The 254,046-nt window shown below is 49.0% G+C and overlaps 11 protein-coding genes across 34 annotated transcripts; 6 read left to right on the top strand and 5 right to left on the bottom strand.

Annotated features, from left to right (window-relative positions):
* Positions 1 to 815: 815 nt before the first annotated feature.
* Positions 816 to 6,315, bottom strand: LOC131583825 (protocadherin-10-like). Its single transcript, XM_058848330.1, has 4 exons — positions 3,802 to 6,315; positions 2,610 to 2,668; positions 2,419 to 2,507; positions 816 to 2,213 (listed from the first exon to the last, which is right to left on the bottom strand). Exons 1-4 carry the CDS (start codon positions 6,286 to 6,288, stop codon positions 1,966 to 1,968), a joined length of 2,883 nt encoding a protein of 960 aa, XP_058704313.1. The 5' UTR covers positions 6,289 to 6,315; the 3' UTR covers positions 816 to 1,965.
* Positions 6,316 to 15,483: 9,168 nt separating this feature from the next.
* ZMAT2 (zinc finger matrin-type 2) lies at positions 15,484 to 26,078 on the bottom strand. Its single transcript, XM_058848335.1, has 6 exons — positions 25,936 to 26,078; positions 21,986 to 22,079; positions 21,390 to 21,513; positions 20,277 to 20,350; positions 18,374 to 18,519; positions 15,484 to 16,923 (listed from the first exon to the last, which is right to left on the bottom strand). The coding sequence occupies exons 1-6, from the start codon at positions 25,951 to 25,953 to the stop codon at positions 16,780 to 16,782; spliced, it is 600 nt and encodes a 199-aa protein (XP_058704318.1). The 5' UTR covers positions 25,954 to 26,078; the 3' UTR covers positions 15,484 to 16,779.
* On the top strand, positions 26,029 to 31,177 carry LOC131583826 (histidine--tRNA ligase, cytoplasmic-like). 3 transcript variants are annotated; one of them, XM_058848331.1, is made up of 12 exons: positions 26,029 to 26,273; positions 26,362 to 26,481; positions 26,801 to 26,896; positions 27,678 to 27,803; positions 27,931 to 28,038; positions 28,478 to 28,576; positions 28,885 to 28,978; positions 29,115 to 29,242; positions 29,327 to 29,569; positions 30,251 to 30,367; positions 30,677 to 30,823; positions 31,031 to 31,177. In XM_058848331.1, the coding sequence occupies exons 1-12, from the start codon at positions 26,073 to 26,075 to the stop codon at positions 31,085 to 31,087; spliced, it is 1,536 nt and encodes a 511-aa protein (XP_058704314.1). In that variant the 5' UTR covers positions 26,029 to 26,072; the 3' UTR covers positions 31,088 to 31,177. The 3 variants fall into 3 exon arrangements, with proteins under 3 accessions (XP_058704314.1, XP_058704315.1, XP_058704316.1); XM_058848332.1 differs by lacking the exon at positions 26,362 to 26,481; XM_058848333.1 differs by lacking the exons at positions 26,029 to 26,273; positions 26,362 to 26,481; positions 26,801 to 26,896 and having other exon boundaries at positions 26,916 to 27,799.
* A 557-nt stretch (positions 31,178 to 31,734) lies between these two features.
* On the top strand, positions 31,735 to 43,859 carry HARS1 (histidyl-tRNA synthetase 1). The gene is made up of 13 exons (XM_058848334.1): positions 31,735 to 31,866; positions 32,399 to 32,488; positions 34,107 to 34,226; positions 34,410 to 34,505; positions 35,236 to 35,361; positions 37,334 to 37,441; positions 39,116 to 39,214; positions 40,261 to 40,354; positions 40,491 to 40,618; positions 40,703 to 40,945; positions 42,065 to 42,181; positions 42,561 to 42,707; positions 43,352 to 43,859. The coding sequence occupies exons 1-13, from the start codon at positions 31,789 to 31,791 to the stop codon at positions 43,409 to 43,411; spliced, it is 1,506 nt and encodes a 501-aa protein (XP_058704317.1). The 5' UTR covers positions 31,735 to 31,788; the 3' UTR covers positions 43,412 to 43,859.
* A 7,140-nt stretch (positions 43,860 to 50,999) lies between these two features.
* APBB3 (amyloid beta precursor protein binding family B member 3) lies at positions 51,000 to 54,429 on the top strand. The gene is given in 12 exon segments (XM_058849153.1): positions 51,000 to 51,072; positions 51,129 to 51,319; positions 51,643 to 51,719; positions 51,960 to 52,017; positions 52,199 to 52,339; positions 52,692 to 52,819; positions 52,937 to 52,942; positions 53,026 to 53,140; positions 53,221 to 53,308; positions 53,462 to 53,608; positions 53,677 to 54,168; positions 54,171 to 54,429. Coding segments are annotated over 12 exon segments (1,770 nt in total). The 3' UTR covers positions 54,425 to 54,429.
* An 87-nt stretch (positions 54,430 to 54,516) lies between these two features.
* On the top strand, positions 54,517 to 56,171 carry SRA1 (steroid receptor RNA activator 1). The gene is made up of 5 exons (XM_058849063.1): positions 54,517 to 54,656; positions 54,895 to 55,020; positions 55,162 to 55,376; positions 55,564 to 55,672; positions 55,780 to 56,171. The coding sequence occupies exons 1-5, from the start codon at positions 54,632 to 54,634 to the stop codon at positions 55,971 to 55,973; spliced, it is 669 nt and encodes a 222-aa protein (XP_058705046.1). The 5' UTR covers positions 54,517 to 54,631; the 3' UTR covers positions 55,974 to 56,171.
* Positions 56,172 to 56,800: 629 nt separating this feature from the next.
* Positions 56,801 to 156,985, bottom strand: ANKHD1 (ankyrin repeat and KH domain containing 1). 18 transcript variants are annotated; one of them, XM_058849043.1, is made up of 38 exons: positions 156,020 to 156,960; positions 141,550 to 141,703; positions 136,355 to 136,378; positions 121,984 to 122,107; positions 120,845 to 120,992; positions 119,839 to 119,986; positions 118,551 to 118,784; positions 116,926 to 117,020; positions 114,242 to 114,479; positions 113,843 to 114,034; positions 112,285 to 112,394; positions 103,857 to 103,944; positions 103,129 to 103,256; positions 102,824 to 102,967; positions 102,058 to 102,160; positions 92,860 to 93,603; positions 85,920 to 86,065; positions 85,669 to 85,780; positions 84,771 to 84,916; positions 83,202 to 83,344; positions 82,208 to 82,421; positions 80,820 to 80,995; positions 79,874 to 80,036; positions 78,687 to 78,782; positions 78,274 to 78,390; positions 77,121 to 77,295; positions 76,356 to 76,809; positions 75,851 to 75,928; positions 74,972 to 75,118; positions 73,439 to 73,549; positions 71,827 to 71,976; positions 69,908 to 71,523; positions 64,912 to 65,106; positions 63,571 to 63,825; positions 61,949 to 62,124; positions 60,869 to 61,033; positions 57,157 to 57,330; positions 56,801 to 57,029 (listed from the first exon to the last, which is right to left on the bottom strand). In XM_058849043.1, the coding sequence occupies exons 1-38, from the start codon at positions 156,296 to 156,298 to the stop codon at positions 56,886 to 56,888; spliced, it is 8,106 nt and encodes a 2,701-aa protein (XP_058705026.1). In that variant the 5' UTR covers positions 156,299 to 156,960; the 3' UTR covers positions 56,801 to 56,885. The 18 variants fall into 18 exon arrangements, with proteins under 18 accessions (XP_058705026.1, XP_058705033.1, XP_058705035.1 ...); XM_058849050.1 differs by lacking the exon at positions 136,355 to 136,378 and adding an exon at positions 60,394 to 60,440 and having other exon boundaries at positions 121,984 to 122,140; XM_058849052.1 differs by lacking the exon at positions 136,355 to 136,378 and adding an exon at positions 60,394 to 60,440 and having other exon boundaries at positions 63,571 to 63,822; positions 64,927 to 65,106; positions 121,984 to 122,140.
* A 62-nt stretch (positions 156,986 to 157,047) lies between these two features.
* On the bottom strand, positions 157,048 to 170,100 carry SLC4A9 (solute carrier family 4 member 9). Of its 2 annotated transcripts, XM_058849062.1 has the most exons (21): positions 169,796 to 170,100; positions 168,036 to 168,196; positions 167,673 to 167,822; positions 167,496 to 167,557; positions 167,240 to 167,397; positions 165,533 to 165,617; positions 165,108 to 165,262; positions 164,449 to 164,565; positions 164,112 to 164,286; positions 163,757 to 163,890; positions 163,378 to 163,649; positions 162,675 to 162,730; positions 162,397 to 162,579; positions 162,145 to 162,258; positions 161,090 to 161,251; positions 160,759 to 160,937; positions 160,462 to 160,534; positions 158,761 to 158,829; positions 157,713 to 157,886; positions 157,247 to 157,393; positions 157,048 to 157,135 (listed from the first exon to the last, which is right to left on the bottom strand). In XM_058849062.1, exons 1-21 carry the CDS (start codon positions 170,050 to 170,052, stop codon positions 157,085 to 157,087), a joined length of 2,934 nt encoding a protein of 977 aa, XP_058705045.1. In that variant the 5' UTR covers positions 170,053 to 170,100; the 3' UTR covers positions 157,048 to 157,084. The 2 variants fall into 2 exon arrangements, with proteins under 2 accessions (XP_058705045.1, XP_058705044.1); XM_058849061.1 differs by having other exon boundaries at positions 157,064 to 157,393.
* A 2,610-nt stretch (positions 170,101 to 172,710) lies between these two features.
* HBEGF (heparin binding EGF like growth factor) lies at positions 172,711 to 179,135 on the top strand. The gene is made up of 6 exons (XM_058848978.1): positions 172,711 to 172,862; positions 173,061 to 173,231; positions 175,129 to 175,306; positions 177,224 to 177,379; positions 177,494 to 177,586; positions 178,643 to 179,135. The coding sequence occupies exons 1-5, from the start codon at positions 172,820 to 172,822 to the stop codon at positions 177,564 to 177,566; spliced, it is 621 nt and encodes a 206-aa protein (XP_058704961.1). The 5' UTR covers positions 172,711 to 172,819; the 3' UTR covers positions 177,567 to 177,586; positions 178,643 to 179,135.
* A 1,832-nt stretch (positions 179,136 to 180,967) lies between these two features.
* Positions 180,968 to 212,753, top strand: PFDN1 (prefoldin subunit 1). Its single transcript, XM_058848803.1, has 4 exons — positions 180,968 to 181,097; positions 181,301 to 181,467; positions 196,603 to 196,687; positions 212,589 to 212,753. Exons 1-4 carry the CDS (start codon positions 181,065 to 181,067, stop codon positions 212,670 to 212,672), a joined length of 369 nt encoding a protein of 122 aa, XP_058704786.1. The 5' UTR covers positions 180,968 to 181,064; the 3' UTR covers positions 212,673 to 212,753.
* A 1,986-nt stretch (positions 212,754 to 214,739) lies between these two features.
* Positions 214,740 to 238,369, bottom strand: CYSTM1 (cysteine rich transmembrane module containing 1). Of its 4 annotated transcripts, none has more exons than XM_058848754.1 (3): positions 238,216 to 238,369; positions 226,801 to 227,042; positions 214,740 to 215,178 (listed from the first exon to the last, which is right to left on the bottom strand). In XM_058848754.1, the coding sequence occupies exons 2-3, from the start codon at positions 227,021 to 227,023 to the stop codon at positions 215,072 to 215,074; spliced, it is 330 nt and encodes a 109-aa protein (XP_058704737.1). In that variant the 5' UTR covers positions 227,024 to 227,042; positions 238,216 to 238,369; the 3' UTR covers positions 214,740 to 215,071. The 4 variants fall into 4 exon arrangements, with proteins under 4 accessions (XP_058704737.1, XP_058704736.1, XP_058704735.1 ...); XM_058848753.1 differs by having other exon boundaries at positions 238,250 to 238,268; XM_058848752.1 differs by having other exon boundaries at positions 238,220 to 238,241.
* Between the last annotated feature and the right edge of the window lie 15,677 nt (positions 238,370 to 254,046).

Genomic DNA, 254,046 nt, shown 5'->3' with positions numbered 1-254,046 from the left:
AGATGTGAGCTGGGACTGAAGTCACCAGAAAAATCCAGGTCCCTTTCATGTCCAAAGCTTTGTCCTCCCAGGCCCTTGACTCCCACGAGGCCCCTCTGAGTGCTCCCTGCCCCCTGCTTCCACTGAAGAGCACATTGCCCACTAGAAGACAAGGACTTTTCTGGGTTAATCCCAAAAGCCGCATTGCAGCCTCCCCAAGCCAGCCACCGAGCAGGTTCAGGGTACAAGAAGGACAACCACAGCCCCACCACCTCAGGACTTCATCTGAAGGCCAAGTGCTTCCCACATCAAGCCAAGAGACATCCTACCTATCCATCCCTATCCCCTGGGAGCCAGTCCCTGCACCTGGCACAGATCCAGGTTATCTCTGTGGCTCCTGAGGCAAGCTGCTTATCCAGAGGAAAGGGTAAATTAACCAGAGAAAGCACCGTAACAACCACGATTTGTTCTGCCATTAGTGCCACATCCAGCCCCTCTCCCCAGCAGCTCGTGGATGCCCACACCATGGTACAAATTCCTCTCTGGCCAAGCTGGAGCGTGGAGCAAGGAGCTCTGTGACATCTCCAGCTCCTTCTGGCCATGACCCCAAAGGGATCCTGAATCCAGGGAAGGAGGGAAGGGGCCCTTGAGCTCCCAGAATCCAGGTGGGGTGAATAAGATGAACTCTCAGCATAAAAGGAGCTCTCTGCTCCAGAACTCAGAAGGACAGATGTTTTTCCTGGAGCTGGGAGTACTGCTCCAAGAGCTGTGCAGCAATCCCTGCTGTCGTGTGCAACTCAGGGTCAGCCAGGAGCCAGGGTGAGCTATTAAAATACAATTTATTGGTACAAATCAGACATAGTGAAACAAACCCAGTTTAGAAAGAGCTGTCATGTTCTGCACAGATGGATTCAAAATGAACTGTCCCATGACCAGAGCAATTGGCAATGGTGACAGACAGACTGGTGGACAGGTGCAGGGTGCACAAGGCAGGGGAGAGACTGTTCTGGGGCTGGAGTCCTGCCCTTGAGGGCTCCTGACTGCCAGCTAAAAGTTCTCAAAGAGAAACAGGGCACACTTGGAGATGTTTTTCCTATGCAGGTGGGGCCCCCAGTGCACCAGGGGCTCCTCCAGGCGTTCAGGACTTGGGTAAAACAGAGATCCAAGTGAGGGCAGAGGCAGGAGGGAAGAGCCTGTCACCTGTGCTGGGGTCACTCCAAAGGCTGGAAACTCTTTTTCTTTCAGATGATGTTGCCTTGGGCTAGAGAGCTACCCAGCATGGGCTCATCTCAGGTGCTTAAGCTAGCAGCTCTTCTGGCCATCCAGCCCGTGTGTGCACGAGCTGTTCTTGGAACAAAGGCTGTCTCTGCCCTGTGCCCGGGCTATGCCCAGCCCTGCCAGTGTTGGGTCAGGGTTTGAAGAGAAGCACTCATGAAGGCTGGGTTTTGCACTCACTTCCCAGAGAAAACAGACACCAATTGCTGCTCTAGACATGCAACACATCCCGCTGGATCTCGGGGACAGAGCAATGGTCGCTGTCCCAGTGTGTAAGGTCAGGCTTGGCTGAACCAGGCTTACACTTTCTGTGCTTACTGGGACAGAGATACAGGCATGCAGCTCAGTACATTCACACAGCCAGACAAGACAAAGAAGTGACAATGTTTGCAGAGATGAATGGTCCCTAAGAGGACATGGGAATGGGTAAACTCAAGGCAGATTTGCTTAAATCTGGTCATATGGACCTCAAACAGCACCTGCTGCCAATACAGCTCTGCAAGATGAGATGGGAGAAATTCCCCCTGCCACCACCCCCCAGTCCCTGTAATTTTCAGTCTCTCTCTCCTTAAATCCTTCCCACGTGCTCTGTTGAGCCACTCTCCCAGCAGCCCCATAAAGTCTCGAGTGGTCCCTACATGGGGGCGTGTGCTGTGGGTGGACCTGGCAGCTGAAATAATGCAGCAGATTCCAAGGATAGAGGCATCCAGGCTATTTCAGGTCATTGTTGATAACCACACTGTCATGCATGTCACAGTAAGTTGTCATCTTCTTCCTCTTGCCAAAGGTGGAGAAGCTGTTTTTGTTCTCCCGGCCTGGGAAGAGGGGCCCATCCTTGCTGGAAAGCAGAGTGGGGGTGCCAGGGATGTAAACGTTGTGCTGATAATCCAGGGCTGGGTACAAGGGGCTGTAGTGGGGTGTCCACACACTGTTGGGGCCTGCTGAAACCTTCTGAAACTCTGGAGAAAAGATGAGATTAAGGTCACATCCACATGCCAGGATGCCAGTCCTGTGTCACCAACTTGCATCCTGGTGTCTGGACACCCCTTCCACCCACAAAATTTCAACACTGCTAGGAACAGAGATGTGATGCCCCCCCTGCACCTCCAAAAGCGACCAGAGGGTCTGGTCTGATCTTCCCAGCCCCAGCATCCCAATACTAACCAGAGACAGGGGTCACCAGTGTGCACAGCCTCTCGTGCTCCTTCTGGAGGGCTCTACGGATTTCCCCCACATCTTCCAGGCTCTGGGAGCTAGAGAAGAGACTGGTTCAAAGCTGTGTCAGACATAACCTCCCCATTCCCATATCCCACTTCCAGCTGCTTCCTCTGTTCCCCCAGTGCTGGATTTGGTACCTTTTCAGGGCAGGTCGCTGTGTGCCTGGAGGCAGCCAGTCTGTGTTGGGCTGCTTGGCCTGGAAGACACAGGGAAGAGCAAGGCTGGTTATTGGGATCCTCTGTCAATCAGCCCTGGGACCCTTTGTCAAAAAACCCAGCCCTGCCAGCACAAGGCTTCAGCAGGCAGGGGTGCAGGACCACATCTGCACTTTCCCTGTGCCCTTTGTGGAGAAGCAAGCAGCACATTCCTGTTTTGGGGAAACTGAGACATCACTGAATCAGTCTATTCCCTTCTGGATTTTCCCACCCTCCTGAGATATTGAGGTGTTTTTGGGTTTGTCCTCTGCCTCTGGGAGCATTAAGCCTGTCATTCTGGGGAGAGACAGGTGGTTTTCCTATTCCTATTAATTTTCAAAAGTATTTTTGCATGTGCAATGTTTACTTAGCCCAGGCCTGAGGTACCAAATGGTGAGAGATGCAGGAATTGGCTGCATGCTCCATGTCCCAGGAGGGTTGCAAAAACTGCAGGAAAATTGAATTAAGTATTAGGGAAGAGAGTCCAGGGGTGCAAGGAGACACATGGAGAGACTCTCTTGGCGGAGTCTTGGGCTCTCCTCGGAAGGGCTGGTTTATTAAAAGTCAAACGTAAGTGGATTAGACGCCTCATCACTCTCCATCCTTGTAATCGTGTTTTGGAGAGTCTTTCATCAGGAAAATTAGACATTCCTCAATTCAATACCTAACAAATGTTGACATCAAAATCCTGCCCCGAGGACCCCACTCCTTGCCTGCTGGCACAACCTGGTGCAGAGCAGCAGCCAGGCCCGGGACGCCAGCACAGGGGAAGCAGAGCAGCAGTGATGCTCAGACTGTCCCAGTGTGAATTGCTTACCCACGCGAAGGAGGAGCCACCCCCGCTATCCCACCGCCCCTAGGGCACTGGAGCATCTCTGTTGCCTCTAATGGGTACAAAAGACGGTGAGGAGGGATTTCCTCTCGCCTCAGCCGAGCCTGGCGCTCCCCCGGTAATTAGACCCGTCGGGAAGCTCGGTGGAGATCCCGCTGCCTGACGGCTCCTAATTCCCGCACTGATCAAAGGCTCCGGTTATTCTCTGGGAGAAGCGGTGCTTGGTTTCCCTCGTGGCAGAGGCTGAGGGAGGGGGCTGGGGGGACCTGCGGCGTGCTGCTAAGCACTGCTGGGCATTGTTACCTCTTTGGAGACCTGGAGATGCTGGTCTGGCCGGGGCCGCTTCCCGGGATCCTTCTCGTTGTTCCGGGGAGGGCTGCAGGGTTTGAGGAACATGAAATCGCTCTGAGCAGACTCGGGACCGAGGCACACCTTGTAGCAGTAGCCTGGGGGGCCGCCCGCAGGCACATCAAGGCAGGTGGCAGCCGTGGTCCCTGCAGGGGGCTGTGCCGTCAGGTTGGAAGTCTTCAGGCCATCAGAGGAGGGTCTGGACCCGGGACAGCAGTGGCAGCGAGGTGGCGAGCAGCTGTCCCCTTGGCGGGAACGCCGCTCTCCACGGCAGCGAATGGCTGTGAGGATGAGGATGGCGAGAAGGAAGGTGAAGGAGATGGAGCCCAGGGAGACAAGGAGATAGAGGGTGAGTGGGGAAGATGAGGAGACCTCTGGAGGGAGGCTGAACTCGCTGAAGTCGGAGAGAGTCTGGGGCATGGTCTCCACCACCGAAAGCAGGAGGGACACGGTGGCAGAGAGGGCTGGCTGCCCACCATCCCGCACCTGCACCACCAGCTGCTGCCGGCTTGCATCCTGCTCCAGAAAGGAGCGGAGGGTGCGCAGCTCACCCGTGTCAGGTGCCACACTGAAGAGAGTGAAATCAGTAGCCTGGAGGAGCTGGTAGGAGAGGCGAGAGTTCAGCCCCGCGTCCGCATCCACCGCTGACACCGTGCCCACGAGGTAGCCGGGCCTGGCCGATCGTGGCACCAGCTCGGTGGCAACGGAGCCGTTGCGGGGCATGGGGGAAACGATGACAGGAGCGTTGTCATTCTGGTCCAACACGAAGATGTGGACGGTGACGTTGGCGCTGAGTGGGGGAAACCCCGCGTCCTGTGCTTGCACCTGGATCTGGAAGCTGCGGATCTGCTCGTAGTCGAGGGAGCGCAGGGCGTACATGTGCCCGCTGTCGGAGTTGATGGACACGTAGGTGCCCACAGGCATGCCATGGATGTGCCCATCAGCAATGGAGTAGGACAGGTAGGCATTCTGTTGGCAGTCAGGGTCTAAAGCACTGACAGAGCAGATGGAGGCACCTGGTGCGTTGTTCTCCATCACATAGACGCTGTAGGAGGGCTGGAGGAAGCGCGGGGCGTTGTCGTTCACGTCAGATACCGGGATGGTGAGGGTGCTGCGGGTCAGCAGGGCAGGAGAGCCCATGTCTCGTGCCGTGATGCTCACGTTGTACTCGGGCACGGCCTCCCGGTCCAGCGCCTGCGTGGTGACCAGTGTGTAGTAGTTCCGGAAGGAGGAGCGGAGCTCGAATGGCACATTGGGGCTGACCTCACAGCTCACACGCCCGTTGTCCCCAGAGTCCCTGTCCAGAACACTGATGACAGCGATCACAGTGCCCGGAGGGGCATCCTCCAGCACAGGTGTGGACACAGAGGTGAGGGTCACCTCTGGCGCGTTGTCATTGACATCAAGGAGGTGCACAAGCACCCTGCAGTGCACAGCCACAGCTGAGGGTCCACGGTCCTTGGCTTGCACATAGAGCTCATGGAGGCTGGCCCGCTCGTAGTCCAGGCGGCCCTTCAGCAGCACCTGCCCACTCCGGGGCTCTACGTGGAAGAGCTCCCGGACACGTGGTGGTGCGTGCCCACTGAAGGAGTACTCAATCTCCCCGTTGGGGCCCTCATCCAGGTCAGTGGCATTGAGCTGGATGACCAGAGTGCCAGCAGGAGCATCCTCAGGGAGGCTCACACCATAGGAGGGCTGGTCAAAGGCAGGCACGTTGTCGTTGGCGTCCAGCACCGTGACGAGGATGTGAGCTGTGCCTGAGCGCTCGGGGACGCCGCCGTCAAGAGCGGTGAGCAGCACTCGGTGCACACGTTGCTGCTCACGGTCGAGGGCACGCTCCAGCACCAGCTCTGCAAACTTGCTGGCATCACTGCGTGTCTGCACCTCAAGGGAAAAGAAAGCATTGGGGCTGAGGCGGTAGGTGTGCACGGAATTGGTGCCCACGTCAGGATCCTGGGCGCTCTCCAGTGGGAAGCGGGCACCGAGCACGGCAGACTCGGCCACCTCCAGCACGTATTCTTGCCAAGGGAAAGTGGGTGCGTGATCGTTGATGTCCAGCACCTCCACCTCGACACGGTAGAGCTCCAGGGGGCTCTCGACGAGGAGCTGCAGGTGGAGCAGGCAGGTCCCTCCGGCCTCGCACACCTCCTCCCGGTCAATGCGCTCGTTCACAAAGAGGATCCCGTTCTCCAGGTTCACCTCCAGGTGCTGCCTGGCCCCGGCCCGTGACACGATGCGGAACCTCCGCGCTGACAGGGTGGACACATCGAGCCCCAGGTCCTCACCCAGGTTGGCCACGAAAGCTCCGTGCTCCAGCTCCTCCGGCACGGCGTAGCGCAGCTGCCCCCACGCCGGGCAGCGCGACGGGGGCCCGGCCAACAGGAGGAAGAGGAGGGAGCGGAGGAAGAGCTGCCCCCGCCCGGAGCCTGCCCCGGCCCCCATGGCCCCGCGGCAATCCCGGGGACGAGGAGTCGCACCCGCGCCGCCGCCTCCTCCCTCGCCTTCGCTTGCCTCTTGCACTTTCAAAGAGTTTAGGGCTCCCGGGGGCGGCGGGGGAGGGCTTTGCCCGGAGCTGCGGGGCCGAACCGCGGCCACCGGCAGTCGCTTAACCCTTTCTTTGCTGGTCCCCGCAAGGGGCTGCAATCCGGGTCCCGGGGCCACAGCAGAATCTGTTTACCGGAGGCGGACGCACCTGGGGAGGGGACTACCTTCGGGGAGATCCCGTTAACGGCGGTGGGAGCTCCAGCGAGACCGATCGCTGCCCGGGGCACCGGTATTACCCCGCAGATGCTGCGTTCGTCCCCGCGGTAGATTAAGAGGAGCCCAGATCGCGGCTGCTGCCAAATCCCCCGACCGCGTCCCCCGCCGTGCCGGTCCTAACCTTTACCAGATGGTTAAGCCCCTCCAGACTTGATTACATTTCCCTGCACACCGTTTTCCTTGTAATGCGGAGTTTTTAATTACAGGAGCAGGGGGATTACAGCCCTGGATAAAGCTGAGCCCATCAGCGCGGAGGCACGGAGACCCCCCCTTCCTTCCCTGCCTCCTTCCCACCCCCGACACCCCGCTTGCCCACAGCCCCGCGTCCCAAATCCCGCTCCCCCACTGGGTACCCCAGTGTCAGCCCCCTTGGGCTCTCGGGGCACGATCCTGCCCAGATACCCCAGGATCTGCCTCCCCACACCCCCAGCGGTGCCCCCACCGCGGGCACAAACTTTCCGCCCCCCGCGGAATGCGAGGGGAAGGCGGGAGCAGAGCGAGCCTCGGGTCCCCCGCCGGCCCCCGGAGCGCGACAGACGGCGGCCCCCCGTCCCCTCCCCGCCCCGGTACCGCTCACGGTCCCTCCGCTGGCCGATCCGTTCTCCCCGCAGACCCGTCTCCAGCCGCCGCCGCGCCCGGGCAGCTCCGTGAGTCGCCTCCCACCGTCGCCGTCCCCGGGGGTGCTCGGTAACGGGACGGGGCGGCCGCTGCCCCCGCCCCGCGGCTGCTCAGGGTGCGGATAATCCCCTAACGATCTAGTTAAAGGCTCGAAGGGGCTCGGAGCGGCTTTAGCCGGGCACTGATATTTCACCGCCTTTGTCTCTGCTTCCCGGTCCCCGTTGGGAAGGGAACAGCCGGCCCCAACCGCTCCCCCCACCTTGCTCCCCACGGGGACCCGAGTGGGAAGCAGGATCCAGGGCGGACCGGGAGACGGGAGGAGGCAGGAGGCGGCGGAGCTGGCGGGGTTTGTCGGGCTGGGAAAAGGATTTGGTCCCTGCGAGTGCAGCGAGACCCACGCGGGACGTGCCGCGCTCGTGGGGTCGCCGGTCGGGGAGGAGGGCGGGCAGGGGAGAGCAGGTGGAAGGAGCGGAGCCCTCGGGGCACGCGTGGGCTCGGGCCGCTCACGGGTGGAATCGGGACGGCTCCCGGTAAGTGAAGCCCAGCCTGCATCGGCAGCGCCGGTCACTGCCAGCCTGTCCCCCGCGCCATCTCCCACGCCAAGACCACCCCTGGCGGCGTCGTTGTCACCCCCACCCCGATTTGTTTCTTCCTAATCCCTCTCCAATCCCCGATTTGCGCCCCCCCTGCCCGCCACCCCCTCCTCCTCCTCCTTCCATTACCGCCCAGCCCTCCCGGGGCTGAGACCCCGGAGGTGGGATGGAGCGGGTGGCGCTCCTCCGGGAGCCCCCTCGAGTGCTGCTCAGGCCACAGGGGGATGGAGGGTGGGGGTGAGACGGGACACAGAAATTTTCGGGGGTCTTATTTCAGTCCCTCCAGTCCTTCCTCCGTCTCCGACCAAACGCATTCTGCAAAATCATTGGAGCGGCTCTGGTCCTATTGTTTGATTTAGAGTAAAATATTCACCACCACCTCCTGCTCCCGCAGGTGCACCGGCAGGATCCGAGCTCCCCCCACTCCCTGCCCGGTCCTTCCCACCCTCCCTCAGCTCTGTTTGGTAATGCACCCCCCACCCCTGCACATCTTCATCGCTGCATCCTTGAAGCAGGGGGGAACCGTGTCATGTCCCCCCTTGCTTCCCTCCCCTAAGGGAGATCAGAGGATAGTCCCATCCTGTTCCTTTTCCTCATCCCCCCAGACCTTGTAGTCTCTTCTAGCTTCCTTCCCGGACCCCACGATTCCAGGGGACCAAGGTCAAGAGGGGTGGGGGGGTGGGAGGTGTTAGGGAGAACAGTTTTGTTCCAAGGATCCCTTTCCTGAAGGAAATAGCTCAGGCTGGGGGTGCTGCAGAGAGGTGAGGAATCCAAAGAAGAGCTTTTTTAGGGGGGAACATAGCAGAGGAGGTTGAGCAGCAGGATGAGGAGGGTGGGATGGGGACAGTGCACTGCTAACACCCCACTTCATACCCTGTAGATTTTAGGGCCCCTCTTGTGGTGCAGAAGAGTGTTCAGCTGCCAGCCCTGTTCTCTCAGAATGGGGGATCAGGATGTGGCTAGGAGCTCATTTTTGGAAAATGCTGGAAGCTAGAAGGGGGTACGTCTCTCTGAGATGTCTTGGCGCAGGCGGGCGGGTGGCCACTTGCCGCAGGTCAGCACTGATGTGCCTTGGCAAGGCCAGCCAGAGAGATCAGGGTGGGACATAGCAGGAGATGCCGCAGGTTGAGCTGCCTTGGAAAAGTCATGCAGAGAGCAAAGAACTGGGGGGGAACCATCACTCAGCTGCCTGTGGGCACTAAACCTTCCCCAGCCACCACTGTCACTCCATTTTCCTGCCTGCTGCATTCTGGGGCAGCAGAAGGGGCTGCAAGAAACGCTGTCCCTGCCAGACCACACAGCCCTTCCCCCAGCTCCCCAGGGCGCCCGTCTGCCCAGCCGTGCATGTGGCTCCGCTGCTCCCTTCTCGCTCCAAGCGGGAGCAGTTATAGTTTGTGGTGCCCAGGAGGGCAAACACAGTGGAAGGGGGGGGTCTCCTGGTGGGAATGAGAGCAGCCCTGGCCCTGCAGCTGGGAAGTCACTCCAGGGTTGTTTCTGTAGGGTCAGGTGCTGGGGATTCGGTCTGTGAAGCCTCAATATCTCTGCAGCAGGATGCCCTGACCAGTGCTCCTTCTGCTCCAAAGCTTTGCTTCCTGCCTTCCCTTGGGAGGAAAAGCCATGCCCTGAAGGGGATGGTGGCAGTCTTGGCATGTTTATCAGGGCTGGTGGGCACTCTGCTTGCCCTTGTGTGCTGGGATGTAAGATATGACACATGCCCATCTCCTTTCAGAAGTGCACAGGGACGGGATGAGAAAGTAGGGGCAAGAGCTGGAGAAAGGAAATTCTTTATTAAAGAAAAAATCTTCACCATGAAGGTATCACAGGGACCAGAATGGGGCAAAGATTGTCATCCTGGAGATCCTCCTGAGCTGCCAAATCTAGCTCTGAGAAGGGATGCCCCAGAGTCCTCCAGATGTCCCAAAAGAAAAAAACCCTTGTGAACTTGGAAAATCCCAGTCACTGAGCAGAGGTGAGAGGTCACCAAGGCAAGGGGAAAAGCTGCCCAGAGACCCCAGGCTTCCAGAGCACAGGTGCCAGGTTTGTCAGGAGCCACTTCTCTTCACAGACACCATGCCCAGGGGTGGATGGAGCAATGAAGGATGTCAGGACTCTATTCCTGCTTGTCCATGGGCTTTGCTCTGCAAGGTGCTGGAGTTGATTATCATCTTCCTCTTCCTCTGCAGAGGTGCAGGAAGAACTTTGGCACCAGGCATGATGTGTTCATGAAGTTCCAGGGGGTTTGCAGGTGAGCAGATGTCACTGAGGTGACCAACTCAAGGCTCACATCTGGTAGAAGGCACTTGGCTCTCTTGACCACCCACACATAGAGACAATTCCCCCAACCCCTTCACCTGGGTCAGATGGAAACTGAAACAGGCTCAGCTCCAAGCAGACCCTCTGTAGCTGTCACCTCCTTTTGGGCATTTTCAGGACAGGGGGCCCAGTCCTGCTCAGCCTCTGAGGGAGGCAATTCTGGCTCCCTGTAGGACACAAACTTCAATGGCAGCTCAGGAGGCCAAGTGTCCCCTCTTGCTCTGGAGGGAGGGGGAATTTCTTGCAAACCCAAGCTTGCCAAAGGAGCTACTCTCATGGCTGGTGTCCTGTTCCACTTGAAGTAAGAGACTTGGGACCCAAAGCAAAAGAAGGAGAGTGTCCCCATTATCCTGAGAGCTGGGACTACTCATTTTGCTGTGGGCATCTTCTTAGAGTGTCTCCCTAAAAAGTCCTGAGGGAAAGTCTGCTTCCTGCTGGGAAGGATGAAGGAACAGTGAGCAAGTGGGCAACGGTGTGATGATTGCCTGGGAGGTGACACCTCTCCTCTGTCAGGCACCAGCATGACTGGTGTTGGAATATTATGCACAACATTTGTGCCTGAAGTCTGAAAGGTCAAAAAACTGATTTAAGTCTTGGAACATTACCTTATATGAAACTGCCTGAACTCTGTGGAGAAAGAAACCCGAGGAGAAACGATGGCAGGGCCAGGGAGGTGTTACCAGGAGGAGATGCTTTGGACAGTTAGAAGGAATGCAGAGCCACAGCTTGAGCCTGACAGCTTGGTGTATTGGGCAGTGAGAAAGGACCAAGCTGTCAGGACTTTTGATGGTGTCTGTCTCTTTTGGTGTCCACAGATCCATGTGGAACAAAAGATTCCCAAGGTCCCCAGTGTATCATGACAAAGTGCGAAGACTGGGCCTGGGAAGAGCTGTTCTGATTGATCCCACCTCCTCCAGCAGAGAAACCACTGCAACCCTTCCAATGATGCTGAAGCTGGGACCCCAGCGAGGAGACCAAGGAAGTTGGAGTGGATGTTTCCTCTCCCCAGACATCTTGCATCAACACCCAAACAAAAACTGTGCCTGCAGTTCATGTTGAAGTCCCACATCCCTGGAGTAGGTTGGTGGTTTCAGAAGAGAAAGGCATGAAGAGGCATGTTCTCCTTTATCCCCATTTCTAAAATTCTAATTCTTCCAGTTCTGGACAGATATGGGGATGTTTCCTGCCTCTCTGTCCCTTCTTTGACTTCATTTTTCTGTTTCCATTCCCAGGATAGGGACCATCTCTACCATCCCACTCTCCCCTGGTCAGTGCCAGGGACTTTGTCTCCCTGAGACACACCCCACCATCCCCATCTTCTCCAGGGAGCTTTGCAGATCCTCCAGGCCTCCCTTTTCTCCCCCACCAGCCCTACTTCTTTCCTCTCTGTCTGAGAGATCAGTCATCGAGGGTGTCAACGCACACGCACCCGACTCCCCCGGGAGGATGGGGAGCTGGAAGCTGGGGGTGGTGTTCTGCTGCGAGAAGGCAAAGCTGCCATCAGCAGCTGCTTTGATCTGGAGACAATTACAGACGAGTGTAGGACCCTGCTCCACTCAGCCAATAAATAATGGAATTTGTGTGTTGACACAGACAGATTTCCCCCAAACTGTCAGAGAAGGGGAGACAGAGTGAGTGAACGGGAGCCCGAGAGGCTGGAGGGAAAGGGAGAGAAGCAGGAAGGGGAAGGAATGAAGTGGGCCTGTGGGGAAACAGGGAGAAGGGGGAAAAAAAAGAAGTTTGGGAAGGCAACACTGATGAGGGGGAGCTGGGCAGGGAGGAGAAGGAGCCTAAGGAACACATATTTGTAGAGGGGAAGGAAAATCAAGACAGGAACTGTGGGTGGAAAGGAGGAGGGGGGGAGTGCTGCATACGCAGCTGGAAGCAGAGGGAAAAAAAATCTGAAGGTGGAAAAGAAAGAGAAGGAGGAACAAAGGCATGGCAGTGTCCCCGGGGCTCCCCGGCTGCCTGGCAGATCACACGCTCTCCGAGCAGGGACCATATTCCCGCAGCCCTCCGCACAGCGGCCCTGACCCCCCCGAGGCGCTCAGCACTGCGGAGCTGGCGATGGGGAGGCACGCATGAGTTGGTGAAATGGTGCCACTGGTGTGCAGCCAACAGCAGAAATTTCCTCTGAGATCACAAGTCCCTGAAAAACCTCCTGTGGATGCCCTGTCCCCATGCTCCCCCTGCTCCTCCCCATCTCCCTCTCCCTGCTCCCTCTCCAGCCTGGAGCTGTTTGTTCTCTGGCTGGTGATGGTTTTGTACTTCACTTACGACAAAGCAAAACCTCCCTTGAGCTCAGGAGCCCCACACTGAGCCCAGCAGAAACCGTTCATCCAGCAACCCTCCAACCTGGCTGCAGCAACAGACCTGACAGGGATGGGGGAGACACTGGGGTTATCTTCTTCCCCCCACTTTGGAGCACTCAAGAGCCCCATTTGTTCCCTCTTGGCCCCATCTGTGGCCTGAGCTGGCTCAGCCCCAGAAATTGACTGTGTGGAGTATGGCCCAATTTGCCAAGGTCTCCAGGCCAAGCACCACTTCACTGTGGATGTCCCTGGCTCCCAGCTTGATCCTTTTTGCAAAAGCTGGCAACCAAGTTTCCCATCCAAGCTCCAGATGGGAAGCAAATACCTCCCAGCCCAGGGATTCTCTCCTCTACAAATCTTCACCTCGTCCTATCTCTGCCTTCCACCCTTTCCTCAACCAATGCCCAGAGAAGCTGTGGCTGCTCCATGCCTGGAAGTGTTCAAGGCCAGGTTTGACAGGGCTTGGAGAAGCCTGGTCTGGTGGAAGGTGTCCCTGCCCATGGCAGGGCACTGGAACTGGCTGATCTTCAAGGTCCCTTCCAATCCAAACCACTACAGGATCCTATGATCCCTATTCTCTTTTGCAGCAACCCCAGCCCTAATCAGGGATTGAACCTTTACCCTTGCACAGATCAGATTCTCCCCTGGGGACACCTGATTGCCCCCACACAAGGAAGGCAGGACAGGATAGAGACTGGACCAAGCATTGACTGATCCTGGTGGCTCTCAAGACACAAGGGCTCCACAGATGGGAGGGGACAGGAATACTGGAGTCATGTGGGGTGGTGTCACAGCACTGATGGGACTGGTGGGAGCGTGGGACACCCAGGAGCCTGGACAGAGCAGGGGTTTGGTGGAACAAACTCCCAGCACCACTGTACCAGGTCAAAGCCAGGCAGGAGGGAGGATTTCCAGGGATATTGCCTATGGATGCTGTTTAGCTTTAACACTGGCAAATGGCAGGAACGCTTGCCTAACTGGGGCAGCAGTAGCTTGTGGCCTGAGCAGTGGGAGGACTGGAGCTCCTGCCAAGCGCTTAAATCTTGCAGGATATAAAACTGGTGTAAATTGCTGGAAAAACAGGTCTTTCTGCTAATAAAGTCAAAGGGAATGATTCAGCTAGCCCAGATGGTAACACACAGGGTCAGGCTGGGACCCCTTCTCCAGAATCACCTCAGGTCTCTGGTCCCAGTCATTTTACTGGGATAGTGGGAATGCTGCTGCTGCTCCTCTAGTTCCAAGCAGGATGCATAGAGGGTGAGGGGAATACGGATCAGCAGGAGAGGGCAGGGCTGAGGAACTGCTGTCCAGAAGCATTCCAGGGTGCCCAGGAAGGAAAGAAAGAAGAGCAGCTGGGTATTTGTGCTCAGCCCCTCCACAAGGTCTCAGCCCCTCATCTCAGGATGAGGCCAGGGAAGATGTCTGGGAGAGAGGAAGTGGAGGTGGCAAGACAGATTTATGGTTTTCTGGAGTCTGCTGTGATGCTCAAGTACTTCTCCAAACACTGACATCAATATTTAGTAGGATGGACATGAGGGAGGCTAGCTCAAGCTGAGCACAGTCCCCAGCCTTCCTTCCAGGTCCTCCAAGCCACAGGTCACGAGGAACTTGCACCTCTGCCCAGGCACTGGGAACAAGCACCAAGCTGGCTCCAGGCACCTCAAAGCTTTTTCACATTGAGAGCAGGCAGGACATCCCAGCCTGGATGAGCAAACCATACAAAACATCTCTACTTACTCCACCAGATCCCAGTTTTAACTGGAAGAGCTGATGAGAACCAGTAGGGACAGAGCACCCTGGCCTTGTTCACTAGTGAGAAGAAGAAAGGGAGCTGCAGAGCTGGGTCTTCTCTCTCTCCAAGTAAAACCCCCAAGTCTTGACCCATATGGGTACATCCAGCACCTTAAATTCAACATGGAGATGGTGAATGCTAACAAGGAGTCATGGAGAACCACTGCTCCAGCACTGGGGGCTGAGAGCCAAGGGTTAACACCTCGCTAAGCAGTGGTGGAAGCAAAGGGTTAACATGGCTGGTACAGGGAATGTTATCTGTCTCTTCTCTAAATATTATTTCCTCCCATGAAACCAGCTTTTCATCCTTGGCTAGAGGCAGCTCCCGCTGCTGGGAATCCAGCAGGAGCTTGTATCTGCTGCCGCACACACCACTGCTCCCAGCAAGCTGCCGAGACAAAGAGCTGCGCTCCCCCGGCGCGAGCAGCCCCAGCATGGGGAGCTGGGGCTGGGGCTTTGGCCCCCAGGGTGCAGGTGGCCTCGGGATGGGCTCGGGGATGACAGGCTTTACACCAAAGATGAATCTCGTGATTGAAAGCACTGCACTGTGGAGGGATTTCCTCCCTGTCCTGCAGGGACCAGGAGCAGCAGGCAGGGACAGGCAGGGCCCAGAGGCAGGAGGCTGTGCAAACCTCATCACCGCCCCAGGAAGGTTTCTGTGGGGCTGCTCATTTCACACCTCGCCCCTTGGGTGTGCCAGGATGGACAAGAACATCAGGATACACCTGATGGAAAGCCAAGACAGCAGCCACTGGCTCCAAGGTCACAAGCTGGAAAAGATGGGGGGGTGCAGGGCAGCCTCTGCCCCCTTCTCAGCAGCACATTTAGGGGCTGGGTGTCTGCAAAGCTGGTGGCTGGAATAAAATGGCTGCTGCTAAATCTTCTCTGAAACATCCTAAACTTTTAATGTGTATGAAACCATGGCAGCATCCCTTTCGCACCCCGGAGGGCACAACGGCGCGAGCGTCTCCGCTCTCCCATTCAGCCGGAGCCACGTGCTGCAGCCTGAACAGCGCTAGGAACGTGGCTGGAATGAAAGTCTCCCTCCCAGCCCGTGTGCTCAGAGAGCCAAAGTCAAAGGATTGCCAAGTTAAAAGGGTCAAACCTCCAAGGACAGCTGTATCTGACTGGCTATATATCATTTCAATAGCATCTTCAACGGGGATTATAATCTGAATTGAAGCGGAAAGACCTGAGGCAATGAAGCTGTCAGCAGGCTAAGATTAAGGAATTAAAACAGCAGCACAACATTACAGGATTTGTTCTAGATGTATTAGAAAGAGCAGGCTAAACACTGCAGCCTTCCCCAGGCTGGAAATTTCATACGAGCACGGAGAAGGGCAAGCGCAAGGATTTCATCAATATACATAAAAAGAGAGAGGAGAGCGAGACAGAGCTACGAAAACCCAGCCATGCAAAATATAAATCCTAACTGCAGACGGAAATGAGTCACACAAGGTTTGACTGAGGTAAATAAAAGCAGAAATGAAGTGGATTTAGGGGAAGGCAGAGGTGAAAAGACACTGACAGCCAGTAGACAGGAAAAAAATGGCCATTAATATACTAAGGCTGGTAAAACTGGAACACAGCCCAGCCTGTCTTGGACTGCCTGATGGGAATGCAGGTCCCCAGCCCTGAACTCCCCCTTCCATATTCTTACACCCATCTCCAGAATTACATAAAAAAGTCAAGCATTATGGCAATGATCTGCCTTGGGCAGCTGGGAGCTGAGCCAGGAGAGGAGGGCACACACCTCACCTCTGCCACCACTGGGGTCCCCAGAAGGCCACCCCAGCTCTGTGCTGCTGGGAGACACCAGCAGCTCTTCTCGGTGGGAAACAGAAGCTCTCAAAATAAACAAGGCATCAAACCTCCACCAAAAGGCCCATTAAAACATTCCATTTATTTCTGGCAAATTGAACTCAACTTTCTCTCACTGGCTCTATCCTACACCAGTCAAGGGGAGAAATTTTTCCCCTACCTTAATTATGGGATAAAACACAAAGAAAGGGAGGCAAGTCTCCCTTGCAGATAAAACACACAGGAAAATTTCAGCAACCCAGACTCCATGCAGCCCCCAGCCCTGCTCAGCACAAGCCATAAAGATGCACCTCTCACACTGCTTGCTGCGGCACATTTCCTTCATTATGAGCCTAAAAGCAACTGAATCCCTCTCAGCATCTCAAACACAGCTTGGGTGACAAGTAGGGCCTGGTTGACAACTAGATTAATCCTGAACCAGGCCACCTGTGCAGAATGTGCACTTTATTGGCAAAAAAAATGTACCCAACAGAGCACTTCCCTGCACACACACGGCCACAGAGCAGCTGAGCAGCCAGATCTAGGACACAGAAGGAGAAGGGAAGCTAATGAGAGGCAGAGCTTGATCTGCAGCACAGGTAGAGCATGGAATCGCTTTTCAACTCTTCCAGCCAACTTCTACTGGGAGATTTACATACAAGTCCTCGATCAAGTCTTTGAAGAGTTATCCAGAGTTCCCTGGGTAAAAACAAAGTGTTTAGAGAAAGAGGAGAGTCCAGAGCTGCTCAGTGGTTCTTTTTGGTTGAGCCAAAACCAGAGAAACCCATCACAGCTGCCATTTCATCATCCTCTTCAAAGGTCAAATCTTCCTCCGCCCGCCTCTTCTTCTCTCTCTGCTTCTCCTTCTTGTAGGCTTTGGCCTTCTCCTCCTGCAGCAAGGGACACAACAGCAAAACAATTTGCACCTCCTGAGCTGAAGGAGTTTTGAGACACAAGGTACTTAACACAATTAACACAGATCCTGCCCACGGTAGCCAAGCTGTGCCTGAGGAAACAAACAGCAGAAATCCTGACCTGCAGCCTTCAAGGACAAAGTTCACCAGTGAATCCAGACCACCCCATTTCCCAGGCCAAGAGCAGAGCCACACACACAAATAGACAAAATGAAGCATTATCAAACCTTCTCTTCTGAGCAAACATCACAAGTTTTGCCTGGAATCGAGGCTGAGACAAGCAGGAGCTGGTTTGCAAGCAGGAGGCCATCCCTTGTCCGATGCTTCGTGCCAGTGACTGTGATGCCTGCTGGCTCTCAGCCTGGCAGAGTGACAGCTGCTCACTGGAACAGAAGCCGAAGCTCTGAGCAGCTTTGAGGGGGGCTTTGGCATCAAAGAGTTTGCACTGCTCTAATCAAAGTGTTTTGCTCTGTGAGGATCACGAGCCCTGGAACAGAGCCAGGTTTGTACTGGGTGACACCGAAGCATGGCTTCAGCTCCCAACTTAGCAACTGCTCCCACCATTCTCATCACCATTTGCTGTGCTCCTGAACACAGCCATGCCCTGGAGAAAGCTACACCAGGAGTTGCCGCTGATTTCCTTCTTGCCATCCATTGAGTGGCAGCAGCTTTTCAACCAACAGCACTCCCTTTGGTGCTGGGGCACCTCCCTCCTATTCCCCAAACAGATGGGGCTCAGCAGCACCACAGCCTGCCTGAGAGCAGAGCATGGGGCTGCTCAACACCCCAAAGAGCTCCCCTGTGGTGAAGCAAAGCTCAGGGCTTGGGCAGGGAGACTCAAAAAAAGGCAGGGATTTGTAACCTTGGGTTATGTGGCTGCTGATAGAGGAGAAGGACCCACAGAAGCTTCTCAGCTGTCAGAACTTTGTTGGGTCTTCAAATAATTGATTTTCATGTTTACTAACACCTAAGCCCCAGCTTGAGAGAAATCTGCTGTCTTTTATCACCTCCTCGCACATCTTGCACCACAGCACACTATTCACAAAGCCCTTCTACACTTGAAGAGGCCACACAGAAGCAAGTGCCCTGTGGAAGGGGATTCCAGCAATCCTAAGAGCTGTGGAAGATAATGGATGAAGATGCAGATCCACTACCAGACCACACAAGTGGGAGACAAAAAACGGACTTGTGCTGCTCTCAGTGGAACTCTGAACCATCAAAAGTTACTCTCACACAGAAAGAGGGGAAAAGGGTTTCCAGGAACATGAATACAAACTCTTCAAAAGCAGAAAAACAAACCCCACTCATAGGAGCAGATAAGAAGCCCATGCTACCAACAACACTTCTGAGGAACAAAAGTAGGAACCAGGGTTCATTTCCTCTGAAAAAAAATTTCTTTGCTTCCTCAGTTGCTGCCCAGACTCACCTCCTCACGGAGTTCCTTCATCCTCTCCTCAAAGTCATAATCCTTCTGCTTCTCCTCCATCTTCTTCTTGTTCACCTCAAAGCGTTTCTTCACCTGGTCCAGTGTGGAACGCTCCACCCGCATGGACATGCCCAGATTCCTCTGGTCTGGAGAACAGCAGTGGAATTGGCAGTGTTCAGCAACACTTCAGTGTTCTGCACAAAGTCTCCATCCCTGATCCCAATTTAAACAGCACAGCATCACCCTGCAGCTTGTCATCCCCCTCGAAGAACCTTCCAGGGCCAGACTAAGGACTTCTTAGGTTGTGGAGGTGGGCTTTAGGGGGGATACCATAACCCACACAAGCAGTGGCCACAACAAATACAACAGTACTTGTAACAAGAACACAGGCTATTCTTTAAAGGTTCCTTATTTGGATGCTCCCTGTCATGTTGGTGCTCTGATGCTTCAGGAAATTTAATCTTGGACCAGTGGAATAAAAAAGGGTTGGAGTGTTGAAAAAGGAGCCAGAATAAAACTGACAGGCTGGCATCTCTCAGCTGTGGGCGATGCTAAACAAGACATGAGTGGCACTCGGAGATCCTGATTACACAGGACATTCCTAGCTAAAGCAGAGAATATAAAGTCAGGCCTCTGATTCAGTGGCTCTTCAGAGCAGATTCACAGTTTCTCACTTCTGGGTAAGCCTATGCTGATGGAGCTCCCCCAGAAATGTCTCCAACCCACATTCCTGAGTGGATCCAAACAGCCTGTTCACTGCAGCAGCCCTGCACAGGTTTGTCCCACAGATGCAGCAGCACTTGGAAGCTTAAACTACACACCAGGAATTAGCAAAAGGGCTGCCAAGAATAAGCAGGTTTGAGCCAGATTTATTGACTGATTTAAAAGTTCCCAGACATACTAAGGTAAAGTGCAACCAGCCACTTTCCAAACCCAGCTCAACCCTACAACTCATGCCCATCCATACAGCCACGCCAGGATTTTTGATTCCAGATTCTCTCATATGAACCTCTTGCTCATCTCCCAGCATTTCAAACAAGGCAGCTTGGCACCTTCCTCTCATTCACATAAATCACAAGTTTTTAAAACACTGTGTTTTCTTTCCTGAGCTACAGAAAATCAGTCCTCAGGTTTGTTCTGAGCCTCCTGTTCTCAAACAGCCTCGTGTGCAGGTCTGGAGCACACACATCCCTGTCTTTTTGTAAAAGGGTGATTTTCTGACTTCCACAAGGAGCCAAAAACACCTTCATGAGCAGGAACAACATGCAAAATGTGTCAGTCTGTCCTGCTGCTCCTTTACTTTCTCTACATTCCCCACTCTCTGAACATTCAAGCAGAAGCAATATCCACAGTCAGATCAATGAGGGCATAGTCCTGATCCATACTCTGGAGCTCAGGAATCATCCAGTTCTGAGCTTTATACTCAACTTCTACAAAGAGAAATTTCTGATCCAAAAATGGGCTACTCCCAGACCTTTTACTTATCTAAGTACTTCTTTACAGATTCAGCACTGTAAAAAGCCTCTCTCCAAATTTACAGAGGAGACATCGTGATTTGGGGGGTGGACTAGATGACCTCTGAGAGTCCCTTCCAACCCAAACTATTCTAGAATTTTCTGACCCTGGGTTTCTCACAGCACTGACATGATGGATGGGGAAAATACGTCCACCAAGCAGAGTACACCAATCACTGTTTCTTCCGTGAAGGTGGTCCAGCACTCTGGAAGGTGTCAGGAGACAAGGGCAGCACCTCCACAGCTCTCATGATGAGCTTCTACATCGTGATCTCCTAAGCTCCCTGATCCATGGATAAGTGTTCAGCCCTCAGATATGGGTGATGCACAAAAGGAACAGCCCCTCCAACTCAACCAACCCTGCAGTGAGGCAAAGAAACAGTCCTTACGTTTTTTGCCATTGATGTGATCCAAGAAGTTGATGGAATCTTTCACCACACAGTCACATACGTTACAGTAATACCTGTCAGGAGAGACAGAAAAAATAAACCCCAAATCATGAGACAAAGCCCAACCCACAGAACGGATATGTGACACAATCTGCACGTCACTGGGGATTCAGGACACTTCTCCAGGACAAGAGGGCCCCAGTGAAGAGCAAGGGCAAGGCCACACCCAATGGACAGGGCTCCCATGGAGGTACTGACCCTTATACCAACACCCCTCTGACATGACAGAAACCAAATTCTGAGCTGCTCTGCAAGATACCAGCCACAGCATTTTCCCCTTCCAGTCACACTCCATTGGGTGGGATGGACTTTGTGGCACAGCCTGCTCTCCCCAAGGCAGAGCTGGCCAGCAGCCCATGTTTCCACACCACAGCCTCTCATCTGGCTGCCAGGTAAGTGCTACCATCCCTATCACCTGCCAGTGCAGCTCCCTGATGAGCACAGCTGTGCTTTCTGCCCACCTTAAGAGCTGCTGCAAAAGTCCAGCCAGGGGCTGAACCACCATCCCTGGATGCTGGTCAGGGCTGCACATCTCCCTGGCACTACTGCCCAGGGAGACACAGGGTCACTCCTGAGATGACACAAACTCAACACATTCTTTTCATGCTTTTGATGGCTTAGGGTGAGCTCAGAACCCTTTCAGACTTTAGTAGAACACGATTCACACAAACAGTGGCCAAACACCATTCCTAAGGACAGCATTTGGATGTTTCTCCCATTCCCAGTGCAGATACCCAAATCAGCAGCAGTCCTGGTCTCAGGGCAAGCAGGTCTGGCTAAAGATACCCAAGCAGGCAGCAGAGATCTCCCTCTGTTGGTCCTACAGGTGGGCAACACTCATACCAAGGAATAATTTCCAAAGGGGCTCAGCCTGCTGGGTCTCTTCCATATGTTACCCCAGGACACACAGTTTAGGTGTAGAAAAATGCAGCCCCATCCCAGGCTCCAAACACAGGACAGCAGCTCCTGGTGCCCTCTGAGAGGTCCCTGCTGTGTCACAGCGTCCCAGTCTAACCAGCATGACTCTGAGACTTCAATAAGATCACAACCTACCCTCCCATCTCTGACTGAGGGGTAGTTTTGGTGATGACAATGGTTTTGCCCAGCTTGGATTCCAGGTCCACTTTGTAGTCTCGGTGCCGCAGAAGTTCCCTTTTGACAGGCTGAGCTGGTTTGCCTAAAACATAAACAAAAGGTCAAGCTTGACATGCTGGATTTCACATTCCCCTTGGTGCAGAGGTACCTGCTGGGTATCTGGGACTACCTGATCCATGTAGAAAAGGCACCTTTGTTTTTAAATCAGTACAGGATATAATTTCCTCCTCACTGGTTCCTGGTTCCTATTAGAACCAGGTACATACATCTCTGAGGTACTGCCAGCACTGCCTTGAGTCATATTCTGAGATCTTGTTTCCAGCAACTGACTGTTCCCCCCCTTCCCCAAACAAGAGTCAGCCCCTCAAAGGTTCTCAGTAATTTCTTTAGACCAAAAAATATACTCAGTGGCAAACAAAAGAGAAAGGGTAGAAGCAAGCCAGCTCTTTCCCTTTGGGATTTGACTTTTCACTGCTCTCCCTCCCAAATTCCAAGGGTTTGGGAGCCTCACTGCCAATCCAGCACAGCTTGCCTGGAGCCAGCACACTACTCACCATCTTTCTTTTCTCTCTCCTCTGTGAGCCGCTTCTCTGCGAGTTTCTCATATTCATCCTTGTCCCACTTCCGGCGGAAGTCCAGGTTCTTAGTCTGGGAGGAAAACAAAGTTCATTAACATTTATTATACAGTCTGACCACCTCTGAGGGGAAATAGAGGTGGAATCACTTGGCCTGTGAGGCCAGTGCAGTAAATTAGGAGAATTATATCCCCCTGTCCTCTGTTTTCCATCCAGGAATTATGGATGTGGTTTAAGATCATCACTCTCAGCACGCCTCTAGCTACTACTAGAATAATTTCAGAGCACTAAAAGAAGAAATGAGTTGATCTTAACAGCTCCTGAGATGATCATCCAGGCTTTTGCCTTGAAAATCAGATTCAAATGGGATTGAAACTGATGGATCTCAGACCTGGGAAGTGCCCCCTGACAAACACAGCAGTAGGAGTACAGGGGTCCTCAAAACCCCTGTTTTGACTCTTCCAGAAGTCAAAAGAATCCAAGCTGCAATGTCAAACAAAGAAGCTGTGAAACAGCCTGAGCTACAGAGAGTGTGATTACACTGCAGGAGCAGGGAAGGCTGTGCCTGTCTGCTCTCAGCAGTGTCTACATGTTGCAGGCATCAAAGTACCGAACTTGCCATGAAATCACAGGCACCAGTGCAGGATTTCCAAGTGAGCACATGTACAAGCAAACCAGAACAAGCTCTGAAACCCTCTCCGTCAAGGCAGGGCTTTGAGGTACCAGGGAAGCACCTGTACAAAATCCACAGGTTTTGCTGTCCTGATCCTGCAGCTTTACATAGGGAAGGGCAGAAACACCTCCAAGGCTTGCTGGCCCTTTGGGAGCTCCACAGAATTATTTGGCAGTGACAGGACACTTTAATAGAATCCTGGAATGGTTTGAGTTGAAAGGACCCTAAAGATCATCTTGTTCCACATCCCCTACCACAGGTAGGGAGACACCTTCCACTATCCCAGGTTGCTCCAAGCCCTGTCCAACCTGGCCTTGAACACTTCCAGGGATCCAGGGGCAGCCACGGCTTCTCTGGGAAACCTGTGCTGGGCCCTCACCACTGGCAGAGGGAAGAATTTCTTCCCAGTATCCCATCTAACCCTGCCCTCTGGCAGTGGGAAGCCATTCCCCATTGTCCTGTCACTCCGTGCCCTTGTTCAAAGTTCTCATCCAGCTCTCCTGGAGCCCCTTTAGGCACTGGAAGGTTCTCCAAGGTCTCTCTGGACAGAGACTGGTGTTCAGTCTTCCCTAGGCTGAACATCCCCAGCTCTCTGTCTCCACAGCAGAGGGGCAGCAACCTGTGGAGCACGTCCATGGCCTCCTCTGGGCTCACTCTACCAGGTCCATGTCTTTCCTATGCTGGAACCCTAGAGCTGGACACAGCATGTGCATGAAGACAGGCTGAATTTGGGTGAAGCTGACATTGAAGAATACAGGCGGCTTTTTTGGGTGGATTTCTCTCAGTCCCCAGTGCTGAGGGCAGAAGTGATCAGACAAGAATTCCTATTCCACTCACATCCACTCTGACCAACCCAGCTCATGCTCTTCCCAGCATTTTCCCCCTCTGCAGCTCAGGCCCCTACACCTGGGATCAGTCACGGTTTCACTCAGCCACTTTTCCTGAATTTCCTGAGCAGATAACCCTGCTTTGGATAGAGCTGCATTTCCCTCAGCGTGGCAGGGAGAGCTTCTCAGTTTCACATTAAAGAAAGGACAAGATGTATTTAAAAACACCTCTGGGGGAGAAGGACCCCCCCCACACACACCCCACCACCTTCTCCGTTCAGCCAAATCAAGAATCCAATCACAATCCAAAGGACACAAATCCCATTTGGAGCTACAGCAGCAGCACAGCCATTTAAAGTTCTCTCCTCTGGCAATCCTTCAAATGGAACGAACAACTACTGATAGGGATGAAAATGCCTTGGGGAGGCGTAGAAAAATTCTCATTTATTCCCAGAGCTTCTTAAGCACTTTAAGGATGTCGTAACAGGTTTTATTAACCACCCTGAGCAAAAGAAAAGAAAATATCACTGAGTGTAAATTAATGTTTGGGGGTATTTTCCAGACTCTCCTGCATGCCAGGCATTATCACAAATTGTAGCTGGTGGGAGCCTGCAGAGGGGGAGGTTTATTAGCTACTTCTCTCTCCTGTTGCAATAAAAGGAAAAGAGTCTTTTGCAGCTCTTTTACCAATCTGCCTCATCCAGGCGTGGGGAAAGAAATTAAACTAAACTGCGTGACAAGATCTTGGTTCGACAATATTTGAAGGGATATTTCTGAATTGCTCTGGTGGAGGCAAGGGGGCTGCAAGCCCCCCCAGATCTTTATCTCAGAGCTGTTTTGGGTGACAGAGAATATTTCCCAAATTTATAACAATGATTAATAACCAGAAGTGCCCCACAGCCTCCTGTTCCCTCTGGAGATGGACACCAATGATGAGCCCAGTATCAGCACCAAAGCCTGTTAATACAGGAGTCTCAAGCCAGGCTCAATCCAACAGGAATTCTCAGCTGGCAGCTGACAATGAGCCACAGGCTCCACCTCCCTCACAGGCAGACATCATGCTCCTGACCTCTCCCACTTCATGGAATCAATCCTGGAATGGTTTGGATTGGAAGGAACCTTGAAGGTCAGCCAGTCCCACCCCCTGCCAAGGGTTGGGACACCTTTCAGTATCCCAGGTGGCTCCAAGCCCCAGTCAACCCGGCCTTGAACATTTCCAGGGATGGGGCAGCCACAACTTCTTTGGCAGTGCCAGTGCCTCACTTCTCAGTAAGTGGCTTCCAGGAAGGAAAGATGGCCCAGAACCCCTCAAAAAACACAGCCCCTGTGCTGCTGAGAGCTTTGGGATTTCATTGGATGTGTTCAAACAGCCTGGCTCTCCAGTCAGGCTACACCTGCAGCATCTACCTTACCCATCCCATTTTAACACTCACAGAATCATTTAGGTTGGAAAAAACCTCCAAAATCATCAAATCCAGCTGTGACAGATCCCCACCTTTTCACTCAGTCCAGAGCACTGAGTGACACATCCAGTCAGTCCCTGAACACATCCAGGGATAGTGACTCCACCACCTCCCTGGACAGCCCCCTCTGGGAAATAATTCCTTCTGATTTCCAACCTAAACCTCCCCTACTCCAACTTTTGTGGCTGTTTCATCTCATCCCGTCGCTGATTGTCTGGGAGGAGAGCCCAACCCACACCTGGCTGCACCCTCCTGTCAGGGAGTTGCAGAGATGTTTCTCCATCAGGACAGGAAAAAGGCAACCCTTTCCCAGGGTAGGGAAGGGAAGGAGTCACCTGCATGAGCCATCACCCAGCCCCTGGAGATGGGCGGGGGTCCGTCCCAGGGCGCTGGAGGTGCGTGGGCACCTCCACCCCGAGGCTGAGGCAGCTCAATCGCCTCATACCCGTCTGGGACAGGCGGAGATCTGCCCCTAAGATGGGAGAATAACAAGAGCACTGCGATTGGAAAAGTCCTCTGAGATCATCGAGTCCAACCAGTGCCCCAACACCACCATGTGAACTAGACCAGGGCACTGACCACGTTCTGTCCTGTCTTAAACCCCTCCAGGGACGGCGACTGCACGTCTGGGCTGCTGGGTGGGATCGCGATGGAGCCACCGCACTTCCAGCCCTGGAGGTATCGGGGCGTCTCAGGGGAACCCCAACCTCCCACCGCCCACACACAGAGATGGAAAGAGCAGGGATGAGCCCCCTCCCGCCCCACAGACACCCGCCCACAGCGGCACCCCCGGCCCCGCCACATCCCTCATCCCGCGGCCTGCCAGCGGCCCCGAGCGCAGCGCGGCGGGGCCGTGTCCCCGGCCCTGCCATGCCCGGTAGGAGCAGCGGGGGCGGCCGAGCGGCCGGCAGCCCACACTCTGAGGGCAGCCCACACTCCGAGGGCAGCCCCGGCGGCAGCACCTACCCCGCTGCCCGACGCCATGGCGAGCTGAGGGCACAGCACCGGGAACTGTCGCGCGGCGCCGTAAAGCGCGGCCGCCCGCGCAGTCACGTGCCCCGCCGCGGTCACGTGCTCGCGCTCCCGGTGTCCCGGTACCGGCCATGCTCCGCCTCGGACCCTTCGCCGCCGCCGCCGCCGCCCGGTGCCTACCGGCGTGGCCCTGCCTCGGGCCGCTGTGCCTCGCTGGGAGCCGCGGCAGCTTCGCCCGCTCCTGGCTACCGGCCGGTGACCGCGGACCTTTGTCCCGGCAGGTGCGGGCGGCGGCGGGCGGCGAGCGGGTGCCGGTGCTGAAGACGCCCAAGGTAAAGGCGGGGAGCGGGAGCGGCGCCGGTGGGTACCGAGTGTTCCCCCGCGCCCTCGCCGCTGACGGCCGCTCTCTGTCCCGGGCAGGGCACCCGCGACCACCCCCCGGCGCAGGCGGCGCTCCGGGAGCGGCTCCTGAGCGCCGTGGTGTCCTGCTTCAAGCGGCACGGGGCGGCCGCCATCGACACCCCCGTGCTGGAGCTGCGGGTGAGGGGAGCGCTCTTCCCCTCGGTGTGGGGAGCGGACCCGGCCCGGGGGCTGTGGGGCCCCCTCTGCGCCCTCCTGTGGGGCTGGGGAGCGCTCCCTTCCCCCGGGCCTGCAGGACAGGTGTGGGAGCTCCCTCTGTGTGGGGAAGGGCAGCTGGACATTCGCTCTTGGCTCTCTTTTTAAGGGGACTCAGGTCCGAGGGTGCTGGAGGGGGGATGTGTGTAATGCCCGGTTCGTGGTGCCCGAGCTCTGTGCCCCATCTCGGGGGACCCTTCACCCCAGAGCCACCCAGGTCACCAGCCCCTCTGTCCCTCCCCAGGACACGCTGATGGGGAAGTATGGGGAGGACACCAAGCTCATCTACGAGCTGCAGGACCAGGGCGGGGAGCTGCTGGCCCTGCGCTATGACCTCACCGTATCCTGTGCTCCCAAGGGGATGGTGGCACCCTGAGGGGATGCTGGCAGACCAAGGTAGTTGCCACCTCTGCCTTGAGGGATTGCTCTTACCTGCCTGCAGGTCCCTTTGGGGCGATGGCAGTGCCCCCTTGGCCATCCCAGCTGGTCTGGCTGTCACTGTCATGACCCCACACCATCCCCCAGCCAAGGCAGGGCCCACAGCAAAGTCCCTTCCTGCTGTGGACATGCAACAATATGCTCTGCTGTACTGGTTTTATCTTCTCCCAGTTACAGTCCCCACCTCTGCTAGTGGCACCTGGAAAGGTGTTTGCTGCAGGTGTCCATTCCAGGCCTTCTGAACCTCCACATCTCAAGAAAGTCTCTTCTTCAATGTCCATATAGCTGTGCCATGCTTTGAATTCCCACTGATCACACTCTGAGAGGGTGGAATGATGAGAGAGGGTTTGTGTATGTTTGTGTATGTGATGTTGCACTGTGGGTCTGGAGGAGGAAATGGAACTGTCCCAGCGTTGAAGGAGCTCAGGTGGTTCATTGTACTCCTCCTCAGCCTGGGGGATGATCTCTCCAGAGGTCATAGAGTTATAGAATATCAAAAGTTGGAAGGGATCTGCAAGAAGTCCAGCTCATGACCCTGCACAGGGCATCCCAAGAATCTCACCATGATTGTGAAAAAAATCGGGGAGCAGTTGGCAAAGGGAAGGGGCGATGGGAGGCTTTGAGGTTCAGCTTCTACAGTGCTGGGGACCTCCATGTTAGCATCCTTAACTCCTCGGGCCCAGGTGCCCTTTGCTCGCTACCTGGCCATGAACAAGGTCACCAACATGAAGCGCTACCACGTTGCCAAGGTGTACAGGAGGGACAACCCAGCCATGACCAGGGGCCGCTACCGCGAGTTCTACCAGTGCGTGAGTGTTGTGCGCTGCCACCAAGGCCACAAGGCCAGGAGGGTTTTCCCGGCTGCAGAGCATCAGGGTGTGCCTGGTAAGGCCCCTTGGCTCTGCCAGGAGCTCCCATCACTTCTTCTGCCCCCAGGACTTTGACATTGCCGGGCAGTTTGACCCGATGATTCCCGATGCTGAGTGCCTGAAAATCGTGCACGAGATCCTGAGTGACCTGCAGCTCGGAAACTTCCTCATTAAGGTGAGACTGGGTGGGTTCTGTGTGCCACAGTGGGAAGCAGTGGTCATTGTGCCTGTGGTTTTACACAGGAGTACCTCTGCCTGCTCTAAAGCCTGACCCAGAAGTTCATCCCACTTCTCTGGCTCCTCATGGTGTCTATACAAAGGCTGGACCCTCAGCTTGGACATGCCTTGATCTGGGAATACCAGTTCTCCTGAGGCTGCAGTCAGCAGAGTTCTCTGCAGGACAAACCAGAGTCTTCTGCAGAATTCCAGCAGCTGACTAGATCCACAGAGTCACGGGATGGTTTTCATACCTCTACACCTTCTCTTTCCATGGAATTTGGGTGCTGAGGAAAAGGCATGAGGAATTGCCAATAGCTGCAGCTTCCCACACTCTAGGAAAGAAGGAATGAATTCAGGGTGTGTCCCCAAGGTAAGTGTGCCTCTCTCTCCCCCAGGTCAATGACCGTCGGATTTTGAATGGTGTGTTTGCTGTCTGTGGTGTTCCAGAGAACAAGTTCATACCTGTCTGCTCCACTGTGGACAAGCTGGACAAGGTCAGTATTGGGCTCATGGGGAGACACTTCTGGTCTTGGGATGGATGTCTAAGGCTGGGCAGTGTTGTGGCTGTTCTTGTTGTGAAGAGTGTCACAGCAGCTAAGATGGGGTCTGCAAAGGATTTGAGGAGTTCTTGGGCCTGGTTAAGAATAAAGCTTGGTGATTTGTTAAAAATTCCTGTGAGAGAGAGAGGCATGATTAGTGAGACTGCTGACTGTTCCACACAAGTTGTGCACATGTGAGCTGATGGAGGCAGTGGGTGAGGAGAACATCCTGCAGCAAATGATGCCCTTCTCTCCCCTCACAGGTGCCGTGGGATGAAGTGAGGAGTGAGATGGTGGGAGAGAAGGGGCTCTCTCCCGAGGCTGCGGATCGCATCGGGGAGTACGTCCAGCTCCATGGTGAGCACCATGGCTCGTGCCCTTGGCCTTGCTCTGGGCTGGGGATGGAAGGTGCAGGGCACACCCCCGGCTGTCTGGGGCCCCCGTGCCGGGCACTGCTGCCCTGGCACAGCTGAGACATGGCTGGTCCCCACAGGTGGGCTGGAGCTGATCGAGCGGCTTCTGCAGGACCCAAAGCTATCCCAGAACAAGCTCGCCAAGGAAGGGCTGGGAGACATGAAGCTGCTGTTTGAGTACCTGACCCTGTTTGGCATCACAGGGAAGGTGAGGAGGTGTGGGGGCAGGAGGGGGTGCTGCCCTCGTGGGCCCGTGAGCAGCCGGTGACGGGGCCGCCCTTGTGCCCCACAGATCTCCTTCGACCTGAGCCTGGCGCGGGGCCTGGACTATTACACAGGGGTGATCTTTGAGGCTGTGCTGCTGCAGCAGGAGAACGAGCACGTGGAGGAGCCCGTCAGCGTTGGGAGCGTGGCTGGAGGTGGCCGCTATGACGGGCTGGTGGGGATGTTTGATCCCAAGGGCCGGAAGGTGCCCTGTGTGGGGGTCAGCATTGGGATTGAGCGGATCTTCTCCATCCTGGAACAGAGATTGGAGGTAGGTGATGCAGGCAGTACATTGGGGAAGGCTCCAGGAAGCAAAATACCGTTTATTAGCGGTGTCCAGCTCCACAGTGCTCAAGGGAAAATAATTCTGGGGGAGAGGGTGGCTCTTCCTGTGCGTAAATATCGATGCACTGAAGACAGAGTCATTTTCTGCAGCCCATCAGGATTCAGGTGTGGGCAGCCAAGGGCAGCATTCCCTAGGAGATGTCAAGGAAATGTTAGTGACAGCCTTGAGTTCTGGGCCTGGCTCTGAGTTTTGTGCTCCAGTCACTTTGTTCTTGTGTCTTGCCTCTGAAGTTTTCTGTCCTGGGGATTGTGAAGCCATGAATTTGGTAATGACTGTGAGCTCACACTAATAAACCCCAGGAAAGTCTCTGTAGAGATTTATCATTCTGTGTTTGGTTCCAAGCCTGTGATTCCTAGCAAGTGAAGCTTAGGCAATGTATTTGTACTTGATGAATCAAAGAGACATTGGTCCCATCCAGGTGCTTGGCCAGCATCCCCTAGGAACAGCAGCACACAATTCAGTAGTGTGACACAATGCAGAATCTCTGGGGGACTCATTAAAGGTGCCCAGGTTGTCACTGTTGCTGGAGATAGATGAGCTGAGGTGTTGTGAGCTGTGGATTCCCACGGACTCATTCCCATAAATGTTCCGTGTCTGTCCCTTCAGGCTTCTGGGGAGAAACTTCGAACAACTGAGACCCAGGTGCTGGTGGCTACACCACAGAAACACCTGCTTGCTGCCAGACTGAAGCTCATCTCCGAGCTGTGGGACGCAGGGATCAAGGTAAAGGAATGACTTGGGCTTGGCAGTGTCACAGGTGAGGGAGGAGGAGCCTGAAGGGAGCTGTAGCACAGCAAGACCAACTCTATTAGTTGTGTGTCTCTCCAAGATCTGGGCCTGTCAGAGATCACAGAGTCATTTGAATTGAAAAAGACCTCAAAGATCATCAAGTCCAACCTTTAGATCTAGGCAGGCAGAAAAGAACAGGCCAGAGCAGCAAAGTGATTGCTGCAGGGTTTGGTATTGGTGCTTCACTGCAGTATTCATCAGAGTGAAGTTGGGTAGCAATTCACCCTTCCCACTCCCTCCTAGGCAGAGATGCTGTACAAGAAGGATCCTAAATTGCTGAAGCAGCTGCATTATTGTGAGGACACAGGGATCCCCCTTGCTGCCATTGTGGGAGAGCAGGAGCTGGCAGATGGAGTCGTCAAACTGCGAGATGTTGCAACAAGAGAGGAGGTGAGAATGCCCTTTTTACACCAGGTTTTAAAGTACTTCCAAGCTCTAGAGATCACTGCGGAGCTCTGGGTTTTCCCTCAGCCTTTCTTTGGGAGACCATAGCACACAGATCTATTGGGGTGACTCCAGAAAGCCAGTCACAAACTGCATTGGTATCCTCAGTCCTCAAAAGTGCTCTTCTCTAATGCTGCTCTGTTTGCTTTATAGGTTGATATCCCCAGAGAAAAGCTTGTTGATGAGATCAGGAGAAGGCTGGAGCCCTGAGAACCTCTCTGGCCGGAGCTGCTTGGCTGAAGTGCTGCACAACTGGAACGCTCCTCCAGCACCCTCAGCCATTCCCTGCCAGCTGCGGTCTGGGTAACATCCACTCACCTGAGCCTCATTGCCTCGGCTAAGGCAGTGAGAACAGAGGAGTAAGAGGGTTTTAAAAGCTATGGACAGTGCAGTCACCAGGTTAACCTCCTGGTTAGCTCCTCTGAAGGTCAAGTTTGCGGGTTCCTAACACTGCAGTCCCTGTATCTGTACAGCCATTTCCATCACTGTGGGTGGTGGTGGCACAGCTCAAACAGGATCAGGCGGAACTCCTGACTTGGGACGGGGAATCTGTGGTGTGTTGGGCACGTGTCAGCTCAGGGCGAGGGGGCAGTGGAAGGGCACCCCCGCCCCAGTTTGGGCTGCGGGGGCCGGTCCCAACCCGCAGCCGGGCGCTGCCGGCGGGCTCGGGGCTGCGGGACCGCCCCGCAGAGGAAGCACGTGTCCCATCACCGAGGGACACAGCGAGCGGCTGGAGCAGCTGCGCAGGCCGGGGCGCGCCTGGAGAGACTGTATTTTTATATATTAAACAAAAACCCCAATAATAAACCCGAACCGCGGCCTCCGGCTTTTACTTCCCCGCGGTGGCGGCGCTGCGCGTGCGCGGCGGCGGCGCGGGCTGTGCGCGTGCGCGGCGCGGGCGCGGACTCGCCATGGCGGAGGAGGCGGCGGTGCGGGCCCAGGCGGACACCGTGCGGAGGCTCAAACAGGACAAGGCCGATCCTGACGAGGTGCGAGGGCTCCGGTATTCCTGGGAATGCGGTGTAGTGGAGGTTACTGGGCTGAGGCTGGCGGTGCTGGGGAGAGGGGTGTCGGGAGGGATGGGAGTGCGGGGCTGGGAGGTGGAAGGGCTGAGGGTGCAGGGGAGGCTCGTGGTGGGAGCTGGTGACTCCGGTGTTCGATTGAAGGGAAGGATGCTCGGCAGAGTTAGGACTGCGAGGAGGATGCTGGAAACCGCTGGTGCTGGTGCATGTAGCAGGAACTGGTGGGATAGGAAGGGGGAGATAGCTGTGGATGGTAATGGAGGTCGTGGGAGTCAGGGAATGGTGGGGGTGTTTGCGTTGCTGAGATGGGGGTGCTGGTATGAGGAATGGGAAGTACTGGAGAGGAGCAGGGAATGTCTCTGTGGTAGCTGATAAGCTGGGAATAGTGGGTGTGTTGAGGTTGTGGGGTGCAGGTGCACTGGGAACGCTGAGGTTGAAGGGCAGTGGGCTGGCCTGGTGGGTGGTCTTATCCCCAGCTCCCTCCTTGCTCCATCCCCAGATTGCAAAGGAAGTGGCAAAGCTGCTTGAGATGAAGGCACAGCTGGGGACAGACGAGGGGAAACACAAGTTTGTGCTCAAGACCCCAAAGGTAACTCCCCACAGCACACTACTGTGCCCTTTGTGTGCATGTCCTCCCCCCATATACACACCCAGCACCCCTCACACATCTGTGGGCAGAAGTCCAGCATGGCCACACCTGTCTTTGTTCACATTTCTGTTTTCGCTTTCAGTTTTAGCAGCAAGGGGGAGAGGGATGAAAACATACTCTGACAGCATTTCACCCAGATACCCACCACCTTAGAGACTTCTGAGTGCTTCTGTGACATTCCAGCCACCGCTGGTGTGGTCGGGAAATTCCCTTCTAACCAAGCTTTATCATAACTGCCCAGTGTGAGAGGGCTCATGTCTGCTTCTAGTCTAAGGGGCAGAGTAATCCCATTTACTGAGCAGGTCTGGCTTGCTGCTGGAATTTCTGGGTCCTCTTTTGGAAGGACCCTTCCTTTACAAGTAGTTTTTCAGTCTCCAGATCTCTAAGGATAGTGCCCATAATGCAATTTCTGCTGAAATACTTTGTAACCTGGATGTTTCATCACTGGCAGCTGATCAGAGACCACCTGCTTTCATGCTGTGGCATAGAGACTGTTATGAATATGTCCACAAACAAAGCAGGCTGTGGTGATGCCACTGACATAGGAAATCATAGAAAACATGGAATGGTTTGGGTTAGAAGGACCTTAAAGCTCATCTTGTTCCACCCGCTGCCATGGGCAGGGACACCTTCCACTATCCCAGGTTGCTCCAAACCCCATCCAGCCTGGCCTGGGACACTTCTAGAGATGGGGCAGCCACAGCTTCTCTAGGCAGCCTCACAAGGAAGAATTTATTCCCAATATTTAAATGTCTCAAAATTGTCCCTTTGTCCATTTCCTTTATGATGTGTTTTGTTGAATGTAATTGTGGTGTGATGCCTGGGAAGTGGAAGGGCATTTTATTGTTTGAAAGTGTGGAGAAGGGGATTTTGCAGCTCTATTGAGTGCCAGAAAAACTCAGTTGATTTTGCCAGCCCATCTCAGGCTTGTCAATGGCAGCTGAAGGCCACCTGAGTGATCTGTGGGTGGGGGTGCTTCCTTCTGCCTAACTGGTTTCATAAACCAGGTTTTATATTAAACAGGTGTTATAAAGTGGAAGTTGGAGATCTAGCTAATTAACAATGATTTGTATGTTACTGAGAACATGAAGGTCATCATTGAAATAATTCAGCAACACCAAAGAAATGGAAAGGGTGCGTGCAGAGCTGATGGTTCCACAGTTTCAGAGCATGTCTGTCCTCTGTTCCCACCTTTGGGGTGGCTCATGGGGCAGGGGTCTGGCTAATAGGTCTAAGTCAGAGCTGAGGACAAGTCCTGGTTGTACTGTCAGCTCAAAATCAGGCTGAACTCTGACTGCTGGATCTGTTTTATCTCCTTTGTTTCCTGTATTCTGAAACTCCTGACTTAGGTTTCGCTCTGCAGACCATGGCAGACTCTGAGCTGTGCCCTGATGTTTTCCAGCATTTTTTGTGGTGTTCACCAATATCTGGTGTCTGGACCTGGTCTCTCTGGCTTAGTTTAGCAGTATGTCACCTTCTTCATATTGCTTCTGGCATCTTTCTCATGTCATGCCTCTAATCCAAAGTGTCCTTTGCTCCTTTTCTTCCCTCATCCCAGGGCACACGGGATTTTGGCCCCAAGGAAATGGCCATCCGTGAGAGGGCCTTTAAAGCCATCATCTCGTGCTTCAAGCGCCACGGAGCCGAAGTCATCGACACGCCGGTGTTCGAGCTGAAGGTGGGTGAGGACACACAGCAGGTTGGCTGAGCTGGTGAGGATCCTGCAGCTGAGAGTGTTGAGGGTTGAGTTTCCTTCTTCCATTCCTAGGCATTCTCCCTTTCTCTCCTTGTTTTCTGTGTGCTCTAGGGCTGATCCCCTGTCACTGAAGATGCTGTTTGTTCGTGTGTTGTTTTGTTGTAGGAGACACTGACAGGGAAATACGGTGAAGACTCGAAGCTCATCTATGATCTAAAAGATCAGGGAGGAGAGCTGCTGTCTCTGCGCTATGACCTGACAGTATCCTGCCACAGCTGGTGCTGAGGGGCCTTGGCAGTCCTCCTTTTGGGGCAGTGCTGTCCTGAGGGGGAGGGAGGACCCTAAACTGACAGGGAGAGCATGAGCGGTTCAGTGGGTGCAGAACCCTTGCTTGGTTATTTATTGTGTATTGCTTCTGTTTGGTGAAGGAATGCTTAGAATCATGGAATATCCTGAGTTGGAAGTGACCCCAGGGATCATTGAGTCCAACCCCCAGTCTGTCCTGCACGGGACACTCCAGCCATGTGCCTGAGAGCGTTTTCCAAATGCTCCTTGAGCTCTCTCAGGCTTGGTGCCACAACCACTTCCTTGGGGAGCCTGTGCCCATGCCCAACAACCCTCTGGGGGAAGACCTTTTCCTAACATCCAGCCTGACCCTCCCCTGACACAGCTTCATGCACCATGTGTCTGGAAGTACAGAAGATCTGTACTGAGTGTGGTTTCTTCCAAGATGGGTTCCCAGGCCAGGTTGCTGCAGTACACAGCCCATGTGAGACTAAGATCCAGCCTAAAGTCCTACTGGACAAAACCTGAAGGGACACTTGGAGGCAGCCTGTGTGGAGACCTTGGGGAGCTGTGATAAGTCCAGCTGTCTTTTAGCAGTCCTTTGCCCCAGGGGTGCTGGGTGGGACCAGTGAGGACCCAGCACTGCCTGTGACTGATAAGTGGGGGGGATGTTCCCTTCTTGTTGCCATCCTTAACTCTGTCTCAGGTACCCTTTGCTCGCTACCTGGCCATGAACAAGATCACCAACATCAAGCGCTACCACATTGCCAAGGTGTACAGGAGGGACAACCCAGCCATGACCAGGGGCCGCTACCGCGAGTTCTACCAGTGTGTGAGTTTGGCAGAGGACAAGGACCCTGCTGGGACAGGCTGTGGGCTGGGTTGGCACTGTCAAAATAACAGCTGTGTTACCCTTCCCTGGGTCTGTGGAAAGCTCTGAAGGATCCACTAATCTTCTCCTTAGTGTGTCCTTATGAGTGTGAAAAACAACTGGAGGGTGGGAGAGTGGCTGTGACAGCTGTGACACAGTGCTGGTGTGGTGTGGAACTTTGTCATAGAGCCCCAGGTATCACCTCCTTTGCACTGTATGGGAGGGCAGCTCCTTGCTCCATCCCATAGTGCTTACTGGATGGGTGGTGGGGAAGGATTTCCTTCTGATCCCAAATCTGGCAGCAGTTCAGCTCTGGGTGTGTTATCAGGACCTACAAACCAGGCAAGGCAGTAGCATATGCTGCTTTACTTCCATGTTAGTCAATTTTAACTTCAAAGGAAGGGAAAATCCAGAGGCCAAATTACAAAACAAGTAACAAAGTAATTTCCTTCGTGGCTTTCTCATGATAGCCCTAAGGAACAGCTTTGCTCTGTTCTACTGACACAGTCCCCAGGGACTCATATTGCAAACAACTTTTTTTGTTTGAGAACATCCCTACTTCATTATACAACCCCTGGGAATACCTTCCAGCTTTGGCTTGGTGATTCCTGTTTCCAGATGACATGGGGTCATTGCCTCCTGTCTCATCTCTTATTCCAAGATCCCACTCCTCGGATGGCTAGAAATGGTCTTCTAATATCCAGGCTAAACTTATTTGTATTTGATTATTGCCTTCCTCTTCTTTAAAGAGTTCAGCTCTTAAAACAGTAGCTGTCATCCCTTGATATGTATTCTTCCCCTTGCACAGGTAAACATTTGGGAAATCTTTAGAGAAATCTTCCCCTCCTAACACCACATAAATCAAGCTCTGTTACCTTTGTTACCTTTTCTCCTTGGAGATGTTTTCATTATTTTCTGAGCCTAGGACCTTTTTCTGCAGCTTTTCTTCAGTATAATTCACCACACCCTGTGTTTTTTCAGTGAGATTTAATCTGTGCCATTTACAGTAATATCAGCCCTTTCCTGACTTCCTGTACACTTCCTGTACTTCCTCACCCAACTTTCCCAGGGATTGCATCAGCCCTCTTTGCACTCAGCTGATCGGGAATTAACTATGTGATCCCATCTCTTCCTCCAATGCCCCCGTTTATTTTGAGAGCTTGATTAAGCCCTGTTGAAATATATCCACATAATGAAAATTATTTTTGTACCCAAAAATCTCACTGAAGACTTTGCATTTGGGGATTCCTAAACAGGAGTTGAAGAAGGGCTCTCTTGTTGCTTCTGTGTTTTTTATTTGTCTCTGAACACTGATGCTCTTTTCCAATCATGGGATACCAGCCTATTAAAATATCTTGATGTTGGGCTTTGGTTCTTCTATGTGCTAATTCATCTGGTGATCTCTGGTGGGGATCACTCAGGGTTCCTGATTCCATTTTCTGTCTTAGCAGTTGAAACCCTGGTTTTGCTTCTCTTGCCTTCCCTAATCATTAACTTGATTGGCACGTGAATTAAAAAGCATCCTAAGAATCAAGGCAAAACATTTGGCATTTAGGTTACAGCAAATGATAAGTAGTTTTTTTCCTCCCCTTTCTGATTCTTTTGTTCTATTTATTTACTGCTGCTACTCCATTTGTTGTTTTTTGAGGATATCTGTTTCAGAGATTCACACAGCTGCTGGGTATGGGGAGCAGGTCAAACTCTGTAAAAGCAGTGTACAAACTCTGAAATGCAGTGGACATGAGGGCACTGCTGCCTTCCATGGTAGAGTCCTAACCTACATTCTGTCCCTTATGGACTGAGTCTGTAAGGGATAGTGCTCCCTTACATCCCAGTTCTGTTGGGTTTTGTACATAAACTGCTGTTACCAGTAGTTGAAGCTATTTTTGTGCAGTGGTGCTGAATTGCTCACTGCCTTTTCCTCTGCCCCCAGGACTTTGACATCGCTGGGCAGTTTGACCCGATGATTCCTGATGCTGAGTGCCTGAAGATTGTGCATGAGATCCTGAGTGACCTGCAGCTCGGGGACTTTGTCATCAAGGTGAGACAGGGTGGTTCTCTGTGTCAAAGTGGGAAGCAGTGGTCATTGTTCCTGTGGTTTTACACAGTAGTACCTGTTCCCACTCTAAGGCCTGACCCAGGAGTTTGTCCCTCCTGTCTGCCTGGAAGCCTTTTGTGCTAAAGATTGGATCTCCACTTGGATTTGCTTTGAGCTGGGAAGGACAGGAGTTTCCCTGAGGCTGCAGTGACAGTGTTCTCTCCAGAACTAACCATGGTCCCTTCCAAAATTCCAGCAGCCAGCTAGAAGGATAGAATGGTCTGGGTTGGAAAGGACCTTAAATATAACCCAGTTCCATTACTCTGCCATGGGCAGGGACACCTTCCACTAGACCAGGTTGCTCCAAGCCCTGTCCAGCCTGGTCTTGAACACTTGCAGGAGTGAAGTTGTCACAGCTTCTCTGGATAACCTGTGCCAGGGCCTCACCACCCCTATAATAAAAAATTTCTTCCCAATATCTATCTAAGCAGGGTATTGTCATATTCACTGCCTGCAGTAGAGCAGGCTCTGGTCCAGGATTCCTGCCCTTATCCCAGCTCCCAATGTCTCCTTAGCAGGGGCATCTGCTCAGTGTGTGGTGTTCCCTGCAGACTCCTGCCTTTCCACCAAATCCTTTTTGGAGCTGAAGCATTTTCTAGAACAAGAGCTGTGCCCTACTGTACGCTGACCTTGCTACTTGCTTCCATACACCTCTGTTCCCTTGGGATGGCAGCGAATGGTGCTCAGTGTGTAGGTGATAGGATGGGAAGGGTGCACAGGAGCAGGAGAGCAGTGGGCAGGAGTGGTGGATGCACAGTAGGGCAGTGGGATCTATGCGAGACTTGGAGCTGGGCCATTCCGGGGCCCTGCAGGCTGGATGTTGTGTTCCTATTGCAGCTCCATGGGGCAGGAGCCAGGTATTTCCCCTTGAACCTTTCTGGGGTGAGATGAAGGAACTGGGTGTTTTGGGCAGTGGTGAAAGTGTGACCTTTGAGGATGAAGACATTCCTGCAGTGGGGAGCAATAGAATAACCTGCCTGTGGTTACTTGTGTCTCCCACAAGGCACTTTCTGGTTCTTGTTGATGCTGGAGGAGTCCAAATTCCTGTGCAGTTTCTTTGTTTCTGACTAATTGTAGACATTCTCACTGCCTGTGGAAATGTTGAATCTAGCTGAGTCTTTGGCCTTAATTATGTGCTCTTACAGAGCATAATTAAGCTACAGAATTCACTATACTATCATTAAAAAAATAAATCCTCATTGAGGATTTAACATAATCAGATGTCCTTTTTCTCTTATGCTGATAGTGTAGGGTAATACTCTGAATTAATCTCCTTGGCTGTGGTCTGTTCCTGAGCTGTTTTCACATGTCCACACGAGGGGACTCATAGACCCTGATGTTTTTTTTTTCTCTGTTGAGTGGAGGTGTCTGTGGCTCTAGAAGGAAATGTGATGGCTCTGCTCAGGCTCAGTAGATGTCAGTTGTGCTGTTTCATCTGCTCTGGTAAGCTCAGCTCCCCAGGATTGGGAAACAGAAATGACAAATAGCAAAAAAACCCGTGACAGACATCTCCTATGTTCTTTTCCATGCTTAAAAATGCTAGGTGAATGAAGCAGGACACTGCTGAAGCATCTGTTTGAGTTCATAATTCCTGATGTGCTGCTCCTTTTCCCCCAGGTCAATGACCGGCGCATCCTTGATGGGATGTTTGCAGTTTGTGGTGTCCCAGACAGCAAATTCCGAACCATCTGCTCCAGTGTTGACAAACTGGATAAGGTATGGGCTGGAGCCCCAGGCTGTATCTGCTGCTGCTGGAGTCTCAGTGAATGAACCATGGTCCATGAGAATTATCTGGAAAATGCTGATGGGCATTGAGTTGTTCCCACCTTTCCCTGGAGGGGATACATGCAGGGCACAGCATTCACACAGGAAGACTGGATCCTCTGTTTTGTAATCCACTATCCCATGAGGTCCTGATAAAAAGAAAGGTGGGAGGGGAAAAATGCTCTTCACATAGGAGGTTCAATATCCTCAACCTTCACCTGCTCAAGGTGTTGCTGCTTATGAACCAGGCTTATAAAACCTGCACCAAATTAGGCTAGGGCATGTTAAAAAGAGCAGCTTATGTCTCATCTCATGTGGTCATGGTTCTTTGTTGAAGGGTGAACTGCCTTTTCCTGTGGAGGATTCATGAGATGGTGAAATGAAGGCAAGTGGAGGAATTCTCACTCAGCCTTGTTAGCAGAGATCCATTGCAGAGGCATGACCAAAGTTTGGGGCTGTGTATGTGTGAAAAATCAATGGGAAGGGCGCATTGGGCTTTTTGCTGATGGGATCATTTCCTTGTGATTTATCTCAGTGCATCTGGATGTGATCAAGTCTCTGATTCCCTTTGACCCTTGGTCAGTGGGAAATGGCAGCATATTATGCTTACATTGTTTTTTTTTCCATTACCCAAGCAATACCTCACGCTTTTCCAGGTGATTCCCACCTTTCCATGACCAGCAACACTTTCCTGAGTGGTGTTTATGACTAAGCACCTAACCAGGGAAACCACAGCAGCAAGATGGCTCTCAGACAGGGTGGTTATACAGCACTGATATTTGATTCTGGCCAGAAGTCAAACTAAAAGTATTTTTAAAGGGTTGGGATACAAACAGGCTGTGCAAAGGGACAAGAAATGGAGTTATGCACACATGACTGTGCTCTGAGAGCTGCTGCTTCCCTCATGCACATTCTAACCATGATGATGAGATTCTGCCATGCAGAGGAGAGCCCATGGGCCCTGGTGCAGTGGCTGATGCCCTTCTCTCCCCTCACAGGTGCCGTGGGATGAAGTGAGGAGTGAGATGGTGGGAGAGAAGGGGCTCTCTCCCGAGGCTGCGGATCGCATCGGGGAGTACGTCCAGCTCCATGGTGAGCACCATGGCTCATGCCCTTGGCCTTGCTCTGGGCTGGGGATGGAAGGTGCAGGGCACACCCCCGGCTGTCTGGGGCCCCTGTGCCGGGCACTGCTGCCCTGGCACAGCTGAGACATGGCTGGTCCCCACAGGTGGGCTGGAACTGATCGAGCGGCTTCTGCAGGACCCAAAGCTATCCCAGAACAAGCTGGCCAAGGAAGGGCTGGGAGACATGAAACTGCTGTTTGAGTACCTGACCCTGTTTGGCATCACAGGGAAGGTGAGGAGGTGTGGGGGCAGGAGGGGGTGCTGCTCTCATGGGCCCGTGAGCAGCCGGTGACGGGGCCGCCCTTGTGCCCCACAGATCTCCTTCGACCTGAGCCTGGCGCGGGGCCTGGACTATTACACAGGGGTGATCTTTGAGGCTGTGCTGCTGCAGCAGGAGAACGAGCACGTGGAGGAGCCCGTCAGCGTTGGGAGCGTGGCTGGAGGTGGCCGCTATGACGGGCTGGTGGGGATGTTTGATCCCAAGGGCCGGAAGGTGCCCTGTGTGGGGGTCAGCATTGGGATTGAGCGGATCTTCTCCATCCTGGAACAGAGATTGGAGGTAGGTGGCTTTGGTGCTCAGCTAAGTATGGTTAATCCCCCACTCCAGCAGATGCTGAAATCAGTGTTCCTTGCCCCAGCATTCAGAGAAGCTGGGTATGCCTCTGCTGTGCTCTGCACCAAGAGTTAGAACCAAGATAAAACCTCCTATTCTCTCTGACCTGGCAGATGACATCTGGGGCTCCCGCTGAAGACAAGACCCTTCTTCCCACAGCCCACAGACATGGCTTCTCCAGCTGCAGCTGGAGGGGGAACTTTAATCCTCAGCAGGGGCAGGTACCTAGGGCAGGGGCCTTAGTGCTCCCCACAGCATTGGGCATCCATGTGAACTCAAGTCCTCCTTGGTGAGGCAGCACTGTTCTGCAGGGGAGGCAGCAGCCTCACATCTAGTTGTCCTGCCTATGGCACTACAGAGACCAGACAGGGATCACGTTCCAGTGCAGGAACTGCAGTGCCTTTAGCTTTTTCCTCTTCACCCTCCTCAAAGCTGTACTGTACCATCCCAAGCAATGAGTGTTAAATAGGTCTTTGTAAGCTCCCAAGATGTGGCTGCGTGTTCCTCTCCCCTGAAAGTCTGGTGTTGGCTCTCTCTTGGCAGCCAGACACAACTGGAATTTCTAAATAGAAACTGAATTCCTCCCCCACCACCTGCAGTCCTGGCCAGGTTTGTTCCTTTGCAGGTGACCTTTTAAAGTCTTCTCCCTTCAGCAAGGCAGCAGGGAAATGCCACATGGAGTATCCAGCATCTGCCACAGGGACTGATCGAGCATTCAGCTTGCTGCTGTTTAACCCATAGTTAGAACCTCAGCTGTAGAGCAGGCAGCTGCCTGTGTCCAAGTATGTGTTGCTTCTGAGCTGCTTGGAGCAGATGTTTAAGGAGGCCCTTGGGTGTGGAGAAACATGAGGGAGGCTGTGTGAAGCACTCATCATGGAAAATTGATTCTGCATTAGGATGGGATCTGTGGGATCTTCCTGACTCTGAGTTAATGCTGTTGATCCCTCTGAGCCCAGTCCTCTTCACTGCTAGATGGATGGAGCTGAGTAGTGACCCATCCTGCTCATAGAATCTCAGGTGTCTTGGTATATCTGTGGCAACTTTGGGGTTTTGTCCCCTCCCTAGGCCTCTGAGGAAAAGATCAGGACAACAGAGACACAGGTGCTGGTGGCCTCTGCCCAGAAGAAACTCCTTGAAGAGCGACTGAAGCTCGTCTCCGAACTGTGGGATGCTGGAATCAAGGTATAGTCATACCAGGTGATGGCAAAGTCAAGAGCTGCCTGGTTCACTCTCCAGCAATGTCCAGGAATGGATCTGGCTTTGCTTTGGGAAGCAGTTACAGTGAGCAGGTGGGGAGCAGACTGCCTTCCAAATGGAGCCTTCCTCTTCTCATGGGGATGTCCCATATCATGGGCTCTCCAGGAAGGGCTGGGCAGCAGGACTTGGTTAGCCCTGTAACTGCAAGGCTTTGTTGAACCTGGTGTCCAGCCTTCTCCATGAGTCCATCCTGTCCCCACCACACAACCTCACACTCACCAGACTGGGCCAGCAGTGCCTGGGTGAAGGGGCCCAGTGAAACACCCTGGTTTGATGATGGTGGTGTGCTCTGGCTTTCTCCCAGGCAGAGATACTGTACAAGAAGAACCCCAAGCTCCTGAATCAGCTGCAGTACTGTGAGGACACGGGCATCCCTCTTGTCGCCATTGTGGGTGAGCAGGAACTCAAAGATGGAGTCGTCAAGCTGCGGATCGTGGCAACCAGGGAAGAGGTATGACCTGTGGCATGGTGGGGTTGGCTATGTGACCCTTCAGCCCAGCTCAAACCAGCACTCCAGACCCAGAGGTGTTTCCAGCAACTTCTGTAACACCCCATACTCCAGTTCCTTACCCCATGCAGCTTCCTGGAGTTAGGAAGTGCTGTTGTCTCTAGCTCTGGAGAGTTTCTTATCATGTGGCCTCCCTGAACTCCTCAGTTCAGGAGCCTGGAGCGGTGATTCAGTGGTGCTCTTGGAATGAGTGAGACTGAACAGAACTTGGTTAGCCCTGAACTGCTAACAGCACCTGTTTTCTCAGGAGAGATTCCCAAAACAGGCAACACTGGAATCAGTGCCTATGCCAGTGCATAGGTCACTGGCTAAGATCACTGCATAGATCACCTAGCTCAGTAGCTTTGGAACCAATAGGAAGGTGTGGGAATAGCATCATTCTCACAACCATTACAGAGGAGAGGGCTCACTGGGGTAAGGGCTTGCTGGTGCGTGCCTGCTCTTACATGTTCAGCTCTGTGGCTGCTGCAGCCCACTCAGTCCCTGTAGAGAGACTAGTGACACCTTGGTGTGACCTCCTGAGACACAGGGTAATGTGTCAAGCTGCTGGAGTTGTATTGAAGGAACTTTTTGCTCCCCCTGTGTAGGTCAATGTTCGCAGAGAGAGCCTGGTGGAGGAAATCAGGATACGAACGAGTCAGTGTTAACCCCTTGGGACGCATCTGCTCCTTTGCTGGATTCCAGCTGACAGATCTCCTTCCATAAATGCCTTCACTAGGCTGTGCAGCAGTGGGTGGGATGTTGGGGTGACTTTGAAAGCTGTATTTATTCTTGTCTTATGCCCTTCTTTCCCTGGTGGGAGCCAAGAGGCTGCACTGACTCCTGTGCCATGCCCTGGCCCTTGAGAATGTTGCTGGAAAGATGCTGTGGGAGCGGCTCTGGCAGATGCCAGCCGCACGTCTGCCGCAGTGACCCACGGAGTCCCACACTGGCAGCAGATCCCGGGGGTTTGGCTGCAGCTTCTTGTTCCCGTCGTTTTGAATAACCATCCCAGCCCATCTCTCTGCTCTGGCTGCAGGGGGTGACCTTATCCCCAGCAACATGTAATGGCGCTGCTCCCAGAAACATAATAAATCTGTCTGTCCCCTGCTGTGACTCCTGTCTCTGCTTGCTGCTCGGGGCAGGGATTTGCTCACCTGCCTCGTTAAGCCAGAGCTGTTCTTTAAAGGTCATTGTCGATGTTTCTGCAGCCCTGATGTTTCCTCCTCCCTCTGGATACCCTGGTGCTGACAAGTGCCTGCTGTGACAGGTGCAGAGCCAAGCCCCCACAGCTGGGTGGAGTGCCATGAGTCTCCTGTGGGTGGCTCAGGGTGCCCCCCAGACCAGAAGGATTAGGCATGAATAAAGAAACAATACATCGTTCCTGTGCATAAAAGGACAAGACGAGAGGCGAGTGGCAGGGAAAACAAGGTAAGAAAAGGCTAGGAAAAGGTAGAGCATAGAGGCTAGAACAAGGCAAGGGAAGGAAAATTAAGACAAGGGCTCCCTTGGGTATGGTGCTGCCGCTCCCGCCTGCACCGGCCGCACTGGCACAGCACTCCCCTGTGCACCCTATTTATAACCTCCTGCCAGCAGCGCGCGGCCCGGCTCGGCCAATCAGAGCCCGAGGGCATGCCCGGCCCAGCCAATCCCGGCCCACCTGGTCTCGTCCCGCTCATCTTTCCGAGCTCCGCGCTCCCCTCAGGCCCTGCTCCCGCCGCCGCCGCTCCTGGGGGCGGTTCACGTCCGCTCCCCGCCGTCCCCGCCTTCCCCGGGGAGAACTCCCGGCCGGGATCTGAACAGGGAGCCCCCTCCGGCCCTTCCCGGGCCTCAGAACCTCCTGCCATGGGCTGCTGCAGCAGGGCCGCGGCTCCGCCGTCTCCCGGAGCGCCGCCTCAGGCGAACAGCAGGGGGCGGGGCAGAGCTGAGGGGCCGGGCCGCGGCTGAGCTCGGCGGGACGGCGGCCGGATTGAAAGGCCACCTGTGATTGGACGATGCGGAGAAAGGCGGGCCAGGATTGGCGGGGCCGGGCGCTGCCTCAGTCGGGATGGGCGGGGCTTGGTGTGTGTGGGGAGCGGCCGGGGGAGCCGGAGGGGATCGGGAGGAGGCGGCGAGACCCGAAGGGCGAGCCCGGGAGCCCTGCCCGTGGGGTCCGGGTACCTCCAGGCGAGGCCAGGAAGGGGTCGGAAAAACAAGGAACAGGCTGGCAAGGGGGGGATTGGTACAGCAAGGCAAGGGAAGGTACTCAAGGCATGAGAGGAGAAGGCAAGGACGGGGTAGGGAAGGGCAGACAATGGGGGACAAGGCAAGGGAGATCTTTGTAAGGCAAGGGAGGGGTAGGGAGGAGAAGGCAAGTGAAGGCACTATCAATGTGAGGGTAGTAATCAGTGCAGGGACAAGGTACACAAGTCAAAGCAAGGGAGAGGTTGAAAGGCAAGGCAGTGCAGGGGAGCGGCACGGGCTCGGGGCAGAGGGGCTGGAAAGCTGTCCTGGTGGAAAAGGCCCGGGGAGCTGTGGTTCACAGAGGGTGAACATGAGGCAGAGTGTGCCCCGGAGGGTCAGGAGGCCAAGGGCACCTGGCCTGTACCTGCTAGAGTGTGACCAGCAGGACCAGACCAGTGACTTCCTCTCTGTCCTGGGTGAGACCACACCTCGAGTGCTGCATCCATTTCTGAGCCACTCACAGCAAGAAAGACTTCGAGGGGCTGTTGCATGTCTGGAGAAAGGAATGGAGCTGGGGAAGGGTCTGCAGTGTCAGTCCTCTGAGGAGCTGAGGGAGGGGTTAAATTGGAGAAAAGGAGACTCAGGGGGACCTTCTTGCTGTCTTCAACTCCCTGAGAGGAGGGTGAAGATCAGACCCTTCTCCCAAGGAACAAGGGACTGGATGAGAGGAAATGAATTCAAGCTGCTCCAGTGGAGGTTCAGGTTGGACATCAGGAAGAATTTTTACATGGAAAGGGTGGATAAGCACTGGAACAGGCTGCCCAGGGCAGGGGTGAAATCACTGTCTCTGGAATTGTGCTGGAACTGGACCCAGCACTCAGTGCTCCAGTCTGGTTGACAAGGTGATGACAGGTTGGACTCGATGATTTTGGAGGTATTTTTTAGCCTTAATGATTGCATGGTAAGAAGGGCAAAAGAGCATTGAAAACTGCCTTTGCTGATCTTTTTCATTTAGAATGTGTAATTACATTTTTAGATATTCATGTCTGTTTGCAGTTACACTTTTCTAAAGGTTGTGCATGCCAGCCTTAGGCTGTTGAAATAAAAGCTTCCATCAGGGTTAAAACTGGGAGCACAGATAGTAAATATGAATTGAACCTTTTTAGTCAATGAAGCACTTACCGTCATCATTAAAATGAAAACAAACCCAGATTTTTTTGTTGTTGTTGTTGTAACCAAAGGAGAAAAAACAAACCTAGTGCAACACAAAGTATGAAACTGTACAGTGATTTCAGACATTGCCTCAGTGGGCTGATTAACTGTTTGCAAATACTTAAACATGAGAAAGTGTAGTTGATAATCTGTGTTTTACCTTCACAATAAGGCCAGTGGGTCTTCCTCTTCACAAACTGCTGAATATGTGTATTTCATAGTCTTCAACATAGAAAATTAAAATTAAATACTGCCCTTATTAAAAATTAAGTAATAACACCAGACACTAATTCTTATCTGGTTTAAATGAAGACAAACAGTATTTCTGAGGTTTGATACTGATGCAATATTTCTCCCCATAAATTCATATAGCTTAAGGTTTATGTGTTTCCATGTGATGCTTTTTAGCAGGTACCTCAAGCCTTTACTCGTAATTATTAGGTGCTGGAACTAATTAAAAAGAGAACAGTACTGCTACAATGGAAGTAATTTAGATTTTAGTTTAAAGCAGCAAAAATATGCTTAGAACCCCTTGATATAATTTCACATCACTGGAAGGAATCCTGTGAATTAGCAAAGGAAAGCAGCCAATTAGTGCTGGTGATCCAGTGGTTAGAGAGTTGCAAAGTTCTGACTAATTCCTCCACTAATGATGGAGCTAAAGCTGTTTGGTGGCCTGAGGTGCTGGTTCTAGGAAGAATCAGAACTGTCTCCAAGAAATTAGATGAAGCCAAGAGCAGCATTTACTCTTACTAACACTCAACATTTTAACTGCTGATTTGAAGTTCCTTTGAGAAGTACTGGTTCCTCATATTAATTGTTTGTGTTCCAGAGTGTGTGTGCGTCAAACTGGCAGGGAATTGATTTCCTCATCCTCAATCTCCACCCCCGGGCTCACTGAGATGAATTAGTAGTGGGTGACAGCAAAATTTAAATGTGTTATCTGGGAGTGTGTGAAGCAGCTTGAGAAATTGAAACTGTGGATACTTCTGCACTCTGTATTACAAGAGAGGTGTGAAATGATCAGAGGATATTAACAGCATTTCTTAAAAAAACTTACAGAAGAGACAGTGCTCCAGAGAGCTCTGTGGGATATGGGATGGAACTGCATGTACCAATTAAATCTGTGGTGCCAATAGCTCACAGCAGCTCTGCAAATCAGTGATGTTTACAGGAACCAGGCAGTGAAACAGGGGAAAAAAAATCTTATTGGAGTTACAGTTTCAAATGTGATACTCTGGGGTTTTTTCTGATTTTCAAAGTCTTGATTCCATAGATTTAAGGGGTTGATTTGGACCTTGATCTTGTGGCCTCTTCCTTTCATCTCTGCTTGACTTGCACAACTGAGGTGGAAATAAGTGATGGTGGAAGCACAGAAACAGCTTAAACTGTGGGGTTTTTTCTGCCTGGTGGGGTGTTGGGAAAGGGAAATTTGATAACTACAGATAACTGAATCTGAGCTGCATAGCATGATCTTGGTTTTCCAATAGCTGGGAGGAAGGTAGTGGGGAAGTAGGATTGCTACCTAATATTTCACTTGATTTCTTTTATGAATGGTTTTCATAACCTGAAAATTATTGATGTTACATCAGAACCTCCTTCTCCAGAGTGAATGAAGACATGCACCAGAAAAATTATCTGATGGAAAATGGATATTTTCTTTGAAGGAGATTCTGTCTTTTATCTTAGGAACAATGGAGAGAGAAACCTGGTATGTTTATCCCCTGAAAATATGTCATATACAAAAGACCTGGTTAGAAGTAAAGTTATCTATTTTGTTATCTTAGGTAAAACTGAGCTGGACCTGCTGAGAACTGAATCTGATTTCACCTATGGAGTGTTTTTATGACATATAATGAGCCTCTTTAGGAGTCTTTTGATCTGCAATGGACAGATCTGAGAACCCAGACTGCTCCAAGGAAGCCATGTGAGTGTTTTTTCCTCTTTTTGAGGGAAGTGTCAGAGGGGCTGAGATCCCCCTTATATTGTGAAGAGATCTAGTGATGTTTGTACTAGGAAGATAAAATTCAGTCTTTACAAGGAGAAATCTTATTCCCCTTCTCCAGGATTTCATTATTCAGATCAGAAGAAGAGAGTTTTGTTTCTAACCCAGCATCAGAAATGACTCTTGCCATCATACTTCAGACACAAACCAAACCAAACCCAGATCTCTCACTCTTCAGGGCCAACACCACAAAATGATGAGTTGTAGAATTACAAGATGTCTCATACCTTTCCCTGAAAAGTATAACATGTATAGGCTTTCCTTATCCTTATCCTTACACTTTCCTTATCCTTTTCCTCTTGTGAACCACCAAAATCTTCCCCACTCTCAGCCAGGCAGCTCTGAACAGGGAGCACCACTGCACAGAATATGATTTAATGAGGGTCTAGGACAGCCTGCAGTGCTGAAACATGCTGCTGAGGCAGGCAAGCATATCTACCACTGCCTACACACCACCAGAAGATTCTCTCTCCTTTCTGTCTTCCTATGCTTGTTCCTCCCCTAGTCCCTCCCTTTCCCCTTCCCATGAAACATCCCTTATGCTGTTTCATACAATCCATAGATTGTGCTCTGCACCATCCCTAAATTCTCCTCCCTTGCTGTAAGTCTCATCTCACCAGGGCCATTGTCATCCTTAAGCTTTGTGACATTGCCAGGAGAGAGTTGCCTTCACCTTGGTGGGCTTGGATGAGGCAGGAGTGGGGACAGTTTGTGTTGGGGTTGTTGCCTCCTGTGTGATCAGCTGAGTGTTGTTTTTGAAAGTGAAATGTGTGTTGAGATAAGGACAAGGAGAGATGTGCAGCAGAAGATAGCAGAGCACTGCCAGTCACTGTGATAAGCTTGTTTCTGGTAGGGGGCAGCTCACTCCTGGGAACTGGGAAAGGTGGAAGCTGGGGAAAGCAGAAGTTGAGGTGAGACCTGTGACCCCTCTCAGACACATCAGAACACAGGGAGCCAAGAGTCTCCTCTGCTCTGCTGTGTGGGGTTGGATTAGGCAATAATGTTCCAAGGACACAGTGCTTGAATCAAGTGTTAGAAATCTGACAATCTCTGGACAGATGCAGAAGAAAAAGCCTGTATCTAAAAAAAGCAGCCGCCACCAGGAGACAGAAATTATTGTGAACAACTGCAAAGTTGGTTTATGGAGCTGGTGCTGTTCTCAGGCCAGATGAGCAAGATTAAAACGCATAAAGGAGAGGAGGGTGTCTCACAAAATCAGAGGCATGTTATCCCATGGAATGCATGAACGAGGCCAAGCAGAGGCAATGCCTCACTGAAAGAGAGGGACCAAGCATGGAAAATTAATTCTGCACATCCAAAAACTGCTCTGAAGAAGAAAAAGTGAAGATGGACGGTCTGGACAAGTCACCTATTGTAAACCATCTTGTAATACTTCATCAGGCACCCGTAGCTTGGAAGTGTCTGAGCAGTACTCAAAAAGCTCCATGGGGTATTCAGGTGTACAGCAAATGTCTCCAGAGCTTCTGTCCCTGTGTAGTGAGCAATAGGCAGGATAGAATGGAAAAAAGTCTCAAACTGCAGATACAAAGCTCTTGGCCCCTGGTGAGAAGGGAAGGTAACCAGCACGGACATTTGGTTGCCTTCAGGTCCATGGAGAATGGACACAGGCAGAAGGGAATGGGCAAACCTGGGCATGAAGCGTGGGTGGAGACGAATGATGGTGATCTGTGGGGACAGGGGAGGGAATGGAGGAACCCTAAGAGTGGATGGTGGGGAAAGGAAAGAAGACTTGGCTCTGCTGTCTATCACGCTCAGAAACCTTTCCACCCCAAAAGCCCCTTCCCTCCCCAGAATCCCATCTTCTGCCCCGGGTCCTGGACACCCCCGCCCCTTCCCCAGCTCTGTCCCGGCGATCCCCCGTGCCCCCCCGGCTCTCTCCAGCCCCCGCCCCCGGCCCGCCCCGGTCCCGCCCCTCCCGCCGCAGCCGCCGCGGGTCCGGGCCTGGGCAGGCGGCGGCGGGGGCGCCGCGCCGGGCGGGCGGCGGGGCCATGCTGGGCAAGGACTACATGCTGGCCATCGTCCTGGTCAACTGCGACGGTCAGCGCGGCGGGCAGGGCGGGCACGGGCACAGCCTGCGGGGTCAGGGGCGGGTTGCAGGACCGGGGATGAGTTGCGGGGTCGGTGCCGGGTTGCGGGGCCGGTACCGGGTTGCGGGGTCGGTACCGGGGTGCGGGGCCGGTGCCGGGTTGCGGAGCGGATGCCGAGTTGCGGAGCCGGGCCCCGAGGGTGGGAGCGGCGGCCGCGCCCGGCGCTGTCCGCGGTGCTGATCGGGACCCGCGGCGCCCGGCCCGGCCCGGCCCCCCCGCTCCCCGCCCCAAGGTCGCCGGGAGCCCACCCGTTCCAGGGACACGTCCATATCCACTTCTCCCCATCCCCGGAGCACCCCCACCCTCCCACCCCCGGGACCCCCATCCCCCGGGAACCCCGCCCGGCCCCACAGCCCCGGCCGGTCGGAGCGCGCCGCCCCCGCGGCCCGGGCTCGCTCCGGCCGTGCTGCGCCACGGGCTCGAGTCGGTGCCCTCGTAGGGCTGGGGGTGCGGGGGCCACCGCTACCGCACCCTCCGGCTGCAGCCCCCGGGGCACAATCCGCTTCCCGGACCCCGGCGTCGGTCCCGGCCCCTTTCCCGGCCGAGGACAGGGGAGCACCGGGCTGGCAGCCTCGGGCCAAGCCTGAGCCTGGGTGCCCCGCAGGGTTCCTTGCCTGGCAGGCCCAGGCTGCCCCTGCCCTCTGTGCCCTGCCGGGGTTCCGCTGACCCCCGGGGGCCAGCGAAGCAGTTCCCTGCACTGGGGTCTGCTGCTGCTGCAGCCTGGCTGGCATGGTGCCATGTTCCCTCGCCAGGCTCCTCTCCCGGCCCATGCGCCCAGCCATGCACCCAGATGCCACCGCAGGACCCTTTCACTGCTGGGCAAAGCTGTTGGCTCCTCAGGGCAACTGAGGGATCTTCCTCCCCACCCTGTATCTCACACACTCTCTCCCTGCACAGACAACCTCTGGAGTGACCAGAGCCTGGAAACAGACCCTGACCTCCCCCCAAGCTGGAGGAAAATCTGTGACTCTTTGGGTACCTATTACTGGCATGTGCCGACAGGCACAACACAGTGGCAGCACCCTGCACGCACCACTGGCCCAGGAGGGCACACGGAGGCTGATGGAGAGGAAACACTCCAGGGAAGGGTAGGGAATGTGGGCGGGGTGTGATGTCTGGTGTTGGATTCCCCTGTCAGAATCCTTCCTGCTGAAGGGCCCTCTGGGCATGACTGGTCCAGCCTTCCCTTGGAGCACCCTGTCTGTGTGACCCTGAAGTCCTGCTCAGCCCATTTGTGTCTGGGGCTAAGCCCTTTGAAAGGCTCCAGCAGGCCCCATCCTGGGACTCATCCTAGTTGGACTCGACTACCCAAGATGCTCACAAGCTTGTTGCTGTCCTGGGAGGGAGGGCTCCTACCTGGTGACTCCTGACTGCCTCTTGCAGCTGTCACACCTTTCCTCTTCTCTCCCAGGAATGCCAGGGCCCTGCAGCGAAGCACTCGGCAAAGGACCGGCCCATTCCCAGCCCCATGGCTTCGCTGTCCCGGAGGTAGGGCTCTCCTTGTGCTTTGCTGACTTGTTTGTGGGGTACCATTGATCCTTGTCCAGCGCTGGGTGCTGGGCCCTGGTGCTCCCCGCCCAGAGCAGCCTCCCCATGCTGGGCACCCCCATGGGATGCTTGGCAGCTGGTGCCTTGGGGGTCTGCTGCTTCCAGGGCATCCTGATGCTTCCCTGTGTGCCCCAGGAGCACGCAGAGGGAGCTTCCCCTCACTGCCCCATCCCTCTGCAGGCACTCGCTGTCCTGGCATGGAGATGACTTCCAGCACAGCGCAGAGCCCGGCTCCAAGGTACCGCACCCGCCAGCTTCACTGCCGCATCGTGGGCTGTGCTGGCAGAAGAGGAGGAGGGTGGCAGCTGGCAGGGACGTGGATGGGAGCCAGAGCAGGGGTGACCACTCTGTGACTGTGAGGGGTGCGGGATGGACGTGGCTGTGCCGGTGGCACTGAAGCCCCCCGTGTCTCCGCTCAGTGCTTTGCTGTGCGCTCTCTGGGCTGGGTGGAGATCCCCGAGGAGGACCTGGCACCTGGCAAGAGCAGCATCGCTGTCAACAACTGCATCCAGCAGCTCTCCAACAGCAAGGGCCAGGGCTCTGCAGAGAACCAGGGTGAGGTAAGAGCCTGGGATGGTGCTGCCAGCCAGGGTCCCACTCCAGAGCCACTGTTGCTGAGGCTGGACCGTGCTGGAGAGGAGCAGGTGGTAAACTCTCTACACAGGACATCATCCAATGGTCCCAGGTGTAGAGCAGGTGGGTCTGACAGGGCTGTTCCTTGGGAATGGTGCCAGGGTACCCTGGGTGGGTCCCCACACATGGGAATGGTAACTGGGAAGAGCAGAGGAACAGGGCTGACCCCACAGTTGGGGCAGAATAGGTTTGTGGGGAAGGGGTTTTCCTACACAGGGACTGGATGCTGGGGATGGCCTGGCTGTCTGCCAGGCTGAGGGAACCACTGCCCTTCTGCAGGGCCAGGACCTAGTGATGATTCTGAAGAAGGACACCATGAGCCTGGTGGACCCCCTCGACCGCAGCCTCATCCACCGCCAGCCCATCCTCAACATCCGTGTCTGGGGTGTTGGCTGCAACAATGGCAGGTGCCATGGGCGGCAGTAGAGATAGCGGCCAGGGGGGTGGCTCTGCCCATTTCGGGGGAGGCAACCCAGCAGTGACCTGTCCCCTTTCCTCCCTCCCGACTGTCACCACGGCTGCAGGGACAGGTAAGGGCCACAGGGCTGGGGGGGCAGTACAGGCAGGGGGCTGCCTCTGTCAGGGTCTCACTGGTTTGCTCGTGGCCTTGCAGAGACTTCGCCTTTGTGGCCAGTGACAAGGACACTTGCGTCCTCAAGTGTCACGTCTTCCACTGCAATGTGCCTGCCAAGGGCATCGCCAAGGCTCTGCATGAGATGTGCTCCAAGGTGGGATGCTCCGGCGGGTGTGAGCATGACCTGGGGATCTCAGGGGTGAGGGGAGGCTCCGGGACCCCCATCTCTTGCAGATCGTGGCCGAGCGAGCTGTAGCGAACAGCAGGCTTCCCCGCGCTGCCACGCTGGAGCCCATCTCCGCCGAGGACCTACCACTGCAAGGTACCGCCTCAGCACTGCCGGCTGCTCCCCCTGCCCACAGTCCGCCTTTGAGCCAGAGCCCTCTGGCTTGTCCAGCTCCTTCCCCGGCGTCCTTGGGGATGGGGCGACACAGCGGGGGACAGAGGGGTAGCCCCACCTCTCCCGTCCTGGCAGTGGATATCCTAGAAGCGGTGAGGCAGTCGATGCAGACCTACGAGGCGCTGTACATCGGCAGCCTGCCCGTGCCCAGGGCCATGGGTAAGCGCCGCTGCTCCCCCGCTGCTGGGGGACGCCCAGGAAGCCTCCCCGTGCCGTGGAGCGGCTGGGCAGCCCCTGCCCGCACCACGCCCGCATCCGGGACCGATGGGGTGGGGTGTCCCTCTGCCTAGGGATGGATGTGTTGAATGAGGCCATCGAGAAGCTGACGAGGCGCCCTGGACGGGAGAACTGGACGCCCTCCGTGATTTACGTGTCCGACACGGCCATGAGGGTGCACCCGGCGCAGGTGGGGAGGGGACAGGGGGCTGTGGCCGGAGCGGGCACGGCGCTGCCCCCGGCAGAGCGGACCCGGGGGGCGGCAGGGCTGCTCGGACGGCGGCCAGGGGTGGATGGGCCCGCGGGGTCCCCGCAGGAGCCCGAGGAGGCGGCGCACATCTGGGAGTGCCAGGTGCGGTACGTGACCTTCCTGGGGGTGGGTCGGGACGCGCACACCTTCGCGCTCATCGTGGACACGGGGCGACGCTTCCAGTGCGCGGCCTTCTGGTGCGAGCCCGACGCCGGCACCATCTCGGAGGCAGTGCAGGCCGCCTGCATGGTGAGTACCGGCGGCACCGCGGCTGGGGACGCCCAGCCCTGGGGAGGACGGGATGAGGCCGGTGCCGAGTGCCCCCCGCGCTGCCTCTCGTGTCCCCGCAGGTGCAGTACCAGAAGTGCCTCGTGGCCGCCGCACCGGGGGCGAAGGCGAAGAGCGGGGCTGGCCGGGGCCGGGCCGGGCCGGCGGCCGCGGGGGACGCTGCCCGCGGGGCGGCCAAGGCGGGGGGGGGCGGCGGCGGGGCTGGGGCCGGGGCCCGCAAGCGGGGACTCTTCTCCTTCCTGGAGGTGTTCCGCCTGCGGCGGGCCCTCCTGCACAGCCCGTAGCGGGCCGGGCCGGGCCGGGGCCGGGGCTGGAGCCGCCGGGGAGGAGCCCCCGGCCCCAACCCCGACCCCAACCCCGGCCCCAACCCCGGCCCCGGCCCCGGCCCCGAGCGCGGCCCCCGGCGGGGCGGGGACAGGCCCGGGCCCGCCCCTCCCGCCCGTCCCCGCCTCACGGGCCGGAAGGGGCGGGGCCGGGCGTGACGTGGCGGGATGGCGGAGTCCTACGTGAAGCCGGGTGAGGGGGCGCGGGGCGCGCGCGCGGCACTTCCGGTGCTGGGGGTGGGGGGGTCCCGGTCCCGGGACACCGCGGGGCCGCGCCGGGGGAGCGGCTCCTCCGGGGGTCTGCGTGGGGGGGGAACGCCGGGGCCGTAGCGGGTGTGGGGAGCGCCGGGAGGGACGTGCCGTGGGGGTTCCGCCTGGCGCGGGGTCTCATCGGTGTCCTCCGGTCTCACCGCGCCCTTCCACTGCGGCAGGGAACCAGGAGCGCGGCTGGAACGACCCCCCCCAGTTCTCGTACGGGCTGCAGGCGCAAGCCGGGGGCTCCCGCCGGACCCCGCTCACCCGCCGGGCCCCGCCTCCGCCCGCGGGGGCACCCCCAGGTCAGCACGGCGGAGCCGCCGCCTGCCCCTCTCCCTGCCCGCGGTGCTGGCGCGGCGGAGCCGGGGGCTCTGGGCCCCCCTTCTGCGGTGCCCGGTGCCAGCCGGGTGCGAGCTGACGGGATCGGCGCCTCTGCCCTGCAGGTGCCCCCCCGGAGCCGCCCAGTGCCCCCGCCGACCCCGCCGCGCCGCCCCCCCGGGCGCTGGGGCCGCCCCCGCAGGGTTCTGCCGGCGCTGCCCCGCGGGCCGAGGCCCGGCCGAGCGCGGCGTGCCCGGAGCGGGAGGAGTGCAGCGTGTCCGCCGACACCGTCCTTGCCCCGCTGCGGGCGGCCCTGGACGCCTGCCGGGCCACGGTGCAGGTGAGGCTGGGGCCCCTCCCGCCACCTCTGACCCCGCGGTGCAGGGGGGACGGCAGCCGGGGCAGCCAGGCAGGGGCTGCCGGTTTCCAGGGGACCTGAGGAGGGAAGAGAGCCGCCCCTGCTCCGAGGGCTCCCCAGAGCTGGTGGGAGCACATCCCCCTCACTCCCAGCTCACCTCTGCTTCCAGAAACAAGTGTGCAATGACATCGGGCGGCGGCTGACAGTGCTGGAGGATGCGTGGGCTCAGGGGAAGCTCTCGGCACCAGTGAGGAAGAGGATGAGCCTCCTGGTGCAAGGTATGGGGTGAAGAGGGCTGCAGCCTCACTGGCAGCAGGCCCTGGGGCAGAGGCACCCGCGGGACGGTGGATCCTGCGCCCCTGACGGGGTCCCCTGTCCTGGGCAGAGCTTCAGCAGCAGCACTGGGATGCAGCTGATGAGATCCACCGCTCGCTTATGGTGGACCACGTGAACGAGGTGAGCCAGTGGATGGTGGGAGTCAAGCGCCTCATCGCAGAGACGCGGCAGCTGCCCACCGGAGAGACGGACGGCAACGCTGACACCGAGCCCGCGACCGAGCCGGAGCAGGAGGGGCCCTGACACCAGGGACGGGGCTGTGGACTGTGAGCGGGGCAGCCCCTGCCCAGGGCCACCGGCAGGAACAGGGCCCCTGCTGCTGGAGGGAGTCTGGGCACCCCCTCTGCCTCCCAATCCTCATCCAGAAAAGGGGATTTTAATCATTGCGACATTTTAGTGGCGATTCATTATGTTTAATAAACAGCACCAACCTGCCCCTCCCACAGTCTCCCTGAGGGTTCTGGCACTGACAGGTCCTGGGGCTCCCAGGGTCAGCAGGAGATGGCTGAGGCCATGGCTGCTTCATCAGGCTTGGCCATGGGGCTCTGGCCTTGGCAGGGCACTCTTAGCCAAGAGGATGTCTGGGGAAGAATTACCAGCATCTGGCTGGAGCAGGCAGTTCTGTGTGTCTGTGCTGCACTGGCTGCAGAGCTGGGCCCCTCATCAGCCCCAGAGCCCAGCCCTGCTGCACGAGGGGTGAGGAGGGCTGGGGAGGCCCATGTGCAACAGCCCCTGGCACGACCAGGGTTTGTGCTGCAGCCACAGCAGGGGCTCCGATGTGGGCTCCTGTCCTGGCACAGCTTAGAGCTGAGTCTGGAACCCAGGAGACCTGGGTGACCTCAGGGACAGGGAGGTCCTGGGACAGACACATGTCCAGTCAGGTTTTAACTGTGCTGTTCCTGTGTCCACGGGATGGCCCTGCCAGCTGCCTCCACCAGGGCTGAGAACAGACCCCAAGGCCCTCACCACCCCCCACCTGCAGGGTCACCCTCTGCACCCTCCTGGTGCTGCTCACCTCCCCTCCCTGGGGGCGAGGTCCCCGCTGAGCCCTGACAGAGACACACACCATGTTAGCACAGGGGTTTCACGGTGTTTATTGATCAAGCATGAGCTCCTAGGCAATTGCACCAGCCACTTGTGCTAGAGCCTGAGGTGTCACACGTCCATCCCCAGCATCAGAGAGGGCTGCAGCCAGCTGGTCACGGTGCCAGCACCTCCACGAGGCCCAGGAACAGGCCCAGCCATGGCCTGGAGACGAGGAGATGGAAACTCAGATGTCCATCTCAAACTGGTCTTGATCTGCAAGGGCATGGATGGATACGGGACCAGGGTTAGGATGTGGGCAGGCAGAGGGAGCAGGAGCTCGCCTTGTCCCATGCCCCAGGGGGGTGTCTGTGGGCAGGGGCCGCGGCCCTGGGCTGCTCACCTGGCATGGCCTCTTCGCTCTCATTCCGCTCCTTGAGCTCCTCCAGCTTGACGAGGCTGGACTGGGCCAGGGATGTGACACCGGGGGTCTGGGGCAGGCAGCAGGGAGGGGTCCTGGCCGCGGGTGAATTCTTGCACTCCAGCAGGAACTTGCGGTCGCAGATGATGCGGGTACCTGCCAAAAGCGGGGGCCTGTCAGCCACTGCTGGCCCTGGCCACCCCCACCCCTGAGCACCTCAGCCCAGAGCAGGGGGTGGGAGCCAGTGCTTGGCCATGGCTCATGGACACATCTGACTCTGAAGCCACCACATCTGGCTTCCCACAAGGCAGCCTGTGACACCCATCCTGCCCAGCAGCTATTCCCCACATTATTCCTCCCCTTCAGGCTTTTGGAGCTCTGCAGGATGCAGCACAGGGGGTCCAGCCTCCCAAGGGCTACCCCATGGTGGCCAACATAGGCCACCCCTGAGCTGCCTGAAGGGCAGGGCCAGTCCTGGGGCACACAGCGAGGCCCCAGCCTGCTGCCCAGGCAGCAACAGCTTTGTGTGGTGCCCTGTTCCAGGGTGGAGCAGCAAGGGCTGGGTATCGCACCATGGGCACCCTGGGGAGCCGTTTCCATTGTCTCACCAGCCACCTGCTGCTCCCTGCAAGGAGAACAGCTGGGTTCGATGGGACATCTCCTCCTCCAGCCTGCTGCGTGTGCAGTGTCCACCCGGGGCACACTCTGCCTCCTCCCCATGCCCCAGCTGCCTGCCAGCAATGCCTGAGGTCACAGCAGCCTCTGTGCCACCTCTGCAGCCCTGCCATCCCCTGTCCATCCCTCCCTGCAGCCCAGCACCAGTTCCCTGGCAGGCTCTGGCAGCGGGTGCAGCCCAGGGTTGCAGGGAGCCCAGAGCTGCTGCCCGAGGTGCCAGTGAGCCTGGAGCTCCTGCTGGGCACCGCAAACATCTTACACAGCCCACCCTGCCACGGCCCCACAGCACCGGGCTGGGCTCTCTCACCCCAGAGCAGCTTAGCTGAAGGCACACGATGGAGCCAGGGCGGGCACCTGTGGCTCAACCCGAACGTGGCCAGCTCAGGAATGAGGCACAGACAGCAAAGAAAAGGACCTGTTCCATGGCTGACCCAGGGGGTCAGAGGGGGGAAGGAGGACAGGCCTGGGGCAGCCCTGCCACCCAGGGCTGGTGAATTCAAGCGGGCACAGACTCTGGCATTATCCCCATGCTTTCCCTGGATCCAGCCAGCCTGCCCTGAGGGACCAGCACTGCACTCACCAGCCCCCTGGCACTGCCACCAGCCTGCTCCCCAGAAGCACAAGGCCTTGTCTCTGCCTGTGCCCCCTGTAAGCAGGGAGCAGAGGTGGTCCAAACTTTGAGCAGGATCTTCCTACTAAAGTCTGTGGTTCCCTTTTCCACTTTAGTGGAGGCTGCTGGGGCCACTTGGATGTGATGCTGAGAGGAAGTGCCCATGTCCTCAGGGAAGGAGCTGTGCAGGGAAGAGCTGCCTACGTTCGGCAGGGCTGGGGTGGCCAAGGCTGTTCCAGGGACAGCCCCATCCCCATCCTGGGTCTTGGCCACTGGTGTCACAGAGTGTGCCACCCACCCTGGAGCTGCAGCCCTCCAGGCTGGGGAGACAGTGGCTCCCCAGGAGGGGGCAGGAGGAGGTGGCACTGCTTGCTGCAGCCAAGGAACCCACAGACGTGGGCACCACACCCCTCCCCTGCACCTCACCCCAAGAGCACACACCTACTGCACAACACTGCTTGTTTTCAATACACTGCTGCTGACACGTGTCCCCTGCCCACACAGGGCGTTGGACTGGGTGATCTTTAAGGCCACTTCCATCACAAACTTTTCTGTGACTGATTCTGTGTGTATGTCCTTTGGTCTTTGCACTACCACTAGGGCAGCAGCAGTTCAATTTTTTTTTTGCATTTTGTCCTCAAATACCAAGACAAATATCTGAATATACCATCCAGTAGTGCTTCTGAGGTTGATTTGCCTGCGGTATGTGGATACTGCTTGTGCAGTTTGGATTTTCAGTACTTCTTTATGCTTTTACTGGGGAAGCTCTGCTGCTGCATGTAAGGATTTGTCTGGATAAGGTGGAAGAAGGTGAGACTCCACCTGGTCTGAGACTGATCCATTGGATTAGACACTATTATGTGCACTGGAGCTTCCTGCTTAAGGAATGGATGCAACACTCTGTGTAGTTACTGCATTGCTTCGGAGCAAAAGCAAAACTAAGCACAGTCCAAGTGCAGAAAGTGGAGAACTGGGTCGGGAGTTAATGTTCATCTTAAGCAGTGTGCAAAAATCCTCTTCTTCCTCAGAGAAAGGACTTGAGAAGCTCTTAATGGATTTACAGCATTACAAGAAGCTTAGAACTGAATCTATTACATTTTCCTCTAATGGGAAGCACTTTTCTAAGATCTGCTTCTGGGCAGGTGAAGGAACTCTGCGTTCTCCTGTCACTGTTGTCAGCCTTTCTTAGCAGCCTTGAGCAAAGCCTGATCTCTCAGGTGACCACCTGCCAGAAGTGCCAGAAGCAGCAGAACTATTCCAGAAGGAAAAAACCGTAACACAGAAGCAGGTTCACACCAATAAAAGGCTCACAAGTGGCAGGGGCAAGGACTCTGCAGACATCTGTGCCTGCAAACCCTCCCAAAGCTGACTGCACCCACGTGCTCAGTACGTGACCCTGGGGAGATGCATCACCGGGCACGGCAGCAGCTCCTGAGGACAACAACATACAGCCCTTTCCAAAATTCTCACACACAACCTAGAGATGCTGTTTGCCTTTTATTGAGTATTCAGGTAAATATTTCACATTAATACAGGCTACATAAAGTAGAGCCACTATACGACATGAAATTTACTCAGCTTTTCCTTTTAAGTCTGTAAACAATTATACAGGTATTTACCACCCTAAAAGGTTGAAATCATGTCATCAGCTAATTCTCTGCTGCATACAAGGAGCATTCAGTAGTGTTTAGCCAAAAGCACTAATTTTGTCTGATTTTTAAGTTTGAAGTGGCTAAACTAACTGAAGAACAGAATCAGTTTCTATAGGTAAGTCAATTTGTTCTCATACAACGGGCAATCGAGATTCCATTGTTACAGCCCACAGAAAATTGCTTAGTTAGGCACATGAAAAAAATCCCCAGGGTTCTTCAAGGTCATAAAGATTCCCAAACCAGGCTAAAAAAGGACAGACCCCCTTAAATCAGTTGACGTACTTGAGATGCATGTTTCCAATGTGAGGTGCCCAGGTGCCAGGCCAAATCTACAGCAAGAAATAAAAAGACAAATCTATTATAAAAACAAATAAAGGTTCCTTTAACAGTGTTTTACCACTGAGGGTGAGCATAAGGCTTCCCTCAAAATACAACCAGACTGTCCAAAGGCAGGAGCTCTCCAGCTCTGGCCAAGGTCTGACAACCTGCAAGGTGCTGAGTATGGATATAAACCCTCTTGCTTGTAACAGTCCATTACCTGGCTGAGCAGTCTTGAAATGCTGCTTGTTTTACCTGGAATAGCGCCATGGATATTTTATGAACACACACACACACTGTAGGGAAAAGTCATGCAAATAATCTCAATCCTAGTTTCAAAGACCTGAAAAAACCAAATGTGTCACCAAGCCAAAACTGGGTATCAAAGCACCGTATAAAGCCCCAGGAAAGCACAGGTGGGAAAAGGCAGCCACACTACCTGCTGAGCATCAGTACATTCTGTTGAGTTCTGGACAACTTTGATCATGGGATTCCAGGCGGGATCTGGAGTATGGAGCCCGTTAAAGAGGGGCCCTCCTGGGCCATCTGCCAGCTGGGGGTGCGAGGGTATCAGAGTGCCGCCGTACATGGAGATGGGCAGGCCCTGAGGGGACGAGAGAGCACTGGTGAAGGACATGGGCAAGGGTGGCTGTAGGACCAGACAGAGCCAGGTCACCTCCACAGGTAATGTTCCACTACTGGCAGGACCCTCAGCACTGTCAGGGAACACCGGGGCAGAGGATGGAACACAGTGACTTCAGAGCTGGAGATTCCAGCCAGCTTAGCCCCTTTTCTGAACTTCCACCGAGCAGAGGCTGCAGCACACAGAGTTTTCAGATAAGCCCACAAAGCCAGGCCAGCAGCTGAACACTCTGACCTCAGTGATCCCTCTCTGCAGCACAGGACAGCTGCAGAGGACACAGGGCACTCATCTCAGACTGGGTTGAAGATTTTCTCTAATTCCTAATGGCCATCTAAAAGAATTCTTCCTGTTCAGAAAGAGCAAGTTACAGAGCAGCTTTTTGCAATTAGGAGAATTATTTTCCTACGTGTGGCTCTGCTTTGCCACACAGATGCCAAGACCACATGCTACAGCTCTTTCTGAAATGTGCTGGGAGTCCTGTCCTCCTGCCACTTCTCTAAGGAAGGTGTGTGGTGTTGTGGCCATGATTTGTGCTGAAAGCATTAAGCAAACTTGTAATCACCCTCAAGAGCTGGGCAAGCTTTGTGAAACATTTCCAGGAGACTGAGCTTCTGAGAGATGAAACACCACAGAGTGATGAAGGCCTTCAGCTACTAAGCAGAGAATATCTGCAGCCTACAAACTCTGGCTTTGTTTAGACCTGCCTCCAGGCTTGGGCACCTTTTCTGGTCAGTTCTGGGATGAGAGAAGGTTCAGGACTGGGACGATGAGCAGTGGCAGCAGAGGCACACACACACACAGGGTGAACAGGCAGAACAGGAGATGCAATTAAGTCAGGCCCTGGTCATTTCATAAATCCAACTCTCTGTGACTTACTTTAGAAAAATCCACGAAACTATTTGGCATAGGTTGGTGGAAAATATTCGAGGGAGCCACTATTCCAGAATCATCTCTCTCCATTGGCTGATGCTGAGAAAACGTGCCTGGGTCTGACAGCTGCTGATGCATTGGATGACTTCCCATGACAGGCTGAGACCAACCCGACAAACCTTCTGCAAAGAGATTAAAAACAGCTGATTAAATTCACTGCAGACACCCAAGTAAACTCAGCAGCTGCATGCACCTAAGGCCATCTAAAGGCACCCTGAAAACACACAGCCACAGGGGGATCTCAGGTATCCAGACAAAAGTGAAGATGAGGACTGCCATGAGCTGTGAGTTCCACATGTCCACTGCAAAAGGGCTAAAATCCAGCAGAGCTCCCAATGCTACCTGTAAGCACATAAAAGCTTTCCTTGAGAACACACAGCAATGCTGAGACACGAGTTAACCAAAGTGTGGAGGCCTTCACTGAAGCATGTAACAAATGCAAGACTCAAATGATTGTACTGAAAGTTACCAACAGAAACACTCTACACCTCAAATGCTGCACAACCTCCTTCCACAAAATCCAGCTACCCCAAAACTAAAGGTGAAACTTCAGCTGTTTCAAAGTAATTCTTTGGAAATGAAGGCTGCCTGGAACATAAGTTATCCCATACTGTTCAAGAGTTATGAGGAAATCAATGCAAAACCCAGCATCCACAGCTCTGTGTCCCTGGGTGCATCAGCTGCACCTCAGCTGACACTGTAAGGTGTGAGTGGAAAACAAGAGAGAGACCTGGACAGAGGGAGCCAACAGTCAGGCCTTAACAGTCAGGGAAACAGCTCCCTTTAACAGATAGAAATTGTTTACTCTAAGCTTTGGATCATTCAGAGGACTTTGTATTCAGAGGTCTCTGCACCATTTCAGGCTCCCATGTGCCCAGTGACTTGATCCAGGCTGGGTGAGAACCACCAGCACCAGGAGGAGAAACCACAGCACTTCTGATGGTAAAAGATTTTAAGATCATAGAAAATTCAGGGAGTTAGAAAGAAAGTCAGGCTTGGCAAGCCCTGGGAAAAGTGTTAAAAGTAGGCCCTGGGAAACGTTAGGCCTTGTGCTTGCTAAGAACATGTGAAACTGCACCTGTGTAGTCAGTATATGATAAATTATATAATGGTTAGATATGATTAGATAAAATTACTGTTTAAAGAATCATGAGAAATTATGTTAGGGGTTTGAGGGAGATCATGAGAAATCCATGCTTGGGTAAAATCAATGCATACAATAGAACAATGTAAGTTTAATAATTAATATGCAAGTTATATAACAATAGAGTATAAAAACATATCCAGCTCAAAACTAAGGTGGGTCAGATTTGGGTCTGTGTACCCCTGACACCCAGAGTTCTTCAATAAAGCACCTTTATATGATTAAATATAATCATTGGTGATTATGTGTGTTCCTGAATGCTAACACTTCACTGACCTGTGCCCTCCCACCACTGCCAGCAGCTCTCCCCTCAGGATGTTCCACCCAGGAGTACAGCCTGTGGAGCTTTACTCCTCCTCTCCAACCCTCCCTGCAGCCATTCCTGAGAGGCCCTGGCAGGTTCCTCACAGCAGCAGAGACTCACCAGACACGCTGTTGACCCCGAAGGACCAGATGCCGCTGTGGCCCACGGGGGCAGTGAAGTTGGTTCCCAAGGGCGTGGGAGTGACGGAGCCTCCCTGCCGGATCCTGGCGAGCCTCTCTGTCCCGATGGGAGGGGGCACCTTCCGATCCTGGTTGGCGTTACCCGTTTTTGGCTGGCCCAAGTTAGCAGGTGCAGAAGCAGCTGAGAGGGGTGAAGATGATCCTGAGGAAACTGATGGAATAGGAGATTCACCTGCTGAAAAGAGTATTTCTCTTGTTTAATTACATACAAAGTAGCAAGCATAAATGCCATCCCAATTATTTCCCCAATATTACCTCAAAGCAAATGATAAAATGTTTTAAAGGCTTTTTTTTTTTTTTTTTGGCAAAGCATTCTTCAAGTCTTTCAAAGAAATTCTGTCTAGGAATTATTTTAACTCTAAAATCAACATCATAACACAAATGCTTTCAGCCATCAGAATCATTATATTCTCATGATATAGCAGTGTATCTAAATTAATTACAAGAAAGAATAAGAAACATGGAAGAGTTTCAGGAAGGTGAAAACATCAGCCAAAATACCATAAATATCTAAACAGCCTGGTTTTGGGATCTACCACTTCCAGCAGAAGAGAAATCAGACAGCTTCCCAAAGCCACAGGTGTGACCCAAGAGCATAAAGTCCCGACAACTTCAGAAGTGTCACTGACTCTCCTTGGGAAATCCAACTTCCTTTGAGCACTCATTTAAATATTTTGGTTCTTAAACTCAGAGTGGCAATGAAGTTGCATGCAGTGACATGAAAAACCTCTTTAGCTGAGATTCTGAATCAAAGACCCATATTTTCTGTAAAGCTACTTCCATGTTCTTTCCATTAGGAGGAAAACCCACTGTTACCTTGGATGATGCTTAGAGATTTTGAAACATTTTAAGTGTAATTTCAGATCCCAATTTAAAAAAAAAAAAAAAAAAAAAAAAAAAAAGGCAAGTATAACTTCAAACTATGGCAAACATGACATTTACATCTAATATTGCACTCATACTACTTAGAGGGGAATCTTTAGCTTGGCATCATCACCTCCAGTCCCCCACAGCTTCATGCCCTCTCCTCTCGAGAACCTACAGTGACTCATTTTTTTGCCCAAATACACCTTTAGTAATGCTACCAGAACTAGTGGCATGGGAAAAACCCCACAAAATAGCACAGCTTGGGATTTGCACGCCATCCTCACAGCTGCTAAAAGCAATTGGAAAGCATTTTTTGAATTACTGGGTAAGTTCCCCTCAAGTTAGAAATCTACTAAAGACAATAGCTATGAATTTATAGTTAACTAAGACAGACCCATGAAGTTCCTACATGAATTTGTTGCGCTTGTCCAAGGATGTGGTGAAAAATGCTGTCTGTTAAAGCTGGGAGTCCCAACAGGCGCTGGCCCTTGAAGGTAAACCCGTGCTCCTTGTATGTTTGCTGAAAAGCCTGTCAAAGGACCTGAAGAAGAAGTTGTAGAGCTGTTGGATGGATCTAGAGAGGGTAAGCCTGAAATAAACATAAATTTGATTAAATATCTCTCTTTGGGAACCTGCTTCAAAGCACCAGAGAAAGCTAGTGCTCCAAATATAATTAAAGCATCTCATCACCTTTTGGGGGCATCTGCACATGGTAAGGTCATTTTACAGGTGCACGATTCTCCCTTAGAAACCGCAGAGGCATTTCTGGAGGCTCTCTGGTTTGGCCTCAAGTTTTAACAAAAACAGCCATCCCTTTGGTCATTGAAATAAAATGATCTTCGCAGGGAGGGCAGAGCAGGAAAGCTGGGGGTGGCCATGATCTTTGCTTACAAAAAAGCCACACAAATCCAACAGGATCTGGGGCTCTGTGAAAATCCCAGGGGAATCCAGCACCTGGGAAGCAGTTCTCTGTAGGATGGGCTTTGCCATCCCACAGGTACCTTCATGTAGAGATCAGTCAGAGCACGCTGTGGCCACAGAGACAGGGCTGCTGTGGCACAAGCACCACAGGGGAAGGGGCTGCTTCCTCCAGGGATGTGTGAGAGGAAGAGAGAGATGAAGAAAGAGTTTGAAGTCCCACAAAAATTACTAGCAAGGGTGAATTACAGTTTTTTTTTAATAAGCCAAAGCTTTTAAGTACTTTTCCAAAATGTCGTAAAAGCTCTTATCACACGTTATTACCTGAAAGCAGAAATGGGCATGGCCGTATGTTCACCTGAGTTTAGGGTTTAGTTTCAAGGGCCTATTATAAACAAGATTAGTTTCAAAACCATTTAAACATTTCAAAATGACCACAACCAGGACCAGCCTATGTTGCTGCCGAGTGAGGTTGAAGGTTTTATCTACACACACCCCACCACAAACAGCAGTGCTGCCAGGCAGTACCTTAGGTCAGAAACTAGAGGGGCACCTCTCAGTGCCTGGATAGTTCCAGGTCATGTCCCCCAATATTATCAACCAAGTCAACCTGATTTACTCCTTCCAGAAGTGCCAGATCCAACCTGCTCACATGGACAGAAATATTTTCTTGGAGTTGAAGGAGGTATTTTTCTTACTAGCCCAAAGGTTAAAAAGGAAAGTCTCCCTTATAGCCAAGGAGCAACACATTCCCCTGCTGCTGGAACATGGGGTACTTGGCTGAGGGACCCCCAGCATGGGAGGACAGTCTTCCTGGGTTTGTCACAGCACAAACTCCATGGCTCTGAGGAGGATGCCAGTGCCTGTGACTGCAGTGTGGTTGAGCTGAGTTTGTCTGGAGTTGCAGCCTGGCTCCAGCACGGAGCTCAGGCACAGCAGTGCCTGCAGCCCAGAGCCCTCCCTGGGCATCTCCCGTGGAGCCACTGACCGGACACTCCAGCACAAACCTGGCAGCCAAAAGGCCCCCGTGGGGACCAATTCCACCAGGCACCAAAACACAAACTGCCAGGCAAACCACACGAGATCTGCCCCAGACAGAAGGGTAGCAGAGCTGCTGCCACCCATGGGTGCTGCTGGGTTCCCAGACAGAGAACAAGGCAGGGATTGTGACAAAAGCAGCTCTCCTGCAGGACAGGAATGCCCAGCTGTCTTCTGATGGCTGAGTAGCTGATGAGTAAACAGCTTTTGGATACAAAGCTTGTAAAGTGCCATGTCTGGACAGTCAAGACCACTTCAGCACTGCTGGATATGCTCCATGGGCTGAAGGGAGCCTGACACACAGAGATGCACAAATCCAGAGGAGTCAGGTCACAAAGAATAATTTTTAACATCATCATGTCTTTTATAAAAGTGAATGAAAAACTTTGCTCAATATTAAAAATGGCTATTATGAACAGTAACTTACCAAACCCTGACTGCAAGAATGAGCTTCCTTTTTTTTGTACTTACCAACAAAATCAGGTTTTCTAATACTAAAATCTCCTGCAATACCACACTCTGCACTTAATTGGGCTCAAACTCCTCATTGTGCTCTGAATGCATAACTGAGCTTTTGAGAGGAGTGTATTGATCTCACACAAACTCTGCTCAAAATTCAGTTTATCAAAGACCCCAGGCAGATGCTGGTAACTGCAATGTTACCTGCACCTTTAGGGAAAGAGCCAAAACACTTGGTCAGTCTGTGTGAAACAGAGTCCAACCATTCATGCAGTTCCATACTCATGTGCTGCTTCCTAAGCTGGCATATTTCAAGTCTGTGACCCCTTTTAAAAACCAAGGTGTCAATCTCCTTAAAATGTAGAGGACAGAAGTAACAAGCAGATTTCTTTTGGTCTTCTCCACAGCTTCCTCTCATGGTTGGGCTAAGCCTGCCCTCAACTGCAAACTGCCAGGACAAGAGACCTAAAAATGTGAGACAAATAGGCCAGTTCCAGAATGGATCCACAGCCAGTGAGATCTGCAGAGATATTTGTGCCTCAAAGGACCTGGTGAATCGGAGAGAACTCGAGCTGCAGCTGAGCTCACCCATGAACAGGAAAAGCAGACTACCCAAACTCCACCCTGAGGTGAGAACTTGCTAAGAAAAAGCTGGTTTTGTGCACAGCCAAACTATATTAGATCTCCACCAAATCAGTTTAGAGGCGATTTCCTTAGAAATGTTGATTTGTGGAAAAAATTGCTATGGGCCAACTGTGCAAGAGAGGCACAAAATGCAAACCTCTGCTCCCTCAGGTGTAGTCACAGCCGAGATCAGAGGATGGGTGTCCATCTGCTCCAAGGCCATTCCCAACCCCTCTCAGCACATGGATTTGCCAGGCCAGGTCTTGGCTGCTCCCTGTCCATTGTGCTGCTGCTGGCCAGAGCATGAGCAGCGATCAGCCCTTCTCCCCCTCCTCAAAATCTCGTGAACCTGTCACCAAGCCCTGTGGAAACAGCCATGGAAGTTCTCAGTTCTGCCAACCTCGGAGGCTGAGCTGAGGGCAAGGTCAATTCCCCTGGGACAAGCTGGTGAATGAGAGGTGCACAGGCTCTGAGGGAAGGCAACAGAGAAGTCCTCAGCCTACTGTACTCACTCCTTTCTATCACACCTTCCAAACATCCACAAGCTCCCTCAATGCCCCTACTCCTGGGACATCTAGATTCTGAAACAAAGGTGATCAAAAGCAGCATGAAGTAAAATGACATTAAATGAATCAACTAAGGACCTGACTAATCAGTCACCTCCTGCCAGACACTATTTTAGCAACACACTACCTATTTGCAGTTTTTCTTCACTTTGCAATATCCTAATCAAATCCTAACTCAGGAAAAGTGTGTTCTGTCCAAATATTTTTGAGCTTCAGTCGAGAACTTCACACATATCTCCCCTAAAGTCAACTGTGTGACCTTTCCTTGACTATCTACCTAACCTTTCTAAGGGCAGAAACAGACTTACACTGTTTTTTAAATACTTACAGTCACTTAAGGATATATATATAAGGCTATATATATAAGGATATATAAAGTAGAAATATAATAAATTTTCCCCGTCACAAACAGATGGGAACAGCAAAATCCTTTGCTGCTGTGTGAAGTCCCAGTCACCCCTGTTTGCACATGCAGGATGCCACTGTCAGGGAAATCAGCATATCCCATTTGCCCTAAGTTTCCTTTCCCAGGAATTATTTCAGCAACAGCCAACCCCAGAGTTCAGAGCACTGCAGAGGAAAAGCTGAGCCACTGTCAAGTGGTTCTGGAGCCTGCTCGGGGTCTGGAAGCTCTTCCAGTTACTGTATCTTACACATGTGGTTCTGCTTGCTACACTGAGGCTGGATGTGGCACAGAGTTCTTTCTAGGTGTGCCCTCGCTCTGCAGAGTTATCCAGCCCAAATTGAACACTTGAGAAAACCACAGTCATAGCAAACACCCCATTCTTGTGGTTAAAGCCAGTCAGAGAGAAGTGCTCTGGTTTGCAGAAGTCTTGCACATTTGTCAAGGACAATTTGAGGGGAAAGGGAATGCTGAAGATCTTTCCTTACCATCACATCTTCCAAATGCTCCCTTCTCCTTTAATCTGAAAGTCAAACTACCTCAACTTGTCCCAGCCCAGCATTCAAGTCCTGAAGCTTTAGTCCAAATACCCAACACACAGTGTGGGCAAGGATAACTCCAGAGCAAGGCTCTCCAGACACCCAGCTCCAGGGCACCCCACAGCCACCACAGCAAGGACAAAGGGGTGGCACAGAACAGATCTCTTGAGGGTCCCTTCCAACCAAATGGGTGCAGTTGGCTGTCTGCAACATAGTTTGAACACTGAGAAGATAAAAATCCTGCAGGCAGAGCACAGCAAGGGCATGAAGCTCAATGTCAGTGTTCTTAACCCATTTCAAACAAATCCAGATATGCAACCACTGCTGTACTGAACTTCTGAATAAAACACCCCACGCAGTAGCACACCAACAAGCTTATTAAAACCCTAGTGCCATATCAAGAGCCAAAAGGCACAGAGAGTTTACCCTCACTGAGTCAAGCTGGAGTCTCACATACAATATGGAGCACCTGCATGCAGTCACTGCTGCAGCTGGAACCTCCAGGAGTCCTCAGGTTTGGTGTCACCCCACATTGTGCTCCATTCCAACCCCAAACCTAAAATCGATGCTATGCTACAAGCAGGTGTGAGAATTCCTGTCTCACACAGAGGACAAACAATGCAACATCTGCAATTTCCCCAACACCTAACAGCTTAGAAGAGCTGAAGAAAAAAAAAAGTTATCAACATCTTAAAGAGCACTTGGAAAAAACAGGCCATCCTCATTACATGAGCATTCACCAACTCCATGAGTGATTTGTAGACTACTCCTCCATCAGTATGATGGTCAAAGTGCAGTGGCTGAAGAAATAATTTTGTCCAGAACAGGATCTTAATGACTTACCTACAGGACTAGTTGAAACCCGTTGGGAAGGTGGCCTGAAACCAGGAGCCTTGGAGTTGTCGGGATGGACGTTTTCCACATGTCCTAGCACAGAGTTATTCAGAAAGGTAGACTGAACAGTGAAAGATGGGTCAGCTGCTGCTCGGGTAGAGAGTGGACAGTCTCCCCATGCTTGGTTAGCTGGCACCTGGTTGCTATCAAAAAGACTACTAAAGTGATTGAAGAGCGTTGCTGGCCCAAAGGCAGGAGGCAATGATTTGTTTGCTGGGTTAATGTGCATCTGAGAACCGTTCATAACGTTCATGGCTGACGAAAGCTGCACTGCAGCAGGTGGACCTTGAGAAGGTGTTAAAGGAACTTGATTCGTAACAAAAATAGACTGAGGATCTTGATGGAGGTTTGCATTTGGTACCACTGAATAGAAAGAACCTCTGGACTGCATCCTGTGAGTAACTCGAGGTGCTGGTACAGCTACTTGAGGTAAGTTACTGTTGTCCTGATTATCTGCAACAACTGACCTGGGCGACGCTAAGCTTAAAGGAGCAGATTCTGAGCTGGATGAAAAAGGCATCGACATGGAAGGGCTGATCTCAGACATGCTGGTTGGCAGTATCTCATCTTGGGCACCGCTGAGCGGCGCGGGGCTGCTCGCCGGGCGCGTTTCGGTGCCCCCTGAGCTGCTGCTGGCTGACACGCTGCAACTGCTCGCGGCTGAAGCTGGTGGGCACGCGCTTGTGGGCGGCTGCTCGGGGGTCGACACCTTCTCCTTGGGGGCGGAGACAGCCGAGAACGAGTCCCCTTTCAGGGCAGAATGCTGCGCTTGCGGAGCAGTAGATGGCAGAAACGCCGTGGGTACTTGCCCATTGTTTGTGGGGGCAGAGGAAGCTGAGGGCAGAGTGCTACAGGTGCTCGTCACAGTTGAGATGGCTGTTGCTGCAGCGCTCGTCTTGGGGACGCAGGCGAAGAGCTGCTTCCTGACCGAGGAGGGAGTCCGGTTACTGGTCACACCCAGAGGCTGGGTGGAAGCAGCTACAGACGAGGCGGTAACGGGACAACTGGACGTAGCCAAGCCAGGAGACTCCGTCTGCAGAACGTTTCCATTCTGGCTACCTACACGGCTCGAGCTATTATGCTTTGGAGAGCTGTTCGTGCTGCCAGGGTTAACAGGTCTCACTGGGAATGGTCCCCAAGTGTTCGGTGAAGGTGAAAAGGTTCCTCCAAACTGGGCCATAGGTAAGCGAGGGTGCCGGATCTGTTGCATAGTTTGAGCAGCCAGCAAGGCAAAATGAGGGTGAGAATAAGCGAGAGGAAGAGACACCGGAAAAGATGAGCGCACGTTCGCTGGGACATTCTTGTTCAATTTGTTAGGAGGCTGGAAAGTTGATAGTGTTGATGACTGCGATGTGACCAGGGGCGGCGCTCCGAGAGGAAAGGAGTTCTTGTTGGAAGCAGTCGCAGTGCTGACTCCAGATGAAAAGTTTGCGTGGATTGATTTGGTACTCGAAGCAGGTGTTCTTATATGAGTTTTAGGAATCAAGTCTTCCAGTTCCTTGGCAGGATCTTGAATAAGGGCATTGATGAGTTGCACTGCGTATCGCGTGGACTCTGTACCACCCCTAAATTAAACACAAACAGATTTATGTTTGCAAAAGGAAATCCCACTTTGCACAATGTTCCGTAGCTTCAATCATACACTGATCTCTAAGTCTATTGTAAGTTTACTGTAGTAAATTATTTCTTGACTTCTGTGTGTCTTAAGGATTATCTCTGAAGTCGAATGTCAGCATATCTTAGCAGCAGGAATGTATGTTCTATTCTAGAACAAAGAAGCTAAATAGATCCTGCCTTAGAAAGCAAACACACTTTTCAGTAAATGACACTGTGGACTAACTCAAGACTTTCATTTTGAGATACTGTACCTTATAGTGATCATTCTCTCTCCATTCTTATCTTTTTGCTTATCCACATCAATGTGGGCACCAGTGACATCTTGAATTGCTGTGATGTTGCACCCACCTCTTCCCATTATTCTAGATACGACAGAAGCTGGGACTGATAATTTCTTTGACCTATATCACAAAGATCAGAAATCTGTGAAATGCATTCAGACTTCAAAGACAGACAAAACCCCTCTGCTGTCTGACAATGGCTGAAGTAATACTCTTAAGGGCAGAAAGTTGTTTTCTGCTGATCCTTTCTTCACCCTTTGGAGCCCCTCTCAAAGTCCCCCACTCAAATTACTCGTCATCCTCAGTACCTGACAAGGATTCTCCAGTAGAATTTATTCCCCCATTATTGTAACACAGATACATAAGCCTCACACTATTTCAGAAACCCTTCTGGATTTTATCTTATCTTGGGCACCTCTCCAAAGTGAGACAAATCCTTAGCTTATCAACCTGAATTTACACAAGCATCAGTGCTTCAAATACAAAAGCCCATGGCTTAACTATTTTGATTGTTTATAGCAAGGAGAAAGCAGCTTTCCAGGGTTTTTCCAGTGCTGAGCTCTGTAATACCACCTGCATCTACAGCCTTTTAGTATCCACCTCTTTCAGACCTCAAGATCTGGAAGTGCAGTGTCACCAATAAACAGTGGTGGGTGAAAGCAGCTGAAGGTGTGCAGTGCTGTGATTTAGGACTTGCAGGCTCACTGTCAGGCCACAATGCTGTCACCAAAGTCAGTTCAGGGTTTTCCTGATTCACATGGTACTGGTGGGTCAGAGCAAGCACACAGGAAGTTCTGAACACAAGCCCTGCTTGCACACAGACCTCAGCTCAAGTCCCTGGGCCACCACTGTCCACAGACTTTAGGGTGGGCTGGACCTCTTGCACCCATAAGCTGCTTTCAGGCTTGCTACTGATGTGCACTGGCTTGATGTTGAACAGTTAGAGGGGATTCAAAGGGGTTTCAGCAATCACAGCAGTCACAGGTCCCCACCACCCCGTGGAAAGGCTGCCAGCTTCACCTAGCTATTCCAGTCTTGGAAACTTGTAAGTAACTTGATTCTCGGGGAATTGTTTGTCACTTAACAGGACTTAAACAAAACCTGTTTAATTTTAAACATCTAAACACATGGAAATGTTCTAAAGCAACACCTCATGTGGCCAAGGTGTTTCTTCTTTTCCCCATCGCTGCCAGGACAGCACACTACAACCCTTCCCATCCCCAGAACCCCCAGTGCATGCACCCAGCTCTATCCCAAGCCTGTTTCATGCTTTGGGTTTTTTTTCACCACCTCCACTTCCACGGCTCCCCTCTCAAGACAGACATCACAGTTACTCCCTCCCCAAACCAGAGCTCCATCATCACCTAAGTTTCAAGAACACCTGTATTGCTCACAGGGCTCCTGACTGCACCTTGGTCTGCTTCCACCCCAGCCCACTGGGGACCTCTGGCAACCACTCAAAAAGGCATTTCTCTTCGAGGAGAGCCCACCCCAGTCCCCTCTCATCCATTATCCACAGCCATTTCCCTCCCTCCCACCCAAAGCTAATGGTTTTGACCTAGAGAAGTGTCCCAAAAAGTACCTTTTTGCTCCAGAACAGCAGCGCCCTCCTCTCTGCAGCTGAAATTGCTCAATTGGTGTTGGCTGCAGAGTGTTGCTGGGGGGAGGGTCTTTCAAAACTCTGCCCACTTGCCTGTCAGGGGCAGAAGGGATGTTTGCATTGGTTACTTTGATAGACATCCCTTCTATCTGGGGATCAACTCACAGGGAGAGGGAAGAAGAATTCTTGTTGAGATCAGGAGAGATTTTAGCAGAGGGAGTTCCTGGGCACTGCACCCACACATCTACGGTCACCAACAACGCTCTTTGGCAGGACATGCTTCCATCAGTCAGGGCACAGCAAACACCAGTGCAGAACACTGAATGGAATGTTCCTCATGGTATTCCTCAGGAAAGAGGATAGGGCAGGTTCTGGATCCATGTCTAGAACACTGCTAAGGCCAACACAAGAGCAGACAACACCCATGTGAACTTTTGGGCTGAGCCAAAGAGACTCAAAAGCCCCAGAAGTGCAGGAGCAGCCCCAGACCAGAGGGGTCAGGGGGTCTGAGAGGTTCCTGCCTGCACCACTCCCCAAGGGGGGGCCAGGCTGCCACCACACACCCAGCAAGGCCGTGTCACTTGGAGAGCCCCATTGGTGACCACATCAAAAGGCAGAGACCAAACCAACTCTAAGAGTTCAAACACATAAATTTTCATCTTAAACTGCCTTTTTAACCTTTATTAAGAACACTCTGTAGCTTCCACTAATCCAAATGCACTAAGCCCTCTGTACAATTATATTCTTTGCACATAGCCTAAAATTCTCCAAAATGAGAACATCTCGTCATTGCCACTGTGGAACACAAAAGCAGGAGGGTTTCCTAAGTGCACCCAAAGCATCTGACACTGGTATGTTCATGCTGTATTCCTTTGTGATGAAGAGAACAACAAAAATCAAAGCCAGATGATCATTCTAGTTCCAAGCAGTAGACAACATAAAGGTTACAGAAGAGATACTGGGTTGTTAAGGGCCATACAGTAAAACCCAGTACATTTTCAAAGGAAAAGATTGCTTTACAGTAGATCTTTAAATCTCACTGTACCTCTAAGCACTCACTTTAGGGTGACACAATTTTCCACTGAATCAGTGATCAAGGTCACTGCCCAAAGTACAATGAATTTTGGCCTTGAAGGGATCATTTGCCTCTCCTCTACTCACATCCATCATGCCTTTAGTTCATGGGCAATCATCTGCTGTAGAGCTTTTCACTGCCCTCTGCTCCCTTCCCCATTTATCTTGTCCCCACATCCTTTACTCCACTAAAGTCGCAGGTCTTCTTTATTTTCTCATACCAAATACAATGTTTATGTCATGTTCACATTAAGTTAGCAAGAAGTTACTACAAATTAAGGCTGCAGCTGGTTTTCCCAGCACTGCAAGAGAAAGCGGGGTAGATTCTCCTGTAAGTTAATTCTTCAGTTACATAATCTTGCTGCACATTCTGTATTTGAGAATAATATACAAGCTAAAAAGCTCAGAGACAGTTTTAAAACATAGTATTAAAGTATTTACCTTCTAACCACTTCTTTCCAGCCTTCTTCTCTTTTCTGGCCTCTTTTTGGACTGGTCAGATTCAGCTTTACATTTGGAGAGGTCAGAGGCAGGGAAACAGCCTTATAAGTAGTCGACAAAGAATTCGAATGACCTTCACCATCAAGTCTGGGAACAGAAATGTGCTGATTACAAATTGCAGAATAAAATGACAGTATACAGTTTACATTCCTGCAGCTTAAAACTAGTATCACAAACTGTTTCCAGAAGAACCACCTTTAACAAGGAGTCAGAAGGATGCATTTAGCTTAAACTGCACAGGACCCCAAGGCCCTTGTAGCAAACCTTGGATGAAAGGTCCAAGGCAGAAACAATTTGTTCGAAGAACAGAGACAAATCCCAATTTTTAACACTCCTAATGGGAGCCCAAAACACACACCCTCTAACCAGAAAGGTTGATGAATCCACTTATTCTGCATCTAACTTGAATCTGGGGAAAAATAAGAAAAATATACTCTCTTTCCACTCCCAGACAAGCATCTCAGTCTCACAACAGCAGTCTCATTGCCCTTCTCGATGCCCCAATATCTGTGTTCTTATTGAAGGTGGCCTCTCTGTCAGCCCAGTGTCCTGCAGATCAACCTCTCTGCCCTCTTCCCTCCCTTAGTGCAGAAAATGGAAAAAGAAAACAAAACTATGGGGGATCAGACTTGTGTGACTGAGATGTAAAAGCAAACAAAGACTACAGACCCACATGAGATCTGCGCTTTCTGATTCAGACCAATGACCTCTTCAGAAAGTGGTGGTATAAAAGTTATCAGCACATTCCCAGGCAACTGAATGATCTTTTGAACAATTCATGTGGCCCCTGCATGTTCCCTGAGTTCTTCTGATTCTCACCTCTGGCTCGACAAGGTTATATCAAACTGGCCATCAACCTGGCAGGTGAAATGCTCGGAGTCATCAACTTCTTCCCTCCTTAAAAGAAAGATTGCAAGTCAAAAGAGTTAATGCTGAAACCATAAAACAATCAAAAAGTAACAAAATCACTTCTGTACATGGATAAGTAAAGCTGGCACTTCCTTAGTTAATTCCCAGCACATTAACTTTAAGATCTATTCTAATGAAGCTGACAATTCAACATGGATGCTTAAAAAGTGCAAAGAGAAAAGGCCATTTTGCCCAAGTAGTATTAAAAACTAGCCAACAATCCCAAAAAATCTTGTTCTTGTAAGATTTTAAAGAGGTTGTGTTGAACAAACTTAACACAGCTACGCAAATAAAGCAGCCTTAGTCTTTCTGGGCTCTGGGAACACACAGTTGACGTAGAGCTTAAGCTACAGAAAATTGACACTGGCATAGATGGAACCTTGTGAAAGAACAGGAAGGAACAGAGCAGTCTCACCTTGTTGGTGTTTTGGAAGCCGAGGTGCTGTTTTTGTCTTCCTGAGAGGGGATGAGCAGTGAGGCGTAGCGCCGCTCCGAGGAGTTTGTATCCATTGTGAAGTTCAGCTCTTGGCTCTTCCCTCCACTGCTGCTTTCACTATTGCAATCTGTGCTATCCAAGTTATCTGAATCGCTGTTCCCACTTGCACCACCACCTCTTGGCTCTCCATTTATTTTATTTTTATCTGCTTTTTGCTGTGCTAGAGATATATGCTGATCTGGCAAAATTATCTGCATATTCTGAGGAGTCTCTTTTGTTTTATTTTTCTTATTTTTTCTATTTGTGCTGGGGGTAGTCACCACATTAGCTCTCTTCTTCCCAAAGGCATTTGTGAAGGTAGTTGAAGTTGCAGAAATTCCAATTGTAGTTGTAGTAGTTGCACTTGGAGGCTCTATAGGAACTTCTTGCTCCACTGAAAGAAAAGCAGTTTATAAATAATCAGAACCCACAAAAGAGAGAAATCAGTGCCCTCACTGAATACACTACAGCTGGTTCCTTGCTGAGCTGTCAGACTAGCACCAAATTCAGCTGTAAATCCTCCAAGAGTGAAAGACTTTTGTGAACAAAGGAGGGGGTGAAAAAAAATGAGCAAAGGAGTTTTACCAGGCAGCAGCCATGCAACACTGTCAAATATGAGAGACCAGATTTCATATTCCTTTTCCTTGATGGTTACAAGGTGGCACCCCCACAACTACATTCTTCATAGAAACACCTGTTCTTTACCTTCATCATCATTTTCTTCTTCATCATCATCTTCTTGCAGTTCCAAAGTTTCCTTAGGCTTGTTTTCTTCATCTTCTTCTTGTTTTCTTTTTTGTTCCTCTTTCTTCTTCTTTCTCTTTTCCTTTCTTTTCTCCCTTTTGGCTGCAAGAGCTTGTTTTCTGCTCTCCTCTCTTGACTGTGTAGGAGAAAAGAATACATATTTAAATATTTTCACATAGACTGAATTATAATTCAGCTCTTTCCTAGAAATCTGGGGGGGAGGAGAAAGGAGAGAGCACAATGAACTAGAATGACTTTGGCACACACTGAATCATTACACAGAAACTGGACAGACCTTATGCAACAACAGGACTAGCTGGTCCCAAAACTTCTAAGGAATGATAACAAAGTAATAACCAAAACAGAAGTATTGAAAAAATATAGCTTTACTGGAAGACCAGAAAAATCTCTCATCCTCTCAATCCTTTCTCAAACATTTAATAAGGTCAGTGATATTTTTGGTGTGATGTTCACATCTTTGATTCAAAAGTCAGTACTCAATGGCTCTAATTTTAATCAGTTTTTTTTCTTTTAATATATGGAATCAGTCATCTACTGCACTGTTTCTGGACAGCAACTGATGTGTGTTTAACAAGTCCTCAACCTGGAAAACTTAATAAACTAATGTGGAACTTGTCAAAAACTGTAAAAACCTCCATTAAGAGAGCTCACTCAGGAGTATGCTACTCTAAAACAATTTACAGTATTCCCAGCAAAAGGAGAAGGGGATTTTCTCCACTAGCTGCTCAAATCCCCTGAGCAGAAGTCCAAAAAATGCTTATGGACTATGATTTACACCCAGAGAAACACACCATGAGACTGGAGACCTCCCTTACTCACATATCCTCTGTGCTGAGGTGAGCCCAGAGTTAACTGCCTAAGGAACTATTGGTAAGTCCAAGCTTTCCTAAAAATGGCAGTGGAGTGGCTGAAGCAGGAGTCAGTTCTAATTTGCCACCCTCAGTATGTGCCTCACTTGTATGATACATTAGGGGAAGGAACACAGACACAGTCAGAGCATGAAGACTGACTGCCCCAAGAAGCACCAGGGGAAATGCAGCCTAGAGATTCACACAGTTCAAACACTGTTACACAACAGCAATTATCTACTCACTTTTTCCAGGTCTAGCTCCTTCAGCAGTATAGTTGCATTTTTATTGGCTTCTGCAGCCTGCTGGTCTTTAGCTTTCACAATTGTCTCCACACACTGGTGACACTTTTTCAACAGGTCCTGAAATGCAAACTTGTCTTACTTAAACCATAATAAACAACAGCTGAGGAGCGAGACTTGCTCTACAAACATGAGATTAGCTCCTCTGTATTCATAAACATACAAACTATTTCACACAACAGGATCTAATGCTGATTTACTTTTTAAGTGCTGTATTAAAAATGAGACATGCACAAATCCCCAAATCAGATGTATGTGAGCAAACATGTACATTCAGTTTTTGAATACTTAAGAATTTCCCAAGGATATTTTTGTTGGAATTTCAGGCCAGGGTCTTCTCCCCAAGTCCAACTCACCTTGTCTGTGATGGTCGCTATGTAGCGCATGCACTCAATGTCTGAAGGAAACTGGTTAACTTCTTTCACCAGGAACTGAACTACTTTCACATGCCCCTAGAACACCAAAGAAAATTCCAATCTCTTGTATACAATTGTCAACATTCATCATCAAAGTACAAGTTTGGTACCAATGCAAAACACTGAAGATAAGCAAGAACATTTCTGCTAGGCTGCTGCTTGTGATGAGGGGCAGTTCCTGCTTGCTCAGTGCTGACAGCACAGCCACTGTTCTGCTTCAAGGTGGCAAAGACAAGCTCTTCCACGAGTTATTTTTTATTTTAAGGTACAAGGACCAGAGGCAGATCTTTCATGGTTATATCTCATAACAACCAAAAACCAAGACAACCCTCTTTGGACACCATTTATCACCCAATCCACTCTCCTGCCACTCATCCCATGGAGCTGACTTAAGACTGTTCAATTACAGGTTAAGTCAGATCAGGAAACGAAGCCACCTCAATGTTATCCTGGCAAGCACATTCCTCTGCCCATGGGTATGCTGTGCAACCACACAAAGCACCCAACTGTTGCTTCTGAAGTGATGTGAAATCAAGACAGTGTCAAAACAGGGGAAAGCTCAGCCCCTTTTGTTTGTCAAAAAAGCTGTACACTTATTTCCTATTTTGTTAAAGGCAAAGCAGCTTTGGTTTATAAATTCCTCTGTGATAGTTATGCTCCTTGCACCCAACACCACAAGTGATGGAACCATCCCAAAGCAATGTTCTTCCTGCCTAGAAGAAAAGGCAGTGGGTGACAGAAGAGCTGACTACACAGTGTCCCATCACAAGACATTAGGAACAGGAGAAGCACAAAGGAATCAGGACAGCTTATTGCAGACTGGTATTGTGTTCATCTCCAAAGCAGGACTGAAACAAGCAGTACAGACTGCAGAAATAAGGAAATTTCAAATATTCAAAGTTTTTGCACAGTGTACAATTGGAAATTATAAAGTTAACATCATTTATGGAATGAAGTTTTTCAGCTCTCAAAAACCGGATCCTCGTGAAGTACAATAATTATGATTTTGAGGCAGGCATTTTATCAAAGCAATGACTTTGCCATGTTATATTTGATTCTTTCAAAACCAAGCACTCAGACTCAAAGGAGAGGCACTACTTTGAAAACATAAAAAGTTGGTCTCCTACCTTGCGGAATGCTGACATGAGGGGGGTAATTTTGCGGTTATCTGCAGCATCCACGTCTGCCCCTGCCTGCACAAGCAGCTGGACCACGTCGTAGTGCCCACCATTAGCTGCCAGCCACAGCGGGGTGTTTCCTTTCTTGTTGCGGACATCAATGTGTGCCCCTCTAAAAACACAAACCCAGTGAAATGGGATGAGTAAAGGTGGAAGTCAGAGAGCAAGAACACAAAATATCAGAGCACAACTGGATATGGAGCTTTAATAACTGAAATACAGTGGTAAGAAATTCTGTCCCTGAAATTTGCTGTTTCATCTGCAGGGTAGTGACACGGGGATTATTTAAACCTCCCTGACAGAAATAAACACTCATTTCATGTCACCTACTGCACCAGAAATATGCAACCAGCAACCTTTAAATTATCAGTGTGGTGACTACCCACAGGACAAAGCAGCCCCTTGAGATTTTATCAGCACACTGGGTAGTGCCTGAAAAGCTCAAGAGCTACTTGCAGGTTTTGCCCCCCAAGTGACAATGAGGAAATGCTCAAGTGGGAGTTGCTGGATTCAGACACAAACAAACTGTCCAAGCCACTGTCTGCCTGCCCCTGGTCCCAGCTGCCTGCTTTGCTTAATTAACACTGCAATAGCGAGACATTCCAGGATAACACTGAAGAGCAGGGAACAGATCTAATATCCTATTTTCAAAGCTTCCCATTCCCTTTGCTCTCAGATGCACAAGGTAACGTGAACAAGAGCACCCTTGCCACAGAAGAATACAGAACAAATGTGCCACTAATCATTAGTCATAACTGCTTTGGCTTGGAAGGGACATGAAAGCTCATCTTGCTCCAACCCCGTTGCCATGGGCAGGGAAGCCACCCACGAGATCAGGTTGCTCAGAGCCCCACCCACTCTGGCCTTAAACACTTAATGAGAAGAAATGATTTACCGATTAATGAGGAGCTCGCAGAACTTGTAGTGACCCTTATCTGCTGCAATTGTTAAAGCCGTATCTCTTGAGGAAGGCACGGGTGGGGCATTCACATCTGCTCCTTTATCAAGGAGAACCCTTCCAACTTCTGCATAGCCTCCTGAAGCTGCTTCCATCAGAGGTGTGAGACCAGTCTGTGCAAAGAGAACGAGTTACTCTGTGAAATCTGCACAATATACTTCAGATAAGACATAAATGTTTCCTACAAAGGGAAATCGGATTTTTATTTAGCTGCTTATATTTAGTTTAGGAGCCTAACTTCAAGCAGTCTCTTCCTCAAAAAAGACCCCAAAAACCCGAACGAAAAAAACCCAGACAACAAAACAAAACACCCACACACAAACCAACCAAACAAAACCAACCCAAAACCCAAACACTCTTGGGCTTTGATTTATACAAACCCAAGCAAATTGTTGACTAAGCACCACCAGATACCTGTCTCAACAGCAAATGCAAAGTTTATAACAAGATCTCTACAACAGAGGTTAGAATAGATTCAAATGAAGACACAAGTGTTTCTACAAAAATACTCAGAAACTGGCTTTATAGCTTTCTCTAGCCTCCCTTGGCACTGAGACTGATCTGGGCCCAACTTAGTTGCCAGGTCAGACTGTTAAAAAAACTTACACCAGCTGCTAACATGCCCAACTGACCATTTGAGAGCTGGCTTTTATCCATATCCCCTTTTCTCCAGCCACAGTCATTCCAGAAGCAGGCGGGGTAGACAGACACAGCAATTATTTCAGCAGCCTTAGGAGTTACCAAAAATTCCTTTGTGCTGGGGAAATCAGTCTGGCTGTCTACACAAGCTTTAAGCTTGCTTTATGGCAGGAGACACAAAGCTGTCCCAGAGCACCAAAGGATGGGACCTGTGGAGCATTTCAGAGGCACAGAAGGTCACAGTACTGAAGCCACGGGTTCTACAGCAACGTAAAAGCTTTACAAAGTTTGACTGCACTACTTCGGTTGTAGACAAGAAGTCTGTTCTATATGAGAATCACAAGCAACACTATTCTCTTCCTGCCTAGACTTCACTTGCATGTAAAAATATCTGTATCTGTTCTGAGTATCATGTCAAGTTTAAACCTGAAAAAGTCTAGACAAGAGTCAATCTAAGTTTCATTATAAACTCAGAAGGACCGGTCAGCTTTTCCCTAATGCAAAAAATACATCATCACTGATGCTTTTTTATTTTTTAAAAGAAACCACACTTATTTCAGAACATTTAAGTGCTCTGATGTTATAACTCCTCTGAGCCCAGAGAGGCTCAAAGTTACAGGAAAATTTGAAGAAACTTGATGACTCAGAGGCAATAAGTCTTAAGGAAAGGCAAATCCCCCACTTACCTTTGCCCTGTGCTCGACATTGGCCTTCCTGTCCAAAAGCAGACTGACCACCTCTGCCCGGCCCTGGAAGCAGGCCAGGGTGAGGGCTGTGTTGCGGTTGGTCTCGATTTGGGCGTTAATATCAGAGCCCATATCAAGCAGCAGCTTCACGGCAGGAACGTGGCCATTCATAGCAGCCAACATCAGAGGAGAAATCCCCAGCTTACTGCCAGTCCTAAGGGAAAGAAACAAACTGCAGTGCCCATGGACAAAGGAAAGCTCTGGGAAATATAAGTGTATCCAAGAGCAACAAAATGTTTTAAGTCAGAAAGGAACATATAACCTACACAAAATATAGGACCTAAAATAGTAGCATTTTTAACTGACTAGGAGAAACCACCGGAGGAACTATATGCAATAAAGAATTGCAATTTATAAACAAGGAAAATACATTTCAGCTGTAAGATGCTCTGATGGCCAAAGCAGACATAAGCCTTAAGCTACATCTGATTTTTTGAAAGAAAAACATGCTTCTGGCACAGCTGCAGCTTGAATTTTCCCTAGTTAAGAGATCTCTTGCTCTGTCTAGTGTTAGAATACATCTAAGCTTTCTCAAAACAAATATAGAGCAGGCTTAAGAGACACTGCTGTGTAAATTTGTTCCTCTGCCTGAGAAAGACGTCTTCAAACAGACAGAGCTGCTCTGAAGACTTGGCTGCTTCCTTGACATGGTTCTATTGGAAATAGTTTGACTTCAAGTCCTCAGAATGGTGAAAAAGGGAAAGACCAGGTTTGCAAACTATAATCCCTTAAAGTTTAGCTATAAGTCAGGTGAAGTTTGTGATAAAGGACTTAAAAGCTCTAAAATAACATGAACATAGAAGATGTCATCAGTGCAAAAAGACTCTTGCAAAGAGGTCTGAAAACACCTGAGATTCCAACCCGTGCCTCAGGATGGAGCCAACAGGGAGTGCCTGTGCCACACTGCAGCTCAGCTGGTCACATGGTACATTACCTGGAATTAATTTCTGCCCCAGCATTGAGAAGAATCTTGATGATATTAACATAGCCACCAGATGCAGCAAGGCTTAACGGCGTGTAATCAGACACATTCCTGTGTTCTTTATTTGCTCCCCGGGCCAACAGCAAATCAACAACCTGAAATGACAGGACGTGTATTAACAGACATATTGTGGCCTTTGCTATTATCCAGGACTGAGAGCATGTTATCACAAACTTTCCAATGTGCTACCCATTTCTCTTGTCAACAGACAAGATTCCATAGGAAAACCTCCACCCCTCTTCTGCTTGACTTTATCTCTCTACAGCCCCCACAGCCCATGACCACAGCAGCTGAGCACTTGTCTGCCAGAAAGATTGTTTTACCTAAATAAAACTGCTGAAGTGAAGCTCTTCCTGGGAATCTTAAGTTTGCAAACAGAGATTCACCTGACTCCCATAATGTCTCACCATGTTTGAGCATCTCTTTCAGAAAAACTCATCTCAAACTTGAATTCAAATGACACTTGAGCCATGTTTGACCGTCTGTATTACATGAACTTCCCAAAAAAAAAGTGTTAAAAATCAGAGTGACTGATGTTAATGGAACCAGGATGAGGAAGGACTCCTCTATCAGAAATTGCTTAAGAACAAAGAATGGGAGAAAATAAAACAATTTTGGTGATGTACTTCAGTGGGCCTCAACCTACTATTAACATAAGCCAGGTGATTTCCAAACAAGCCAGAAAAAAAGGCTCCTTGCCAAACCAGAAACATGAGGTAGATTCTGGCATAAAGGAAAAAAAAAAAATAGAGGGAGAACAGAAGACCTCAGTTTTCAGTATATAATGCTACTGCAGGCCAAGCTGATCTTGCCTTTTATTATTAGAAACACTTTTACTGTTAATTCACAAGTAAAATGGAAACTTCCCAGTTTTGGCCAACTATTTTAATCCATAAATTAATCTACTACAGAGCTCCTGGCCATCTCCATACCATCTTCTAAGGTGCTATGCACATGACTGAAATAGGAAGGATTTCACAAATCTTATTTGGAAAGCAACACACACACACAAATCTGACAGAGCTCTGAAAAATCCTTAGAAGACAGGTACAATGTGTCCTGCATTGCATCTGCACTTATCAGCCCTGTGCATTATCACTAAAGCCATGTACTGCCCACACAAAATCCCAGTTTCTGTCCTTGTGTGCCTGCACTGGCTGTTTCAGGTTTGAGAAAAGGCAAGATGGATAAGGGAAGTGCTCAGTGAATAAAGTTGTTCAATAAATATCTGCCTCCCTCACAGAAGTACTTACCATGTGAGGATACACTGACTGAAGAAAGACCACAAGTTATCACAAGTGACCATGACCATTAACTAACAAAACTGGGATAGGCAAGGGAGAGAAGAAAAAAAGTCTTAAATTTCTTCCTGCCTTGGAAGAGGAAAAAGCTACACTGAGACAGGTGAAAAACTGTCCAGAAAAAAAGTAAGATGTATCAACAACAGAAGAAACCCAACACTGTACAAAAAATCCCCCATCTGCAAGTAACAAGCCAAGCCCTTTGAGGACATGTCTGTACCTCCTGGCGTCCACCGGAGCATGCCAAGGAAAGCGGAGTGTCCTTTGTGCGCTCCGACTGTGCTTCTATATCCCCACCTTTGTCCAGAAGAATTTCCACAACACCAACATGTCCAGCAGTTGCGGCCAGAATCAAGGGTGTAAAACCTAGTAACGTGAGATGGCATTAAAAAGCAACCTTGAGTATCTCAAAAGTATTTTTAAGGAACAGAAGTGCACAAATGGGTTGATTCACAATGACTTCTATGAATCATGTCTCTTCCTCAGACTGAGGGCTTCCTGCTGAATCCCACAATCTCAGAGCCTTTCCCAACCTTCTTCTGACCCTGTCACAGCAAGGCTCTGATTCCAGACAAAGGCTGTTCAAAAGAAATTTAAACAGTGCTTGCAGTGATCACTTTGGATTAAGTTTTGACCAACTCCTCTCCTTGGAGAAGTCATGGTTTTCTGCATAATTACTGTTAAATTAAGCTCCAACCAGTGACCACATCTGCCCTGCATGTGTTGCTGATAGACAGTGGTCAATGTGAGCTCCAAAACACGTGGAGTGGTGGTTTTGTTCTCTCAGCTCTAAAAGATGAGATTTTGCTGAACTCTGAACTCTGTTCCTGAGAACAATGATACCCAACCTGACAGCTGCCACCACTCAGCTCTGACAGCCCAGATTGGCTGGTTACCCCCATCAGCTCCTCTATCCAGCTTGCTGAGGTCATTTGTAGTGCGTGAGTCCTAAGGACAGAAACATTTCACAAATCTGCTTAAGATCCCACTCAGGCGCAGACAGAAGCTCACTGGCTTTGTATGACCAATGTTACCACGTGAGGTGCAAGAAGACAGTTCACATTTTGAAATTCACTGTTTCAAGCTGTAGTTCACAGTGTGTTATGGCTTTCACTTACCCTTCTTGTCTCTGTGTTCAATATTGGCACCACGGGCGATCAGCACAGACACAAGCTCCTCGTGCCCTCCCGCACACGCGAGGGTCAGCGCAGTGTCGTGATTACTTTCAGTCTTCACACACAAGAAAGAAAAAAACCCAGATGTTCAGAAATAAAAAATAAAGACGACTTTAATATTTCTCCAACAGTACTAGATTTTTTTTCTTTTTTTAAGAGAGCAAATGCACTCCAAGCTAACGTTGATTACTCACATGTGCATCGATGTCCACTGATGGATACATGGGGAGCACGGATTGTGGGGGCACATTGCTGGCTGCCTGCGGGCAGGGCTCGGGCGTTGGGGACTCGGTAGCGTGCGAGGAGCTGGTGGAGCCGCTGGGCACTCTGCTATTCACAGCTGAAAATGAACACCAGGTTATTAATCTGCTCTTAGGAACATCCCATTTTATATGAAAAATATTAAGTTCCAGAAAACTGCAATGGTCTAAATATCAAAACAGTAGCGGGGGAAACAAATTGAATGTTCCTAAAAACAAAAAGCAGCTTTGCAGCAGTTAAACAGTGTAAGCATCGTCTCCAAACTGTGATGAGTTAGAAAATACTTTTATGAATTAGTCTATATGCATTACAAGTGTGAATTATGAAGGTGATTAGTTACCCTTTTCTAATTGTAACCTTCACTGTTAAAAAGAGTTCAATCATATGCTCAGTTGAAGCAGGCAAATTATTTATTACTAACACACAAACCTAATGGTCAAAAACATAGTCTTATTGTGCAATCCCAATTTTTTTCACATGAAGGTTAGTGCACACAGCCTCCAGAGAAAGTTTTCAGAGCAAGATGACTGACAGCAACTCACACTATTAATCATGTCTCGGAGTTAAACCAACCCAGGAGAATGGAAGGGAAGCAGACAGGAGGGGGCAGTCAACAAAAATAAGAAAGCTGAAAACTGTCTGTGCTCCCTAAAATTTATTCTGATTGATGCACAGCCTGTAAAAGATGTCATCCTGAAGATCCAGTATTGCTCAGGGACACAAGGAATGCAACTTCATCTTCTTTTTTTAAAAAAAAAAAATTAAAAAAATTAGTAATTTGAATAATTGAGAATCCGATTTTTTCCCCCTAATTTTAAATCAAGAAGCAGAGAAATCTCCCTGGACATCCACTGCAGGGCCAGGACTCCAGCCTGCCTCTGTAACCTGATGAGAGTCCAAGTGGAGCCCTGATTCCCTGTAATCAGCTGGGATTACCTGCCAGGAAGGTCTAACACACCTACGCACTGACTCCGTGTGTGCTTTAGCTTCAGTAATCCCTGCTGATAGAGCAGCTGGATTTGACAAGTATTGTCACTGCTGGATTGCCAAATGTCTCTATTGTGTAGCTGGAACACCCAGTGAGCTTTAGTAACACACAGTATTTAGCAACACTCCTGGAAGAAGCAACTAAGGGAAAACACTAACAGCTACAGGTAAGAAATAAGCAGCAGCATTTTGCTTTTGTCCAAGCATTAAGGGAAGATGAAGGATGAACTCAAACCTGTGTATGACTTAGAGAATGAATTTTGCAAACCTTTCCCAGCTCAACCTTCCTCATTCCACTGAGAGATTATACACCAGCAATTACTCACAGGAAAATGGTGTAGAAGGAAAAGTCACAGAAAAAGCCCCAACATGACCATTAGTAACACTAATTCAGCTTATAAAGCTTTCAGTGCCTGACAAAGGAAATACAGACTAAAGCAGGGCAAGATGGGTCACTTCCATTGGGTTCTGGAAACGTGGCAGGGAGGCTCACTGAAATCTGGGGAGGTTCCATTTTCAGTTGCACTTTTTAAGCAAAAAGTTCTCCTTGGTGCATAGGCAAAACCAGCATTAACATTTGGGCAATGCATTTAAGCAATGAAGTACCAGATCCAAATTTCTTTTACAACCTTCATAAGCAAACCAGGTTTAATATTAAAAGTTTCAAATACAAAAGCTCCCACCTTCGTCTGCTCGCTATGGATTATCACTTCCAGCAGCAAATGAGCATTAATTAGTGCAATGAGATTGTTTTCTTGCTTAATGCACTGAAGTGCAAGATAATAACTGGATTTATACATATTACTCCTTCCTAAATACTAACACCATATCACCTTGTTAAGTACTTATGTTAAATCAAGCTGGTCCTTCCTCATGGAAGACACTGGCTCAATTTTTTCTGCTCTTGCAACTAGAGATACACATAAAACCACATGCATGTGCTGTGCATGCAGAGCAGCGTGTGCAGAGGGACTCCAATGGAGCCAGCTTAAGAGTCTTAAAGTAATATATTCAGTGTTGCTGTCACAGGTTCTACAAATGCTCTGTATTTCACAACCATGACTGAAAATATTGAAGTATTTCTTGCATACTTTAGATTTTCATCATGTGTTTGAAACATACAAGTGTGCAAAAAGCATTTCATGTGCACAGTAATAACATTAAACATGAGAGAGAACACCAAAGGCAGTAGAAATGAAGATAAACCCTGCACTGATACCCTAAAATCTGGTTTAAAATAAAATTTAACAAATATTCCTACAATATCCACCAATTAATCACCCCCTTTAAAATGCTGAGTTTACAAAATGGCAGGAGTTTTCAAAATGCTATTTTTTATTTCCTCAGTGTGGTTGGCAAGCTGGGCCCATGGAGCAGCAGCGTAATTTGTGCTCTGTGGAGCAAAAAAAAACCTGAGAACTTCTGCCTCCAGTTTCATGGGGCTGATTCATCTCAGCTCAAATTACACAGCAAAATACAGATTTTTAACTTGAAAATGACCTTGCAGCAATGGTTCCAACACAGCATTAACAGGGAACCTCTGTGGTACCACAGCTTAGCAGGGAAAGCAGCACTGACGCTGCTTGTCCTTGGCTCCAGGAAAATACCAATTTTGTGACAGAGCTTTTAGATGTGTCCATAGTCTTCAATATTCAAAAATCTTCCTTATAGAAAAAAATTATCATACATGTGAGAAAATCCAGGTTTCTCGTGTCCTACAAAGGGTTTGCAATGTTCCAAAGGATCTGTGCTTGTACGAGTTGGAAGCTGAATGCTGGTCTTTAAAGACATGGATAACTATTTTCAAAGTTATGTAAAAATATCAAAGGAAATATGAGCAAAATAAAAGAAAGCAAAATTTGGTATTTTATCCAAACACAACTCTGGAGCATTGAGAGTACCTGGAGCAAGCAGCTCTGGATGAGATTTCAGCTGTAGGCTGAAACTGTGGCTACCCAACCACTGTCATGACACGAGCACTGGCGTCCAGGAATACTGGACTTAGGTTTCAGTTCCTCTTTCCTCAAAGGAACTGGGATTTTCAGGACAGAGAGAATCATCCTTTTTCAAGCCTGAGCAGCCTTTCAGCCTGTCCAGGCAGCTTCTCAGTAACCTGCCACTGCAGAGGCTTTTGCATGTTGGTAACTGCAGCTCCTTCCATGGCTCACCATTCCTCACTCCAGATTGTCCCAGTAACCAGTTTTACTCCAAACCCCAATCCTCAACACAGTAACTCAGATGTCACCTTCCAAATCCTTACCTTAAAATACCATAATTCTGTATCACAGACTACAATCTGAATGTCAGAATCAAACAACAAAGTTTCTCAGAACACACCTGAAATTTCAGTTTGGGAACATCAGCTCACAGGACGAGAGTGGGACAGAAAAGCACACACAGTCTCTTGACTAAAAATACCAACTGAGCAAAACAAAGAGAAACAAAAATATTCCAACTAGAGACAAACCCCAGCAACATAGAAAAGTTCCTCGTCTTTAATATCCTAAACCAGAAAAAAGTCTCAGTTCAGATACCACAGCTAAGAAATTTACAATGGAAAATGCAGAAGGTGAAGTGAAATGAAACTCCAAATATGCAAGACAAGAGGCTCCAAGAAACCAGATACTGAGTAACAGAAATGTTAGCTGTGTTCCAAATTAATTCATTGGTTTCCCACTCTAAACTGCACCAAGTCTGTCCCTTTTGTAAATCTGGTTAAAATTTTCACTGTAATAAGTCACACCTTTAATGTACTATTAGGTGCAAGATTTTTGCAGCAGCGCATCAAAAGAAACTCCAATACAAACAAAACATTCTGGAGTGGAAAGAGCTGCTTCATTTTTAGGTTTTAGCTGACTTTCCAAAAGGTACTTGGTTACTTCTATGTAGTTTTATGAAAGAGGGGATGGGTGCCATGACTCAAGGACACTTTGCACCTTGACATCCACCACTTAAACACCTCACAGCTGACACATCTTGCCAGCATAATTGTAAGATAAATACTCCATTTATGTATGTTGTTACTATAAAATTGGTCAGCAAAATACACATTTGTATCTTCACAGAAATTGAAATTCTCCTTTACAACTGGTCCCTACTCAGGCTTGGAGAGATTTGCCTCCTACATCACAGAATCCCAGAATGGCTTGGGCTGGAAGGAATCTTCACCTCATTCCACCCCCTGCCATGGGCAGGGACACTTTACACTACCCCAGGGTGCTCCAAGCCCTGTCCAACCTGGCCTTGGACACTTCCAGAGATCCAGGGGCATCCACAGCTTCTCTGGACACCTGCGTCAGGTTCTCATCATCCTCACAGGGAGGAATTTCTTCCCAATATCCCATCTAACCCTGCCCTCTGGCAGTGGGAAGCCATTCCCTCTCGTACTGCTCCTCCAGATCCTTGTCCAAAGTCCCTCTCCTGGAGCCCCTCTGGGCACTGGAAGGGGCTCTGAGGTCTCCCTGGAGCCTTCTCCAGGTGAACACCCCCAGCTCTCTCAGCCTGGTCCAGAGCAGAGGGGCTTCAGCCCTTGGAGCATCTCTGTGGCCTTCTCTGGATATCACCACTGCTAAAAGCAACAGTAAAAAGTATTTCAGGGCAGAGAGAAAAATAATTTCTGTTCTTCTGAAGCAGTCCCCACCCAAACTGAAATACTCAGAAGGAATAAAAATGCTCATACCTCTTCTAAATGCAGAGTTACTCACTAAGATCACTGCAGCTCCAGCAGTGGGATCAAGGGGAGCCCTCAATGACACCCTGAGCATTGGACACAAGCTCCCTAAAACCCAGGCTTCCCATGCACCAGACACAAGGCCCTGAACTATTTTACCTGGCATCTATAGCAGGCATGTAAAAACAGATCTTGTAACAGTTTCTATTGCTCAAAAATTCTCTATAAAATTAAGGACTGATGGGTAAGTTTGTGGGAAAAGTGCATTTTAGATATGGATCAAAAAGCTCAAAGTATGAATAGATAAATTTACAGTTTGTTTTTACATGGCTATACATCTGAGGTATACTAGAATTATAATTTACGTGGAGGTCACTTGTACAGTCTGGATTTACAAAGTGAGAAAGGTATCTATCGTCTGACAATTTTTTTTAGAGGGAAGGGAAGTGAAAGAAACTTATGAATTTCAGAAGAAAATATATTTCAATAAAGCAACATCAATAAATTTTTGCAGAAGCCTCAGGAACTCAATAGCTAAAGACTCCTCAAGTTGCATTTCTGTAAATGTTGTTTCTAATGCAGAAGAAGATGCTCTTTGTAGTGATTTTTGAAATAAGTCTTATGTCTTAGCAAAAAATGTCTTTAATTACTTAGCAAAACCAGGAGCTGTTTTCAGAAAGCAAACCAACCTTTTAAAATTATTTCTAAGATACAGTTTTTCTGGCTATTTGCAATTTTATTTACCACAGCACAGTTCTCACACTCAGCTGGACTGCAGCACTTTTCACAGTGGGGACACTGAGTTTGTGGCTGTAGAATGAGCTGCTGACCACAAGAGGGTACAGACTCCATGGCCTTGTGCCAGACACGTTCAACTCTCAGCAACAGCAACTACTCCAAAGATTAATCCCTTGTTGATTGTTTTGTGTTACCCATTTAAATTTTCCTCCTTATACAGTCCAGTACTAAAATTTTGAGTAATAAAAACTGAGCATGTTTTAATGTTGGCTGAGTATTCTGAAGAGCACCACAGAGCAGGGAGGGAGGCTCAGTGTGCCAGAACAAGGGGAACTAAAACCGATGCTCTATAAACAACCGGAATTACAGTGAGGAGAGGACAGGAGTTGGTACAACCACCCCACTACTCCATCAACTCTGGGTTCCATGGGAGGTTGCAAAGTCACAAGTAGTCTTGACTTGCATGAACTTGATGGAGTTAGCATTCCAAAGCCTCCCAGGAATGGCTGGTCAAAAATCTCACTGCACACTTCTACAGCCTTGACATCAGAGGACACGGCAGTGACTACGAAACGGGAGAGGCAGAGGGAGACAGACAGGAAAATAATGGGCAGGGGTACAGGCACAAGTTACAAAGAAAAGTTGAAAAACACTGAATAAAAAAAAAAAACTACAGACCAAACAACACTGGCTATATCCTACATACCTCCAGCAGCAAACCTCAATCCTAGTCAAGTCCACGAAATGAAGTCACCCAAAGTGATCCCTGTTTCTGCACAAGGGGACTCACACAACCCGATGTGTGGGCATTCCCATTCCTCTTCACACCGTACCAACACGTGGAAGGATGTTGGGGTTTTTGCTTTTCATCCAGCTAACAGGACATGTTTTTGCCATGTGGAACATCTAACCAGCAGATATTCCTGTACAACACCTGGGGTTTAGCAGGGATTCTGCAAACACAAGCCGTCACAGAACGGAGCGGTTGCACGCGGACTCCAGGTTGTGCTTAAGCTCCAGCAGCAAGGAGAGGGACGTGTTTGTCCATAAAAGTGACAACAATTTGGCTATTTCTAGAGATGGCTACCACATTGAAGAAAGCCACTGATAACCCTGCACAGAAAATTCTACAGAAGATATAAATCTGTCAGAAGATATAAATCATGCTTTTGGGTTTCCTAATGGGCACTACTAATTACTCATGATAAGGCTTTTTAAAGAAGCACAGAAAAAGATGAGGCCAAAGGGGCTAAAACAGGTGTCCAGTACAGGAAGTTTTGCACTTTGGAAAAAAAGATATTTAAAAGTATCATGTTAGAATTGGAAGTCACTGTTAGGATTAATAGCACTAATCAGGAACTTTATTCTTAAGCAAGTATTCCCAAACTGGAAAACCCCAAGACGTGTTTGGAGGGAAGGAGAGAGAGGGAAACTGAGCACACAAATTAATGAAAAAATAGGTATATTTCTTAACCCACCTGCTATTAGGTCATCAAGAGTGTCGGTAAGCGTCTGTGCTGGAGTGGCAACCATTAATCCGTCTGGTTCTTGAACTAAGAGCCCCTGCCCAGCAATTTGCTGCTGCTGTCCTACATTCTGCTGATTCCCTAATGCTTTCTGAAGTTCAAGAGACTCTGTCCCATTATAACCTAAGTTACCAGAAAAATTACATTGCGGTGCTGGCAAAGGCTGGATAGGGACAAACTCTATTTGTTCAGCAGGTGCTGGAGACTGGTGTTGCTCATCATCTTTAGACAAGATTGTGTCAACCTGAGGTAACCCTGAAAAGTTATCCTCTGGCAGACCCTTATCGGCTTCCACTTCTGGGAAGACCCCTGTAAGTGAGCACTGCTGCTGCAGGGCAGGTGGTGTGTCTGTCTGACCTTTGGTCTCCAAATATTCTTTGGTAAACTGCTGTTGGGTTTTCATCTGCAACTGCCTTTCCACCTTCTGCAGCTCCTTCAATATTTTCTTCTTCTTCTGTACTTGTTCTTCTCTGTTCTTTTTAAGTTCTTCAATCTTATCTTTATTTAAAGGTTCACCTTGAATTAATTCCAATGATTTAAGTTGTGCTTTTTCAATAGCACTAATTCTCTGTCCAAGTTCATTCAGCTTGCCTTCAGTCTCTTCTACTATGCATTCCAAAGGCTGGTATGGGTGAAAAGGTGGCAGTAGGTCCTTATCTGCTACCTGCAGGGAACTTGACTTCTGCTTGGATGCACCTAAGCACATGAAAAATGTTTGAAAAAATGCCATGCTGAAGATACCCCAAACCTCCCCTCTCACCCACCAAAAATAATAATAATAATAAAAAAAAATCAAATAAAAAAAAAATCTTTACAACTAACACTGCACATCTGTCAAAGCACAGAAAGGTAAACCCTACACTCCATGTTAAGACAAGAAAGGACAAAGCAGATAGATGGAATTTTCAGTATTGGTCCTCATATCCCTTTGAGCACAGCTACTTTAATCTTACAAGGAACCTTGATAATTTCTGACATATGTGACAATGCACTTGGGAAGGGGAATCAGCAAGAACAGCAAGGCAATTTACATGATTTACTGAGTTCCCAAAGTTCTTCTGTGAGTGCAGAGCTTAAAGTAAGAGTATTTTCCGGAGGCTGACTTCCAACAGCAAGGTTAGGAGCAGAAAGACTCTATAGCTGAGAGCAGACTAACCTGACAGTAAGATGATACTCTGAATTAGGATTTCTCCAAACATTGTAGCATTCACCTTGACATTACAAGCAGAATCCTTAGTGCTTCCAAATGGAGTGTGAAGTTTTAGCACCTTTTTAAAAATTTTGGGACCAAACTAACGACTTGCTCACTTCCCCTTCCAGTAACAAATGAACAATCTTGTTCATTATAAAGACTTTAAAAATAGCCTTCACCAAGGCCCACCAAACCTGAGCAGCCCTGCCCCAACTGCTGACTGCCCTCAAGCAACCCATGGCTGCTTTCCCAAAAGCCACATCTGGGAAATTCTAGTCACATCTTTCAGTAGAAAGGAATCTATTAAGTGCTGAAATTTTAATTAATACTTTAGTGTCAGAACTTTAATTAAAAATGTGAAAAGTTTTAGTGTGATTAGATAATTTTCTGCACTAATACTCATTTTCTTTACCCAAATACTGATACATGGAGCCTTCAAAGAGCAAAAAAAAAAAAAAAGGAAAGAAAACTTCAAGTTTTACAAAGCAGACTCACATAATTAATCATTAAAAGGGGAACTAAAATGATGTACAGTTTGAGCCATGGTTTAATAAAGTTACTTAAACATGACACAGTTAAGTCAAAGTCTGGATGCAAGAACTAAATCATGAATCAGTCACCAGCCCTGGAAGGATTAAGTTTCCTGAAACAGATCTATTTCTCTCTGGGCTATCCTTCACCAATACATTAATTCACAAACAACTTCACTTTGCATTGCTGTCCAAACAAGAGTCATACACACCTTACTTTGAAATGAATCTTTTTTTTGAGGAACTAATTGTAAACCAAACAAACGTGAGATTTTTCTCTTATAAAGAGAAAGAGCAAATATGAAAATATAATTGGACCAACTCTGTACTGCACACTTTCAGCAGACTCCTAGGAAAGCAAAGCATATCTAGTTGTAAGAGAAACAAGAAGAATCTTACTGATCCCAGGAAACAGCCCAGAATCCCACAGCCCCTGGAGTCACCCTTCAGGATGCTCCTTCTGCAGCTCCATACTTTGTGCAGGTCAGTGGTTCCAGCTGAGCACCTCTGCCCACCACTGCTGATGCTTTGCCTCCGAAGCATAAGTGAGTCCCCAGCCAATTTCTCAGCAAACAATAAGGAATTTGGGGGAAGTTCAGCAATCCCTGGCTCTTTAGTTCAAGTCTGCTCTAACCCATGGCCTCTTTGGTTTTGTTGTGCACTCAGGGGTTATCCTTTAATTTTAACAAGTGTGGTTTACAGGTTTTTGAGACCACTCTTGAGAAATACATTTGCACTCACCAAAAATCTCTGAACAGCTTGTCTATATTGTTGTTTTGAAACTAAGCTGTGCTCCATTGCTACAGTCAGCAAACTGCAAATGAACCCTGCCTTCAGCTGAGATGGGAACCCTCTGCCCTGCCCTGCTTAACATCACCCCTAAGGCTCCTGTGTCTATCATTCCCATCCTCACACAGGGCATTCCCACAGCCCAGCAGCTCTGGACACCTTCTATCATTCCAGGAAAGAAAAGCTGCCCTTCCAAGAACCTCCCAAATAATAAAGTTCAATGTTGTCCCTCTCAATTAAGTCTGAGCTGGGGAGAAAACAAGCCTGGAAAGGTTTTCTAGGAGCACAAGAGGAAGGAAAGAGCAGAAGCACAGCCCCACTGAGAGCTGGGCTGGGCTAGAGGAGCCAGGGCTGGGCTCAGACAGCAGCTCCAACTGGGAATCATCATGGAAAGGTGGGGCAATTTCTGAAGATGGGTGTTAGGAGACTAGCTGGGCTCTCAAGTTCCAGAGAAGGTACAGAAATTAACATTAATCAGCTGCTAATTAGATAGCAGGGCCACTTTTCAGGTTCCAGATCACCCTTTCTATGCCAGAAAATAGCTTTGGCCTGTAAGTGGAGATATTGGAAGAGGACAAGGGGTAGGAAGAAAGATCAGCTAAACCTGACACATTCACCAGAACAGTCAGGTCAAACCAGAGATGGAGAAGCTACACTGTTGGTAGCTTTGAATATGCAAATATTGGATATACTAAAAAGTAGCATTTCCTGGTTTATCCAAATCTCCTCTATATTAAAATATCCTGAAAAATTCTGTGCCCATTTTAATACAGAATTATGAACACACAATTTACACTTTTTGAAATACATAAATACAGTAAGACTTAGAATCCAATCACAGGCCAGATCATTATCATGTCAATATTTTTTGTTTACAATTTATTTTGTACATTTATCTTTTGGGGGCAGCATCAGTCATATACACAATCATTCTACTACTGAATTACACCTAGCAACAATAAGCTGTCAATCTGACCTGTAGAGCAACTATTTTCATCACTTTTAGAAGACTTGTTTAAGAGAAAAGTAAGTTATTTAGACTGAAGATGACTGAAATCCAGATGTTGCTACACAGATACCACCTGCCATCCAGTACCATGATTACAGGAAAAAAATTGATCAGCAAACCCAGAGTGGTTCTAGGCATGCTAGGAAAGCCACAGAGTAAAGAAGGGAGTGACTCCCCAATTATTTTGTGATCAGTATAATCAATTACTCTTTTATTTCCATTTCCACATTCCCACAATTTTTGCTCCCTACCCTGTCCAAACTGAGCCTTCATCACAATTCCTGCAGAGCATGCACAGATCTTCAGCCAGGTTTGTGACCAACATTTATGTCTTGGGGTAAGACCTGCTCTGCCCAAACACAGCTTCCCAGGCACTTCTCTGATCTCCACTTCTCTCCAGGAAGTGAAAGGTGTTTCCTATGGCAATTTCCTGTACTTCTCCCTTCAGATTATCTCCCACAGACCTGAGTTGCAACAGCCCACTCACCCCAACGAGCCCCTCCCAGGCATCTTTCCTGGTCTCTTGAGCAGCCAGCAACAGGCAGAGAGGACACCATGACCAGGTTTTAACGCTTCTGGCTGCAAATAACATTTAAAGTCCCTAAACACTTTGAGCAAGAACCTGGAAAAATATCCTTCAGTTCTGTAGTCCTCAGGTAGATTTCTCAAGCAATTGAACTCTTCAAATTTAAATTTGCTTAGAACACATTCAGTATTTATACAGTTGCTGCCAACAAATAAGTCTGATACTGTATTTCCTCATGAGTGCATATAATTCTCAAGGAAGTTGCTCTTCTAGCTCTGAATTATAATCCATAGAATGTCACTTCTCCCAGGAAAGAACTAATTTATATGCCTTTCAGTTGTATTATACTTCATATTTTATTAGACAAAATTATGAGATTTGTTAACAGCTCCTTAATTTCTATTGTCATTGTCAAATGAAAAAAAAAAAAGAAGTGGATTGAAATCCAAACAGTAAAGTCCAAAAGATTTTTTCCAGCATGAAAAAAAAAGGGAGTAAGAGAAAAGTCAGCTGTGTGATACACATTTGTACATTCAAGTACATCTTCTCTGCTGGAGAGCCTGTTATATAAATCTGAATGAATCACCATGTCATTTATGTGCTCTGTAACAGAATTGCTTGTCCGTTGTTCTTGCACTTGAGATTTCTTTTTGTAAATCTGATTTCACTCAGAAGTTGAGAGTTCAATTTGCAGCCTGCAATTAAAACTCACCAGCCTCATTAACATGAATAAAATTCAATGCTGAACTTTCATGAAAATTCTGTGTTTTAACGATTATTTGTATCAGTAAGAAACTCATCTCTAAGGACCTGGAGAAACAATCAGTTGCCCCATAAACACACAAATTCAAAGAACATTATATTACATAATCTTGCTAATTTGGAAAAAAAAAAAAAGCCTATATTTCCCAAGCAAATTCATCTGCTACATGGTTTTGCATACATACTGAATTCTTCTTTATAAAGAAGAGGTTAATTGGTAGAAGGCTGAATGATGAGTTTGAGTATGTTCACAGTATCCCTCCTGGAATCATGGAGTAATTTTGCCAGTCTTTATCACTCCTGTAGCTGTTTCTATGGAAAATTGCAGAAAATAGGTGCAATGCTATCCAACAGGCAATGGCTACACAGCTGAAACCAAGCCAAGCTGAACTCAATTTTCAGCCATTCAAAAATTTGAGCTACTTTCCAATCTTAAGTCTTCTTCCCAAGTTTCCTCTGGTTCATGGTATATAACTGGAAAATTGCTTAGATGTAATTGAATTAGTTGGTGGCAAGCAGGTGACTGAAGCTTCAAAGGAACAGAATTTCACAAACCACCGTGTAAAGATTGTTACACATTTGTGCTCCTGGGGACCTACACATGTCTGGGTGTCAAACCAGCTGCCTGCACTGCTGAGGATTTGCAGAAAATAAGTCTTTATGTCTACAAAGAAAGTATTAGTAAAATTCAGAAGTCAGGAGGCATAGATGGTGAAATCTCCCTTGGGAGCTCATTCCAGTTACCTGGGATAGTTGCTGACCCAGGCAGGAAGTTTCAAGGAGGAAATGGCAAGAATTGATCAGAAGATGGTGAAGCACATTAAACAATGAACAGGCAGCTGGGACTGTGCACTAGAAAAATCTGGTAAAAATCAGAATGCAAAAGCTGGAAAAGCAGGAATATCAATTTGCCTTACTAATGTTTTTACCTCCATAAAAGCCACATAACTTCTTAATTTTACTGTTAATCTGGCCCCTATTTTTATTAAATCACACAATGCATGAGATCTCTGCTGGGATATATAATTCAGTATTAGGCACAGAAGTCAGGTATCAGAGTAAAAAGTATTTACTCAATTTATATCTATCAAAGTTACAGAGAGTTTGTTTTTCTTCCCCTTTTCCACTCCATCATATTGTTAGATTTAGCATGGGGATCCAGATATATTGAATATCTGACAAAGCTTAGAGATTCCAAAAGTACCACTCAACTTTAGGGGAACTCTGGTCTCCTTCACAGGTATAAAAGGCAAATGTGGGCAGCTTTCATCTGAATAAATCTATTTGGTCTTGTGTAATTCTAAAAAAACCCTGCACCCCAAATAAGAACCGCTGCCTACTTTAAAATTACACTAGAAAAGTCTAATGACAGCATGTTGACAGATTTTAAATACTCACTTTAGGCTAATTAGTTCATATGTAAGCACAATTTCAGAGTAAGTATGAAGAAAAATAAATCTGGAGAAAAATTTACTGAAAACCTGATACCTCATTCTCCAAAACCAGGTTACTTTGACACGTTTAAAAACAGCTGATGTTAGTAAAAATATTTTGACTAAGAAAGCAACCCTGCTGCTTTCCACAGGCTCCCTGAGCATCCCTTTTTGTCCCAGCATGTCTGATGAAGAGCATGCTCTGTGCTCCAGCCCGGCACACTGCACGAGGCTCTGCAGGAACCATTCACTTGCATTTACTACGTAGAGGGGATTATCATCAGCTGGTTTCCTGAAGAAATCCAGCAGCATTCCTTTGGACTGTTCCCTGAGCTGGGCTCCAAGCCCCTCTTGCAGGGAAGCAGCTGCAGAACCATGTGGAGCTGCAGCACAGCCCTGCATCAGACAGACCCTCAGGCCTGTGCAAACAGCACACTTGGGTTTTGTACTCAAAAAGCTCCTTGTGCTGAGCTGCTGCTGAGCAATCCTGGCCCTGCTCAGCATGGACAGAATCCACCAAGGAAGGGATCTCCTGCCTCTCCCCATGGAAGCAAAAAGAGCTGAACTGGGATTTCTTCTACATGGACACAACAGACACGTGCTAAATAAAGTGCACTGAGGAAAATCCCCCCTAAGCAAGTAGGAGCTGAGGTCTGGTCAATCCCATAATTAACTCTGCTCCTTTTTTCACCTGATTTTTTTTTCAGTTCTTTCCCAGTTACCATCTTGGTGTGTCAACATTATCTAAGCCTCTCTAGATCCACTGTTGCCTCTGAAATGTTTTTCTTTTCAGTTGCTAAACACCCATATTCAATTCTTTGCCAAAGTAATTATTCAAATGGTAATGATCCCATGTGCCTCCATGCTTTACTGAAGAATAATAATAAAATTCAAAATTAGATCTAAATTCCCCCTGAGAAACCTCATGTCATATCTGAATTGTAATAGGAACACTTAAATGTGTTCAAGTTTTACATTTGACTTGCCAAGAACTTCTCAGGAAAAAAAAAGTGTCATTATTGCATTTCTTGCAAAACTCAGACAGGTCCATTAAAAAAAAAATCTTACTGTGCTAAGGTTAAGGAGGCCAGGTACTGCTCTCCTGCCTCCCAGTAGTTCACAGCTTATACAAAAACTCATGGGCTACTTCTAATTGAAGGCAAGTAATTGTTCTGCTCCAGCCAAACAATTTTGTTACGCAAGAACTTGACTGCTCTCCTGCCTCAGAAATAACAAACACCTCAATTCACCCCCTCTTTTGCCCCTCCTCTCCCAAGAAGTTTAGTGATGGAAGGCTGGTGAATTAAAGCCATGTGTGTGTAACAAGTCACAAATGGCAGTTCAGCACAGCACACCAACTCTGCACTGCAATGAGCACACAGAGTGTAGCACAAAAATACCATTTTCCCCCTAAAGATCTGAGAGACACAAAAGCTTTGCACAGAGCTTTTGGGAATGCTTCATCAGCCCGATGACACATTTGGGATTGCTGCATCTCCTGCAACGCAGCACAGATGAGTTTTGCTGACATGCATGAAGCATGTCCTGAACCCCTGTGAACAATGAGATCTCCCTGTGCCAGTCCCAACATCACAGTGCTGCAAAAAACACACCTAAGGATGTGCTGACATTGGCAATAACGTGTTTGTAATGAGAGCTGTTTCCTAAACTACAGTCAACTATTTGCTTTTCATAATTGGATTAAATAAAATGAAACTTTCAGCTTTTAACTTCAGTGTCTTCTGACTCAGCATCAACTAATCCCTTACTGATTCCCATGCACCACAAAATGTGCTCCCAGAACACTCCCACTCCGCCGTGCTCAGGCATTGAACTGGAAGGGCACACATATTGTATATTTTTGGTGGGTTATTTGAACCAGAAGTTATATATTCTTTTCATTTGTTTGGTATTCATTTTTTTTCTGAAATCCAAAATATCAAGTGTTGCACATCCTAGGAAATGAGACAGCAAGTGCATCTGAGAGGTCACACACATGGCATATGCATGGAGAGGGGCACAGCTGCACATTCAGACACCAGCAGGTACATGATGTTTTTCTCTCTTTATTTATGCCCCTAAGGAGTTTATGCTTGTTTGTTTGCTCTGGAAATGCTCAGTGCTTCCTCAAACAAAGAATTTAAGCAGATCTAGCTAAGAGAGCTTTGGACACTGTAATGCTTAAGATCCCCATCCAAAACTGTAGATCATTAGGAGCTGCAGTTTGTAACTGTACTTGAGAATCTGCTTCTCTTTCTGAGCTGACTGAGCAGATACCAAGATTTTATTACGGAATCCACAGCTGGAAACAAACTCCCTAATTGCAATCTAATAACTGCAAGGAGTTATAACCAATCAGTTTGACAATGTTGAAAGCAAAAACTCTGATGTTATGATTACTCACAAGAGAACTATTACTAATACAACAAAAGCTCTTCTGTAAGTAGATCTGCACTGGTATTTTATAGTGCCATCATGTTTCCATTGCTACTGATGGAACAGAAAAAAGTTGGTGCAACAAGTTCATGGATAATAGCTGCAACTATTCTAGAAGACAAATCCAATGTACAATATTCAAAAGTGAACACCACACCTATAGTACATTAACTTTTTTATCTGTCTGCACTAGGACAGTTAACACAAGCATTTTCTTCCATAAAAAAACAGAATAAGTATAATTCTAACAAATTAGAATAAGCACAATAAGGTTAGAACAACCAGTGTTGCTATACTGTAGAATGCAAGAAAATAAGGAAAAAACTATGAACTATATAAAATAGTTTTAAGTTGTACCTGAAGTGTTCAAGAACTGATGGAATGGACTACACTATTCATAAGCTCTAATAAAATGGTCCCCAAGTCTATCCATTTCCAAATCATATACATTCTCTGAGTGGCTACATACTGACCTTTCACCACTCCCAAGAGAGGTGGGGAGTTCTCTTGAGGGGTCCTGTCAGGCTCCTGGGGAGGTACAACCATAGCGAGCGTATGCACCGGGACACGGGGAACCTTAAAACAAAGGCACAGACACATGCTCAGGGAAAAGCACCTTGTGGCAGACCAGATCTTCAAGTGTTAATACAGATGTACAGAACTACAGCATATCCTGTTCACTCTTCTCAAACTGTGTATTCTGTGCAACCTCTTGGTAAACCACTTGCTTTTTTACTGGGGACAATATGTCAAAATTAACTGTACTACTCTGTGCAAGATGCCAGGCTGTGCTGGCTGGAAAACTGTTAAAGCCATTAGGCTTTTAATCAGCCAACTACCCTGGAGCTGCCTCTTCAGACTGCAGAATTCTGAATTTACACAATGTATTTCTTTTATATAACAAACAGAATCACTAACACCATATGAGGGCTACTACCACAAGCCTTTAGAACTGTTGAACCAAAATATCAAGAAAATGCAGCAAAGAAAACAACACCCTTTCGAAATTCTAGGTTTGGGACTGTCCTGTCCAGGGAGCAGAAAAGGGAACAAAGCTCATGTGTTCTTCAGGTCTCTGCAGGTAGCACCAACCAATTCTCTCACTCTCTATCATTCTCATGTGTGCAGGGATTTTAAAAATTCCTACCACTGTCTGTGTTCATTTTGACATTAACTACTACACAAGTGTTTCCTCCCAACATTGATGGTGCTATTTAAAAGAAACTCCTTATGCCTTACCTGAGACTGATCCTGAGATGGAGGTGTGAGCTGGGACAAGTCTGCTGCAGGAACCGACAGAACATTGTTCGGGTAATCCAGCAAGTAAGAAACAACATTTGTGTGTCCTCCCTTGGCAGCTTCAATGAGCATTGTTGAGCCATCCTGAAGTGAGATTTTGGAAACAAAAAGCCATGAGATGAGTTTTGCTCCCTACTGTAGCATCTCCATGTAAGATACAATTCTATGACTTAAATTTACTATTTCATAAGTCAGCCAGGTAGCTCTTTCAGAACCTATGAAACATGACATGGGCAAGTGAATACCTTGAGCCGATGAGTAGGATCTGCCCCGTGAGCCAGGAGAAGCTCAACCACGGCCAGGTGACCTCCAGCACAGGCCAGGGACACCACTGTGTGATCATTGTTGGCTGTAGCCCTGTTCACATTGGCACCTAGTTAAGAGATGAGTTTAGAATTAAACACAAAGAAATTCCTTCTAAAAGAAAATATCAACAAGTACACTATTTTGTGGAATACAAACTTTAATCCAATTACTTCCTACACACTTCTAGGGAAAGAGCAAAAGGGATTTTGACTAACTGATTGGCTTCTACACATCCTCCTCCTCACCTTGTAAAGACAAGGCAGTTGCAACAGCAACAGTGGGCTTGTAAGTGTTAAGTGAGGGAACACATGGTGTAAGAAGCACAATTCCAAATGTTCACTCTGAGCAGCATCACTGTGTGGTGCAGTTGCTACTGTTTCAGACAGTACTTGATGTGCTTTTCTGAAGGAGGAAGTACTTTTTTTAAGAAACTGAAAATATCTGCTGTACTTCAAATCTAATCTATACAACAGAGTAGGAAGAGTAACTAGTAAAATATTTTGTAATTCATTCTACCGTGAACTACATGAAATTCAAAAAACCCTTAGGGGTTTGAAAAATGCTCAAATACATATAACCAAAATAATTTTGAATATGGATCACAAACATGTGGCAATGTAAAGTGGCATTTTAAGCTTTTTAATTAGTTATGAAAACTAGCATTTACCTTTGCTAATAAGGAATTGCACGGTGCATAAGTGACCAGCTCGTGCAGCCTTCATTAGTGGGGTTCTCCCACCTTCAGATTCATGCTCCTAGAGAAGAAATAACAGATGTATAAATGGGCAAAAATTGTACCATTGTTTCAGCTTCTGAAGTATCTTGTGATGGGACCAGAATTACCCATCTGAGTAAATGATCTATCTCACAAGCAGCTTGTAATAAACTGACTGGTGTCAATTTTCATGCTACCTAAAATACTAAACCACACTGTTAAAAAGGATTAGGACCACATTCATACTGGTATCACACCAAGAAGCTTTCATAATTACAACCCCCTTTTTATTTTAGTGTTCAAATGCATAACATACATGAGAACAGTAAGACCTTGCTTCCTCCTCAGAAAGGGTGGAAGGTTTAACACAAATGTCACCCTGGATCAGGAAGTTTGCAATAACCACAAACTAAAGTAACACAGTTCAGAGAGCTGCCATGTGCTGCCAGACCTCAAAACTGCACTGATGCCTTAAGTGCACACATTTAGAAAACATTCTGAAGAGGATCAGAAATAAAAATGAGACAAATCACTGCAGGTCACCAGAAGTCTCTAAGAGGACTGGGGAATAAAGCAGAAAGCTGACAAAAGGATGATACAAACCAACAAAAAATGAATGAGCATTAAGAATAATTTTCTAATTTAAAAAGTTTCTGAATACTGGAAAGATGTGGTTGAATAAACTGTATTAGAGCAGTTACAGAACTAGACAATGTGCCTGCTATGTAGACATGATCAATACCACAAAGAATGCTGAGCAATGATATCAAGCCTCCCACAGAACAAGAGGAGACAATATCATCTTCCTGGGAGTGTTTGTATGTGCACTCTACATTCAGTAGTATTTAAATAATATTCAGTCTGATCAATAATATACTAGGAATGCATGGTTTTTAATCAAATATCTGTGAAGCCAAGCTCTGAAGTCAGTCTTTACTTTGTAATTGCATGTATATCTAACAGTGAAAGTTAACATTTAGTACTGACAGCGGATGACAAGGCTACTTACAAATACAATCAGACAAGAAGAGATATGACAGAATACTCAATTCCTTCCTTCATAGTTTCTGTATTCCTGAAAACTCTGCATATGTCCTTTGACATATGGCTTGCTTTGGTTGCAAGTTGCATGTTATGTTAGTTTTCTGTTCATATATTTGAAGAAGAAACCTCTTGACTGGATCTTCTGTTGGAGACTGGCCCCCAATCCAAGCCCATCCTTCACTGTAAGAGGTTACATTGCTCCTCTCCTGGCTCTGCTCCTCAGCCTTCACAAGAGCTGTGTGTTACTGTCCACCACTGCTTCAACACATTAGAGCTCTGATTTCTTCGCTTGTTCAGTAGTACAACACACAAGCACACACAAGCAGACAGCAAACCTTACAGACGTATTACTGAAGCCACTTTTTTTTGTTAATTAGATTCCCCTCCCAGGGCAATGGCTGCTTAGATGTCAGTAAATACTTGTTTCTGGACTGTCTGCATGGCAGAAACATTCCCAGGACATGTAAAGCTAATTTTGTTAACATGTGGCTCTATGATTGCAAGAATCAGTTGTGTGTCCTTGAGTCCTGGTGCTTACTCTGGTATTTGGCAGTCACTCTTCCTCAGCCAATGTCAAGAGATCCTAAAAAGCCAGAACCTGCTGTGTGCCTGAAGAACAGCAAACTCCTGGTTCCACCAGCCCACCACTCCCAAAGCAGCTGTGGATGTGGACAATTCCTGACCACCACTCTGCTCTGAGCAGGACCTGGACACTGCTGCTGAACTATTTCACACCTAGTTCTAAATCCTCATTGATGCAAAGATTGCAAGATGCAAAATTTCTTTTAAGTCACTAGCTACATATTCAAGGTAGTGAAAAGCATCCTATATTGCACTGAGATGTAGCAGATAGCTGGCAGTAATGTATAATTATTTGCAACATTCTGCCTTTCTAACAGACTTCACTGTTGGAAGTCTCAAACACGGACGCCAGGAGGCTTCCTCATTTAAATGCAATGCAGTGATTCTGCCCAGTTTAACCAACTGTCACTTCCTCAAGCAGGCAGAACTTGATCCTCAGCTACGACACACTTCCAATCCCTGCAGCACCATGCACACCCCATCAGTCCAGCCAAACCAAACCATTTGGGTGCCCACCTGCTGTAGATCTTCAAAACTTATGGCATTTTGATGGTATTTTTCATATTGGAAGATAGAAACACATGTTTTATTTTAAGATAAAATTAGTTCTGACTTCAGCACTCTCTATAGCCCTAATAATGGCTATCAAACAGCATCAACTGAATGAGGGAGGATATCTAGGACAAGACAAAATAAGAAACTGAGACAGTGCACTGTCTTTGTCTCCTCACATCCTTTTTACCTAGAATAATCATAAATTTCAAAGATTTTATACATATATATATACATATATATATTTCAGCTGCATTAGATAATCAAAATCAGGACAGAGAAAATGAAAGTTGTCCCATAGTATCCCCATTACCTTTCCAATGTGTTTTTTCCTTTTATTTTTATGAAGTGCATGCCAATGCTTATTTTATAATATCTAAACCCAGTAAATTGTCTCCAAAATCAATGCCCTTGCCTCTCTGCACTGTAGGGCTCACCACTGCATCCTGTCTCTTGTCACTGCTCCAGCCCTGAGGAATGAGGTAATTAGTACAATCAGGAAGAGGAAGAAAGGAGAACACCTCTGCCACATTTTGGAAATGGAAATCTCTAAACCCCTGGGTGATGTGCTCTCCTGCTAATCCTGCTGGGATAGAAAAAACATCTGAGAAGAATTTTCTGTAGGTTTGGGTAACAGGAAGGGAAGAAAGGGAAAGCGAGAGTGTCACCCAAATCAGGCAGGAGTTTACACTGGCTGCACCTTTTCCACTGGGACTCAAGAAGATGAGATTCCATAATTAGCAATAATTATTTCCTTTCTAGATAAATCAATACTTCCAAGAGCAGAGCAGAAGCAGAGTCATCAGGAGCATCTTACAACAATCATTGGTATTTTTTAATTCTTCCTTTTGAGTTCTGTGGTTTAGGGAATTCCAAGATCAGGTACAAAGGCTCTCCCCACATACAATTCTTCTTGGTTCACAAATATTTATGGTTATATTAATCACTAGGATATTTTTAATTTTTTTTTTCCCAATGTCACATTATTTAAATGTTCAGGAAAAAAATCTGTATTTTCAAAGTAAAGCTCCAACTCTTTGATTCTTTCTAACAAGCCTCCCTCATGCATGACAACAGTGAATATTTAACAGAAATCTAAATATTATTCTGAACAAAATGATCTAGAGAAAGCTTTTGATGCAAAAAAATACAGCCCCTACCACTTTGCTGATTTTCAAGACTGAACTCCTATTCCAGCAGTCACCAAGCCACCTGCCCCAAATAACCTTCCTGAAATCTCAACTAGACCTCCAGTTTAAAGTAAACACCTAAAAATGGAAAACCTTAGAGGAAACAGATTTAAGAGGGCAGCTGTCAATCAGATAACCTGCTTCATTTGGGAAGGTTGGGATATTATTTTTAAAAACCAGTTTTGGAAAACCCAGCAGAAGGGAAAATACAGAACAAGAATGCCCCATCTAGCCTGGCACAGCGAGTCTCTAGATCTTTGAAGATCTAGATCCTTGAAGCCTTGCTGGTCCTTAGCACATATCCTGAGGCAGCTTACAAGCATCAAAGGCCAGCCTCACCTGATGCCTGCCCTGCTCTGTGCCCTCCAAAATTGTCTTCTTAAAGTTCTCCTGCTTGTCCTGCAGAAGGAAAAAGAACTCACAGCTCTTGCTCTACAAACAAGTGTTCCTGGTCATGAAGACCTGGAACGTGAACTTAAATTGGATGAGATCCACCAGCTGAAAACTGATTTGTTGGCATGAGGCAGGCAAGAACAATGGTAAGACCAAGCAATGAAGCTCTCATGAGTTCAGACTCCTACCACGAGCCATTCAGATCCACAAAGGTCAGACACAGCATCTTTGTTACAGACAAGATGGATTTTTGTTCACCACTGGCAAAACAAAGAATTTCATTGTACTTTGCACCATCCAGAGAGTGCAACAGCCAAAAAGTGTTGACTACAAAAATGAGCTTTACTTGTCTTACCATACTTTATCTGTACAAGATGAAGGACCAAGTCTAAAAAAAGCAGAAATCCCTAACCTTCCCCTGATTGTTCAAAAACCAGTAAAGAAGAACATAACAGCAACTCTGATTCCTCACTCTAACAGCAACACAGCAACCTCCAGAGTTGCTGAATTCAAATCCAAGAAGACTGGCTGCTTTTGCAGATGTTTAAATGGTGCCTCATACACAATGCATAAACCCACAGTCTGTCACACACATGAAGGAAAGAGTTTTTAATTTAGGAGCCACGTTAGTGTGAGGGATGCTATCACCTGAAGGCAAAACAATGATCCCTGCCATGACAGAAACATGTCTGTAAAAGCATTGTGTCATAGGAGAATTAAGAGGTAGTCTGGCAGGCATGTCTGGGGGTTTTTGCAATTAGAATTATGTGGATGCCAAGTAGCCAGTTTTAGTTTTCTAAGCAAAGCAAGATGTGGAATCTTAACAAGTACTGAAGAGTTTTAGGGAGACCTTGACAGTGTAAAAAGAAAAATACAGGATGATACTGTCCTCATGGGTTCTATTCCATCTCTCAATTTCTGCATAGAAGCTCCCATATATCTTGTAGGAGGAAGGTAAACTCCACCACTAGATCAACTCCTATGTAGCACAGCCTCATGCACAGCTGCAAGAGGGTCCAGGTTAAAAAAAATCCCAATTTAAAACTCTTTTCTGTATTTCCCAGCTCAGAAAAGCTGAAATGATCTCACTGTCCAAAAAAGAACATCTCTTATTTGCAGCTACATTAAAACAGACAAAGATGCAACCACCTTGTCAAGAGCACTGCTGCCTTCAAAAGGGACACCAGAATCTCCTTTAATCCAGGTGTGATTCTACATCAAGAGGGAACAGTCATCCAAAAAGGTCCTTTTAGTTTATGGAAAGGTAAGCAACTTAAAAGCAGGATATCACCTCTCATTAAATATCACCAATACTCATTGTGAGATCTGCAGTCCTTAACCTGGCTCCTGTGGGAACATTTATGTACCTCCCACGTCTTACCTTACACAACCCTTGAGATGAAGGTAGCTGCTGGGAAATTCACAAAGAAGAAATAGGAAAGAAAGAAAGAAAAAAAAAAAAAAAGAAATCTTATAGGAAAAATTATCCTCTCACCTCTGAAATTAGACAATACTTGCCACACTGGTAAATAGATGTATTACTGAAGTGCTGGATATTTTTTCCTGAAGTCACTAAACCATATTTCTGCTTTCAAAAAATGTTTTTATCAATTCATATTTCAGAGTTCCAACTTCCAAACTTTTACTCACATAGATCACAAAATCTGAACTAGCTGTTTTGTCCCCATCAAGGTTCCAAACAAGTAAAATTTACATTTGATCCAGTGGTAGGATCTCAAGCTGAGACCCTGGAAGTCCCTACCCCTGAAGGGGCTGGGGAACTAGAATGTAACTGTGGCACAGATGGAATCACAGGCTGAAGGCTTCAGATGTGCCTCAGATTCAGTCATTCATACACTTGGCAAAAGCAAGCTGATTTCAAAATGCATACATTAACAAGAAAAGGTGCAGGCCTGCCAGCTAGTTTTGCTACAGATTTTGACAGGCTAACTTTGTAAAGACATGGAAAAGATCCCTTAAGGAAGGGCATCAGAAAAGCACAGAAGAATTGTTAACATGCCAGACTTCATGAACAATTAGTCACAAAGAGACAAATCCATTGAAATACCATAGAGGATTGAGCAGTTCTCCAGCAGACAGATGAGCACTCTGACACTGCTCATTTCTTGTACTACTTGTCACTGAAGAGCTTTAAGGGAAAATTAACCACAAACTGAAGAAAGTTCATCCCAGCCATCATTTTTTAAAAATTCTCCTGGTGCTTACAAAGCCACATTGTTTAATGAATGTAACAGAGCTCTCAAGCCCTTCACTGGTTCCTGAACTGAATGACAAATTTGATATCTAGGCCAGAGGATCAGCCCCTGAGAAGGATAAGTTCCTGTTTTCACTCAGCAGAACAAACGCACTCACGCTGAGATGTGGTGGTAATGGTCACTCCCAGTTCAGACAAAACTTTATGGGGACTAGAATCATTTTTCATAAAGCAATCACAGAATGATCTGGGTTGAACAGAACTTTCCAAGACCATCCCATCCAACATCCCTGCCATGGACCAGGACATGTTCCTGGCTGCTCCTGTTGTATTTTCATGTTTAGGGCATAAGCAGTATCATCCTCAGAAAGAACTGCTTTCCAACAGGAAAAGATGTTGCATGTCCAGCTCCTCAGTCACTCTGAATTAAACCTCAAGGATAATGAAAGTTTCTGGAAAACAATGAAGCATCAGGGCAAGCAATCCCAGGAAAGAGGGAAACTGCAGGATGAAAAAGGAAGGAATGAAAAGCAATAGGAGATGTACTTTCTTTTGCTGTGTCTGAACACCAGCAATAAAGTAAAATTAACTTGACAAATGTAGACAGACCAGATGAAGGTCAAAGTCCAGATCTTCATTCAATTCCTGACTTCCTGGGACAACTTGATGCAATCATCTAAACCCATTTGAATGAAAACTGAGGTCCAGAAGAACAGTCTCCCATGGTACTGCCAAAGTAGCTTTTTCATACCCAGCAGTAAAAACAGCCTTCAGAGCCCTCCCTCAGCCTGAGACAAACATAACAGATCTATTCAAAACACCTCCCAACTTCAAATAAAGCAAAACAACAACAAGAGTTTAAACAGAAGCTGCTTCAGACCAGAAGCACCTGCTATCAGCATCGTTACCATTCTGCAGGCATTTCCCAATTAACTTATAATCAGAACTCAAAACTGGCAGATTTACATTGCAGGTCTTCCTTTCAAAGCAATTTTTCTTTGCTTCCTTACTTTGTTTTCCTTGCCTGTTCCACATTTTCATTGGCAGTACAAGAAAATGCTGTGAAATAAAACTTGACTTTAGAAAGGACAGAGATTGTCCTCTGCAATACTGAGAAGTCGATGCTGATGGCCACACACAAGCACTGCTCACCTTACTGATGGGGAGTGGAAAATGACACAGCTCCAAAAATTTGAAGTGACATTTAAGCAACTCTTGCACATTTTTAACTTTATGCACAGAAATTTTTAAATTTTATTTTCATTACAGGGTTTGCTCCCTTCAATAAGATACTCCATAGGTTTTACCTTTATATAACCAAGTACTTCAATATTTATTTTAAAATATCCAATAAAACCTATCCTCATGCTCAGTACCCAACAAAGAATTCACTAAGTGCAATAAGTATGCCAAAAATCCCATAGCCCCCCAAAACAATATGACTTTCCTCCCTGCTAAGAGCAAGTTAAGCAGAACATTACTGACACAACTGCAAAAGAATTAATAAGGCCTAAAAAAACGTAAAGTCACAAAGAAGGGTGGAAATATTATTCTCAATTACAGAATTAGTTTATTTATATTTCTATATAAAAAATAAAAAACTTCATTAAAGACTGAAGTTTAACTAACTTCATTATTATGCTGATTTATCAGGTTCAATGATATATTTTTCTGGCCATCTTGGTTTTCAAAAGGAACAAAAATTTCAGAATATCCAACCATAACCCCAACCCACCCCCCAAGCAAAGTAAAACACAGGGCAGTGAATATGTAAGGGGGGAAAAAAAAGGAGAATACTCCTCCTAAGGCAAACAAAATAACATCTTTCCTGCTTGAGCCTTGTTTGATATGAGACTCGTAAACACCTTTGGAAGACTAATGTATCCATTGTTTTTACTAATTAAAAGTCAAAATGTTACATCCCTGTAGCTGGTGAAGAGGCAGTTTTGGGTCTCCTGTAATGTAATATGAAAATGACAATTATGTAAACAATTTAGTTTACATTACAGAAAATAAACATGGAGAAACCAATGTGCTAAAGCCAAGAGTTAGAAGAAAGAAATCAGATTATGCTGATCATTTAAAACACATTGCTTTGTTTGGGGTTTTTGTGTGGCAGTTTGCACAAGTTAAGAGACTAACAGTGTTCAGAGACCAACACTGACATAGAGAAGCAGGAGTTCCTAACACTAAAACATTTTGAATTCAAAGCAGATTACCCATAAGAACTTTTATTTTGTAGACCAAACAAAATATGCAGGCTTTAATAAAAGCTTCTTCCATGCCTCTTTTCACAGCCATATATGAATCTCTAAGCTCATCACTCCGTTCTCCAACCACACAAGCTTTGCCTTACAGTTTGAAACCAAAGCACTTTGCCCACAAGAAGCAGCAGAAGCCTTACCAGATCAGCACCAGCCTGAAGCAACACATCTGCCACATCTGTGTGTCCATTTTCACAGGCGTAGGTCAAAGCTGTATCTCCCGTTGCTGTAGTGGCATGAACATTAGCTCCTACAAACACAACATTTTTTTTGCATTGGACATGTCCTTATCAAGTGTTTCACATCAGATAAACATAAAAATCTCTGATAACAGCTATATCCTACTGACCAACAGCCTCCACAGCCCAAGGGCATTGCTCTCATGGCAAAAATTGCTCTCATAGTGAAAATACTCCAAGCAGAGGGGGTTAGCCAAGGCTTGGTAAAAGCATGACTGACAATCTAAGCAGTCAAACCTATATGCTCACGTATTCCTACAGTCCCTCTACAGCAAGAAGGATTTCAGTTGTTATATCAAGCAAAAGGGACTCCAGAAAGTTTTGCAGATTGTCCATTTGACTCAGAGCTGTATGCCAAGGGAAACCAGACAAAATGCATATCACTGAATTAGTATTAATACAACAAACCTATACACTTCCACAAATTTCCCTTCTTTCCTGCTCTTTAAAAACATTTGCTTTAAAACCATTTTGTTGAAATAATTTGTCTAGTTTCATATACACCAGCTCTGTGAAAACTATGCAAGACTCTTGATACATAACACATTACTCTTAAAAAAAGAAATGCCAATGTGATTAGCCATTTTCTTATTTTTAAGGTGTGAGGTATAATTAGAGACTCCCTGATGCCAAAACAAGGCTCCTTAATCAACTTTCTACACTATCAGCAGTGAAGTGCAGGCAGCAAGCGTTCCAAGGGAGCTGGTGACAGGTGTCACATGCTGGTGTCACTGCACCAAGTGGCACAGTTGTTACTGTCCCTCGATGAGCAGGGAGCTTTACTTTCTAAAATTACAAATCCAGCCAATTTTATGATTATTCTTAGAAAAGAGCATACAAATAAATCACCTTCCACAACAAGGAATATATCCCAAATACAGCTCCTTTTTCTTTATTATTTTAAGCAGAGCACTTTACCAACTTTATAAACTGAAAGATGAATATCAAAGCATCATTTTACCCCAAACTCCATCAAGATTTAATTTTTACTGCTGTACAATGTAGCAGTAAAGCTCATTCATCACAGAAATTCAGCACATTCCAGAATCTGTCTTGCTCACAACTTCCCAGCACACCATTCCTAAAGAACTGGTTATTCAGGGAGACTGAATGCAGATAACCAGGCTTAGTCAAAGCTGGAGTAGCAAGTAAAACCAAGTATTATCTGTATTAAAATTTTGTCCTAGATGCAGATAGCTGGAAACAATGTTTCTAGTGAATGTGGATGCTTTCTAGATATGGAACAGGATCACCTGCTCCAGGAGGCACTTTCCTCTGTTAACAGTATCAAACAATACTGAGGTGCAACATATGCTTTTTCCTTCTTGCTAAGTTATCTGAGGATATTGTTTCTTGTTACAACACTGCCACTATCAAGACCCCAGGCATCTCCTAAGTCATACAAAACACATCAAGTCCATTGTATCTATGGGCCTAATCACTTGCTCTGAACACATACCTGCTGCCAGCAAGTATTTCACCAGTTCAAGATGACCCTCTTGAGCAGCTTCCATCAAAGGTGTTGAGCAACCAAGCTCTATATCAGCTCCTGCCTTAATAAGGAAATCAGCGACTTCGGAGAAGCCTCCACAGCACGCCAGGGTCAGGGCTGTTTCCTGCGTTTCTTCTGTCTGTGCGTTAATATTTGCCCCTGGGAAACAAAACAGCCATTACTGACCTGGCCACACACCAGCTGGGAGGTGAATGCTCATCACCCCCACAGCAGTTTGGGTGTTTGAGCGTAGCTCTGTGGGTACAGCAGTGAGCAGTGCCAGCCCCATGCTACATCAGAGCAATCTGCACAGGACACCTGTCAGCCATGGATCACACCGTGTCCTCCATCACCATGGAATCTCACCTTGTGCCAGCAGCAAGGCCACCATCTCTTCGTGGCCTTCCCGGGCAGCCTCCATCAGAGGTGTGTAACCCTCATCATTAACCTCCTCCAGGTTGGCTCCTCGTTCAATCAGAAGCGCTGCCAGCTCCACGTGCCCGCCACAAGCAGCCAGAGTGAGCGGGGATTCGAAGGAATCCGCGGGCATGTTCACCTGGGCACCGCTGTCCAACAGCAGCCGTGCCACCTCCACGTGGCCGTCCTGCAAGCAAAGGGAAACCCAGGAGTCAGACAGAACTGAAGTCACTCGATGCTGTAGTTGCAACCACTATCACACTAGGCCTGAAAATGATCCTACAAAGACACGGCCTTTTTACTTATCATGGTTTAATTAGGACAGTTATGGTAATACTTGGACCTGCCTAACCAACACTTAGGTTTCTACCTACATCTAAGTGAGGTTTAAATGGATGAGGAAAAAAGAGCTAGATATATGTTGGTGTTTCTGTTTTTTCAGGGAAAAAGACTTATGGCACAAGACTTAATTATCCAGCACAATCTTTGGGACACAACAGTACTAGAGATAGCAGTAAGTGCTGTAAGTAAAAAACCCACTCCACAACTAAACTTCAAGACAAGCATCAAAAAAAAAAAGGTTTTCTTATTATTTATAGTAGTACTTGATTCATGACTTCTACAGACAAAAAACCAGAAAAGCCCCAGTTGGCAACTTCTAGACCCTGGTAAAGATACAAGCAGAGAAATTGAAGTGGGTAACAACAATAAGGCAGGTAACAGGAGGAGAGAAGACTTTGAAAAAATCTTAAAGGTGACTGAAAAATGCCTTGGGGTGAAGCCATAGAATAAGAGAATTAGGATTGCCAGAGCAGTCAGAGTCCTTACCAATCAAAGTATGTATATCTTCTCAAGAAAGTATTGTTAAACTTCTTGGTTACTTGAAATAGACCGAGTACCTGAAATCCACATTTCACCTAAGGTGTAGCTGGGTAGAGAGCCACAACATTGGCAAAAGGGGAAAGCTTAAGCTGACCATGAAGCAGGTCGGAGGTAACCTGAGATGGACAGCAATCAGGGGTGCACATTAAACACAGGCTGTTCTTCTCAGAGGGTTGCCTAAAAGCCAACAGCCACCTCATTAGAGGCATTACCCTAAGTGTGGCACTGTCCTGACCAAAACAAACTCCGAGGCACTTACAAAAGAATTGGTGATCAGAGACCAGACATCTCAACAACCTGTACCTGCTGCATTCCTTAGATGGAAAGAGATGAAGACTGGGAACAGTCACAACAATTTGGGAACAGCTCTCTTGTGCAAGGGTGCAGCCAAATGATAAGAAGAAACGAATTCCTTGTTATGGAATTGGGACTTCAAAGGCTCATTTTCCTTTCTGCTGTTTTCAAATGTCAATACACACTGTAATGTCAGAACCTAGTCTAGTTCAGACCTAGTCTGAAACACTGAAGAGCTGAAAACAAGCAGGGAAACCTCACAGCTCTCTCCCCCAAGTGAGGTGCTTCACAGCCTCCAAACTAAGCCAGCCCTAGGATTGTTTCACCAGGAAATGAAGAAAAAGCAAACAAAAACCCCAACCTAAACAGAACAGTGGGGGTGATTAACCTTTAGTCTGCAGTCATGCTGCAATCTCCTTTAGGTGACAGCATGCACCCACTGTCCTTCTGAATTCCTTACTGGCACCAGGCTCTCCTGCAGGGCAGGCTATTCAAGGATACAATTACCAGCTCACTATCGGAAGACTTGGACACAGCTCCCCACGTTACAACCTGACCTTGGTCACTTGCATCATCACCTCACAACTGCACTGAAAGAACACTTGATCCTCCAGCTCTCAGCAGACTGAAGGAAAACTGCAGCCTATCTTCCAAGGATTACAGGCTACTGGGAGAAAACTCAGTTTCCCCCTTTTTGCTGTGCTTCCTATGGAAACAAGGTCCCTGTTCTTTCTTCAAAGAAGTTTCCAGCTTGAAGAAGAGAGACAAGGTCACCCAAGGTCTGTACAGAAATGGTTGTAGATATGCTTTGACACAATAGCACAGTCTTTATTAAGATGATGCTCTTGGATAGGGAAGTTTTTCCTCAAGGCTGCACTGAAATTATGTGGACAGTTGCTAGAGAACTAAGGACTGCATTATTTTTCAAAATAAAACAGTAGGGCAAAAGAAAAACCTCACAACTTCATTTACAGAAACCTAGAAGAGAGCAAGTCATCTCTCCATGCAAAACACTTCCTGCAGTGATGAACAGACAATTGTAATGCATGAATCATCCAGCTCAGTGCACTTCTGGAAGGCTCATTCCATGACACACTGAGAGACCTTATTTATAAAAACAAAGGTGGAAAACACACTAAAAAAAAACAAAACAAAAAAAACCAAAACCCCAAACAAGTGACTTGTACTACATCACTGCACTGCAGATTAGTCACCCCTAAACTTCACACAGGGAGCATTTTAAACAACACGTCACCCCCCAAAAAATAAGAAGTTTTTTTCTTTGTGAGCAGTTAGACTAACAAGCTGGTGGGAGCTACAGTAAGCACTTTTTTACAGTAACAACACACACCTTTACTTGCAGCCCCCAAACAGCTTGTAACCCAAGGCTCACTATTTTATCACCTCCTGCATTCCTCTCTCCCTGAGGAGGGAGCAGTACAAACAAAGGTATTTACCATGCAGGCCTCCATCAGCGCCGTGTGCATCTCATCTGTTTTGTGTTCTTGATCAGCTCCAGCTTCAAGCAAAAAACGAACCATATCTAAATGGCCTTCAAATGAAACAGATCAAAATAAATAAGCATTCCATATCATCAACTTTTAGCAGTACAGACAATACATTTAATGAAATCATTCAGATTTTCAGTTTGCTATTAGAATCTTTACAAGTTACAATTGGTAACTAAGGCTTTTCAAAGTATTTAAAAAATACCAATGTGAATGAGTCAGCAGACTTCTGAAAGCCTTTCCCAAAGATAGTGCTCAGCTTTGAGATGGAGACAGACCTGTCTAATTGAAGTTTACATGAGAACCTTTCCTTGTGACTTCAAGCTACAAAAACTGTGCTTATTTCCTATTGAACTGTACAGTGATGTAAGATTTCCAAGTGATTTAAGAGTTCCAAGGCACCACACAACTGTGGGGATTATCTTTTAGGAATGGATCCATGTAGATCTGAACTTCAAGCTTTTTAATAACACTCACAGACATGTATCTGAGAACTAAGATATACACATTATATCAAATTGTCTGACATTATTTTTAAAAGTTTCTACTGAGCTTTACCAAAACTTGATCTAAACTCCATTACAGTTTCTGTCGTTTTAGAAACTGCCCCTTCTTTGTTTTTAGCCTCTTGATAAGCATTATTCTCTGAGGGAAGACTTAGTCTTACATAAACTGACAAGAAAATCAACCATCTTGTCAAAGATAATACAGGACATCTCTGTCATTCAAGGTTTTACATTCCATGACTCAATTAGGTTCTGGGTCAAAAGAAAAAAGAATGACCCTCCAACACTTTCAGGGGTACCTATTACTGGCATTTCCCTGAAAGGAAATGCATATGCTATATGCTATAGGAAATCCATGACAAATCCAGATGCAAGTCCTCAGATAGGTTATACATAGTATGTATCCTCAATCCTAACCACAGAGGCAAAGGCTACAGTTACTGTGACAATAATCCACATCCTTAGTTTCTATTTGTAGAAAAACCATGGTTGGAAAGCAAACTGCAGAAGCACAGTGGATTACCACTGCACTGTTACTTGACACAGAACCTTTAAAAAGCATAAGAAATTAAGTCAAAAGTCCCTAAAACTTTATCATACTTAAGAATTCATAGACACTGTCCCAAATTACACTGAAGGAAAAGAATCCAGTAATAATGGAGGCATTGTCACCCCATCAGGTATTACAGAAACACACGTTCCAAATTTGCATTTTTTAAAGAACCAACAGAGATGTTTCCAGAATTCACAGACAGTTAGTGAGGGAACTGGGAATGAAATAGGGAATGTGGTGTGTCAAAGCACAAGTTTGGACATAGCCAGTTACTAACATACCAGTTAGCCAAGTTTTCATCTGCAAAATGTCAAACACATCCACCACATCTGAGCACAAACACAGACTTAATACCACTACACCACAGAAGGGCATTTTGTGACACTGAGTTTAAAACAAAAATTGGTTTTTGTAATCTCTTAGGAAGATATTCAAAGTATTGCTGAAAGTTTTAGTCAGATAAATCCTAGCAAACAAATTTAAACAAAAATACAAAACAAGGCAAGAGAAAATACCTTTATAGCATGCAAGTGTAAGTGCACTTTCTTTGAACTCGTTGGAGTGAGTGTTGATTCCTGCACCATATTCCAGCAATACTCTTGCAACCTCGACATGCCCTGCACTGGCTGCCTCCATCAGGGGGGTATGTCCATTCTCATTGTGGTCTTCTATGTTAGCACCAGCTTTCAGTAGCACCTTCACCACGTCCACAAAGCCCCCGGCACAGGCGTACGTGAGAGCTGTGTTCCCTGCAGAGGAGAGGTTGCATGAGAGCCCTTTCCATCACCCACTCCTAATACAGGGAAGGAGATCAGTGTTAACAGCTCAGAACAAACCCAAGTACATCAGCAGCAGCAGCCTTTCACCTCACAGCAATGTTACTCCAGCCCATCATTTCAGGCTGGGTATAAAATCCTAAATAATTGTAACATGAAAGTTTTAATGCCAGGCCAATATTACAAGTCAGATTTTTTTTCAGTTTGAATTTTATGTTTCCTACTTTAGCACACAAAAATAGATCAAATAAACACACACAAAAAGATCAATGAGTAATTTTTACTGTGGAATTGGGGAGGTGTGGTGTGTTTATTTTGTTTTGTCTTTCTTTTTTTTACCTAAGATTCTATCCTGTAATTCCTTGAAAACATTCTACTGGCTGGCTGAGAATAAATTTATAATTTAAAACTCTGGTACTGTAAGTGACAGACACTCACATATGGCTCATGTTTTAAATGCTACAGTCAATTTTAAGGTAACTTCGCTTAACATGGCTAAACAGAAAGATAAAAGAATATCTCATAGTTTGGACACATGACTTTGAAAATTTGAACGAAGTTTAAATTCTGTCTTAATAAACACAATCCAGCTGCAGGTTAATGCTGCCAGTGAGGTTAGTTAAGCTGTGGTCAAGAACCAGCAATATAGAGAACATTCAATGCATTGAAAGAATATTAACTTCTCTTGGGTAAAAAGAAAGAGACAAATAACTGGTGTTGATGGGATTTGTCTCATTATCATCTTACTGGGTAATTCTGGATTAGACCAGTGAGAAAAGATAAATTTCATGTATTTTTCTTGTCCTCTAACACTAGAGTGGTGTTCCCTTAGAATTTATATTAAAACCCATCTTTAATAATGGCCAGTTAAGACTCCAAACACATTTGCTACAGATCTGGTCTATTCCTAACAGTTCCTGTCACGTTTTCTTGTGACTGAAAGTGTTAGACAAAAACACAGATGTTCAGAAGAGCTGTGTGCCTTATGTGCCAGCCTGACTAACTGTGCACCTGCTCCCCCAGTTACCTGTGGAGGATTGTGCATTGACATCTGCACAATGGACAAGGAGGAGTTTAACAATATCCACGTAGCCTCCGCTGGCAGCTGCCATCAAGGGAGTGATGTCGCCTTTATTCCCTCGATCTTCAACGTTGGCATGCATGGCTAGAAGCACCTAGAGGAAAAGTTCACTACAGTGAGTAAATTGTAACACCAGCCTTTTGGTTTTAGTTCAGTGGGGTTTGTGAAACTGGTTCCCCAGCCAGCTGCCACAGCCCCTCAAGCCCAGTGCCACCCCCAGGAGCATTCGCAGTTACTGCCTGCACTGGGTTCTGCTGCAGAAAATCTCAAGTCTGTACATTTTCTCATATCTAAATTCAGTGAAATAGTGACATTTTCAAAAGTCACAGGGCAACTCAGTGACCAGAATGACAGCAGAGAAATCGTCACCTGCAATAATGACCAGGGCACCCACAGGTCAAGCTCACAGGTCAGAAGTTCTCTCCCTGTCCTGTGTTTTGGCACAAAGTGTGAAGTTGGGCATTTCTGAGAACTATCACCTAAACATTTCAAAGCAGTTGCCCTTAGATACAGAAGTAATATAGTTGAAAATTAACAGAAATTAATGCACTGCTGATACAAATGTGATTTAACAAAAGGATTGTGTGACTGAGATATAAGCTTTTATAAGCTTATCCAGTTGCAGAATTTGGGTTTGCTGCTATTTTAGATCTTCTTGCTTGGCAGAACAGCTGGACTGCATCTAGAACAATGCCAGAAAAGTAGATATATCACAAAACATGGGATTCATTGGTCAGACAAGTCCCTTCAACCTAAAGGCATATGTGACTGCATTTTCCAGGAAAGAAACCCAAACAACAACTGGAAACTCACAGTAAGCTGTATTCACTGATATTCTGTTGAAGTAATAAAAAAACCGTAATAACCACAATAGCTAAAATGTTTACTTATCAAAGAAGCCCCTCAAACAATGCTTCACAAATTTTTAGTTCTAACTGTACTTGTTACTTACTTGCGCCAATTCATAATATCCTGCTGAGCAGGCCAAGCAAAGCAAACTCTCCCCTTCTTCAGTATGTTCATTCACACTCCGTCCTTCATCCAGCAGCTTCCGGACAGCATTTACATCCCCATCAGAGCATGCTTCTGCCAAACTGCGACTGCAAAATCAGTTACCACACAGTGAGCTCAAAACACACCTGCAATAGCTGGGCAGCTTTCCTAGACAAGGAGGAAGCCTTTAAGTAAAGGCTCTCAACTTCAGTGCTAAGCTTTACTTGAAAATACACCTTATATATATATATATATTTAAAGTGTATCTATGTATACACACATTATTTCCACAGGTGACATAGAGATAGACACTTTCCTTATTGTCTAAATTATCTTGTTCTCATCAGTTGCTAACTTGTAATATGGTCTCATACAGACCAGATGCTGAGAGGAGTGCTCAGAGCTGGCTTTTGTGGTCTCTGCAAGACAGAAGCAAACCTCACTGATGCTATTCCCACTTCAGGGAATGCCAGATACACAGAGGCTGTGACCATGACAAATTGCTGACTGCAGGTGCCAAGGCAAATTCCTATTGCAGACAAAGCCAAAAATTCAGCAGCCAAGTATCACAGAGACCACTAATATGAATAATGCAACCAGACATACTTCTGCAATTAAGAGAGCAATCAACCACTCTTCTACAGCCAGGAACTTAACCTTTCTTGAATAAGAACTCAACTCTCTGGTACACAGAAAGTGCAGCAGGTTACAAAGTAACATTTTTTTGTACTTTTCTCTTGTCCTGTGAAGCCAATAACCTGACGGGACAGTAGTTACACCTTCAGATGCAATCTGCTTCTGCTAGCAGTAGAACAACTCCATTATGAAGTATTAACTATAAAACTACCAGAATTTGAAATAAAATCCTGTTCCACAGTTGGAGAACTGGGGGTCAGTATGTACAGCTAACTGAATTTGAAATAAAATCCCATTCCACGGTTGGGGAAGTTGGAGTGGTCAGTACGTACAATTAACTGAATTTGAAATAAAATCCCATTCCACAGTTGGGGAATTGGGGGTGATCAGCACATACAATTAACTGAATTTGAAATAAAATCCCATTCCACAGTTGGGGAACCAGGTGTGGTCAGTACGTACTTGTCCACCTGTCCGTTGTTGTGATTGTTCTCGGCTCTCATGCGCGTCAGCGCGGCGGCCGCCTCGTCCAGCGCGCAGCTGACGGACGACGTCAGTCTCCGGAGAACCTCGGGATCTGCGAAGGCTTTGCCATCGGCAGTGGACAATTTACCAATTCCTTCAGTGCACGTTCGTTCATCAGTCGGGTTAGTATGAAAGTCACACAAAAGAAATGCAAAGACACTGGTTTAGAGTTCAGCCACATGCACTATTAGTTAAAAATCATTTGCAAACATGCCAGATAATTAGCTACTTAAAACTAAACTATCTGCTAACATTTGCCCAAGACCTGAATATTTAATTAACTATAATATAGCAATTAAAAACCCCATATCTTTCAACTGGCAGCTTTGTTACTTGTTCCCAAGTCTCAACTCATACCTTTGAAGAACTTAAGAGAACCCCAAAAACCATCATATTGCTGTATTAAGGATAAACCCAGGCATTGAAGCCCAAAACCAGAAGTTTGGGAAACAAGCTTAATTATATTTTCTGAATGTGAAGAATTTTTCTACTTAAAACACTTATTACTCCTTTCCCACCCAAAACAAAGCAGACCGAGTTCTATTTCTTTTTTAAGAGCAGGAAAAGCTTTAACATTTATTAATTTAAATGCCAGTAATTTACCACTCTAAACTGCCCAGCTCTAGCTACAGGAACAAAAGTTACAAAATGAAATTTCACATATTTTAAGTATACTTGAAATCAGTGCCTCTCCACAGACATAACACAGTAGAAATGCTTAGATTCAAGGAACATGACAGTTATTTTTTTTATAACAGTTTCTTTGCTCAAGTTTTACTCCACACAGGTTTTACTCCTCATAGTTAAGCACAGCCTATTCAACATGTGCAATCACTGCAGTGTGGGCAGGGCTTCTATCTTCATGTACGAATGTGTAAACAGCACAAACACCTTTCAGCCATCCACAAATAACCCAAACATAAATCAATCCATTTCACATGCTACAAAAAGTGAATGGTTACTGGTTTATGGATCAGCCACCTTCACCAGTCATGAATCAGTAACTTTTCAATTCCTTAGCTGTTAAAAAGGGTCAAATTAGAAACAAACCTCTGGAAATAAGGCACCTTATCCCTCAGAAGATTTGCTATTTCATATGTGCATATCTCTGCAGGTTTGATTTACACCACATTTCCCACAACCTAGCTTGTAATTATTACAGAATAAATCATATTTTAAGTTTGAACGTTGTCTTCAGACAACACATTTCCCCAGTTTGAGAGCATCCAATTTGCTTCTCAATAATGTAAGAATCAATACTTACCAAATTTCTCCACCCCAAACTTTTATGCCAGCACACACCAGGCGCTGTGTGACATTACCCTGCATGGCTGCTGCAGTGCTCCAAGTGCTGGCTGACAGCACTGGAACGTGGTACTGGACATGATGGAGAATCCTTCTCCTGCCATTGAGACAGACACCTGCCCTGGGGTGCAGCAGTTTACTCAGCTGATGGAAATGAGCCATGGGGGTTCTTAAAAGATTTGTGTACTTCCTCCCTGACTCCAACATCCCACATCTGGATCCCTTCAGCATTGTCAAGGGGCTATGAATACAGATTTATAACTGATCGTCCAGTCCGCAAAGAAATCAGGAATCACACCTCCATCTGTCTGGGTTGGAAGCCTGGCTAGTCCAGAGCAATCAGAGCACAAAAATGAGGGGCCAGGACACTTGGAGGCCACTGGCCACATGACCCCTTCCACCTTCAAACTGTTGAGGCTGTCACCCCTGTGGCCATTGCTGTTAAATATAGCCAGGTTATAACAAGCCTCAAATGCCACAGCTCAGGCTTTATGTATTCATGGAAACTGGATTTGCTGATGGTGTAAAGGGGTTGGAAGCCCTGTCACCTCTGCAGCCAGAGCAGGAGGGACAGTGGGGGACAGTCACTGCAAAACTGGGTCAGGACATCAATTTAGTACCAAATACACCAAGAAAGTGACAGATTTTCCACAGCTCTGCTTCCCCAGGATGACTCCTGGAGTAACTGCTGAGATGTTTACACAGGCTATTTCTGGTGGCAGTGCTGCCTTACGCTGCATTGCAGTGTACATAAAGCACTGCTGAAGGAAAGACAAAGAATTAAGTCTTCACAACTCAGCACTGAGGCTTCATCTGGGACTGCTGCAACCAAAGCTGAACACCGTGGTAAGCAACATGGAAAAGTACTCAAGAGAAATCCACAGGACCCCTGAGCAAAGGCTAAAAATGTGCAGATTTAGCTTAGAAGGAGCAATACAGCTGCAGTTTCCCTCCACTTTAAAAAGGCTGCTAACAGCTGTACTGTTGACAAAAGAAGTGGAAAATACAAAGTCCAGCCAAGAGAAACCAACCCAAAAAACAACCAAACACCACCATCAAAACCCCACATAACCCAGAAGCCCACATGACCTGGCTATCTCCAGCTACACTGGGAATCTCCATCATTTCAGCTCTCCAAGGCAGTAGAACTGACAAGCTGGACAAGCAGGATCTACACTTGAGAACGTCTCTGTTTTAAAAGTTTGTTGTGGCATTCATACCTGGGATTTTTGAAGGCAGAAGTCACACCACAGATCTCCCATGCCTGCTAAAGACAAATTAACTTGTCCCACTACAGCTCTCCTATTCTCAAGTATCTGTTTTCATAAATGGTGGGTTCCCTGGAGGAGCCACCAACCACAGGCCACTGGCTCTTCCTTCTGGATGCTCAAAGCACACTTACAACTCACTCCAGTTTTGGACTTTGTTCCAAAAAATGAATTACAACCACACCAAGGCCTTTCAGAGGGTAAGTGGAAGGTGCCTTTTATTTACCTCACAAGCTAGAGCTCAATCCAGGTGCCATAACCTGCTCTTAATTTCATATTTTTATATTGTGCGTGCCAAAACTAATAGACAGTCACAGAAGACATCAGAGCTGACATTTGTTTGTCTGGCTGGAGTCAAAGGGAGACAGACTACAAGAATTACCACTGCAGACACACATTCATTCACTCCCCTTTTGTACATTATACTCAGTAATTTACTACATAACAAAAATTTGAAGTTTTTATTTTGCTATGATTTAGGATGACTATGCCAGAATCTCAATGCTGTAATGCTCATGTGTCTTTTAATCTCTAATTTACTTAATTTTCTGCGCAAACCACTTGTTCTTGTGTCACTCTCATAACACACAAGGGACTCCAGCAGTCTGATTTACATGCAGGATCTGAGCCAAAGTTATTCTTGCCACCTCCCATCCAACAAATACATGAACTGATCACTGTTGCAGGTTTTAGTCTGAAAAGAGAGTACAGGACTCATTGTGTTTTATTGAGAACAATCCACAGTTATTAATTGTATGGAGAGGGTGATGTTTCTAATGTAAGGTTACATTTAACACCAAAATTATGAAGAGTATGTTCTTAAGCAAGCCAAAAGGAAATGCCTTCATTCATCACTAGCTGCCATGCAAAGACCAAAAAGGTGAATTCAAAACTAGCTTGGATGGAATTACTGTAAAGCCTGTGCCTTGTAAAAACCTAGGAACAGTGGCCCTGAAAGTCACTACATATAAGGATGTTCCTGAACAATAGATAATTGGAAGAACAGAGAGCAGAGAGACTTTCACCTGTATTGTGCAGGAGAAAGCAGGGCCACTGCAGGGCCCACACATCTTCAGATGAGATGAGCCAGACACATCTTCACATCTTGTGTAGTGGACAGCTCTTCATCTGAACATCTGCTGCTGGAGCCACGTGCCAGCTGTTCATAAACCCAGCAGGAACAAGGCCAGCAGCACTAGCCAACAATGGAAGAGGTCAATGACTGAACTCTGGGCCAGATAATGCCAGATGTTCCACACCTTAATGCCATATTACTGAACTATTTAAATTAGCCTGAAGTTGATTACAGAGGTGTATCAGAACAAGGAACTCACCTTTCAAGGGACAGGCTTGCTCATCAGATACACACCTACGCTCCTATAACCAACACTCCAATTTCCTTGTTGACTTTCAGACTCATCAGGGTATTCCCACCTTGTAACTACCAAGGTTAGAGTTTTAAGGTAACCTGAAATGAGCTGGTAACTTCTCAGTGTGACTGGAGTTTAACAAGTCAGAGACACAGATATTGCCTCAAAACAAAGGAATGCCAACAGGTTTGTGCCTTTGGAAAACACAGTTAAGTCCCTCACAGGACACACAGCTAGTGTCAACATATACTTTGAACATCAAAGGAGACTGCTCCAATAAGATCAACATATCCAAGAGATACTGTGCAATAATCCTCACAAAGCCCTGCAGATTCAGTGGTGATTGTGCTCTTTCCCTGTCAGTTCCAGCACGCTGCATGTTCTAACACACACTGGAGGACATTTACTTGTAACATGTACAATTTATACCCTCATGTTCATCACAAAGTCTAATTTAACTTCAGTTTGTACAGAATCAGCTGGGGGTCCTTAAGGGCTTACACACCCCAAAGAAAGGTTGTGATGGAAATATGGACAGCTTTAAAAGGCCCAAAGAAGTCCAAAATGAGAATCATGGCCCAGAAATGAGTCTTATCTTTTTTACAATATGTCAGGAATCTGCTCTCATCAGCCTGGTGTACAAATAGCACCTCAAACAACATGAAGAGGGTTCAAGGAAGGAGCAGGAGGGAACTTTATTTTAGGTTCTTTACTGGAATCTCCATTCAGGGGAATTAAGAAGTTCCAGACTGTCCAAAGCAACAGCCACAGCCTTGTGCCAAGGAGCAGTAGTGACTGCAGCACATCACACAGCTGCTACAAGACAAGGCAACAAGCAGAACTGAACACACGCTGTTCTGTAAGGTCTCAGGTGGCTAAGTGGCAAAGTTACACACTGCCTGTGTAACTAAAAAAAAAAAAAAGTGTGCACTTGGCTCCTCTCTGATGATGTCTAAATTTTCCCAAAAACAAATTTCATATTACATCAGTTTCAGGGCCAGTAAACCAAAGAAAAGAATCCTCCATTTGCTTGTAAAGAGTAGTCCAAAGCAAAGCAAACCAAAAGGAACAGTCATTTGCAAGTTTCACTGCACTAAGATATCTAATTTGCAGCATCAGAATGAGGGACATAAATATATTTACAATTTTTTGAATATATTTTAAATATTTACATGTAGCTTATTCTATGCTGATTGCTCAGGCTAAAGTCCTCAAGGCAAAAGCCCCATATTGAATAGTGCTCTTTGGGTAAAGATATTAGAAAATACTAATATTTCATTCCAGTGCACTCATCATCTAAAATTCATATGCTTTTAAAAACTTTCATATGAAGTGTTATTAAAATAAAACCCAATTCACACTAAGCTAAAGAACATTAGAATTACAAGGAAAGTCTACTTGTAGAATAAAGAAAATAACTGTTTTAAGTGAGAGTATAGCCTGAACAATGCCATTTGGGAATTTTGGGTTTGTTTGGTTTTTTTTAAGAAAAGCATCATCCAGAATGCTTCTCCATTTTTCAGTGGGTCATTTCAACACTATTATTCCCAGACATGGAATAGTTTGATACGATAGGGATTATTTTAGCTTTGTTTTCTAAAACACTAAAAAAACTACATTGAGGCTTTCAGTCCTTCCAAGCCAAGCACACGCCTTTGGAATCACTACCACTGAAAATCACAGTTATGGTCTGATCTCAGCTCAGCTCCAGAGCAATGAAAACTCACTGTACCTCCACCAGCCCTGGTGTATCTGCATTTCAGGAGAACATATCCTTTTATAAACATGTGATACAAATTTTCACTATAAAACTATTTTCCTGTCTCACCAAGTGCATGGCACAAACAGAATTCACTGCAATTTTTATTTTTCTTCTTCTCAATCAGTATTTGGACATGCTAAATAAAATTCATTTAGCATGAAATTAAGAGCTACAGCTTGAGGGTTTTTTTTTAAATTTTATTAATTAACATTTGACAGTATTTCATGTGTCACCATCACAGCTCCCCATAGACTTCAAGAGCAGCTGAGTTCTCAACTGCTACAAATCATATCCCTGACAACAAACTGTGACACTCAAAAATGACATTTCCAGTGCAATCTGAAAAATCATTTTCAGATCATCTGCTAAGCATTTTCTGGCAATAAGCAGAAATTTATTCTCCTGGACTGTATTTCATGGTCCTTATCTCAAAATAGCCCTTCTTCACAAAGCCACACTCTTAAACATAATAGGAAATCATTCACAATATCCACCAGCAATATTCAAAAGCGAAAGGAGATGCCTGAAAATACCTCAAAGGCCATTACAATATGCACACACCTTTGGAGGAAACCTCCCCTAATTCCAGCTCCCAGTTTTCACTTACTTGACACTACAAACTCTTAATATTACACTTGCATTTACATCTATTTCAATGCACTTGTGAGAACAGGAGCCAGCAATATCCACCACATTCTCTCCTCTTTCCAGCACGGCAGCTGTAGCAGCGAGATTTTCCTTTTCTAGAATCAAAAGCCAGGAAGTACTTCTCCAGCTACAATTAGTTCTTACTGTTATTTCAGTACCATTTTGATGGCAAGGGCTCCTTTTTGAGATCATCTCCTTTTACATTAGTGTGCTTAAATATCCCACACTCTGAAAACTAATTTTAAATTCCACACAAACACAAATCCTTGATTAACTAGTCAATATTCATTAATATTTCTTTAGAGAAATTAGATCCATTAGGTTTTAATTTATAAATTTAGATTTCAATTTAGTCTCACGTCACTTCAACAAGGGTTACTTAGTCAGGGAATTCACTACCTCAGCCACCAACTTCCATTTTCAGTAAAGCTTGGAAACCCAGTAAGCAAATAAAGCAATGAAAAACAGCTTTACATAGACTTACAGATGTTTCTAGAAAAAATCCCAATCTTCCCAAATAGCCTGCAATTTTATTTAATTCCTCTCCACCAACCCAATCCACACCATTCCCTTGTTTTCAGAATGCAAGGAAGAATACAGGTATTTGACAGATATGGAATACCAGACATATTTTAGCTTAGAACACTGAAATAAAAGATGGGTTCTAGCAGAGATTTGTTAACATATGAGAGGTCAAATAGCAGAGAATAATACCAGAACAATTATCCACATAGCTATCTCTTTAAAACTCCTCATCTTATTTAAAATCCTGACCATGCCAGACTTTGCTAGAGCAGAACTCTCAGTTTTTCTGTCTGTTTGATTTTTTCCAAGCTTTCATTAGGCATCCATTTTCTCTCAGGTATGAACATTAAATTACCTTTTCTAAAGCTAAAATAACATGAGCTTTTCTGTGCCAATCTAACATTTTGACACTTCCAGAAGGATGACCATGTGCTCCTCCTCTCCCCATGTTTTCCCCATTGCCCTCGCTCTGGGGGAAAGAAGAGGGAGCACAGCACAGCAAGATGAGTCTGACTAGCAAAAGATCTTTCTAGGCACCTCCAGAACGGGTAAGAGGAGAGAAAACCATGCAGGAACAAGATTACTGCCTGACTGTGACATCAAACAGCCACTAAACCACCTCACCCACCTTCACGTCACTCATTCATAATGTTTGTTCCAAATGTTTGTTTCCTAATCCAGCATCTTCATTAAGAAATTCAACCTTTAAATTTTTCAAGATTTTGTTTCTATTAAAGCTCTATCAAAGAAACATTTGCCTCATTACAAGGCAACAAGTTCCCAGATGCAGCCCTTCACCCTGCTGACTCCTTACAGGAACCATGACTTGCAGACACACTCATCATGTATGTGCAGAAAACCATGCTGACCACTCAAACAAATGCACTTTGATCCCACAGACCTATTGCATGTAGTTTATATGGAAGCATCATGGATTACTCTGGTGTCATGATTACAGATGTACTTCGGCAGCAGCAGATTTTCCACCCATCTCACAGCAGGTGAGCATCTGGGAGAGAGCTCTGACTCTAGGGTTACCTTGTGTTTTAAAACAGCAACTAAAATCAGGACAGAAGCAATATCACAGTGAAAACAACTGCCAGTTCTGTCTGAGAATAACTATTTCTACCAGCTCCACTAAATTGTTGGGGTTTGCTCTAGTTTGGTTTTTATTTTTTTTTAATGGAAAAAGCACTTTTACCCATTGGCAACTAAGATCTTCCCAACTTGCTTTTGATTGCAGGAAAATATAAGATTTGAGAAAAATATTTAAAACACAGTACTAACTCTAATTCAAATTATAAAGGAAAAGAATCAGATTAAACAGTGGTTTGTCAACATGACTGAAAAACCTGAACTTGCTCTGGTGCTTTGCTAGGATTAAATGGGAGTTACACTGGATATCACAGTTAAATAGGAGCTTAGCACTTAGTTTTAAAATTTTTTTGAATGACCAAGTCAGGGATTTTTTTTTTAAATTTTTTTCCCCATCCTTAACACAGATAAAAGACAGCAAAAACCCAGAATGAGTTGCCACAGCAGCAAAACCACAGTGAACTACTTGGGTGCCCAATGCTTTTTCCCTTGCCAGTTTTTTCCTCCCTCCCTCACTATCTCCTCCTGCCACAAACCCTCCACACCTTCCCCAGGACTGCAGCACCAGAGTATTCAAGCCCATTTTATACTTGTAGACTTAAAACAAATGCTCTGCTGGTTGTATCACGCTTGCCAACTTTGCTGTGATTAGCTAAGGGAAAACTTCAGCCACGGGCAGAATTGTTCGCCTGGCTTTGTTTGGACACAGTTAAACAGCAGCGTCAGCACATCTCCTGAGCCGGGCAGTCACCTGCTCCCAGCTGCCCAGCAGAGCGTGAGCACACACATCCCAGCATATCCCAGCACATTCCAGAGCATTCCAGAGCATCCCAGCACATCCAGTGGCACCGGGCACAGGGAGCTGCCATCACCCAGCCAATGCCCACCCAGAATCACAGGAGCTCCGCTCAAATTCCGAGCTTTGGGCATCAGCTCAGACACTCCTGCATGTCCAAGAAGAGAAGAAAGAATCTAAATGCTTCTGTGTGCCTGTACAACGTGGTTTTAAACCCCTAAGTCACTCTTGGGGAATTTATTTTGAGCTAAGATTGTAGTGCATACAATATTTATCCATACAACTACAAAGGTGGCAACTTGCTAAATGATCCAGAAGCAGAACTTATGACCTCTGTAAAGAAAGCTACAAATTTTTTAATTTGTGCCATCAAATATGGAAAAATGTACACATTTAATTTAATTATTTTACAGAAAAATATCACAGCTAATGGTTGGCAATTATTCTTCATTTCCTGGTTCTCCCTTTCCTGGCTTATCAGAGAGAAAGATTTTCTCATTTCAAGTCTGACAATTGCTTGGCTCCAAGAATCTGCAAGATACATGTCAAAGAGCCACGACTGCTACTGAAACAAGGGAAGGAGGAACATGGAAATGGCACTATCCACTGTGAGAGGGTAAGGAGCAAAGAAAAACCTCACATATCCCTGAGAAATATCAAGAGAAGAAAAAAAAAATATTCACACTGAGAAAGGTGCACAGAATTCCTATTCTTGACTTCTCGCATTCTAACTCAGCTCAGTATTTTGTGTCTCATCCTCTTTAGGGCTTGAGTCCCTTGAAATCAAGTTACTTTACAGACACTCCACCTTTTTAGCAGGACAAGGGAAAGAGAGAGGAATTACTTTCTGCTTTTTGAGTAACCTAAAGGAAGGGAAAGTACCACATTCCTGTGGAGACTGACTCCAGGATATTATCCCCCTGCACAACAGAGATGCAGGAAGGCAAAAACTCAAGTAACATTTGAGTGCTATTTATAGATAAACAACCCACTTGAACTCTTCTCAAAGTTTCTGGCAGTTAGTGGCAAACTGAGCCCCAATGGGCTGAAATTGCCTTCCTGAATCACAAAGCAACTCAGTACAGTACTCAGTGACTATCTGGGAAAAAGACATTTGAAAATAACACTACTACATTTTCAAGCAAATATCTAAGAGCAAACTGAGTGCCAGTAACATCACTGAGCTAAAAGAGAAGCTCACAGAGTTTTAGCCCCCAGTTTATGCTAATTATGAATGGCAAAGCAAGCCTAAATACTGAGTATTTTCAGAGAGTGATCAAGTGCACCACTTCTTCAAAAAAACAATCACCACACTAATGGTGTATAGCACAGACTAGTGTATAAATTCATGTCTCAAACAGAATATTTGAGAAACTCTTCATAAAACCCTCTCCTCTGCCTAAAATGATCCACAGCCTTTCAGCATACTGTCATCATTATGTACATGCTGCATAACTAAAGATCCTGGAAGTAAGACCTTCGAGAATGCCACAGTAGATTAGAGTACCAAACTACCAAAAAAACTACCAAAAATCAGGTATAGTCTTCAGAAAGAAAATATGGAATTTATTTTACCATGATCCAACTTGAAGAAAGAACACACCCATCTACTGCTAACACCTCTCTACAAGAACATCCCAGGGGGAGTCATCCCATCTATTTATTTTTTGCAGAATCCTCTTGCAGTTTTAAAAACAGAAGGGAAGAGATGCATTTTCACCCAGCTCCACATCTCTGAAGCTCTGGTGCTTCAGATGGGAGACTTTGTCCATCAGAGGTCACAGCACCACACAGAACAAGTTTTACTGAGTTTCTTCTGGGCACAATGCAGAGAGAAACAGTAACAAGCACGAATCCAATGGAGGGAATTGTTTCCAGTAGTGAGTATGGAAAAGTCCAGCCAATTAAGGTTCTACCAAACAAACTTCTGTCACTATTTCCTCCAAGTCTTTGCTCTTAATCTGTGTAAAGACTAAAATGAACTTGTTCTACCTCTTGCTGTGTCTCTACAGCTGGGGAGGATTAGGTACTGGGTGCTCTTGCTGTAAGTGAAGGCTAATAGGCAAAAGCACAGCCATAGTGTAATTTTATTCTTCTTTCATTAGTAAATCTTCCTGCTTTCACTTTAGAGACTTCCAAAACATGCTGCTTCCTTGGTTTTGGCAATACTAGACAAAAACAGCTGGAAGTCAGGACAGGTTGGTTAGAACATTCTTGTTTGCTATGGTCCTCCCCTTACTACTCAAAAGCCAACTAATTATTTGAAAGCAAAGACACAATTTTAGCCTTTATAATGATCCTGAGCTGTGAAGTTTTTTTTTAAAGGATATAATCAAACATGTGTGTCAGAAAAAAACCCCACATATACACAGATACACAGGGATAGTCAACTGCACACACAGGAATAATCAAATGTACAAACATGGAATAATTTGTAACAGTTCTTCAGAAAAGTAGTGGTAGATTTAAAGACAAATCCAACTTGCAAACCAAAGGCAAAAGGCAGACAACAAATGGAGATGTGTAAACAAAACACAGCTTGCAGGACAGATGAAATAACACTCCTCTCTCCATGCATCAATAGAGCTCAGCTTCAGTAACACGACTCATTTGGGGCATAAAGTTATGAAGAACAGAGATCACGTACAGAGACTCCAGAGGAGAATAAGAGCACATGAAAGTCTAAAGAACACGAGTTAAGGGCAGAGAAAGGTTAGATGTTATTTAGAAAAAAAAACAAAAAAAGAAAAGAGATAACTGAAGGTGGTATCAGTCGGCAAATCAGCTCTAAGGATGGCTGCACTGGAAAAAGGAACACTGAACTTGGATAGATGCATTAAACAAACAGTCACAAACTAAAAACCACTAACTGCTTTACTGCATCTTCCTTCCCTCACAAAGCTCCTCCAAAGGAAGCAGCTCAGTGCTCCCTTCACCCTTGAGTTACATATTTTAGTACATAAAACTGAGGACTGGCAGTCCAAAAAACCTTCTCATCCCAAGGACTGCAGTGGGCTTGGCATGCTCTGGAGCTTCCAGCACTGGAGATTGTCTGTCTAACCAGTTCCTAAAGCCACCTGTCAGGAATGGCACAGGCACAGCTGAATTTGCCTGGGGAGAAGGAAGAGAAGAAGATAAAACTGAATCTACTGAGACTTTTTTCAGCCAAGTTTTTGAAAAACTGTTAAGAAGCTGTACAGAATTTCAGAAAAAGGTGATGCCTAAATGACAAGTTAACAATCCTTGGTTTGGAGGCAAGCTTTATTACACAGGGGGAAAAGTCCCTGAAGAACTGCACTGTGCAGTTTGCTCCCACAGCAACTACTTTCCTGATGAATACAACCAGGATCACTTTATGCAATGCAATAATTTTTAACATATCCTAGTATATGTATTGAATCTTCACGTATTTAAATAATTCATGTGCACAAAGAATATGACCTGCCTTTTTGTGCAAGATGTTTAATATATTACAGCTCGTTTTAAATTTAGAGATTGAAGTTCTTAGCTTTTAAAGTAAGGTCTGTAAAACAGCACAAAATAATTTATAGCAGGAAATGAAGATGCTCATACCCCACTGTAAAAAAAGCCACTTGTTTCCATAAGCAGAATCAAAGATGAGTGGCAGTATATTTCACATATTTTGTTTTTCATTAATCTGGTGAAAACTGGCTTGACTTTCTAGAAATAAGTAGAACTTAATAATTTACCCTATGCATTGACTATATCACCATTTGTTCTCTTAGAAACTTGTTTATAATTACTTCCTAAATATACAACAGTAACATTTTGTCAAAGTTGAGTACACAACTTTAAAAAAACAATCAATTCACATGTTACACTGCAAAGTATTGTTTACTTAGTAAATCTGTTACTTCTGACAATATCTACCCAAATATCTAATAAGAGTATAAAACTGAGAGAAGTGTTATAGCCCACCCCAAGAGCTCAGGCAACTCCTCTCAGGTGTCCCCAGACACAGAGCATGACCCAGACTGTTTTGGCAACAAACAGCCCTGCTCCAATGCAATGACTCCTCCCAGGACATTTCCATCAGCTCCAGGAGGAGTGGCTCTACATCCAGACTACCAACCTGACTTACCAGTTAGTCCAGTATGGAGCTAAGTGGCTGGCACTGGTTACTGCCACCACATTTGAATATTAAGCTACAGAACATTAAAAAAAAAAAAACAAAAAGGGAAATCTGATAGACTGATTCAGATCCAATCACCTGCACACCCCAAAGCATCCAGCCAATACTCAAACTCTCTTTTGAACACTTTTAAACTCTGATTTTATTACCATGTGCTAAGGAAACTACATGACTGACAAATGCAGATTACAATAAAAAAAGCTAACAGATTTAAAGTCAGTGTAATTGAGGTTTTTTTTAATAAACTACTAAGACTCTTCTAGCAGAAGATACAAGCAAGAGATGGAGGCTTGTCTACCTGCTCACTCCTTCCTCACTCTCTCCTGACACAATTCAGGAGAAGAGTCACATTCTGGTGAACTCAAACTTCCAAAAGCAGTAACTGCTTCATTTCCCACAGTTCCCATCCCCTCCCTCCCAGCATCCCAAGGACAGCACCACACCACAGCCATGTGCTGAGAAAGGAGGCAGGGACATGGACCAAAGTGAAAAACTCTGCACTGGGTACATCCCACCTCTGTCAATAAAGCACTGCTGCTTCTCTCATGCCCAAATTCTCCTTTCATTCCTTTTGGCAGAGGCTGCTCCAAGTAATAATGTAAGAAGAAATCCTGAAATCAATACTGAATGGAAAAATGTTTTTAACCAGCAATAATATGTTCCTCATACTGAAACAAGAGAGCAAGGGGTGTTTTATCTTACAGAAGAAGCCAACTTGCATGAAAGATAAAATACAGCAGAAGGAAAATATACAGGAGAAGTTATTAAAAACTATATCCAGAACTGAAAAAATCTTTATAAAAGGAGGATTGCACAAATTGTTTATGGTACAATCATGAAGAACTTGCTGATTACTTATGACTACCTCTGACATACACACACAGATATACAGAAATATGTAGGCAACTTGAGAGATTGAGGAGAACCTTGGCCAATTTTTATACTTCACAAAATAAAACTGGTAAGTTTCTATCTCGTCTCTTCCCAGTCCCCATCCCCTCTGAAGAAAGGTTAAAATCATCTCCTCCAAAGAACTCCAGAAGTAAAGCTTTCAGAGCTGGGAAGGTAACTTAGCCATCTGATACCTAAAGGCAGCAATTTAAGTGTTATGACAATGAGACTGTTCTTCACAGCAATATCCATCTGGAAAACAGCTAAAAAATATGAAGCTGATACATTTAACACACTGTCAAAGCAAGGAAGTTAATTTGACTGAGAGCAGGATTAGACTAGACTTTTTCTAATCTAAAAGCCTACTAGAATATAGAAAATATTAAAATCATGCAAAATCTCAGAGAGATATAATATTAATAATTCAATTACATGCACACAATTCAGTTTATCCAACTTACTAGGAAGCACAACAAATCTGTATGTTGCACCTACCATATATTCCTTCCCACTCTGAATCTTTAGATGGTGAAGAAAGAAAATGAGGAAGTCATTGTAATGTGCCAATATCTCAAAAGGCAGCAGCTTTCCAGTTAACAAGATTTCAATGGCAGGGCAGCTTTGATCTCTAAAGAAACACCTACAATGAAGCCTATTCAGACTGTCCTAGTGAAAACTGTTTCCCTTATTTGGTCTGTATACTGTGTCCATGTAACACCAAGTATTTTAGATGAGATCAAATTATGGTGAAAAGCCTTTCTTGGTTTATAATCCATCACATAACTGGACTAAGGTAAGATTTTGGCCATGTTGAAAGAGGCTAAAACCCCTTACAATTTGATATTGTAACGTTTTTACAATAAAGTTATATCTTTGCTCAAATTCCACCAATCATGATTCCCACTCCAAAAAAGACCCTGCTTCTCTTTCTTTATTTCATAACACCAATACAGATCTAGATATGCATTTCCTGTATTCCACAAGTACAGAGGTGCAACCAATAAATTGACAAACATGAATCTGTTTTCTGCAGACCCCCACTTCTACAGTTTCAAGAGGAGTTTGGACAACCCTTCAGATATTAAGTTTCTAATGCTCACCTTCATTTAAATCACAGCTTAGTTACTCATCAGCCCTAAGAAAAGAAACACCAAGTCCACACATGAATCTTATTCATCATAAATAACACGATCAAAGAATTTCTCTAGCCCAGTCTCTGACACTTTCTGAGGGTTCCCTCGGATGCAGGATAAAAGCAAGCTGTGCCTCTCTGGCACTGCTCTTTTAGAGCACAGCTCACTCCCTGGTAACCCCTGTTAGTGAATAATGAATGGGTTTGGTCACATCACAAGAGAAAAAAAAAAGGAGGTTTGGTCAATAGGTTGGCAAGTGAGGAAACAGAAATACACACAGAGGAAAGCACTCAATTTCACAATTGCTGAATCTGCTCTAACCTTTCAGTTTATCCTAAAGCAGGTAGATTGCATCTAGGCTCATTCATATTATGAACCCTGTTCTATATTTCTGCTAAGCAAGTGATCACTTCTACTTTTTGCCTTTCCCAGTTCCAAAATACATAACCTATTCCCCCATCATCACCCTATTAGCTTTCCCAAAGAGCAGTATCAGGCCTTCATGCCTGAAAGAACTATTGAAATTCACAGGTATTAACTGACACACATTATTAGAACTCGATTTCTCTTTCACCACTTACACAACAATTAATCCCTCAAAGTCTCAAAAACACCAAATCATTTGTGAGGGTCTCTAGCCACCCTTAATACTGTATTTCATCAAAAAAGAAGGATGTGCATAACTCTGCTCCCTGTTTGAACATAAGGATGGACTATTCACATGTTTCATTAAACAAACCTTTGGCTCAACATTCTCTCTCTCAAAATATTTTCCTCACAAGCCTCTTTGCAAACAATAGTGGGAGTCCTGAAGAACTCACTGCTTACAGAATTCCTCCCTGTGTAGATACTCAACAGGAACATCATGTCCTCCAAAGGCAGCTGAAGTTTCTTTACCACTTTCTTCTGCATCTTTTTTTTTTGATGCTTCATTGTCAAAGTGTTTCAATGTTCAGATTGAGAAGGAACACACTTAAAATCTTTGCTGGTAGGGACACAGGCACCCAAGCTATTTCCTCAAGTCAAAAAGCAGTTCAGTAACACTCTATGTTGCTTCCCAGAAAACTCAGCCAAACCATGCTGAAACACTACCAACAAGGGTATTTTAACTCCAGGGATTAACATTTTGACATTTCACAACTTTCTATAGAAATCTGTGGTTTTGGTGTAGAATATGCCAAATGGGCATCCAGCATTTTTATCTGGCCACATGCCTGAAACAACACCTTTCTCTATCCTCTAAAACAACCTGCAGAAAGAGGACTGCACAACACAAGCGAGTCAATTCCCCTTCCTGATGCTGATACTAGTTGGGAACAGAAAATTAAATGGGTTTAACCTGTTGGAATTTCCCCCTTTGACCTTTTACCAACATATGTTGAGGGCCCGCAAGGAACCCACCGAGAAGAGCAAGAGCTCTGAATACTCTAACCACTCATACCCAGTAGCAAAGAGCTCTCATCTCCAGCTGTCAACTACTGCCCCTAAAAAGGGCATTTAATAGACTTTCTTACTGAAGATCCACACATGAATCATGACTCTTCAGAGCTGAAATATTATTTTAAGAAACCAACAGTACCCTAATTAACAGCGGAGCGAAATGTTTCTAGTGCAGAACAGAACTCCACTCTCAGAATACTAATAGTCTGTCTAATTACAGCTTGAAAAATGGAAACATCCTCCAAGCAGGATGGTTCTCATTCTATAGGTTATTTTACCTATAAATCCCTTCTCTGCTAATAGGACTTAAACTGAAGTAAGATATACCAGACTTGGTTTATTTAGGTTAAAACTTGCCAAACAACAGGATTCAATTGTTTTATCTTATTTTCAGCTTCTGAAGGTGGAAACAACTGGTATTTACAATGGTCTCTTAATCTTCAGATTGTAGAACTATTTTTTTGTGAAATAATACAAACACTGACAGCTGTTTCAAGGTAGTTGTTCATTAATAAAGTGCCTGTTCTTTCACAGAGTAAAGTATGGTTGTCTAAACTGAAGCTAATCAGGCAGGTTTTCAGAGAAAAACACGAAATCTGTGTTTGTGTGGACATGGATATGTGCATGTGTGTAACTGCTGCTATGCCAAGGGGGAGTGAGACACAACATTCTTGTTAAAAATTTGGCTTAAGGTTCTCACCTTCAATATCCACAATCCTTGAAAAAGAATAAGCAAGTTGAACAAGCAAGTGAAAAAATACCCAGCACTCTCATGGTGGGTAAATACAACCTCTAAAAACATTTTCAAGCAGTTCAAATAACCTCTGGCTTCTGCACTCACCTGTGCAGCAGCTCTCAGATCAAGACAGCTACTTACAAACAAAACACAACTCCTACAAGTCCTACAGTACACAATAGTTGAAAACCACTTCTGCACAAGTACTTTGAAGAACAATATCCCATGTGGCTGCAGTTGCTAGAACTTACCTTCCAGAACTAATAAACAACATGTCCATGTGAGATCTGAGCATTAAAGGATTCAGCAAGAATGAGCCAAACTAGTTTTGCAAGTCATACTCATTAAAATCCTAATGACACAGCCACAAACCTGGCATGTGAGAAACCCCAAGAAATCCAAGACACTGAACACAAGATTGATTTTCCTCTAGGTTGTAAGGTGGAATCAAGCCTGTCACAGGGGGATAATCACAACCAAGGCCAAGTTATGCCTGGGAACTACAGACAAGACCTTAAATGTGTTTGAGCCATAGTTCTGCCATCTACTTTTTCCAAGCTATCCTTAATGCTGTGGACTGAACTGTGACTAAAAGAAAGCACTTGCTTTTGCCAAGCTGCAAAAGAATGCAAAGGCCCAACAGTAGGCTGCCATGATGGAAGCCTAGAAGCTCACTTAGGGTTAAAAAGGGTATTTTCAGCCAAATCAAACAGATAAATCCAGCAAAGATATTAGAGCATCTCCCAAAACCACTAGCTTCTTTTTCAATCACTGCCAAATTATGGCTTTTATTAATGAACTACCAGATTCACAGCATCTTCTTTAGGTTAGCCTGATATTTTTAGTGTTCCAATCCACAGTGGGAAAGACAAGTACAGCTTAACTAGAGAACTTCCCCCAAAGTATTTTCACCCTTTTGATCTCACACATTCATCAAATGGCATTAATTGTGTCCAGTCTTTTTAGAGAGGAAGATGAAGTCCTCAAAGGCACTCCTTTTTTGATTTGCTCTCCTTTCCAGATTCCTTCCACTCTGCTTGAGTACTTGGGAAAACCAAGACATGGAAACCTCAGCTAAAAAACAAATTGTCGAATCCTGGGGATTCGACAACTACTGCTTAGAAATCTGAAGAAAAGCATTCTCACAGGTGTTACAAGCAGCAAAGATATCTCCTAGATATGTCAAATACTGTGAGATCCCTGTGAGCACTGCAGCACCAGCACTGCTCCATAAAACCAGTCAGATTGACTGGCAATTTGTAAAGCCAGAATTAGGCTTTGGGACACAGCAGCCACCAGATACATAAAAGGAACTGATTTTTATTTTTTAAAGCACTTAAAAAGGGACTAAATTATTCAAATTCATTTTGTGCATGGAGCAGCCCAGGAACAGCCTGTCTTCCCCACAAAACAAACTTTGGTCCTCAAGAATTACAGCAGATATGCTGCTGCAACTTTCTGCTGACAAACGATGTGCTGTGTTCCAAGTTGCGTTTTTCTCAAATCCAAAATGCAAAGAGAACCCAAATCCCAAATCCCTGCCCCTTTTGCTTTGTCAGAATAAAATTCTCCTTTTAAGACTGTACACAGCTTAGCATCTAAACACCTGCAAATAAGTGCTATTTTATGTAGCTCTTTAAGTGTTCCAAAGTAAGGTCTGAAATCTCCAATTTCAGCACATAAGTCTGAGTATACACCTGTGATGATCAAATGGGATTTGTTTCAAAGCAGGGATTTTATATCTTTCTGTCCTTGGAATTTTGAAACTAACAATCAATTTCCAAATCCATTACAAACAAGCCCAGTCACAAATTGTAGGAGGATTTGAATTAGTCAAGCTTTCACTCTTAAGCTAATAAATGTAGAGGCAACTATGTTCATCAGGTGTGGTTCCAAAACAGGAATGTTTAATATGTATTTTCCAACAGTGATACCTCAGAACTACAGAATGTGAAAATGCTTTTGTGAAAGTTAAAACAGAGAAAAAAGTATTTTATCTTTAAATTTTTACCTTTAAAAGTATTTTACCTGTAAATTTCTAGAATAATGAATTAATAATTATATATTGACCAAAGCAGCAGGAAAAAAAGTCATTTTAGCAAGTCTATTTCCTTCTAGTCTCTCCCCATTAATTCTCCCGCTGGTAACATATGTAATCTCAAGTCAATGAATTACCATTTAATTCAAATTAATTTTTCTAACTTTGTATGTACAGAAAGAGTGGAGCAAGCAACTTGCAACACTTGTAAGAGTTATGAGCTTCTTTTCCATGTTCTGCTTGTCATGGGAAATTTCCAGACTCCTGAACTGTGTCAAAACTTATGTGCTGCCAGATCTGTGTACAAGTCATGTTCAGAAAAAGAACTATACAAGGAAAGTACCTGCTGCCTCCAGTAAGGCTTCTAGTCTTGCTTGTGTTTCTGGATCCACAGTTCTCAAGTCCGCACCTTCTGCAGCACTCGATAAGAATAACTCCGATGTGGTTTTAAGTACTGGGTTATCAAGATCTTCTTGGTCCAAAATAAATGATTCGACCTGTTTGTCAAGTTAGAAAAACAATTTTATCATTTTTGAAGCTTTAAAGTAAATCTAAAATATTACCCAAAACAAATCCCACGAAAATAACCTAACTGTACTATCATAACTGTGTTTTAACTGCCAAGAACATAGAACAAAACTACAAAAAAAATTTGGTCAACTCACTGAAGAGGTAGTTAAAATCACAAAAGAAAAAAACCCAGCATTAAAAAAAGAAAATATTGCAAAAATTACAATTTCAAACACCTTAAATACAGCAAGGTTAACTCAGATTAAATACTGAATAAATGTTATGCATGTTTGCACAGTTAACCACCCAAGCAGGCAGCCACAAGAGGCTGTAATATCTTTGCCACCAGAAGCTCATCTACCATGTTATTAATGAAAGCCACCAGTAATGATTTTGGTTCAGCTGGACCTATCTGAGTGCCAGGAATGTTTTAGGGATGCCTTTCATTTCTCTTTTAAAAGTAATTTTAACAGAGGTAGCATGAAGATTTTGTTTGCTTTGAGCAGGAACACAAGAGTTGACCAAAACTCAACACCAAAACATCTGTTTCCAAGCTGGCACTCAGCATTACCCCAGTCTGCTCTGCTTTTTGGACAAGAACAGATCTGCAGAACGATTAAGCAGGCAGGTATTCCAACCAAGCAGCAATAATGCTGTCCCACCAGTGCCCCACGTGACCTCCAAACACAAGTCCATGGAATTACTCAACATAACACATTGCAGTTTTATGACAGCTTGCCAGAGTAAACAAGGAGGATACCTGACTCACACTCTAATGAGAGCAGAGATACATTTCAGAATCTCCCAAGCTCAGACATCATTTCCTCCATTTTCAGTAATATTTTAAGACAAAAACACTATTTCCTAATTAGATGTTATCTGTTATCTGTACCAACACTATTGGTGCCTTAGATTTGCTGTAGAAATGAGACATTCCTGTTATTCAGCCACTGCTGCCCTCTCCCACTTCATACCCCAGTCTCATCTTCCTTTCTCAGTTTTCCCCAAAATAATTCCCCCTGTTTTTCTCACCCCAGCAGAAAACTACTGTCTCATTTCCCCTGGAAAGGCAAAATTTACACTTAAAAATTAAAAAAAATCAAATCAGGCCATTTGCAAATTCATTAAGTGTTCCATTGTGTGAACAATGTTAACAGGATCTGGGAGCAGCACAGAGCACTGCTATTCAAGAGCAACTTGGGTTCCTTCATTTCTTCCCCTTTTTTGATATGTAAATGGCTGTAACACTATCCCTTGGTGTCCAAGCCAGCCCTGTGTGCCAGGGAAATGCTAACACTGGAATATAATGGGAATCAGGGTGCAAGTCTGACTTTTTAGGAACACCAAACATGAGGCCCACATCTCAGTGGATATTTGTGATCCCAGCCAGACACAAATATTAAAGGTAAGGCAGCAGGCTCTGATTTGGTGCTCAGAGAACAAAGATTTCTCAGTTAGTCCAAGCAATGGTCCTAAAATAAAAAACTGTCATTGCAAGAAAGAGTTGAACATTAAACAAGCAGAAAATTAGTGACCTAAACCAGTGATACACATTTGTACTACAAACAAAGGAGAACTATTTAGACCTCACAGCAAAATGCATCCCCACAGTAAGAGCCCCCTCAGCAGAACCCAAATTCTAGATTAGTCCATAAGGACACCCTGCTCTCATGAGCTCTGATGCAAAACTGACCTCTGAGAAAATTCACCCTTACCTACATGAGTATGTCAGGGTTTTTCATTTTTTCCCACAAGACTACACAAGGCATTAATATGAAGGAAATATTATTCCTATTGCAACATGCTTGTGTGATCTGGTGAAGGGCAGGAATTCCCACTGTGTGTACATGACCACTCATTATATACAGCTGAGAACTAGATACAAGAATTTTTTTCGATTATTGTGGACACTTCTCTTTGTCAACTACACCACTACATTCAAGAGCAGTCCTCCCTTTTGAGGACATACCAAGAGGAGTAAAAATGTCACCTACCACTAAAGCAACTGCACTTGAGAACAACAAACACTGCAGAAACACTCAGTGGCTCCTGGCAAGCCTGAGGGTTCAGCCTTGAGAAGAGCCAAGCAATCCTCAGCCAAGGGAAGCACAGCAGCCTTGCAGCAACTTGCCAGAAGCTGTCCTACTGCAAATTCTAAAATTTTATGGTTTTGACACCTTGGGAAAAATATGGACCATTTCTCCCCGACTGCTGCCAGCCCAAGCTCACTGGGAAGTATTTACTGGATATTATAGGTAACAATCCACCTCTTGAACCTAAATCAGTGTTAATTCAGCATTAACAAATACTCAGCATGCAAGGAACCTCTCTCTCCCCCCAAGAGGGAATACACTTTGCTTACAGGAGCCTCTAAACAAGGCTCTCTTTTTAACAATGATTGTGCAAACACTACTAATTAGAGTAAATTACACATACAGTTTTTACTTAAGAATACAAGTTGGGTAGTACTGGTGCAGTCTGCTCTTTTCATAACTCTTTTTAACTCTTCCTGTCTTTCAGCTCTTTACATCAGCAACCACACTTCCAGAGACCTTGCACATTTAAAACCTCACAAAAAATCTTGCTTCATATACAATTTTTCATCATAGTTTTGTATCACAGGAAGGCAGATTCTTCCATTATTACTGCACATGTTGAGCATCAATTTTTAGTTTTTGTTTTGTTTTTTAGTAAGAGCTTAATAATATACCCACAAAACAAATATAACTTGAGTGTGAAAATACTGGAACTTCATATGCAAAATGTTAAAATAGCTGCACCACCGCCAGCCTCCCAGAATAAACTTCAATGTATTTTCAACTCAATGTCTGGTATTTCTGTAAATGCAGTTTCTCACACACTAAGACAAAGTTAGGGAGAATGAACAGTTGGATATCTTATCACTAATAGCAGAGAGAGAAGTTACCTAATTGATAAGGTGTCTTTCATGAATGGAAGTGACCTACAATGATCACATATTAATAATTTTTTTTTTTTTAAATAAAACTATCCCAAATATACCAAACAAATCTGGATATTTAAACAAAAAATAAACTCCACTAAAAATCAAAACAAGCAAGTAAAAAATCCAAACATATTTCATGTTAGCATTCCTGGAAGACATAATATACTGCTCATGTGGCAAAATTTAGGCACTCTGCTCTATCCTAATCAGATCTGCAGCAAAGTGATAGAGTAACCAGTCACTGTGCTATTTTTGGATTATTTTGCGAGCTACTTTGGGCAGTTAATAAGCATCTTACTTGGGAAGGCTCATTAGGAACACATGGACTCAAGATATTATTCTAACTGCCAAAACAATTTCACCTTCCCAGCCAAAACCCAAGGAGCTGCACAGGACTCGAGGGCAGGGCTTCACCACACTGTGTCTCGTGCTCTTCCACAGCAAGGATGGACCTTGCCTGAAGTTCTGCCAGGACTGCAGCAGCCTCCCAGCTCTGCAGATCCAGTTACACCCCTGGTTCCTCCCTCCAGAGCAGCTCCATCAGTGTTTATCTGTTAACACCAGCACTGAGTTTACTGCAGGTCAGGGGGATGCAGAGGGACTTTGCAGGCACCAACATCACCACTAACACTGGTAATTCTGGTGAGATGGACAATGACGTGCAGGGTTACAACACATTTCTAATATTAAATCTAAACTGATCTTCCTTATGTTGCACTACAGCAAAGTACTTTTCCCAGAATAGCCTGGACCTGCTCACAAATAGCCTGCTCCTGACAGGCTACAGAGCATGGAAAACCTTCCTGGCTAGCAGAAGAGCACCCTTCTCTCCTCCTCCTGCAGGCAAGGGCAGCAGCAGAGACAGCTCCCTCTACCTTCTCCTTCCATTTGTGCCACACTAGTGCTCCTGGGAAGACTGTCTTTCCAAAAAGTGTAGATAGGAAAGAGAAAGATGCTGTTAAATTATTTTCTTGAACTTGTATTTTCCAGGAACCGCTTGAACTATGAACAACAGTTGGGGGTAACAATATTCATTGCTCTGTTTGTGAAGTGTTTACAAATAATGAGGACCCCAGCTCTTGACTGGGACTCCTAAAGTCCTATTTTTAATGCAAATAAATGACTGCCTGAATTTCTCTTTTGTGCTAGGAAACCCTTCCTAATTACTTCTATAACTCCATTTGGACATTTTCACACCATAATTAAAAACATGTGCAATGCTGTATTAGGATCACACCAGAAAGTTCTTGTGGATTTTTCTGATAAACCAGACCTCTAACAGTTTATGTTGCCATGTCTTTAATTAAACTGAATACCAATATTGGATTAATACTTGCAATCCGGCTCTAAAAATTTTGGGGAACAGTGACAGGACATAGCACTAAGACTGAAAATTAGTTTGTATTTCAAATTTGACATCAAACCCCTTGAAATTCCACATATAAAGGATGTCAGCGATTAAAACCATTAAAAATAATTATTCCAAGAAGAAAGTACAGTGAAGGACTTTGTCCCTGAAGTGACACTCTTAGATGCTCCCTGTCACGAGTAAGTGCAGCACTACCCCCTTGGTGTGGACTTACCACCACCAAAAGGCCTGGTTTTGATTTACCAGAGAATGCACTTTTCAACACTCTTACCCTGCCAGCCCAATCAAACATTTTTGCACCTGCTTAAGGTGCCTTCCTGCACAACCATGTCCATTTCAAGAGATGGAGTAAAGGACGAGTTAAAAACACACACTAATGTGGGTATTTTCACAAAACCTTTCAGTGGGGTCTAAGGACAGTGTCCTTTATTGGCACTTCAAAGCTAAAGAAAGAAAATAAACATTTCAGGGAAGCACTCTAGAGTCAGTACCTAGAAACAACATAGATTTAGTGGGGACACCAATTCAGACAAAATTAATTATATAAAACCATACCCACTCTGTTTGGCTTGAGCTGTAATTTCTGAAAACAGTTTCTTCCATTAAAAACCAAAAGTTTCAGCCCAAGAAGACAGCAGCCACCATGACCTGTGAATCACCAAGAGAGCATTGCCCAGCACTATGGATGCTGTGATTACACAGTATCCTGCCAGCCTGAGGGGTTCAAGGTGCTCGGGGACATCACCACCTCAGTGGGGAGAATAAAGTACCTGAAGCATCATTTCCAGGTACTGCTCACCTTGTGACAACTCAGGCAGCTGTCACACACTTTCATAGGTTGTTTTAACACATCAAAAAGGGAGAAAACTCAGGGGAGGAAACAATTTTCTACCACTTTACTGAATTTCATGGACTTACAAAGAGGTCTGACTGGAAAATCATTCTCCTGGAAACAGAAAGGCATTAGATCATCTCAGCTCCTGTGAGGCCATAAACCTGACCGTGACTCCACCTTTAAGTGGAGCTGTCACCTGCAGCAGCAGCAGCAGCTCTGCAGGCAGAGCATTAGACTGGGATCGGGGAGAGAAGAGGTGCAAATCTGTTTAGCTCTGATTGCAATAGGAAGCTGACTGACTGGAGGCAGGATTATCTAAAGGACAGCCTTTATTCCCATAGATATTATGCAATTACCAGCTAATGAAAGAAGCAGCTATAGGATCTGGGCTGCCATGAGCTCCTTTCAGAACACAGGTTCATGTTGCAAACGCTGCTATAGATACAGTGTAAATACAGGTGGACACAACTTCACGATTTGCTGCTGCAGAAAATGAAAGGCCCTCACACACACAGTGTGGGTCATGAACCCAACATCCATACACAAAATGCAATGTTCTGGATGTGTTACCACACGAGCTGACTAAACTGATGGGAGACAGCAGACAGTGAGCAAGGACTGACACCTTTATGGCTATTTCACCACAGGGTCTCAAGCCTGGCACCCCAAGTCACCAGTCAGTTCTCAAAATTACAGCTGTTATTTGAAACATGCAGATAAAATAATAAACTATAATTAATGTTTTATACTACTCTTCCTTTCCAGAGATTGCTGGTCCTGGTTTTCAATTTTCTTGCACTCATACTGAACCATAAGCAGACATTCCTGGACAAGCAGCTGTCAAATGGTTCATGTCAATTTTATCACTTACCTATTTCTCTCTTAAGCAGCCAACTGACACTATGCCATTTAAGTAGTTCTGAATACTCCAAACTACATCCTATCACACGCCTCTGGAAAGAGCTGTCTGATCTATAGATCTTCCAGAAGCAAGAGCACTACAATTTCTTTTTATTAAAACACTGTTTCACAACAATAAGCAACATGATTGCAGCCTGTTAACTCTCACAGAATTAAGGCAGAACACACAGGTTGACTCCTCTTGGTACAAGAAACTGGCAATGTTACAAAGTTTCTCTGTTTAGAAGAAAAGATTTACTCATCTCAGTGACTACTGAAAAAACCCAAAGAGCTGTTAAAACCAGCCTGTTTATATATCACATATTCAAGGTCTTATAAACAAAAATAATTATCACTGTATTTTCCCCACGTACAAAACAATCTTTTGCAACAAGGAGCTGTCATCTACAGAACTGGAACTGACAACTGAAGCTTATTCAAAATTCACATCAATCCCAGTAGCTTTACTAGTGCCAGTTCTTGACATGTACTTTATACCAAAGAAAACCTTTGAATGAAGACCAGGAAACTTGACTAAAATAAGCACCACTTGCACTAAGAACTCCTTATTTTCACAGATTCTATCTCGGTTCACTCTAAATCATGTTTTCAATGCTCCATCTTCCCCACGTGCTCTGGGATTCCCTCCTCACCCGTTTTTTTTATATCTAATATTCCCACAGAAAGAGCCCCTCTTCTTTCCTCACCTCGAACCAAGAAACAGCTGGTGTCATTCAGTATTTGATTTATTAGAATATAAAACAGAATGGTTGCATCAATTTAGCCAGGGCTTTCAGGACAGTGTCCTTACTCGAGTATTAAATCCCAGGCATTAAAACAAAGTGAAGGCAACTTTTAAGACAAAATAGATGCATTTGTTTGCTGATGTAAAAGCTCACACCCAACCAAGATGGGAAGCATTCTAAGCCACCTTCTTGGAAATGACCTTTTAAAATCTCTTTTCAATCCAAGGAGCCAATGCCTAAATAGAAAAAAAAATCATACAAGTGGATCTTGAATACAATACTAATTCAATAATCTATTGCCAGGCCAACCCATACATTTCAGAGGAGTATCAACATTTAAAGTGACTAATGAAGTTATCTAGAGGCTTATAGCAAACTAAAAATCACCCTGGCCTTTCTAGCCCTCTCAGAGCACAAGCTAGTGGCAGCTATTCTTTTCAAGGCCTGGATAAACAGGTCTGTGCATGCTGTCCTACTGCCAAAGTAGCAGAAACCCCAATGCAGCTCCTGAGCCATCACTTAGTCATTTCAAAGAAACTATCAGACAGCCCTAGCTATGATCCTCTCAATTTTCAAGATGTAGCAGTAAAAGGCTTAAAAATGTAACACTTTTATTAAAACAATTAAAAGAAAGGCATTTATCTAAGCTGTTGGATTTATCCTAAGAAATCCTATATGCCAAACATCTAGGTGAGACTCTTTCCCTCTGGCTCCCTTTCAGGCCGTGGAGGAACACATTAAAAAAAAGGTGGTGCTCAGAATTCACCATGCCCAAGGATCACAGTTTGGGGGCAGATCATTCAGCCCTAAATGCTGATATCCCCTTCCCCCTTGGTTTGAAATATGACTGACTTACCTACCTGCCCTGTGACACTCTTAGTTTAATTCATGGTTTTGGAAAGGGAAAAGTTCAACACATTTAGAGATCTTCCTAGAAGAAAATCTTAGTTAATTAGTAATCCCTATGTTTTATTGAAGGCAAGAGAGAATAACTTAGGAACCTAGCTAAAACCTAATGCTAAAACATGAAATGTTAAAAACACATAAGATAACTTTCTGCTGGCTCAGTGTCCACAACATCCTCTTTTTTTTATTTATTAGGGAGTATTTTCTTCCTGCAGGATGGGTATGCAGGAAAGTACCTTTGAAAAGCTCTCCTGGCCAGAAGGGCCAGCCACACTTGTCTCTTCTCAGCTACCACCAGCATTTGGGAAAACACATCATCAGAATTCAACTGTGAGTAACCCCTCTAAGTCCCCAGCATTTTTCCTACATGTTCTGCGATGCTTTGGAAGAGCTAAAGATGAAAATAATTTTTAAAAAAAATCTCAACTCCTTCTAGAAACCAAAGGACCAAAGTGAGTAAGGGGTCTCATCTCACAAAAAGCAGGAAAGAAGTAACAGGATCGAGCACAGGACCAATTCTTTTATTTATATTTTATCATAATAAGTGGTTTCTATCTTTTTCTATTCTATTTCTTGAGAAGAAGATTTGCAATACTACAAAAACTGAGAAAATTTTCTAGTATTTTATAAAATTTTCAAATAATCAGCATTATGTAAGAAAAAGATTTTAAGTAATGAGTTGCTGGAGTAAAAAGAAGATACTATCCTATAATAGGATGTATTTCCATAAATTCCACTTGCTCAGCATTCCTCCAAAAATATGCAAAATAAAACCTCTGCACTTTCACAACAAAAAGGGAGAACTACTTGTTGAGAGAAAAAAACCCCAAACTATCTGTATTTTATTACAATATATATCTGTGTATTTAGAGCTATAGCATATAATCGTAACTAAATTAACCCTTAAATCCAAATATTAATTCACCTGTACCCCACTTTGTCAGAGGCAGAGGATTTATAACATACAGGTTGCAACCTTGTTACTGCAGTCTGTTGCTACAGAAAAGAAGTATCTATATCATTTCAAAGTTAAAGTAATCTTCAGTTTATCACAGCCCAAGGTCATATGAGGTGTCAGCCAGAAAGGTTCTATTTGAGATAACCTCTGAGACCAGGCACTATTCAAAAACCCCCTAAATTTACCTAAGCACTCGTACAAATCACTGATTTCTGAGGTTTGCTTACAGTATCCCATTCCAGCAGAAGGCCATTCCCACTAGGAAGATAAGGTTTACACGAGGCCTTTGGTTGGTGTTTGCATGGCACATGGGCTGCTGCTAGGGAAGAAAGCATCTGCAGGAGACAAATTAAAGCATTTTATGAGTGAGGCTTCAGAGCTTCACTTAAACATTGCCACAAAGAGCCCTCAAACAAAATGCAGGAGTTATTTTTCTTGCTTCATGAAATTTTCAGTGGGAAAGAAACATAAGGTTCCTTTTTCCATTTAAGTCAAGACTTGTCTCTGTTTTAAATCCAAGAATCACTTTTATTCACCAATAACAGCTTAATACTTTAAAGGAATCTTCGTATGTGTTACAAGAACTCAAAATTCCTAAGGTTGAAGGTCTGCAGCCTCCTCACCTGCAGGGGCTGAGCTCCAGCTGTGGGCTCCAACAAACACCCCACTTCAGTTCTGGAGCTGCTCCCAGTTTTAAAGGACAGGCCACACGTGTGCACAGAAAAAGGAGAGCCTGTGTATTCCCCTTCCCCCCACACTGACCCTTCTGTCAAGTGAATGTTGCAGGCACGGTTTGAGCCCTGAGCAGAGGACAATGTCCCCATGGCACCATCCAGCTGTCCTTACAGCTGGAGCTCAGCATCCTCCAAGGCAGGAAAGGAGACAGAAGAGCTGCCCAATATCAAGGCCATGGGGGAGCAGCTGGGTAGCCCCAATTTAAATCAGAACACAAGAACTCATGATTCAGCATTAATGCTCAAAAAAACCCTTCCCACCCCCCACCTAGTCACTAGACTTGTGACTAGTTGACTGGTGAAACCTATGTGCAAATTTGTACCTAAATATAGATGTTCTGCTAAATCTGGCAAATCTCTCCTTACCAAGGGATTGCAATGCATATTTATGTAATTATACAGTAGTATTTCACATCTTTACTTTCTACACCTATCATTAGAAAACAGTTGCTGACATTTATTTTAGGTCATGTACTCAACTGGGTCAAGCTGCACTAAAGGGAGACCCAAGTTCTGCAAGAAACCTTAGAAATCAGTTCACTGTAAAATGTTATTGAATAGGATTAACCATAACTACACTGCTTGTTCTGGTTACCACAGGCCAGATTTGCAAAGTTACTGAGATACCTACCAGGATTTTTCTGGAAGTTAGATGCCTAATCAGACTGGGAATTAAATGAATACCCTACTAACTAGCTCTCTGCATCTTGAAGAGTCATCTCAATACTTTTGGAAACCTGAACATGTTATCACTTGATGTTTTCTAATCAGTGAATAATTCCTGGATAAAACTTTTTCATTTTTTTCCATCTTTCAACTTTGAAAGAGCTTGTCAAAAGAAAAATATCAACTGCTAAACTGAAACCTACATTTTTCAGAGAAAAGGCTTTTCTGTTTAATACTATCTACCTGAATTTGCATCCACTTTTTGAATTTCTATTCCTTATGGTAAATAAAATGCTGCTATATACATTGTTTCTAATACAATGAATGAGTATTACATTAACCTCAGAAGTCAAAAGATGCATTGTGCACACCATTTACAAAGCAGATCCATGTTAGGAAGGTTCAACAATGCAGCAATGACTTTAACAGACAACACTGCTAATTTGAAACAAACTACACATTTACTCTGAATTTCAAACCCAGTTTAAAAATTAAAAGACCTCAGTTTGAGGGGAGGAGGACCCCAGACAAAATCTCCAGGTACTGAACTGCTCTGGAGTGCATGCCATTCAACTACTCATCCTACTCCTTGTAGGAGGTATGTTATGTCTGATTTTTAATTATGCTTTATGTAAATATCCCCAGAGGCTTATGCAATAGGTAGAGGCTTAAGTAAGGCGAGCTGGTGGAGGCAGCTCAGGAGAGGGAAGCCGAGAGCTGAGCTGACTCCATAGCCAAGGGCTGGGTGAGCTCCAGTTGTCACTGAAGGCCTCCAAACCCCTGAATAACAAAATATGAGAGATTTGCTACATTTGTACACTCGATGCCAAAAGCCACTTACTGAACCAAGCTCCCAGATCTGGTACTTGTGTCGGCACCGCCAGCTTCTGCTACTTGATTTACAACAGCTCAGCAAACACACTGTCCCTGAGCACTAACACAGCCACATTCATCACCTGCTTCAACTCCTGCCTGCCACACTTTGCTGCTGGGAGGGTTTCTGATGAGGACCTGCACTTTCTGTGGCCACCAAAGACCCCATGGACATGCACTAATCAGCACACCTTCACCCTGACCTACAGGCCTCACAGCCAGCTTGGAGGAGGCTGTTTAATGCTTGTGCCTTTGGCACCACTGTAAGTGCCAGCAAAATTCACAAGGAGTGGTAATAATACATTTAAAGTCACACCAAAAATCTCACTCTAAACAAGTTGCAGGCTGTGTTCACACCCTGATCAAGCTTAGAAGGCAACTAAGCAACTATTTGCACTGAGGTCAAAACCACCTCATTTCTCAGGCTGCAGCCAGCGGTGGAAGTTTCTCTGAGCACCCAGGAGATCCACAGCAGCCAGTTTTGCACAGGAATAGCACAAACCTCCTGGCCTCGTCCCTCCATGCCCAAAGACATGCTTCAGCTTGCAACTGTTTCTATTTGCATGTGATAATTTTAACTGGTAATTCTAGAAAATATTCTGCACAGCTGCATTCAAATTTCACCTTGTGGACCTAATACAACTCATCTGTACAGGATTCACTCTAGTCCTTGGTTTTCCAACCAAGAGCCTGGTCGCTACCATAGGCAGGCACTGAGCTAGGAAACCAGAAAGCTTTGACTTTCTCCCAGTTCTGCAAGCCAGGATAAATGGGGCACACCCTCTTCACCTGTAAAATGGGGACAGTACTCTCCACTGTAAAGTACTTGGAGGTCTGATCTAAGAAATGCAATATATTTTCAGAAAGACCAGGTTAAAATATATTGCTCTTTTCATTCTCTAGATAAATACTTCGTTACACTTGCTGTTCTGCACTCCCCTGATGGTTTTCTTTTCTAACTGATTTGCCATTTTGACCAGTCCAATTATTTTAGCATATTAAACTCAAATTAATACAAGGATACAAAACCTAAATACCACTGCGGACACGCAGCAGAGCCTACAGAATATTATACCATTATTTTTATGGCTCCAAAAGTAGAGAGAACAGATCAAGGCAGCATGGCAAAAACTCACTTTTTTTTTTTTTTCATTTTTAATTCTCCCTTTTAGTTCTCACTAATTCCACCCACTGGTAATAGCTGAAGGCATACACCCAAATCAGTGACTCATGGCACAAGACCACAGTCCAAACAGTGACTGACTAGCTTCTCAAAGCAGTGCTGTTCAAGAATTGCACTATTCCATCCCTGGACCTTAACTGCCTTTTCTTTGCTCAAAAAAGAAAACAAAACAAAAAACCAAAGAGAAACACCCACCACTGACAACAGGTGCTTCCTTAGTTCTCAGAAAAAAAATAGCTGAGGAAAAAAAAATTAAAAAAAATTCTCCCTTGGTGCTCACAGCCATGCAGCCCAGGCTAGGCACATTCTTTCCACCCATGCTTCTTCCCCAGGTAACTCTCCACAACCAGAAACACAACACAGAACTCCCCAGGCAATTTCAACTCAAAGATTAGCCCACCTCCTCTCCACATGTGGTGGAAAACTTCAAATATTTCAATTCCAATTAATTTCTTCTATTCTGTATTTTAAATAATGTACTTTTTTTTTTTTTTCCCCAGGTTTTTCAAATGAATCATTTAAGAACTGTTTGGGAACCTTTATTTTTTTGACCTCAATGGCAACCTCCCAGACACATTATTTATAATAGGCTGTCTTTCTTAATACTTGCTATTAGTCAAAAGAGTGCTTAGTAAACATCCTAGCTGTCCAATCTTCACATCCCTTAAATAATGGGGTGGGTTCAAAAGGGATAAGCTTTCAAAGTAGGACTCTGCTCACCTTGTAAAGAGCCACAAACACCACCCTGATGTAGCCCACTTCTCATAATTTTCCAGGTCTTGTAGCTACTGCTTTGTATCTTCAAAGATACATTAAAATGTGACATAAAAGACCTCCTAGAGAGGAGACACTCATCGATTACTTGTGTCCTACTCTATCTATGATAGGTCTTCCAGCTCCCCCAAACAGGTATGTACTGGAACACCTAATTCCATATGGGATTGAACGTGGATGTCCAGAACACCAATCACACAAGGAATGGTCATATACAAGTGCTCATCTGCCTGATCATTAGACTTGGAGTTTAGTTAAATGTCCTGCTGTTGGCACCACTTCTAATGCAGCTTAGGTGGTCATGAGCAAAATGCAAATGTGGATCTGCATCAGTTTAATCATTTTTTTAAATTCAGATAAGATCTGGTTCAGGTTTCAGGAGGGCTGGACAAAATATGGTCATCAATAGAAGGCAAAAAATGTAGCCACAGAAGGATGAGTGCAGGCTCCCCTCCTTTCATCTCTTCAAAAGGAACAAGGACACATCCTGAGGTACACTTGCTTGGCCTCCAAGTTAAAAATGGTATGTATCACCTTGGCTATTTTCTTTCTCCTACAGAAGCACAAAATAACTGCAAAAAGCTTGCAAGCAGTAAGTAGCCACTCACTCCTGCTTTCCACTAAAACAATGTAAAGTCTGTGATCCCACCTTCTGCTAAAAGAGTACTAAGGAATGAAGATTCACCCTTTGGTGCGGCAGTGACAGATAAAAGCCTTCATTTACCTTTTCTCCCTAGGCTACATAAAGCAGCATTAAATGCCAGTTAACAGGTCCAACAACGCTCCATTTGGGTTGGGATAAGGCCCCCGTCCCTCCTCCACACCCTCCCTTTAAACCTCTCCGCAGGTTTGGAAGATCAAAGAAAGACACCTCCACTACTCTCTTCCATTTTGTTGGGTAAGAAATATTACTATTGCATAAAAGCGTGTGTGTATAGCTATATCTACAGGAATTTATCCGTGTCTGGGAACCCCGCGTCCAGGGCGGCAATAGTGGGACTGACGGCTTCACTTTGTTCTCCGTCGAGTCGAGCAGGATCTCGCCTCCCCCTCCAAACCTGCTCCCAGGTGGAAGCGGCTCCTTGAGGTCAGGACACATCCTCACCCCGCTCGGCGGCCGCGGCGCGCAGAGGCCCCGGCCGCCCCCGGCCCTTCCCCGGGGCCGCCGGGAGGCGCGGCGGGGCGAGACCCCCGCGCTCGCTGCCTCCTCCCCGGCCCCGGGCCGCGCTGCCGTGCGGGGCCGCCGGGAGCCGCCCATGGCGGCGGGAGGCCCGGGACGAGCGGGTGCGGTGCGGTGCGGTGCGGCCGGCGCGGCGAGCGGGAGGGCGGGCGGGCCCCGGCCGGGCCTGTCAGGAAGCGGCGGAGGGAAAGGAGGGCGGGCCAGGATCGCTCACCTCGGACACCTCGTCCTCGTCGCTGCCGGAGCCGCCGCCGCCCCCGCTCCGGAGCACGGCGGCCGCCAGCTTGAAGTCGAGGGCGGCCTCACCGGCCGCGGGCGCGCCGGGGCCTCCCGGCCCGCCGGGCCCGGCCTCTCCGAAGAGGCGCACGGCCCGCAGGCCCAGCGGGGAGGGCCCGGCCGCGGCGGGCGCCTCGGCAGCGGCGGGCGGCGCGCGGGGCGCGACCGAGTCGATCTCCTCGTCGGCGGCAGCGGCGGCGGTGCCGTCCGTGAGCATCGCGCTGGTCCGGGCCCGGCCGTCTCCGTCCCCTCACGGCACCGCGGCAGCGCCACTAACTTCTCACACCCTACCCGGCCGCGGCCGCCGCGCCGCCCCCCCGCCGCTCCGCGCACGCCTATTGGGCGCGCTCGGGCGAGAGCGGAGCGCTATTGGCCGCGGCTCCTGCCACTCAGGGGCGCGTCACGCGCTCCCAGCATGCTGCCCTGAGAGCGCACGCCGAGGCGGTAAGAGCGCGCCGCCCCGCCCCGCTCGCCCGGCCTCGCTTCCTGAACTTTCCGAGCTATGATTGGTTCTCCGAGACATCAATCATGTGCCTTGGCGGAGCTGCGGTCGTCGATGGGGCAAGCGAGCTGTCGATCAAACTGCATGTAGGAATCACGGTTTTGATTGGTCGAAAGGTACATCGCTCACAACGCAAGGCGTCTGGCGTCTCCCGATTGGCTCCTGCGTGCCCTGGGCCCGCCTCCCCTTCGAACCCCTCTGAAGGACTCCGTCAGCGCGAGACGCCGTCACACGCCCGCCTGTTCCGAGCGGTGATTGGGTTGTGAAGCTGCCAATCAAACTCAAGGGCGCGCCTCCCTATGGCCCCGCCCCTTCCTGGGTGCGGGCCGCCATAGGCTGGGCGCCCTGGCTCACCGCTCTTTCGGTCACGCCCACTGTGACGTCACCGCACGGCCACGTGGCCCGGGGGTCTCGGGTCCCTCCGGGGGTCTCGGGCCCCGCGACCCCCGGGCCGGGCGATGGCCCCGCACAGCCCCGGCCCCCGCCCGGCCCCCGCCCGGGCTAGTTCACGGAGAGGTTGATCTGCGGTCCCGGGCGGTGCATCGGCTCGCACTGTGGGGGGAACAGAGGTTTCGGGGCTGGCACCGCGCCCACCCCGGGCGCCCCCGCGCCAGCGGCCCCGGGGTGGCTGTGACCGAGCGAGGCTCCCAGGACAGCACCGACCTCCTCGGCTCTGCTCCCCTGCTCCGGCCGCTCCCGGGGGTGTGTCCCTGCCGCCCCCGGGCCGGGCAGGGGCCCGTCCAGCCAGCTCAGGTCGTGCCGGGAGAAGATGCGCTCCAGCCCCTTCCGGATCCCCAGCAGCGCCAGCAGCTGCGGCCGGGCAGGCACGGGTCAGCAGCGCTGGGGCCGGGGGACGGGCAGCATCTCTCTGTCACATCCCTCTGTCACGCCAGGAGATGCCAGGGTGGTGGCCTGTCACCCACCTGGCCCTAGGGGACCAAACTTGCCCAGCAGTGACACTCAGCCTCTGGTGACAGCCCCGCGGGCCCAGACCAGAGGGTGACGGCTGCTGGCAAAGCACCCCCAGGCACCACCCGCCAGCGCTCATGTCCCCTCCCAAAGGTTTATGCCGGGGCCCGGGTGGGCAGCACCCAGGCCGGCAGCAAAGCGGTGCCAAGGGGTGTCATACCATCACCGGGAAAATAATAGCGGCCACGGTGGACTTGAGAAGCCAGAGCAGGGCCAGGCAGAGCAGCTGGATGATGGTGAAAAGGTGCACGCGGCGCAGGGGCACGTGGCGGAGGTAGGCGAGGTCTGGCTGGTGCTTGGCTGGCATCAGGAGCAGCCTCACACGGTCCATGAGCTGTAGCGAGAGCGTGGCAGGTGGGTCACACCTGTCCAGCTGCTGGGCAGCTCTCACCCACCTCTCTGTTGAGAGCAGGGCCAGCAGGATGGGGTTCCACCATCATTTCTGCACTTCAGCTCTCCTGCCCTCCCCTGTGCTGACCCACAGCTGATGCTTGGGCCAGTGAGTTTGTCTGCAAGACCAGGGGTCCTGGTGCCACTGTCACCCCAGGCCAGGGGAACGCTTTCCAGGCAGACCTCTAGAAAGGACTCTTAGCTGCCTTTATAGGGTTAATGCAGAGATAACACCCCTTGGTCCCTCTCAATTCACAGGAAACTTCTGCAGCCTCCTCCAGAGCACAGCTCTGGGTTTCCCAAGCAGAGAGAGGGTGGGAGTTTCCCAGCCTGTCATCCAGAGCAGGGTAATTGCAAGGAAACGGTGCTATTTAGAGGAAAAAGCACTGTAGATAATTCTGGAATAGGGATTTTTTCCCTCTCCATTGGTTTCTTGGAAGAACAGAACTGGCACGTGGGCAGCAATACCAGAACCAAAGGACTGTCATGTCCCAACTGTGCCTGCAGCTCCCAGGTGAGGAAGTCCCTGTGGCTTTGAGATTAATTCTGTGTTATCCACTGGTCCCACTTCTCCCAAACCACCTGATCCATCAGTGCACAAGTTCCTCCTGCTTCTCAGCATCCCAGAGCCCTCCTTTTCCCTTTCCTTTGCTCTAAAAAGGTCCCTCTTTTCCTCCTTGTCCCGGTGGGTGACAGCTCCGTGCCAGGCTGTACACCACAGAGAGATAAAATCCAGGCTCTGCTGTGCAGTAGCAGCTGTTGCTGAGCAAACCCCCTCCTCCCCAGCAGCACCCCCTCCCAGTGCAGCCCTCCCTCACCTGGATGCTGTTCAGCGCCGTCACCCCCATGTGCAGGAACACCCCATACAGCACCGGCATCGGGATGTGCTGCAAGACAGTGGGGTGGGGGATCAGTGGGGCTGTTCCCTGGGGGATCCATGGGGCTGTTCCCTGGGGGAGCAGTGGGGCTGTTCCCTGGGGGAGCAGTGGGGCTGTTCCCTGGGGGAGCAGTGGGGCTGTTCCCTAGGGAACCAGTGGGGCTGTTCTCTGGGGGATCAGTGGGGCTGTTCCCTGGGGGATCAGTGGGGATGTTCCCTGGGGGATCAGTGGGGCTGTTCCCTGGGGGATCAGTGGGGCTGTTCCCTGGGGGATCCATGGGGCTGTTCCCTGGGGGAGCAGTGGGGCTGTTCCCTGGGGGATCCATGGGGCTGTTCCCTGGGGGATCAGCGGGGCTGTTCCCTAGGGAACCAGTGGGGCTGTTCCCTGGGGGATCAGTGGGGCTGTTCCCTGGGGGATCAGTGGGGCTGTTCCCTGGGGGATCAGTGGGGCTGTTCCCTGGGGGATCAGTGGGGCTGTTCCCTGGGGGATCCGTGGGGCTGTTCCCTGGGGGATCAGTGGGGCTGTTCCCTGGGGGATCAGTGGGGCTGTTCCCTGGGGGAGCAGTGGGGCTGTTCCCTGGGGGAGCAGTGGGGCTGTTCCCTGGGGGATCAGTGGGGCTGTTCCCTGGGGGATCAGTGGGGCTGTTCCCTGGGGGATCAGTGGGGCTGTTCCCTGGGGGATCCATGGGGCTGTTCCCTGGGGGAGCAGTGGGGCTGTTCCCTAGGGAACCAGTGGAGCTGTTCCCTGTGGGATCAGCTGTTCTCTGGGGGTCCGTGCCTGCTCAGTGTCCTCTCATGTAAAACCCTGCATGTGTGTCCACAGTCTCTGCTTCCTTTATTCCCAACAGCCCAGCCTGTCCTTCACATGAGCCTCTGTGGTCCCTTTGGATGGCATCTCATCCCCCAGGTGTGTCACTGCACCTCACCTTGGTGCCATCTGCAAACGTTCTCCATCCTGCTATGTCTTTGATGAAGATATTACATAGTGTTTGTCCAGTAGGAACACTTGGAGGACACCACATGTTACTTGTTGCCATTTGGACACTTGGCTACTGGCTGTAAATCTCTGGACATGACCATCCAACCAATTCCTCATCCATCTAACAGTTCTTCCATCAAATCCAGTTTGGAGGTGAGGCTGCTGGGAGGCCCCCAGATCAAAGGCTGTGTGAGATCAGCCTCAGAGGTGAGTCAAGAGGTCGAGGAAAAGGGACCTCCTATCTGCCCACAGGTAATCCAGGGCCACTGGAAGGGTTTTTCCTAGCATGGCAGCGGCAGCAGGTGAAAGCCAGCAGCAGCCAGGTCATCCAGGTGCGGATATTTTATATGATATTAAGAATAAATATTTCTTCTATATTTAGTAACATTACTCCTGGCAGTGTGGAGAGGTAGTGGTGAGGTGTGTTTGGGGAGCACAAGGACCCCAATACACACATGGGACAGGTGACATGGGGCCACAGTGCCTTGTGTGCCAGCCCTCCCATGGCACTGAGACAAACCCTTGGTGCAGCCCATACCCACACAGTGCAGGCTCCTGCCAGACAGGATTCCTGTGCTGCTTCCATGGGGCAGGGTGAGGAATCTCCAGCCTTGAAGGGTATGCCTGCCTAGGAAAAGAGGCCACCCCAGCCAGGCTTCCTACCTTGAGCACAGGGGCCATGAAGATGGAGACTCCCATCAGGATGAAGACAGCCAGGCCTGTCAGCCTCTGCTCCCTGTGGGTGGCAGCACAGGTGTCACAGGTGCCTGGGGTCCCTTGGGAGCCCAACCCCCCTTCCTGCCCTTCAGGTCCCCTCTTTGCACTTTTGATGGCCACAAGGAAGGGAGTCAGCTGTGGGGAGATCCCCAGAGCCAGGTCAGATGGACAGTGTGGGCATGTCCCTGTCCCCAGCTCCACAGCCATGGAGGGCTCCCCAAGGCGGGGCCCAGCCTTGTTCACCTGATGCCCAGGAACTCGGGGTGCTCGCCGGGGGCTGAGGTTGCACTCTCCTTCCTCAGGCTCTCCATGTGTGCCAGGGAGATGACAGTGGCTGAGACATACCAGGGGAGGCCGGTGACAGAGGTGACAACCATCAGGAGGGAGACACAGAGGAGATCCAGGTGGAAGCCTGCTCCTTTCTGCAGGGGAAAAGGCAGCAGGGCTGGGGGCATCTTCCCACTTTCCTGGCCAGTTTGGGGTTCTGCTCTCCCTGGCTGTTTCCATGGGACCCAGGCAGGACCTGGATCCTCCTCAATGGCTGGTGCTGCCTGTTCCCTGTCCCCCTGCTCACCTGCAGCTTGTACTCCCTGCGGTTAAGAATGACAGCTGTGATCTGCTGGTCCATGAAAATGAGGATGGTGACCAGGACAGCAGGCACTGCAGACACCAGGCAGACCCACCAGGGGTTGGCTCCAAAGGGGAAAATGATCCAGCCCCGTGCTGGGTTTGTGGGCTGTGGAGAGCAGAAGGGTCACGGCAGCTGCCACCCACTTGTGGGGTGTGTGGCACCTCTGGGTGATGGGACCAGCCCCAGGTGCCCAGGCTGGAGCCCTACAGACACCCAAGGATGTCCCACCTCAGGAGTGGAAGAGCATCCTCACTCATCCTGGGGATGCTGCTGGTCAGAGTGACCCACCAGCCCCCTACAAGAACACTCTGGCTGTGCCAGAGCAGACACCACAAACCAAGAGCTGGGTGTGTGACAGGAGGTGGAAGAGGTGGCATTGTGTCGCCCTGAAAACTCAGCTTCTGAGCTTGCTAACATAGTTTTCTAAAGACTTTCCCAGGACAGTAACTGTAAACATAGATATGTGTACATTCCTTCTGTTACACGTCTTGTGATGGACATCTCTCATGGCCAGTGCAGTGAGAAAGTGTTATCCTGACCATCCAATCTCTGGCCGTGGTCAGAAACCTATAAATCCTGGAGGGAAAAATAAACCTCTCTCTTCTCTTCACCACACCTCGACCTGTGTCCGTGTGATCTGTTCATCTTCAGCGGCAACAGCATTGGGCAGTGATGATGGTGAGCCTGAGGAGGTGGTGGTGAGCACTGGCTGCTCTCGGGCACTGCCAGCCCCACTCCACACCCAGGGCAAGAAGCCCAAGCCTGGAGCTGAGTTTGTGGCTCTTGCTCCAGTGTGATCTGTACAGTCCAGGACTGAGCCAGGTTATCTACAGTGCATGGGATCAGCTGCGTGCGACCCTTTCTCATTTACTGGGGTGCAGCCTGCACCCCTGTAGGGCTGGAGCCAGTGATGGGAAGGACACGGACAGCGCATGGGGTGGCTACTGTGGTGGGCACAGACCCACACCCTGACAATGCTGTTCCCACCCTGTTGGCACCTTCAGCTCGCTGGGGACAAGGAGCTTGGGGGTCTCCAGGCCCAGAGCAGCATCGACAGCACAGGAGGTGAGGATGGCCAGGATGACAGCGAAATCGCTCACCAGCTTCCGCACCTGCAGATGGACAGGGCTTGGCCCAGGCTGGCAGGGGTGGGGGCTACTTCAGGAGCAGCCTCGGGGTGCAGCACCCAGAGCCACCCCCATGCCAGTGGGACGGTGGCCATGTCACTGGGGTGGCTGGAAGATGCTCACCCCCGCAGGGAAGTAGCGGCTGCTCCTGAAGCGTTTGAGTGCGGTGCAGAAGAGGAAGGTGCCCCCGAAGAGCAGGAAGGAGATGAGGGTGACATCGGGCACATACTGGCAGCTGGTCCCCAGGAGATGCCCACCTCGATCCAGGCACTGGGTCCTGCTCAGCCCTGCTGTGGTGACAGGAGGCTGCAGGGACAAGGTGGCAGTGAGGAGGGGTCACACATGGATGCCTTGGGCCCACCCCAGTGCCTCACCTGCCTGCCTGGGAGCAGGGACAGTACCTGCCGGGTGGCCAGGAGGGAGGGCAGCAACGTGTCATTCCCTGCAGAGCTGGGACCTGCAAAGGGACAGGGCTCAGATTGGTGCTGGTTTCATCAGGATGACTGGGATGATGCTGCCATCAGGCTGGGTCTTCAAGCTCTTCCTGAGGGCTCAGGATGCTGTATGAGGTCTCATGGGACCTCTGAGGCTGAGGTTCTGGCTGATGCCCAGGAAGCACCGAGGAGGGGACGTTCCCTGTGAAGGGCCTGGCTAAAGCACCAGACACTCAGAGGCACAACTGATCCCAGGCTGGCCAGCACTGATGTTTTTGGCACATGGTGTAGATCCCATTTCCAGGGTCAGTGTGGGTAATGTCATTTCCAGGGTCATGGCTTCAAACCCCAGAAAATGGCCCCTGATTTACAGACTGGGCTAGAAATGGCAAAGCAAACCCATACAGGTGCCCTTTTCCAGCCTCTGACATCCCCTATCCTGGAAAGGTGCAAGGAAGGAAGCCTGCAAGGCAGTTCCAGGAGGCAGCAGTAGGTGGACAGACTGTATGAAGGGAAGTGAAGGACGCTGCAATGTGGTCAGACAGGTGAGGATGGGATTAAACAGCCTCCTCCTCCTGTGCCTTCCCTCATCCAGCCAGGAAACAGGTTCCCAGTGGGATCCTGGGGCAGCAGTTCCTGCTCCCCACCCTCCCACGGCTGCTGGGCTCACCGGGGCTGGACAAGTTGCAGGTGCAGCTGTAGGAGGTGACGTTGTCCAGCCGGTACTGCCAGTTGATGGGGAAGGCATCTGCCAGGCTCAGCATCTTCTTCAGGGAGTCGTAGATGAATATCAGGCTGATGAGTGCACAGAAGCCTTCCTCAGTGAAGCGGGTGAAATACCGCACCAGGTGACTGGCCTCGGTGGCCACCAGCACCACACCAAAAAAGGCCACCCAGAGCCCAATCCAGAGGCGGAACTCCAGGTAGTCCAGGCTGTGATCCCTGGGGGAAAGGGTGGCTCAAATCCTCACCAATGACACCTGCCTGGAGTGATGGTGGCCCGTGCCCCAGCTGGGGGACAGTGGATCCATCCCTGACACTGAACTCACTGGCTGAAGGAGAAGAGGAGGCGCTCAAAGACAAGCACGGGGCCAGTGCTGCTCAGGATGGTCAAGGGTTGGCCCGAAAAGAGGCAGAAGATGAAGCCAGCAAAGGCTGTGCCCAGGAAGCTCTCCAGCACCCCCTGAAATGCAGGGGGGGGGGTGCCAGGCACATGGCAGGGAGGGGGGTTATGGGTCTGTCCCCCCAGCAGCACAGAACACAGGGTCACTGCTGGGGACCGTGAGGGAAGGAGGGAGAATTCAGGCAATGCTCGGGATGTGCTGGGGATGCTGGCAGGAGGTGGGAAGCCCTCAGGGCTGGGCTGAGCAGGGCTGGTACCGGGCACCTCATGGCCACACTGACCTGCATGTTGGCGGTTGCATCCCCCAGCATGCCCCCGAAGGTGATGGCATTGGTGACTGTTGCCAGGTAGATGTAGAGCACTGCTGAGAGGCACTGAGGGTGCAGGGCATCGGAGAAGTCGCTGCCGTACCACGGTGCCTTCCTCCGGATGTCTCGCAGCAGCCCCCCAAAAAGCCTGGGGTGTAGGAGGGAGGTCTCAGAGCAGACCCCGCAGAGAGCTGGGATTGTCCCTTCCCCTGGATACAGAAGCTCAGAGGGGCTTGGACATGGTGGCCCCATGAGAAACAGTGACCTGGCCCCAAATCCAGCACCTCCCACCACCCTTCCAGCCACTGACCTGCCTGTCCTCTCCAGCTCTTCCCCAGAGCGTGGGTGGCCTGGGCTGGCTCTGTCCCCAGCTGCTGTCATGTCCCCGTTACCATGTGGCTGCTGCTCCAGTGGGTCCAGAGCCGTCCTGTGGCAGAGCAGAGCCTGAGACAACAGGCTTCAGGTTGGGATCCTCAGGACCCAGCTGCATTTAGAGGACACTAGGATGGGAAAGGGAGAATGGGGAGAGGACAGGGGTGCAAACAGGGTTTGTGTGTCCCCTGATAATGGAGAGGAGAAAGATCAGGAAGAGGACAAGAAATGGCAGATGATGATCTTTGAAGGTTTCTTCCAACCCAACCATGATTTCCTCTGGCAAGCCCTGGAGCCAGCCCCTGCAGGACTGGTTTTGGTGGAGGAGCTGGGTTGTTTCACATCTGAGTGCTGAATCCCAGTGTTGCCATCAGTTCCCTTTGCAGGGGATTTGCCATTTGCCAAGTGGGACAGCAGGACTAACAGCAGGGGGGACAAAAGCAGGGGCCTGTGGGGGGCCTTGGCAGGGAGAACCTCCTGGCTCCTGGGCAACTTCATCACCATGGAAGTGGAAATTCCAGTGTCACAGACAGAGGTGTCCCTGCAGGACCTTGCAGAGGGGCTGGCAGAGTTAGGGGTGCCCTCCCTCCAGCCCACCTCCTGCGTGGAGATGGCAGATGGCTTGGTGGAGGAATTCGGGCACTGGGGTCCCATTTGCCAGGAGGAAGCACAATCAGCTCATCCAGGAATGCCTCTATCCCTGCAATGAGGTCCTCTCGGTGCTCAGCCTGCTGGGCAACTCTTTGGAAGAGCTGTGGGGAGATGCCGGGATTTAGCCACCACATCCCTCTTGGAACCTCCCTCCCAGCCTTCAGCCATCACCAGGAAACAAAAGCACCCACTTCAGGGCAACAGGTGCCCTACATCCTGCAAACCCACCCAGGCTTTTGTTTTCTTATCCTGAGCAAGGGAGGCCACCAGCTCACCCCATCCTCTGCCCTCCACTGCAGCCTGCAGAGGAGAGGGGTTCTGGTGTCCCCCATCCAGGCCCATCCCATCCATGGGTGCTGTGCCAGGCTCACCTCATCTGTCAGCAGAGTGGCCATGGCCCTGCCAACCTCGTGGTAGTCTTTCATTTTGGGGGGGCCCAGCAGGATGAAGAGGAACCTGTAGCAAGACAGCACAACTCCAGAGCAGCCCCCTCCCCCCAGGAAATGTTTCTCTGGGGGAGGACCATGGGGATGTGGGGATGGTGGCTGGGGCAGGCCTGGGGGCACTTCTGCCACCCTGAAACTGGGGTCAGGGGCAGGAGACAAGACATTTGTCTGCAGTGTCTGCTGCCACTGCATGGCAACCTCACAGAGACCACAGGACACCAGGACCCTGGCTGGATCACAAGGGTCTGCAGAAATCCCGACTGGGAGGTGTGGGGGAGCAAGTCTTTGGACAGAGGAGAATAAATCCTCAGCTGTGGATGAGGAGGTGTCTGTGGCATCATTTTCCTGGGAATGTTGTTCTCAGGCAGGATGCTGGTGTGTTAGGAAAGGAGAGCTTGCCAGCAGCACAGGTAGCAGGTTTGACAGGACTCTAGGGACCTGGGAGGAGACTGGAAAGAGAGCTCAGAGCCCTTGATAAAATATAGTAAAAATCCCGTCCTTGAGAGGATGGTGGAAAATCTCCAGAGGGACAATCCACACAAATGTTTAACTGAGTCCTCCACACCTTTCCAAAGTTGGTGGGAATGGTTACAGTCCTGAAAGCCTGAGATTGTCAAGCAGTTCCAGTGACTGTACCCTGAGCAAACCCCAGAGAGGGGGCAGGCAAACTCCTCTGGCTGTGCAAGTGGGACTTGACAGAACCCCCAGATACCGGAGGCCTCTGGAGCTGCTCCAGAGGGACGAGAGGTGACAGTTGCCTCAAGGGATTGCTTTCACCCTGGCATCTGCACCAAGGCGATGGGAAAAGACTCTTAGGATCCTGGAGATGGATCTGGGTGAGTGACAACCCTGAGGCAGTGGCTCCACTTGGGGGGATGGCACCCTGGGCAAAGGGATGGGTAGGGACAAGGTATTCCTGCCCTCTGGTTTGGGGGAGGAAAATACAGGGCAACGGGTTGTCATCAAACCCTCGAGACCCAGGGGCATTGACGGGGACTTGCCACCCAACTCCCCAGGGGGAGAGAGCAGCAGGTGGGTGGATGTCTGTCCTGCACCTCCCAGCTCCTGGGGACGGCTGCTCAGGGCAGAGTGACCAGGAGGTGGCAATGTCCCTCCTGATCCCCGCCTGCTTCCTCCGCGCACTTCCCAAGGAAGTCCTCAGCTGAAGGCACGCTGTCCCTTTTCCCTCACGGCTTTAGAGGATGGATTCCTCAGCCACGGGGAAACCATGGGGACCTCCTGCCCTGCTCCTCTCCCCCCACCTTGTCTCACCACTCAGGAGAACAGCGGGAGGGCAAGAGTCTCCTAAAAACCTGCCTCCCGCCCCCGCTGCCGGGCACCACGCTCCCGGCAGTAAGTGGAGAGCATGCAGAACCAGCCAAGGACAGGGAATACCCCGGGGGATGGCCCTTCCAGGCTGCCCAACAGACGCTCTACACTCAACCCGTTCTGGAGTGCTCCTAAGAAGCTGGGAAAAGCAGGAGGGGAAGCAGTGAGATGGGATTCTGGGACTGCATGCAGCACTCGGTGCCGTTCCCTTTGCTTTGGACAAGCAAAGACTAGTCTGCTGTGGGAAGAAATGGGGAGACAGTGACAGGGGTGGGCACAGGGCCACCAGCCGGGCTGTGTTACCTGCTTGGAAGAGAAACCTCAGCCAGTGAGCCAAGGGACACCCCACGCCTGAGGCGAATGTAGGCAGCAAAGGGCTTTTCCAGGAATTCAACTTCCCCGACAGCAACGTGGGCTGCTTCGGCCCCCGGTGGGACCTTCTTCCTAAATCTGTTTCTCAGCTGAAAGGAAAGGGATGCAGGGGCTGGGTACTCAGGATGCCGTGGCTGGGCATTCAGGATGCAGTAGCTGCTCCCAGTCCAGCTCCATGCTGCAGTACCTGTTCCTTAAGAGGCGTTTTGGAGAGCTGGGTTCTGGGCTCAGACCTGCCTTTGGCTTTCCCTGCAAAGTAACAGAGGAAACAGCAAAATCCATGTGCAGGAGAAGGGCCAGCGTGGGTACTGCCCCGGGCTGGAGGCAGCGGGAGAATTCCTGATGGGTCAGCCGGGTTTCCTACCTCGGCAGGGAGAGAGACCAAGCTCAGCAAGGAGCTGCAGCAGGGATTTTGTAGGCTGGTGCTGCGGCTGGAGGAGCAGGAGGGCTGCCAGGCGCTCCCTCAGTGCAGGCTGCAGCTCTGCTTCCTCGGGCTGCCCAGAAAGTGCTTTGTCTGCATCAGGGACAGGGACAGCTCTGAGTCCCCCTGGTTTGCTGCCCACTGGGGAGCTGCCCAGGGAAAAACCCCCTTAGCTGGGGTATCAGACAGCCCCCCCAGGTACCCAGCTGTCATTCATCAGTGCTGTTCTATAGGCACCTCCTGGTGGCCTGTCCCTCTGTGGTGACCAGCCCATCCCAGGAGATGACCTTTGCATTACCCATGTACCGATTATTTCCTTGAAACTGGTGGCATCCAGATCCAGGAGCATCGTCCCCTTCTGCAGGCATGTTCTCAGCTGGAACAGGCTGTGCAGGGACAGAGCTGGGACATGGGGTGCACTCCAGCGCTCCCCACCATCCTCCACCTTCTCCTCGAACTTTATCCACCTGTCCAGGGAGATGTGTGGGGTCAGTGGCAGGGTCCCTGTGCCAGGCAGTGGGAGCTGGAGCCTGAGTCCATCTTTGAGCTTAGCATGGGGCTGGCACAGGCAGGGAGGGGTTTGGGTGGCTCAGAGGTGCCTGCAGTTGGTTTATGGTGTAGGAGCAGCTGTGCAGACAAAGTGGTCACACCCCTATTCCTGCAGACCCACACCTCTCCAAGAGCTGATATGGGGAATTCCAACCATAATGAGGTGACAGGATGGTTCAGGTTTGAAGGGACCTTAAAGATCATCTCCAACCCCTCCACCATGGGCAGGGACACCTTCCACTATCCCAGGTTGCTCCAAGTCCTGTCCAACCTGGCCTTGAACACTTCCAGGGATGGGGCAGCCACAGCTTCTCTGGGCACCCTGTGCCAGGACCTCCCCACCCTCACAGGAAGATTCCTTCCCAATATCCCATCTAATGCTGACCTCTGCCTGTGCTGTCACGCCAGTCCTTTGTCTGAAGTTCCTCTCCATCTCTCTTGGAGCCCCTTTAGGTCCTGGAAGAGGCTCTAAGGTCTCCCCTGAGCCTTGTCTTCTCCGGGCTAAACAACATCCCACCTCTCTCATCCTGTCTCCATAACAGAGCTGTCCCAACAGAGCTCTTCCAGCCTTTGAATCACTTCCATAGTTTCCTTAGGATGTGCTTCAACAGGAGCTGGATGTGGTGCCCCAGGGCAGTCTCGCACAAAGCAGAACAGGGGGAGCACCCCCTCCTCATGCTGCTGCCCGTGGTGCAGCCCAGGCTACACTCATCTCTGGGCTGTGAGTGCACAGTGCCGGCTGATGTCCCATCTGTCACCCACCAGCACCCCCAGCCATTCTCCACAGGGCTGCTCCCAGCCCATCCATCCTCCCAGCTGTGCTGGGGGTGGCCCTGCCATTAGCAGCGCTTGCTGGAGTCAGAACAGAAGTGTCTTGAGCTGTTTCCACGCTCGGGCCATGCCAAATATTTTAACGCCGTGCACAGACAGAGCTTCCCTTTGTCCCCGTGGGTGGGCGCGCAGGCGTGTGGTGCTGCACGGGCAGAGCGTGCCCCGGCACCGCGGGCTCGGGGACAGCGGGGCTGGGTGCCGGGAGAGCCACAGCCCGGTGGCTGCGGTCCCACAGACACTCCGACCCCGGGGGATGACCTATTGCTGGCCCCAGACATACTGCCAGCCCCACTCCCATTGCTGGCCCCACACCCATTGCCGGCCCCACTCCCATTGTTGTCCCCAGACCCATTGCCGGCCCCAGACCCATTGCCGGCCCATGTCCCCATGCCCCTGCTGGGGTGACGGGGTTCTATGGGGCACGGCGGCATCCCAGCCTCGGGGCAGCCACTGGAGCCTTGGAGAGGCAGCAGAGAGGAGCAGGAGGAAGGGCGCTGTGCCTGGCCTGCCTGACATCCTGGCCTCTCCCGAACATTAAGTCAGCCCAGCGTGGGCACTGACGGGGCAGAGCCCTGCCTTGGGGCTGAGGCACCACCAGCCTCGGGATGTGTCCTGGCTCCAGCTGAGCTGGAAGGCTGGCCTCCCAAAGCATGGCTCGGCAGCCTGGCTCTCACAGGTGTGCCTACCTGGCCATCTCCCTCCACTCCAGGCCCGCCGAGGTGCTGAGGAGCTGGTTGAGCTGGATAAAAAGCAGTGGGCAGGTGATGTCCCCCCTCTCCTCCCAATGCAGGGCAGCACCAGCTCGCCGGGCCGCTGTGGCTATGCTGGAGGGGAAGATGCTGCAGCCGAAAGCCTGTGGGGGAGCTCCAGGGTTGCTGCACTCGAGTCTGGGCTGTGAGCAGCTGTCTGCTGCCCGGAGAGCCGTGCCACCATCCCCGGCCATGTGGGCTCGTATGGCCACCAACACCGGCAGCCACAGGCGTGAGCTCCCCTTCAGCACTCACAGGATCCCACTCATCCCACACCTTATAACAGCTATGAACTGGTTTAAACTGGCCACAAACCAATACACAGGAGCCAAGCCCAAAACAACCATCTCAAAACACCAGGGTCAGCCCCACAGGTCCCAGTATGGTTGTGTCCTGCCATGTCCAGCTGTCCATCTGGGCCAGGGACCAGGGGACCCAGCTGCAGGTGACCTGTGTGGATAAGGATGTTCATGGGCACCTGTGTGTTCCCAGCCCTGTCTGCACCCTGCAGGGCGTTGGTGAGGGGGTGGCAGGGCCAGCCCTGGAGAGCTGCTGGCAGTATCAGTGCCTGTGAGAGGGTGCTGTGCCCCAGCAGGAGGGGTGACACAGCCCATGGCAGCTTCTCCTGGGAAAGTGGATATGGGGAAATGCTCTGGGGAAGGATGTGGCACCGCTGAGCAATCCAGGGTGGGGAAATGAGGGGCTGCCAGTGACAGGGTTGACGGCAGAGGCTGGGAGAGCTTCGGGGCTGTGTCGGTGTTCAGAAGGCTCCTGTGTGAGCGGCAGCCCGTGAGCGGATGGAGGGGAAGGACACGGGCCCAGCCGCAGCCCCCTGCAGGGACAGGGACCGGGCAGGGCCTGCACTGCGCTGCCAGCAGAGAGCAGCCACGGTGCTCGCTGTGCCCACATCGTGCCCACCGCCAGCGCCACCACACTTGGCCCCTCGGTCCACAAACAAACCACGGGGCTGCGGTGTTTGTGTGCACTGCAAACACGGCGGCGGAACCGCAAACATAAAAACCCCGCGGCTCCGGCACGGGCCGGCTGTGCTGGAACCCGCCAGACCCGACAGGATCCAGCCCCAGGAGCAGCTGGAGCAGGTCCAGGCACCACCACAGCAGAGTGGCTGGTGGTTTTGGGGAGGCGCAGGTGGGAGTGGGGGTTCCTGAGGTCCTGGTACCTGCCTCGCAGGGACTGAGCCCGAGGATCTGGCCCAGGGTGTTGAGGCTGTTTGCTCTGCGATACCAGCGGGTACCATGGTGTGTGGAGGGGTGCCCTTAGCTGGGGTGGGGACCAAGGGGAGACCCCTGGCAAGATGGACCCACCCATAAGGAGCATCAGGGATGCCCTGAGGCACCCAAACCTTCCCGGGGTTCACCTCTCTCCCCTGTGGAGGCTGCCTCAGCAGCATGAGATGGGGTATGACTGGCAGGGGGGCTGTGAGGGGCTGCAGGAGGTGGGCAGGGTTCACAGGAGGCTGTGCGAGGCAGAGGGGAAGAGGCAGCAGGAGGCAGAGGTAGGAAGCAGAGACAGGCAGGACCAGCAGCCCGCACACATCTCCCCCCCCTTGCCCACTGCCAATCCTCTGTGCCAGCAGCCTCTCTGGCAGCTGACGTGAGCTGGTACCTCCCTTTCCCGAGGTGCCAGGGCAGCTGGCAAACGCTGCCCGCACACACCCAGCCCGGCCTTGGCGACGTGGTGGGGGACTGGCAGGGGCAAAAAATTCCATCCCAACATGGGGACCTCCCCAGGAGCCAGTGTGCAGGACTGCCCAGGGACACAGCCCCTCGCCCGTGCCACCACCTCGCTTCGCTGCCAAAAGCTTTGGGCTCCTGATGGCCAGAGGAGGCGGAAGGAAAAACATCCAGCAAACAATTGCAAAAGTCAAGTCTGAGCAAGAAGGAGGGTGTGAGCGGGGGGTGCCAGATCCGGTGGTATTCCTTGGAGACGGCAACAACAATAGCAGGAATATTTGCTCATGGCGAGCTGAGCCCAAGCAATCCATGGGCTGGGGGCTCAGGACCTCGAGGAAACAGCCAGAGGCCTCTGCTGGCCCAAAGGAAAGTTGGGGCAGGACCCTGCACTCACCTGGCACTGACGTCAGTGACATTTTTTGCACTGTCACCTGTGCTGAGGACGAGGCCAAACACAGCACACAGTTGCCAGCATGGTGAAGGGGACGGGGAAGCTCTGGCAGTGCGCAAGCAGCAGGCTGGGACAGGGACAGCGGCTGCCTGGGGGGGTGTTGTGAGTTGAGGCTGTGACTCAATCACTTGGGCTGCATAGGGGCACAAAGGGGGGCTTGGGGATAGAAAGGGTCTCTGCTGCCATCTCAGATTGCCTCCACCTCCCTGACCCACTGCTGGTGCAATGGCACATGGGTGGCAGTGCGTCCCCTTTCTGAGGTTCATCCCATCCCCATGGCCCGGAAGAGGCGCAGCCCTGACTCTTGAGCCTCTCACTTGATGCTCCTCTTGTGAGGTGCACTCGCTCCCCCATCACCCTCGGGCCACCTCGGGCACCTGCCAGCCGGGGCCACGGGGACCATCGGGATCCCCCTCTTCTCCCCCGGCTGGGGCCGCACTTTTCCCATGCCAGCCCCTTCTCTCCTCACCCTGCGGAGATCCTTTTCTCCCCGGGCTCTCACCGCCCAGCCCAGCCCACAGCGGCACCGGGCAGCGGTGGCTCTTGGGTCCCTGGCCCGCCTCTTGAGCGAGGAGAACCCACCGGGCCCAAGCCGGGATCCTTGGACCCGATCCCGGTGCCGGTCCCGGCCAGCGGGACGCCCCCGGGGGCGGCGGGGAAGCCCTTCCCGAGGGCGGGGCGGTCTCTCAGCCCCTCCCCGCCCCGCCCCGCCGCCCGCAGCTTTCTACCGGCCGCGGGGCCCCTGTGCCGGAGAACGGGCATCGCTGCGGGACCGAGCGGAGCACGGCAGCGGCTGGACGTGTGTGCCCGTGGGTCATGGACGGGCGGGCGGTGCTGATCCAAGCGCTGCTGGCGGCAGGTACGAGCTCGCGTGGGGAGGGTCCCGGCTGCGGATAACACATCCCAGCCCGACTGGGAGGTCCGGAACATGTGGGGGAAATGGTGTTGGGCATGCCGGTCCTGGTCCCGGGTGCGGGCAGACGGGAGGATTGGTCCCTGTGCTGCGTGGGGAGGGCAGGGCAGTGTCAGCCCCCACTCCTGACCGCTGTCTCCGCAGTGTGCTCGGCGGCGGCGGGCGGGCTGCGCCGGGACGAGCTCCACAACGAGGTGCTGCACAAGGGCGGCGGCGGGGTGCCGGTCCCGGCCACGGCCCCGCTGCTCGGCGGCAGCCCGGAGAAGGAGGGAGGCGGAGCGGCCTCGGGGGACGACTTCAGCGAGCTGCCGAGAGGTATGGACGGGATCAGGGGTCCCAGGGAGCCGTCGGGATCGTTCGGTGGGCTGGGGGCAGCTGGCGCTGGAGGGGTCGCGAACGTGCCGGGCTGAGCTCGACTCAGTCCCGCGGGTGTCCCGGCAGCAGCTCCGGATCCATTTCGGAGGGACTTGCAGTGTTGGGTGGGAGCAGTCCCCAGTACCGAGCCCCCGCGGCAGCAGACCCGAGTGGGAGCAGCCCGTGGGGCACCAGCACGGAGCAGTGCCCCTCCTGCCAGCGGCTCTCCGTGCTCCTGAAGTCCCCTGCAGGGCGGGTTCCGGGGGTCCCGGCTCTCAGCTGCTTGGCCGAGAGGAGACAGAGCTCCTCGTGGCGGGGTTGCCGTGTCCGGGGAGCAGCGCTGCCCGGCCGGCGGTGGCCGTGGCGCGGGGACCGCCGTGAGTCACCGCCGCCCACGCGTGGCTGCTCCTCATTCCGCGGCAGGGCTCGTCAGCCGGCGGCCCCGCCACGGGGGCGATGGGGGCACTGCCCCTCTCTGGGGCTCCCGAGCACCCACGCCGGGCTCCTTGCCCCGGACTGGCACTAGAGACTGTCCCGGGGTTGGACGGAACCGTGGGGGGCTGAGGGGTGACACTTAACTGTGCCTCGCACACTCGGTGTGCCGAGGGCAGTACCTGGCACCAGGAGCGTGCTCTGCTCCCTACAGCTCATCCTCCCATTTTTCCGTGTTTTTCTCTGTTTTCTGACTGTGCCAGCAGACTGTGGCAAAAAGCTGGCAAGACCGGGCTGAGCCACTCGCACCGGGGTGCTGGTGGGGGACTCAGCCCTCGGGAAACGCACCCGTGTGTGTCGGCTGGCTGTGGCTGGGAGATAACCCTCAGGGCAGGGGACAGAGCAGCCTCTGCTGTCAGCCTCATCCGGGGGTTTCTCCAAGCCGCAGAGTTTCCTGGAGTATCGGTTTTCTCGTGGAGGATGGCGAAATAACTTTGCTAGGTGTGCAAGCGGTGTGTGCCAGCACGAGAGGCGCTGGTTCTGTCAGGAAGTGGCTGAGAAGGAACTGCGCAGGTTACAACTTGCCAGGCTGGACTCTGCTGCACTCTCCTTCCCGAGCAGCCCTGGGCTAGGTTCACCGGGATTACTGAGCACCGTAGCTCGGGGAGAGCTTAAAAAACCCCCCTTGGAGCAGTGAGTGCCCTCCAGCACCTCAGCGCCTAGTGAGATCAAGCTGGGAGCTGATTTTTTTTGGCATCTGCACACCTTAAATCCATTCGAGTACCGTTGCTAGTGTTGTGCTGTGTCTGGGTGAGGAGCCTGGTGCTCTAGCTTCCACCGACCCAGCAGGGGGCTGGCCTGGCACCAAAGGCCGCTGGTTCCTGCACCACAATTAAAACATACCGTTGTAATTCATGCGAACGATGCCCTCACCATTTCTTTGGCTCTGCAAAACCGAAACTTAAGGCAGGCTTGCTCTTTTAATCCTGCCCTGGGGTGAGTAAGGCATCCTTGTGCCCACGGGAAGGAGAGCCCATCAGAGCCATGAATAGGGTCTTAGAAAAGTCTGTGCTTGTCAGGGAAATAAAGGCCAGATAAAGGGGCAATTAGCAATGTTCTGTATTCAGTGGAAACTGGTGCATATAATAGCAGCATTTGAGATGTATAAAGCTCTGTTCCCCCTGCCCGACTCCTTTCTTTCCTTGAGAATTGTTCTTATGAATTGGAAAGGCCATGATATTTGTGAGGAGCTGAAAAAAAAAAAATGTCCCCCCACCCCGGGCTTGGGGGCAGCTCCCAGCACAAAGAGCTGTGGGAGCCAGGGCTGAGCAGCTGTGGCAGCCCTGGGATGTGGCTTTGCCTTCCCTTTGGTTGGCACGTGGAGCTGATTTGACTGCTGTTCTCTCCCTCCCAAATTGCTTTTCAGTTGCCTTCCTGTCAAAGCCTCAAGGCCTCGTTACTCCCAAGAAAAAAGGGAACGGCAATAAAAGAAGAAAAGGCAAAGGTCTGGGGAAGAAGAGAGACCCGTGCCTGCGGAAGTACAAGGATTTCTGTATTCACGGCGAGTGCAAGTACATCCGAGAGCTGGGAGCTCCCTCTTGCATGTGAGTTGTTGGCGTGTGCCTGTGCGGGGAGGGGGGGAGCCTTAGTCATGGTGCTTTCAATTCTCCAGGCTGGGCAGAGGAAAAGCAGAGATATTTTTAGTGCATGTTCCCTACCCATGCAGGGACAACTCTGACTTGGCCTCTTCCTTGTAGCTCTGGAGAAGTGTCCACCCCTCCCCCAAAACTTGTCATGGCCTTAGAGGCAGGGTTCTGTGCCAGCACGGTGAGCTCTGGCCGAGCTGCCGTGCTGGGGACTGCGGAATGGTGTGTGTAGGGCTGGGCTCTGGCAGCTGAGGGCTTCTGCAGGTCTGATGTGGGAAACCTCATCCTGACCCTGTCACTGTAAATCCCCTGCTCTGAGGTCTCAGGGCTCCTGCATCTGTCAGTGCAGCTGGGAGGAGCATCTCTCCGCTGCTGCCAGCAAAACAGAGTGGAGGCAGCACCTTTGGGGACAGGCTGCCAAAGCCATGCCTGACCTGTCCCTTGACCTGATGAAAGACAGGGCTGTTCACCCCTCCTTGCCCAGTCCCCCAAGGGTGAAGAGCAAGCAGGGACTAGATGAGGCAAGTGGAGGAGAAGGTGTTTGCCTGCTGCTGGGGTACCTGGATATAGCACTGCTGCTGCGGGAAATACCCCGGGGTGCAGATTTGATCCCTGCTGACGTGGGCAGGACTTGAGCTGGCAGATATGTAAGAGGCTTTGTTCTTCACTATCAATCCTCTGAGCCACCCAGCCTTGAGCCCCAGGAAGATAATAGCTCCTTGGCTTATGGTGCCCACAAGATCTGCAATCTGCAGGGATCAAGCTCCACAGAGCTCCTCTAACTCCCTAGTTTCTCCCTGTTGAAGCTGTCATGAAGTTGGGCCCCCTGCATGGGGGACTCGGGACTGCCAGTGAAGGGACACCTTTGCAGGCTCAGTTTGGGTTGCAACACCCTGGCCTAGGACTGGGACAGCCAGGTGTCTCCTGCCCAGATCCCTGGGGCTGGGAGAGAACCTGGGACACAGGAAAGCAGCAGGGATTTGGGGGCTGGCTGCATCTCTTCAGCACAGGGGTCCATCCCTGGGTGGCATCTCTCAGAGCCACCAGAGTTTTTAGTAGCAGTGGCCAACTGCCCCAGTCTCCTCTGATAAAGAGGCCTTGTGTTGACTGGTGTCACTCAGTGGTGGCTGCTCTTGGTGGTTGGCTGTGCCTCTGTCACAGTGTTGCTGGAGTGTTGCTTCTTGGGGCACAGTTTGGAATGAGGATGCTGTTGGACTGGGTCCTGCACCTTTGCCACGTGCCCAGCCTTGCTGCTGTGCCTGGGAGGTGATGCTGGCGTGTGGCATTGTGAGCCCAGGAGGAGAGCTGGGCTGAGTCCGGCTTGGAGATCAGCCTGAGGGTCAGTGGTGCTGGATATAGAGGGATATATTTATCTGGTTGCATCAGTGCGATGTACTCAGGGAGGGCTGGAAGCCTCCCAGACTGTGTGGAGCGTTATTTCTGTTACATGAGCAACCTCCCAAGTCTCCAGGGATGGGACACCTCTGAGCTGGCAGGGTGTGCAGGGACATCCTGCTCTATGGGAAATGCTGGGCCAGCTGCCTCACTGCTCCCTTCCCACTTCCACAGGTGGCCTGTGCAACCTGTCTGCCTGGAGGTGAATGGGAAGAGCACAGACCCCAGTGCCTTCTGCTGCGGGAAAGCTCACCCTTTCTAGGAGTCTTCACTAGGTGCAGGAGAAGCTTAATTTACTAGTACAATAGAGATGATGGTGACATCAGACCTCCCAGCTCGGGGGTGTGGGGACCGAGGGGAACAGGCAGGGTCCTGGATAAGGCTGAGCACTGAGGCATTACATTCCTATGGGGTGTGAGGAACACAAAGACCTCCTGTCCTTGCTCACCACTGACCTTTATGAGTTTCCTTCTTGCCCAGATGCCAGCCAGGCTATCATGGAGAGCGCTGCCATGGCCTCTTGCTGCCGGTGGAGCACCCTCCCAGCGCCTACGACCACACCACAGCCCTGGCTGTCGTCGCTGTTGTCCTGTCCTCCCTGTGTCTCGTCATCATCGCAGCCCTGCTGATGCTCAGGTGAGTGGGATGGGACTGAGCTCTCAGATCTGTGTCCCTGGGAAGATCATGGGCAACAAGGAGGGTGGCAAGGGCTTCTCCATGCCCTGAGCATCCCTTTGCTTGGCCTCGCAGGTGTCACAAGAGGGGTGGCTACGATGTAGAAAACGAAGAGAAAATCAAGCTGGGCATCACTGTGAATCACTGAGGATGCCAGGTGCTGGCGAGGTGAGCCCCTAGCTGGGCATGGGGCAGCAGTGGGGCTGGTGGACATCTGGGGCTCTGCTGTTTGTGCTGGCTGGGTCTGCCATGTGGATCCTGTGCCAGAGCTAGGCAGGAGCTGAAGGCAGCCTGAGTCTGGAGAAGCAGCTGGCTGAGAGTCTGGGCTGCCCTGTGGGGTTCCGGTCCTCTTTTTTCCCCTTCCTGCTGAAATCCCTGTTCCTTGGCACCTCTATCATTCCTACATCCTTCTTTCTAATGCCAAGTTCATGTTCTGTGCTGGTGTTCCATGCTTTGGGGATGTTTGGTAGTAGGGAAGCTGCTTCTGTTTTGTTTAGTATTTTTTTTTTTTTTTCTCCCCCACTCATTCTGCTCCCTCTGTGACCCTCTGAGTCATTTCCCCTCCTTAGATATTGCCTCTATTTATATACATGTGTAAAAAACCCCTTTCCTTTTCATTCCCACTCTGTGTATTACTTGCAGCAAAGCAGTGCCTATCAGTTTGGCACGGGGGTCTTGCTGCCAGCCCGTGCCACAGTTCCTCTGGCTGGGCTGGGGCGTGTGCTCTGCCCCAGGGTTGGCTGCAGGGCTGAGTGCTGAAAATCTGTCAAACTTCCTCTGATCTGATCTAAATCCTGACGTTAGATGTAGTCATACATATTACAACTACTTCTCTTCTTTGAAAAAAAAAAAAGAAAACTCATTGTTCTTTGTGAGGATGAAGTAATGCCTTCGGAGAATTTCTGTCATGTTTATCAAAGTGTCGGGGGTGGGAATTTTAGCTGTTCATAGTAGCTGAATTTTCAGGAAGGAGACTTGGCACAAAGCGTTCCTCACTGTCCCCCTTAAACCCTGGGGATTACTGGGGTGGATGCGTCCAGGGGAAGAAGTGCTGTGGTCCTTGGAAGGGAAGCACGGTGGAGTACCTTGGCTCCAGCCCCGAGGGGCACGAGGTTTCTCCGGCGGGGCTGGGTGGCTCGGCACCTCTATCCCCCCACGCAGGGAGCGCTCTGTGGCAGAACAGCCCCGGCTCTCGGTGTGAGCTCTCCCGCCTCTCTCTTGCAGGGGCCGGCACTGATGCACTTCTACCTCCTGGAAGAGGCGAGACCGCGGCGCCAGCGGCACGGAGCTGCGGCACGCTGGGGGCTCGCTGGAGCGCCAGGACGGCACGGGCGGGGCTGCTCGGGCAGCGGCGGCACTGCGGCAGCTCCATGGCCATCTCCGGGACGGAGCGGTGCTGACCGGGGGCACGGGGGCTCTCCGGCGGCTCTCCGTCCACTGCAGTGTGTGCCGAGGAACAAGCTGTGAAAGAGAGGAGACCGGGCTCGGGGCTTCCTTCGCCGCAGGAGGGAAGGGGGGTGGGGTGGGGAGGGTAACAGCTATTTAACAAGATATTTTTCATTTTAAATTATATATTTATTTTAGATAAACTGTACATAGTATTTATATTTATTGTAGGACTGGCCCTGCATCCTTCATGTACGTCAAGATGACAGGGTCAGACCTCCCTTATTTTTTAAGTGCAATGTAATATTCTAATAAATAACACTTTGTAACAAACGCTTGGGTTGTCAATTTCATCATGGAGGTGGAAAGGAGTCAGAATTCTGAAGGCTGTATTTGGCACCAATTCTGTGCAGGTGGGGTACTCCCGACAGCAGCAGAGATCCTGAGTGTGGTCAGGGCTGCTGGATCAGCTTGTGTGATCCCTGGGGAGCAGTGTGGTGTAAGGGGCTTGGGGGCAGGATCCATCCCAACTTGGCCCCCTGTGGATTATTTCAGAGATTCTCTTGGTCTTTGCCAGCTGGTGCTTTGGGAAGGGTGTGATGTTTGTGTGTCTGCTCACCAAGCAAAGCTGCCTCCGGTATGAATAAAGCCACTCTGGCCACTGATCCAGTGACCAGGGAATGGTCCCTGGTTTTAAGCCAGCATTTGGCATTTAGACACTGGCACAGGGTGCCCAGAGAAGCTGTAGCTGCCTCATACCTGTGGGTGTTCAAGGCCAGACTGAATGCGGCTCTGAGAAACCTGGTCCACTGGAAGGTAGACTGGATTATCCTAAAGGTCCCTTCTGACCAAATACTATTATGATGGTTCTATGATTTGGCAAGAAAAAAAGAAAAAAAAAATCCAGAGCTGGACTCCCACCTCTCTTGAAAGGAATCCCCTTCTTGGAGTGATTGCAGGTTCTTGGAGCTGAGGTAATTCCAGCAAGCATCACTTCATATGGTGGGTCAGGAATGATTCCTTACTTTGCAGTAAAAATAACCTCCAAACCAGTTCTTCCCTCTTCCATGAGGGGGAAGTGAGAGTGAGGGGAGCTGCTAGCTCTGCTAGAGAGCCTTGAAGCAGGGAGAAACCAACAGGATCCTGGGCTGCATCCAAAGGAGCAGAGTGAAGGTGATGCATGTACAATTCTGGTGTCTCCAACGTAATAATAATATGAAACTGCTGGAACAAATCCAGAGGAAGCCACAAAGTTGGTAAGAGGAGCAGATCTTCCTTATGAAGATAGACTGAGAGAGCTGGGGCTGTTCTGGTGGAGAAGAAAAGGTTGAGTGGAGAACTCATTGCAACCTTTCAGTGTCTGAAGGGGCCTCCAAAGAAGCCAGAGAAAGACTCGTCAACAGGAACTGCAGTGACAGGACAAGGAGTAACAGGCACAAATTGAAAGAAGGAAAATTCAGGCCAGATACATGGAAGAAATTCTGTATTGTGAGAGTGGTGAGGGATGGGAACAGGTTGCCCAGACAAGGTGTGGCTGCCCCATCCCTGGGAATGTCCAAGGCAAGGTTCGATGGGGCTCGGAGTGACCTGGGAGAGTGGAAGATGTTTCTACCCGAGGCAGGGGCGAGTTGGGATGAGATGATCTTTAAGGTCCTTTCCAGCTCCTTAACATTCTATGGTTCCCAGTCAGGCAGGGATGGCTCTCCCGTTCCGGCCGCTCTGGGCCTTCTTCCAACCCTGCACGGCACCGTCAGCCCGGGCCGGGCCGGCGACACCCAGGCGGGGCCGGCCCGGCCAGGCGGTCTCGGCCCACAACCGCACCGGTGCTGCCGGCACCGCAGGCCACGGCCTGGCGCCAGGAGCCCTCACGGCAGCCCCGGCCCGGTCGGTGCCGGTGCCGGTGCCACGGCAGCCCCGGCCCGGTCGGTGCCGGTGCCGGTCACACGGCAGCCCCGGCCCGGTCGGTGCCGGTGCCGGTCCCACGGGGACCCCCAACCCGGTCGGTGCCGGTGCCGGTCCCACGGGCACCCCCAACCCGCTCGGTGCCGATGCCGGTCCCACGGGGACCCCCAACCCGCTCGGTGCCGGTGCCTGTCCCACGGGGACCCCCAACCCGCTCGGTGCCGGTGCCGGTCCCACGGGCACCCCCAACCCGGTCGGTGCCGGTGCCGGTGCCGGTCCCGGTCCCACAGCGCGTCCCGCCCGCGGGTGGGGCCCTCACAGCTCCCGCCCCTCCGCGCATGCGCCCTGCGCGGACAAGATGGCGGCGCCCGTGGATCTGGAGCTGAAGAAGGTACGAGACCCCCGCCCGTGTGTTCTTCTTTCATGTGTGCTCCCTCCTTGTGTCCCACCCTTCCACTGTGTGTCCTGCCCACTGTGTGTGTCCCCCCGTGTCCCCCTCCGTGTGCCGGGGTCGCCGGGCGGTCCCCTCGTGCCCGCAGCCCGGGGCCGGTTGTGCCCCCGCCGCTCCTCACCCCGGCGCTCTCCCCTGGCCAGGCCTTCGCGGAGCTGCAGGCCAAGGTGATGGACACGCAGCAGAAGGTGAAACTGGCCGACCTGCAGATCGAACAGCTCACCAAAACCAAGAAACACGCGCACCTCACCGACACGGAGGTGATGATGCTGGTGGACGAGACCCGCATGTACGAGGGCGTGGGGCGGATGTGAGTATCGGCCGGAGCGGGGCCCAGCCCGGCTCCCTGCGCCGGGAGAGGGGCCTCTCAATTCGGGAAGGACAGTGAGGGGCTGGAGCGTGTCCAGAGAAGGATAACGCAACCGGGGAAGGGTCTGGAGCACAAGGACTGGCTGAAGGAGCTGTGGGGGCTCAGCCTGGAGGAAAAGAGGCTCGAGGGGAACCTTCTTGCTTTCTTCAACTTCCTGACTGGAGAGTGGAGCGAAGTGGTTGTCAGGCTCTTCTCCCAGATAACAAGTGATGAGAAGACAGAGTCTTAAACTGCACCAGCGGAGGTTTAGGTAGGTCATTAGGAAGAATTTCTTCACAGAAAGGGTGATTAAACATTGGAAAGGGTTTCCCAGGGAGGTGGTGAAGTCACTGTCCCTGGAGGTGTTTAAGTAAAGACTGGACATGGCACTTAATGGCATGATTCAGTTGACAAGGTGGTGTTGGGTCAGAGGTTGCACTCTGTGACCTTAGAGGTGTTTTACAACCTGGTGGATTCTGTGATTCTGAGACCCCCCAGGCTCAGTCTCTGTGAAGCCTCCAGGCTGCTGCCCTGGGCAGGAGGCTCTCCCCTTCACAAAGAGCACATCAGCTTTCTGTCAGCACATTTACTTGTTCCTTTTTTCTCATTGTTTTTTATTTTTAATTTCAGCAATCTGCCTGTGAATGCAGTGAGGCTTTCTCCTTTACCTCTTGGGGTTAGGTCCTGGCTGTTACAATTTATATTGGCCTTGTGTGGTTTTGCTGGCTGCCTCCTGACCCTGATGCTGTCCTCTGGTACCTCTGGGGGGTTTGTAATTTCAACTACCAGAGCAGTATACTCTAATGCCAAATGGCATCTGTGAGAAGGCCCTCACAGATCTGCCCAGCATCAGTCATTTCCAATTTAGTTTGTGTCAAACTCCTTGAAAACCCCTGTGCATAGTTCCTGTGCTTGGGGCTTTGCTGGCACAGATGTGTTACAGAAATGTCCTTTGCTGTGTCATGCCAGGGAATGGATCTAATGTTATTGTCTGGATTTTTTTCAAACCCTTGGAGGCAAACATAAAGCTGGGATGGGTAGTCCCAGTGCACTCTTAAAGATGTGCTTCTATGTGTTGGATGGCTGTCAAAAGAAATTCCTTAAACCAGACAGAGGTGTTGTGAGTAATTTCTGCAGTGAACTGTGGTGGGATTTCAGCAGCCTCTGATAGAAGACCCTATAAAGTGGTCTTTATACAGAGTGGTTTTACCACTAGAGTGGTTTCAAATCTGAAACACGTGCCTGCTTGACAAATATCACATTAGATTTCTGCGTTTCTGATTTGAGAAACAGGATTTTGTCTCATGTGAGTTGGGTAACAGTGATGACTGCCCGACTCGGGATGTGGTTTGTGAAATACTGGATCTGCTCTGACTGCTGCCAAAAGGGGTGATTGTATCGACCTCTTCCCCACCCTGTTTACCCCACCTTCTTTGTGTTAAAGTGGGTGATCACAGGACTGAGCAGTGAGCCAGATCAGACTTCAAGTGCCCTCATCCATCAGCCCACGCAATCTCCAGACCGAGTTGTAGGGAGGTGGCAGGACTGGGAAGCCAGGAATGGTGTGTACTTTGCATTTTGCTGAGAGTTTTCAGGGGAGTTGTACCCAGGCTAATGGAGCTGTTCAGAGTGGCAGGGCTCCCACTAAATAAACTTTTCCAAGTAGGTGCATTAAATGTTGGGTCTGGTGAAGGTGCTGGTGACATCAAAAAGAGACACATTCTGGTTTCTTGCAAGAGGTGACTGATTGACCCAGGCAGGCTGTAGATGTAGCAAACACTTGTGTTTGGAGTAGTCATGAGATGTCTCAAAAGGCTTTTTTTCTGTTTGGGTTCGTCACAGAGCAGACAGATGAAGAGTAAAAGATAATTCTGGAGTCTACATGTTTTTCTAAAGCTTTTTGCAAATTTGAAAGTCCAGAGTGCCTTTAGACTGGAAAAGTCCCTCAAGGTACTTTAGGAATGTCGGTCTTTATTGTTAAATGATCCTGTCTTTGAATCAGATGTGGGAAGCAGATGTTATTTCATTGTGGTGTGAAGTGCATTGTCCTGCTTTCTGCTTCTGCCTCCTCCTTAGCAGTAAGATCCCTTCTTGATGTGCTAAACCATTTACCCTTCCTGTGTGCAGGAGCCCCAGTCTCCTGGGGAATCCTCTCTTCCTTACCTTTCCGTGACCAGACAGGTGTGAGGCACGGCTGGCAGCTCCAGCTCCTCGGGGGTGGCAGAGGCGCCAGCAGGAAAATATTTGCATTATGATTTGTTTAAAAACTGAACTCTTCATGGGCTCTGTTGTATTAGTTGCTATGCAAATACAGATTAAGAGAGTGCTCTTCTTCTCAATGCTACTCATTCATTCTTTTTTTCCCTTTTTTTTTCCCTGCTTAAGCTTGACGGAGTATTTCTGTGAGCTCTGCCTGTCCTGGCTGTGGGGCTGAAGCTGCCCTGCCAGTTGGCAGTGATGCACTGATGTGATTTGTGTCACTTCCTAGTGCAGAGAGCTTGCACCAAGTACTTGAGGAACTTCCTGGAGCCCACTCCAACCACTAGTAGAGAATTTATTGCAAAGATTTGAACTTTTGGCAAAGCAGGCTGGCTAAAGCAGCCCTTGAGCAGGAGTTAAAATCCAAAGGCAGTCTGGCATCTTGTGTTCCACTGGAGAACAAAGGAAGTGGTCACTGTGGTTCTTCTGGACTTAGAAGCCATGTTCTGTGGACTAGCAGATGTCCTGCATGGACATGAGTTTGGGCACCAAAGGCATATTTAAGATGTCTTAATTTCATTTGCGTAGTCCAGCGTGGAAATGCTGAAGCTCTAAAGGGTTTCAGATATCCAGGAAGGGTGGAGGTTTGCATCACTGTTAGCTCTGATTATCAAGGTTCTTCTGCTTGTATAACTAAATTCTTGAAGTAAGTTTTGTGCTTCTATTCCTGTGCTTAATGCTTAACTTTTTTTTTTTAATTTTCTTTTTTTTGTTCTCTAACTCATCTAAGCTGCTACTTAGAATCTGGCCTCTGATAAGTTTTCTGTGTTTTTCCTCTAGCTTGGGTGGATGGGCTGTATGCAAAGGGCTAGCATGTACCCTTCTGTAGGACAAGATACTCCAGGTCTTTGTGGAATTTTAAGTCTTGAGGAGCTATGGTGATGTGCTGCATCCTGGGAGGAAGCCTGCCTGGTTTGGTACTTCCTTGTGCACTACTTGGAAAGCAGCTGTGTGTTTTTTATTTTCTGAACCCCTATCCTGAGTCTCCTTCCTTCCTTCCTTCCCAGAAGGCTTTCTCTTCACTGGTGATGAATGTGAAAGTTTCATTTGTTGTTCCTCAACTTGTTTTTCTTCTTTTTTTTTTGGGAAATATTGCAGTTTGGGTAACATGCCTTACCGGGCTCCACATGTGGGGCTCAATTTACTTTTGCTAAAGCTATTTTTGGTTTGACAGAAGAAATGTCAGTGCCACAGGGTATGAGCTGATGAATTGCTGTGTACTGTACATATCTGTGAGGCTGGGATCTCATCTGGGTGATGGCATCTTGCCAAATACATTTCAGTTCTGTTACTTCATACTCTTTTGAAAGGCCTGTTACGTAGCCTGAGACAGCTACCACTGTGCTGGACTTCTGCTTAAGCTATTTGTGAACTGATATCATCGTGTTGCTTTGAGAACTATGTTGAAAGTTTAAGCTTCAGAATTCTGTCTGAATATTTCAGACCTTTCCCTTTACATTCTTCTAGCCCATAACCTGGACAAGATCCTTATTTACAGAAGAAAAATGTCTGGCACTTGGCGTGGGGCACAGAGTGCTGAAGTTTTTCATGCCGTGCCAAAATAGACAGTCAGTTTTGGTTTGATATTGCTTTATCATCAGTTTACTTGTACAGCTAATGGGAGAACACTTAAAAGAGAAAATATAAGTAAAAATCAAGCAAATACTGTGGTACAACTTTTGGCTCAATATTTTCTGCAAGCATAATATATTATCACAGCTGTCCCCATAAAATGACTTTGTGCCATTACACTATTTTATGGGACAGCTGTAATAACATGATTTTGAATTTTAAATTTTTTTAAAAGGGTGGTTCAGATTTTTGGTGGCTGAACCATACTCAGGTGAAACCTGAGAAAGAATTAATGTTCTTGGCGATTCCTTGGATTTAAATGCATTCTTGCTTTTATTGTGATTCATGGTTTTGTTGGGAAATGAGACATGATCAGTCACTGTAAACTCTTTCCTGAGCTGCCAAAGGCAGCAGTCCCTGCTGTATATCACTGGGTAAAGCTGCAGGAGCTGCATTTTCACCACTTGTGAGGTGTTCACAAACATTTTCATAATTTGTTTGTGTGTGAGGTGTTTGATTCTGCCAGCACAGAGCATGGCAGCTGCCCCGTACTTCCCGCTCACATGTCAAAAATCTCACAAAGAGCTGAAGGACACCCAAGGCTTAACCTTGATGGTTCAGTTACTAACTATAGGCTGGTGTGTGAAATCCGAGTGGCTTCTCCATGGCCCGGCTCCGTGGGGAAGGCTCGGTGCGGGCTGGGCGCTGGAGCCCGGCTGCCGAGGAGCTGACAGGTGCTGACACAAGTCCCAGGGATCAGCCTGTTGCTTTCTGGCCAATATGTGGTTTATAAACCAAAAGTTTCTCCATGTAGCTGTTGGAAAAGGGAGGATTTCTTTTCCACAGTAAGTCTGGCCTGTGGAGAAGTTCAGTCAGGGACTGAGCTGTGAAGAAAACAAAATTTGTGTCCAGCTGCTTGACCACTGCTTCTGCTGCATATTGAACAGCTGTTGGGAGCTGGTGTGTGGGGAACCAAAGGCTATATGGGCATAAGCCAAAAGGTTTTCATCACACAATTGGTTTTTATTTCAGGTTTTTCCTGATTTTGAACTACTCACTTTTGTTGCAGCCTGAACAATGATCTTCACAGTGTTGTGGGCCTGTAAATGTTTGCAAGATCTTTTTAGACATCTGTCATAGAAAGCAAAAATGAGAATCATGCACGCAGGGGTGATGCAGTAGTTTTCTGTGCTGCTGCCTGTGACTTGGTCTGTGAAGTAAGGGGCAGGAGTTGGTTGTCATCCCCTTCCTGGTTAATGAGGAGTGTGAGAAGAGCACAGCTGGTCTGTAGACTTCGTGGTTACTGCTGGCAGTAGTGAGATATTGGGAATCTGGACTCCTGGATTTGGTTCTGCCTCAGAAAAGGAGCTTGTTCTCTTGGGCACAGGCTCCTTTTCCAACTGACATCTGATTTCCAAACACATTCCTTCCCCACTGCCCTGCCCCCGCTTAGTTCTTGATCTTATTCCTGCTGCCCAGGGCTGCTTATTTGTAATCTCCTGGATATCTTGGTCCAGTTATAGCTCTTCTGCCCTGCTGCTCTACATAATTTCTCCATGCAATGCTGAAACGTCAGAGAAGAAAAGATTTCCATGGCTTGTGTGCAAGATGTCTATCTGCCCCGTTCTAGGAAACAGCTGCATTTCTTTAAAGAATCAGCTTTAGGCAGAGAACTTGGACACGTCTGATAAGTCAGTGTTCATGAAATACATAAGCAGCAGAAACAAGGGTCTTACAATAAAAATAATATCTAATTTAAAATAAAAATAGGTCTTTTACTTATCCCTACTGGAAAGAAATCTGTTGGTTATAGTCCCCCACCTACTGCGTGGGTGTTCTGATAGAAGATTAGCAATACAGCTTTTCCTCTTGCTTGTCTCCCTTGCATGGGGACATTTAACTCTTTAGGAACTTTTTTCTATTGGGACTAGGACTATGACATTCACACAACTCTGCTCCATTCTTTTCTTTATCCCTAACTTTTCCCCTACCTGTTACCTAGACAACACATGAGCTACCTGAGTAAACTTGAGATGAAATCTAAAGTGAGAAGAATAAGGGTCAGAAGGGAGATCTGAGTGCTCCTGCAGGCTGCCCTTGTTGCAGGAGGAGGGAGTTTGATGTGCTGTGAGCCACAGGCAATGTGCTGGCATGGAAATGCCAGAGCTTTCAGGAACCCTGCACTCTCAGGGCAGCATTTGCAGGTTAGACTCCTGTGGATTGAGGGCTGTAGTAAGGCACCTTGGCTTTGTCCCTGCCTCTAGAGAGAGGGAAGCTGAACTCTATTGCAAATACAGCCCATCTCTTGCTCCAGTGGCTCAGAGTTCTCTTTGGATATATATGCTAGACAATATTAAACTAGTATTAAATGTTCTGGGGAGTTCACTCCTGCTTTTGTCACTTGCTGTGCCAAATGACTTTGCAAAACTGTTATGGAACATCTCTGACTGATTTCTGAAGTTCTCCAAGCATTTAAAATGTCTCTCTGGTATTCTGAAACAGCAAGGAACTTCAATTTATTTTAATATTTAGTGGATTTAAAGTTCTGTATTTTGAAACTTTTTCCCCATTTCTTGAAGCAAATTTTGGAATCAAGAGTGGGAGTCCCTGGAGAAATACTGAATGCTAGAGTATTTCTTTCAGAATACAGGGCTGTTTGGTTTAGCACAGAGGATGTGGCTTTCCTGCAGCTGAGAAGAATGGTCAGATCACTGGCCCAGAGAAGTAATGGGAGGATCCCTGCTGTATTCCTGTCTTGCTTGGAGATGCCCTTGCAGATGTCAGTGGGTATTCAGCCAGCAGCACAGGGTGTGACAAGGTACTCAGGGCCCACAGCTGTCAGATGGAAGTGCCCAGCCAGTCTCTGAGCTGGGATGTGAATGTTAGCATAAGATATAAATTTTAGGTGGAACAGCTTTAAAACAAATGAGAAATCTAAGTTTGAACATCCTGGCCCTATCACCTGTTCAAAGCCTGAAAGGAGAAGCTCATTCATGACCCCTGCATGAAAACACTGAATTAAATATAAGGAAACCAATCCCATGGCATGAGAACTCCATTTTACACAAGTTTAATTTGGAGATGCAAGAATCTAAGTGCTGCATCAAATCCTAAACTGAATGCAAGACAACTTCTGTCTTGAATTTGTACTTTGTTTTCTCCAAAACTATTTGCTGAATTAACAAAATGTCTCAGCCAATTTAGAAAAAAAAAATTAAAAAAAAATAAAAATCAGGCTTTCTGAGAAGAAATTATTTTCAAAAACAATGTCCAGCCTTTTTTGGTCCACAGATGCTGATTCTAAGATGTTTGTTCTTGCTGATTAGGACACAGCAGTGTGGTTGTTTTAGTGCTAGCTAATTTAACTCCAGAGTCCAGAAATATCTATCTATTAGTGTTATGCTTGAATTCTTTTGGCTCGGTTATCTTAGTGTCCACTGCTGTGAAGTTTTCTGCAGTGCTTTGATGCTTTGTTGTAGCAGGATTTGGGATGTGCAGAAGCCAAGGCTGTGCTATTTATCCACAAGCTGGGTCTTCCTCCTCACTTTGCATTTCAAAGGTTTCCTCCCGGGCAAGGCAAGGCAGAAAGCTTTTTTCTTTTTTTTTTTTTTTTTTTTTTCTTCTCCCCTCTTGCTGTTCAAAAAAAGATCCCAATTTTGTCAGTTTTTCTGTACAGGTTCTTAGGGAGGGGTTGCTGCTGAGAAGGGCATAAGTTTGCCTGTCAGAATATAGCAGTATTTTCATGTCACTTTATTTGCTATTGCTAAGTTCACCTTTCTGAGCACAGAATATTTATCAACAAGAAAAAAAATAAAATAGAAACGTCTTTAGGATTGATTTACCAGGGTACTTATGCCAGCAGTTGCTTGTTTGTTTTCCTTGGTGCATATCCATGTGGTGTTGTAGTTTTAAATTGTTTTTGTTAAGCATTCTTCCATAGGAATTTATTGGGAATTCTTAAAAATAGAGCAGATTTTAGAAATGGATCTTGACTTCCTATTATTGGAAAAATTGTTTCTGTTTTCTGCTTCTTGCACCTTTCAAATCTGGTACAACCCAGACTGCAAAAGATCTATTTGAGGTGCATGTGTGGTTGGCATGTTGTAGTCATCTGAGTTCCCTTGGCTTAAATAAGCCCCAGCTCATCATTGCAACATACTATCAAATTATATGAAAACTAAATTAGAAGACAAAACCACTAAATCAGGAATATAGTGAGGAAGAACCACATATGGGGATTTCAATTGCATGAACTGCTGTTGTTGCAGAGTTTTCCCACATGGATTCAATCTCAAATGTTATGAATTCCTGTATGATAGAGAGGAGGCATTTGCTGTTGTTTTTTTTTTTTTTTTAAATTCCATTTATGTCAATTGAGCCTTCAAAAAGAATTTATGATGCTCATTAAAAACAGACCACAGTACTATTTTCTTATTTTGGGGTTGTGCTATATTTAATACACACTTAGAGGTATATTCCTGATGTCTTTTTTTAAAGAACCAAACATGAACAATGGTATAAATCTACCATCTAGTTAAGTGTCTGGCAATGCAGAAACTGCTGTTTGCAAGCTGTGTTACTATCTTGGCTTGAGGTAATGTAATATGCTGTAGCTATTGAGAGATGCCCCCCAAAAAAGTGAAAGCTGAATGTAAACATGGCCTGAAGTGCAGCCCAAACCCCTCCGTGGGGCTGGGCGCGTCGGGCCAGCCCGTGCCGAGGGTTGAGGAAGTGAACGGCGTGGGATTCTTTGTCCAAATCCTTTAGCTCCTTAGAGTAAATAGGTTTATGGCTTACAAATGTTCATCTGAGTAAAAGTTACCCTTGTTGGGGCCTATATAAGACGCGGTTTGGCCAATGTCCAGCGCTGCTAATCCCGGTCTCTGCGTGCTCCGGTGTGTCAGGATGGCTTTGCACAGGTTGTGCTGCCCACTGGGGATGTCTCCTGTCCAAACAGCTCCTTGTGCTCATCCACCTCTCCTAGGGCAGCAGTAAAATGTCATGTGAACTATAAACTGCTGCTCCTTGGAATGTATTCATGTATAATCCTCCCAACATAAGCTGCGGGATTTGTTTTGCTTTAAAGTATGTAGAAGGGAATAGTGGGGGTCATCTATATCGAGGTGACCCAGTGAGATGACTGACCACTAAAATAAATGCAAACATAGAGAAAGCTTCAACTCATCTGTTCAAGCTCCATCTGTTCTGAACCAGCTCTAGTTGAGGCATATGATCTGTTGATGGGAAATTCAAAATCAGGCTGAAAAAATGTGAAACCCTTAGACATTAAGGGTGGCAGCACAAGCTATAATTAGTGATGATTTTTCTCTTTTCTTTTTTTCTTTTTATTCTTTTTTTTTCTTTTTTTTTTCATATTGCTTCCTTGTCTTGTTTGGAACTGGGTAATTCATCTAGGGTGACTAAAACTGGAATCTGAACAGGTATAAACTGTTCTTGGTATGAATTGCATAAAGAATCATTTACAGAGGCAGCAGCAAGTCCTGGGACAGTAGAAGAAGACTACTGGGTGCTGGCAGTTCTGCACAGCTGGCTCCATCAAGCTAGATTGCTTGGGATCAGCTCCTTGGAAGCCTTTCTTCCACTGGCTTTGAACAGTACTTAAAATGCAGTAATCCCCTACTGAGTCTGCTCAAAGCTTGAGCAGCAGTGCAAGTTCAGAATTAAAAAGCGTATTTAAATAGTTAAAGGCATCACTGGGCTTAGCCAACAAAACTTTTCTCACAGAGTGGTCTAATGCAAGAGCTTGGTTTCAAGAGGCAGGGCATTCCATGTAAACACTGTTGTGATATACCACAATATGTTTGGTTGTTTAGAAAATCAGTAAACATGTTAAAATAATGTTCCGGCTTTGTGCAAAGTTGTTTGTTTTCTTTTCAGTTTTTGCAGAGAGTTTCCCAAATGGAATGAGAACCACGTAGCTGAAGTTACAGTGACTCTTTGTGTGAGCTGGGAGCCAGGTGAATGGTCTTACAGATCTGCCATTCATCATTATTCTGGCAAAATAACACTGGACATATGAACCTGTAAAATTGTCTCTGTCTGGAATTAGGCGGAGAGCTGTGTATCCATCTTGGCAGGGGAAAAGCTGAGGCTTCCCTTGCTATCCTGATTCTTGCAGGGATCTCCGTGGAACCAAGTGGGAAGAGCTTCTTTGCAGACTGTTTGTGAGGGGGTTCTGTGGTCTGTTGTGGGGCTCCTTCTCTCCTGGTTTGAATACTTGAACTCAAAGAGCCTCATGCACAGACAAGCTGGGCAGGGGAGACACTGGGACCACATTTCCTAACTCCAAGGGCAGAGGAGAGGCTGCTCGTGCCCAGGACAGCTGCCTGCCACTGAAAGCTCCAGCTGTAAAGGCTGAAGTCTGTTGCAGTTGCAAGTAATTGAAAGTAGGGATTCTTCATGGAAAACCTGAACTATGAGCATCACTGTGACTCCACCTTTAATAACTTTAATGACTTGTATGTCATAACGAAGAGTGGCATGTGCTGAACAAACATCTCCATAACCTCATTCATTAAAAGGCAAATCCTTCAGAATCTAATATTATGTCTCAAAGTCAAGTAAACAGTACATTTTGGTGCAAACAGGCTGAGTTATGGAATTACTTACACTGGATGATCATCACTTTGTGGGTGTGTATGTGTGACACAAAGGAGCAGACAGATGATGAAGTGGGCAGCACTGCTGACCTGACAAGAGTCTGAAGGCCATTTGGGTGTGCAATATAAACACTGATCAATTGAAAATTATAATAGAAAATTGTGAATTAATTAAATAGAACTGTGAAGGGGTAAGAGATCCCTTCAGAAAGAAACTAGCAGTGAGCCTCAGAGAGTGTACATCAACCACTTTCTCTGCCTTGAGGAAACAAAATTCCTGGTGTGGAGCTAGCAAAGGGAGGAAAATAGAAACAAGTGGGAATATTTAGAGCGAGGTTTCTCTTTCAGTTCCCTTGTGCTCTATTTTTGTTCTCATATTGCACTTGAGAACCAGCAGTCACTGGGAGGCCAAGCATGTAGGTGCAGTCGATTGGTAACCACTTGGCTCTGCTCCATGGAGCTGTTCTTGTTGGCAGCCCTGGTTTGACTGAACACTGCTGTCCTTAGGGAGCCCCCCTCCTCTGCAGCTTTCATTTCTAATTTTCTTTGGTTTGGTTTGAGTTTTCACCATAATCTTTGGACACTGGAAGAATTAGTAGCAAGTCCTGTTCTATTTTTACTAGCCATTCTCTTTGAAACGAGTGGCCAGGTGAGATGGGGTGAACTTATCCATTCTGACCCAGATATTTCTGGTGTTAATTTAACAACAGTGAAAAAGTTCCTGTGTGAAGAGATGATTGTTACTAAGCTTTGTAATTGCCACTGTGGTGCAGAACATGTTTCTGAATCACTGTTTCATGTTTGATAGTGTAGGTGTCATGTTTGACAGGTCTATGAGTGTGTGCTGTGACGCTTCAGCGAGAGCAGGCGGATACGGGCGAACTCTCATGTCTGGGAGAAGAATTCATTTGTTGCTTCTCTGGATTAGCAGTGCTTAAGCTCCATCCCAGTTCAACACACAAATTCTGGGGGGCTGGAGCTTCCCATGAACTCCAGCAGAGCTGTGAAAGCATCTCTTGGGTCAGTATTAGTTGTGTCACCTGCTAGGCTCTGCACCACTGAGCAGAAAGGGGCTCCTCGGCTCGGTGACTCTCATGTGGGGCCAGCTCTCAGCTGGTGATGAACCTCCAGGCACTGAATTAACTTCAAGTGTTTGAAAGGCTTCTTCACAAACTCAGGGAAAATTAAGTTATCAGAATGTACCATGCTTCTTTGACGAGCTTGAAAATCTGTACATAAAATAACTACATCTAACTGAAACCAGGCAGCAGGATGATACTGTCCTGTTTCTCCAGCTTGGTGAGGAAAAAACCTAAAAACCATCAAGTTGATGTATTACTTAGGGTAATTGGAAACATGAAATTTAGATTCAATTTAAATTCTGGTTTATTACAAGTGCCCTGCAGCACTTCTTACCTAATGAGCAGAACAAACTTCTGCTTTTTCCAAGTGCTGCCATAAACCACATTATTTCCTTAGGTAAAAACTTTGGCCAAGATCTCCATAACGTGTGTATCCCAAACTGGACTCTAAAAAACTGATGCGTTTTTTGAGTCCTGCTTATATTGGAAAGTGAAGCCACAGATTTATACACTTAACTGTGGATGTGGATTTATAGTTCAGCTTTCAAAGACCCGGCTTTTGGCAGCTTCCAGGGTGACACCTGTGCACTTGAAGCCGAGAGCTCTGCAGTCTTGTGGCAGGGAACTCAACCAGGTGGCTTTAAGCATTGCTGGTGAGGACCTGCAGGATGCTGCTGCCCAAGTCAGGGACATTTGATCTGCTTCTGAGCAAGTGTGTGAACGGACACAGGTTCCAGCCCACTGTCTTATAGCAGGCAAAATCAGGGAGTGATTTTGTGTATTTGTGCCCAGCTGCCCGCAGAAGTCTCGTCAGTGCTAATTTCAGCCATCCAGTTTTAATTTGCTGTCGCATGTCTGCCAGAGCATTGCAGGAGGGTGGGAGGGAGGATATTTTCTCTGATGACTGCTGTTGACATTTGCAGAATAAAAGTGAAGTCAGCCAGTTGTTTGTTGGAGGTTTTGGTGCCTGTAGCAGTTCCGAGCCAGCCGGGATCGCCCAGTGCCTGTCACCCAGCAGGGACCTTCCCAGCTGCAGCCTGGGGAAAATTGCTCAAGCTGTGTTACTGTTGAACTTTGTTTTTTAGATCAGGGACGTCAGGGAAACCAAAATGATCAATCTTCCTGTACAATTTGGGGAAGCAAATGAGGAGGGATTGTATTCTTCTTTGCTGCCCCCACAAAAAAAGGAAATAATTCAGGAAATGTTCACATACACAGGCAGGCTCAGGGAAGCAGTGACGTGGGAAGGAACTGGTGACTTTGTGTACAAAAGGCATCTTGCAGCTTTGGTTTTCAGTAATGGCAGCTACTGCAGAAGCAAGGCAAAATTTGAGTTTACAGGGGGGTGTGTGTGAAGGCTGATGTTTTTTTCTGGTGTTCTATGCCTGAGGTAAGGGCATCAGAATGATGTGTTTGCTGGTGGTCCTGAAAAGTACATCTTCTCTGGCTGGATCCAGGCTCTGTATTTAACAGCAATGAAAAGAACTTCTTTCCTAGAAGGGTGGTCTTGAACTTGATTTTCATGAATCACCTGTGTTGTTATTTCAGTAGTCTTGCTGTATGCCAGGACCCCAAACCATCACTACTGTATGCAAGTGAATGCTGGGGACACCTCCCAGTGGGAACGGGGGATTGAGGGGACAAAGAGAGTCTGAGTGAGCTTTGTTGGTAAGAACAGGAGCAGATAGAGAGCAAAGATGATGCCAGCAATAAGCATGAGCCAAGTCTGGGGGAAAAATGAGAGAGATTTGAGAAAATTGTAACATGAAAGACGCAGCGGAAGCTCCTGTGGAGAAGAGGAGGTGAAGCGGAACAGGGAAAGAAGTGGGAGGAGGAGGAGGCGCTTATGTGTGCAGTTAATAGCAACCCCAAAGAGAGTTTTAATTGGAAACCTATTATAATTATCCACGGTTTTCCTCCCATGCGTTTCAGGAATGCGTGTGGCAGGTAGTTTTCCTTTTGGCTGGGTTACTGATGCAGAGGGCACTGGGTTTCCAGCCAAGTGGCAGATCCGTGTTTGTGTTTAGCAGGCACTGAGCAAACACTTCAATAATGTCATTTGTCGTGGGAGATGACTCTGCAAACTGATTTCAGGTTTTTCTGTAGCAGACGGGGAATGCACTCTGATTCTGCCCTGTCTAAAGCTGCTCATTTTAACTGTTGAAGCATGAGCTGCTGTCACCTGGCAGGAAGACATTGACCCTAGTTGGTGCTAGAGGAGACCTTGACCTCGTTGGTATGACCCATGGAGGCTCCTTCTAAATCCCCTGGAGGACTTTCTAAGTAGGGAAGGGGGTGAATCTGCAGCTTGTACATTCTTTATGTCTGGAAGGGTGAAAAACAACCATGGAAGGTTCCTAAAATTTGTTTGAACTTAGTTGTCCTTTACCTCTTTGTGGGATGCCAGTGCCACGTGCTGGAGACTGCTTTGAGTGCTGGTGCTCCTTCAGAGGCTTCTCTGAGTGAGGCAGGCACCTTTCTGCTTGTTGGCAAGCAGGACTCAGATGTTATGGATGCATCTTTCAAATCCCTTTGGAAACTGAAAACAGAACAAGTGGAAACCAGTGGCCACAACTTCAGTTAAAAGCAGCCACTTCCCACCTCACAGAAAAACCCTTTGGCTGGTGAAAGTGTAGAAATTTGGAGATCAGTGAGGGGTTGAGTTAAAGTCAAGGCTTGAGAAGTGGGAGCTGTGAAAGTTCCATAGCTTCTGCTGGAAGCACTCTCTGTTTTATCAAATCACAGATGGGTGTGAGTTGGAAAGATTCTTCACAGACCATCCAGTCCCACCCCCTGCCACGGGCAGGGACACCTTCCACTATCTCAGGTTGCTCCAAGCCATGTCCAGCTTCACCTTGGACACTTCCAGGGATGGAGCAGCCACAGCTTCTCTGGACAACCTGTGCCAGCACCTCACCATTCTCAGTCTAAAACATTTCTCCTCTGTCCAACCTAACCCTGGCCTGTTGCAGTTGAAAACTGTTGTCCCTTGCCTGGCATGACAGACCCTCTAAAAAGCTTCTGTCTTTCATGTAAACCCCTTTTATACATTGAAAAGCTGCAGTAAGGTCTCCCTGGAGCCTGCTCTTCTGCAGGTTGTGCAACCCCAACTCCCTGTGGAAAGCTTTGGTCTTATTGTGTGGGTTTGTTTACCTTGTGAGCACTAAACCCTTAATAAACAGCTCTTACCTGTCAAGAGTTTTCCTTGACTCTGTGCCATCAACTGACTTAAATCCCTTTGAAGGGAAGGTGCTGACAGACTCCCTGTGCTGGCTGTGTGCCAGAAGTGCTTCCAGCTCATTCAAGGACACTGAATGATAGAGGGAGATCTCTCTGTGTCCACGTTCATCCTCCCAAGAGCACGGGTGAGGCTGGTGAGCCTTTGGGGGCCAGCTTGGTGGGCTTGGGGAGCTGTCAGAGCAATTTCTCCTGTCTCTGTCCGGAACATGGGAGTGAGGATGAACACTTAGCAGAGGCGGCTCTAGTTTGATTTGGTGCACAGCTGGTGAACACTTAAATAAAAAGCACCCAACTTTTTTCTGTCTCTTCTTTTTCACTTGTAGGTTCATTCTTCAGCCTAAAGGAGTGATTCATAATCAGCTCTTAGAAAAACAGAGAATAGCTGAAGAAAAAATTAAGGAGTTAGAGGTAAGTTTTTGGCAAGTGATGATGAAAGTAAAACATTAAAGGTCAACAAGATGCTCTTTGCTACATCTCTTGTTTTTATCTGGTACTTTTCATGCTGAAGGATTGTAGCTAGATGAAACAGAGAGCCTGTTACAAGTAACCTACAGGTAACTCAAGGCACTTGGTTCCTTTCCTAGATCTACAAACCAGTAGGGATTGATTGTTTGCTCTGTGCCCCAGTATGAAAACTGGGAGCAAGGGATTCAAATGAGATTAGTAAGAGCAAGGTCTAAAACAAGCAAAAGGATGTTTGTGTGGTTATTTGCAGCAGATAAGTGATGTAAAATTTCGCCAGTGCTTTGGGTATTTAAAGGTTACACTGGCTCAGAACAATTGCACAAATTCATGGAAGAGAAATCCATTGAGAATTACCAAATATGTAGAAATGGCATCCTGCTCAGGAAGTCCCTGAGCTAAAAATGTTTGGAGGGTGGGAAAGTATGAGGAGGAAGTACCGTATAGGCCTGCCCTGTCCTTACACTCTGCCCTTAAGCATCTGCTCGGGGCTGCCGTTGAAGAGCGGATCTGTGGGGAGATGGGACTTTGTTTTGACAGTGTGGTCAGAGCACTTCTGTGTTCTTGTGTTTATCTGGTTGGAGTATTCAAGGCAGAGAAGGATATCTAGGAAATAAAAAGTAATGTCTGCGCAAGTTCCAGTGCTCAAATCAAGCTATCTAGTGAATCTTGACTATCTTCTTGTGGCTGCGTCTACAGCTTACAGTTCTTCTGAGAAGAAGTGCAAAATGTACTTTTCCAAGGCTGTTAGTGTGTGGTTTTTTTATAATTCTCCTAAAATATCATTAATACAAATCCCTGTTTCTTGGTCTTTGGGGAGTGACAGAGAAAGCAAAGACCAAGTTGTGTCAAGCTGCTTTTCCCATCTGTTATTGTTTTGGAGAAAGTGATGTGGAGACCAAATAAGTAGGGAGAAGCAGGAATAGGAAGTCTGTGTTCAAAACCACTCAGACCTGTACAGTTCTGTCTCTGTTGTCTCCTGCTTACACTAAAGCAGAAGTTGAGTCTATTTTTTTTAATCCCTTCTTAATACTCAGCTTGCCTGAGGAGCTGTGGAGCAAGCCCATCCCCAGATGTTGCCTGGAGTGTTGCTTGTGCCAGACTCTTAAGAGGGTTTGTGTTTCTGCACAGGTTGAACAAGTGGACAGGCTGTGTATCTAGGGGGGTGTGCAGGCAAGGCATGGTAATTTTAATGGTTATGTGGTAAAAAATGTTGTATCCTTGTTCCTTTGGAGCCATCCAGATGCCAGTGGCTTTGTGCAAAGACAGCCCTGCAACTGGGGCTGGAGGACTTCATGGCAGCACCTCTGGGTTTGGCAGCAGGTGGGATGTGGCTGGTGGCACCTCTGGGTTTGGCAGCAGGTGGGATGTGGCTGGCAGCCTGTCTATAAACTGCTCCTGAGGTCCCTTGCTGCCAGCTCCAGCGGGCTGTGGTCAGCTTCTTGGCTACTCTGCCCTTCAGCTGTGCCATCTGGGTTTCTTCCTGTTCCTGGTGGGGAATTATCTTGCCTCCTGAACTTCCCGATCACTGAGTTCAGCAGAATGGGTGGAATTTCCCACAAATTATAACCTTTGCTGTTCTAACACAAAACCTCAGAACTGGCCTCTTCACAAATGTGTTTTTCTGCTCTGTTGCTGAATGTCTGGTTATGGTCATTGAGTTGAAGTTTCCAGCAATAGTGACTGTCTCAAAAGGTGGTTGGAGTGGAAAGGTGGTTGCCACATGGGTTGGCTTTCTTTTTAATAATGAATAGTAGGGCTCAGAATGCAAACACATTCAAAAGTTTGTTTTAAGTAAACACTCAAGTCTATCTTTTAACTGATCTCCTTCCAGTTGGCTGTGGCAGTTTTGTGAAGAGGGTTTTCCTTAGGCCTGGGATTCCCCTTGGAAGAGGACAAGCACTTAAGCTGACAACTGCTGGAAAGTGAGATTTCAGGGGAAACACCTGAATCCAACTCAGAGAGCACTTATCACAGGAGCAGGGGATTTTGCTGTCCTGAAAACAAGTTGTGACTGAAGCAGGAAAGAATGTGAAGCTTTGTGACCTTGTGCTTCCACAGCATCATTGTAAAATAAATATCTAACCAAGAAAGGTTAAACATCTCTTCATTCATTATTAAAACTGGAAGGGTTTTAAAGCTTTGGTTTATATTTTACATTGTTAACTACCCTATGACTTACATTTCTCACTTTGCACAGCTGAATCAGGCTGGTCAGAGTAATCCCCTAGTACCCCATGGTGTGGCTGATCTCATTACATAGCTGAGCTTGAGGCAATTGTGCTTTACTGTGGTGACATTATTGCCAAGGGATTGTGAAATGTGTATTTTTTGATACATGCCTGAATCTGAGAAATGCTCTCCCCTCTACCTTGGTGCTGTTTGCAGAGGAGGGCTGGGTTCACTGCTGAGCTCTTCTGGAAATCCATCCAGCTGCATAGCAAGGAGATCTCCAGCTGCCTATTCCTGAAAATGTGTCTTTAGCTTGCTTCAGAGGTGTGGGCTGGTTTTGCTGACATTCACAGCTGCCAGTGAACTTTGAAAACTGAGAGGAGTTTTGTCTCTTCTCCCTCTGGCAGTCTCCACTGCAGTACATGATTGCAGTCATTGCCTCACTTTCCTCTCATGGGTTTCTCCACTGTTGAAGCAGTGCATTGTATTTTTCAAGGCAGCATCAGAAAATTGATGGGATCCTGCTGATTTGGGCCTCCTTGCAGCAAGGACAGCTAGACCCTGTCCTTGTAAAGGGCTGGAAAAGTAAGGCTTGGCTGGAACAGGCATTATGCTTGGTGAGAGGAACTGTGTTCAGAAAGCACCAAGGGGTCTGGGTGTGGAGGAGGGGGCAGTTAGTAATTCTGCAGAAGTTATCTGAAGACAACCAAAGGTAGCTTTACCCTGCTTGTTAGAGCTGTGTGTGCATGTGAATTTATCTAAGTGTATATGTATTGACTCATAGAATGGTTTGGGTTGGAATGGTTTGGATGATTTTAAAGATCATCTCAGTCCACCCCTCTGTTTTGGGCAGGGACACCTTCCACTAGTCCAGGTTGCTCCAGGTATGAGGCAGCCACAGCTTCTCTGGGCTACCTGTGCCAGGGCCTCACCACCTTCAGGTAGTAAAGAATTTATTTCTAATTTCCCCTTTCAGTTTGAACCCATTGTTCCTTGTCCTGTCACTCCAGTTCCTGATGGAGAGTGTCTCTCTAGCTTCCCTGTAGGCCCCTTCAGGTCCTGGAAGGTGCTATGAGGTTTCCACACGACCTTCTCATCTCCAGGCTGAACAGCCCCAATGTTCTCAGCCTGTCAACTCCATATGCACCTGTGTGGCATTTGGAACTTCACAACTTGTGTCTAATCCTTTGGAATCCAAGCCCACTGCCCAGGCTTGCTGGCACAGTAGCTGTGCCTGCTGGCAGGCTGTCCCAAACCTCCAGAGATTGGTGCCATCGACTTCCTCTCACACCAGCATGGGACACGTCCTGCTTAGCTGGAGCCATTGGATTTTTCCAGTCCTGATACTATCAAATTCTTGTTGTGTTTCACGGTACAAGGGGTATGTGTTAAATCTATTTTGAAAGCATTCTAAAGGGATGAGCACAGACTCTTTTTAGTTCAGCAATGTTTGTGCAGTATTAGGAGAAAAACCAAGTAATGTTTTTCTTCCCTTGTTTTTAAGGAAACATGATATGTGAGGGGTGGAACAATGCTTTGTTTCAGGAAATGTTATCCGTTTCCATTGTAGGGCTAGATGGATTCTGTTTTTAAATGTGGCATTTTAAAAAGAACAAACTCTATGATGTTATAAAGACATGGAAAATTGATTCTTCATTAGGGGTGGAGAAAGTGATTATCACTGTGTGCTTTCTCTGATAATATCTGATAGTCCCCTTCTCTCCTGCTATATTCAGCTTGTTTAGTTGTCAGGCGTTGTCAGACTAAATTGCTAAAAATAACAAATAAGGGGGAGGCTCTGCTGGGCAGCTCCGTCTGCTGTGTGCCACTGAATTTAGCTCCTTCGGGAAAAGGGCAAAAGCAACCTGCAGCTTTCTGGATGAATTGGATTTTGGTTTTCAACTCTGACCACAACATAGCTGTGTTCTTATTTCCCAGGCAGTTCTTTCACATGCCTGTGGGAGACTGAAAGTTTACTGCTGCTGAGATAAAGGGTTGGTTGGTTTCTTCTATGGCTGCCTGGAGTAGAAAATATAATCAAGAAAGCTGTACCTAAAGGCTTGATTTCTAATTCAGAAATCCTTCATGCGAGCCCTAAAACACCATGTCAAATTTCCCTATCTCAAGCAGAAAATGTCTTTGCTCTCCTTCCTGGTGGAGGAAGGAACACTGTGCTCTCAAACACTGCTGTGCTCCATGTTTCAAGCCTCAGGTGATGTTTGCAAAGCTGGTGAAGTTACACAGTGACTGCACTGAAATGCCTTAAGGTTACGACCGACTTCTTCCCCAGTGTTGCCTGAGCACAATCTTGCTCGTGCTGTGGCTTCCATTTCTTTAATCCTCTTTTTCTGGGAGCTTTAAAATGGCTTTGCTGCAGCCCTGAGGCGAAGTGGTGGTGCCCACCCCGCGATGAGTCGGCTCTGACAGTTGCCACAGCAGTGTTTTCTTCCCCTGTGGGAACAGAGATTTGTGCAGGTGAGGTGTGGCTGGGCAGAAGCGCTGGAGCCTGAGGCAGGTACGGCTGGGATGGACCCGCTCGCTGTGGCCCCGGCCTCCGACGTGTCCGGTGGCAACTCTCCTTCATTTTTTACTGAAACCCTCAGCGTGGAGGCCAATTCTGTGGGTGGCTTTAACGATGTGAAAACAAGTCTCTTGAGATTTGTGGTGCTCTTTGCAGACCACGAAGGGCTCATCAGAAGGTAGCAATTGTTAGGCTGTTCCCAAGTTAGACCAATTTCTTCCAGGGATTTACAGCGCAGAAGTTCTCATCGCATGATTTGCTTGGGGTAGGCCAGTGCCCAGGAATGTGTGGTGGGCTTTTTAACTAAACAGGGGGAAATAAGGAATGCTCCTGTTTGCTTTGGAGAGGGGAAGCCTCAAGAATAACTCTCTGTGCATTAGCCTGGAGCAGATTCTCCTTTGGATGAGGGTGCTGTTCCCTCATTCCATTGCTGGCATGTGCGCACGTAGCGGGGGCAGGATTTTAAACACACGTTGTCACTGAAGTTGCTCCTTGTTTCCCTGTGTGTGCACAGGCAAGGTCAGTCCCTCTGCTTGCTGTAGAGGGAGGCAGGACACCTAATGTGGGGGCAGGTGGAGTAATGGAAGTGAGTTTACTGTTAGGATTAGTATTTGGGTGGACAATCAGGGGGAAGCTATAGGATCTCTACAAATGATGGATGTTTGGGTGAAGATGAGCTGCAGAGCCTCAACAGAGCCTCAGTGGGGACCAGACCAGGCAATACCCAGCATCTTGCATGGCTTTGGGTGTTGGAGGCAGCTGCAGTTCCTTCTGGACACAGACATTTGGACTTGGTGACGTTCCTGGGAAATGTGTTTCATCTTGACTCTCTTGGCCGGTGTCATCCCACGTCTGAGTCTGTGCCCTCACTGAGGGCTGTTCCTGCGTTTCAGGCTGCAAAGCTGTGGGCTTAGCTTGCTTTTTGAGGACATGGGTGGTCCAGCTGTCAGCTGTGGAGCATCCACAGGCACTCCCATGGGAGAGCAGAGCACAGCCTGCATGGGCAGAGCTGTTACCAGCGGTCTGCTCTCCATGAGAGCCTTGTTTTGAAGAAGGGAGTAGCCAAAGCTCATTTTTTTCCCCCTGTAGGTCTGGCTGTCTTACAGGGAGGAGAATCTGTGTTCTCATTCCTGATTTTTGAAATGAAGGATACTCTGAGCAATGAGAAAAATAGGCTTCAAAATGACAAAATGTTGAGGAGGTTGAGAGTGTAATGGACACAGAGCTAACATTACCAGCACAAAATTCTGCTTTGTGGAGGGGCCCTCTGACATTGGACTGGGGCCACACAATTTAAGGTAAATACTGGAGGAATTGGAGCATATCTAATGCTGCTCTAATTCTTTCTGTTCCCTAAACTGACTCTGATGATGGTTACATGAAGAACACGCCTTCACAGCTGTGAGGAATCATTCACTTCACTTGCTTTTTAATGTTTAAAGCCTCAAGGTCTGGCTTGTTTGTCAAAAATGAGGGTGGCAAAAGGATTGTATTCTTACAGCTGAACTTCATGGTTGTTTCTCTGTTGTGTGACTGTCACCTTTCATCACACACAGATGGAAATCAGCTGTGTGCAGCCAGCACCTTGCAGATTTTAAAGGCAGCAAGTGCTCCTTGGTATCTGCAGGGAAGGAGGTGGATCTGTTTAAAAGCTGGCTCTTAGTCCTATGTTAAATTTGTTAGATAAGGATCAAATAACAGTATGTTCTGCTTTGAAAATTGTGTAAGAAGCTTGTCATGTGTTAAATAGTGCACAAGTCACTGGTTGCAAAACATGATGTTGGAATCTTAGGGGCACAGGGTAAAGAAATTCTCACATTTCAAAGGGGAAAGGGGATTCCCAGCTCTCTGGAGGGGTCATCTGCCACTTTAGGCCTGGGATGGCTTATAAAAATTAATGTCTCGCCACATTTTTGTGAAGAATGGTTGTGAGTGATGATGATTTGAGTGCAATGACGTGTATTTATATCATCACATGTCTGTGGGTATGCAGTGGCAAGGCTCATTTGGAGCAATCATTCACTGCAGCAAGTTTTCAAACTCCCAGATTTTTGCAAGCAGTTGTTTAATTAGTAATTCTTTGTTAGTCTTCCCTGTACTGCAGACTGCAAAGTAAGCACACAAACCAGCTGAGAGGGCAAAGGCTTTATGAAGGAAGAACTGGAATTTGATGACTTGGCTTTCACTGTTCCTACCTTTATTTTTAGGTGGATAGTTGTAGATTTTAAAAGCAAGAGAATAATTAACGTGGGGGTCGTTTGCTTCCTTTTAAGTCCTTTAGAGGCTAGTTATAGACATGCTTTCAAAATAAAGGCATCTGAGAACTTGTTTCAGGGTTTGTTTTTTTTTGGGGGGGGGGGGGATTACTCTTGATTAAAAAAACCCCAACAACCTAAAAGAAAACTTTTCAAGCATATCTTGCCAGTACACTCACTTTCCTTTGTAATTCAGAGGAAAGTGAAACACATTATGCATTAATAAAAATCCACTTCTGCTGCTGTGTCTAAATGGCTTTGTCCATCCAGGAACCTGCATTTAGTCCTCTGAGTCTGACAACATCACTTGTTTCCTCTGATTAGCATTAAGCTGCATTTATGGTTACACTGAAATCATTTTAGCACCAAGTTTGTTGATAAGTCTGTCATTTTAGAGCAGGAGCTGATTCATTGTCAAAGCTCTCCTTTGTCCTTATGGCTGCAGAAGTATCCAAAGCAACGAGCTGAGCTGGATGCGGGTCCCTCTCCAAATTCCTCCTTGCATGAGTAATAATTAGTCACAAACCCAGCAGTGCTGTCCCTGCCTTAGTCACCAGGCCCCTGCAGTGGCTCCTGGCTGCCTTTGTGCCAAGCAGCTCTGGGGAGGGGGATTATCTGTGCCCGATAAATCTCCATCCTGCTTCCATCTCCTCCTCCATCTCGCCTGGGGAGAACAGGAAACGATTATTTGTTTGTGCAGCGTGCTCCTGCCTGTTGGAGCCCTGACCCAGCCCTGAGTCAGCTGTACAAAGCCACACCTTGCTCCCAGGTATGCGGGGCAGCCCTCACGTCACGCTTCCTGCTGTCCCCACCGCCTGGGTCACCCCCTGCTCCGTCCCTAGAGCCTTGGAGGTGGGCTTGTGGCTGCTCTGGGTTCAGGGCTGCCTGAACTGGGCTGGGGGATGCTGCCTAGTTGGGAGTTGACACCATCTTTTTCTTGCTGATTTGTTTTTGAAATTTATGGAAATGATTTTTCTTTTAAAGTGGCTTTGTTTGGCCAGGACTGCAAGAGCTGGAAGGTGTGGTATGGTTTTGCAAAAGTCCTACTGCCAGGAGGAATCCCGATGAGCCACACCAGCTCTGCAGGACCACAGAAACTGAGGCACTGGGTTAGGGAACTTTCCACATTTTGCAAGAGGCAGTTTGGTGAGGGATGCTTCCGCTGAAACAGAAACAGTGGGGATTTTCAGGATCTGTGTGAGTTTCCCCTCCCCAAGTTCTCTGTTTGACCTGACTGTGCTGTCATAACCTGGTTAGGGCACAGTATCCGACCTGGAGCGATGTGCTCCTGGAAACTGCTCTAAATGGGGAATTGTGCCAAGAAGGGGTGTCCCTAAAGGAATCCTTTGGCTTGATCATACATTTCTGCTGCCACCTACTGAAAGGTTCCCATCGACTTGCTTTTGTAGTAGTTCACATCAGGCTAGGGTGCAGGAGTTCACTGGAATAATCCGTCATTTCCCACTCACCAAGAGCAACTGTCTCCGTCTCTGCTGGCAGCTCTGTGACTCAGACAGTGGGTCCACGTGAAGTGCTGCTGCCATGAGGCTGGGCTTGGGCAGAAAGGCTGGCAGGCAGCCTGGCTTTCTGCCCCTTACCTTCTTCTCTTGAAGGCACCAAGTATGGAAGTTAATGGGGGTTTTCCAGCTTAAGCTTTTTCAGAGTATGTTACTCGAGATGCTTCAGTAATGATGGGGGAAGCCCAGCTGGTTGTGCTGTGGTAGGGTCAGTACACAATGAATGATGGTGGATTTGCACAAGCAGTTCTTTAGGCAGGTGCTTTTAAGGAGTCTCATGAGTTAGCAAATGTGGTTGTATGCTTGATGTTTTCTGTTTTGCTCTAACCCAGGTAGTTCTGAAGTGACTGTGGGTCCCCGTTACCTTGTGGAAGGAAGAGATGAGGAAAACACAAGGGTCTGAATCATCACTTCTCCTCTTAGGTCTACTACATCATGCTTCTGTCAGCAGCTGTTGTCAGAAACCAGCTGGGCTCCCTTCCTATTCCAGGTCATTCATTCTTGAGCAAACTCTGGACAACTTCCTGAGGCAATAACTGCTTGGAACGTCTTGAAGTGTATCTAAATATTTGGTGGTTGCTGTAGAGTGGTAATTCCCAGTGTGTACATGTGCCACAGTGCTGAACTGGGTGAGGACCATGCTGGGTGGACCCATCAGGGCGTAGGGCTGCCTGCAGACCTACCCCACCCTGGTGGGGTGTCCACTGGTGTCCACTATTTTGGCTTCTCCTGGAGCAGGAGCAGCCAGGTGCTGTTCAGCAGGTTCACCTCCTTCCTGTTCAGGGGTTCTAAGTGAAATCCCATTAAACAGAGCACGTGTCCTCAGCACTTCCATGAGCTTAGTCGGACTGAAATGTTTGCCTTGCCCAGGGTGTGTGTGCCAGGGCTTGGAGTGCTGCTCTTCACAGGGAGTTTGGGCACTGCCAACCCCTGAACAGCAGTGGTGGCCCCAAGAGTGAGGGCAGCTGCTGCCTGGCCCCCAGTGCATGGGCAGCACACTTTGCCATCCTCCCAGGGAAGATCCTTCTCTAGTCAACCATGTGCTCCCAACTCTAGCTCAGGGTCTGCTGATCACTTTCCCACAGGGCCCTCAGGGAACCAAAAATGGTTTGAGTTAACTTTGGGGGATACAGAAGCTCTTGGCTAGCCACAGGTTCACAGAGATGTCACAAGATGAGTTGTCTCAGGGCTCCTGTTTGAGGCACTGCATCATGCCTAAAGACTGCAGGGTTCCTCAGTGGAAGCCTTCTGAGTGTGAGAGTGGGATGCCAGAATCTGGTGGCTGGTAGCCAAGCATGCTGTGAGCCATGGCAAGGGAGGTATTCTCTGGGAACAGACCTGGCAGCTTGTTTTGTGCTCACAAGTTGGGTGTAAAACAAGTTCATAGAAAAACAGTTTAAAAAACAAAAAAGGGAGAAAAAAGAACAGGCTAAAATGAATAGGCATGTTCCAATACTGGATCCTTAAATTTCCATGGAAACATTTTTGTTTGGGCTTAAGCAAATCTGTGTTTGCAGGTCAGAGGTTGAAGCTTTCTTTCATTTGCAGAGGTGACGTGAGAGGAGTGGAATTTGAAGAGCAAAAGTCGATGTTGAATGATAAACCATGACTTGACACAGGAAACTCACCTGTGAGGGGGAGGGTTTGGCAGCATGGATGGGCAGGGCTGCTGTGTCTGTTCCCTCTGGGAGCACAGGGCTCTTTGGGCTCTTGGAGTGGGTGAGAATGCTGTGCCCTGTTCCACTGAACCACGGGCTCCAGCCAAGGCCCTGCCACACTCAGGGCTGGCGGCGGCCAACCCGCTCTCCCTGCAGGCAGAGGCGTCTGAATCACAGTGCTGGGGGGAAGACGGTGCTTTGATCATCAAAAGCCCATCCAAGAAAAGCTGATTAATAGTTTTTTCTTGCTGTGGAATCTGTGGATGATGGCTCTATAATCTGCCAGGAATGCCAGGTCCGGGTGCGTCATCTTGAGAAGCGCAGGCCTCTCCAGCAGCGTGATGCAATGGGAGTGGAGGTGGGAGGCTGGAGCAGGAGGTGACTTCCCGCCGTGTCAAAAGGCCACGGGCCACTTCTGTTAACCACAGCTCCTTTTCTTCTTCGGGGTGTGAGCTGTAATTGTGTTTGCATTCAATCTAGTCTTTCCACAGCTGCTGCCAAAGGCAAACAGCACGGAGCTGGTCAGGGAGCAGGCGCTGAAGGGCGAGGGAGAGCCGAGGAATGGGGTGGTGGCAGGGGTGAGTGCCATGGCAGGGGTGAGTGCCATGGCAGGGGTGAGTGCCATGGCAGGGGTGAGTCCCATGGCAGGGGTGAGTGCCATGGCAGGGGTGAGTGCCATGGCAGGGGTGAGTGCCATGGCAGGGGTGAGTCCCATGGCAGGGGTGAGTGCCATGGCAGGGGTGAGTCCCATGGCAGGGGTGAATCCCATGGCAGGGGTGAGTGCCATGGCAGGGGTGAGTGCCATGGCAGGGGTGAGTCCCATGGCAGGGGTGAGTGCCATGATGCTGTTTGGCTGCAGCCACCCGTGCCAGGGCTCAGGCTGGCCACACCAGCACACCCTGGTCAGGAGTGTGCACAGTGAGGGCTGGCTCGTGGTGCTGCCTGCACAGCCCCTGGCTGGGGTCGGCCCGGCTGGTGCTTCCAGGAGTCTGCATTTCCTTCTCCAGCAAACACAGAGGCAGCTGGGGCTGATGGAACCCCCGGAGTCGTTGCCTGCAGCCTCCCACAGGTGCCTGGGAATTGTTGGCAGTGGGTGTTGCATCCCACCAGGCCCATTGCATATCAGTGCCCTGCCCTCCCTTCTCCTCCTTGCAGGCAGGGCTGGGGCTGGTGGTGCCATTCCTGTCAGGCACTGCAGCTCTGTCTGTGGAGCTGTCATCAGGACAGCCACCATTCCTCCTGGGAAGGGTTCCTGGGAGATGGATGTGCACCTTGCCTGAAGGATGGGGCTGTGTGAGTGGTCAGTCCCATTTTTGGCTGCACCTCCACCTGTGGGAGATGATGTTTTTTGTTCATGTAGCTGTACTGAACCACACACAGGTGCACCCCTTCCCACACACACCTTTTTTAGGAAGGCTGCAGGAAGTCTTGGAGGTGGAGAAGGCTCCTGAGAGCTGGCAAGGGAGAATATGGGTCAGGCTGGTGATACATCTATATTCAGGGATAGGAGATGTACACAGTCCAGTTTCTGAGCCCCCAGGATGTGCTGGGAGGCCCAGCTGGTGGGATTGGCTCTGCTGCCCAAGGAGGGATCTTCTTGCCCTCTATCCTGGTGCCAGACAGCTGTTAGCATGGCAGTTCTGTTTCCAGAAAGCAGATTTAAGTGAGAACACTTCCTTTGGGGCTAGTTTTGAGACAGATCATCAGGGCTGTGGTTTGTCTTCTTCCCACGTGTTGCAGCCCTTCCTGCCTGGGGAAGGAACTGTTATTGGGAGTGGTATTAGCTTAAAGGAATTAGGAAACCAGGCTGGGAGGCATTGACTGCCCTGGCTTTTGGGGGCATCCTCTGTGGCTTTGCACTCTTTCAGTGTTCTGGGCTGTGGCAGCGGCCGTGTGTTGGTCTCGTGTCCCAGTGCAGGTGGCCGAGCCCTTTCTGTGTGAGGCAGAAGGGGGATCAGGGGACTGTCACTACATAGGAGTGGATGAGAACTGCTGGATGGCCTGTGGCAGGAAGAAGTGAGGGTGCAAGACTACATCCTGGGCTGGAGCAGCTCAGCTGGTTCAGTTTTGGAGTGCATGTGAAGCGTGCTGTCCACCTGGAAACCTGTAGCTGCAAATCCTGCTGCCTTCCCATGTGCCCTCTTCCATGCAGCCTCCAGCTCCCCTTCCTTGCTCTGTGGGGGAGAAGCTGCTGGGACCTGCAGCCCTGGCTCATCCCTCGCAGTGTGAGTGAGCTGTGCTGGGTCATGGGAACGCTCTGGCCTTTCTCTGGGAGCAGCAGGGGCTGCCAGGGCCTGGCAGTGTTGGTCAGAGGCTGTTCCTCTGAAATAAGTTTCAGTAATACCCCACAAGAGAGTTTTGTAAAATAATTCTCCAGCAAGTGGCTGTGAGAGTTGTGAACCAGGAGGAGGAACCGGCCCCTTGCTGCAGTTGGAGCCCTTGGCTGATGCTCCAGCTGTTTCCTGTCGTGCCCTCTGGGTTTCCTTGTCACTGCCTTGCCACACTCGTGGCGAGACTGCAGGGGGACAGCAGCACACCAGGGTCACTGCCCAGCCTCCTGCAGAGCCAGAAACTGGGGCTTTTCTGGGAGCTCAGTGCCATGTGGCAACTTCCCCCTGATGCCTTCTCAAAGCCAGTCTCCTTTCTCTGCTCTTCCCTGGAGCTCTGTGGCTCAGGCAGTGGCATCTGGGGCTGGTTTGGGCACCCACCTTTACCTGCCCAGGGGCCCACAGGAGCTGGGGGAGGGTGGGGACAGTTTAGGGTGCTGGTGTGATGAGTGAGTGAGTAGGAGCTCTGGGTCAGCAGCTCACAGGTCATGGAGCCACCAAAGCCAGCAGTGCAGGGCCAGTGTGCTGCCGCGTCCCCTTGGGCTTCTGACTGGTGAACACTGGAGCTGCAGCTGTAGAAGTGAAATCAGAGGCTTCAGAGAGCAGCAGCCACCTTTGGTTTCATGAGGGTCCAAAAGCAGCAGCGAAGTTTTGATGTTGCCCTGGGAATTCCCACAGGCTGCACTTGCCACAGCACAGGTAGCAGAGGGTGATCTCCTGGAGCAGCAAACACAATTTCCCAGGGAAATGCATCAGCTCAGCGGGTGCTGAGGTGGAACCCAGCAGCCACAGGCTGGCCCAAACCAGGGGCTCAGAGGACATAGGGTTAACTCGGGCTGCGAGTGCAAATGAAAGCTGTGAGCTGGAAGCTGGAGGTGGGGTTGGGGATGCAGGGTGGTGTTCAGGGAACAGATACCACCAGCCTGGCAGGTCTGGCTGGACCGGAACAGCCTCCAGCATGACTTCAGAGCTGTGCTGTCGTGTCTCTGGGCTCTGGTGTGAGTAGGCAGAGCGTGTGTCAGCCGCTCGCTCGGCGCTGCTCCCTGGGAGAGACGGAGTTTCCTGTCTAGACCCCGGTAATCGCAGTGAGGAGGGGTTTGCACGCAGCCTCCCGCTCCTTCTCCGGTGATTACCGAAGCAGAACCCGGGCTGCAGTTCCCCCTTCCTGGGGAAGAAACACCTCGCTTCTGCCACGTGTCTCGGAAAATGTGGCGCCCGTCTGCTCCCGGCTTGCCCGGGCTCAGGGCTGTGGGCTGGAGCGGGAGCCAGCCCCTGTGCTGCCTCCAGCACTGCCTGCAGGACAGCCCAGGGGGTTTGCAGCCCCCCAGCTGCGGCTGCAGGGCTCCCCTTGATGCTCAAAGGATGCTCCTGGAGCCCAGAGATGGGACTCCCTGGAAACTGCTCCTGGGAGGGACTAAAAGTCCTGGGACCAGCCCAGATTCTTGTGCCTCAAAAGTTAGGTGACCAAGGAGAGTGATGAAGGGAAAGAAAAATTTCCTGAATCCTGCCCTGCCTGGGGCTGCAGGTGCTGCCTAAGTGCAGACATGGCCTTAAACCCACAAGGAGGGCAGAGCATGTCACTGTACAGGGATGGGCAGTGTGGGTCCACACGTGGGCCACGTGGGTGCTCCTCAGGGTCCCTGTCCTCATGGAAATGGGGCCCACACGGGCACCAGCAAGGCTTCCTGATGGGATGTCTGAAGTTCTGCTGACAGGCTGCAGCCATGGCTACCAGCTCCTGGGCTCTCCCAGTCCTGCTGGACAGTGTGCCTGTGGAGAGCTGCTCTCTGGAGCTGTCTCCTGCAGGGAGTGAGGACAGGAGGGCAGGACCATTTCATGCACTAATTTAATGGTGTTAACAAAAAACTTCAGTAAAAAATGATCCCCTAGAAGTCAGCTCTACTCTCTTCTGGTCAGCAGAGCGAGGTGAAGCTTTGAGCCACAGGGGTTTTTTGGGCCTGTGTCCTCTTGCTGCCCTCAGACTCAGTTCCCTTTGTCTGAAATCCCTCGACGTCTGTGTGGGCAGTGTGGGGACAGCATGGCGGTGACAGAGTCCTGCTCGTGTGTCACTGAGTCACTGGCACTGGGAACCTGTGGCTGCTCTTCTCCCTGCGGTTTCCTCAAAAGCAGTTCCTCTAAGAGAAAGGGACCCCACGTGCCTGGGGACCATGGAGAGGGACAAAGAACCCTGGGCCATAACCCTGGTCCTGTCACAGGCAGCCTTTAGTGTTTAAATACAATCCCTTCAGCCTTCAGGAGCAGGGCTGGGAGCGATGTCCTCATGGCAGGGACATTCCAGCTGAGTGTGCAGCTGTACCACAGCAAGGGCATGGAGGGGCAGTGGTGGCAGCAGGACTGCTCCAAGGGCTCGTGGATTTTCAGCATTACAAGTTCCATGGGCTCACAAAAGTCAGGGTAAGGCTCTCAGGGCAGCAGCAGCAGCAGCAGCAGCAGCTCTTGCCCTTCACCTGTCCTTGGTCTGGGTGGAGTTTGGGGGCCACTGCTGCTGTACTGGGCTCCTGGCACTGGGGAGGTGACTGCTAGAGCCTCTGGCAGGATGCTCTGGGAGGAGGCCTGGACTCCTGGAATTTAATACCAATCCTGCCAGTGCTTTCTGGGAGCTGGCATGGCCCAGAGCAGGGCTCTACATGGGCAGCACGGGAGCCTGTGCTACAGCAACGCCAGAGGAGACTGTTGTGTCTGTTGTTTGGAAACCCAGAGAAAATAGTCAAAAGAGCCAAGTGCTGATTTTTCCAGCCACAGAGGAGCACCCAGACTAGCAGGAAAAAACGCTGCATGCTGAATTCCTATCTTGGGATGCATGGCTTGGGGCTGCTTCCCTGCCAAGCCCAGCCTAATTACAGATGATTAAGGAAACACGTATTTGGTGACGATGCCAGGGAATTGCTGATAGAAAGGAGGATATAGGGTTAGAAAATGGCCCAGCTGGGAAAAAGAACCTTTTGTGCCCAAGGAGAGGGTTTTGCTGCCTCCATAAGGGGCCTTGGCATGTCAGTCCCTCTCTAGGCTCCAAGAGTTACAGGATCTGATTTGATTTCCTTCTTTGCTGAAACATGCTTTGTTCATGTCTCCCACTTTTTGCAGTGCCACTGTGGCAACAGCCCCAGCAGCTCTAAGAAGGTTTCAGGGGGGAACAGAATTCAACAAAAAAATAAAACAAAACAAAACAAAAGCCCAAACAAATAAAAACACTCAAAAAAATCCCCAAAAACCCCTGTCCCATGCCTCTAGGAATGTGTAACTGCTGTCCCTGCATGGGACACCTTCAGTGGGGTGGGTGTCCCAGTTCTGCCTCGGTGGCTTTGGGCCCTGGTACCCAGGTTTGTGCTGGTAGAGCTGGGGGGATCCTGACTTACCTCTGGTTTCTGCCTTGCAGCAGAAGAAGTCGTACCTGGAGCGGAGCGTGAAGGAAGCAGAGGACAATATCCGGGAGATGCTGATGGCCCGCAGGGCACAGTAGTGGCACCCCTGGCTGCTCTGGGCTGATCCTCAATGCCTGAACCCCCCACTCACCTTAATAAAACTCTGCTTTATTACTGTCTGCGGCTGCTCTCCCTGTCTGGCTGTGATGGAGAAATGGGGTGGTGGGAGGAGTTGGGATGAGTGGCCTGCAGGGCATCCCTGCTGTACCCTCATCCTGTGGGGACACTGCCTGCTGCCTGGTGCTGCCTGGGCACTGGGGGAGGTCCTGCTGGGGAGGAGGGAGGTGGGCAGGGCTGGCACAAGCACAACCTGGACAAGGACACGGGCATGGGAACCAGCACAGGCCCAGCCAGCCTGTGCCAGGAGGTCATTCCCATTGCTCTGGGTCATTCTTACTGCCCTGGGTCATTCCTGCTGTCCTGTTCCATTCCTGCTGTCCCACTCCATTCCCTCTGTCCCTTTCCACTCCTTGTCCCATTGCATTCCCTCTGTCCCACTCCATACCCTCTGTCCCGTTCCGTTCACTCTGTCCTGTTCTGTTCCCTGTCCCGTTCCATTCCCTGCCCCACTCCGTTCCCCCTGTCCCGTTCCATTCCCCCTGTCCCGTTCCATTCCCCCTGTCCCGTTCCATTCCCTCTGTCCCGTTCCATTCCCTCTGTCCCGTTCCATTCCCTGTCCCGTTCCATTCCCTCTGTCCCGTTCCATTCCCTCTGTCCCGTTCCATTCCCTCTGTCCCGTTCCATTCCCCCTGTCCCGTTCCATTCCCCCTGTCCCGTTCCTTCCCTGTCCCGTTCCATTCCCCCTGCCCCACTCCATTCCCTGTCCCGTTCCATTCCCCCTGTCCCGTTCCATTCCCTGTCCCGTTCCATTCCCTCTGTCCCGTTCCATTCCCTGTCCCGTTCCATTCCCCCTGTCCCGTTCCATTCCCCCTGTCCCGTTCCATTCCCTGTCCCGTTCCGTTCCCTCTGTCCCGCTCGGTTCCCGCCTGGCCCCGCCGGTCCCGCGGAGCTCGGCCGGGCAGCGCCCCCGTGTGGCCGTTGTGGGCAGCGCCCCGGCCCGGCCCCGCCGCTCTCCCCAGCCCCTTCCAGAGGCTCCCGGGATGTCGGAGCCGGGAGTTTCCAGGTGCTGCTGTCACCCCAAAGGTACACGGGTGCTCTCACACTCTGGACCGGCCCTTCGGTGCCCCCAGGTTCCCACCCCACTTCCTTCCTCCCACCACGGAGGGTGACCAGGAATCCACTCCTGATTCCTGACGGCTGCCAGGGAGGTGACAACGGCAGGGAAGGTGACAGTAATCATTCCCAGGGCTGGGACTTCTGCGACCCAGGCCACAGACCTGAGCTTACGGCTGCAGAAGAAGGCTCCTGAGGACAGGGCATTGCAAGGGACTCTCATCAACCCCAAACACATGAGCTTGCCCCAGACCAGAACCCCAAACTGCAACGCTGAGCCCAGAGTGGAGCTGTATGGAGCACCCGGGCTGCACAAGGAACAGACATCGAGTGCAGCGCCCTTTGCAAACAGGGCAAGATCCCTGGGTGCTCTCAGGCAGTGCCACACAGAGCCAGTGTGCAGCAGGACACCAGGGTGGGCTTTGCTCCCAAGGCTGGGGGAGCAGCAGGGTGGGACACACCCCCACAGAACCAGCAGAATGTTCTCCCCACTTTTCTGCACACAAGAGCTTTTTATCCCTTTTCCGGCCAGGCATGCTCTGGAACAGCTTCAGCTCTAAATCCTCAGCACTAAATTAATCCGTGGCTTTTCTCTTCTTACTCATTAATTTACCTCCCGCAAGGCTCTGCTCTGCAGCATGGGATGATGGATCAGCTTGGGACCAGCCCTGCCCCAGGAGCTGGTGGTGCACACACACAGCAGCTCAGCCTGTGCTTCTCCCAGCTCTGCTGTCCCAGGAGCTGCTGGAGAGGGCCCTGGTTCCAGAAGGGAAAAAAAATAAGGATGAAAACCTGACTGTGCTGCCCAGTGTGGGATGAGGGGCTCGGAGGTGCCACACCAAGGACTCCCACCTACAGAGTCAGTGCCCACAGACAGCACCAGAGGGGATTCCCACCCTGCAGACAGATTCACTGAAACAGCCAGAACCTAGTGAAGAAAATCAACTGTTGGCTTTAATTATTGCGTACGTCTTCGTCTCTAGGGCTAGGAAAATCTCAACTGGTAAATATACATTTCATCAGAATGCCTTTGGCTGAAATACACCATTAGCACATTCTTCAAAGTTACAACAAAAGTCTTAGAAATGTTAAAAAGGGCTATTTTTTTTCCTTTACTAAAATAAAGGAGTGCACCCCCCACCCCGACAAGGCGCTAGGACGGACAGACGGGAACTCTTGGCTGTGCAAAGCAGAGCGTTGATTACAGTAACAGAAAGAAGTCGGGACAGGAGTGGGGAGCCTGCATAGCACACGGTGAGCGGTGTCAGGTCAGCATGTCCCAGAGGCAGCAGCAGCAGAGCGCGGTCCAGCACGCCGTCAGGCAGGCGCTCTCGCCCGTGTCGTCCCTCCGCCGCTCCTCCACGACGTACACTGCGGGCACAGAGGGGCTGGTGAGGCACAGAACGGCTGGCACCACGCACACTTGTCAGGGGACAAGAACCAGCTGTGGCCCTGCCCCCAGGTCACCTTTCCAGGAGGTGCCAGCTTCCCCAGCTGCAAGCACATCTGCAGCCTGTCCGTTCAGACTGGCATTGCTCAGCCCCCTGGAACGAGGAGCTGCTCTCCAACACCGCTCCAGCCCTACCACACACAGAACTGCCTCCTTCCCCAGGATGACAGCGCAGGGACTAGTCCTGCCAGGGACCGGTCCTTGGCCCAGCTCTGTGCCCCTCCTGCATGTGAGGGGACTCCCAGCTCTGTCAGGCACAGGCGAGGAGGTGGCAGTGCAGTGACACCTCACTGGCCAAGGGGCAGCTGTCCAAATGCTCCAGGCACCGCCCCATGGACAGAAACCATCTGCCCAGAGGCTTCTGGCAGTCTGCTGGGATTTACTGCTTGAGCACACAGGAGGGAGCCCCAGGTTTGGATAGAGCTCTCCAGGCAGAGCCTCCTTGAGGCCAGTGTGCTCCTTGCTCTCTGTGCCAGCTCCCGAGGCCCATCAGGACAGAGGAACAGTTTATCTCTGGTTCCTCCTCGCTGAGCCCAGGCTGCCACATCCAGAACCGCAACAGTCTGAGGGCAGGCAGGGGATTGTCCTTCCTGACAGGTCTGATTGTTGTGATCTGTGTGGAGAACGTGCCCCTCCACCCAGGAGTCCAACCCAGGCAGGCAGCCAGTGCTGGGCAGGCAGAAGCCTGGGCAGGACACAGCTCATGGCATCAGCCTGGCCTTCCCAGGGGCTTGCTTTGTGCCCAGGAAACCGTTCCCCAGTCACTACTTCAGCTCTGCAGAGCGATGGGCAGAGGATGATGTGCTCCAGCTTACATGATGCCAAAACCCTGAGAGCACCGAGCGAGGCAGAGAGAGGGAGTCCAGTACCCCACATGTCTGTGCCTGGGGACAGCCTGTGCCCGAGCCTCAGGCAGTCTCCCTCTCATCAAGGGGAATAAAGGAGAAGAGGCATCCTCTGCCCAGGCAGAGCCCAGCTCCAGGGGAGCCCCTGCACAACACTGCTGTCCCACTCCCTCTGACCATTCAGTCCCAGCGCCTCAGCCCTTGCCCCAGGAATGGCAGGATGGAGGCACCCTTCTCCCTTCAGCCCCAGGAGGAGGTGGCAGCGCTGTGAGGGGCTGTGCTCGAGCAGAAGAGGTGCAGAGCCCAGGCTGGCAGGACCTGATGGAAACCTGTCTCCCTGTGCTGCTGCCAGGGTGAGGCTGCTCGACCTCCTGCCCACAGCCCAGGGCACCCAGCCCCTGCCACACCCGCACGGAGCTCGGTCCATGACTTGTGAGCCTGGCACCCCGGCTGCCTCTTTCATCTCCCTGAAAGGGTGGATCACAGACCCATCCCATGCTGGCCCCAGGGGAACATGTCACACGGCAGACAGGACTTTGGTCAGGGCCCTCCTTCTTCCCTGCCCTCAGCCCCAAACCTGCACTCAAAGCCACGCCTGGAAGACTCGCAAAGAGAACACAGAGGCTTGTGAGCCCTGACCTTACACAGCAGCGTGTCAGCAGCTCTGCCCACTGCCTGATCTCCATGGAGAGGTGACCCAGGGGCTTGGTCTGGGCTTTATTTTCCTGGTAGATCCAGGAGCTCTAAACAAGCAGCCCTTTGGTGTGTTTGTTTGCTCTAAGAAGGTCCTGTTACAATCCGTGGAGGCGAAGCACACACCAAATGCTCTCAGTCCTGTGTAAGATGGTGACATCTCTGTGCTGGAGCCCGGGCACAGCCCAGGCATCCAACCAGCTGTTGGATTGCTGTTCAGGCTGTCCCACCTCTGAGCCATGGGGAGCTGGATTGCTGCTACCAGAGCACTGCCATACCCAAAACTGAGGGCCCCAGAGCCCTGAGACAGCCAGACCCACACCAGAAGGAGCCTGCTCTTTACCAGCTACAATCAGCTGTCCAGGACTGCAAGAAGTGTTTGCCTGAAGTATTTATGATTAATCCATTAGAAGTTTTAAGCTACAGCCAAGTGTCAGGGACATGTCGACAAAGCCTGTTCAAGGCATGTACAAAGTGCTGTTATGAAACACTTGCTGAAATATTAAACAAAATGGCTTTCCCAAGCTTGGGCTGGTGCAGAGGGAGCCGGGCGTTCTCCCCATGGCTGCTCAGCTGACTCGTGTTGGATGCTGCCCCTCCACACTGTGGGTGACAGTGGCCATGGGCATCACCCTGTCCCTGTCCCTGTCCTGTCCCTGCCAGCCTCCTGGCACTGCTGTGGTTGTGCTGGAAGGAGCTGCCCAGGGCTCACAGGCACAACTGCCCATTAACAGCTGGGGACAGGACCAGGACAGGGCAAGGGACAGCAGCCATGACAAGGCTAAGACTCACTGTGGGGTTGGGGTGAGCCTTCCTGTTAGAAGCAGAACTCATGTTTGTTCCCTCACTTCTGCTAAAAGCTGGAAGCCATTTAAACCAGCAGCACATTGTGGCAAAAGCACCTTTCTGCATCTCTGAAAAAAAGCTGTGGTACTTTAACAAACCCACTCACCTTCCAAGTTCAGGGAATGCCCCAAAGACAACACCTGAAACACACATTTGAGAAGTTGCTGCCTTCCACTGCAGAGCTCCTCTCCAAGGAGAGCAATTCTCGAGGGCAGCTCTGCCTCTGCCAGCAACACTGCTGCAATCTGAGTGTGCACACCATCAGCACTGGAAACTTTCACACTCAGAGAGCATCTGGGCAATGCTCTGAAGAGAGACAGCCACCCCTCCTCACAGTTTGTGAAGCTTTCTTTGAAGCCTCATCAATGTTTCAGGAGTTGCAGCTTTGTTGCTGTCACCACACAAATTGTCAGAGAGGTTTTAACCACAGATATACAGCATTGATGCTAAACAGCTTTTCTGATCTGGGTGTGGGGCTTGCAGAGGACAGGAGAGGAGCAGGACAGGTGAAGGGTGGTCAGCTGTACAGTTCTACCAAAGCACACAAGCCGGGTGAACTGCTCCCAGCCCAGCCTCTCACCAACCTGGAGACACCCTACACCAAATCTGCTCATTTTGGACACCTGACCATTGGCTTCAGGGCACCAACAGAATGACACAAGTACCCAAGGACATCGAGAGCACGAGGCAGCAGCTTCACCCACTCCTCCCAGCCCATGCAGTAGTGCTGTACAAATGCAGTGTTAACCCCCCATATCCAAACCTCCTGAAAAAAATTCATTGGGAAGTCTTGCACAGCCCATTACTGATGGCAAATCCCCCCACAGCTTCCCAACCAACTGCAACCAGCAGGACTGCATTGACAGATATCAGGTTTTCTACTGGGATACCTTTGCCAACAAAACCCAATCCAAAATCTCTGTGAGATTCCTCAGTGCCTGAGTGCCTCCAAGCTAAAGCCACCTAGTTTTCTATGGTGAGGCTTATTGGGAATCTCATCAGCTGCTTTGTGCTCCTCTTTTGGCCAAGGTTGAGCACTCCACCCACCTCCTACAGCACAAAGGGTCCTCATTACTATGAACAGAAGCCCAGTGGTCCCAAAAATAAGAGAAATTGTGATTTCTCTTGGAGGCACTAGAAAGCACTCAGTTCTAGGGTCCAGTTTTGATGGTTTCATTGTTTTTCCTGAAACAGGATGGGAGAAGGTATAAACTGAGAGACCCTCCCACCTCCTAATCAGCCTTAAAGAGCGTAGAGCACAATGAATCATGCTTACCCTGAAAATTGTATCACTCCCTGTAATCACACAGCAGTGGCCTGCACAAACCAGTGCAAATAACTCCCACTTTGTTTTTAAAACAAATACTACAATACCTTCTTATTTCATGTACAGTCAACTTTATCTTGAGCATATACATTTTGCTTCTTCTCATACCTAATTGATATGTTAATCATTAGCTCCATGAGGGAAAGGAATGAGCTGTACTTTTCACCCGGTTTGGCATAAACTAAAATTGTGACCTTAGACTGCAATGCCCCTTATTGCAGTGCTTTACTGGGTCTACAAGGATTGCAGTACAAGGGCACTGGTGCCAGAATCAGCCCATCCTCTCCCAGGATCCTGACACAGACATCACTGTCAAGGTACCAGCTTACCTACATGGGGGTAGTGACGGTGCCTGAGAGCCCCTGAGCTCCTCATGCTCTCCCAGGAGTCCTGCTGCACATCACAGGGGCCAGGCCCTTGCCTGGGTATCTCAGGAATGACAGGAATGACATCCAGGCACAGAGAAGCCAGCAAGGGGCAGGCTCAGTGCCTGGGGAGCAGGAGGTGGAGAGCACAGCCCAGCACCCTCTTAAGGTGCCACTTAAGTTTTTTAAGTCAAATCCCACAGCCCTAAAGTTTACTCTCCTTTAGCTCAGCTGTGTGCCAGCACAGACCCCTCACCTGCACTCCTGGCTATGAGGCAAGGCCTGGGGCACATGAGAGGAAGCAGAAGTAAGTAATACACCAATCACTGCTCCTGCAGTCCCAAAATCCTTCCTGTGCTATCAGAATGGCTGTGTGCCATGGGAACAGCTGGTCAGAGCAGGAGCATTAAGTAATAACAGAGTCTCATCTGGGAGGGAGAGCACTGCAGAGAAAGGACCCATAAGCCTCTTCCCACTTGTCAATTAAGTGGGTTTTATCACAATCCACTTCTGCAGCAAGAGCTTTGTTTTCTTCAGCGAGCAAGATGTCTTGCTCACCACCACTTAGAATGATTTTGTGCTGTCTCCAGCAGATTGCTAAGTCAGGTGAGCCTCTGCATCTGCTTCTTACCTTCAAACCATTCTCACCCAGGTCCTTGGAAAGCTTTTCTGTTCAGGATGGAGGACAGAGAAGGGAAAGCAAGCACAAGTGCATCTAAGGGATTCAGAAGTGACAGCAACAAGAAATCAGATGTCCTTGAGCCCCTCTTGGAGGTGCACACTCTGGTGCAGACCCAGAGCTGCAGGAGGAAGGACCACCTCGCTGTGACCTCCCAGATATCCCCTTCTCCTGAAATAAAGCCTTCACAGGCAGCAAGTGCAGAAGAGATTGCAGGACTTGGGAACAGGGACTAAACTTTCCTATGAGCTGCCACCAAAGCTGCTCTCTGAATGAGGCCTCCAGGGCATAGCCTGGGCACAGATGAGATCTAACTCCCTTGGCAAGGAAGGCATTTAATTGTTCTTTCTCCTCTCTGGGGGTATTTGCTCATGCCTAACAGCTTCATGCCTGTTATTCCTCAGCCCCCTGACTCCTTCCTGCCCAGAGGCTTTCACTGTGTGCACAGTCTCTACCGACAGCACACTCAGAGCTCAGGAAATACCTCAGAACACTCCTGAAACAGATACCAGAGCTAGATGGAAATTCAATAGCCCACTTCCAAGCAAAAAAATCTTCCAAAGCTGCAAAATGCTCAGAACAAGTTTCACAACTCCCAGCTCCAAACACAAATGGCAACTGCCAGAGCCACCTGAGCAGAAACCAAGCGTCACGGAATGAAAACACCACAGAGTACACGTAGTTCCACCTGCAAATCCCCTCTGCCACCAGACAGTCACTGCTGACCCAGCCCAGATTTTAGCCTGGGCTCAAGCAGAAACAACTGATCTACAACTACTCACACAGGTATCAGACCTGCCCTCTTCCACAGCCACATGCCCGGGGTTCAGCAGGTTCGGAAAATTCCGCCTTTCTGTTCCCGTAAGACTCAGCAGCTCTGACACTCACCCTAGAGAGCTGTTTCAGCTTTCAGGAAGCTGAACAGGCCACATATTTCAGGGAAATCACTGTGCAGGCAAGCCAAGTGAGCACTCTCCAGAGCCAATGCTGCACTGGGAAAAGCTGTTCCCCTCTAACACAGCAACCCAGGTGCCAAGCACGGGTTAGGGCTCAGCAGGAACCCCGCAGAAGATTTTCTTGCAGCTGAGTTCAGGGCTGGAAAAGATATTGTTTCCTCACCTGAACACAGAGGGATGGGATTAAGAGATCCTTTAGATAATGGAAGTGATACTAATCAGCATTTATGGTGTATCAGTGTACCTGGGAAGGATTCAACCTCTCTAAAGGCACAAGCATTCCTTACGGGAGTCAGCACACCTTCTGTAGAGTACTCAGGTCTCAGCAGGATGTCAGCAGGCATCAGCCAGCTCTCCAAAGCACATAAACCGCAGCACATAGGTTAGAAAGTGTACAGGAGACACAAGAAACAAACTTTCCCTCAGCTCAAATGTACAGTAATTCAGGGCTTCAGACTCTACAGCCTGTTTCTAGACTACAGCAGATTAGAGACATCTCCCAAAACTACAGATTTTGAGAACTTCCTCTAACATCTTTTAAATCAGTAAAATCTTAATTTACTGTTACAAGACGTTTTTAACCTACTCAGCTGCAGGGCTAAGAACACACAGTCCTCAACCTGTGTCTGTGCTTACACTGAAAATTTAGCATCAGACCTAGAGTTAAACAAGACCTGGCTTGGAGGGAACTTCAGCACAAACTTCATCTTACAAGGATCTTGCAAAGAGTGACTGACAGGAGGAGGGACAAAGCCCAGTTTAAAGCAAAGGGAACGTGCCCCAGTGAGATCCCCCTTGTGCAGCCCCACAGGCTCAAGCAGCACAGTCTGTGCAGGGTCAGGAAAAGGCTGTGCACTGTTTGCTCCCCACCCAGCCTGGTGCCCAGCTGACATGGACTGGAACAGCAGCCTCCTTAAAATCAGCCCACACTGGAGCCAGCCTTGGCTTCCTGAGACTCGTTTGTCTGAAGCGTGTTTTCAGACACTGGACCTGAATTGGGAATAATTTTCTTTGCATTGGGTTTATATTAGATTATTCCCTCCTTGGGGGTGAAAAGCAGTGAAGGTGAGGTGAGACAGCAGCCCCAGGACTGCGCTGTTTGCCAGCCAACAGTGCCTGCTGTTTGTGCAGCCAGGGACAGAGGGAGGGATGATACAGCAGTCCTGGAGGAGAGAATGCTGGGGTTTAAAGCATGCTAAAGAATGAGAAGCAGATAAGAGGACAACTGCCAAGATTTTTTATTTTTTTCTTTGGCAGGACTCCAGCATCTGGAGTTGCAGCTCCTGAAGGTACAGGAACAGTTAAACTAAATGCTCTGACAGACTACTTAGAAAGGGTCAACAGAGAAAAAGCCTGTCCTCCAAATTAACTCCTGCTGGGAAAGGCTCAGCTTCACATGGCATGGGAAGCAAGGGGGTAACCACTGAAAGGCTCTGGAGAGCCCCACCAGAATGATTCCAATCACCCCCCTTTCCACACAGAGACAGGTAAAGAGGGAAAACCATCCACCCCTGCAGCAGCAGGCAGTGCCTGTATCTAGGTGACCTGTTTATTCTGCAGCTGGACAAACATTAGGAGGCAGACAGCATCACTGTGGCTATTACTCTTATCACAGCCAGCTTTGCTACAAGTAATCAACTTTCAGAAATAAGATTTCCACCCTGTGTGTACAATGGCTCAGATGCAATACTGAGCTCTGTTTGCCTTCAGTGCCTGCTGACAGAACCTGGTTCCCTTTGGCACAGCATGGAATAGCCTCATCCATTACGTTGGCATGTATCAACAGGGAGGGAGGGGGTAGAAATTAAACTGGTCAAATTGCTAGCATCAGCTTCTGCTTTTAAAATTAGTGTGTCACTTTGCACTTTGGCTCATTCCACTTCTTTTTAAAGCATACTGTTACCAGCTGCTTTACATTTCACCTCTAATTTACATAGACAAGAAAGTACCAGCTGACCAGTCAGCAGTTTCTGTGGTTTCCTTATGCCAGTTGACAACAAAAAATGAAAATACTGGTGGGGAAATGAGGTATCTTCGGGAATGAGGTATTTTCTTCCTCTTACAGCAAGCCCCTGCTGTAAAGAACCTGCTCCCTACACAATGCTGCACACAGGAACCACATTCCCAAAGCTGTGTGTTTCCCAGCTTTGTTCTGGTGCAGGCAAGTCCTCCCTGGCCACACCAAGCACTGTGTGGCACATCTACCCCGTTCCAGAACTCATACCCACATGGGCTTTGTGTGGACAGACACAGAGTCAGCCCTCAGCCTTTGCAGCAGGAAAACTGCAGGCAGGGACCAGCACATCAGCTCCCAGAGCTCAGAAGCTGAATCAGACACCCATAATGTCCCTCAGGCTCAGTAAATACTTTACCATCTCTAAAGGCAAAGGACAAGTTGTTTATCTCTAATGAGCAACAGCCAAGTCAGTTGCCAGCCCTAGAAAAATGTGGGAGGTGGGGTTTCTTTGCAGATTTTGGTATCAGTAACCTGGTCAAGCCTAAAAGCCATTCATCCAAAAAACAAAACCATAAGGGCTTCTGTGCCACCTCAGCAAGTCACCAGTGAGTGTCCAGCTTGCTGCTCCTTCATGTGGAGAAAAAACATGCTTTGAGGTGTTTCACACCCTGAGGTAGCTGGGGTGACTCTGAGGGGTGCAAGCTTGTGCTCCATCCCCTCTGGGAGAAGGAACACTGGGATCAGCTGCAGTCTCCCTGTCCCACAGTGCCCCATGGGGGTGGCCACATGGCAGTCATATGGCCACCACCACTAAGTCTTAACACATAACCACAAGCTGATTTCTGCACCCCAGACATCCTCGTGGCTGGCTAACCCTGCACAAGTCCAGAGGGGAACACATGTGTTCTTCTTGTGCAGAGCTGTTCTGGAGTGCAGCTTCCTCCAAAAGCCTTTAGATTTGCCCCCTATTCAATTGCATATTGAAAGGGTGGCAATACCCCTTTCTCACCTATTTGTCACAGAGTCACTGCTCACTGAACAGCAAAAATTTTCTGTTTCCTACCCTTAGCAGTACTCAGGTTAAGCTGCTTCCCTGTTACATCTCAGATGCAGCTTTAACACAGAGAGTGAGACGTGAGGTTTTTCTGCTTCTCCAAGGGCCAGCTGGACAGGTTGTGTCCATTGCTACTCCTGACAGGCTACAAATTAAGATGAAAAAACACCATCACCATAAAATGCTACTTTACCATCAGATTCTGAGAGCTCAACAGTAATTATTTCCATCATTCAAGACCAAAATATGATACATAATTACTTCCACACATTAGCATTAACACATTGGCTATGACCTACAGCATAAGAGCCCACTCTGCAGTTTGCCCACACATTAAAATAATGTAAAGCATGGAATTTAAAGTATATCAAATTTCCTAGTTTTCACTGTGGACACACATTTGTTCAGAAATAACCAATGTACTACTTGGAGTAGCTTAATTCATTAGATTAAGCAAAGTCACGTAGGAGATCAAAACATCCGCTCTGAAAGGAAAGCATCCACACAGTAGCTCTTCCCAGATAATTGTTTGGGAACACCACAGGAACTGACAAGCCACATGAAATCACACTAGGCCAGCTAGGCTGACTGCAATGCTTTGATTAAATTTAGATGTCAATGTTTTATATTAGAAGTTCAGCCACACCAAGAGAAACACAGCACTAGAGTAACAGATTTATAAAAAATTAGCTTTTTTAGAGATATCCACTCTAAACTAGACACTCCTGGGGCTTTTATACAAAGCCCCTTTGAAAGCTCTTTTACAGTGTCAGAGGACAAAGATCAGGTTCCAGTTTCACAGACTGGCCAAAAAGGAGCAAGGTGGGGAGGGGGGAAAGGGTGTTTAACAGAAGGAGAATGAAGAAAAAGAATGCTTTTGCAAACAAATGCAAAATTATAGCCCTGACTTCACTTTCCAGACATTAATAAACCTGTTTAAAATAAATGTGTGCCATCCAGAGGGACCTGCACAGGCTGAAGAAGTGCAGGCAGGTGAACCTTGTCAAGTTCAGCTGGGCCAAGCAGAAACTCCTGTACCTGGGTAGGGGCAATCCCAAGCACAAACACAGGCTGGGTGGAGAATGGATGGAAAGCAGCCCTGGGGAGGACTTGGAGGCAGTTTTAGATGGATATTGGGAAGAAATTCTTCCTTCTGAGGATGGGGAGGCCCTGGAACAGGGTGGCAGAGAAGCCGTGGCTGCCCCATCTCTGGAAGTGTTCAAGGCCAGGCTGGATGGGGCCTGGAGAAAATTGGGATAGTGGAATGTGTCCCTGCCCATGACAGGGGGTTGGAACAGACTGATCTTTAAGTTCCTTCCAACTCAAACCATTCTGTAATTCTGTCACTTTTTTACATCTACTTCTGCAAAAGCAAAGCAAATTAGAGGCTCCCAAGGTGGGTTCAGAGACCACCTGTAGCTGCAGGAAGGCAGTTCGAGGACAAGACTTACCAGAAGGTTTTTGATTTATGGGTTAGAGTGCTGTTTCTGCAGAGCTGAAGTTGTGTTAGCTTAGGCTCAACAAAATCAAACCTCCTACAGAACAAGCCTGGGCTCTCTGTGAAAGACACTCAAACACTTGGCTGCTTGACCCCTCCAATTTCCCAGCCTATTCTTTGTGCTGGTCCTCAGGTTTGTGAGCAGAGCAGAGGACATTCAGTGTCATGAGTTCCCTGATGCAGTTTGATATGAGATCCTTCAAGCTTCCAAGGCAGCAGAATTGTCTCAAAGCCAGGCTGTCCAAAGCCACAGCCTCTGTCTCCCTTCAGCCTCTGCCAGCACATCCCATTCTGTGGCTATAGTAAAAAAGCAACACTGGCACAACCAAAGATGTTTAGCATGGGAGACAAGGAGTTTTCCCCTGCCCAGTACTAAGATATATCTCTTAGCCACCCCAAATCCCAGGGAAAACCCTGATTACACTCTGAGTCCATGTGGTGGAAAGCATCACCATGCTGCTTCTTCCTCTTCCTCCTTCTCAGCAGGGTTCTCACTCTGTTACAGAGGAAGTTGAATCCATGATTTGCCCTCAGTTCAAGTTCTTATTCACTCACACCAATTGTTCACTGCTTAAATTTGGGCCCTCCTGACAGACCCACACCAGACTGTTCAAACCCACTGAACAGTCCCACCTCTCTCAGCTTCTCCTCGTAGAAAGAAGGAGAAGCTCTTGTCCTTTAATCATCTCCTCTGCCTCTGCTCTGACAATCTGAGGCTGCAGCAAGCCCCAGGAGAGCTGTGGGTGGCAGGGCACACCAGTGTGCCACAGTGTGGGGACGTGGCACAGAGATGGAACAGCCAGCTGCCAGAGGGAAGGTGCACCATCCTCCCTCCCTTCCCCAGAAACCTGGGTTTTTCCACAGAATGATAGCTTCAAAAAAACCCCAAAATGCCCAGGAATGAGTCGATCACTTGGACACTGATGGGCTCAAGAAAATCGAGGCCCATTAATTCAGTATGAATTGTGCATTTGAATATTATAAGCTTTAACTGTGCGGCCTTTGGCTGAAACTTATCGACCAAGAGACAGGTGGAATGAGAATTGTGGCAAATCTAAAGCCTGTGCAACAACCTCAGCATAAGGATTCCCTTGAGGAATCAGCACTAAGGATGCTCAGCAGTATTCTCTAACAACCAGAGAGAGAACTGCGAGAGACACTACAGCAAAATAAAGCACAAAAACAAGCTGCAAACAAAATCAGCACTTCAAACAAGTCTCCACCTCCTCCAAGGCCATCAGAACACATTACTTCAAGGTCAGTGTGTACTCATGTGAGGCAAACAAGTGGCCCTGACATGGTGCAGCAGCTGCTCAGCCATACCTGTGTTTTTCGGCCCATCTGCGTACACGGGTCCTGGCGGTGGTGGAGGTGCGTTCTGCCATCCATACTGGGGATATCCTTGGTAGCCTGGCTGGCCTGGCTGGTAGGGCCCGGGGGGATAGCCGGGGTAGGGGCCGGGAGGAGCCCCTGGCTGCTGTGCATAGGGTGGGTACGGGGCAGTCGGGCCCGGGCCGGGGTACGGTGGAGGATTATCGTAGCTCATGTGGGATGCAGAATCTGTCCTGAAAAAGAGGGAAACAAACAGGACAGCTGGTTTGCTTTTGTCTGCTCATCCATGACCATATGAGTTCCATTTCAGACTGTTCTCCAGAGGGCCCTATGTTGTGTTGAGACTTCAAAATGCCTAGTCAAGCAGCAAATTTATTTTTAACCCTATCATAGGGGCAGGGATGAAGTCAAAGTAATTTCCCTAAGTGACAAAAGTTTAGCTGAATAGGGGTAACATGCTGCTTTCCAGTCATGCATCAGCTACTCACCCTAAGTCTTGCAACAGCAAAGCAAAATCCTCTGCTTCCTCTCACGATTCACTTTTAAGAGAGATTTAGAAGCAATTACTTCATTATTCTGTCAATATCAGAAAGGAAAATGATGGAAAAATGCAGTCTGCAGCAGGCATATTTAATAGCTTTGACAGGACAAGGAGTGAACACAAATGTCCATTACACTTCTGCTAATTGTTAAAGCCTCCAGACCAGCACTCTGGAGCAAAGCTGTATGTGAATAATTTCCTAATGACACTGCACCCCAGCACGTTGTGAAGTCTTCCAGTCATACACAACTGAATCATTAAGCAGCCACAAGGAATCAGGGCCTTGGGCTCAGCCTCATTCAAAAAGCAACATTAAAGACCTTAGAGAGCTGATGCTCATAAAACCCATGTCATGTATTACTCATGGCACAGCCATCGGAAGACAAGACTGTCACAATACTGCAACTTTAATGAACCTCTAGGCAGCATGACTAAGCAAACCATTTCTTACATTAGGCTTCTGGAGCTTCTCCCTGTCTGAGAAACAGAAGTGTATATTAATATCCTACACATTCAGGAATCTTCCTGAAGCAGCTGTACCCTGCTATTTCCTTCCCCTATTAAAGGGTGCAGACAGGTCACCAGCTCCCCTTTGCTACACTGCTCCTCCCACATGCCACAGGGACAAATACCAGAGCATCATTTGCCTCAGCCAGGCTCACTGCTGCTGGTTTGTAGTGGGAGAGGCTGGTCAGCAGGAACCCCTCTGGATGGCACTGGGATGGGCACTAGGCTGGGCAGCAGAACCCATTGGCACATCCAGTGAGCTCTGCCTGACGCAGCCCCGAGAATTTCACCTTTGCACCGAGCCCAGCGCCACGTGTGGGCACAGGCCAGCGGCCCAGCCCCTGGGCTATGTTTAGCTGCTGCAGTCCCTGGCAGTGTGCAGCCAGCTGTTTGTTTACAGCCTGCTGCTCCTCAGAGCCCCTCCCCGAGGAAGGATCCCAAGGCTCTCGCTTGTTTACGCGTTGCTCCTGCCCGAAGGTCGCCAGCACGACGATGCCAAGTGGCACCGCAGGGCTCTGCCACACACAGAGCCCGGCTGATCCCAAACAATGCCTGGGATCCAGGGGCTGCTCCAAGGGGACACTGAGATGCCCTTGAGCCTCACAGGCAGCAGCTGTCGCTCACCTGAACTCATCTTAGTGCTCCTCTTGGTGTGCCAGGCACAGTCACAGAATCACAAACACGCTGAGTTGGACAAGGATCATCCAGTTCAATCCCTGGCTCTGGATGGACACCCCAACAATCCCACCCCATGCCTGGGAGTGGCATCCAAACCCTCCTGGAGCTTTGGCAGCCTTGGGGCTGTGACAATTCCCTGGGGAGCCTGTTCAGTGCCCAGCACCCTCTGGGGGAAGAACCTTTCCCTGAGATCCAACCTGACCCCACCCTAACACAGCTCCAGCCATTCCCTGGGTCCTGTCACTGGTCACCAGAGTGAAGACATCAGTGTCTGTCCCTCATCATCCTCTCACAAAGAAGTTGTCCCAGCTAACTCCTAAGGCAGTGTTGTACCCTGCACATGATGTTTCTAATGGCTTTGTCAAGAATTTTAACTGCTTAACCAATGCCAGGGATTACAGGAATTTTATTTATGGTTTGTTTTTTTTCCCCCACTGCTAGGCCAGCCAGACCACTTAACTGCTCATTTTAAAACTGACAAACACAACATACACTTAACTCAAGGCTCTTTAACCACTGCACTGCAATGCAACGCCCCTACCAAGTCTCCAGCAAGGAAATTCTTCCTTCAGGGAGGCGGAGAAAGGCAGGCAGCAAGCCCTAGAACTCACTTCAATGAAATCAATTAGAGAACTGGGACACACCAGACCACTAATGCTCACCTAACCCAGAAAATCATCCCAAAATAACATCCAAAATCAAGTTTCCAGGGAAAAACAAGGCCAGAGCAAGCATGTGTGTGTGTATACCCACAGACCACTGCGTGTGGCAGAGTAACCATTTGGTGTCCAGACATGGCCCAGGCAACCCTGTGAACCCCCTGGACTGCTCAGTCTCCCTGACCCAATGCTGAGCTGCTGTCCCTGCTCCTGGCACGAGGGGATCCAGAGCACTGCTGCCTGCCTTGTGGAAAACTGCCTCCTGCCCCATCAGGAGGTCACCCTCCTGAATTTAGGAGTGCCCCAAACCAAGGAGGTAGCATGTGGAAATTCCCTGTTACAAATCAAAGAGCCCCAGCCTGTTGTCTGCTCCTTGGGCTGAGGACAACTTCTCCATCCATGTTCCCCTTCTCTGCTCAAGGGCGTAATTTTGCACCCTAGGTACAAATATATGTGTTTTTATACACACACAGAGAAGGCTTTCAAAGGCAGCAAAAAACAGATCATGTTTTGTTTATAAACCTTAAGAACCCCCTGGGCTTAGCTTGCTTTGATGAGCTCTGTCCAGCTCCAGCAGACTCATCTGGATTACTTCAGTTTTTCAAAGTCTTCCTGCCCAAGAGGATGATCAACTCAGCCCACCCTTTCCAGGGAAGGTCAGTCTTCCCTTCTGTCCCTTCATATGCATCAATTAATTTATCTATATTAATATCATTAATATTTTAGTGCTGAAGTAAGGTTTAACAGATGCTGTGATACTTCAGCTGGCTGTGAACTCAAATTCAGTCAGTAGATGACAAACTCAGCCATCCCACTGCTCCCCTACCACGGGGACTCATGCTGGGACCCATCCTTCTCCATCAGGACTGGCCATTCAGTCCCTTTGGTAGCCAAGCAGGGAGCCTGCCTGGCCTCTGTGCAAGCACCCAGCATGGGAACATTCTAGAATCCCTTTGGAGCCCATGGAACCACACAGGTAACAAAGCAGAAAAGGCTGAGATGGGGATCAGCTATACATGTTAAAACTCAGAAACTCCTGAAAGAGTGTGGTAAGAAGAGAGCCTGGTTAAAACCAAAAAATCTGCACATCAGCTGTTCTGCAGAAATGTCTGTGAAACAGAAGGAGTTAAAAATCCAGCGGCTTGAGCAAACAGGGAAGTGGCAGCATAGAGAACAAGAAAGAACCACTAGTGCTCTTTGTTTACCAGCTCCGTGTCAGCCGTGTCAAAAGAGTTTCTGAAGAGAAGGAAGGTTTGGAGTGGAGGCAGTAACTGAGATTCCATCTGTTGATATGGGAGAGGTACCGAGGGGAAGACTGGCCAGAGCCTACTGACAGCTGTACAGAGACAGCAGAACAGAACAGAAGAAAAGATGGAGATTAAGAAGAGCGTATTCCACAATGGAGGGTAAAGTAACACAAGAGAGATTAGGCAAGAGATAAAAGAGATGTCCAGCATGAACACTTCCAGCAGCCACTGGGGATTTGTCTGTGATGAGGAAACTCCTGAAGAATTCATCAGGGCATTCAGCATCCAGGTGGTAGTTGTGGGACTTAAGTTTTCAGAAAGAATCTTTCCGTGTCCCCCACTGCCAGTCATTGCTACACATGCACATCCCTTCTTGCCCTTTTTGAGCTGTGTGACAACACTGAGACTTCTTTCAGTCTCATGACCTCATACATGATTTTACACACTTCCTAGCCCTATTTACTCACATGGTATGTGTTTGCATGGCTGGACTTTGAATCATGGAGCAGATACTTTCCAGAGACATACCTGAGCTCTTAGTCAAACGTATCACCGAACTTTGCTGTGGGTTCTCACCCCAACCAGTAATTCTGTGTGAGCTGCAACCAGGATCAACCCCTGTGAGGTTGCATCAGAACCAGTATCTGTGGCTTTCCTAGTCAGCACCTCTCAGAGGCAAAGCTCTAGAGAAAGAAGCCGACCACCAGTAAACCCCTTTGCTTGCCAGGGCACTGCAGAAGGTCCAGCAGGAAGAGCCACCACAGGCTCTTGGTCCCTGCACAGCCTCACAAAGAGATTTCCTTGCAAAAAAAGAGATTTCCTTGCAAACAAAGAGATTTCCTTGACTTGTCACTAAGCATTTTCCCTGTCTCTGCTGCTTAACAACAGAGAAATTGTTAATCCATCTGAAGAGAATGGCAAAGCACGTTCCTATTCCTCCTCCTGAATCAGTACTTTTGCTAAGGGGCAAATTCATTAGTACATCATTGTTTCCTTAAGTTATATTCAAAGTCCTGTGTTCCACACTGCTGAGGAAACATTATTTCCCCTACCCCAACAGCAGGGTTTCATTTTTAAACAAGCTGCTTATCATAGTTACCAGCCCAGAAGGCTGCACTGCTGCTCAAAGGGTCTGCAAAGCAGAAGCCACTGAAGTACAGTGTCATATAGAAAATGCACATGGCACCAGATGTGCAGGTACACACAGAGGTACCAACAGGCAAAAACCACCATCCTATGGGAGAATATCAGTTCTTCTACAGCTGTAACCTGGCTCTGGCTAAAGGTTACAGGTTTAAACCTGGCTTAGCAAAAGGTGCAAGTGCAGAACTATAATGCTTTGCATTCACTACACACATATATATATTTAGCTTGTCCATTTTGGCAACCAATCCTTAGAGAAACAAATTTCACCATTAGGCTTTGAAAAAACTTCTGATTGCATCACACTTACTGCCTTGTACAAGGCCAGCAAAGCAAGGCAGCTGCTATAGAACTAGTCAGTCACTGCTCCTGATCCTCCTCTTCCAGCACACTCATGAATTTATTATCTTTTTCTTTCTTCAGGCATCTCTCCTGAGCTGAAAACTGTCTGCTTCAACAGAGCCTGCAACATTCCTTGATTATTCTTTGCAGCCATCGCTGTGCCTTTTAGTGTTCCCATTTGTCTAGGAAAAAGCAGGCAGACTCTCTTTGCACAGTGCCACAGCTGCCTTCTGCTTCCCACCCCTTTCCCAGCCCATTCCCAGGGCAGCTCTTGCCATCCATCAAGCTAAAAACAGAGCTCAAGTTGCACTGTACGTAATTGCAACTGCAAGATCCTTCCAAGTGGGAATAGCTCCTGTAGAGCCTGTCACTGCGCACATACAGCTCAGCACACTGCTCATCCAAGTGACAGCACACAGTCTCTTCCACAAGAGTCTGAAAACAGCCTCACTTCCAACCTGGGCAAGTCTCACCATCCACAAGTTTGCACCTTAAAACTAGGAAAAAAGGAACAGGAAGCCTAATTTAGATGGCTGCTGGCTGTGTCACTCCACAAGTGCAGCCCTGTGGCACAGCCTGGGGGCCTGGACAGGGAGAATGTTTGGTCAGAAGGTGACATGATGCATGAAAACAACCAAGAATGAAGGGAATAAGGGAAAGCATGGTGGAAGAATGCTTTTCTGTTAGCAAAAGGGGTGCCCAAACAAAGACCCCCTCAGAGCCTGCCAAGATGACCCAGTTTCACCCTTTTCCCTCCTCCAAAGGGCCACGTACAAGGCTGGTACTCCCAAACATTTCTTGAGGTCAGACTAATTACAGCTACTGTAATTATTGCCCAAATGACTGGAGAGCAGTAGGAATCTGCTTCTACCTGTTGGCACATTGTTACCTTGGCAAAACTGAGGAAAGGACACATAAAACCATCTGTATTTTTACACAGTAGGTGTTCACAGCTACTAATCCACCTGCAAAGAAATACCAATCCCTATGGACAGCTGCCTGCAAGTCAGACCCTTCAAATGCAATCTCCAGTGCAAGCAAATCTATTAAATAAAGAACTGTGCATGTTGGGTGAGACAATCTAACCAGGGTGCTGAAACAGGGTGAAATACCTTTTCTTGCATAGGGAACAGCACAACAAACAGCCCTATGAAAACAAATAGAGAGATTAGTAAATTAAACAAACAAACAAACCAAAGAAAATCAGCAGTCTGGAACACAGCAAAAAAACCCACCCACAACGACCCGAAAGCAATTAGTAGATTTCTGGAATTTAAAGGCGAGAAGTTGCTTGTTCTTAGGACAGCAAAACAATCATTGCACCTCCTGCTGATGTAGTCAGGAGGAATCACGGTTTGGGTATGGCAGGTATTGATTCAGTCTTTGCAGAGATGAAGATGGAGGGCACGGTGAGAGGCCAGACCCTGAGAAGGACAACTGGGGCACCCTGATGTAACCCACCCCTTCCAATGCCTGCAGCGCTAGGGAGCAGTTTTCCAATACAGAGCTCTAATGGAAAGTACATTTAACATCAACAATCCAACTCCTGGCAACCAGCCTAGCATTTAAATTACATTTCATATGAACAGTATCCAAATGAAAAAGAGCACAAGTGGCTTTTAAATGGCACTGGCTCCGTGTTTCCCTCTTACTGGCTTATTTGTCAGCTCCATTTAGTGATTGTATGAAAGGTACGTTAAGGATAAATTTTAAGAGATTCCACTCTTGCTCAGTTTGCTTCCAGGAAAAGCTTCCTCCCTGGTTTGCCCTCCCACTTCACCAGGTAGCTCCCTCCATCAGCCTAGAATAATAGCTGAGGGGGAACAAGAGCTGCCCACCCCCTCCTTTTCTGACAAAAGCTGTTTGAAACTACTTTCATTTCCAAAATGCAGGTCTAGGAAAAAGCAAAAAGCCCAGCTTTGTGCTGTAAAAGGAAAAACTAAAACCCTCTCTCTGTTCAAGTTCATTTCTTTAAGAGGTGTCCTGGACTCCAGCACACTCACAGTCCTTGGGAAGAGGGGCATTTCCTCATGTTTAGTTGAGTGGCTGCCAGGAACCTCCTGCACAAAACAACTGCTGCTCGTGTGGCTGAAGCCATCAGATCAGGCACTGGTTTGGATGAACAAGCATTTAACCTTCCTGAGCCAGGTATTCCCCCCTCCTGGTATCCTCCAAGCCTTCCAGAGATATTAAGTGTGCCCATGTGTGAAAATGGAAAGTGCAACTGATGTTTGAGGCTGAGGCTGGTGTCTCTACAAAGTGTCCCAGCTCCCCAGTCCCATCTGTCTTCTTGGCAAAACCACTATGGATATGCACATTTCCAGGTGATTTTGGTTGCAGAAACCAGGATTTGATCAGCTCTAAAGGGCTGTCATGCTGACAGTTTTTGCCTCAGAGGTAACATCTCTTGTGAAGCTTCACAGTCACAGATCTCCAGAGAACTCTTACCAATGCACCCTCATTCCCACACAGGATTGTGTGCCAGAATTTTCCCTCTTCAGACAAATTGCAATGTCTCGTTATTAGCAACACACAAACCTCTTCAGAATTACTACCCATCATCTACTGCCTGCCCACTGTCTACATACATGTTCTGCCAGAAGGGAAGTATGAAGCTGACATCGTTCCTACAATAAAACCATTAGTGGAAAAAAAAATTCAGATCCAATGCCCTGCTACTGTTATTACATGAACTGCAACCTTATGGGGGAAAATTGTCCAGCTTGCCAGACATCTGAAGAAAGGTTTTAGAAAACCTTTACATGGAATGTACTTTAACACTAGGAACTAACAATTACAAAGATAGAAAGCATCACTTCACAGCCCCTCAGTGGTGTCAGCCATGGTGCTTGTTGCTGACACACCAGGTGAGACTGCCCAGGTACAGCAGTGCCTGTGGCAAAACACACCAAAAAGCAAAATGCTTTACAAAGAAATGATTTCAGAGAGAAGCATCAACATCTTGATTTCAGGTTTTGAATGCTTTACCATGCACTGCTCTTCTTCAAGTCTTTTTATGATGTATTGCCGTAGATAATTCCAGAAATACACGACTATAGTTTACTGTTAAAGTGGTGTACTGACTCTTTTAAGGTGCAACAAATACCAAACCAACAAAAAACTCCATGAAAACATCTGATTCTCAGGTAAAACTAGGCCTGCAAATAACAGTTAAAGCAAGCAGCTTTGTTGGTCTAACTGAGAAGAGAACGTGAAACAAACAATACGACTGGCAAGAAAATTAGTAAGCACAGATAATACATTTGTATGTTATTCAGATGGTGTTCCGGCAGCATTCCAGCCATGGAACAGCAGCAGTCTTTCAGAACAACTTCCCCAGCTCTGAAACACTGGTGGATTAAGTGGAAGATACTACCCAGAGCACAGTGATTTTCTGGCAGCACACAGGCAGCAGCACACAGCTCCCAAAGCATGGTTATGTTGCAGTGTGCAGACAGAAATACTGGCATTTTCTACAGCTGAGATCTCATTACTGAGAAAGAGATTTCCATGATAGGCTGGAAGATGGAATGAGACTGAGATTTCTCCGCCCCCTCCATGTTTTCTCACTTTTTCTGCTTTTCCATAGCTTTCATATGGCTATAACATTTTGCTTGTAGGGCATATTGCAAGAATCCTCTTTAATTCTGCTTGTCACTGGCCACTCCCAGATTCTCCCAGTGGTCACCACACCAAGAAAGCCGTTGCCTTACCCTCACAGGGACAGAAAAACTTCCACACATCAGTGGACTGCCCTCAATAGCTGGTAAGACCAAATAATACCTCAAGAATACATTATAATCCTATATGATATCCTATATATCAGAGAGTGAGTGGAAATCTCTCTCTCTCTGATATTTAAGTGACAGAAACAGCAGCTTTTGTTCAGCAGTGGTGGTGCCTGGCATAAGGAATAGGACAGACCAGATGCTTCCAAGGAGGTCCATTCCCCAAAACCCTCTGCAATCCCAACCAGCTGTGGGCAGGCACTGGAGCACAGCACTGCTCCCTCCCAGGACAGCGTGGTGATGGCCCTTCCACACCAGGGGATCCCAGCTGGGAAGAGCTCCCAGGATCCAGCTGTGAGGGTAGCCCTCACATCTGGCTGGCACTCAGCAGGGGTGTGAGGCCAAGCCCTTCACCCCAAATCCTGGGGAAGGCAGCCTCTCCCAGGCTGGGCTGAGCAGGCTCCTGTGGGGAGCCAAGAGCTGCCGGCAGGACGCCAGGCCTGGCAATGCTGACCGTCTGCTTGAATGACTCGGGCTCCTTCCTATCTTTCCCTATTCCCAGAAATGACGGTGCTATTTTCTACTCATTGAGCCATTGGGTTTGAGGTCAGCAGCAGGAAGTTGAGAAAGGCAGGATATGCAACCCAGAGAGTAGAAAATATCAATATTGATAGCAGGGAATGAGTAAATCTGCTCATTCAAGGCACCAGCTCCCACTAGAAGTTTTCAGGGACCCTTGAAGCTTATCAGGTCCAGCTGTGCCACAGAGAGATCACAAACAGGGAACAGGAGAAATGCAGACCTGTTTCTTGAAAATCCAGAGTTACACAAGCTTGCTCTGCCGTCTTAGGAAAAAAAACAAACAAAAAATCAGGTAACATTCATCTGATCCTGCACAGAACTACCCTGAGAACAGGCAGCTCCTCTGTTTATGGTACACAAAGCCCTCCAGGTACTTCTCTGTCATCCCAGTGCAATACTATGAGCAGGAACATCTCTACTTACACTCACTGAACACCTCTGGTTTTCTGAGCAGCAAAGCACTGCCAATTTGAAATGTAACATGGACACAGGGCAGAGGAACAGCAGAGCTCTCTGCTCTGACTGACACCAGGACACCGCCTTGCAGGGGCTACTCAGCACACACAGAGCCCCCACCCATGTCAGAGGCACTCCTTCACAGTCTCCTCTTCGACCTCTGCTGCAAGGACACCCACCAGCCTCTGCAGATTATCAGTTACAGCTCTCACACCATTCTGGGAATGACAAATCAGTATTTAACAAAGATGGCCTTTATAGCACATGAATAAGAGGCAGAGTGTAGCAGACTTTGTGCTGCAAAAGTTCCTGTGCTTGGTTAAATCACTATTCTGCGCAATAGAAGATTATTATCTAACATGCACATTAATCCCTGACTGCCCCCAAAAAGCACTGAAATACGATCAGAAAAAATTTATAAAGTCTCAGTGTTTCCAGCCTCCTCCTCAGTCTACCTGATACAGTAATATTATTATTATCATCATCAAAAATTTCTAGGAAGAGTCATTTATTATTTAAGCAACTGATGAGAAATACCCCATTGCTAGCACAGCAGCACTTCCCACACCTTGTATCCTATCACTGTATTTACACAGCACAAGGAGAAGGCAGCAGCTCAGCACAGTCATTATAACTCACCCACACTCACTACCTTACCCAGGCTTACCCTATTTACAATCAGGTTGTTCACACACATCTCGTAGTACAGGCATCAAAAGCAAAAAGCACCTCTTTTTTTCCTTTCAGATAAAGCTAAACACGAACCTGGGATGAGTGGGACAGATCTTGGCACTGGCCTGGACAGAGAGGGGCTGTGCCCACTGCCATCACAGGGGGTGGCAGATCCATGCGGCAGAGGACAGGAGACAAGTCCTCTCCTTCCCTCATTCTCCTGTTTCACCGTGACATTTAATTATCCAAATGAGGTGTCCTCAGCTAAAGGAGCAAGGAACGTAAATCCAGGACAACCATAATGGCTTTTAAACACACGATGCAGCACTATTATTTTTACTCTGACTGCTGCCATACCTCTGGCTCTGCACTACATTAGCCTCAGCACCAGCACCAGCCGTGCCCAGCTGCTCTGGGTGCCCGCACAGCCCCGGCCGGGCAGCACCGAGTCCCCGGGGCCCCGGCCCCGCTCCGCCGCTCCCCTGGAGCTGTTCGGGGCACCCTTCCTTCAAAATCCGCATGGCCAGGCAGGGCTGGGGGACGCTCCTGGGGGGTTCACTGGGCCCCTCCTGCCCCGAGCCCTCCGGAGCGCTGTCCCCAGGGCGGTCACCCACCGCGGGCTCCCAGGGACGGGACGGGTCCGGCCCTTCACCCCGGGGAGCCTCCCTCCTCATCCTCCTCATCCTCCTCATCCTCGTCCTCATCAGCCCTGCGCGGCTCCGCGCCCGGCCCCGCTCCCCCCCACCCGCCGTAGCTCCCACCCTCCCGGAGCGGAGCCGAGCCGAGCCGAGCCGGACCGGACCGGACCGAGCCCGGCCCAGGCCCCCCGGCCCCTCACGGAGCCCCGGTACCTGCGCCCTGCGCGTCTCGCGCCGCCGCCCGCACCTGCTGCGCACCCCGCGGGACGGTGACGTCACGGGAGACACAGACCACGCCCCCTCCGAGCGGGGCGGGCACGTCACGGCCCGGACCCCGCCCAGGGGCGTGGCCACACCAGGGGCGTGGCTGGAGGGGACGAGCAGGGAGGCCCCGGGGCCCGTCCCGGCTACTGCCCCTGTCCCTGTGTCAGCTACTGCCCCTGTCCCTGTGCCAGCTACTGCTCCTGTCACTGTCCCTATCCCAGCTATTGCCCCTGTCCCTGTGCCAGCTACTGCTCCTGTCACTGTCCCTATCCCAGCTACTGCCCCTGTCCCTGTGCCAGCTACTGCTCCTGTCACTGTCCCTACCCCAGCTACTGCCCCTGTCCCTGTGCCAGCTACTGCTCCTGTCACTGTCCCTACCCCAGCTATTGCCCCTGTCCCTGTGTCAGCTACTGCCCCTGTCCCTGTGCCAGCTACTGCTCCTGTCACTGTCCCTATCCCAGCTATTGCCCCTGTCCCTGTGCCAGCTACTGCTCCTGTCACTGTCCCTACCCCAGCTACTGCCCCTGTCCCTGTGCCAGCTACTGCTCCTGTCACTGTCCCTACCCCAGCTATTGCCCCTGTCCCTGTGTCAGCTACTGCCCCTGTCCCTGTGCCAGCTACTGCTCCTGTCACTGTCCCTATCCCAGCTATTGCCCCTGTCCCTGTGCCAGCTACTGCTCCTGTCCCTGCTACTGTCCCTGTCGTTGTTCCTATCCCAGCTATTGCTCCTGTCCCTGCTACTGCTCCTGCTCCTGTGCCAGCTATTGCCCCTGTCTCTGTCCCTATCCCAGCTATTGCCCCTGTCTCTGTCCCTATCCCAGCTATTGCCCCTGTCCCCGTCTCAGCTCCTGCCCCTGTCCCTCTCTGTGCCAGCTACTGCTCTTTTCTCTGTCACTGCCCAGATATTGCCCCTGTCCCCGCTACTCCTCTTGTCTCTGTCCCTGTTCCATTCCTGTCCCATTCCCGTCCCAGCTATTGCCCCTGTCTTTGTCCCTGTCCTAGCTACTGCTCTTGTCTCTGTCCCTGCCCGTCGTGCCCCAGCTATAGCCCCTCTCCCAGTCATTGTCCCTGTCCCTGTCATTGTCCCTGTCATTGTCCCTGTCCCCGCTGTTGTCCCGGCCGGTAGCGGGGTCAGAGGAGCCTGCTGCAGCTGGAAGGACCCGCGATGCTCCGGCCGTGCCCTGGGGAGGGGAGGGGGTCCCGGCAGCGCAGGACTGGCCAGGGGTTAAGCCAAGGAAGGACGGCGGGCTCAGGCTCAGCCTGCTCGGGACAGGGCCCAGCAGCAGTGAGACCCGGAGAGTCTCCCCCCACCAGGGACCCCCGGGCAGGGCAGGGGCTGGGCTGGGCCCCACAGCCTCCCCACAGCTCTGCTCACTCTTCCCTTCCCTGCGGGGGCTGGTGACGGGACACCCGGCTGGTGACGGGACCTTTGCACGGGCGCTGTCGCCTTCTGCTGATAACGGGACTCATGCGTAGGAGAAGGTCCAAGCACAGAGCCTGGGAAAGCGATTACGGGTTTGCCCAGATAAAATAGGTCAAGGACACAGGTTGGAGTGTTCAGTCACCGTCCCTGCCCCTGGCACATGACCGTGACTCACGGTGGTGGCCAGCAGCGAGGGGACAGCACTGGCCACCTGTGGAGTGACGCTGTGCCGGGGGTGTGAGGTGGGCTTGGGGACTGTGGTGGTCCCCAGGGAGTGGAGCAGCATGATCCTGCTGCTCCTGTGCGTGCTGAACCCAGCTGCTTTTTCTCTACCATCGACTCATAGATCTAATCAGGCCAGCTTAATGCTAGGTCCCTAATGAGGCTCAACCAGGAAGAAATTATTTAAATTAGTTATGTGACATGCTATATTCTTGGGCAAGAGAAAAACAGGATACAGAGCTACCCCTGCTCTGTCTGAAGAACTCTGCCAGCATCGAAATGTATCCCAAATGAAACCTGCTGGCTGATGGGAGGTGTGGGAGACATTCAAGAGCCCTTCCAGGGCACCAAGAAGAGGCTGCAGCTCCCTGGATGCAGGCAGTGAAGCACCATCATTCCCCAGCCTCGCCTGCCCTCCTCACACAGAATCACAGAATCATTTAAGCTGGAAAAGCCCCCTGGGACCATTGAATTCAATCATTCCTCCAGCACTGTCAAGGCCACCCCTAAACCACGTCCCCAAGTGCCACATCTACATGTCTGTTAAACTCCTGCAAGGATGGTGACCCCACCACTGCTGTGAGCAGCCTGTTCCAATGCCTGAACACCCTTCTGGTGAAACAAATTTTCTCCAATATCCAGCCTAAATGTCCCCTGGTGCAAATTGCAACCATCTCCTCTCATCCTGTCCCTTGTTGCCTGGGAGAAGAGGCCAGCTCCCACCTTTGATCTCCTTTCAGGGAGCTGTAGGGTGGGAGAAGGTTCCTCCCTGAGCTTCCCTTTCTCCAGGCTGAGCCCTCTGACTTCCCTCAGCTGCTCCTCATTAACCCTGTGCTTCAGACCCTTCCCCAGCTCCATTCCCTTCTCTGGACATGCTGCAGCACCCTGACATCTCGCAGAGCCTCACAGGGAGCAGTTTTCTCCACAGAATGGGGAAAATACTAACCAACTGACCGACCAGAAAATTCCTCTGGATCACTGTGTGCCACACCCATGGGTCCATGTGGCTCGAGTGAAGGGTGTGAGGAAGAGGAGGGCTGGCATGGAGGGGCCAGAGGAAGGCACTGCACACATGGGCACGAGCTGGGGCTGCTGGGCCACTGCCCTGGAGCTGCAGACAATTCCAGCTCAGTTTCCTCTCCCTATGATTTCCATATGCCTTTGGAAATGAAAGTGCCCAGCCAGGACCTCACAACAGAAGCAATATACATTGTTCTGCTGAGCAACACTGAACTTGTGCTGGTCCTTGACTCCGGTGCCAGTGGGCACACACTGTTGTCCTGTTAAACATTAACTGGGAAGGCAGCTTGTAAAACACTGCTTGGCTTCATTAAAATCTTCAAATGACACTTGATACTTACATATCCTTATGAGCAGTTTGCACATACTTTATTAAGGCAGGCCAGGCTTTATGGCTCTCATGACCCCTCCAGCAGAAGTTATACAGCAATTTCTAGGTGCAGCTGTCTTTCCCCCTGGGAACAAGGCTGGTAGGGAATGCCATACTACAGACTGGGATTTAGCTCCTACAAAGAGCAAACAAGCCAGCTCTCCCCTGGGAAAAGGAGAGGCAGGACACTGAACAAGGACATGTGGAAGGTACATTCACCCAATTTCCACCAATTTCCATCAGGTGTGTTAGCATATGCCCAGAAGCCACCTGAGAGGTGTGGGAGAACCCTGGAGATGTTACACATGTTGAACTGATGGGTTCACACCAGCTTCCACTCAGGCTTCTCTGCGATGTGTGGTGTGGCTGCAGCTGAGGGCAGGGAACTCCTGAGACCCAGGAATGGAGTTGTTTGAAAATGGTGTCTGAGATGGTGGAGGACAGACCAGGTTTTGCACCCTTTACATTTCTACTAGTGCTTCTTTCCCTTCCTTTCTCCTGTTCCCTCACATGGCCCACCGTTATTAGCAGATGTGGGAAGGGAGGTGTGAATCCTGTTTACTGGGAAGCCTGTGCTGCCTGGAAACTCTGGTTTAGCAACATTTATCTTCTCCCCAGCCCTCCCTGTGCCTGGCAAACTCAGCGGCTCCATAATCAAAGCTTTTGTCTTCATTGTTTACTTTTTTTCCTTTCTGATTGCCTGAACAACATCAGCCAGAGGGAAGGAGTTGACCTTGCCAAGGATGAGGGCAGGAACTGGACCTAGACAGCACAACAGGCTGTGGGGAGCAGGTGAACAACAGCAGGGTGCAAGGACACTGTGGTGACTGCTTGCCCCAATTCTTGCGGGTTTCACACCTCTTTCCACACAGTAATTCGGTAAAGCCTGTTGCAAAAGCCTTGTGAAACACCCCACTGTCTTTGCAAGAGGGTTCTGTGAGACTGCAGGTTGCAGGCAGGGCTGGATTTGTTGGTGATTAGTTTTGGTGGCGGTGTCTACAGGGCAGAAGGGATCAGAGAGGAGATGTCCCTGTCCTTGTCTCCGTGACAGTGCCAGCTGAAGAGATCCTGCTCCATTCCCAGACTGCCACCAGCCTGTGCCTTCCTTCCTACTGCCAGTGCCTCCACGAAAACACTGGTTAGGACCTTGTGAGCAGAGATCAATGTAACACCTCAAAAGGAAAATGCTGCCCCGGAGGATAAAATCCCAGGATCTGCACTCTCTGTGCTGAAATCCCACTCTCTGTCTGGGACAAAGGTCTTTCTTACCCATCACATTCGCTCTTGGGAAATTTTCCTGGCTTGCTTGATCACAATTCATGGCTTGAAGGTTCAGATCCACAGTGATCTGTGGCACAGGTCTGTTGAACAGATTCAATGTTCCTTCACACCTGTCCGAGCTCTTCTGGGTGAACCTAAGCCCTGCACTCTGGAAAGTGGCTCTGAGAGAGAAGTGCTGCCTGTTCTTCCCTCCTTGCTCAGGATGGGTTCTGCTGTGCCTCCCACTGTCTTACAAAACCCTCCAAGGGTTTTGTAAAAAAACCCTCCAGGGGACCAACTGCTCCTGTCTCAGCTGTCCTGTCTGCAGCTGAAATGGAGTGTTACTGGCAGCACTTCCCTCTCTGCCCTCCCATCCTCACAGGGCTGGGAAGCTCCATGTGCTGGAGCAGTGCAGAAAGCTGGCTCACAGCTCGCTGTGCCCCGACCCTGGGCAGGATGGTCCTGAAGCTGGTCTGCTCTTCTGCTCAAAGGTCTCAGGGCTTTGGTGCTGGGTCATTCTGAAGGCTTGGGTTTCTGCTCTTTTATGAAAATATCAGTGTCCTTTGATCTTTGCCTGCTACATTCTTATCTCTCGCTCCCACTCAGTAAAGTAAGATTTATGCTGGTAGATAAGATAGGAAGGTTGCATTTGGATATGGGAAAACAAAACATCTCCAAGAGCCAGGCTGACCATGAATGGAAAGAGAACAGATCACCTGGCAAGGTCCAAGGCTCAAGGACCCCCTTAGAAAAGTGTCAGTGCAGGGGAAGCTGGAGCCATTGCTCTCCTCCTGCTGCACCAGGCTAAGGGAGGCTTGGGATGTATCTCAGATCCAGGGATGCTCCCTGCCCTGCAGTGTGGCTGGTAGAGTTGGGATGTGCTCCATCGAATTTATAGCTGTTAGTGCTGTTAGCTGGCACTGAGCAGGCTCCTGTGCTTGCCATGGGGGTCACTCCCCTCACTGTATTAGAGTCCAGTGCTCGTTAGTGGATGCTTTTGCTTTCACTGCTGCTCTAATGCTTATCACCTCTCTGGATCATGCCTGGGAACACTTTGATAACAGCCTTTGCTGGGCCTGGGCTGGCAGGTGGCCAGGGCAGTGCTGCTGTGTCTGTGCTGGAACTCCAGTCTGAACCTGATCTGAAGGGACTGAGACGCGTGGAGGAGTCCACAACGGAGCACAGACCCACCTGCAGGCTGTGGAGGAACCCACACCACAGCAGGGTGGAGAATGACCCCCATGGGGTCTGTGCTGGAGCAGGTTTGCTGCAGGACCTGTGACCCCTGGGAGATCTAAACTGGAGCAGCTGGTGAGGAACTGGAGCCCGTGGGAAGGACCCATGCTGGAGAAATCCAGGGAGGGCTGTCTGCTGTGGGTCACACCCCAGGCTGGAGCAGCAAAGATCCCCTGCAGGCTGTGGGGCAGCCCAGGGTGGGGCAGCTGTGTCCTGCTGCCTGTGGGGGACTGGGGTGTGACCACACAAATGGGAGCTCTGGCAGGAGCCCCCTGGTGAAGCCAGGCTGGGCACAAAGGCAGGGGTTTGGTGCAATGTTAAATGAGGTAACCTGGCCCAAAAGGACCAGGGATGGAGATTGCAATGGATCTGTAAATTGTTTTAAGCCATGATTTGTTGAGTTGTGTGTTTCAGGAATTACTACAACAGGCACCATTCAACCCAAAGCAGGAGAAGCCTCCCAAGAAGCAGTTGCAAGGCAGCAGTGAGCTGACCTGAGCTGCTTTTGGCACCCAATAACTCCCCCCACCCAGCACCTCTGCTGTCCTGAGTGACCACCAGAACAGATGGAACTCAAAGTCATGGACTAAATGAATGCAACAGGGATTTTGTTGATGCTTTATTTTTCCAGAGTGGTCCATAGACTGAGGGAATGATACCTGTGTGTTGTATCAAAGAATGGGAGGGAAGTTGTACTGAACAGTGTGGGACCTGGAATGGTGCAAATGGTTATGGAATATGAGGTGGGATATGCTGGGTTTGGCTGGAGCAGAGTTATTTTCTTCTCAGTGGCTGCTGCATGCTGTATTTTGTATTTGTGCTGAACACAGGGTTGATAACATAGAGATGTTTTTGTTATTGCTGAGCAGAGCTTGCACAGAGCCCTTTTCTGCTTCTCATATTGCCTTGCTGCCAAGGAAGTTGGGTGTGTGGTGGAGGTGGGGAGGAGACACAGGCAGGACAGGTGATCCCAGCTGACCAGAGGGATATTCCATGGCATCAGTGCTTGGGGTGGCCTGGGATGGCCGGGGTGGCCACGGCAGAGTGGGTGTGTGTGGAGGATGGAGCGTGTCCGTGTGGATGCAGTGCTCAACAACAGGTCAGGGGAGGGGAGGTGGTGCAGGATGAGGCTTCAGCAGGGATTTTACCATCCCATAATGGCTGGGAAGGGGGACAGATGAGGCTGCACAGAGGGAATTATATCTTAGTGTTTGCAGTTTTCAGCTGCATCTTCTGCTGATGGCAAATCACCACCCTTAGGGGAGCTTACAGGAAAGATGGGGCAAGACTATTTACAAAAGCATAGTAACAAGACAAGGGGAAGTGGGTTCAGATTCAAAGAGATTAGGTTTAGATTAGCTATTAGGAAAATGTTCTTCCCTGTGAGGGTGGTCAGGCCCTGGCACAGGCTGCCCAGAGAAGCTGTGGCTGTCCCTGGATCCCTGGAAGTGTTCAAGGCCAGGTTGGATGGGGCTTGGAGCAACCTGGGCTGGTGGAAGGTGTCCCTGCCCATGGAAGGGGTTTGGAACTGGATGATCTTCAAGGTCCTCTTCCAACCCAAACCATTCTGTGATTCTGTGACCCTTTAGAGCAGACAGCTGCAGCTGTCCTGTGGTACCCAGGAGCCCTTGGCTCCTGCCAAGCAGATTGAACAGTGATGGAGAGAAGGCAAAAACATTAATGCTTTCATAACAGTGCCTTGTGCTTCCCACAAAGCATTTTATCCCAAGAATGCCAAGTGTTTCACAAGATCTTAAATAATTAAGCCTTAGAGCAGTGCTATGCAAGACAGAAATATCTCCCTCCCTCCTCAGATTCATCTGTCTGGGATGGCCCACACTGGGAGCCAATGGGCAGGAAAGGAAAGGAACAATTACCCCAAGCCTCACTGCTCAATGTGCTCAGAGGAAATCCTGAGCTGGGGCTTCCCTGGGACACCCCCAGTTCTGCAGGGGAGGTATGAGGCTGTTCAACTGCAGTTCTCTTCTGACCTTGATTTTGTTCAGGGTTTGGCTGGAATGATCCTGGGTTTTGGCCCTGGTCCTGGGAGATCTGGGCATGGTCCATACCTGAAGAACAGTCCTCCTCTGTCCAAGGGCTCTACACTGCATGAGTGAGTTGCCTCGAGCCCTGATGACGCTCCCTGTGTCATTAACCAAGGGATTTGGACTCAAGCAATCCCAAACTCCACAGGACACCCACATGATCTGCCTGCAGCCCTTCTGCTGCTGCTGCCCCACAGCCAGCCCTGACCCACAGGACCTGCCAAAATCTGACCCTTGTGCAATTGTACCCCAGCCACTTTCAGGGCCGTTCTCTTGCACCTGTAAATCCCTTTCCTGTGCTGTATATCCCATGGGACAGTATGTAGCTGCTCGTAATCCAGGGCTGTGCCAGTCCCTTCCCAGCCAGCCCCTTACTGCTCCACACTGACTTTACTTTCAGATGTCTCAACAGCAATTTAGCAGCTCGAGGGCACAGGAAAAGCCTGCCTCTGTCTTTGTAGGTGTTTAGTTTTGTTTCCAGCACTGGTTTTCCATCCCCCAGCAGCAGGACCCCAGTAATTTCAGCCTTGTCTCTGCTGTAGGGATTTGGCACAGCAGCTTCTGCGCTTGAATTCCCCTTTTCTGGTGGGAACAGCATCACTGCTGTGTTGCCACACAGCTCTGGAAAAACCTCCTGCTGCTTGAGACAGGCACAGAACGCTGATGGAGGGAGGTGAAGGCTGAAATCACTCTAGGATCTATTCTAAGTAACAGCTGAGCTTTGCATCTGCTGCTCTAGTCCTGTGGCTCCACAGCTGGGTGGGCTCTGGAGTTTAAACCTCCCAAGAAGGAATTTGGATGTGCAATCCTGACAGGATCCCACAGCCACAGGACCCCTGTGCACCTGCTGGGACAGGTAAGGGGCTGGGCCAGCTCTGCAGCAATGCACTGGCACCCTCTAATGACACAGTTATGAATATTCAGGGGGACCTGGGTCCCTCCTGCAGCCCATCCCGCCGTGCTGGAGCTGCCTGGTGCTCTGCTCACAGCTCTTCTGGAGCCTTTGGTGGGGCAGGGCTCCCTCTTCACCTGCTCTGCTCCCCTTTGGTGCTGCAGTTTCCCAGGTTGCAAACACTGGGGAGATGGCAGGGAGGGTTTGTGGCAGGGCATTGCTCTGCCAGGTGAGCTGCCAGCGAGCGCTCTGCTCCCAGCCCTCAGCCCCAGGAGCAAAGCCAGCTGTGGCTGCCCCTACACCACTGCTACAGGAGGGCTGGTGAGCCCGTGGCCAGGTCCTGTAAGCCCAGTTTTAGCCACACTGGCCAGGCTGGCTCAGGAAGCTCCTTTACTCCCATTTGTGCTGCCTCAGAGACACTGGCACAGTTTGCCAGCTTGGTTACACAGGCTCCAGGCTCTCCTTTCCAGCCCACTCTGTGGCAAAGCCAGAGAATGTGTCACTGAAATGGGGTCCCAGAATCATGGAATGGTTTGGACTGAAAGCAGAATTAAAGCTCATCTCATTCCACTCCCCTGCCATGGCAGGAACACCTTCCACTAGCCCAAGTTGCTCCAAGCCCTGTCCAGTGTGACCTTGAACATTTCCAGTGATGGGGCAACCACAGCTTCTCTGGGCATCACCACCCTCACAGGGGAGAATTTTTTCCCAATATCTAATCTAAATCTCTCCTCTCTTAGTTTAAAACCATTCCCCCATGGCCTATCACTCTGCGCCTGTGTAAAAAGTCACTTTCCTTCTTTTTCATGAGTCCCTTTAAGCACTGGAAGGTGACAATGAGGCCCCAGCTCAGCTTCATCCCAAATGATGCTGAACCTGATGAGAACCTGAGCTGCACAATTGTCTTCTTGGTGACATCGTGCCATGGCCAGCAGTCTGGGTGTCCAGCGTGCACAGCAGGGCACAGAAGCTCAGGGGAGGGGAGGCTGCCCCAACCCCACCTAGACCCTGCTGCCTGCCTCTGGAGCCCAATGGAGTTCAATTTTCTCAGCCAGGATGTTTTGGCTGTGCTCAGCCATCTCACAGGGCCTGCCACGATGGCAGGCAGCAGCTCTCTCAGCATGGAGTGGGCAAACACAGTCAGCTCTTCCCTGGGTGCTGTGTTGGTTGACAAAAGGCTTTGCTGCCCTGGAATTGAGGTTGGCCATCGGGAGCAGCAGGGCAGTCCCACTCTTGCCCAGCTCATGGCCAAAATCAGAATTTTTCCACCTCAACTGGGAGAAAGGGAAAATGGGTGGGGAATGGCCCCAGCAAAACCAGGATTGTGGATCCTTGTACAAACAGGCCAATGTGATTTTGAGCAGTGAATCAACAGCCTGAGCAAGGCCAAGAGCTCCCAGGGAAGCCTTTGTCTCCTGTGACAGACATGAGGGCTGAGCTCTGGTCCATGTGCCAGGCCATCCCTCCTCTCCTCTCCTGCAGGAGCTGCCCAGTGCTGCCACCCTCCCAGGAAATGTGCCCAGAAACCTCTCCCTTCCAGAGTGGGTGGTCGTGGGGAGGCTGGGCAAGGCTTTGGGGGCTCTGCACAAACAGGAGCAGAGGGGTAGGATGGGATGGGAATGGGGATGAGATAGGAACAGAATGAGTATGGGATGGGGTTAGGGATAGGGAGGAGGATGTGGAAAGACTGGAGTGGGATGGGAATGGGGTGGGGAGGAAAGGGATGGGCAGTCAGGTGGGGTTAGATGGGGTAGGGAAAGGGATGAGATCAAGATGGGGAGTGGGATCAGGAAGGGGAGGAAAGGGGGAAGGAGGTGGGATAGAAGTGAGGAGAGGAAGGAATAGGGTTGAGATAGAGCCTGGAGACAGGGCTGAGGAATGGAGCTGTGATAGAGCTGGGGGGAAGAAGGGGATGGGAAAGGGGAAAGGAGAGAATCAGCTCTTGTTCAGACAGCACACGTTCAGGCAGCAGCTCATGCTAGCTCAGCCACATCGGCCACAGCAGCTTTGGAGAACATTCAATGCCTTTCTCTTCTGCTGCTGTCCCAAGGGGCTGTGCTGCTCTGCCAGCCAACTGTACCAGCAGGTTTTTATTTTACATTTATTTTCCTAATGGCTTGGGTGGCCTGAAAACTTGAGCAGTGAATTGTGACTGCTCTAAGATTGGGTAAAAATCCACACAATGGCTGTGCACTGCAGTGTGGCACCAGGGATGAGTCACTGAAATTGCAATTAGGAAAGAAAATAACAGTGGGTTTACAAGCTCCTTTCCAGGAGCATTGCATTTCTCTGGAATGACAATGGTTCCTTAGAGTGGTTTATTGCTCCACATCAAAAAAAACATGGGACTGGAGGAAGTGGTAGCTGATGTAAAACAGTTTAACAGTGAAGGGAGGGAGGAAAAACAGCAATAATTTTCACAGTGATAACATAGGTGCTTTGGGAGGGGCTGTGGGGTGAGCAGAGGAAACCACAGCAATCCCCAGGGATGTGGGACAATGGAGCTGTGCCCTGACATGGAGCCCAAGGTGATGCAGGTAGTCTGGACAGAAAGGGCACACAGGGAAGGAGGCCCTGGGAGTGACAGGGGTCCCACAAGTGTCCCCTCCTCAGCTTGCAGAACCTTGCTGGAGAGAACCACCCAGCAGAGTGCAGCAAACAAGGAAAATGCATCACCTTTGGGTTGCTGGAGTCCTGGAAAGCAAAAGTCAATCTTTTGTTTGTCTCCCAATAGTTTTATTTTGTCTTTTGTCTGACAGGTACAGAGTGCAGTGAGCAGGAGTGAAAAGCACTGAGCAAAGAAGCTCCACTGGGAATGGGCACAGAGAGAATCTCTGTGGACTTGCACCAGCACCAGGGGTCAGCGAGTCCTGGGCAGAGGCTGACCACAGCCCTCCAGTCCACATGGTGCCAGAAACACTTCAGACTTCTGTTCCCTCTTTTTCCAGCTCCAGGAGGAAAGGCCAGCAGCTCCCAGGGGCTCAGCCTGGCTCAGGCACAGGCACTCCATGTGCATCCATCGGGTTTGGCTTCACTCTGAGGTCAGCAACTGCACAAGATACTCTGTAAAACCAGAGCCTTGGGGATCCTGATCATCACCTCCAGCCCAGTGCAGAGACACAGCTGTGCCCCCCACCCCAGGACAGGAGAGCTGCTCCTCACCCTCTCCAGGCCAGCAGCAGGTGTCAACCTGCGGGCTCTGAACAGCCCTCATCTGCTTGGATTGCTGTGTTTTTAATTATTTTAATTAAACACAGAGATGTTCCAAGGTGGAGATCAGGCACATACAGCTGCTGCTGGTGGGAAGCAGAGCCCTGCATGCTCACTGTGACCTCTCTCCTGCACTGTCACCCTCCCCAAAGCCACAGGACACAACACCAAGAGGGAGCCAACAGCCCACATGCCATTTTCCTGTGTCCTGATGCTCCTGAGCAGCCTCACAGTCAATCCAAGATGTTATTAGTCTTGTCTGTCCCAGGAGAGCGAGACCTGATCCCCTGCTGCAGCCTGGCTTCTTGGGGAGCAAGGCAAAGCTGCTTGGTCTCTTCAGCTTTGTTGACACAAGGGAAGACTCAGTCCTGGTCAGCACGGGGTGAGGTTCTGGGAACAGCTGCAGTTTGGCTTTGGGAGGTGAAAACACAGAGGGTCTACAGCTGGTTAGACAGGTTTGGGCTAAACCCACCCTGTCTGGCTGCTGAGTGTCAGCTGCCCCATCCTGGAGGTCATGAGCGAGACAGGGACTGTAGACTTCAGAATCCTGAAGGGAAGGAGGGTGAAAAGCAAGAACACAGCCCTGAACTTCGTGAGAGCAGACTTCAGCCTCTTCATAGGTCTGTTTGCAAGAGTCCTGTTGGATCAGGTAGAGAAGTACCCAAAGCCTGCAGGAAAGCAAATGTCACTCCTGTCTTTAAGAAGAGCAAGAGGGAGGATCCAGGGAGCTAAAAGCTGGTCTGCTTCATCTCCATCCCTGGAATGGGAACAGCTAATCCTGGGTATCATTTCCAGGCACACGAAGAACAAGAAAATCATCACTGTTTGATTCCCCACGTGGAAAGTCACACCTGGAGTACTGTGTCCAGTGCTGGTCTTCCCAGGAGAAACTGGAGACAGTCCAGTGGAGAGAGCCATGGAGTGTGTGCAGGGACTGCATCGTGTCTCATCAGAGAGCTGGGACTGTCCAAGCTGGAGAAGGGAAGGCTCAGGGGGACTGAACCCATGTGTACAAATTCCTGAAGGGAGGGTGGAAAGAGGAAGGATCCAGGCTTTTATCAGTGGTGCCCAGTGACCGGACAATGGACAATGGGCACAAATGGAAACACTGGAGGATCCCTCTAAGTATCCAGGAGTTATGGGGTCTCCATCCTTGGAGGTATTCAAAGCCACCTGGACAAAGTCATGGTCAAGGGGCTCTCATGGTTGAGCAGGGGTCACACCAGGTGGTCTGCAAAGGTCCATCCCTGCCAACCCAAGCAGTCTGGAGGTGTGTGATTCTGTGATGTGGCACGGAAACGCCGGAGCTTTGGGGCAGGTGGGACAAGGTGGGCTGGAGCAGGGGCTGCCAGGTGTCCATGTAAAGGACAGACAACCTGCAGAGGTTCCCAACTGTCCCTGGAGGTGGCACAGTCACAGAGCTGCTCCATTTGCTGGTTTTGGTGTAGAGCCAGGACACACACATGTGTTTCTTCTGTCACCAAGGGGTGTCCTGTCTCCATCACCTGCCTGACACCTGGACAGTGAGCACCAGGGCTGAGCCCAGCCAGCAAAGAGCAATGTAAGAGCAGCAGTTTGCAGAATAAGCTGATTTATTGTATAGGCCAGAAGAAATGCTAAGTACTTAAATAACTGCTTTAGCCTATATTTAAACAGCTACACAGCTCCTTTGAATTTTTAGAACTGCTGTGAGCTGAGCTACTCCTGTGGGACACAGGGAGTTTGTTGAGATGGCTGAAAGACAAATTAGAGGTCAGCTTCGGGCAGCTTTATTTTGCAGTCCTGGGCTGGTACTTCACACATTTCCTGTGAGTATCTCATCTGAGTGGCAGCAGCATTGCACAGAGAAATGAAGCATTGTCAGCCTTGCCCCCCATTTATGAGGCTTTCAGGCAGCCAATTCCTCCCTGCAGAATGAAAGCTCCTGGCAGAGCAAAGGTGGACAGGAAAGGTCACTCCTCCTTTTGCTGTCAAACCAACCCACAGTGATGTGTGACCCGCAGGTGACAGCTCTGCACCTTCCTGAGCTGAGGTTTGGGTGGCCACTGCCACCTAGGGGGCTGATCTGGGGAGCTGGGAACATTTCCCGCAGGGGCTGCTGTGGGAGAGGAGGGACGTGCCCAGGGGCTGGGATTGTGCGAGTGAGGCTGAGTGGAGGGGAGGGTGGCTCACTGTGCCAGGCTGCAGCCCCTCTGTGCCCCTCTGCCCTGGGGCAGGAGGGAGTTCCCGGGATGCTCCATCCCACCAGCACACCTCCAACATCTGCAGGATCCCAAACCGGGGGCATATTCCCCCTTAGCCTCACTTTTCCTTTGCTTTTCCTCTTTCTGCCATTCTTGTGGAGCAGAGGAGCAGGAAGAGTCACTTTAGATGTGCCAGGGAAGCTGAGTGGCACAACCTCATCATTAAAATGCGTGTTTCATGCTTAAGGAAATGTCCAGTCTGGATTTTGATCCAGCTGTGGACATGGAAAATATTTTCTGTCATATTCCCCTTCTGCCCCCAGCAGCTGAAGCTACAGCACAAGTATACGTGCTGTAGATGCTTTTTCCTTTGGAAAATATAACGGCACAGTGAGGTATCCTATAGCAATTAAATAGAGCAGTGAGCTGCAGAAGGAGTTTCAGGGAAAGCAGTGTTATAAAACCGCATTTCTGCGGCGCCTCTGGGGGCTCGTACCTCGGCTGAGCTGTCACTGCAGCCTTTCCGTGCTGGGGGAGCAGCTTTAGGGCTCCTTCTCCTGCCTGGCCACCCCTTTTCGTGCAGCACAGAGGAACTGAACCACCCTGAGATCTCACACGGACAGTTTTTTACCCAGATTGGCTGAAATACGAACGCTGTTGGGGAAGGACAGAGACCGTGGCCGAGCATCCTCAGGCGGGGCTGCGGCGCTGCTGGATGGGGCCGGGCAGGACGGATGAGCTGACACGTGGGCAGCAAAGTAGGCCAAGAGCTGAGCTCCAGGGCTGGCCTGGCCCGCAGCACGGATGGAATCAGGGACACGCTCAGGGCTCTGCTGCAGAACGTGGCAGTGCAGCGGGCTGCGAAACGCCTGTGAGCCGGCGGGGCTGGATGAGCAGGGACTGTCCTGGCCCAGGGAAGATCCCAGGGGGATGTCGGGCAGAAGGGAGAGGAGGAAATCCCAACAACGACACAGGCAGTCACCACCAGAGGGCACTTAAATATTGCTCTTGCTGAACAAATGGTGTTTCCTAGCTAGACGCCAGCTCCGGATTGCCTGACAATGCACATCTAAGCCTGAGTCATTGCTGGCACTGAAAGCAAAGGAAAGCACTCAAAAGCTATTTGAGAAGTCATGCATGAATGGGAGTTTACTAGCAGGGCACAGAGGGTTGAACTTTTCTTTCAGACCCTTTCAGAGGGGTCTGCCAAGGGGTCTCCACCCTGCTGAATCCGGCGAGGTGAGCAGTGCATCACCAGACCCTGACCCTGTGGTACCCCAGGGCCTGGCACGGGGCACTGGGCACTGCTCACACTCCCTGCTTGCTCCTCAGTGCAAGTGTTGAGACAAGAGTTCCAGCCCTGGCAGGATCCTGGCTCAGCACCTGCTGTGCTGCTCACCTGGCTCCTCTGTGCCCTGCTTTGTATTCCAGAGCTGGGCAGAGATAGAAACACTGTGTGTCTTCTGGGGGAATTTGCAGGGAATGGGTAAGGAAGGAGCTGCGTAGGATTTGGGTGAGTGCCAAATAAAGCCTGCAGGAGTGAAGACAGCCATGGCCTGCAGGTGTGAGGACAGGCAATGAAGATGGAGAACAGCTTCCATCCTGGTGCTGGGAGCAAGCCACAGCACCCTGTGCATGACCCAGGATGTCTCGGAGAGGTGCCCTGGGGCTCAGGGTAGGACGTGGCAGGTCTCGGTGCCATGCTTGGAGATCTGCTCTGAGCTTCATGAGGATCCCAGGGCCAAAGCAAGGAGAGCTGGGAGTGCTGCAGGGGTAGGTGATGGAGAGCTGGAGGGGCATGGCCTCTAGGGAGGAAAAGCTGACTGCAGACAACAGAAAGCTTGTGCTGTGTTGGTGATGTTAGTGACTCCTGTGAACACCTAGAGAAAATGGGTTTAACCCTGCAGGGAGAAAAGGGG

This window comes from Poecile atricapillus, chromosome 13 (genome assembly GCF_030490865.1).
Source record: "Poecile atricapillus isolate bPoeAtr1 chromosome 13, bPoeAtr1.hap1, whole genome shotgun sequence".
NCBI classification, from domain to species: Eukaryota; Metazoa; Chordata; class Aves; order Passeriformes; family Paridae; genus Poecile; species Poecile atricapillus.
This window is presented reverse-complemented; position numbering and strand designations above follow the sequence as displayed.

What these genes read in the sequence shown, in the direction of transcription:
- LOC131583825 (XM_058848330.1), bottom strand. Translation starts at nt 6,288, where the DNA reads ATGGGGGCCGGGGCAGGCTCCGGGCGGGGGCAGCTCTTCCTCCGCTCC. An exon ending in CAGCGACCTGCCCTGAAAAG is followed by an intron (nt 2,508 to 2,609) that starts GTACCAAATCCA and finishes TCTCTTCTCTAG; the next exon opens with CTCCCAGAGCCTGGAAGATG. An exon ending in ACTGGTGACCCCTGTCTCTG is followed by an intron (nt 2,214 to 2,418) that starts GTTAGTATTGGG and finishes TCTTTTCTCCAG; the next exon opens with AGTTTCAGAAGGTTTCAGCA.
- ZMAT2 (XM_058848335.1), bottom strand. An exon ending in GGAGAGAGAAAAGAAAGATG is followed by an intron (nt 21,514 to 21,985) that starts GTGAGTAGTGTG and finishes TTTATGTTTTAG; the next exon opens with GCAAACCAGCTCAGCCTGTC. An exon ending in CCTCAGTCAGAGATGGGAGG is followed by an intron (nt 20,351 to 21,389) that starts GTAGGTTGTGAT and finishes CTCTCCTGACAG; the next exon opens with GTATTACTGTAACGTATGTG.
- LOC131583826 (XM_058848331.1), top strand. Translation starts at nt 26,073, where the DNA reads ATGCTCCGCCTCGGACCCTTCGCCGCCGCCGCCGCCGCCCGGTGCCTA. An exon ending in CCCCCGTGCTGGAGCTGCGG is followed by an intron (nt 26,482 to 26,800) that starts GTGAGGGGAGCG and finishes GTCCCTCCCCAG; the next exon opens with GACACGCTGATGGGGAAGTA. An exon ending in TCCTGGAACAGAGATTGGAG is followed by an intron (nt 29,570 to 30,250) that starts GTAGGTGATGCA and finishes CTGTCCCTTCAG; the next exon opens with GCTTCTGGGGAGAAACTTCG.
- HARS1 (XM_058848334.1), top strand. Translation starts at nt 31,789, where the DNA reads ATGGCGGAGGAGGCGGCGGTGCGGGCCCAGGCGGACACCGTGCGGAGG. An exon ending in ACAAGGCCGATCCTGACGAG is followed by an intron (nt 31,867 to 32,398) that starts GTGCGAGGGCTC and finishes CTCCATCCCCAG; the next exon opens with ATTGCAAAGGAAGTGGCAAA. An exon ending in CGCCGGTGTTCGAGCTGAAG is followed by an intron (nt 34,227 to 34,409) that starts GTGGGTGAGGAC and finishes GTTTTGTTGTAG; the next exon opens with GAGACACTGACAGGGAAATA.
- SRA1 (XM_058849063.1), top strand. Translation starts at nt 54,632, where the DNA reads ATGGCGGAGTCCTACGTGAAGCCGG. An exon ending in GGAGTCCTACGTGAAGCCGG is followed by an intron (nt 54,657 to 54,894) that starts GTGAGGGGGCGC and finishes CCACTGCGGCAG; the next exon opens with GGAACCAGGAGCGCGGCTGG. An exon ending in GATGAGCCTCCTGGTGCAAG is followed by an intron (nt 55,673 to 55,779) that starts GTATGGGGTGAA and finishes TGTCCTGGGCAG; the next exon opens with AGCTTCAGCAGCAGCACTGG.
- ANKHD1 (XM_058849041.1), bottom strand. Translation starts at nt 156,298, where the DNA reads ATGCTCACGGACGGCACCGCCGCCGCTGCCGCCGACGAGGAGATCGAC. An exon ending in GCTCCGGTGGACGCCAGGAG is followed by an intron (nt 83,345 to 84,770) that starts GTACAGACATGT and finishes CTGTCATTTCAG; the next exon opens with GTTGTTGATTTGCTGTTGGC. An exon ending in GAGAGAATGATCACTATAAG is followed by an intron (nt 71,524 to 71,826) that starts GTACAGTATCTC and finishes TGTTTAATTTAG; the next exon opens with GGGTGGTACAGAGTCCACGC.
- SLC4A9 (XM_058849061.1), bottom strand. Translation starts at nt 170,052, where the DNA reads ATGGCCGGGGATGGTGGCACGGCTCTCCGGGCAGCAGACAGCTGCTCA. An exon ending in CCACTCTGCTGACAGATGAG is followed by an intron (nt 165,263 to 165,532) that starts GTGAGCCTGGCA and finishes ATCTCCCCACAG; the next exon opens with CTCTTCCAAAGAGTTGCCCA. An exon ending in CTGCAACTTGTCCAGCCCCG is followed by an intron (nt 162,731 to 163,377) that starts GTGAGCCCAGCA and finishes GTCCCTTTGCAG; the next exon opens with GTCCCAGCTCTGCAGGGAAT.
- HBEGF (XM_058848978.1), top strand. Translation starts at nt 172,820, where the DNA reads ATGGACGGGCGGGCGGTGCTGATCCAAGCGCTGCTGGCGGCAG. An exon ending in CCAAGCGCTGCTGGCGGCAG is followed by an intron (nt 172,863 to 173,060) that starts GTACGAGCTCGC and finishes CTGTCTCCGCAG; the next exon opens with TGTGCTCGGCGGCGGCGGGC. An exon ending in CTTCAGCGAGCTGCCGAGAG is followed by an intron (nt 173,232 to 175,128) that starts GTATGGACGGGA and finishes ATTGCTTTTCAG; the next exon opens with TTGCCTTCCTGTCAAAGCCT.
- PFDN1 (XM_058848803.1), top strand. Translation starts at nt 181,065, where the DNA reads ATGGCGGCGCCCGTGGATCTGGAGCTGAAGAAG. An exon ending in TACGAGGGCGTGGGGCGGAT is followed by an intron (nt 181,468 to 196,602) that starts GTGAGTATCGGC and finishes TTTCACTTGTAG; the next exon opens with GTTCATTCTTCAGCCTAAAG. An exon ending in AAAAAATTAAGGAGTTAGAG is followed by an intron (nt 196,688 to 212,588) that starts GTAAGTTTTTGG and finishes TCTGCCTTGCAG; the next exon opens with CAGAAGAAGTCGTACCTGGA.
- CYSTM1 (XM_058848754.1), bottom strand. Translation starts at nt 227,023, where the DNA reads ATGAGCTACGATAATCCTCCACCGTACCCCGGCCCGGGCCCGACTGCC. An exon ending in AGATGGGCCGAAAAACACAG is followed by an intron (nt 215,179 to 226,800) that starts GTATGGCTGAGC and finishes CTGTGCCCGCAG; the next exon opens with TGTACGTCGTGGAGGAGCGG.